This window comes from Ochotona princeps, chromosome 8 (genome assembly GCF_030435755.1).
Source record: "Ochotona princeps isolate mOchPri1 chromosome 8, mOchPri1.hap1, whole genome shotgun sequence".
NCBI lineage: Eukaryota > Metazoa > Chordata > Mammalia > Lagomorpha > Ochotonidae > Ochotona > Ochotona princeps.
Window position 1 is genome coordinate 63,154,509 of NC_080839.1, and position 241,426 is coordinate 63,395,934.

At 45.8% G+C, this 241,426-nt stretch overlaps 11 protein-coding genes across 19 annotated transcripts; 4 read left to right on the top strand and 7 right to left on the bottom strand.

Moving 5' to 3' along the window:
- Positions 1-358: 358 nt before the first annotated feature.
- Positions 359-36,369, bottom strand: SLC4A1AP (solute carrier family 4 member 1 adaptor protein). Its single transcript, XM_058668134.1, has 14 exons — positions 35,678-36,369; positions 35,258-35,450; positions 31,451-31,573; positions 30,091-30,151; positions 28,899-29,038; positions 22,652-22,812; positions 20,906-20,975; positions 20,359-20,545; positions 14,012-14,123; positions 11,666-11,900; positions 8,325-8,411; positions 7,583-7,644; positions 4,040-4,109; positions 359-691 (listed from the first exon to the last, which is right to left on the bottom strand). Exons 1-14 carry the CDS (start codon positions 36,335-36,337, stop codon positions 642-644), a joined length of 2,211 nt encoding a protein of 736 aa, XP_058524117.1. The 5' UTR covers positions 36,338-36,369; the 3' UTR covers positions 359-641.
- A 1,324-nt stretch (positions 36,370-37,693) lies between these two features.
- Positions 37,694-42,121, top strand: SUPT7L (SPT7 like, STAGA complex subunit gamma). Its single transcript, XM_004582694.3, has 4 exons — positions 37,694-38,225; positions 39,118-39,442; positions 41,003-41,240; positions 41,798-42,121. The coding sequence occupies exons 1-4, from the start codon at positions 37,813-37,815 to the stop codon at positions 42,058-42,060; spliced, it is 1,239 nt and encodes a 412-aa protein (XP_004582751.1). The 5' UTR covers positions 37,694-37,812; the 3' UTR covers positions 42,061-42,121.
- A 3,053-nt stretch (positions 42,122-45,174) lies between these two features.
- On the bottom strand, positions 45,175-62,390 carry GPN1 (GPN-loop GTPase 1). The gene is made up of 14 exons (XM_004582693.4): positions 62,236-62,390; positions 61,561-61,654; positions 59,476-59,515; positions 58,662-58,728; positions 58,176-58,213; positions 57,589-57,667; positions 57,266-57,360; positions 53,937-53,982; positions 53,363-53,509; positions 52,488-52,570; positions 51,785-51,824; positions 51,016-51,106; positions 47,635-47,742; positions 45,175-45,932 (listed from the first exon to the last, which is right to left on the bottom strand). The coding sequence occupies exons 1-14, from the start codon at positions 62,344-62,346 to the stop codon at positions 45,847-45,849; spliced, it is 1,125 nt and encodes a 374-aa protein (XP_004582750.2). The 5' UTR covers positions 62,347-62,390; the 3' UTR covers positions 45,175-45,846.
- Positions 62,391-62,424: 34 nt separating this feature from the next.
- On the top strand, positions 62,425-66,805 carry CCDC121 (coiled-coil domain containing 121). The gene is made up of 2 exons (XM_004582881.4): positions 62,425-62,922; positions 65,479-66,805. The coding sequence occupies exons 1-2, from the start codon at positions 62,588-62,590 to the stop codon at positions 66,416-66,418; spliced, it is 1,275 nt and encodes a 424-aa protein (XP_004582938.2). The 5' UTR covers positions 62,425-62,587; the 3' UTR covers positions 66,419-66,805.
- A 4,006-nt stretch (positions 66,806-70,811) lies between these two features.
- ZNF512 (zinc finger protein 512) lies at positions 70,812-104,534 on the bottom strand. Of its 7 annotated transcripts, none has more exons than XM_058668139.1 (15): positions 104,375-104,426; positions 103,792-103,850; positions 89,992-90,110; positions 86,303-86,484; positions 85,564-85,659; positions 85,177-85,260; positions 84,108-84,232; positions 83,690-83,776; positions 83,188-83,286; positions 81,772-81,939; positions 79,099-79,293; positions 76,909-77,010; positions 76,019-76,081; positions 74,084-74,182; positions 70,812-71,808 (listed from the first exon to the last, which is right to left on the bottom strand). In XM_058668139.1, coding segments are annotated over exons 3-15 (1,611 nt in total). In that variant the 5' UTR covers positions 89,994-90,110; positions 103,792-103,850; positions 104,375-104,426; the 3' UTR covers positions 70,812-71,499. The 7 variants fall into 7 exon arrangements, with proteins under 7 accessions (XP_058524122.1, XP_058524123.1, XP_058524121.1 ...); XM_058668140.1 differs by having other exon boundaries at positions 86,303-86,487; XM_058668138.1 differs by lacking the exon at positions 89,992-90,110 and having other exon boundaries at positions 104,375-104,534.
- Positions 104,535-104,942: 408 nt separating this feature from the next.
- On the bottom strand, positions 104,943-131,320 carry C8H2orf16 (chromosome 8 C2orf16 homolog). Its single transcript, XM_058667363.1, has 7 exons — positions 130,949-131,320; positions 125,303-125,345; positions 124,537-124,588; positions 124,277-124,372; positions 115,056-121,794; positions 113,369-113,864; positions 104,943-105,748 (listed from the first exon to the last, which is right to left on the bottom strand). Exons 1-7 carry the CDS (start codon positions 131,093-131,095, stop codon positions 104,943-104,945), a joined length of 8,379 nt encoding a protein of 2,792 aa, XP_058523346.1. The 5' UTR covers positions 131,096-131,320.
- A 5,626-nt stretch (positions 131,321-136,946) lies between these two features.
- Positions 136,947-161,152, bottom strand: GCKR (glucokinase regulator). The gene is made up of 19 exons (XM_058667432.1): positions 161,088-161,152; positions 160,700-160,855; positions 160,452-160,520; positions 159,430-159,497; positions 158,972-159,045; positions 158,525-158,591; positions 158,310-158,363; positions 156,873-156,967; positions 154,062-154,167; positions 151,775-151,893; positions 151,121-151,219; positions 150,782-150,879; positions 150,340-150,416; positions 149,877-149,973; positions 149,609-149,706; positions 149,446-149,529; positions 142,028-142,177; positions 137,951-138,085; positions 136,947-137,150 (listed from the first exon to the last, which is right to left on the bottom strand). Exons 4-19 carry the CDS (start codon positions 159,445-159,447, stop codon positions 136,980-136,982), a joined length of 1,542 nt encoding a protein of 513 aa, XP_058523415.1. The 5' UTR covers positions 159,448-159,497; positions 160,452-160,520; positions 160,700-160,855; positions 161,088-161,152; the 3' UTR covers positions 136,947-136,979.
- A 1,482-nt stretch (positions 161,153-162,634) lies between these two features.
- FNDC4 (fibronectin type III domain containing 4) lies at positions 162,635-165,561 on the top strand. The gene is made up of 7 exons (XM_004582690.4): positions 162,635-163,041; positions 163,256-163,399; positions 163,509-163,624; positions 163,827-164,031; positions 164,494-164,583; positions 164,900-165,024; positions 165,211-165,561. Exons 2-7 carry the CDS (start codon positions 163,315-163,317, stop codon positions 165,244-165,246), a joined length of 657 nt encoding a protein of 218 aa, XP_004582747.1. The 5' UTR covers positions 162,635-163,041; positions 163,256-163,314; the 3' UTR covers positions 165,247-165,561.
- A 1,819-nt stretch (positions 165,562-167,380) lies between these two features.
- On the top strand, positions 167,381-201,925 carry IFT172 (intraflagellar transport 172). The gene is made up of 48 exons (XM_004582689.4): positions 167,381-167,548; positions 172,205-172,348; positions 172,599-172,711; positions 173,129-173,168; positions 173,442-173,507; positions 173,749-173,828; positions 174,022-174,109; positions 174,729-174,943; positions 175,752-175,875; positions 176,925-177,020; positions 177,781-177,942; positions 178,263-178,316; positions 178,555-178,658; positions 178,836-178,921; positions 182,107-182,219; positions 182,947-183,114; positions 184,780-184,916; positions 185,124-185,231; positions 186,642-186,726; positions 186,988-187,080; positions 187,567-187,644; positions 187,843-188,091; positions 188,197-188,275; positions 188,496-188,616; positions 189,167-189,311; positions 189,760-189,849; positions 190,404-190,501; positions 190,623-190,758; positions 190,836-190,952; positions 191,302-191,444; positions 192,409-192,502; positions 192,631-192,695; positions 192,869-193,049; positions 193,248-193,357; positions 193,434-193,563; positions 197,334-197,432; positions 197,584-197,693; positions 197,806-197,869; positions 197,971-198,057; positions 198,320-198,436; positions 198,895-199,005; positions 199,455-199,574; positions 200,398-200,493; positions 200,723-200,782; positions 200,864-200,962; positions 201,148-201,301; positions 201,492-201,583; positions 201,776-201,925. Exons 1-48 carry the CDS (start codon positions 167,510-167,512, stop codon positions 201,863-201,865), a joined length of 5,250 nt encoding a protein of 1,749 aa, XP_004582746.2. The 5' UTR covers positions 167,381-167,509; the 3' UTR covers positions 201,866-201,925.
- An 80-nt stretch (positions 201,926-202,005) lies between these two features.
- Positions 202,006-203,572, bottom strand: KRTCAP3 (keratinocyte associated protein 3). Of its 2 annotated transcripts, none has more exons than XM_058668141.1 (7): positions 203,409-203,572; positions 203,081-203,265; positions 202,938-202,997; positions 202,624-202,812; positions 202,398-202,532; positions 202,284-202,324; positions 202,006-202,110 (listed from the first exon to the last, which is right to left on the bottom strand). In XM_058668141.1, the coding sequence occupies exons 1-7, from the start codon at positions 203,434-203,436 to the stop codon at positions 202,065-202,067; spliced, it is 684 nt and encodes a 227-aa protein (XP_058524124.1). In that variant the 5' UTR covers positions 203,437-203,572; the 3' UTR covers positions 202,006-202,064. The 2 variants fall into 2 exon arrangements, with proteins under 2 accessions (XP_058524124.1, XP_004582935.2); XM_004582878.2 differs by having other exon boundaries at positions 202,212-202,324.
- Positions 203,573-204,103: 531 nt separating this feature from the next.
- Positions 204,104-217,965, bottom strand: NRBP1 (nuclear receptor binding protein 1). Of its 2 annotated transcripts, none has more exons than XM_004582687.3 (18): positions 217,518-217,965; positions 213,936-214,170; positions 213,638-213,760; positions 213,349-213,450; positions 212,620-212,709; positions 212,437-212,477; positions 211,991-212,085; positions 210,413-210,496; positions 210,166-210,224; positions 209,926-210,024; positions 206,053-206,185; positions 205,852-205,957; positions 205,671-205,721; positions 205,450-205,585; positions 205,160-205,213; positions 205,012-205,075; positions 204,732-204,787; positions 204,104-204,655 (listed from the first exon to the last, which is right to left on the bottom strand). In XM_004582687.3, exons 1-18 carry the CDS (start codon positions 217,688-217,690, stop codon positions 204,551-204,553), a joined length of 1,806 nt encoding a protein of 601 aa, XP_004582744.3. In that variant the 5' UTR covers positions 217,691-217,965; the 3' UTR covers positions 204,104-204,550. The 2 variants fall into 2 exon arrangements, with proteins under 2 accessions (XP_004582744.3, XP_058524125.1); XM_058668142.1 differs by having other exon boundaries at positions 213,936-214,218; positions 217,518-217,671.
- Positions 217,966-241,426: the final 23,461 nt, after the last annotated feature.

Below are 241,426 nucleotides of genomic sequence, written 5' to 3' on the forward strand. Positions count from 1 at the left end.
AGGAATGTTTGGAATGTCGAATCACCCTAACCTTGTCTTGTGGCAGGTCAGTACCTGCCATATGAGCACCCAAGCTATAGGTCATACACATGTGCAAACCAAGGAGCTGCCCCTTTCTCTTATCCCCCGTGCCCAGTGCTGTATACCCCAGGTGGCCATTTCCTTCACGTGGTCACCCTGCCATGTGGAAGTGGTCCTGGGTCATCTCCCACCAGGGAGCAGTCATTCAGACTCTCTCCCCTGATTAATAAAATCCTTTGCCTGAGCTACAAGCCTCGTTCTCTGTCACTCTTAATTGACATCTTAACCTAACGGTTCCCAAGTCCTAATGAAAGACACTGGAATGTTAACATTAGGACACTCTGGCCTTCTCATTTTAATGGGTCATGTTTTTCACTACTGATTTTCAAAGAACATGGATCCCTTTTTACATATATACAATAAACACTTTTAAACATAAACATCAGCTTCAGGAGACTCAGAGGGGCAGATAAATTTAGAAAGCCAAGAGAATGGACAAAAAGGCCAACCACCAGATTTCCCAACCATCATCTGAATTCCTCTGGCCATTCCGTGTGAGACAGCATCCCAGGTGCACCAGGCCGCACGGCCACAGCTCGTCCTTCAGGATTCTGAAGCAATCAGTAGCCATACTTGTCATTAAGATGGGTTCTGCCATCTCCACTTTGCCCTAGGGCAGTGCATACAGAAAGAAAGAAATTCATTTACTCTTCCAGAGTCAGGACGGAAAAGATACCCACTTAACCAGACAGCTAAAAGAAAAATATGACGTTTCCTTCTGATGAAAGTTTTAGTTACTGTGTACATTTTCACAAATACAGTCTTCTTTTAAGCTTCTACTCTTATTAGCAGATAAGAAAGCAACCATTGTTAGCAAATTTCATTAATAGTTTATCAGCTCTGGCCAAAACTTCAATTGAAGTGTCTGGGTTCTACTCCTGGCCCTACTACCAATTCCAGCTTCCTGTTTCTGTGGGAGGGAACAGATAATGATTCCAGTACTTGGGTATCTGCCATTCCTGTGGGACAATTGGACTGGGTTACCAGATCCTGGCTCACAGCATTGGCCTAACCCAAGCCCAGCTATTTCAAGAGTTTGAGGAGCAGACTGGCAGATGGGAAAATACGTCTCTTTTGTTTGAAGAAATAAAAATAAATTAACTTAAAAATTGCTTTTAAACAGTGTATTAGAGGGGCCAGCACTGTGGCACAGTGTGCTAAGCCGCTGCCCATGGTGTCCATATCCCTTTTGTACACTGGTTCCAGCCTCAGCTGCTCCACTTCCAATCCAATTTCCTGTTAATGTGCTTGGGAAAGTGGTGGAGATTATCCAAGTCTTTGAGTCCCTGTATCCACATTGGAGACTCAGAAGTTCCTGGCTTCAATTTGAGCCAACTAAGATGCTGCAGCCATTTGGGGAGTGAACCAGTGGATGAAAGAATTCTCTATCTCTCCCCTTTTCTCTTTGTAACTCTTACAAATAAATGAAATAAATTAAAATTAAAATAGTATATTAGAAGCATCACTAGGAAAATTATACAGGGAAGTGCCCGGTGCAGTAGCATAGCAACTAAAGTCCTAACCTTGCATGATCCGGGATCCCCTATAGGTGCCAGTTCTAATCCCGGTGGTTCCACTTCCCATTCAGCTCCCTTGCTTGCGGCCTGGGAAAGTAGTAGAGGATGGCCTTAAGTCTTGGCATCCTGTACCCACGTGGAAGACCCAGAAGTGACTCCAGGCTTCAGATCAGCTCAGTTCCAGCCACTGCGGCAACTTGGAGATTGAATCAATAGATGGATCTTCCTGTCTCTCCTCCTCTCTGAATAGCTGACTGTCCAATGAAAATTAATAAATCTTTAAAAAAATTATACCCGGAAATACTCATCACATACATTCCTTAAGGCTATTGTATGATCACAAAACTGGTAAATTTCTATAGAATGTAATTTAAAACAACTTAAAATTGTAATACCTTTGATCTAGCACGTTAACTTTTATGAATTTTTAAAATTGATGCATCTCTATGCTTTACACAAATAATCTTCAGGGGCTGGCACAGTAACACAGCAAGCTAAGCCTCAGCCTGCTGACGGCAATCCCATATAGGTGACAGTTTAGAGTGCCAGCTGCTCCACTGCTGATCCAGCTCTCTGCTTGTGGCCTGGGAAAGCAGTGGAGGCTGGTCCAAGTCCTCGGGCCTCTACACCCACATGGGAGACTCAGAAGAAGCTCCTGGATTCAGATCGGCTCATCTCTGGCCATTGTGGACATTTAGGGGAATGAAGCATTAAGAGTTATTAATTACAAGATTATTTATAAATGGCGAAAGATTAGACACAGTAAAAATCCACTAGGGGAACTGCTGAGGGAAAAGTATATCCATACCACAAAAGGCAACAGCGTCATTAAAAATAAAACAAAACAAAACAAAAAAACAAACAAAACCAAGAAATCTGTAAGTATCTATATAAAAGGATCTCCAGAAGTGCTAACTGGGGCCAGTGTGGCGGCATCCCACTGTGCACCAGTTCCAGAACTGGCTGCTCGACCTTCCAATCCAGCTCCCTGCTAGGGCCTGAGAAAAGGAACAGAAGGGGGCCCAGTTCTTGGGCCCTTGTACTCATGTGGGTGACACAGATGAAACTGCTGGTTCCCAGTTTCAGTCTACTCTAGTCCCAGCCACTGCAACCAGCGGGGGGTGAACCAGCTAATGGAAGATGGATCTCTTTTCTCCTTCCCCCTCCCCTCCCTTCCCTTCCTTCCTTCCTTTTCTCTCTATCTCAATTTCAAACAAACAAAATAAATCTTAAAAAGAAACTGGTAATATTTGATTGTCTTCAGAGAAAAACAGTTGGGTGGGAAAGGCATAGTCAGAATTTTTTATTTTGATTGTATAAAGAAAATGTAAAATATGAGCCCTGTGTGATGGCTCAGTGGCTAAATCCTTGCCTCGCATGCACCAGGATCCCATATAGGTGCTGGTTCATGTCCAGGATATTCCACTTCCCATCCAGCTTCCTGCTTGTGGCCTGGGAAAACAATAGAGGACGGCCCAAAGCCTTGGGACCCTGCACCCACATGAGACTCCTGGCTTTGGATAGCTCAGCTCTGACCGTTGCAGCAGCTTGGGGAATGAGCCAGCGGATGGAAGCTTTCTCTCTGTATCTCCTTCTCTCTATAAATCTGCCTTTCCAACAAAAATAAATAAATATATTTTCAAAACGTAAAGTATATGAAAAGTGAGTAGAAAAATTAAACTCCTGAATACCCATCATCCAATTTTAGCAATCATTAATCCTGCTTTAACTATTATCCCTTCTCTACTTCCCCTCATCCTCCACCACTGGCTTATTTCAAGGTAAATCTAGAAACCATTGCATTTGTGAACACTTACACATCTACTCCTAGAACATAAGAATTTTTAAAAATTAATTCAACATTAGTCATACTTTAAAAGAGTAACCATATGTCTTAGCATCATCAAATCTAACTAATGTTCATAATTAAGAGTTTGTAATTTTTTAATAAGTGTTTATTTGAGGAAGAGTGGATAACAGGTATACAAATGATATCTGTTTGATATTTCTTTCACTTTCAATCTGCCTATTCCACCAGAAGGGAATACTCTTATAACGTTTCTACTTTAAACCTTAAATATTGTGGTAGGAGCCTACCCAGAATACAGAAAAGTTGCGGTGGCAATATCAGTAACTGTATACACAGGAGCAACCCTGTCTCAACCCTGCAGCATTACAGCACCCGATCAGAATATACATTACCATATGCAGGGTAATGGGGAACTAGCAAAGAGTATGTAAGGCAATGTCCAGCTGTGTTCAGGCTCAGCCTTTGGATGTGCATCTGCTAAGACCTTGGTCATGCCCATACGAATAAATGTTGCTCCCTGCTAAACATCTGATGTCCTCCCCTCTCTTCCCATATCCTTCTACAACATATCATCTATCCCACAACATAAATCAATCAATCTTAGAAGAAAAGGCAAGTAAAAACAATCTACCTTCAGGAGGGACCCACACACAGTAGTCTGGGTCATCGTCAGGATATTTGGAAGACAGTATTGGTGGGTGCTGCAAAGAAAAGATGGATGGGTTATTTTATTCAGAAAAATGAATTCATGGGGCCGGTGCTAGGCATAGGGGATTAGGCTTCTGTTTGTGATGCCAGTATCCTGTATGAGTCGCAGTTTGAGTCCTAGCTATTCCACTTCTGATCCAGCTCCCTGTTAACGTGCCTGGGAAAGCAGTGTAACATAATCCAAGTAGTTGGGCTGCTACCACCCATGTGGTAGATCCAGCAGAAGCTCTAGGCTTCTGGCTTCTGACCAGCCCAGCTCCAGCTATTACAGCCAGTTGGGGAGGGAACCAGTAGATGGAAGATTTCTCTCTGTAACTCTGCCTTTCAAATACACCAATATTTAGAAACTTCATTCATGCATTCACTAAAGAGGCAGAGACATACAAAGCTGCTAGTTGACTCCCCAAATACCCACAAAAGCTAGAGCTGGGCAACAATGAAGCTGGCCCACAATCTAGGTCTTACACATGCAGAGGCAGGAACCCAATTATACCCAATTATTATCTGAGCCATCTCTTCTGTTTCCCAAGGTCTGCCCTGGCAGATGCTGGAGTTTGGAACTAGAGCTGAGAACCAACCCAGGTACTCTGCTCTGGGATGCAACCTGCCACATACATGGAAGAGCCGGAGCACTCTCTTGGCTACTGGCTTTGGTCCTACCCAGCTCAGGCCATTGTGGTCATCTGAGAAGTGAACCAGCAAGTATAGATTTAATCTCTCAGTTTCTCTCTTTCATTTTTTTTACTCTAAAATAAAAAAAAAAATTTAAGAATTTATTTATTTTTATTACAAAGCTAGATATACAGACAGGAAGAGAGACAAAGAGGAAGATCTTCCTTCCATCCGATGATGCATTGCACAAGTGACCAATATGGCCGGAGCTGTGCCGATCCTAAGCCAGGAGCTTCCTCCAGATCTCCCACATGGGTGCAGAGTGCCAAGGCTTTGGGCCATCCTCAACTGCTTTCCCAGGCCACAAGCAGGGAGCTGGATGGGAAGTGGGGCCGCAGGGATTAAGACCAGTGCCCATATGGGATCCCGGAGCATTCAAGGCAAGGACTTTAGCTGCTAGACCCCCACGCCGGGCACTAAAATAAATTTTTAAAATTACTGTCCCTGTCTTTTTCCTCTCCTTCCCTTTCTTTTTTACCTGGCTCTCCCCTATTCTCCATCTTGCCCCCTTCCTGTGCCCTGGCAGCCCTCCATCCTGCCACATGTCCCCTTCCAGTTTTCTCCCCCTGCAGCCCCCACTCCTGTTCCTACCCTGCCGGAATAAAGGATTTCCTAATACCTCAAAAAAATTACTGTCCCTATGCCGGTTAGCATACAAAAACTAAAAGGAAAACAGTTTCTATTAATGACATGAACATAAGTAGCCCTTTTGGGGGAGCAGTCACTTTGTGATCTTAAGCTATCCCCCTCTAAACCCTCCATAAGCTGACTGTCAGCCAGTGACAGTGATACGATACTTTTTAAAGAACAAGTTAGGTCAGGAGCATTTGATGCTATGGTTACGATATGAAAGTATCTGGGTGTGAGTTCTGGCACAACTTCTCACACTAGCTTCCTGCTGATGTATACCCTGGAGGAAGCAGGTGCTAGCTCAACTATTCGAGTTCCTGGCTCCTGGAGAGCTGGCCTGGCCCAATTTTGGCAGCCATGGACATTTGGGAAGTGAACCAGCATGTCAGAGATCTGTGTCTCTTTCTCTTAAATTAAGATAGATTTTTTTTTAAAGGAAGATTTACAGAGAGAAAAAGAGACAGAAAGATCTTCTCTCTGCTGGCTCACTCTCCAAGTAGCCATAATGGCTGGAGCTGAGCTGATTGAAACCCAGGAGCTAGGAGCTTCTGATGGGTCTCCCATGTTGGGTGCAGGGTCCAAGGCTTTGGGCCATCCTCGACTGCTTTCCCAGGCCACAAGTAGGGAGCTGAATGCGAAGCGGGGGCTGCCAGGACACAAACAGGTGCCCATTTAGGATCCAGATGCATGCAAGGTGAGGACTTGAACCACTAGAATACTGCGCCGGGCCCTTTTTTTCTTATACAAAGCAAGATATGGGGCCCAGCACGGTAGCCTAGTGGCTAAACTACTCACCTTCTACATCTGGGATCGCATCTGGGCACCAGTTCATATCCCGGCTGCTCCACTTCCATTCCAGCTCCCTGCTTATGGCCTGGGAAAGTAGGAGGGAATGGCCCAAAGCCTTGGGACCCAGCACCAAGTGGGAGACCTGGAAAAAGACTCTGGCTCCTGGCTTCGTATTGACTCAGCATCGACCATTGTGTCTGCTTGCGGAGTGAACCAGGGGATGGAAGATCTTTCTCTGGCTCCTTCACTCTGTAAATCTGACTTTCCAATAAAAATAAATAAATCTTAAAAAAAAAAGAGCAAGACACCTAGCACAATGCAGGTACTAGTGCTACACAGCACCACTAGGGAAGAAACAGGCATTTATCTTTTGACACAGGTATAGAAAAGAATTATGAGAGCAAATATGACTGCTGTCTATTAGTGCTTCCTACACGGTTGGGCTTTGGCTAGTGTCTGGGAGTCTGGATTTTGGGGAAATGACCACAACTTTAACTGATCAGAGTGGTTCATTGTGCCTAAAACACTTGCACAAACAATGTGGTTGATACCAAACACCTGCTCTCCTTGCACGTGTCTGAAACTTGAGTACATGCCAAGCAGGGAATAGCTATGTGACTGAAGGTCATTAAAACTCCTGGGCACTGATCGAAGCTTCCCTAGGCACCAACATTTCACATGAGCTGTCACAACTCACTGCCAGGGCAATTTGGCATGTCCAGTGTGACAGCACTGGAAAGGGACCCTTGGAAATTTGTGGCATGGTTCTCCCAGACTTTGCCCTATGTACCTTTCCCTTTTATTGCAGTAAGTAATAAAAGGAAGAAATTAAGAACATGCTATTCAAAGGGTTTCTGCATGGCATACTAGGAAATGAAGAAAGTATCAGAAATTAAAAGAGGTAGCTTCTGTCCGAGTGGTTAAAGGGAACAGGGAAAAGGCAGACAAGAATAGAGAACACAAAAACACGAACGACAGCCTAGATTTCTAGAAGGGAAAGTCCACTAAGTTCAGCTTCAAAGATTCATTCTCCTAAATGTGAATGTGGTCTATCACAGGCAAGTATTTACTCGTTTATTTATTTATTTCTAATTTGAGAGACTGAGAGACACAGACATAGACAGAGAGCACCCATTGCCTGGCTCACTGTCCAAACAACCAAGGACCAGGAATTCAGCTCAGGTCTCCAAGTACCTAAATCATCGCATGCCACCTTCCAGGGTACACTCTAGCAGGAAGCAGGAACTGAAAGCAGAACCAGGATTTGAACTCAGGGACTTCAATATGAGATGAGGGCATCCACGTGGCAACTTCACTATTAAGTCAACATTCATATCTGAATTCATATTTATTTCCAGAGAAGTGAAACACTTACTTTGCCTGGACCAGCAGTTTTCTTTTTCTTCAGTTCATCTCCGTTTTCCTCATTTTTTGATGCTATTACATTGGGGGAGGGGAGGGGGGGAAAGATGGCACCAGCTATTATCAGAATAAGCAAAACAGAAAGGAAAAATTCCTGAGAGAACATTATGATTGCTAAAGAAAACATGTCGGTGACAAGCCAATTCTGAAAGATTCCTTCTGCTACTGCCAAAAACTATATGAAGAGACAACTCTTCCCTCACTGCAAATCCTGGTTTATAAATCCTAAGGACATTCTACAAATTTGCATATAATCAGACCACATGAAAAAAATAAAGGGAAATAAAGTGGCTTTACTTTCCAGAGTTTACCCATTACAGCTAACACCACAGAACATCCAACTTTTTAATAATAGCTCAGTGTTCTTAGCAGTTTTGGAATCACATAGTCAAGTCTGGGAGACGTAAAATCACAGAGGATTTTGCAAATCACAGAGGATTTTGCAAGGGCAGAGCGAAGTGTCAAGGCATCGGGGGCTCTATGGGGCAGGGAGAGGAAACTCCAAGAGACTGAAGCTTTTAAAAAGGCAAATGGAACAGCTCCACACAATCTCTCATACATTCCACTTCTAACAGCACCTACCCGGTGTGGGAAAGGCCTTCTCTCTGCTGCCCTACAGCTCAGTTACCAGGCCCTCCCCTAAACACCAGGCTGGCTGCCTCTGCAAAGCAGCAGACACCTGCTGGCCTACTTGCCTGAGGGCTCCTCAAGGGAAGAAGCTGTTTCACTGATCTGTTGATACTCTTGATGCTGCTCCACCTGGCTGGGCTGAGACATGATTTCTACAAAAAGCAGCACCAAGGCATACTGTTAATATTTAATTCAGGGTGGAAAGCCAAGAGAACAAAAGTAAGAGAAGCCAAGTATATGCCTATCATCTGTATCTGCTATCATCTGCACATTAACCTTACTGAGGTCTTTAATAAATCTGACTCCAAATGTAGAAAATGTTCTACTTAAAAATTCAGCCAGGGGCCCGGCATGATAGTCTAGCAGTTAAAGTCCTCACCTTGAACGTGCCGGGATCCCATATGGGCACTGGTTCTAATCCCGGTGGCTCCACTTCCCATACAGCTCCCTGCTTGTGGCCTGAGAAAGCAGTCGAGGATGGCCCAAAGCAGTGGGACCCTGCACCCATGTGGGAGACCTGGAAGAAGTTCCTGGCTACTGGCTTAGGATTGACACAGTTCTGGTTGTTGTGGCTGCTTGCAGTGAACCATCAGATGGAGGATCTTTCTTTCTCTCTGTCTCCTCTCTGTATATCTGCCTTTCCAATAAAAATAAATAAATCTTAAAAAAAAAAATTCAGCCAACTTGGACCAGCACTGCATACTAAGCCTCCACCTGCCACACCTAGCATCCCATAGGGGTGCCAGTTCATGTCCTGGATGGTTTACTTTCAATCCAGCTCCCTGCCTATGGCATGGGAAACCAGGAGCAGATGGCCCAAGTCCTGTATTCACATGGGGAAACCTGAAAGAAGCTCCTAGCTCCTTGGTTCAGCTCTAGTTGCTGCGACTATTTGGAGAATAAACCAATGGATAAAAAAGCTCTGTCTCTCCTTCTCTCTGTAAAATCTGCATTTAAAATACCAATGAATAGATTGCTTTTTTTAAAGTCCAACTTCAGGGCTGGTGTCATAGCACAGTAAGTTAAGCTGCCACTTATGACACTGGCATCCCATCCCGGAGGACTAGCTGGGGTCCCAGCTGCTATGCTTCCAACTCCACAGCCCAAGTGCTTGCACCCTGACTCCATGCAGGAGACCAAGCTGCAGCTCACGGTCCTGCTCAACTCTGCCTGTTGCAGCCATTTGGGGAGTGAACCAACAGCAGGAAGATCTGTCTCTTTTCCCGGCTATATGAGTGGGTGTGTTTCTCCCACTCTGTCTGATGCTCTTTTAAATAAATATATCTTTAAACAAAAACTAGCCAACTTTGAAGTAAAAATTTTTTTGAAAAAACTCATCAAATATCTCAAGATTTTATCTACTTCTTGACCTAACAATTCTATTTCTTGCAAAACATTTGTTAAAATCAGAGTTGAACACCAAGACTTACTATACACAATCAAGTTCATAATAATTAAAAAAAATCCAACGGTTAATACACAGAAGTTAACAAAATAAATTATGGCAAATGTATGTGATAGTCTACTATTCCCCTTATTAAAATATATATATTTATAAGAATATTTTAAGGCATAGAGATAAGCCAAGTTACAAAACAGCATGAACAATGTTAATGCTATTAAATAAACAAATAAAACCAACACAGAAAAAAAGCTTAGCATAATTCCTCAAATGCTGTATATTTACCATTTCTCAATCTTACAAGCACAGTTTCAAAACCTTTTATTTCTGGGCCCAGCGTGGTAGCCTAGTGGCTAAAGTCCTCACACTGCATGTGCCAGGATCCCATAGGGCACAGGTTCTAATCCCAGCAGCCCTGCTTCCCATCCAGCTCCCTGCTTGTAGCCTGGGAAAACAGTCGAGTACGGCCCAAAGCCTTGAGACCCTGCACCCATGTAGGAGACCCAGAAGAAGCTCCGGGCTCCTGGTTTCGGATCGGTGCAGCTCCAGCTGCTGTGGCCACTTGGGGAGAGAATCAATGGATGGAAGATCTTCCTGTCTCTCCTTCTCTCTGTATATCTGACTTTCCACTAAAAAAATAATAATAATTCTTGCAAAAAAATCTGTTACATTTGCATACACATTTATTTTGGTCCCTTAAAAAACAACAAAAAAACGCAATGTTGACTGTTCCCTTTTCTGTTAGTATGGACTAAAGGGAACAAAGCACTCACACCTTTCTCAATAGGCCAGGCATTTTGCCAATAACGAAAGAAAAGATAATGCAAATATAAAAGACTTATTTCTCACAGATGAGGAAACAATATCCTTTCTGTTTCTCAGACAACTCATGCCATGCCTGGTGTTTTATATACAGACAAACTTGGCTTGTTTTGGAAATAGATATGCAAGTATTGTCACATACATGTAAAGTCTATTTGTATTGTTTTTCTCTATGCTTCCTATTATCTTTGAGATTTTAATCTTGCTAATAAGTCTGGCTAACCTGCAGGAAAATAACTCCTGCAGCTGACAAGACATAAAGGGCATTAAGAAGATAAACAATAACTTCTAGGGGTAGGATTGCAGATTTCTTTTTTCCTTCTTTGGACTTTAATGTATGATCTAAAATTTCTAAAATGAGGGCCCAGCGCAGTAGCCTAGTGGCTAAAACCCTCACCTTGTGTGTGCCAGGATCCCAAATAGGTGCTGATTTGTATCCCAGCTGCTCTTGCCTGGGAAAGCAGTCAGGGACAGTCCAAAGCCTTAGGACCCTGCATTTGTGTGGGAGATCAGGAAGAAACTCCTTGCTCCTGGCTTTGGATCAGTTCAGCTCTGGCAGTTGCAGCCACTTAGGGAATAAATCAGCAGAGAGAAGATCTTCCTCTGTCTCTTCTTCACTTTGTAAATCAGCCTTTTCAATAAAAATAAGTCTAAAAAACAATTTTTTAAAAACTTCTAAAATACACATATTCCTTCCACAATTAGAAAAATGTATTCAAAATTAAATCAATTCCCTTTCAACATTTTTTATTAAATCTTTGCCAAGGCGGGGAATACTTATGTGCTAGGTTGCATGTTGGGTATTTTCATAATAACATGAATGATGCATGATCCTTCCTGAGAACTTTAGATCACTGGGTGGAGGAAAAGTGAGGGCTGGGGGACTCGGTGATGAGGCCCCGATCTACCCTGCTCGAGTCCACACAGCTCATGAATCCTCACCAGCAGGCATAGCTTCAGATCCCACAGTTCTCAATCTCTGAATTTCTGGAATAGTCTGGCAATACTTGCTCTTCGTTTGCAACAGAAATCAATAAGGACTGGCCATCAAAGGAAGACCACCCGGAAACACATCTCTACCGCAGTCAGTGTATCCCAGACAAGGACTGGCCTGGCTTTTACAGCCCACCTTGCTACTGTAACTGCCCCTCTGACCAGCCCAGGAGAAGGAAGAGCCCTTACCAGGAGTTTCTGTCTCTTTAGGACATGTGAGTTCTTGGAGAGAGTTTCTGCCCTGCACCAACTCAGGCTGCATCTCCTGCTGTAGCCCGCTGTTACCATCCTCCATTTTTTTTGTTTCAGGATCTTCCTTCTCTTTATCTTCTTCTTCCTCTTCCTCCTCCTCCTCTTCTACTTCAGGCTCATCCTTCATTCTCATTAGACTTGGAGGGAGTTCTGGGCGCTTGGGGGGTAATCTCTATGAAGGAAACAAAACCATGATGATAAAAAGAGACAGATATTTTCAAGGTGGTGAAGCCAAAGATATAACATGTTTCTTCTCTAGATTCATAAACCCCACAGAAAACTCCCAGAAGCAGGATTTTGACATAAGAAGGCATATTTAGCACCCCTTAACAAGGATCTTTATTAGTTTTTCAGGGTCAAAAGATTATTAGGACTGGCATTGTGGTATAGCTGGTAAAGCCACCCACCGCTACGCCAGCACCCCAAACAGGTACCCGTTCAAGCCCTGATGTATCCACTTTCATTCTACCTCCCTGTTAATGACCAGGAAAGTGGCAGAGGATGGTTCAGATGCCTGGGCCCCTGCTCCTAATGGGAGACCTGGATAAAGCTCCTGACTCCGGGCCAGGACCAGCCCTGGCCATTGTGGCAATTTGAGGAGTGAACTAACGAATGAAACATTTATCTGAACCAGTGGATTGAAAGGCTTTTTCTCTTTCTTTCCTTCTCTCTGTAAATCTGCCTTCCCAATAAAATAAATCTTTCCCCCAAAATTAGCAAAAGTTTAAAAAAAATTTTTTAAAGATTTATTTATTTTTTATTTGTAAGGCAGATTTACAAAGAGAGAGGAGACAGAGACAGATCCTCATCCGCTGGTTTACTCCTCAAATGGTCGCACTGGCCGAGTTGAGCAGATCTGAAGTCGGGAGCCAGGAGACTCCCCAGGGCCTCCAACGTGGTTGCAGGAGCCCAAGGACCTGGCCGTCCTCTGCTGTCTTCCTAGGCCATAAGCAGATAGCAGAATTAGTAGAGCAGCTGAGACTCAAACTAATGCTCACATGGCCCAAGGCTTAACTTACTATACCACTGCCACAGTCCCAGAAGTTTTTATAACATTTATTTGAAAGGCAGAGAAACAGAGAGACCTTCCAAGCCACTAACTCACCACTCGGATGCCTGCATTTGCCAGGGCTGAGCCAGGCCAAAGTCAACAGGCTAGAACTCAATTTGCATTTCCCATATAGGTTGCGAAGACCCAGGTGTCCAGGCTATCACCTGCTGCCTCCCAGAATGTGCAAAAGCAGGAAGGTGGAAACAGAAATGCAGCCTGGCCTCCAACCCAGGCACTCTGGGGCAGGCATTCAGCGCAGTGCTCACACTGCCACCAGGGATACCCACACCCTATCAGAGTGTCTAGCCAGTCCTGGTGCCTCCTCTTCCAATCCAGCTTCCAGTTGATGGGCACCCTAGAAGGCAGTGGATGATGGCTCACGTGTTTGGGTCTTACCACCCACACAGGAAGTCCAAACTTAGTTCCAGGCTCTGTGTTAAGCCTGACCCCATCCTGCCTACTGCAGTAATCTGGAGAGTGAACCAGTAGATGGGAGATCTCTGTCTTTCAAGTAAAATGAAAAACAAAAACGGCAAGTACTCTGACACGGGGTACAGTCATCCTAAGCATCAAACACCCACCCTAGAGACCAATTCCAAAATGGAACGTTCATTATAAATGAGTGAATTTGCATTCTAAATTTCAAATCTATTATATGCAAATGATTGGCATGAATCCATTCACCAGGTTTGGACATTCTTTTCTTCTTTTTTTTTTTTTTTAAGATTTATTTATTTTTATTGGAAAGTCAGATATACAGAGAGCAGGAGAGACAAAGAGGAAGATCTTCCATCCGATGATTCACTCCCCAAGTGACTGCAACAGCCTGTGTTGAGCCGATCCTAAGCCAGTAGCCAGGAACTTCTTTCCGGTCTCCCACGTGGATGCAGGGTCCCAAGTCTTTGGGCCGTCCTCTACTGCTTTCCCAGGCCACAAGCAGGGAGCTGGATGGGAAGTGGAGCTGCCGGGATTAGTACCGGCGCCCACTTGGGATCTCGGGGCGTTCAAGGTGAGGACTTTAGCCGCTAGGCCACCACGCCAAGCCCAGGTTTGGACATTCTAAACTGAATAAAAAAACCTAAGAACCACGATGTGGTAAAGATGTGATTACTCCAACCCACAGCCCTTTTCACATCACTAAAGAGCTAGTTATTTTTTTTTGCTTTCAAATACAAAAAACTTGCTCAGGATGAACTCTAGAGCTAAAAGTTTAAAATTTCTTCACAACTTACCCCTACAGTTCCAGTTTTTAATTTGAATTTACTTCCTCCTTTCATGGCACCAAAGAGAGGCAATGTAAGCTTTTTAGCTTTGTTTTCTGCATCTGTAGTCTGATTTTCAGTCCTAGAAATAAAGAATGATTATACATATCTATTCCAGTGAGTTCAAGGTTTTATCTAAAAATACCATGACACTGACAAACTTATGGTAAAACAAAAATTACAGCAAGTATCTAAGAACACAATAATCCAGATGTGCATCCAAAAGAGTGGTTGAAAAAACTGTGGTACATCTACTCCATGGACTATCACTCGCTATTAAGCAGAATGAAATTATGCTTTTTACAACTAGGTGGTCCCAACTAGAGACCATTATGCTCAGTGAAATGAGTCAATCACAAAAGAACAAATACCATATGGTCTCTCTTATATAAGGAAACCAACATGGAAAGTGTATGTAACTTCAATAATCTGATCCATACTATTTTTCAGTAGGTTGCTTGCTTTTTTGGCTGCATCCCAGGTGTTTCAATGTTTTTTATTTCCGTTTTGTTTATTCCAAATAATTCCTTTTCTCTTGTCAAATTCATCACTGGCTCATGTATTACACGGTGGCATCATTTTTCCCAAGAGACTTTGGTGTTTCCTTTTTGTCATTCATGTACTGGTTACTCAGTGGCACATTTTTTCATGGTGCTGTAATTTGTTGTTGATGTTGTTGTTGTTGTTGTTGTGGCTGTTCTAACTCATACCAGTTGTTGACCTGGTTTCATGGCTTCTCAATTATGGAAATGTATAGTAATGGAGTACTGGGGTCTATCATATATAGATGTTGGGGAATAATAGAACATGTATCCTTGCTTTCAGATGAAAGATAGATTCCCAATGAAACTGTTGGACATGTGGGCCCGGCGGCGTGGCCTAGTAGCTAAGGTCCTCGCCTTGAACACCCCGGGATCCCATATGGGTGCCACTTCTAATCCCGGCAGCTCCACTTCCCATCCAGCTCCCTGCTTGTGGCCTGGGAAAGCGGCCGAGGACGGCCCAATGCTTTGGGACCCTGTACCCGTGTGGGAGACCTGGAAGAGGTTCCTGGTTCCCAGCTTCGGATTGGCACAGCATCAGCCTTTGTGGTCACTTGGGGAGTGAATCATCAGACGGAAGATCTTCCTCTCTGTCTCTCCTCCTCTCTGTATATCTGACTTTGTAATAAAAATAAATAAATCTTTAAGAAAAAAAAAACTGTTGGACATGTATAGACAATGGGATGCTGGACTGCCTGACATTGTCTATACCAACAATGTTGGGGTACACTTAAATAAGATTAATAGAAATATGATTCCTTATAAAGGACTACACGATTGTAGTAAAATGGGTAAAATCTGTTGGGGGTGGGAGTGTGAGGGGAAATCCCAGCCTATACAAAATTGTACCACATTATTCAGAATTCAAAATAAAAATATATTTAAAAAAATACAACAACAAGAAAGAGGCATTTAAGCCAACAGAGTGTGAGTGCACAATGACAGGACTAATTGTAGTATGCAGAGTTATCAGGGACAAGATTTGCAAAGTGCTTTGTGACTACACATTCAGCAAACGCTGAATACAGTACAAAGGCGACTGGTGAAGGAAAATAAACATGACCTCTTCAGTAGCCAGTTGTAGATGGATCCATGCTGACAAGCCCTATTTCCAATCAGCCTTTGAAAAAGGCCTTATTTACCTAAAGTTTCCTTTTTTTTTTTAAAGATTTCTTTATTATTTTTATTTGAGAGACAGATTTATAGAGAGAAGAAGATACAGAAGGATCTTCCATATACAAGTGGCTGTAATGGCAGAGCTGAGCTGATTCAAAGCCAAGGGCCAGGAACTTCTTCTGGATCTCCCACACGGGTGCAGGGTCCCAAACATTTGGGCCATCCTCTACTTCTTTCCCAGGCCACAAGCAGGGAGCTGGAGGGGAAATGGAGCAGTCAGGATGCAAACTGGCACCCAAATGGGATGATGGTTTTGCAGGCAGATTACCCAGTAAAATCAACCTGCCAGCTGCCTGGAGTTTCCCCTTGTTTTAATAATGCATAACATTTCTGAACAAAGTAAAAAAACAAACAAAAAAGAGTTGTGTGGCAAGCATTTGGCTTGGGACACTTACATCCAATACTGGAGTGTCTGGCTGAAGCCTGAGCTACCCTATCTTTGATGGAGCTTCCTGCTAATGCACACTCCAGGAGGCAGCAGGTCACTCAAGGGCTTCAGTGACTAGCAGACCTGGATAAACTTCTAGGCCCTTGCTTCAGCCTACCCCAGCCCTGACATACAGGCATTGGGGGAAATGAAACAGTGGATGGAAGACTGATCTCTCCCTCTGTCTCTCTCACCCTCTTTTTCTACCTTTCAAATAAAACTAGAAAGAAAAAGTGTGTGCGTACGTGGAGAGGTGTGAGGATTAGCATCTCCTCTGTGATGAGTAATGAGTGATGACAAATAGGACTATACATTGCAGCTGGCGAGCTCTTCAACATTTTCATTGGCTGGAGATAGTTACTAACAATCTAAAGAAGTGCTGTCCTGTAGAATTTTCTGCAGTCATGGAAATATTCTGTATCGGCACTAAGCAATACAGTAGCCACTGACCACATGAACACCACTGCAGAACGCTTGAAGTATGAGTGGTGTGACAGAAGAACTGAATTTTTAATATATACAATTATTAATATACATGTGGCTACTGAATGACAGACTGGACAGCACAGATCCAACACCAAGAAGTTTCCTACAGCTAACTACTTTCACAAATGGCTGAAATCATCCAGCCAGGGCAGTTTTGTCAGATTCCTGTTTGGAATGCTCATCAGAACCAGTTTTTCTTCTAAAACAACCATCTCTGCATTTTCAAATGTTGATGAGACCACACAGAATAAAACTTCCAAACATGGTCAAAAAGAAAAATTGGATTTCCCTTGCCTTGTGAATTTGATAAATATTAGCCAAGCACGGGGAGCCCATATGGGATCCTGGCACATGTGAAGTGAAGTGAGGGTTTAGCCACTGAGCCATCATGTCGGGCCCTTTTTGTATTTTTACAAATTGTACACCAATGGCTAAAGTCCTTGCCTTGCATGCCTGGGACCCCAATTGGGCACCTGTTCATATCCTGGCTGTTCCACCTCCCTTCCACCTCCCTGCTTCTGGCCTGGGAAAGCAGTCGAGGACAGCCCAAAGCCTTGGGACCCTGAACCCGCGTGGGAGACCTGAAAGGAGTTCCTGGCTCCTGGCTTCAGATTGGCTCAGCTCTGGCCACTGCGGCCACTTTGGGAGTGAACTAGAGGATGGAAGATCTTTTTGTCTCTCATTCACTCTGTAAATCTGACATTCCAATAAAAATAAATAAATCTTAAAAAAAGAAAAACAACCTGTATAATACAAGATCGACATTGTGCAGGTTAAGCCACTGCCATCCCACATGAAGCACTGGTTTGAGTCCTGGTTGCTCTAGTTCCCATCCTGCTCCTTGTTGATGCTCCTAGGAAAGCAGTAGAGTATGGTCCAAGTCCTTGGAACCCTGCCACCCACATGGGAGACCCAGATAGAGCTCCAGGCTCCTGGCTTTAGTCTGGCCCAATTCCAGCCATTGTGATCACTTGGGGAGTGGATCAGAATATGGAAGATCGCCCTCTGTCCTTCCATCTCTCTCTATAATGCTGCCTTTCAAATAAACAAGATAAATCTTTTTAAAAAATAGGCATCAAGATGTCAAGTATATTTAAATGTTCAAACAGAAAATGTATCAAGGATACAGGAGTGGAAAACCTCCCTTCCATCACTATCTGCCAGCTGCCCACTTCCCTTTCCCGGAAGCAATGAGGCTCTCAAATTTTATATAATTCTTTCCATATTCAGCAGCAGATGCTGTTCGTACCTGTTCCATATTCCCTTTACTAGGCTACCAGCAGAGCTACCAAAAAGGCTCACATACACATTTGTCTCAGAATCACTGTACACTCTTCCCTATATAAATATATAAGGCTTTTAACTGAATGTTATCTGTGATGCTATTCAGGCCCTCCTGAAAAGCCATTTTCTCTTTTTGTTTTTTTACAATTTATTTATTTTTATTGGAAAGGCAGATATACAGAGAAGAAGAGAGACAGAGAGGAAGATCCTCCATTCAATGATTCACTCCCCAAGTGGCCACAACAGCTGGAGATGAGCCGATCCAAAGCCAGCAGCCCGGAACCTCCTCTGGGTCTCCCACACAGGTACAGGTTCCCAAGTCTCTGGGCCATCCCAGACCATCCTCCCAGGCCACAAGCAGGGAGCGGAATGGGAAGCGGGGCTGCTGGGATTAGAACTGGTGCCCATATGGGATCCCGACACGTACAAGGCGAGGACTTTAGCTGCTGGGCCACCGCACCAGGCCCCATTTTCTGTTTTTAAAGATTCATTTTATTTTTATTTGAAAGGCAGAGTTAGAGAAAGGAGAAAAAACTGAGAGGTCTTCCATGCACTGGTTCACTCCCCTGCAATGACCAGCACTGGGCCAGTTCACAGCCAAGAGCCTTAGGCTGCTTCTGGGTATTTCACATGCGTGCAGGGGCCCAAGGAGTTGGACCACCCTCTGTTGCTTTTCCCATTAACAGGGAGCTGGTTTGAAAGCAGAGCAGCTGGGACTCAAACTGCTGCCTACAGGAGATGTCAGCACTGCAAGCAATGACTTAACTTGCTATGACATAATACCAGCCCCACTAAACAACATCTTTATTGAGCTTCTTCCACTGGCTTCTCTCATTCCCATATGGATTTCCAATGAACACATTCTCTCAAGAAATCATCTGAAGAAGGATCTCTGTCTCAGAGTCAGGTTTTAGCAAAGCTGACCTTAACAGACTCTATGTAGTCACAGGCCACCATTCTTCCCACACCACCATTTTTTTTTGACAGACAGCACTTTTATACATATATTGTTCTATGCCTTGCTTTTATTATTTAGTATATCTTGACAATGGTTCCACCTAAATAGTTGCCTCAATGTTTCATGGCCATATAGCAATAAAAACACCATGCGTCTATACCGATAATACATAAATACATGTTCTTACATGTTCTATTATATAATTTATTTTTCAAAAACTTTATTTATTTGAAAAGCAGACTGACAGAGAAGGAGAAAGAAAAGAGAGAAGTTGTCTACTAGCTCACTCCCCAATTGCAGCAGCTGGGGCTGGGTCAGGCCAAAAAGAGCCAGAAATCCTATACGGGTCTCCCAAACAGCTGGACCACCATCTGCTGCTTCCCAGGCACATTATCAGGAAGTTGGACCAGAACGATGGAACAGTTCAAATTCAGCTCAAACCAGACCTCCGACATGGGATGCAGGGCTCCCAAATACAGGTAAAACCTGCAGTGCCTGCCACTATTTTAATTTATTTAACACATTTCCTTTGATAAACACGAGTGATTCCTAATCTTTGAATTATTAACAACAATGCTGCAATATATATTCATCATTTCCTAAGAATGTGAGGAACAAAATCCTAGACGTTCAAAGGACACGCGCATTTGTTATCAACATGGGCAGTGTCAGTTTGCCCTACACAGGGAAGGTATTAATTCGGTCTTCAACAAGCAATGTTAGAAAATCTTTTCATCCCAGCCTCATCAGTGTATTATCATATTTAATGAATCTGTCAATTTCATGGATTTAGAAAGGTATTACTTTTAGGATTCATATGTTTTCTGAGTAGAGTAATTTTTATATACTTAAGAGCCACTTGTATTTCTTTTCCTGTGGCCTGTCAATTGATACCTTTACCTATATTTCTCTTGAGCAGTCAGTTATATTTATTTACCATTCAAACGCCCTTCCATATGAGAGAAATTAGCCTTACATGAATATTGTTTACTATGCACTAAAAGACATAAATAAACAACTTTGCAGCCTTCCCATAAACCAGGAATCAATACCTTTCTGCAAAAATTCACTAACAGCCTAGAGTTCATAGACTAACAGGCTGTTAGCTACTCTGTGAAAGCACCGCCTTCTATGCTTGTAGGGATGGAGAACATCCAGCCCGAGGGCCCTAAAAGGCCCATGAAATCATCTGGTCTGGCTCTGCCAAGGCAGCCACAGGCGGGACTAAGGAGTCGGTAAAACTAGAGCAGGCTACTTTCTAAGTTCATAATTTTTATGGGCCATGAGCGATGTTATAAATAGTCAAATGGCTCTCGGCAGGAAAGATTCCCCAGCCTTGCTTTGAAGGGTCTCTTACTGTTCTACCACATAATGATTATCTAAGAAGATGAAAGAACCTCTGCTACCATGCTTATGTAAAATCCCAAACATAATGAAGACTTACTTTTTTAGTTCTGGAATCTCTGCTGGCTTTACGATTTTTATTAACCCTTTAAGTCTCTGTTGTTCTTTCCTCAGTTCAAAAGTTCTCAGGTGAAGCTTCTTCCGGGACACGCCATCTAATGTGCTCCCTGATTTCATTTCTGACATGAATGCATCTAAGGAATCCTGCGACGGCGACTCGGCCAGAGCTACGCAAGAAAGGGACGATGCATGCTTAGGAAGATGGTCACGCATGTCAACTCAGCATGAATTGAGAACTCACTCACATAACGCTGGACAAAAGTCATTACTAATATTGGGGAAAAGAAGCAGGTTAGAGCTGTGAGGCTTTGGGAAAACATTTTGTCTCCCTCGGCTTCATTTCCTTCAACTACTTCACAAAGGGGTTAAGAAAATTATTTAGTAATCTTTAAGTGCCTCGTTGTTCCTTAGTAAGACCCCGTATTCTGTATGATACACATTACCAACCAATGTAGCCCACGGTATGGTGCAGGGCACCTCACTACATGAAAAGCAGGTGCTCAACAGATACTTGACGAAAGCCTTACCTTTGCTTGAGGCTTTCAGCCTTTCAGAAATTTCAGAGAGCTCCCTTTCGGCATCATTTAACTTTGCGACCTGTAACCCCAAAAACCAACAGGGTTAGCACACATTAAGTCATTCAAAATATATAGGCTCCTTAGGGAGTGAATACTTTCATTTGTCTATTTAGTTACAACTGAATCAATTTCTGAGTTAACAAACTCAGAGTTAAACAGAATGAGTAACTCATTTTATTTTACTCACAAGGCATTTGTCTTCACCAACCAATCAAAAGGATAGCCTCTGGACATTTTAAGCTCTGAATATACAAAACAGTCTCAATGCATGATAATTTCACAAAGGACATTCTATTTCTTTTTTTTTTTTTTCTTCATGGTTGGGATCCAAGCTTCCTCCTCACCACCTGCTCCACTCTGGAGTGCCCCCCCTGCTCCACACACATGACCTCCTGTTAAGAGGTTGTCAGGATCGCACCCGATTCCCCCCTCGTGCATTGGTATAGTAGTTTTATTGTTGTTTAGTGCCGCTTTGAGTCTGTTGTCTATGAATTACCCAATTTGATCTTGATAGGCTATATTGTACTTTTTTCTCACTCTTTTTATGGTCCTGAAAGACTTCCCTGCACTCCCTCCCCATTACAGGTTAACATAGCGTATTGAGGGTATAGTAGGTTTTACAGTTTTTCAATGTAGATCTTAAGTATTCTGACATTAATTGTTGGTTTATAGATTATATCGCATTATCTTATTGCATTGGATACAGGTTGTTAGAGATTGCACTAATATTACAATATACAGGTACTATCTTCTAAGTTGTCATCTTTTCATCTCAGATTAAGGCAAACATGTGGTATTTAACCTTTTGGGATTGGTTCATTTCTCTTAGCATGATGGATTCCAGTCGGGCCCATTTGACCACAAAGAACTGCATTTTGTTTTTTTTAATAGCTGAGTAGTATTCCATAGAGTAGATGAACCATAGCTTTCTTATCCAGTCTTCTATTGATGGGCATTTTGGCTGCTTCCAGGTTTTTGCGATTGTAGATTGTGCTGCTATGAACACAGGCGTGCATGTTGGGCAGACATTCCACAAAAGAACAAACCCAAATGGCAAACAAGCATATGAAAAAATGCTCAAGTTCCCTGGCAATAAGGGAAATCCAAATGAAGACAACAATGAGGTACCACCTAACTCCAGTAAGGATGGCACACATACACAATACCACCAACACTTGCTGGCGAGGATGTGGGGAAAAGGGAACCCTTCTCCACTGCTGGTGGGACTGCAGACTTGTACAGCCTCTATGGGAATCAGTTTGGCGAATACTCAAACAATTGAAAATCAACATACCATATGAACCAGCAATAGCACTCCTAGGGATATATCCAAAACATCTACACAAGGACATTCTATTTCATTAATACCACACCCCACTCCTAACAATTGCTTCAACTCTTCTTCACTGCCAGCAGCCTATAGTCAACTTCATCTCAGATACCATAAATTGGAATTTTTCCTTTTTTCTTAGAGGTGAAGTCATATCCCCCCAAAAAACCCCAAAAACAAACCAAAAAAACGTCTTTAACGGGTGAGTTGTGGCCTAGAGACTGAACAACTCAGCTAACACCAGTTGTTTATACAGAGTCCAACTCCAAGGCTTCTGCTGCAACAGTTATAAAACAGGTTTAAATATAGCATTATTTGACTAAAAAATATAAATGACCATAACTACTTCTAAAAATAAAACTTGCCAGGGATTCAAAGGTCTCTGGTTTCTCATCAATTTTCCCAGCCTTCTTCATTCGATTCAATCGCTTCTTCTCAACCAAACCAGTGCGATCCAGGAATGTGTCATCATCACTATCATAAAAATCCTCATCTTCCCAGTTCTTGGCTTTCCTTTTCCTAGATACTAGGGATGGATGAAACAATTGATCATAAAATAATCTTCATGAAAAGTAAAAAAAAACAAAGCAAATAAACCAAAACACTACAGTCAAGTACTGAAAGATGGGATTCTATAAACTGCCAAATGACATGTAAAAACAAAAGGCTATTGTGGCGTAGTGTGTTAATCCTCTGCCTATGGCACTGGCATCCCACATGGTTCAAGTCCTGGCTGTTCCACCTTCTATCCAGCTCCTGGATATTTGCATCTGGAAGGCAACAGAAGACAACTCGAGTGATTGAACCCTTGACGCCCACATGGGAGCTGTGGGAGAACTAGATGGACTTCCGGTCTCCTTACTTTGGCCTGGCCAATATCTGGATACTGAGACCATTTGGAGAGTGATTCAAAGAATGTAAGATCTTTCTCTTTTCAACTCTAGCTTTCAAGAAAATAATGAAGCCTTTAAAAAAACCAAACAAATAAAAATAAAATAAAGAAAAACAAAGTGCCGAGGCGGGCATTTTGCAAGGCAGTTAAACCATAGGTAAGGATATCCACACACCGTTTAATATCATGTATTTTTTTTTCTTTTTAAAAAAAATTATTCATTTTTATTGAAAAGGCAGATTCACAGAGATAAGGAGAGACGGAAAGAAAGACCTTTTGTCCATTGGTTCACTCCTCAAGTGGCCACAATGGCTGGAACTGAGCCGATCCAAAGCCAGGAGCTAGGAACTTTTTCTGCATCCCCCACATGGGTACGGTCCCTGGGCCATCCTCTACTGCTTTCCCAGGCCTCAAGCAGGGAGCTGAATGCGAAGTGAAGCAGTCAGGACATGAAGCGGCACCCATATGGAATCCCAGAGCTTGGAGGTAGAGGATTAACCAAGAGAGCAATCAAATTGGGCCCATGCATTTCTTAATTATACAAAAGGCAGCATACTACACTCTCATTTGTTTAAAAAAAATTCTGAAAATCAGAAATTTTATTTACAGAGCTCTTCCTCATTACTATTTGCCTTTGTGTATACTCTTACACATATAATCATTTACCCAGGAAATCACTTACGTAGGGTTTTAAAGTTTTTTCCAGGCCCGGCACCGTGGCCTAGTGGCTAAAGTCCTCGCCTTGAGAGCCCCGGGATCCCATATGGGCGCCGGTTCTAATCCCGGAAGCTCCACTTCCCATCCAGCTCCCTGCTTGTAGCCCGGGAAAGCAGTCGAGGACGGCCCAATGCATTGGGACCCTGCACCCATGTGGGAGACCTGGAAGAGGTTCCTGGTTCCCAGCTTCAGATCGGCGCGCACCGGCCCGTTGCGGCTCACTTGGGGAGTGAATCATCGGATGGAAGATCTTCCTCTCTGTCTCTCCTCCTCTCTCTGTATATCTGACTTTGTAATAAAAATAAATAAATTTAAAAAAAATTTTTTTCCAATATTTTATTACTGCCAATAACGATGTCAATTTTTTAATGTTAAAAGTATTAACTTAGGGAGTAAATTCCTGAAAGTACTGGAGCTGAGCAAAAGGGTAAGTACAAGATGTTGTCAAAAATGAGTGGGAAATGCAGATCATGAAAATACACAGGATGGGCTTCAGACCCAGCAGTTAAGGCTTAGCTGGAGCAGCCGCATGCCATACAGAACTGGCTCCATCCCTGACTCCAGCTCCCTGTTATCGTGCACCCAGGGAAGCAGCAGGCGATCCTGAGCCAAGCTGGGTTCCTGTCAAGTGGGAGATCAGCACTCGGAGGCCAGCTCTTGGTTCAGCTCCAAGCATGGCAGACAGGAGGGGGGAACCACAGGAGGGCAGTGCACGCTCTGACTCTTTGAACAAAGGGAGGCTGGTGCAGACATTTGGCCTAGTAGCTAAGCACCAGTTATGGATGCCCGCATCCTGTATCACCAGGCCCATGCTCTAGCCCCATTCATGGCTCTAGTTCCCTGCTAAGGCAGACACTGGGAGGCAGTGACGATGAATTAACTGGGACCCAACCACAAACAGGGGACCTAGGCTGAGCACTTGGCTCCCAACTTTGGCCTCAGTTGTGGACCACTGTGGGCATCTGGGGAGGGAACCAGCAGATAGGAGCTCTGTCTCTCAAATAAATTAAAAAAATGTGAAAATTGACCACTTATCTAGTATTAGACATTTAAATTATATATAAAAAAAAAAAATAGAAGCAAAATGTTTCACTTTAAAGACATTATACTGTGAAAAATAAGCCAGACACAAAAGGATTTTTACCACCTGCTTCTGCTTTTATGAGGAGCCTAGAGTAATCAAATTTAAAGATTAAAAGCAGAATGGTGTTGCCAGGCTCTGGAAAGTGGGGAGAATGGAGTTCATATTCTTTTTTTTTTTTTTTTTTAAATATGGTGGGGAAATTCCCTTTTTTTTATTATTATTTCTTTTTTTTAAAAAAAAAGATTTATTTCATTCTTATTACAAAGTCAGATATACTGAGAGGAGGAGAGACAGAGAGGAAGTGGAGCTGCCGGGATTAGAACCAGCGGCCATATGGGATCAAGACGAGGACCTTAGCCACCAGGCCACGCTGCCGAGCCCTTCTTTGTTCTTTTTTAAAGGTTTATTTTTTTTTTTTTTACTTTTATTTCAAAGGCAGAATAACAAGCAAAGATAGGAAGAGAGAAAAAGAGTTCTTCCATTTGTTGGTTCACTTCCCAAATGGCTGCAACCAGAGTTCAGCCAATCCAAACCCAGCAGCCAGAAGCTTCTTCAGGCCTCCCACATACATACAGGGGTCTAAAGACTTGAGTCATCTTCCGCTGCTTTCCCAGACCATAAGCAAGGAGCTGAACTGCAAGTGGAGCACCTGGAACTTGAACTGGAAGATAATGGGATGCTGGTCTTGCAGATAGAAACTTAGCCTACTATACCACCACACCATCTCCAGAGTTAATGTTTAATGTGAACAGAGTGATGAGAAATTCTTATTTGGACCATGGTGATCTCTGTACAACAATGCCAAAGTACTTAATGCCACTAAAGCACATATTCAAAATGCATAAAATGATAAATTTTGTGCTATGTACATTCCACAAGAAAATAATTAAATAAACATAATCAGCAAAAGCTTGTAAAAAATCAATAAGTGTCCTGGTGCAGTAAACTAGCAGCTTAAGTCCTCGCCTTGAATGTGCCAGGAATCCATATGGATGCCAGTTCTAATCCTGGCAGCTCCACTTCTCATCCAGCTCCCTATGTGTGGTTTAGGAAAGCAGTAGGGGATGGTCAAAAGCCTTGGGACCCTGTACCCATGTGGGAGACCCAGAGGAGGCTCCTGGATCCTGGCTTCAGATTAGCTGAGCTCCAGCCATAGCAGTCGCTTGGGGAGTAGATCATCAGAAGGAAGATCTTCCTCTCTGTCTCTCTTCCTCTCTGTATATCTGACTTTGCAATAAAAATAAACAGATCTTTAAAAAAAAATCAACAAGGGTCAGCACTGTGGTACAGAGGGTTAAGCTACCATCTGCAATGCCAGCACCTCACAGGGTCACTGGTTCATGTTCTGGATGTTTTATTCTATTCCAGCTCCCTGTTAAAGCCCCAGGAGAGGTGGCAGAGGATGGCCCATGTCCTTGATCACCCATCAAACATATGGGAGACCTGAATGAAGCTCCTAGCTCCTGCTTTTGGCCTGGCCCAACCTGGCTGTTAGCAGCCATTTAGGGAGGGAATCAGTAAATGAAATATCGCTCTCTCTCTCTCCTGTTCTTTCCCCTCTCCAACTCTGCTGCTCAAATGAAATAAAACAAATACAAAGAATTATAGGACATTTGAGAAAAGCTAGGATGAAGGCCAAATCAAAAGTGACCTGGAGAAAACAGAGATATTTGTAATCAGATAACAAGAAGATACACTTTTAAAATAATCATTCCAAGAACAAAAACTAAGTTATAGAAGTTAACTTTTTAGAAATTAACTTCTAGAAATCCCACACAAAACAGAGGGATGACAACAATCAATGGCATAATTGCAGAAATGATCCCAGCTAGGCAAGATGTCCAGTAAAATTAGTTCCACAAGTACCCACAAAAACGGGCAAAAACGCACCTACAGAAACATACACCACAGGTCAGTTTCAGATTCTTTAGAAGACCAGAAATGCGTACACACCCCCGACAGGGGGAGACAAGTGACAGAACTTGTCAGTGCAGAATCTCTCAGATTCCGCAACAGCCACCCTGGATGTTACGACGGTAAGAGTAACGCCTTCAAAGTGCTGACGGAAAACGGCATCCAACTTAGAATTTCATCCCCAGATACACTGCTAATGAAGAGTGAAGGCAGAATAATGACATTTCCAGGATGGCAGGGTTAATCAAGCTCACTTGCAATGCACCCTTTCTCAGAAACCATCTCTCCCATGTGCTCAGGTGCTGCACCAGCTTTTTAATGTGCTAAAACTACAGCAAGATGGGCTCCACCAAAACAAAGGAACAAACTAAGAAACAGAGTAAGAAAACTCTGTAAACAGAAAACCTATCAGGAGAAAATCCAAGAAAATCTCCAGCTTGGCAGTGCAGTCAAGTCTCAGATAATGGCTCTGCAGCACGTCTGGAGAACAAAACGCCCTAAAAAATCAGACCTCTTCAAGAGAAATGCTAAAAAAAATTAGGACTTGCAAATCGCTTCATGTGAAAAAAAAAACTCACTGAAAGGCTATTTAAAGAAACGGAGGCACTGGCGTGATGGTTCAAAAGGCTAATCCTCAGCCTGCAAGTTCTAGGATCTCATGCGGGCACCAGTTCATGTCCAGGCTATTCCACTTCCCATCCAGCTCCCTGCTTGTGGTCTGGGAAAGTGGTACAGGATGGTCCAAAGTCTTGGCATCCTGCACTCACGTGGAGACCCAGAGAAGTCCCTGGCTCCTGGCTTCAGATTAGCTCAGCTCCAGCCGTTGAGCCATTTGGGGAGTGAGCCAGCAGATGGAAGCTCTATGCCTGTCTTTCCCTCTCTCTGCATTGTAGAGCAGGTTAAACCACAGCCTACACCATCAGCATCCCACATTAGCCATGGTTGGAATCCTGGCTGTTCAACTTCTGATCCAACTCCCTGACAATGTGCCTGGGAAAGCAGTAAAAGTAGGCCCGAGGCTTGGATCCTATCCCGACGCGAGACCAGAAGGGAGTTCTGGACTCCTGACACCCGCCTGGTTTAGCCCCAGACACTGCAGCATGTTGTGAGTGAACCAGTGGACAGAAGACATCTGTTTCTGTCTCTTCCTCTCTAACTCCACTTTTCAAATATTTAAATCAATCTGAAAACACACACAGGCCTGCGCATTAGCCTAGTAGTTAACGTCCTCACCGCACAAGCACCGGGATCCTGTATGGGCGCCGGTTCACGTCCCTATGGTGCCGCTTCCTTATTCAGCTCCCTGTTTTGGCCTGGGAAAGCAGTCGAGGATGGCCCAATGATTTTTTTAATTGAACAGGCAGATCAGATTTATAGAGGAGAAACAGAGACAAAGATCCTCTGCCTACTGCTTCACTCCCTAAATGGCCACAGTGGTGGAGCTGAGCTGATCCTAATCCAAGAGCCAGAAGCTTCTTCTGGGTTTCCTATGTGAGTGCAGAGTACCAACGCTTTAGGCAATCCTTCTCTTCTTTCCCAGGTCACAGTCAGGGAGTTGGATGGGAAGTGAAGCAGCCAGGACAACCATAGGGGACCCCAGCACTTGCAAAGTGAGGAATTAGCCATTGAGCCATTAACTGGGCCCCTCAGTTTTAGTCAGATTACAGAGAGGAGGAAAGAAAGAGAGGAAGAACTTCCATCTGATGATTCATTCCTCCAAGTGGCCACAACAGCCGGAGCTGCGCCAATCCGAAGCCAGGAGCCAGGAGCTTCTTTTGGGTCTCCCAAGCAGGTGCAGAGTCCCACCTGCTTTGGGCCATCCTCTACTGCTTTCCCAGGCCACAAGCAGGGAGCTGGATAGGAAGTGAGGCGCCAGGATTAGAACCAGTGCCCATATGGGATCCCAGCATGTGCAAGGTGAGGACTTTAGCCACTAGGCTACTGCGCCAGGTCCGGTCTTCTTTTAAAAAAAAAAAAAAAGAAGAAAGTACTTCTATGCACTCACCTGCTTCCTGCCGCAGCAATCCCAGAGTATCGAGGATCCGACAAGCCTCCAGTGAGCACTGGATCATTGCTTCTTTTTTCTTTCCTGAGTGAATGGCTTCAGCCACCAGCTGTTTCCCAGTTGAGTCATCCACAGGTAACCTGCAATGGTTTGGAGAAAAGTAGTATAGAATTAAATTCTAATTCTCATGAAAAAAATATGCAACAATAATAGTCACATTTTCTTACATGGCTTTCTTCTTTTAAGTTTTTTTTTTTTTTACAAATTTGAAAGGCAGAGTTACAGAGAAAAAGGGAAAGCTGGTAGACAGAGACAGAGACAGAGAGAAAGAAAGATTTTGCATCTAATGGTTCACTTCTCAGATGAGTTTTAGGGCCAGGGATGGGCCAGGATGAAGTCAGAAGCCAGGAGCTTCATCCTGGTCTCCTGCATGGTGCAGGGGCCCAAGCAACCAGGCCATCTTTTGCTGCTTTCCTGGGTGCATTAACAGGGGGCTGGATCAAAAATGGAGAAGCAGCGACTTGAACCAGTGACCATTTAGGGTGTCAGCATTACAGGAGGTGGCTTAACCTAATGTGTTACAATATTGACTCCTGGGCCCGGCACTGTGGCCTAGTGGCTAGTGTCCTCGCCTTGAATGCCCCAGGATCCCATGTGGACTCTAGTTCTAATCCCGGCGGCCCTGCTTCCCATCCAACTCCCTGCTTGTGGCCTGGGAAAGCAGTCGAGTACGGCCCAAAGCCTTGGGACCCTGCACCTGCGTGGGAGACCTGGAAGAGGTTCCTGGTTCCTGGCATCAGATCGGCGCAGCACTGGCCATTGTGGTCATTTGGGGAGTGAATCATGGGATGAAAGATCCTCCTCTCTGTCTCTCCTCCTCTCAGTATATCTGACTTTGTAATAAAAACAAATAAAGCTTTTTAAAAAAATTTATTAAAAAAAATCAGCTCCTACACAGCTCTTCTCTCAATTCACTTTGTTCTATTTTTTTAACATTAGATGTCAAAGCGTTTCCTTCTACCGTTTACTGATCCCACTCAATCACCTAACAATGTAAGTTTATGAAAACACCACGGTCTAAGTTACGAGTAATCATGAACAGACCAAATTTATTCCTTAGGTTGTTCTGTATGATCATAAATTAAATCTGAATTGACTACTTTCCAGAGAATGGACGTTAAAAAGAACATACCTCACCCTGCAGAGCCAAGTACTATGTCCTTGCTCATCAAATTCATACTCTAATTCTTCTCCTGGGGAGAAAGAAAAGCAACACAACTTCAGAAGGCTAGAAAAATTACTAATTGCTACAAAGAAAAAGAGAGCAAAGGCTAAATAAAAACATCAAGCTTTTATACCATAGTGAATACAAAATTTCAATGCATTTCACTTCTAAATTCTAGGGATTACATCTGACAATAAAATTAGGATAAATTCGCAGTAAAACTATTTAGATACCTTTGGATATGCAAACCTGGATCAATCAACTAGCCAGATACACAGTTTGTTCACTAGATGGTTTGCACACTTTTCATACATTGTAGACTTACATGTTCATCGCAACTGGTTTTCAGAAGCACAAATCTCAAATGCAAAAAATGATATGTAGAATATGTACATAATATATATTTTATATATAAATGTTTCTATATCTGTACTCATTCATTTATAGTCAGTCCTTCAGCTTTGTAGACTCCACATTCTGGGATTCAAGCAATCTCATATACAATACTGGGGTAAGAAAAGCCAAATCTATTTTAAACATACACAGACTTTTCCTTTATCATTATTCCTTACAAAATGAGCATAACCACTATTACATATCATCCATATTCCACAAGCGGCAGATATTGTAAATAATCCAGGGATGACTTAAAGTATACAAGATAGGACTAGCATTGTGGCTTAGTGAGTAAAGTCACTGCCTGAGATGCCAACATCCCTTAAGCGCACTAGTTTGAGTCCCAGCTGCTCTCCTTCCAATCCAGCTCCCTGTTAATGACCCGGGAAAAGCAGTGGAAGATGCCCCAAGTCCTTGGGCCCCTACATCCATATGGAAAGTCTGGATGAAGTTTCTGGTTCCTGGCTTTGGCTTGGCCCGGCTCTAGTCGACGTGGCCACTTAAGGAGTGAACCAGCAGATGAAAGACCTCTCTGTCCCTCTCTGAAGCTCTTTCAAATAAGTATGTAAATCTTTAAAACAAAAGAGTAAGTATACAGGAGAATGTGTGCAAGTTATATGAATATATTATGTCATTTCAAAATCCGATTTTGGTATCCTGGCAGAAAGGAATTCTGGAACCAATTCCCTGGGGATGCCAAGGGATGAGTGTATAATACATATATATATACTAAAGGCATTTCCTTTTTGCCAAGATGGAAAGAAAAACCAACAAGGTTTTTACCATTTTCAAAATAAGACTGAAGCAACCCACCCTAAGGGCAAGGGAACAACATCAAATGCAGCATTTCTAGCATGAACCTCAGTCCAAAGCCCTGGCGGACGACACTGCTGGGATCCTTTGTACCACCACGTCAAACCTGTTCCATTACCTTCTCGGTCAAAAAAACCTTGCAGAGCCTTTTTCGGGTCCTTGATGTAGAAGGCCTCTCTTTCCTGCTGGAACTCTAAGACAATTGGGTTCTCTTCAGCCTCATCCTCTACAGCATCTTCACCTGTAAAACATTGGAAAGAAAAACCAAGATGCTCAGAAGACAGACGATCTGCATGGCTCTCACGGGAGGTGAGAGCTGAAACAAAGTCCCCACTATGACCATCTTCAAGATTTTTAAATTGCAAAACAAGGCAAAACTTGCTTTTTTACCTTAATTCCCCCTATACACACAGAACATCACCATATACATACATACATATATATATAAATGATTTAGTTATTTTTATTGGTTAGATTTACAGACAGAAGGAGGAGAGAGGAAGATCTTCCATCTGCTGATTCACTCTCCAAGTGGCTGCAATAGTCAGAGCTGAGCCAATTTGAAGCCAGGAGCCAGGAGCTTCTTCTGCATCTCCTGTACGGATGTAGGGTTCGAATGCTATGGGCTGTCCTCTTTTGCTTTCCCAGGCCACAGGCAGGGAGCTGGATGGAAAGTGGAGCAGCCAGGATACAAACTGGTACCCACATGGGATCCTGGGGTACTGAAGGTGAAAATTTAGCCACTGAGCCACTGTGCCAGGTCCTAAAAATAAGCAAATCTTTCAAAATAAATAAAAGCAAGATCACCTATCACCGTGTGAAAAAAAGCTCCTTATTTGGCATTTTCATTTTCTCAAATTAAGGTGTAATACTTTACCTCCAATATAATTTCCTAGTACTTCTCCAACTGTTGCAGAAATTTCGAGTTGGATGAATGTGTGGACAATGAGAGTGGTAAGAAAATGTGAAATTTGATTTTACTGAGAAATGGAGATTATTGTTAACCAAGAGGAAACCCAAGGGAAGATTCTGGCAAGATCTGGGTATGGGAGCTTAAACAGGCAATGCCTTTCAATTGATAAGCCTCTACCCAATTTCCATATTTCAGAGGTCTGCTTTGTTTTTTTTTCTGTGTCTCTCAGGAAGTGGTAATGGTTGCTGATCAAGAAGAAACCTTACCTTCTAAATCTCAAGAAATGGATTCCCTCACATCCATGTCAGAAAACTGAATTATGTTTCCAGCTTCCAGCTTCAGCTGGACCCAGTTCTGGCTATTTTGGGCATTTGAGGAGTGAACCATTAATGGGAGATTTCTTTTGCTCTGATTTTCTGCCTTTATAATAAACGAAAAAAAAAATCCACAATGCTTCTGTTTATAAACTGGTTTGCCATAGGTCAGGTGTGTGGCACAGAAGGCTGGGATATCTGCATCTTACACTGGCGTGCTGATTCAAGTCCAGACTGCCTCACTTCCAATCCAGCTCCCCGTTACTACACGTGGGAAGCAGATGACATGTCAAGTGCTTAGATTCTGGCAACCCACATGGGAAACCCGAATGGAGTCCCGGGTTCGAGGCTTGGCCCAGCCCTACCTTGTAACAGCCATTTAGGAGTGCCAGAGAGGACAGAGAAGATGGATCTCTCTCTCACAGTAGAGGGAGGCCCAAGTGCTTGGGCTCCTGCACCCATGTGGGAGATCCAGAGGAAACCCCTGGCTCCTGGGTTCGGACCAGCCTAGCTCCAGTCATTGTAGCCATTTGGGAAGTAAACCAGGAAATGGAAGATCTCTCTCTTTGAGTCACTCTTTCAAACAATAAATAGGTCTTAAGGAAAAAAAAAAAAAGAATGTAGAAATATTTTTTTCTGGAAAAAAAAAAGTTTCCCAAAACAGCTAAACAGCACAGTTTAAAAGAAATAGAATGAAAGGGGTCAGTAGTATGGTATAGTGAGTAAAGTCCCCAGCTACAACACTGGCATCCCATCCCTGCTACTTCACATCTATTTAGCTCTCTGCTAATGGCACAGAAAAACCAATAGAAGATGGCCCAAGTGCTTGGGCCCCTGAACTCATGTGGGCAACCCAGATGAAGCTTCTGACTCCTGGCTTCAGCATGGTTCAGTCCTGGACATTATGGCCATCTAAGTGGGGAACAAGAGATACTTCTGTAGCTCTGAGTTTCAAATCAATAAATAAACTTTTTTTCTTTAAAGAAATGGAATAAAAGCCATATATGCAACCTTAAATTTGCTATTAGCCAAATTAAAAAGGCAAAAATTAGGGTTCAGCACTGTGGCTCAGCAGTGAAGTCCCCACTTGCAACGCAGGTATCCCACAGTGGAGTTCCAGGCTGTTCTTTTTCTAATCCAGCTTCCTGCTAATGTGCCTGGGAAGGCAAGGCAAGATGGCCCCAGTTCATGGGTCCCTGTCACCCACGTGGGAGATCAGGATAGAAGTCCTGGCTCCTGGCTCCTGATTTGGTCTGGTTCAGAGTCCTTGCTGCTGCAGTTATTTAGAGAGTGAACCAACAGAAAAAAATATTCTGTCTCTCTGCTTTTCAAGCAAACAAAAAAAATTTTTTTAAAGCAAAATGAAAACGGATAAAATTGTTATTTCAGCATGTAATCAAAATATCATGACTATCTTAAACTCCTTTTGTGCACTCAGAGTAAATATCAGCTTGAACTAACCACACAACAAGTGCTCCAGGACGACTGTAGCAGGCGGTTACCTGTACTGGACGGCAGAGATTAAGTGCTCAGTGACTGCTCCCTTCTTGGAACCACGGCCCTAGCAAAGTATAGCTCCTAGTTTTTGACACGTCAGTAATTTCACACTATTGAACTTGTCTTGCCAACTACATATGAAGGTTATCTACCTTTTCAAATTCTAACATTCCCTGACCATCTATCTTCAAATTGTCTGGTTGTATAGAAAACTCTATTTATTCCATTGGCTTGGAGACCAGTTTTCTTACTAGATAGTCCACATTTAAGGAGGGCTGCAAAAAAATTCAAGAGGATATCTTTTATTGAATAATATTCCATTTTATTTAAACATAGTTCTATAACTCCAGTGATTCTCCTAGACCTCAGTAATGAATAAAACCACCACATGCAACACTGACAGCCCATGCTGGCATCCTTGTTAGGAGTCCCAGCTGCCTGTTTCTGACTCAGCTCATCACTACAATGCCTGGGAAGGCAGCAGGAGATGGCCTAAACACCTGGGCCCTTGCCATCCCTGAGGAAGACTCAGATGGAGTTTCTGGCTTTTGGCCCATTTGGGGAGTGAACCAACAGATGAACCATCTCTTTTTTTCTGTTTCTCCCTTTTTCTGTTACTCTACCTTTCAAGTGAAATAAATCCTTAAGAAATATATACACAAACATTCAAACAAATCCATAGTGCCCATAATTCATTTTTTTTTTTTAGCATCAGTGAAGTCGGAGCACTCTCTGGGTTTTGATTAAAGACAAAATGTATCAGCTCTATTATAAGAGTCACCAAAAACTGTATCACTAAAAAATCACTTATGGGGCCCAGCATGGTAGTCAGGTGGCTGAAGCCCTTTCCTTGCATGTGCTGGGATCCCTGGTGGACACTGGTTAGTATCCAGGCTACTCTAATTTCATTCCAGCTCCCTGCTTGTGAGAGTAGAAGATGGCCCAAAGCCTTGGGCCCCTGCACCCACATGGGAGACCCAGAAGCAGCTCCTGGCTCCTGGCTTTGGATTGGCTCAGCTCTGGCCATTGCAGCCACTTGGGGAGTGAACCAGCAGACGAAAGATCTTTCTCTGTCTCTCTCTCTCCCCTTGTCTCCATAAGTCTGCCTTTCCAATAAAAATAAATAAATCCTTTTTTAAAAATCACTTATCACTTAGCCGCGATCTCAAATATTAACCCCTGGCAGTGACTGATTTCTTACCCATTCCCCACGTGCAGCCCACGTCATCATCCTGGATGCTTGCGCTTTTCTTTTCTGCAGCATCTGCTTCCTCGTCTCCATCCGAATCTTCCCCTAGCATCTTCTTCTCTAACAGCCTTTGTTGCTGCTTGCGCAGTTCCTTCAACTGCGTGACAGTTAATTCAGATTCTGCCTCTCTGTCTTCCTCTGGTCCCTGATGAACCAAGGGGGAGCGGGGGGAGGGAGGGAAGAGAAAATTTACTTCCCGAAATACAACCACACGAACAGAGAGGTCCAGAGATGTGGCCAGATTTGTTCACACGCTTTCATCATTGCTGATGGGTAAAACCTTCCTCCAAGAAAGCTTCCAAAAAGCCCAGGTTTCAACCCACTAGGCTCCCGAGATTTTCCTTCTACATCCCGCCCCGCCCCCTTACTTACCTGCAGGATAAAGAGCCGACTGCTGCCCCCGAAGCGAAGCACGTGCCCGACCCGCACCCGACAGTAGGTGCGTGGGGGGACGCGAGTCTTGTTCAGAAAAGTGCCGTGGGTACTGCCCAGATCGTAGAGGTAGAAGCCCGGCCCGGTGCCCTCGCTCTCTCCGTCAGGCGCCCCGTGCTGTAGCACGGCGTGGTACCGGGACACCGAGGGATGCTCCAGGCACACGTCGCAGCTGGCCAGCCTCCCGAAGAGGCAGCGGCTCATCCCTTGCAAAGAACGAGAGCCCAGGATGGTGCCGCCCTTCAGGGTCTCCAGGCTGTAGGGGGCCGTAGCCCGGCCGCCCCACGGCGGCTCTCGGTATGGAGCAGCGCGGGCCGGGCCGCCGGCCGAGGAAGCGGGCACAGGGGGTCGCGGTGGAAGCGTCTCCTCACGGGGACCCCCGGCTTCCCCGCGGTCCGGCCCAGGCGGCGGGACGCCGGGCCCTGCACAGGCGGAGTCCAGCAGCGCCGTGGGTCTCTCCTTCTTCCCCTCCTCGGGGTCTGAGGCACTGGCAGCAGAGTCCTTCTCTGGTGGGCACACCGGCACGACTGGCTTCTTGAAGTCATCATTGAGTTCAGGTGATGCCAGCGGCTCGGACTGCGTTGACAGATTTTCAGCCATTCTCGACCGAGTAACCTCGAAATCTGTCCCTTGGAAACTTGCCCCCACATGGTTGCAGCGTTCCTACCCGTGTTTCTTTTCCCCTCTGCTCCCAGCGGCTTCTCTGGAGGACCGTGAAGGAAGAGTTGTACTTGGACGACCCCCTCAGAGCATGGTGACACTGGTTGTTGGGTCAGAGTAATCGGAAAACAGAAACAGGCTGCCAGGGAATAAGCAGAAACAGAATGGGGACATATTTAGAAGTTGCAACAGAATTGCGATGACTTCCTGTGGTGGAGCGCGGTTAAGAAGCACTTCCGGCTGTTTGGGACCACTCTCACAAACGAGCCTTTCAGGGCTGCTGGCCGTGAGCTCGGGCCTCAAGGGGTGCGGCTGTCTCGGCGAGGACTAGCGGCCTCCGTGGGTTTCCAGGCCGCCCCGTCTCCCGGTCGTGCCGGGCGTCAGACGACACGGGGGTTGGCGTCTGTGGGCCGGCAGCCAGGAGCGACCTGGCGTTCCCTGGGCTCGGCACCTGCCTTGGTTGTTCCTTTCAGTGAAGCGAGGGGCAGGAGGGTGACTTTGTTGTTGCTGTTGTCACAGTGTTCCTGTAGCCTTTCGGGAACAAGGAAAGCTGTGTAGGTTAGTACCATCGGGCGGGACATAGAGCCTCCGCTTGCACATCTGAAAACTGGGAATAATAGTCTCGATTCCGTTGGGTCCTTGGGAAAAACGGAATTGAGCCATAATGATGAGACCTGGCATAAGACTAGAGTAAGCCTAAATGAGACAAAGAGAAAATGGCAATAAGAGGTAGATGGGTGGATAAAGTTGACTAAATATAGGGATAAATGCTGTGACATGCGTGTGATGTGAGATATAACAGGGAATGGTGCACTAGAGAAGTGGTGGTTGGTGGGCGGGGTGGGGGTAACTTCAGTTATGCTTAAGAATGGGTCCAAGTCAGCTAGGGATGTGGGAGGGGGAAGGGAAAAGATATTTCAGGTATCAATGACAGCTTTTACAGGGTCAACTGTAGAAACATGGCCTTTTTTAAAAAATCTAATGGCTGCAGCTACTGGAACGGAACCCATTGGAAGCCAGGACCTCCTCCGGGTCTCCCACATGGGTGCAGGGTGCCAAGGCATTGGCTCAGCTTCTAGCTTGTGGTTGAGTCCAGTAGGAATGGTCATCATTTGCTAATGGCCAGCATATAACGATTACATTTCTCTCTCTCTCTCTTTTTTTTTTTTTTCAGGGAGAATACTTCTGGTCTTGCGTTTCTGTGACACTGACATTTTCCTAAGTGGTCTTGAACAGCCTGCCTTTTATTTAAATAACTGGCTAGACTTTATATATTTCCACATATGTGTATATGTATATTTATTTATGTATATAGAATATAGAAGTCTATATTCTACAGTTGGCAGAGATTGAAACCCATTACTATCAGGATACCATCTACCTTAAACTTGAGAACTCTGGCAACTTATTCCACAATGTTGAGATACTGGGGTGAGATACCGATGTCATCCAGCCAGACCAACAGAAGTTCCTTCGATTTGCTCCCTCGGGAATTCCGCCTGGTAGAAGTCCATGACCCCCCGCTGCACCAGCCCTCCGCCAACAAGCCCAAGCCCTCCACCATGCTGCCTGTCCCCTCAGAACCGTGCAGCCTCACCATCCACACCATTCAGTTGATTCAGCACAACCGACGTCTCCGGAACCTTATCGCCACTGCCCAGGCCCAGAGTCAGCAGCAGACGGAAGGTGTCAAGACAGAAGAAAGTGAACCGCTTCCCCCCTGCCCGGGGTCCCCCCAACTCCCTGAGGACCTCCTGCCCTTGGACTGTAAGAACACCAACACACCATTCCAGATCCGGCACAGTGACCCAGAGAGTGACTTTTATCGGTAAGATAAGGTTTTCCTGTGTCTTTCCTTTCTCAAGTTATTTTCACTAGTAACTGTGTTAACCATCACAAGGAAACTAAGGATAAAGGAATTGACTTGGGCAAAGTTGCTCAGGAAATCATAAGCTGTAAACTTCAGTCTTCTGAACCAAGAAAAATGCTACTTTTCTGTGTTTTCTGATGCCTCAAATTTTTTTTTAAGATTTTTATTTATTTTTATTACAAAGTCAGATACACAGAGAGGAGGAGAGACAGAGAGGAAGATCCTCCGTCCGATGATCCAATCCCCAAGTGGCCGCAATGGCCGGCACTGCACCAATCTGAAGCCGGGAGCCAGGAGCTCTTTCAGGTCTCCCACGCGGGTGCAGGGTCCCAAGGCTTTGGGCCATCCTCAGCTGCTTTCCCAGGCCACAAGCCGGCAGCTGGATGGGAAGTGGGGTCTCCAGGACCAGAACCGGCGCCCATATGGGATCCCAGCGCATTCAAGGCGAGGATCCCAGCCACCAGGCCATGGCACCTGACCCCTCAAATATTATTATTATTTTTTTTTTTGCAAATATTATTAAATGCCTGTTTCAAGCCACGCAGTTCACTAGGAGCACTGTTGTGGCTTCTTGATCCTTGAAATGTAGTCTTTGCATTTAATATAAAATGCATACTATGGGCATACCTCACTGTCTTCAAATTGAGATTCATGATATTTGTTTATTCTGGTATTAGGAATCTACAAAGCTGTGCAAGAATTAAAAAAAACAAACATGTATTTTCAGTTTGAAAAGTAATAATATAAAACATGATCCTGAACCTGGCTACCCAGGAACTGACCCAAGACAGACAGAGCAGGTCATTACCTCACACCAGCACTAACAACACTGCAATGTCTCTGCTTTCAGAGGGAAGGGGGAGCCTGTGACCGAACTCAGCTGGCAGTCCTGCCGGCAGCTCCTCTACCAGGCAGTGGCCACAATCCTGGCCCATGCAGGCTTCGACTGTGCTAATGAGAGTGTCCTCGAGACCCTCACTGATGTGGCCCATGAGTATTGCCTGAAGTTCACCAAGTTGCTGCGCTTTGCTGTGGACCGGGAGGCCTTGCTGGGACAGTCCCCTTTCCCTGATGTTATGGAGCAAGTGTTCCATGAAGTGGGCATTGGCAGCGTGCTGTCTCTCCAGAAGTTCTGGCAGCATCGCATCAAGGACTATCACACGTACATGTTACAGGTGAGGTGATCGCATGGTGCCTGGACCAGGGCACTCAGCCTAGGACTGCTAGGGTCTGCTCTAGAGTACAAAGGGAATTTGGCATATTCTCAGGACCCTTGCTGTGTTCATGCAGCCTCTACACTTTCCTGGCCTGACATCAGGGGCCTGCTTGTGTCAGCGGGCATCCCTGCTCGTTCATACTTCCTCTGAGAGAGTGTGGCCAGCATGCTTGCCTTCAGCTAATGGTTTTTGAGTGGCTATTACCAGCCAGACATTGTGGGATACAGCAATTAAAAAATTCCTTGATCTTGCGTTCTTAAAAACACAAATAAGTAAACAAATCATGTTCAGAGCAACTCCAGATAGTGTTATGTGCTATGAAAAAAAATATAGGTAATTTTGCCTGGTGGGTCGTGGGGAAGGGCACAAGTTTTAATGAGAACCACGAGTTACAATTTCTTCAACCCTTGTGAACTCAAGTAAGCTATTTGTTCACTGTTTGGTTTTTCCAGATGTAGGCTATGAGTTGTAATGTTTTACATACAACAAAAAAGGCCTCTGCTGGGCCATTTAGCTTGCCCACAGTGCTTATCATCCACCTGGGCTATCCATGTCAGCTGTTTTATAGCCAAAAGATGTAATTTTTGTTACAGTTCCATCTTACCTGTTACCTATATGTAATTTTAAAAAAATATATTTTATTTATTTGAAAAGGCAGAGTAGAGAGAAACAGAGATCTTCCATCCACTGATTCATTCGCCAAGTGGCCATAATGGATGGAGCTGGGCCAGTCCAAAGCCAGGAGCCAGGGGGTTCACCTAGGTCTCCCATATGGGTGTAGGGCCCAAGTACTTGAACCATCCTACGCCGCTTTTTCAGACACATTAATAGGAAGCTGGTTCAGAAGTGGAGCAGCCAGGACTTAAACCAGTGCCTGTATCGCATACTGGTGCCACAGATGGTGGCTTTACTCAGTGTCACAACACTAGTTCCAACCTTTAAATTTTTAATTAATGACAGACACATTCTCTGCAAAGTACATTTTCTTTGGCATGTCTCTGTCACTTATAAACAAATGCAAACTCAAGGGACCAACATTTTTGCCACAGTGGGTTAAGCTCCACTTAATCCCTTTTAAGCACTAGTTTGAGTCCCAGCAGTTCTGCCTCTGATCCAGCTCCCTGCTAATGTGCCTGGGAAAGCAGGGAAAGCTGGCCCAAATCCCTGTGCACCTGCCACCACGCTGGAGGCCCAGATGGAGTTTCAGGCTCCTGGCTTAAGCTTGGCAAGCCCCAGCTATTGTAGCCATTTGGGAATCTAGCTAGCAGATGGAAGACATTTTTCTCTCTCTCTCTCTCACTCTCAAACCTACTTTTCAAATAAGTAAGTAGGTAAATAAAATGGCTTTTAAAAATAAATGCAAAGTCAGTACCTTAAACATATTCCTTCTATTGACAGTGGATGTTTTAAAACTTGTTACATTCTGTTAGCTTTTCTATGGCATGCCACAGCTGACTATCCAACTTGCCTTTAACTTCTTTTTTTTTTTTTGGAAAATTGACTTCTGCTTGCCAACAGATTAGTAAGCAGCTCTCTGAGGAGTATGAGAGGATTGTGAACCCCGAAAAAGCCACGGAGGACAGCAAGCCTGTGAAGATCAAGGAGGAGCCTGTGAGCGACATTGCCTTCCCGGTCAGCGAGGAGCTGGAGGCTGATCTTGCTCCTGGAGACCAGACTCTGCCCATGGGGGTTCTTGGGGCACAGGGCGAGCGCTTCCCATCGAACCTGGAGGGCGAAGCTTCCCCTCAGGCTGCAAGTAAGAGGGGGTGTCCCTTGAATCTTGGATATATGCCCATCCTAGGACTCAGGTTTTTTTTTTCTTTCTTTTTTTTTTTTTTTAAGACTTACTTTTATTGGAAAGGCAAATTTACAGAGAGGAGAGACACAAGATCTTCTATCCACTGGTTTACTGCCCAAATGGCTGCAATGGCTGGGGCTGGGCCAGGCCAAAGCCAGGAGTCGGGAGTTTCATTCAGGCCCCCACATGGGTACAGGGGTCCGAGTGCTCGGACCATTTTTCACTGATTCCCCATAGCCCGTAACAGACAGCTAGTTTGAAAATGTAGCAACCAGGACTCAAACCAGCACCCATGTTGGATATCAGCATTGGTCACAGGCAGCCACATTGCTTGCTACATCACAATGTCAACACCCTAGAGTTAGTAATTATTCGGTAATAACGTTTTGAAGCAGAGAATAACAACATTCTCAAGTACAGGAAACTGAGCTGAAATACCGCTGGTCAGACCTGGGGGGACCCCTGCCTCCTGCTCTGTTCTGTTCTTGGCTCATGGATGCTTTTGACTTTTACAGGTGCAGAGGTAAATGCCTCTCCCCTTTGGAATCTGGCCCATGTGAAAATGGAGCCTCAAGAGAGTGAAGAGGGTAATGTCTCTGGGCACGGTGTGCTGGGCAGCGACGTCTTTGAGGAGCCCATGTCGGGCATGAGTGAAGCTGGGATCCCACAGAGCCCAGATGACTCAGACAGCAGCTATGGCTCCCACTCCACTGACAGCCTCATGGGCTCCTCCCCTGTTTTCAACCAGCGTTGCAAGAAGAAGATGAGGAAAATATAAGAGGAAAATGGATATTTTCTGTTCTGAGCTACAGCCCGCAACAGAATACCTTGATGTTTTAGTTTGGTTCCATGAACAGTTTCATATATATATATATATAAAGATTTTATTTTTAGGGCCCGGCGTGGCCTAGTGGCTAAAGTCCTCACCTTGCACGTGCTGGGATCCCAAATGGGCACCAGTTCTAATCCTGTCAGCTCCACTTCCCATCCAGCTCCCTGCTTGTGGCCTGGGAAGGTAGTCGAGGATGGCCCAAAGCCTTGGGACCCTGCACCCACGTGGGAGACCCAGAAGATATTCCTGGTTCCCGGCTTCAGATTGGCACAGCACTGGCCGTTGCTGTCACTTGGAGAGTGAATCATCGGACGAAGGATCTTCCTCTCTCTCTCCTCCTCCTCTCTGTGTATCTGACTTTGTAATAAAATAAATCTTTTTAAAAAAAGATTTTATTTTTATTGGAAAGGCCAAGTTACAGAGGACAGATCTTTTACCTGTTGGTTCACTCCTAAAATGGCCACAATGGCTAGAGCTGAGCTGATCTGAAGCCAGGAGCTTCTTCAGGGTTTCCCACTCAGGTACAGGCTTGTCCCAGGGGTTTGGGCCATTTACTGCTTTCCCAGTCCAGAAGCAGGGAACTGGATGGGCAATGGAGCCGTCAGGATACAAACCTGCGCCCACAGGGAGTGTTGGCACTTGCAAAAGGACAACGAGCCAGCTGAGCCATCATGCCAACTGCTTCACTCATATTCTTAAACAGTGGCCTTAATTTCAGGGGAAATTAGTGAAACAAGGTTGCATTTAACTTTTGGATCCAGTTAGTTTTCAACACTTAATCCCAGATGGATGATACTGGCAGTGTTTAAGATACCAAAAGCCTGTCTCTACCTTGAAGATATTTGAGTTGTTTGCTACTTACTCTTCAAAGCTGTGGTTGCATACTCACAATTAAAAGTAAGCTGGTATCAGCAGTCCATTTGTCTTTGACTTGATTCCCTTTTGGTTCATGTCATTGGAAATCTACTACTATCCTAATAGGAAATAGCTAAACACAACACAGTTTTATCCATGTCATCACTTTGCTCCCAGTGAATTCTCATAAAATCAGAGGTTATACTCTTATCTGTTTTCTTCTTCCTTTTCTAGAATTACACCATCTGTCCTTTTGTTGTAGCTTTTTTGTCTTCTGCTTACTCAGGCTTTTTTTTTTTTTAAGATTTATTTTTATTTGAAAGGCAGAAATATCAGAACTATCGAAACCACCTGAGCAGAATCCTCGGCGTGTACACATCAGGACGCTGGGCCAATACTGGGTGGCTGTTCCTCATCCCAGCACTGGGGCAGTTGGGAGGCTGGGTGTGGCTTCTCCTTATCTCCCTCCTGCCACCAGATACAGGAAAAAGAAATTGAAAACTTGGAAACAATGATCACACCCACTTTTCCCAACCCGCAGTATTTTCTACCCTGATAAACTATGTAAGCATCATCTAAAATAATTTTTTTAAAAGGCAGATTTACAGAGAAAGATCTTCCTTCTGCTGGTTCACTTTCCAGATGGCTACAATGGCTGGAGCTGAGCCAATCTGAAGTGGGAGCTTCTTCCGGGTCTCCCACATGGGTACAGGAGCTTAAGGCCTTAAGCCATCCTGCATTGCTTTCCCAGGCCAGAACCAGAAAGCTGGATGGGAAGTGGAACAGTCGGGACATGAACTGGTGCCCACATGGGATGCTGGCACTAGGCAGGTGGAGGATTACTCTGTTGAGCCACAGCACCAATCCCCAGACTTAAATATTTTTTACCATGTTCTCTTTTGGTTCCTTTGTTTTCCCTTTTGTGAGGGAAGCAAGCAGTTGCTGCCCACGGCTAGGTTTTCAGAGAGCAGTCCCTTCCTATTAGAATGCCATGCCTGGACATTGTACTGCTCCCAGATGGGCAGCCTTTAGGTCACCAATAGCACACCTTGCAGCTTTCCACCAGGTCAGCAACAGTTCTGCTGTGGTTACTCGTCCAGTACAGAATCTACCGTGCTTGGCATCTGAGTCAGAATGTATTAAATGATATAAAGTCATAGAGTAGGATTAATTAGCAAAAGTAGGCTTTATACCTCGGTAGTGGATGTTAGCATGTTAAATTCATGGCTCAAGTTTGGTGTTCTCTTATAGAATGTAAGACTTACAAATTTTAAATCACTCTTGTACTAGAGACTAAAAATAAGAGTTTAATTAGTATATTACTGAGTACCTGAAGTGTCCCAAACATTGGGAATAATGATGAATGTGATAGCAACAAAATAAAGTTATACTTTAGCTGTTAACAGGTAACTTTTACCCAAGTCTTTTCCATCCAAGTCTTCACTTCATTTTCCCTCATTAACGTAATGGCCATCAGACAGTTTGCATAAACAGTCATTCAGCTGGCAGATATTTACTGAGTATATACTATGTGCTGATCCCATTCAAGGCACACAAAGATGAAGACTTAGTCCTTGCCTGAGGGAGCGTACAGCATGTGGGACACAAAGGCACAAAAGGGAGAAGTCTGCACAGTTTCACCTAACACATTCACATTTTAGGCCAACGGTTCCCCTTAGTTATAGAATATCGAAATCGGTACTTCATGGCAAGGCAAAAATATTGTTTTAGAAGTCACCAGATGGGCAAGATCAGAGTAGCTCAATAAGGCAAATCCTGTGAATACTGATGCCTAGACTCATCCGGCCTGGTAGCATGTAACAGGCTGTCTAAGTTGAAGCAGTGGTTCTTAAGACTTCTGACTTTTTAAACATTGCTGTGCTGCCCCTCAGTCTCTGATTCAGGTTTCAAGGAGGCAGTTTAACGGTTTCCCAGGTGACACTGAGAACCACAAAACTGGAGTATAGCCTGGGCAGGAAGAAAATTCCTTAACAGACTGTGCTGTTTTAAGACCCTGTCAGATTGTTGAGGCAGCACAAACCTTTGTAATGAGTGTTGTACAGGAAATAGCACCTTATCCAGCCTTCAAGTCAACACTAAGGATACTTTGTATGAAGCTCAATACAAACAGGACTCTGTACCTGGCTACCAGGTTATGTGTATATGGGAAACTATTGTAGTAAACATCACACCTCCATATTAAGACAGATTTGGACATGTGGCTTTAATAATAAGCCTCATATTGAGCAGGAGAATTGAATCTGATTAAATTACTTTCTGATATGAAATTGTTACAGGCAGGTTACAATAATGTTAAAACATCTTTATCCAAGTCACCACTGCAACGGAATTCTTACTCATTAAACATGTTTTCCCCACTTTAACAAACCTGTGCTAGGATCTACATGACTGGTTGCTTAGGGGAATGCACTGCCACTGTGACCCCGCTCAGGCTTCCCCTCTGCAAGTCTGCCAACAGGCAGCTCCTCACACAGGGTCAAGGGCAGGATGTCGGTAAGCAGCAACCAGAGCTCCAGTTCAGAAAGAGATCTTAAAGTAGTCACGAGGAAACCCAAGTTATTTCCATACATCAGCAGCAAAAGTACTCGAGTTCAAATGATAAAACTTGAACTTAGGTTTGAAGAGAATCGACTTCCAAGAACAGTCAGTTCAGTCCTTTCCTGCATAACACCAGGAACAGGCCAAGGGAGAACCAGCATCTGCCTGAAGACCAGGCAGCTTTTATCACTGATTACATTGGAGCCACAAGATTTCCTTAAGAGAAACCGCTACTCTGAACAAAACTCTCCTTCACAGTCATCTCCAGCTGGAGTCCCAAAGTTGCAGACTCCTAGAAACAGAGTTGCCTGAAGTCTTCTATTTGTCATTTCTCTTCCAGTACTGTGACATTGATTCTTGCATGAAATTCTGGAATGCTGGCTCTTCATGACTTTCTTCTGTAACTGTAAGGCAAAAAGAAGGGTGATTCTTTTTAAATTCTTTTACTAATGTATTAGAGTTCCAGTCACCTAACCATGATGTTATTTTTACAAAAACAAGTTTCACCTCTCTCAGTAAGGCACTGTCTCGTAGAAGCATGCTATTATTATCATGTTGCCCAAAATGTAGTTTCTTTAGAAGTGGTGAGAGTACCTTCAAGAATTAGTAATTAAAAAGTCTCATTAGTAATGTTTTTAACGAGAAATGAAAACATGAAAAATGTACATTTGTATATGTTTATAGCAGTTGTGTTCACCTTTTAATTTTCAATTTACTGAAGAGACAGAAATCTATCTTCCATGTGCTGGTTCACTTCCCAAATGTCTGTAAGAGCCTGGCCTGACTTGGAGTCACATCAAACCTGGGAGCTAGAAACGTGTTCCAGGTCACCCATGAGAATGGCAGGGACCCAAGAACTTGGTCCATTTCTGCTAACTCTCAGGGTGCACAATTACTGGGATCTGGAATCAGAAATGGAGCCAGGAATCAAATCAGGCACTCTGAAATGGGATGTGAGCATCTCAAGCAGGGTCTTAAACACTGAACCAAATGCCCACCCAGCAGTTTTATTTGTAACAGTTCAAATGAACCCAAATGTTAACCAGCTAGGGACATGCAAACTTTGGTACATGTACGTAACAAAATATTAACCTCCCCCAGAAATAAAACACCGATACATGCAAAAATTACGCCAACAGAAAGAAAAGCAGTGCAAGAGGCTGAATGCCATGATTCCATGTATGTGGCCTTGTGGAAAAGGCACAATTATAGGAACGGATACGTCAGTGGTTGCAAAAGACTGTATTTGGGAAGGCAACTGAATAAAAGGGGGACAGGTGGGATCTTTAGAGTAACCAGTGTTGTATATTTTGATTGTGATGGTGGTTATAAGACTAGATATATAATTGTTAAAACATCAAAATCAAAGAGTGCTTTTGAAGCTTATACAAAGAGGAACTAAATGGTAAATTTATTTTGATGCAAACATATTAAAATCCATGGATAGTTTTTTCATAATTCATGTTTCTCATGGCTTTTTTGATTATCCTTCATATGCATGGATTTTTACAATTTGCACGAAAATAAATTTATCTCATTCTCCAGAAAGTTTTTGAAGTACTCTCTTATATTTAAAAGGGAGGAGTTTTGTCATTTATTAATCAAATCTCAGCAAACTGATTGAATGAGATACTTTACAAATTAGCATCCAGCTGGACAGTAAAGCAAGATTTGCTCTTGTTCATAGCTAAGACCTAAATTCTCTCATCGTTCATAATACTGTCTCATTTGGAACAAGATTTCCAGAGTAATTCCATCTGCACTCTTAAGTCCTTTCTGATTGGTTTTGGTCTCAGCTAAAACTCCTTGTGTAGAGTTAAAAAACTGATAACAACAAAAATCCTAGATTCCTTCTAGTAACTAAATTAGGACCCAAGAATGAGAAGACACAAGATGAAAGAGAGCAGCCCAGCATCACCTGTTACACAGGGAGACCAGGAACTCTCGATGTGGGCAGCTTCCTCAAAGCTGGACCCTTCCTCGTCTCCTCTCTCCCCGTCACTGCCTGCAAGCTTAACCTCTTCTCTCAGACCTGAGAAACTCCTGACCAAACACTGCAGGGCTAAGCAGCCATTCTGTTTTCCCAGCCACCTCAGCCCCTCTCACCTTTGTGGTCAATGTCATCAGTATCGCTGTCAGCTTCCTCATCCTCTTCATCCAAGGTTCCTCGAGTCAGAATCAAGTCAGAAGGGTCCAGCACTGGAGACAGACTGTCTATAGGGAAAACGCCTGTCAGCACGCATGCCACCTCACAAAGGTGATTCAGAATCAGTCACTCTGATTATAAATTAGCAGTGTGTGAGTGCTCATGACAAATACACACAGAAGATCAAAGTTCTCCTAGTTGTATTGTTAGCAAAACTAGGTATTTCCAGTGATTAGTTCACAAACTATTTTCAGGATCCCAATAGTTCATGGAGTCATGTTAAAATTTTTTTAAGCTTCCATTTCTTCTTCAAGATGCAGAGAGATAAAAATAAGAGTTACCAGACTGGTTCACTTCCCCAGAGCCACCAATGCCAGGGCTGGAACAGGTGCAAACCCAAGAGCTAGGCTTTTACCCCAGGTCTCTCATTTGGGGGCTGGGACCTTAACTACCTGAGGCATCATTTGCTGAGCTCAGGGTGCACAAACGCTGGAAGCCAGAACCTGAGAAAGGAGCCAAGACCAAAACACAGGCATCCCCATATGTGATCTGGCCATCCCCAACCCCATGTCTTTTTAAGATTTATTTGTTTTTATTGGAAAGTCAGATATACAGGGAGGAGGAGAGACAGGGAGGAAGATCTGTCCAATGATTTATTCCCCAAGCAGCCATAATGGCCAGAGTTGAGCCGATCCAAAGCCAGGAGCCTGGAGCCTGCTCCTAGTCTCCCACATGAATGCAGGTTCCCAAGGTTTTGAGCTGTCCTTGACTGCTTTCCCAGGCCACAAGCAAGGAGCTGGATGGGAAGTGGGGCTGCCAGGATTAGAACTGGTGCCCATATGGGATCCCACAATCAGGGAGCTGTATTGGGAAGTAGGGCTGCCGGGATTAGAACCGCTGCCTATATGGGATCCCGGCGTGTGCAAGGCGAGGACTTTAGCCACCGGGCCCCCATTTTTTGTTGTTGTTGTTGTTGTTAAAGATTTATTTACTTATTTGAAAGTTAGTTACAGGGCCCAGCATGGTGGCCTAGTGCCTGAAGCCCTCGCCTTGAACACACAGGGATCCCATATGGGCACCAGTTCTAATCCTGGCGGCCCCACTTCCCATCCAGCTCCTTGCTTGTGGCCTGGGAAAGCAGTCAAGGACGGTCAAAAGCCTTGGGACCCTGCAACCACATGGGAGACCTGGAGGAGGTTCTTGGCTCCTAGCTTCAGATCAGTATAGCACAAGCTGTTGCAGTCACTTTGAGGAATGAATCATCGGATGGAAGTTCTTCCTCTCCAACTCTCCTGTCTGTATATCTGCCTTTCCAGTAAAAATTAATAAATGTTAAAAAAAAAATCTTTAAAAAAAAGAAAGTCAGTTACAGAGAGAGAAGAGACAGAGAATTTCCACCTGCTGCTTCATTCTTCAAATGGCCACAATGGCAAGGGCTGGGCCAGTTTGCAACCAGGCATCAACAGGTCTCCCACATGTGTGCAGAAGCCCAAGAACATGAGTTATCTTCCTCTGCTTTTCCCAGGCCATTGGCTGGGGGCTGGATTAAAAGTGGCAGCCAGGATTAGAAACTGTGCCCATCTGTGGGCATTGCAGATAGCAGCTTCCCAAGCAGTGCCACAGCACTGACCCACCCCAATCCCATTTTTTAAACTGAAGAAAATGATTGCCAAAAACTTATCTTAAGTGTCCCTCTTTTTCACTGGCTCAGAGCTTACAAGGAGTTGTTCTATGAAGATTAAAGATAATCAACAGACTCAGTGTGCTAGTGAGTCAGAGAAAAGCATGGGCAACTAAGGAAGCATCCTCATTTTCCAACCACTAGTTCACTCCCTAGACAGCTGCAATGGCCACGAATGGCCATGCTGATACCAAGATCCAGGCGCTTCACCCAATCTCCAATGTGGATGCAGTGGCCCAGGTGCTTGGACCATCTTCTGCTGCCTTCCCAAGCACATTAGCAGGGAGCTGGACTGGAAACGGAGCAAGTAGGACACAAACTGGGGATGCTGACATCACCTCTGTGCCACAACACTGGTTCCTGTTAAGTTACTTTCTAAAAAAAAGTCTTTAATTATGGGCCTGGTGTGATGGCTCAATGGCTAAATCCTCACCTTGTAAGCTCTGGCATTCCATATGGCCATCAATTCATGTCCTGGCTGCTCTGCTTCCTATCCAGCTCCCTGCTTGTGGCCTGGGAAACCAGTCAAGGATGGCCCAAAGCTTTGGGACCCTGCACCCACGTGAGAGACCCAGAAGAAACTCCTGGCTCCTGGCTTTCGATCAGCTCAGCTATGGCTGTTGCAGCCATTTTGGGAGTGAACTAGTGGACTGAAGATCTTTCTCTCTGTATCTCCTTTTCTCCGTAAATCGGATCTGCCTCTCCAATTTTTTTTTAAGAAAAAGTCTTTATGATGTGTTTAAAAGGCAATATGAGAGAGGGGGGGCTTGGAATTTGACTGGGGTCTCCCACATGGGTGGCAGTAATCACCTCCCAGGTATATTTGCAGTAATTGGTATGGGAGCTCCCTGCTTGTGGCCTGGGAAAGCAGCCGAGGACGGCCCAAAGCTTTGGGACCCTGCACCCATGTGGGAGACCCAGAAGAGCTCCTGGCTCCTGGCTTCGGACTGGCTCAGCTCCAGCTATTGCAGTCACTTGGGGAGTGAACCATTGGATGGAAGATCTTCCTCTCTGTCTCTCCTCCTGTCTGTATACTCGCCTTTCCAGTAAAAATAAACAAATCTTAAAAAAAAAAAAGAAATTGGTATAGGGACCAGACTCACACCCGAGCATTTGGATACGGGATAGAGTGTCCCAAGCAGCAGTGTTACCTGTATTGACACAAGCCTCGCCAGTAATGTTTAAATGGCTCAGGAAAATGAATACATTATATATATACACACAAACATTTTGGGACTGCTCAAACAATACATGGCAATGTTTTTGTATCACTTGTGCGACTTTCCTAATAAATGTAAAATCAGAACAAAAGAAACTATAAAAAAAGGGGGAGGGGAGAATATTAAAAATGCTAGCAGTTGAAATTTAGTATTCCACCGAAGTAAAGCAAAAACTACTCGAGTGAGGAGCTCAAAGTGGAATAGTTGTACACAGTTTTTCTAGAGGTTTATATACTTACATAGTACATATGTATACCATATATGTGTGTGTGTGTGTATCCATACACTTGCATACACACATAATACATATGTATGCACATAAACCCCATGTCCTTTACCCTTGCCTCTCTCCCACAGACAGACATAGACATACTTTTGGCTAAGTGGGAGTACAAGCATCTATTCCCTCTTGGCTCCAACACCAAAACGCCTTCCATTACCTTTGGCAGCTCCCATGTCCAAGGACACAGAGCCCATGTCTTTCTGCAGGCGTTCCAGCTGTTCCTTTTGCTGTTGACTCTGTGCAGTGGCCTGTTCCAAAAAAGAGCCCCACATCAGATGCAAGATTTGTAAGCAGGGACAAGGAATTACACACACAGTACAGGTTCCTTAAACAGTACAGGAACAGCTGGTGAGTCAGGGGACAGGAACACTGTGCAGTGTGGGCTGAAATTGCAGCAGAATCTGAGACTGTCAGGATCTGCAGACCAAGTCAGAGAATTCAGAGACCGCATAAAGAAATGCCTAAGAACTCCAAGGGTCACAGTAGGACGCCTGTGCCTGCAGGATCCAACTAAGCCTTTGTGGGCAAGGCATCTGATCATTTTTGGTAAGAATTGTTTAACAAAGTGCTGCATCTTGCCTTTATAAAAACTGACCTTGGACTAGAAGTGGAGGCCGAGCATAAGGTGGGCTTAGCATATATAACAAGAAAAGTCTGGTTTTTAAAAATTTTAATACAAAAATTTAAAAAAGTAATTAAGGGGTCTTCCCAAATCCAGGCAAAAAGTACACAAACTTAACAAATGTAAATTAACAGGCATTTAAAAGAAAAAATAACATTTTATCAGTAAGAAATCAAAAACTATGGAAAAAAAATTTCAAAACACATAAAAAATTTACTGGTGGCAAAAACAAAAGCATCAATGCTATCCAGATTAAGACTGTTTTCTTAACAGTTCAAGGCACACAAACTGCCTCCTTTCTTACCAGTGATTTCTTCAAACGTTCATATTCAGGACGATACTCCCTGGAAACAGAAATACCTTCTAAATTCCTTTAACAAGGAACCCATCCTGCCCACAACATCACTTCTCTTTTCCTAAGATATTACTTAACTGAACATCAAATCTAACAAGCCTCAGACACTGGGAACCTTCCCCTATGGAATCAAAACCCTGTGCCTGCTCCACCTGAACCAGGCAGGGGCAACATCCTCGGTGCTGGGACTGAACAACAAGCACTGGAGAGCCTGTGCTTAGTCAGCAATTGTGCTAAGCTCTTTCCACTTATTTCCACAAATAATCCTCATGGTGATCTCAGCATCCGGTCCAGCCCACAGCCTGATTTGTAAATACTGTTTTATTGGAATACAGTCCTGATCATCTGTTTATGAACTATCTGTGGATGCTTTTTTCCTACAATGTCAAAGGTGAGTAGGTCATCTCTTTAGAGAAAAACCTGTATAACCCCGTTCTCAATCACTACCTCCATCCTGCTCTCAACCGTTATAAACCTCCGTTTTTTTTTTTTTTTCAAAGTTAACAGGGATTTGTTACTCCAAGTGTGGTCAGATCCAATACACACAGGCTAATGTAACAGCTTACACGGAAAATTCCTTGGCAAAACTGCTCTCAAATCAGTTCCCAGGGGCCACTAAGAATGCATCAATGTCACTGTCCTTTGTCCTCACCTTTCATATTCTTCCGCAGCACTGGTGACATGGACAAACAGTTCATCTAAGCCAGTACCCAGAACAGAGGAGACACCCACCACCTGCCAAAAAGCATCACAAAAGCCAACAAAGAAACTCTGTTACTTACAAATGAAGTACATTTTGTTCAAATATCATAAAATCTTCAAAAAAGAGGTTTAGATACTTTGAGAAGTCTCCAGCAAAGAGCCAAGCTAAAGCAGAACAAAGCAGCCATACCTAGTCAAAAGTCATGGACATAAGTCTATGGAAAATGAAGAGTTGAAAAATAAGGCTATAATTAGAATCAAACCAGTCACAGGACTCACTATCCAGTCCCTAACAAATCAAACCAAACCAGTTTCTGCTTTCTCAATACCTTTGTTCGGACAACTGACATTCTTGTTGTATCTTACATCCACTTGTGCTTAAGTAAGCCTTTAATCCTTCCTCCAAAAAAGTGTCTACAACACTGTGCTCTCCCAATTCACTCATTTTGATTTGTTCCATCACAACCATTATCTCCAACTCCCAATCTTTCTAAAAGTACTTACCTCTGCATATCTATCATAAATTTCAATCCTGAATGTAGCCTTTGTAACTAGACCACAAATTCTCCGAAGGTGGGATTCCTTCCTTACATATCTTACAAACTTCAACAGCTTTGCTTTTTATCATCATTATTACTGATTCCATTGAGATCTGCCATCACAAATGTTACTAACAACCAGGGCTGGGCCAGCGGGAACTCAATCTGGGTCTCCCAGTGGGTGGCAGTGACTGGTATGTTTAAATGATCACCCTGCCACTTCCGAGGATGCACTGACAGCAAGCTATTGCACAGACTGTCAGCGTGAGAAGGAAAGAAGGTTTACCCGGAGTGAGCTGTAAAACTCATCTAGCACCAGGCTCATAGAACGAGTCAGGTTACTGACATATGTAGTTTCTTGATTCAAGGCATCTTGGAAAGCCTCAAAATCCTGCATCCACTCCACGGCAAAGCTGTGATCAATGATGTCAGTCTGTAGCAGAGAAAAGTCAATATCAGCAACCAGAAATGATGCTAGAGAGAAAGCAAAGACAAAATGTAATTTTTCATTTGCAAACAGCAAAGAGCAGATCCTATGCATATTTTCTTTCCCTGTTTCCTCTATATCCTTCTCCAGTGCAGTAAACCACAAGAAGTTCTGTTTCTGTTTTCTAATTGCTGCCTGCGATAGTCTGTACGGTATAGTCAAGGGGCTACTCTAATGTATCTCCAAATAACTCTAAACGCCAATCATAACAACCCTTTCACTTTGATTAAATCCATTTCCTGGACGTGTCCATGATTTTGTTCAAACTACTCCCAGCACCTGAAATAATCCTTCTCACCCACCAAAACTTCCTGACAACCCCAAGGTTCTGATGAGAATACAATGTTGAATAATAGCAGAAGAGTCCACTTACTTTATTCATGACCACAATGAAAGGCAGTTTGGTTTTGTATAAGATACTGAAAACCAAACAAGAAGACATTATTAGACAAAGCTGTCTTGACCAGTAGCAGCCTACTGATTAAGAGAAAGGAAATGGGTTCAGACTGCAAAAGAATTAGTTATCCATTTTCACATGGCACTTACATGTTCTCTCCGAAGAGAAAAACTACCCCATCATTTACACATGCACTCACTCCCTGGGGGTAACAATGCTTTGATGTTGACCCAGCTTTTTGTTTGCTTCTTACGAAATAACTCCTTTTTCAGGTGAAAATTGTATTTAATGAATACTAAAAACAGTATGAGCACTGTGCCGAGTATTCTTGTACATCTATCTCCTTTCATTCTTTTTTTAAAAAATATTTATTTATTGGGCCCGGCGGCGTGGCCTAGCGCCTAAAGTCCTCGCCTTGAAAGCCCTGGGATCCCATATGGGCGCCGGTTCTAAACCCGGCAGCTCCACTTCCCATCCAGCTCCCTGCTTGTGGCCTGGGAAAGCAGTCAAGGACGGCCCAATGCATTGGGACCCTGCACCCGCGTGGGAGACCCGGAAGAGGTTCCAGGTTCCCGGCTTTGGTTCAGCGCGCATCAGCCCGTTGCGGCTCACTTGGGGAGTGAATCATCGGACGGAAGATCTTCCTCTCTGTCTCTCCTCCTCTCTGTATATCTGGCTGTAATAAAAAATGAATAAATCTTTAAAAAAATTTATTTATTAAACTTGAAAGTCAGAGATAGAGAGGGAAAGATAGACAGCTCTTTCATCCACTAACTCCCCAAATGGCTGCAATGGCCAGAGCTGAGCCAATCTGAAGCCAGGAGCCAGAAGCTTCCTCTGGATCTCCCATTAGGGTGCAGAGGTTCAAGAACTTGAGCTATCCTCCATTGCCTTCTGATGCCATAAGCAGGGGGCTAGATCTGGAAGTGCAGCAGTCAGGATTTGAATTGGTACCCACGTAGGATGCAAGTACCACAGACAAAGGTTACTCATTTTTTCAAAAATTTTGTTTATTTGAAAGGCAGAGTTACAGAGAGGGGGAGACAGATTTTCCCTCCATATGCTGTTTCACTTCCCAGATGCCTGCAATGGTTGGGGCTGAGCCAGGCTGAAGCCAGGAGCTTTTTCCTTATCTGCAACATAGACGCAGAGGTCCAAGCACTTGAGCCATCTTCAACTGCTTTCTTAGACACATTAGCAGCAAATGGATCAAAGTGGAGTTGAACTGACGCCTACATGAGATTCGGGCATTGCAGGCTACAGATTTACCCACTTTGCTGCAATGTTGGCCCTTATATCCTTTCATCCTTAAAAATGCCATGTAAACACACAATTATTAAATGATTTGGTTATTGGAGAGGTAAAGATGGTTCCCATCTGCAGGTTCATACCCCAAATACTCATAATTACTAGGGTTAATTAAGCTGGGCAAAACTGAGAGTAGGAACCCACCTGAATGACAGGAACCCAATTACTTGAATTATTACCTACCGCCTCCCAGAGTACACATCAGCAGGAAGCTGGAATCATGGGGCCAGCACTGTGATGCTGCAGATCACGCTGCAACTTGCAACCCACACCACAATGTTGTTTGAGTCCCAGCTGCTCCACTTCCAATCCAGCTTCCTTCTAAAGTACTAGGCAAAGCAGTGGAAATACCAGGGCCTCTGCCACTCATGTGAGACCTGCATAAAGCTTGTGGCACCTGGCTGTGGGCCGGCCCAGCCCTGACTATTGCAACCATTTACAGAGTGAACTAGCCAAGGGAGGATCCCTCAGAATTTCCTATCACTCTGTCTTTAAAATAAATTCGTATTTTCACTTAAAATGAAGGTTGAATCAGTTGCTGGAGCTGCAAAGAGATTCTAAATACTTCGATATGAGATATAGGCATGTTAATTAGCCTCTTAACTACTAGGCTAAATGCCTACACCAATACATACAATTTGTCAGTGATACCTTAGTAAGACTGAGGTAAAAATGTTTACAAATGTCACAAAAAAAAGTCAGTGTTTTTTTTCTTAGCTTTAATGAGGTATAACTTACAAATGAAAACTATATATATACTTAGGAGACTAAAATTATATATATATATGGTACATAAATCATATATACATATATATGTTGAACTGATTACTATAATCAAGCTAATAATTGTCTTTCAAACAATTCATATGGGGGCTCGGCAGCGTGGCCTAGTGGCTAAAAGGTCCTCGCCTTGATCCCATATGGCCGCTGGTTCTAATCCCGGCAGCTCCACTTCCTCTCTGTCTCTCCTCCTCTCAGTATATCTGACTTTGTTGTAATAAAAATAAAATAAATCTTTAAAAAAAAAAACAATTCATATGACAATAATATTGTCAATCATCAGATTTCTGTTTGGATCAGGATCTCTTAGATCCAACAAGAAAGTACATCTCTAGTCACGGTAAAAGCAACAAATGCTGGTAACAGTTTTTGTACTCTCAGAATTAAATCTCAGCTTTAACAATGGTTTGACTTGTTCTTCAGTCTGAATGCACCAACACAGTATGGTGAGACACACTCCCCCTCTTGTATTGGTAGCCTATTTGGGGCAAACCTGCACTTGTAAGAATTACATATAAATCTTTCTATTCATAGTTAACTACTCATTTGTTAATTTCACTCTGTCATAACACACAAAGACAGCACTTAGGCCAGAGGGCTCTCATTCATTCAGATATGGGTTTCATTCAATTAGGAACAACTACCAAGGCTTCATAGTCCTAATCCCCTATTTCTGTAACACGCAAGGGAGGAAGATGAGAAGGTACCAACAGCTCCTGAGCCTCTTTTCTCCCTGACTTCCCCTAACTCACAGCCACTCACGTGAGAGGCAAATCTGAGGCCTCAAAAGCAAAATGGGAGGGGAGGTTGATGGGGCAGGACAAAGGGATGGCTCAGCGGTTAAACTGCTGCCTTGCATCCACCAGGATCCCATATGGATGCCGGGCTGTATCCCGGTTACTCCACTTCCCATCCAGCTCCCTGCTTGTGGCCTGGGAAAGCACAGTAGAGGACGGCCCAAAGCCCTGTGACCCTGCACCCACGTGGGAGACCTGGAAGAAGCTCTTGGCTTCAGATAGGCTCAGCTCTGGCTATTGTGGCCACTTGGGGAGTGAAATAGTGGATGAAAGATCTTTCTGCCTATCTCTTCTCTCCATAAACCTGCTTTTCCAATAAAAATAAATAAATCCTTTAAAAAAAAGCAAAAGCAAAGAAACAAGACAAAGAGGCCTCCTAATTCGGTGGGATACCATGTCCACCAAAAATGAATTAATTACCTGCAGGCATAGAGCATATTGGACATGAAGGTCACTGGGTTAGTACTTCGTGATGTGTCCATTACGTAGATGACAACTGTTGGAAATGAAGATGCCTAAAGCCACAAAACAACCAGAGCCTTCGTCAGAGGACTCACATTCTGCCCAAACTCTTTTCCAACCTTCCTTATCAAGGGGAAATCACTTTAGGCAGGTGTGCAGAGCTTCCATAACTCCCTCTCTTGTTAACTCCAGGATAATAATAATAATAATATAAAAGATGCTAACCCAGTCTTTAACTCAGTCTTCCCCTCCACCTAAGTAACAAGTTTAAGAATACTGACCAGGGCCTCAGTAATGATTGTCCCAGAGGCTGACCACGTGAATACTTCAATCTGCCCAGGTGTGTCAATCAGGACATATCTGTGTCAAGAAAGAGCATGAAAGAAGTGTTACCCATGCACAGTGCTAGAAGATATTCCAGCACAGGAAACACTGTGTGTTTGCACCAGGCAGAAATAACTTATTAGCAAGTTAAATAAGTGTTATATTGTGGTACTTTTTAAACTAGAAAATTATTTCTCTGAACCATGTATTTAAACAAAGGTTAGAGAAATATTATTACAAAGGCTTGAATGCAGACAAATATAGTTTTCTTGAAGGCAGGCATACAATGTTTCAAAATATCTTTTTATAAGCCATGTAAGTTGAAGACCAAACAAATTTGGGGGTGGGGGGAGCAAAAAAACAGCAAATTTACTTCCACACTGTACAGCATCTTAACGATATACTGGGCCTTTTCTTTGTTTACTCTGAGGTTTCACGTCAGTCTACAAGCTTTCAGAGCTTGATGTTACCCCCAAATTCTCCAAAAAGCCTAGAACTACATCAACTGCAGAGTGTGGAGAGGGGTTGAGCTGTAAGCACTTACTTAGACATGTTCTGGGCCTTCTCGATAAATTTCATCACCTAAAAGAAAAAGAGGCCACTTGCTACAGGATCGGACTTCAACACAAAATCCCGGGGCCCTCTGCAGTCGCATGACAGGCACCAAGAGCTGCTCAATCCGGGCTCTCACTTACGGACTGAAGCAGCAGAGCCGCAATGGCAGCGCTTCAACGTTCCAGGGGCAGCGCGAGGCCCTGAGAAGCTCAGGGTTGGCCCTCATCGCTACCAAGTCATGCATCTGGATGCTTCCGTCAAATATTAACTGCCTGTCTCATGGAGCAATATTGGTGTAAAAAGCTAATTATTGTCAGACAACCTTACCAAAGTAGTTAGCATAGAAAACCTAATGGAAGGCAAACATCTGTCACAAGTAAAAAGCCTCATTCTCTTTACATTCCATGCCTGTTGGCCCGTCCCACCATCCCACTCACCTGTTCCCCAGCCCATCCTCAGGAGGACACAGACATACCTGATCAAATCTGGTAGCAAAGAGATTAAGTGAGGTCACTATGCCACCATTGGGCCCAAGTCCATATCTATACACAAGTTGAGGAATTCAATTGCTTACAGATTGTATCAGAAAGCTCACACGTACCACATCACTCAAATAGCATCGATGCTCCATTAATAAGATTTTGACAATCTAACCTTTGACTATCACACAACTTTAACCACACAGGGAAACATTCACCACCAAGGTCTTCATTCATTTACCATTTTAGGGATGACTAGACAGGGAGAGGAAAACAAAGGATCCAAAATACAGCAGAGAGATGCAGCTGGCCGTAGCAGGCTGCCGGCCTTGGCCACGAAGATCGTCTTGCTCTCATGTCTGATCCACGCAAGTCCAGCAGCCTGCTGATTCACCCCGAGTTACCACAGGGAGCACCCACATTTCCCGTGGCAGTGTCCTAAGGAGTAATCGAACCACACGTACTCACTTCTGAGTCTCGGGGTCTGAAGAGGTGCTCCTCAGTGGCTGCATCCTCACAGGCCGTCCTGCCCTGAGCGCCCACATAGCTGTCACCTCCCCTTTCTCTCTCTAGTCTCTGTAGTCACTGCACACAGGGGAAGCGATAAACGGAAACCAGAAGCGAAAATACTCCAATAACCTACAATACCTCTTCCACATTCACTCTGCATCCTCCTAATAAAATGATTTTAAAGCACAATCAATGTTTTTGTGCATTTCAAAGGAAAGGTAAAAACATTCTCAAAGCCATAGCACACACAGAAACCAGCCTGGAAGGAGTCCACACTGAAGCAGATGTAAAGAAGGATACTGCTTCATGACTTCTTTATACTTCACAGTGTCACGGATATCTGAAGGGGGGAAAGAATCGCATTTGATATATAAGAAAAGCACCATTTGAAACCCTCTGCCTTAACGTCCTAAGCCAATAGCCCTCTCAAGTCATCTCGGCTTCCTCGGAGGAAAAAAGAAATTTTTCTCTCGGTATCTGACTTACTTCTCACACTGTTCTGAGATTTTCAGCTGAGATCACTGAATGGCTATAAAAGAAGGCAGTAAGACTGTGAGGAAAAACAAAACCAGAGGGGTGAAAGGTAACCAATAAAAACCTTCCCTTTCAGCAAGAAATGAGGACTAGCCTAGCAGGCCTCTCTGGCCAACATTTTCCTCTACTGATTTCTTTTACCTTCTCGTTGGCTCCCTTCTTTTCAAGGATAACTGCCAAGTAATCCTTGAAGAATGTTGGTTAGGAGCCCTCAAGCTATGGCAGAGAATGGTCTGAGACAAGGTCAAAGTTCTATGACTTAAATTATTGAAGGCCGGGCCCGGTGCGGTAGCCTAGTGGTTAGAGTCCTTACCTTGCATGCGCCAGGATCCCATATGGGCGCCGGTTCTAATCCCGGCAGCTCTGCTTCTCATCCAGTTCTCTGCTTGTGGCCTGGGAAAGCAGTCAAGAATGGCCCAAAGCCTTGGGACCCTGCACCCACGTGTGAGACCCAGAATAAGCTCCTGGCTTCAGATCAGTTCACCATCGGCCATTGCGGAAACTTAGGGAGTGAATCAGTGAACAGAACATCTTCTTCTCTGTCTCTACTTCTATCTGTATATCTGATTTTCCAATAAAAATAAATCTTTATAAAATATTATCAGAGGCTACACAGAAAAAGGGAGCTCAAATTTAAAAGTTTATGATTCTGCTTATTGTGCACTGGTGACAAATAGCAAATAACACAGTCAAGGTTTCTAAAAAGGCACAAAGTGGCAGATGTTTGGTCTGGAGGTTGGGTTAACAGTTGGACACAGGTGACCTATGTTGAAGTGCAGGGGTTCTGACCCTGCCTTACTTCCCAGTTGGTTTCTGGCTCACAGGTGCTCTGGGAGGTAACAGTGTTGGCCTTGCAATCCCATGGATGGCCTGGATTGACTTCCTAGGTCCTCACTTTGATCCCTGCCCAAGGACCCTGTAGGCATTTTTCTTTTTTTGTTTTATTATTTTTTTAAAGATTTGTTTATTTATTTATTTAAAGATTTATTTATTTTTATTGCAAAGTTAGATATATAGAGAGAGGAGGAGAGACAGAGAGAAATATCTTCTGTCTGATGATCGGTGCTGTGCCGATCTGAAGCCAGGAGCCAGGAGCTTATTCCCGGTCTCCCACATGGGTGTAGGATCCCAAGGCTTTGGGCCATCCTCAACTGTTTTCCCAGGCAGGGAGCTGGATGGGAAGTGGAGGTGCCGGAATTAGTACTGGCGCCCATATGGGATCCTGGCACGTTCAAGGAGAAGACTTTAAGCACTACCCTATCGTGCCGAGCCCTGATCTCTGCCTCTTAATACATGGTCTTTTATCATCATGCCAGAGGCATGAAAAGCTTGGGGGACGAGGCAAACATTGAGAAACAGCATGTCAAGGAAGCACATCCCGCACGGAAAGGCCTGGGACCAAGTCCCACCACTACCTCCATTCCAATTTGCTGCCAACAGACAACCCAAGAGCCGGTGCACAATGGCTCCAGTACTGGGGTCCCAGCCACCCACATAAGAGACCTGCATGGAGTTCCTGGCTCCTACCTTAACCCCAGCCACCCACATAAGAGACCTGCATGGAGTTCCTGGCTCCTACCTTAACCCCAGCCACCCACATAAGAGACCTGCATGGAGTTCCTGGCTCCTACCTTAACCTGGCCCAGACTACTGTGAAAGTTACAGAAAGGTCTGTGTATTTAAAATGCGGAAGAGGGTGAACGGAGAAAATGTGATTTATGAAGAAGCCTCTCTAGGGACTGAAGACTATCCAAGTGAAAGAAAAACTCGGAAAACTAAAAAAGTCGGAAGGCTGGAGACCTGCCACTCTCTCTGGGACACTTCACACAAATCTTGGCATGCTCCACTCACCAATATTGGCAGGAAAGGGGACTTCGTGCACAGCGGGGTCCAGGTTGATCACGTAGGGTGGAGAACCCTGGCTATGCAGGTGTCCTGTGAGCCTCTGCAGAAATGGGGGAAGAAGATTGGAGGGAAGAGAAGGTGAGGATGCCAAGCGGAAGAGTGAATGCCCATTCCTTCACTTAGCATGCCTCAAGACTTTGCCACTACTTCCTTCCAACTGAAACTTTCAGCATCAGTTCTCGCTTCTAGGGCTCCTTTTTCTGATCACCCATCAAATAAAGCCTTCCCTACTCTTCTCCATGTATTTCCTTGCACCGGTCGCTCCGCTAAAACAGGAGCTCTATGGGAGTAAAAAGCTTGTCAATCTCACTTTCGATGGTTCCCCCATGCCCAGAACATGAGAGTGGCGCGATAAGTAACTCCGCCAACCTTAACCGAAAACCAGTGCGCCTGGAGAGGCTCTGCCTTTGAGAGGCTGGCAATTTCACCAGGACAACGTGGCAAGCCGAACCAAGCCTGCACTGAGGATGCGAAGAGGGACCCACGGAAGCCGGTCGAGGGTCCTTTAAGTCTGACCCCAACAGCCACGCGCCGGCATCTCCAATTCCCCACCGATCTCCGTCTGTCCTCCACGCCACAAGCCCTCGTGCCCCCCTCCAGCGCCCGCGCAGTGTCCGTCACCTGCACAAAGGTGGTTTTCCCGGATCCCGCCATCCCTAGCACCAGCAGACACACCGGGGAGCGAGGACCCCCAGACGCCTGAGGTTCGGCTGCAGCCGCGAGCGCCGCCATCTTCGCCCAAGCCCCGCCCCTCACCACAGAGACGCGCCGCGGCTAGAGAGGCCTTTGCGACGTTCTAGATTGCGCGGGAGGATAGAGTCCTACGCCGCCGAGACTCGACGGCCACCTGGGGCAGCTGGTCCCAGGCTGGAGGCCGGCTCCTGACGGTTGGGATGGAAGCCAGAGACGCTGGGAAGAGAGAGAAGCAGCACTGACTGTCCCTGGCAACCCGGGGAGGGACACGGGAGACAAGATGGGATCCCAAGGGCCAAGCCCCCACAACCCGAAAAAGAGGGGCGTGCGTCTCTTTTTGGAATCCCAGAAAACAAGGACGGAAGACGCTAGGCCCCTACCCTCTAGAACCTGTTTTGCACCTGAGGAGATTAAACAGCTCCGGGCTGGACTGGCCAGACCTGGAACTAAATGGGATGCCTGGAGTTGCTGGGCAATGCGGAGACCAGTGGAGCCCCAAACCGACCAACTCCAAGAGCTTTCGACATTCACAACTCCTAATGTGAGCGCCCGCTCCTCGGCCATCACCGTCCGTGAGCTGCGCGGTTGCAATAAAAGGCTGGACTCCAGGAGCCTGTGAGTGCCAAAGTACAGCTTCCCTGAGCCCGGCAAGTCCCCAGGCGGATGCTGAAAGAGCTGGAAAAATATTCGTACTCCCCATCATCCAGCCTTTTTCTTCTGCAGCCTTGGAGCTGCTTCCTAAGATCCGAGTTTCACACTCAGGTTCTGCCACTTATGATGACATCATGAATCTAACTCTCTGCAGCTGGTTGACAGAAAATTCGTCCTGGGGCTGTAGTGCTTGTCTGTTACGAATTGTCAGGTCACACCAGTCATTTTCACCTCTGATTGTATTTTCCAAGCCTTGCAGAGTGTTTGGAATATGACAGGTCTTAAAAATAGTTTGCTGTGTGAGCATTGTGGGTGCATGCACCGCTGGTTGAGCTAGCACTTGGGACACTGGCGATTCCCTGTCTCAGTGCCTGGGATCAAGTTCAGCATCCACTTTCTGTCTAATGTACCATGTACCTAGTGAGCAGCCGCTGCTGGCCCCGGTGCCTGGGTCCTGCTAGGCCTTCTTTTCGGTATAAGCTTTTTTTTTTTTTTTATTACAGAGAGGAGGAGAGACAGAGAGGAAGATCTTCCGTCCAATGATTCACTCCCCAAGTGAGCCGCAATGGCCGGTGCTGCGCCGATCCAAAGCCGGGAACCAGGAACTTCTGGGTCTCCCACACGGATGCAGGGTCCCAAAGCTTTGGGCCATTCTTGACTGCTTTTCCAGGCCACAAGCAGGGAGCTGGATGGGAAGTGGAGCTGCCGGGATTAGAACCGGCACCCATATGGGATCCTGACGCATTCAAGGAGAGGCTAGGCCACGCCACCGGGCCCTCAGTATAAGCTCTTGACAGTTTGCCGCCACAAGCCAAAATACCAGATGTGGTGAGCCATGCAAATTTTATTTCAGCAGGGAAGATGGCAGCGGGAACGGCAGCAGAAGCAAAGAGGGAGAGAGGTGTCTTCTGCCATATTGGCAAGAGGGGACTGAAAGAGAAGGGGGAGAGAAGAGGAGAACAAGAAGAACCAGCGTGGCACGCACGAGGAGATTTCCTTTATGGCTGGGGGAGGCATCATGGGGCTGTGAGGAATTGGTGGGTAGCACCACGGGCTGGCCAGCGACGGACTGGTGGATAGGACCACCAGGTACAGTACCATGAGGTTGTGGCAGATTGGTGGGAACAAGGCTATGAGATTACCACAGATTGGCAGATAATCAAATTTGAACCTAAAGGGACTATGCATGAATCTTAAGGAAGCTGAGACCTAGGGGAAGCAGATGTTTTAAATGGTGCCAAGTCCAAAATGGCGGGAGTCTTCATGGCCAATGCTTGAGTCACTCCTTACAGGTCCCTGCGACCCAGTTGGGCAACCCAGTCGGGAATTCCTGGCTCCTGGTCCAGCCCAGTTGCAGGCATTTGGAAGATGAACCAGATGTTGGGAAATGTATTGCCTTTCAAACAAGTAAATAATCTTTATTTATTAAAGGTTTATTTATTTTTATTGGAAAGTCAGATATACAGAGAGGAAGATCTTCCATCTGATGATTCACTCCCTAAGTGGCCGCAATGGCCCATGTTGAGCTGATCTGAAGCCAGGAGCTTCCTCTGGGTCTCCTAGCGGGTGCAGGGTACCAAGGCTTTGGGCTGTTCTTAATTGCTTTCCCAGGCCACAAGCAGGGAACTGGATGGGAAGCAGGGCTGCCAGAATTAAAATCGGTGCCCATATGGGATCCTGACATGTACAAGGTGAGGACATTAGCCGCTAGGCTATTGCCACCTAATAATCATTTTTTAAAAATACTTCATTGGATGAATTAAGGACAACTGTGGATTTATAAAAAATTTATTTATATTGAACAGTCAGATATACAGAGAGGAGAAGAAACAGAAAGGAAGCTCTTCCGTCCGATGATTCACTCCCCAAGTAGCCACAACGGCTGGAGCTGAGCCAATTCGAAGCCAGAAGTCCAGAGCCTCTCCCAGGTCTCCCACGTGGGTGCAGGGTCCCAAGGCTTTGGGCCATCCTCGACTGCATTCCCAAGCCACAGACACGGAGCTGGATGGGAAGCAGGACTACTGGGATTAGAAGCAGCGCCCATATGGGATACCAGTGCGTGCAAGATGAGGACTTTAGCTGTAGGCTATTGTGCCAGGCTCCAATTGTGGATTTTTTTTAAATTATGAATTAAGGGCCCAGTTCATTGTCTCAGTGGCTAAATCCTCACCTTGTAAACACTGGGATCCCTTATGGATGCTGGTTTGTTTCTTGAGTGCTGCACTTCCTATCCAGCTCCCTGCTTATGGCCTGAAAGCAGTGGATGATGATCCAAGTCCTTGAGACACTGTACCTCCATAAGAGATCCAAAAGAAACTCCCGGCTCCTGACTTTGGATCGGCTCAGCTTTGGCTGTTGTGGACGCTTGGGAACTGAGCCAGCAGACTGAAGATCTTTCCCTCTGTCTCTCCTTCTCTATGTAAATCTACCTTTCCAATACAAATAAATATTTAAAAATATATAAATTAAATTTTCACAAAAAAACTGATTAGAGGAATGTTTCCTTTGTTCTTCCTACAGGTTTCCTGAATGTCCCCAAAGTCCCCCTTTGTCCTATCTCAGTTTAATAAACAGTCTTCTACAGCCTCACAAGCGAACTAATGTAGAAAATCGAATCCGGAAAAGAATGGCAAGGGTGAGGGAGCTGGACACGCAAATCAAAGAAGCTCGGACCCAGCAGCAGATCCTACTGCAAGACACCCGGCAGCTGCACAGGGAAAAGCTGTACTTCCAGGCTGAAAACACGTTCTTTCTGGAATACCTGACCCACAAGACTGAAGAATTGGCCAAGGAACCCACGAAGCTGTGGACAGAGTACATCCAAGAAAGTGGGGCAGTCAAGAGGCGGAGACAAAGATTAGCCTCCAAATATGCCAAGAAGCTGTCGGGGCTGAAAGCTGAGCTCCTGCAGAAGAGAAAAGCACAAGCCTCCCTGAAGCAGCAGCTACAAGAGCTGAAAGATGTTTCACTCTTGAAGGAGAAACAGGACCTGCAGATCCAGAAACTACAGGAGGAGCAGAGCAGAATCGAAGCCCAGAGCGCCACCGAGAGACATGCTCAGTTCCTCAAAGAAAAGGCCTTGTTAGAGGAACAACTGAATGAGCCCGATGCGAGGCTCTTGGATAAGACACAGAGGAAGGAGCGTCAGGAGAAGGCCCAGGCCTTGAGATCAGCAGCAAAGCGGTCCCATTTAAAGTTCTGCCAGGGCGTGCACATGGAGAACCAGTGCTTACTCCAGGAATGCCGGCAGCTGAAGCAGCAATCCTGGAAACTGGAGGCGAGGCACAGCCGGTTAGAAAACCAGAAGCGGCAGCTGGAGCAGGGACAGTGGTTTGTGCAGAGCTTGCTGCGTGGCAGGCAACAGCTGCAGAAAAGGCGGAGTGGATGCCCTCAAGGCCAGGGTGCCCCCCAGACTGCACCGAGTCAAGGAAAAGCCCACAGCAGTTCTTGCAGTTCCTAATAGGGAACGCTGCTGAATTCACACTGTAATGACAGAGCTGAAGTGTTGCTACAAAAGATCCGGTGCTTTTTCCTAGCAATCTTGTGAAGTGACCTGCTTCCTTTAACTAATTCTTCATAAAATTTCCTTATGTTGATAAAAGACATTCCACAAACTCCCAATTAACCTAACTTACATCACCATCTGCCAAACACCCACACATTAAACTACTCCAGAAACACCAACTTGAGGAAGTGAATGCAAAACAATTGTTTAGATTCACCTGGCCAATTTAGATTTCTTTATAGATAAAATACCAGGAAAGACAGAATATCAGATTGGACAGTTCTTTCTGCTCTATAAGCAAAGATCAGCTCATTTGTATTCCTTTTGGCTAACTTAGCAGAAAAAGTAAAGTTTAAAGTTCTTTTTAAAAGTTAGTGCCAGTGGTCAGACAGCTCCTTTTACCAGTGTCTCATGCATGAAAAAGTTACCTGGTAACAGCAAGCTCACTAACTGCTAGGTAGAGCTTTCCAGCTTAACTGTGACTAAATGGAACCTATATGAGGAGTTGCATGGGGACATCTATTAAATTGCCTCTTAACCAAACTATTTTCTTTGAAAAAATCTTTTTAGCTGAAACAGGTGATTGGATGCCTCTGCTTGTTTCAGGAAAACTTATCAAAAATATTTGGACTTAAGAATCTTTTTTTTTTCCCAGACTGAAGAATCTTTTTTTTTTTAGAATTTTTTTAAAAGATTTATTTTATTTTCATTACAAAGTCAGATATACTGAGAGGAGGAGAGATAGAGAGGAAGCGGAGCTGCCGGGATTAGAACCAGCGGCCATATGGGATCAAAGTGAGGACCTTAGCCACTAGGCCATGCTGCCAAGCCCGAGTGAAGAATCTTGTGCCACCTGTTTCCTCATCAACATTCTAAATTTAAAGATCATAGGGAAAATGCTTAAAACGACAACTGTTGCCATTTGAGGTCATCCATTTATCGCAGGTGCAATCTATAGTACACCAAGTTCCTGTGGCAGTGTGCAGCATCCATTTAGGTCCACTTAATAGAAATTTATATAGACTTTTAGGGCAGTTAGCTTTTTTTTAATGTTTTATGACAAAGTGAGGTATGCCCCATAACTTATTCTCTATTTTTTTTAAGATTTATTTATCTTTATTACAAAGTCAGATATACAGAGAGGAGGAGAAATAGAGAGGAAGATCTTCCGTCCGATGATTTACTCCCCAAGTGAGCACAACAGCCGGTGCTATGCTGATCCGGAGCCAGGAGCCAGGAACTTCCTCCAGGTCTCCCACATGTGTGCAGGGTCCCAAGGATTTGGGCCATCCTCGACTGCTTTCCCAGGCCACAAGCAGGGAGCTGGATGGGAACCCATAACTTATTTAAATGTTGAATCCAAACATAATATAAACCCATATTTAACATTACTCTTCTTTGGGAAAATACAACTAATTTTATTTTCCAGAAATTCTCAGTGATGGAGAACTTCAGTTTCCTCAATTTTCATTTTTATTTATTGATGCTTTATTTACATGTAAAATCAACTCACTTAACATGACTTAGGATCCTCTCAATGTGCTTTTTAACAATTTTTGTTAAATATGTAGCAACTTTAGCCATTATACGTCCTTGGGTCTTTTTTCTTAGCCTATTCCAGTCCACAACCTGATTGTCCATTATGAGATACAGCTAGAATTATGAAATACTGTAAAAGCTGTAAAATTACTTGGGGCTTCTTACAAATAAATCATCTCAAAGTGTGGGCAAAGCAAGTTAAAGAATACATCAGGTGTCCCACTTATATAAAATGACACCTTGTTGCTAGATGTGTGTATGGACATAAAGATCTGTATAGGGCTGTTAGATATCAGACTTCGGATAGTGTTTCTAGGGGTCCACATGGACTTGAGCTGAATTTTTTTAAAATTATTTTATTTTGATAATCTTTACATAGTTGATTAAGGCACAAAAGGGTAAGGGCTAAAAGAAAGTGGGTAAGACCATTGCTTCCACATTTTCTCTTTTTCCGTATTTTTTTTTTAATGTTTATTTTATTTTATTGGAAAGTTGGATATACAGAGAGGAGGAGAAACAGAGAGGAAGATGTTTCATCTGATTATTTACTCCCAAGCAGTCACAACGGCAAGAGCTGAGCCGATCCAAACCCAGGAACCCAGAGCCTCCTCCAAGTCTCCCATGCGGGTGCAGGGTCCCAAGGCTTTGGGCCATCCTCGACTGCTTTCCAAGGCCATAAGCAGGGATCTGGATGAAAGTGAGGCCACTGGGATTAGAACCGGTGCACATAATGGGATCCCAGCGCATGCAAAGTGAGGACTTTAGCTGCTAGGCCACCATGTTGGACCCATGAATTTATTTATTATTGTGTAACTCCTTCTATAAGGAACCTTTCTTGTGTCATCTTAACCTTGTATTTTTCTTCATCCTATAGTGAAAAGCAGTTACAGAAATGGAGACAGAGATCTTCCATGCACTGGTTCACTCCCTAAAAGGCAGGAATAGCCACGAGCTTCACCTTGGTTTCCCACACCATGCAGCAGGGGTCCAAAGCAGTGGGCCATCCTCTGCTGCTTGCCCTAATGCATTAGCAGGGAGCTGGATCAGAGGAGCAGCTTGGACCCAAATCCATGTTTTTATAGGATACGAGCATTGCAGGCAGTGGTTTAACTTCATGTGCCATAATGCAAGCTCCTAGAGCTTTATTTCCTGCTTACTGGTTGGGAAGTGGCTCTTCTTCATGATGGCATGTAGCAATCTTTCATTTGATGACCTCCAATCCCTCTGAGTCCCATCTTCCTGGCATCTAGCCAAAGGACGGGAAACAAAAGCAAAGAGGTGTACTCTCATCCTTAACAGCTCCATCCGGCAAGCAGCACCCATCATGCTCACATTCCATGGGAAGGATGTTGGCTGACTAGTTCTTCGCCGTAGAGGAGAGGAATTAGGGGTACAACTGGGAAACATAGTCTAGCCATGTGTCCTCCTTTCCTTTAACTCTGGAAGGCAGCAGATTTTGGTAGATGGCTGGGAGTCCTTCATGAACACCTGCAGTATCTACCGTTACCTGTGCTGTAATAAACATCCTTGCTTACAGCTCTTGATGAACCTGGGCAAAGGGAGGGTCTCTGTATACACCGAAGATGGGGGAGTGTATCGATTACAGCAGATACTGCCAAACTGCTTTGCTCCACAACCTACATAGAGCTGATACTGTCGGACTTCATATGTTAGTCAATTTTTTTTTTTAATTTTTAAAAAACAGTTTGTCTCAGTGCGATCCATGTTGAGTTCTGATGATCTCTGACCTTAGAAAGGAGAAAGGATCCTGAAAGAGCCTGGGCAAGTTTCCCATACTGATTGATTTAATTCTCGGATGGCAGATTTCAAGGGCAAAAAAGATTACTGAACAACTGTCTTTGGAACGGAGTCTGAGCTCCTCCCCATCGCTTCCCAGCTTCTACCCCCAGCAAGTGTCACCAGGAGTCAAAGAACAACTGCAGACAGGATTCTAACAAGTGTCATTTATTTCTTTTGTCATTGCCAAACATTCCCCAAGTCTTACTCACCAGAAATAAACATAGCTTCTTCATCTTTCCTCCCTGACAACCTTCATCGACTGAAAGGGCTTTAAGGGGTAACTTTAAATGGTGTAGCGCAGATACACCATTTCCTTCACTTGTTTCAATATGACCTATTCTGGCAGTATCCAATTCAAGTCTGAATGCTCCCTTGTTTGAAAGTGGTCTTCACAAAAGCCCACATTTTAAAGCTATTTGGAGGAGCACAGAGAACAGAGAGTCAGAGTGGTAATAGCCTTTCAGAACTTGGAAAGGTCGTACTTGTCTGCATCAGGGTTCTTGTTTTTATACAGCATATGCCACAAAATAGGCAAGGATACGTAAGACCTATTGTTTACGTAAAAGGGGAAGAAAATCCAGAAACACGACAACAAAGCTGCTCTAACCAATGCTCTAGAGAAAGCCACCCTAATGCACAAATAGCCCGGGCAACATGAGCAGGCGTGAGGTACAGAGAGAATCCTTCTTTCCAGCTGCAGGACAGTAGCTGCGCTGGTACCATAGTCTTAGGACATAAAGAGGACAGAACTCCATATATAAAAGCACAGAAGGACAACATACTCAGAAAATTCAGACAGAGGTTGGCTAAAGGGATCAGTAAGGACTTGGTGTGGGGTGCAGATGAACAAGTGAAGTCAAGTCCAGGAGAGAAGGAACACACACCTTCATTTCCAACCTCAGTAGCATCACCAGGAGCACTGTGTCAACACTTCAGGGTAATGTATTTCTCAATCCATAAAGCCAAGGTGGCAAAAGCAAGCTTTGGAGGGCACTGAAAAGAGCAACAGTAAAGTTGGGGTAGTAGTTATTGCTGCTTCTAATTTTTCTTTCTAGCCATTTTAATTCTGAGGACACTCCTAATGCTGCTTGTCATGTCCCAGTTTAGCTAGTGTAGAGAGGTCCTAGCTCCTATATCCATTTTCTTATTTTCAATCCTAAAACCACAGTGAATTCAAACAGCCTCTGTAAAGTCTGTTTCCAAGGAGACAAGGTCAACAGTTCTAGCTTCTAGGCATACTGTACCACAAACACAAAATGACAAATCAGTTATGGTTTTAAAAATGAGCTCGAGTTGTTTTTTAACCTAGACAATGGAGCAGCTACTAAATCAATGGATCTTTCAAGAACATTCTATACCCCAGGAAGGAAAAGACAACAAAACAAGTTTCTTAGTCTTGTACAGGGCAAGAGAGGCCTATACTTGGCCTTAAGAAGCAGCTCTTTGGGCAAGGGAAGAGAAAAACAAAGAGGACTCCAACAAGGAATAGCAGAAAAGCCTACTAAACAGGAGGGAAGGAAAAGCGAAGAAGTAGGGAAGACAATGAAATTTACACAGGAGGAAGGAGCTGAGAAAGTACCAGCCTTACACAGAGAGCTGGAAGCATCTTCCCACAGCCCCCCGACTCAGCTCTCCCCACACAGGTCCTGGGGCAGCAGCATCCCATCCACTCTCCTGGGAGGGCATTCACTCTATGCCTATTTCCTTCCTCGTTTGTGATTAGTCTTTGGGACCTTGGCCTTCTGGAACTGGGCTGCCACTGGCTCCTGCTCTGGCTCCTTACAGGAGGCCGACACTGCCAGGTCCTCATTGCTCCTCCTCTGATCCTTTCCTACTCTAACACTCAGCTCGGGGTCAGGAAGCTCAGGGCCAGGCTGCGGCCGCCTTCTCAGAGACCTTCGGCTCCGCTGCTGTTGCCTCCGCTTTTCCTCCTCTTGCTGCCGCTGTTTTATCTTCATCAGCTTCTCAAAGCTTTTGGTTGTAGTTGGGTTTACAACAAACCAATCCTAGAGAGGCAACATCGAGACATCATCAGGTCACAAATATCAAGAGCATAGAGCAAGGGCAGAGGCAGAAGCTTTTAGGATAAAGGACAATCCAGGCCAGAATACACAAAAATACATGGAACAATACCTTAGAATTTGTGTTTTTTACCAGAAAAACTCAACATAGAGCAGTTCTTAAAAGTTAATGCTGTTTTTGACAGGAGTGAGTGTCGATCATTTACTAAAGTGATCTACATAAGCCACATGAGACTTTCCATTTCACAGTACTGTAGGGGTGAGGAACGTGAATGCTGCTGCCAGATCCCCTGGGTGAAAATCACAGGCAAATGATTCAGCTTCTTTAGCACTCAATTTTAAGTTAAAGGGAGAGAACAGGAAAGTCAAGAAGTACTTCTTGAATACTTGATTCACTTGAATTTAAAGGACATAGCAAGGATAGAGCAACACTATCATAGGCTGTAATCAGAAGGCTCCAGAATGTGGACAATTATGATAAATGACATGTTTTTTTTTTTAAAAAAACCTTCAGATAAGTTGTAAAGTGAGAGAGTTCACAAAACCACAGTGAACATTTGGATTTACAATACTAATCTCTTTTCTTCATTCTTTTCTTCTTTCCTTTTCTCTGGGTTGAACCATTTGCAGGCAGCCTGCACCCATCATGACATTGCATAGTACATGCTTAAATAGCATGCACCTGCCTAAGGACAAGGTGTTCTAACAACTACAGTACGATGATCACACGTGGGTGATCAAATGTGGGAATGTCAACATGCATACCATTATTTAACACAGTCTATTCTTATATCCCCAATTTTAAATGTATTTTAAAAAAAAGTTACTGGGGGCAGGGATTTGGAGTAGCGCTTAAGACACCACTGGGGGGGGGGCCCCGGCGGCGTGGCCTAGCGGCTAAAGTCCTCGCCTTGAACGCGCTGCGATCCCATATGGGCACCGGTTCTAACCCCGGCAGCTCCACTTCCCATCCAGCTCCCTGCTTGTGGCCTGGGAAGGCAGTCGAGGACAACCCAAAGATTTGGGACCCTGCACCGCGTGGGAGACCATCGGCGCACACCGGCCCATTGCGGCTCACTTGGGGAGTGAAAACATCGGATAGAGGCTCTTCCTCTGTCTCTCCTCCTCTCTATATATCCAGCTTTCCAATAATAATAAAAAAATTTTCAAAAAAAAAAAAAAGACACCACTGGGGAAGCCCATTTTTGATTCAGAGTCCCTAGGTTTGAGTCCCAGCTCCACTTCTAACTGATTCCAGCTTCCTGCTAACATACATCCTGGGAGGCAGGCATGATGGCTCAAATAACCGGGTCCATGAAAGCCACAGGTGAGACCTGGACTGAGTTCCCAGCTCAGACTCAGCCTGGCACAGCCCCAGCTGTTGCAGAAATTTGGGGAATGAATATGGATGGGAGATTCTCTCTCTTTCTCTCTGTAACTCTGCCTTTCAAATAAAAATAAATAAAGCTTACAGTTTGAGGAAAAAAAATATATTAAAAGTTGTTTCTGGGGCCTGGCGCAATAGCCTAATGGCTAAGGTCCTTGCCTTGAATATGTTGGGATCCCATAGAGGTGCTAGTTCTAATCCCGGTGGCTCCACTTCCCATCCAGCTCTCTCCTTGCGGCCTGGGAAAGCAGTGGAGAACGACCCAAAGCCTTGGGACCCTGCACCCACATGCGAGACCTGGAGGAAGCTCTTGGCTCCTGGCCACAGATAGGCTCAGTCCTGGCTGTTGTGGTCACTTGGGGAGTGAGTCAGTGGACAGAAGATCTTCCTCTCTGTCCTCCCCCTCTGTATATCTTCCAATAAAAATAAATCTTCAAAAATAAATTAACAAATTTTTCTTTTTAAAGTTTTATTTATTGGTAGTTTTCACTTGAAAGGCAGCACAAGAGAGAGACATTTTCCTCCACATCTGCTCCTTTCCTCCCAGACACCTACCCATGGTGAGGGCCATGTTAACAGCCCTCACCTGCTGCCTCCAGAGTGCAGGGTAGTGGGAAGCAGGACCAGACGCAGAGTAGGGACGTGAACGCAGGCTCTCCAGGATGGGACACAGGCGCCACCGCCGGCCAATGTCTACCCCCACCAGTGCACAATTTCCATAAACTTTCAGAAAATCCCTTATACAATTACTTATACTTTTAGAGTATTTTTAATGCTAATGTCTCTGCTCTTTACAGTTCCTTCCTTAATGCTCATGGCTTACATACGGGTTCTACAAGATTGCAAACCATGGTAAGCAACCAGAGACCTCACCTCAGCATGGACAGAGTTGATGTGATACTTGACACCACTCTCTGACACAAATTCTTTTTGACATAGAAGACACCTATATTTTCCAGCCACAAAGTTTCCCTATTTCCAAGAGAAAGAGAAAACAGAATTATTGATAAAATCAACACAGACTTGGTCTGCTTGTAAAGATCATTAGTGAAAAGAAGAGATTCTATTTCATCAAAGTTAAGGAAGAAAAAGATTCAAAACAGCTTATATATATACACACACACACACACACACACACACACACACACACACTCATACTTTGTCCAGCTTGGACAAACAATCATCCAAATAAATCCTACAAAAGAAAGAAAACAAACACAAAAACAAAACAAAAAACAAATCCTAATGCAGTCCTTACCGAACACACACCACAGCTCCAACAGGGCCCCAAGTCCTCCTATTGTTATTATGTCAGAAAGCACAAATCTATAATTTCCCATGCTCCTTTCACTCCCAGGTTCTCCTGGTTTGTTCCCTAAAATAAACCAGACTCCCCAAATTCACCAGAGTGACCACTGTATAACTGTTCCTATTATACTCCACTGTTGCAAAACATACCTCAGAAATCCAGAATTAGAAGAGTACCATCAGGCTCAGCACGGTAGCCTAGTGGCTAAAGTCCTCCCCTTGCATGCAATGGCATTTCATATGGGCACCAGTTCTAATCCCGGCAGCCCTGCTTCCCATCCAGCTCCCTGCCTGTGGCATGGGAAAGCAGTTGAGGACGGCCCAAAGACTTGGGACCCTGCACCCATGTGGGAGACCTGGAGGAAGCTCCTGGCTCCTGACTTTGGATTGCCTCAGCTCTGGCCATTGCGGCCACTTGGGGAGTGAATCAACGGACGGAAGATCTTCCTCTTTGTCTCTCCTCCTCTTTGTCTCTCCTCCTCTTTGTCTCTCCTCCTCTTTGTATATCTGACTTTCCAACTAAAAAAAATAAATAAACCTAAGGAAAAAAAAAAGAGTACCATCTGTAACACCTAGGCTAAGGATCAAGATGAGAAACTCCTCAGCATGTCTGCACCGATGTTTCGATGCCTCTAACTCCCTTGTGCAATTCTCTCCGCCCCCATCCCCTCCTCCACCCCCCCCCCCGGCAGGCTTGAGGTTGCCATGGTGCTCATTTTGGGTGAGGAGACATTGCTGACTGGGACTTGAAAATGGTAGCAATTCCCTTGACTAGTGGGTTGTAGGACAGCGAGGTCAACATGGAAAAGATTCAGTGAAGTGAATGGCTGTTAGCCTGGCACCTTTCCCACCTCCCCTTCCCAGAGGCCAGGGAAGTTCAAATGAGTTTAGAGGGTCTTCATGAACCTTGAGAGAAAAATGCATGTTAAGTTCATTCTCAGAAGTGCAAGGCCCAATGAGATTGAGCTGATCCAGAGTGGGAGAGCCTCAGGCAGAAGGTGAGTCCCTGGGAAGGACTCAGAACTCAGAGATTTTTCTTTCTCTACTGGTAAGACTTACAGGTTGTGGGCCTGGCACGATAGCGTAGTGGTTAAAGTCCTCACCTTGCACGTGCAGGGATCCCATATGGGCGCCAGTTCTAATCCCGGCAGCTCCACTTCCAATCCAACTCCCTGCTTGTAGCCTGGGAAAGCAGTGGAGGATGGCCGCTTGGGGAGTGAATCAACGGACGGAAGATCTTCCTCTCTGTCTCTCCTCTTCTCTATATATCTGCCTTTCCAATAAAAATAAATAAATCATAAAAAAAGACTTATAGGTTGTGTTGGCTTTTATGCATTCTTGGACATATTCTGGCATCCTACCCAGTAACACAGCCAAAATCTGAGGCACCCTCAGAGGCAACAGTAACCAGGATGACCAACTGTTCACCTAAACTGAATCCTCTTCCATGTCAGACTATTTTGAAGAATATGTTAACATTAAGTTTAAACAGTTACAAACCAATGTGCAAGAGCCCAGGTGAGCTTTAAGACCAGATACACTACTGTAGACAGCCTCACAACCCTGAAAAGGAGAAAAGAGAATGTGAACACGATGTCAAACAGCATCCAGCTCAACACAAGCCATCCAGTTATTCACGCTGGTCCACCACACATATGTGGAGGGAAAAGACAAATGGTTACACAAATTGAACAAAAAAGGAATCCACAAACAAGTCAAGGAGAGGTACAATAAAAAGGAAAAGGTGAACATGCTTTTTACAAATACATGATTCTTTTCTCTCACACTATCTCTGGCACTCAAGGGAAAGAGAAAAACTGGAAGGTAGTTTTAAATCTACTTTAATAGTGACAATGTCTCCGTTTATACTCACTCGCCATAGAGTGCTGCTTACACGGGCATGGTAGTGTCAAGAGGCCTGAAGCCTCTGCCACCATGGACAGCCTGCCCTCCCTCAGAAGCTGCACTGGCCCTTTGATTCCTTTGATCGATACAATGCCATAAAAGACACTACACAAAATCGGCCTTGACAGAAAAGACCTGCAGCTTCTGCTGAAGAACTCGGACAAGTCAGCTGCTTGGGAGTCCAGCTACCCTGCGGAAGACAGGCCACAGGCAAAGCCAAGGACCCTGCCAGGCGAGGTTGCAGAGAAGCCAACGAGAGTCCCAGCTGAGCTTTCTGCTGAATGCACTCCTAGAGGTATTCCCAGCTGACACCACATACCACAGCAGAAATATCCTGCTGGCCTCTGGAAGAATCACTGATCCAGGGACTTGTGGACAAAGTAACGATTGGTTTAAGACACCAAGATGTGGGTTTTTCATCACAAAGGAATAAACACTGAAACAAGAGCAAATGCTAGACCAACAATTACTGAACACATGGGTACCTGGTTAGGACACTGAATACGATGGTACTTCTTGATATCTGACTTCCATTTGTGCAGCACTTCCTGGCTGAAGGTAGGCAGCCCAGGACGAGTGTATTTTAACTACAAGACAAGAAATATTTTATAATTAAAGGAATCCAACACCCAACCAGAATATCACAAAAGTTTCATATCTAACTTCTCATGTTACATAATTCTGGAATCTACAAATGTAACTTCATATATAAAAAACCGAAGACATAAGATCCTCTAAAGTTCCTGAATGACTGGATATGTATGACCAACTATTGTTTAGTCTCAGAAAAACCTGACTTTTAGCAAAGGACCAGATATAATGATCTTCAGTTAGAGGGAAGAAAATCAGAGCAGTAAACAAAGGCAATTTTTTTTGTTGAAAGGTAAAATAAGCATTTATACATTTAACAGAAATATAAGAATATGAATCAAATACAGGCCAATATGTTAACTCACACAGTTTTTAGGTGGTACAGAATTTTTGAATGATTTTAATATTTTTTTCTGCCTCTCTTAATTCCTAGCATTTCCTTAATGATTATATGACAATTTTCACTATTTTTAATTTCAACTTTTTTTCAAAGATGCATTTTATTTTTATTACAAAGTCAGACACACAGAGAGGAGAGACAGAGAGGAAGATCTTCCGTCCGATGATTCACTCCCCAAGTGACCTCAATGGCCGGTGCTGCATTGATCCAAAGCCAGGAGCCCAGATCCTCTTCTGGGTCTCCCACGCAGGTACAGGGTCCTAAGGCTTTGGGCCGTCCTTGACTGCTTTCCCAGGCCACAGGCAGGGAGCTGGATGGGAAGTGGAGCTGCTGGGATTAGAACCGGTGCCCATATGGGATCGCAGCGCGTTCAAGGCAAGGACTTTAGCTGCTAAGCCACGCCGCTGGGCCCTCAATTTTTAAAGATGTATTTATTTTTATTGGAAAGGCAGATCTACAGAGAGGAGAGACAGAAAGATCCTTTATCTGCTGGTTCACTCCCCAAGTGGCAGCAAAGGCTGGAGCTGAGGTGATGCAAAGCCAAGAGCCAGCAGCTTCTTCTGGGTCTCTTGTAGAAGGACAATTGATTGGATTTATAGGCCTAGCTCACAAAACAGAGATATCTCCAGGCAAGTGTGTGGGAACTGCATAATCTATATGTAAATTTCTCAAGCCCTCCTCCCTTATCCTATGTGACCCTCAGTCTAAAAAGCCTGATGCTACTAACAAACTTAGGCTGTTGACTGAGGGTCAGTAATCCAGGTATGATTATCAGTCCCATGCACCAAGTTCATGCTGCCAGACAGCGAACAGTCTCCCATGCAAGGACAAGGTTCCAAGGCTTTGGGCCATCCTCTTTTGCTTTCTCAGGCCACAAGCAGTGAGCTGGAGGGAAGTGGAGCAGCTGGAACATGAACTGGCGCCCATATGGGATCCTGGTGCTTACAAGGCGAGGATTTAGCTTTTGAGCCATCATACCTAGTCCTCTGAAATTCTTGTTGCTATCCTGGATAATAATAGGTCCTTAACTCTAACCTCAGTCTTTGTGTCTTATATCCACTCAATTCTTTTCCAGGACTACCATAGAGTCATATACCCAGCTTCCTCTTTGCTTAATTAATGCTCCTCCCCTGTAAGATCTATTGTAACTCAAAGGCTTTCAAATGGGCTCTGCACCCCTCAGAAGCATGTCTGAAAACATGTAAGAGAATGACTAAAGCAACAAGGAGAAAGCCAAGTAAAAAGCCTTCTCTGGGCTTGTCATCCCCAGTTACTTAGAGCAAATAAGTTTTTAGTTATTTTATACACTGCTGTTTTTCTCAACTTTAATTCTGAAACAAAACGGAGAACAATAAAAACAAACTGAAACCACTTAACCAAATAGAAACTACGTATGAACTAACAAATGGACACACTCAACAGAAACTGAAGCTGGGAATTTGGGCTCTCTGGAAGCGGTCCAGAATTGAAGAGGAAACCGTAACGAACTTTTAGAATAACAACGTCCCTCTAGGACCTTCCTTGAATTCAAACCTGAAGCTGGATCAAACACAATCCATCTCCGAGGAAAAAGCAGCAAATACCGCTTATCATGCACACATTCCAGTGAATTTACCTTTCTTTATACAGTAAAGCACAATGTCAAACACAATGGCTTCACAATCAATACGGGTCACCACATCACCTTCCGATCGTCGGGTACCAGATCCTGAAGCACCTTCCTCTTGGGCCACTCCTTGGCCAGCTCGGCAGAGGCCAGCTCCTGCAGGTGGTACACTGCAATTTTGGCAGACCGTCTCTGAACTCGGCCCCCACTCTTTGGCTCCAGGCTCATGTCCTTTAAGCACTCTGCCTGTCCTGATTCTGGAAAGAAGGAGATCTGCAAGAGTGAGACAGAGCAAAACACAGGCCTGGTAAGAGGCTTTCAGCACAGCCGATGAAAGGCTGCTCTGAGAATCAAAAGAGCTATTTATAAGCTTCCTGATCAAAAACATCAAGCGCCATCATATTAATGCACATATTATTGGTACAGAAAAGCATCGTAACAGGATAAAAGCAGTTCTGTTGTAGTAAAAGTGGCCAAGTTCGAACACACTCAATCCATAATTTACAATACAGTAAAAAAATTAGCTGTAAATAGATCACAGTCATAAATGCATGATATAAAACCACATACTTTCTAAAAGAAAGCATGGGAGAACATTTTTGTGATCCTGGATGTGAAGCTAACAGGCACTGCAAAAGTTTGTGGAAAATAAAATTTCAAAGGATATTTTTGTACAAAGAATTTTTAAATCCACACATACAAGTATTTACGTAAGAGAACTTAAAATTTATGTTCACATTTTAAAAAAATTATGTAGGGCCTGGCGCGGTAGCCTAGCGGCTACAGTCCTTGCCTTGCCTTACAGTCCTTGCCTTACAGTCCTTGCCCTGCTATACCATCAAAACAGAGAAAAGGGCCTGGCGCAATAGCCTAATGACTAAAGTCCTCGCCTTGGACATGCTCGGATCCTATATGGGTGCCGATTCTAATCCCGGCAGCCCCGCTTCTCATTCAGCTCCCTGCTTGCAGCCTGGGAAAGCAGCCGAGGATAGCTCAAAGTCTTTGGATCCTGCACCTGCATGGGAAACCAGGAAGAAGCTCCTGGCTCCTGGCTTCGGACTGGCTCAGCTCCAGCTGTTACGACCACTTGGAAAGTGAACTATCGGATGGAAGATCTTCCTCTCTGTCTCTCCTCTTAGGATATCTGCCTTTCCAATAAAAATAAATAAATCTTAAAAAAAAAATTCACGTAAATGTTTATACCAACTTTAGTCACAACTGCCAAAAACTGGGCGTAACTCCAATGTCCTTTAACTGAAGAAGACACTCACAAGTGAAGCACGAATACAATGGAATCCTGGTCAGAAATATACAGGAATCAGTGACACATGCCAACACATGAGTGAATCTCACATGCTTTATGCTAAGTAGCAGAAGCTAGATTCAAAAGGATACAAATGGCCTAAACAAAGCAAAGCAATAGGGACAGAAAAATAGATCAGTGGCTGCCGGGGTGATAAGAACTAACTACAAAGGACATCAAAGCGATCTTTGAAAAAGACTCATCTATTTATTTGGAAGACAGTTACAGAAAGAGGAAGAGACAGAGAGATCTTCCATGTGCTGGTTCACTCCCCAAATGGCTGCAAGGGCTGGGGCCGAACCAGGCCCTTATTTACAGTGGAGCCTAGAACTCCACTCAGGTCTTGCACAGGAGTGCAGGGTCCAAGGACTTGGGTCATCTGCTGCTGCTTTTCCGGGGTATTAGCAAAGAGCTGGATGACCAGCACAGCAGCTAGGCTTCAACCAGTGCTCACACGAGATGCTGGCATCACAGGTGGCAGATTACACACTGCCACACAGTGAAAGTGCCAACACAAGGCATTTTGAAAAGGGACAGAATTTTTCTCTCCTTTTTTTTTTCAATATTTATTTATTTTTTATTAGAAAGACAGATATACAGAGAGAAGGAGGGGCAGAGAGGCAGAAAGATCTTCCATCCAATGGTTCACTTCCCAAGTGGTCACAACAACTAGAGCTGAGCCAATCCGAAGCCAGGAGCTTCTTCCTGGTCTCTCATGCAGGTACAGGGTCCCAAGGCCTCGGGTTGTCTTCGATTGCTTTCTCAGGCCACAAGCAGGGAGCTAGATGAGAAGTGGGGCTGCCGGGATTAGAACTGGCATGCATATGGGACCCCGGGGCGTTCAAGGCGAGGACTTTAGCCATTAGGCTATCGTGCCAGACCCTTTTCTCTGTCTTAATGGTAGTAGTAGTACCTGACCATATACATGTATCAAAACTCAATACTGAACATTGAAAAGGCAAATACAACTGTATGTACATAATAGTTCATAAACCTGATTATTGAAAAAAAAACAACACACAAATAGGACAGGAAGGCTAGAAAATACAGTCGGGTGGCGAGGTGGGGAATGGAATTGATGAACCAGTTAGACAGATTCAAACAAAATTTTTAGCTAAAGGTGAAGCTTTTGGTTTTAAATACATGAGTTTACTTCTCCATGGATATACTTTGAACTTTGACTTTCATAACCTAATAACATTCAAAAGGGAGAAATCAACTAAAGAACAAGGAAAAGAGAAGCAAAGCATTTGAAAATTTGAGGGGGATATCATGTCAAAATGCTGCACAGTGGCCCATAAATATGTACAACTATTGTGATGAAGGATTTTTTTAAAGAGAGGAGGATACAGGCAAGGAACCAAAAGTACCTGGTTTGGCAGAGGGGTGAGCACTCACCACGAATGCATCCCCACACACAGTCTAGGAAGGAGGCAGGCAGTACTCACGGGCCCGTGCTCTGACCTCAGGTGATATGCCAGGCCAGCCTTCGATCTGTACGGCTTTGCACAGTGGTGACATTTCAGGGTCATCTTCTCCAGTTCTGCAGCCCCTTTGCCACATTTTCTGACATGGTATAGATACCCCATGATGCTGGTGAAGCTACTGGAGCAACTCTGAACACAGAAAAAGAAGCCTTTAGAATCTTACATCTCTTTACCTCATCTGTAATTTTTAAAAAAAAATTTTAAAGATTTTTCTTCTCTTTATTTATCTGAAAGGCAGACAGAAAGAAAAGGAGAGAGAGGGAGAGAGAAAGACCAAGACCTTCCACATGCTGCTCGCTCTCTAAAAGGCCAACAGGGCCAGGGCCGCACCAGGCCAATCAAGAAACCTGGAACTTTCTTCAGCTCTCACATATGGGTGAAGGGTACAAGCTCTCGGGTCACCTCCTCCCAGGCACATTAGCAGGGAGCTGGAGTGTTCAGTAAAGCAGCTGACATTCAAACCAGTGCCCATATGGGATGCTGCTGTTGCAGTCAGTTTAACCCATTATACCACAAAGCCAGCATCTCTTTCTTTTTAAGATTTTCTTTCTTACTTATTTCAAAGGCAGAATGACAGAGACAGAGAAAGAGATCAACCATCTGCTGGGTCACTCCCCAGATGGCGGCAACAGCTGAGGCTTGTACAAGCCAAAATCAGGAACATAGAATTCTATCCAAGTCTCTCATGAGGGTGACAAGGGCCTGGGCACTTAGACCGTCTTCCACTGCTTTCTCATGGACACTGGAGCAGGGAGCTGAATTAGAAGCAAAGTAGCTGGAACTCGAATCAACACTCTGATTTGGGATGCCAGAATCAAAAGTGGTGACTTAACCTAATGCACTACAATGCTGGCTCTGTAATATATAAATTTCCAGTCTGCCACAAAATACAAAAAGACCTTGTGATATCACAAGACCCTCTCTAACATTTCCCATTGTGTTTCCTCTCTAACACAATCCTTTCTTATTCCTGCCTGTCCTGTCCATGACTAAGTATGATATTCCATCAGTGTGGTTAGCATTTGATTAACTACAATTATACACCTATCCTGTGTAAAGGGCTTTTCTTTGGTCTGTGATCCAGCCCTACCCCACTATTAAATACCCAGCAACATCAACAGTGAGGTTACTGGGAACCTCTTCATCACACCAAAGAAAATGTGGCAAGGAAACCTCATTGAACTAAAGAAAAATAAATTTTTGGAGTTGATAAAATTAAAAACCATTAATGTATTTGAGATACCTGAAAAACCAGGAGCCATTTTTATGCCATTAAGACAGCATATAAGTAGGAGTAGTTCCCACAGGGAAAAAAAGGAGAAATGAAAAACTAAAGACGTTGTCCTGTATTTTGTACTTCTGTATGTGGGCTCTTACCTCACGCATGCACCTGAGCTTTCCCAGTCTCTTCAGAACTGTTCGGAGCCGTTCCCTTTCACTTGGCTCATCTATTTCATCACCAGCTTTCAAAATGGGCTAGAAATCAAGAGAAGAAAACAGGAAGGTGATTCATGGAAAAGAGACACACTGGGAAGAAATCATGGAGAATTAAGGATTACACTAACAGTTTAGCTGATGCCCAAGAAAGTTCAAGGCAGCTGGCTGTTGGCTCTCCTCAATTTCTCTAGGACAGGCAACAGTGAAAACAATGGAAGTAAGAGTTTTCAGCTTCCACTTCCCAGGATATAAACCTTTGGGACTAACAAAACCTATGGATCCACCACAAAGGTTTCATGGTGTAGCTCTTCTATCAAAAGGATCTTTTTACTCACATCGGCCCAACGTCCCAGAGCCTAAGCCATGTGCACCAAGCTATCATACTCACCTAAACAGACACCCAACACCACAAAGGCTCATAAACAACAAAAGATATTCTCACCAAGCTATTATGATTTGCCATGACGTGATACTTCATCCCTGCCAGCGAACGTAGCTGTTTCCCACAATGATGACAAGTAAACATCTCCTAAAAGAAAGCAACATTCTGCTCAAGGTCGGGCCATATATGAGAGAAGCAGAATACCCACAGCCGCCAAGGAATGGCCTAGGCACTCAGCATGTATCACTTCTCTATCAACCCATGGACTACACAGATCATTACATCTTTCCTCACCGTTTCTCAAATGAGGACACTAAAGTCCAACACAGAAAATTCAACGTCACAGATAGTGGGAGGCAAAGTGAGAATTCATGCCTGAGACTTTCAGATCCAAGCCTATTTCCCTATAGCACCATGCTGCCATTTACCCACTATAACCCAACAGAACATGGATGTGAAATGCCCCAAAACATCTAACCTGTTTACAGTTCTCCATGTGTTTCTTTAAACCCTCTATAGTCTTCCTCCCAACTGCCTGGCAGGTAGGACAAGAAACGCTGCCTTTATCCACAATTTCCAAGTACCACTGCTCTTCCAAACTGCCTACAAAGGAGAGAAGGGAACACTCAGTCATCTGCAGCATCCTCCAAGAACAAAAGTATAATCCTACAACTTTAAAAGGATCAGAGAAAAGGTTTACCCTTATCTGGTAAGCAATAATGAAGAGATTTTACTGTGGGTAACTTCTAAAAGTGTTTTTTTTTCCCCCTCAGATATTTCTGAAATTCCCACTCATTTCCTCTGCAGAACCATTCCAAAGTCCAGTAGTTACAAAGAACTGGCCAGGGAAGGACACTCTAGCATAGCAAGGTAAGCTCTACCTGCAGCGCCAGCATCCCATATAGGCACTAGTTCAAGTTCCAGTTGCTCTACTTCTGATCCAGCTCCCTGCTAATGTGCCTGGGAAGGCAGCAAAAGGTGGCCCAAGTGCTTGGGCCTCTGTACCTACAAGGGAGACTCAGAAGTTATTCCTGGCTTCTGGTTTTAGACTAGCCCAGATCCACTACTGGGACCATTTAGGGAGTGAGCCAGTGGATAAAGATCTCTCTCTCTCTTTGTTTCTTTTTCTTTCTATATTATAACTCTTCCCCCCCCCCCCCCGCAAAAAAAAAGAAAGAAAGAAAAGAAAAAAGGACAGCACTTTTTACAGCAGCATGTAACAACGGGATATATAATAGCCAGTTTGCTAAATGTTTCTTAACTATGTAACACCATGCTAAAAGTTTTTTATCTCACTTAATTTTCCCCACAACTCTGCTTGCCTCTGTTATCCCTACGTATAGGCAGGAAAATGGACACTAACAAAAATTTAAAAAATTGAGGCAGGCCAGAAAGTTAACAAAGAGCCAAAATTAAAATAAATGTCTGCCTGACCTCTAAACTCAGGCCTCCTTGAAGAAATTCTCTAGGACTCCATTCCTTCGAGGCAACAGCCAGTCCCAGCAGGAGAATGACATCCCAGCGAGTGTGTCCGGCAAAGAGCATACCTGCTGCGTAAACTGGCGGCTCCTTCCGAATGCGACGAGGCTGCGGTTTGGGAGTAGGCTGAGTTTTTGGCCGCTGCTTCCTCCCTAGTTCAAGACAGAAACTTGAAGCCCAAGAGATAACCTCTGATAACCCCACTCTAGAGCCACAATCTCCTTCCTCCCCTTTTCCTCAATACCTGCTACCCCACTCCCTGCACCAACTCCTGTGAGTCGTGAATGTTCACAGTGTGAAACAGGGTGGAAAGGAGGCCATTTTCTGCCTCCTCCAGGTCCTGAGGGCTCTGCAGCCTTTCAAGGGCTCTCCCTGAAGCCTCTTTCCTCTTCATCATCCAAGAATAAAACCCAGTCTCCCACTGGCAAAAAGAAACAGCAAAGTTACTCCCTTACCATAAAGCTTATGCTTCTTCTGCGGAAACTCCCGATAGTCGTCATCTTCCTCCTGCCTGGGTTTCCTTTTCCCTTTGGCTGCTACAGCTCCTGAACCTAAAATACCGTAAGGAAAAGAGAGTAGGTACACTCTGTAAATGAACCTTGGGTCTGCCTTTAAAACAGCATTCATAGCAAACGCACAGATGGCAGCCAGGGAGCACAAGGCTTTCTGTCCAGAACCCTGTGACATTTGCAGGGGAGCAGCTGCCAATGGCTCACTGGCTGCCTTAACCTTCCCACTGTCTTTTGGATTGTTCCCCAACCTACAAATAAAAAGGTCCTTTAAACAATAGGCCTTATTTGAGCCTGATCTTGACTTGAAGATAACACTAAAGCAGAGCAGCTCAAGAGAGAGGTCTACCTAAGACCTTTGACATAGTGACCACCTAGAATATTCTATCCTGAACAATCATTGCACTGGCACTAAATTCTCCAACAGAAGGCTAAACCAGAAGAACTGGAAAGAAGTTCAGAGACTTTGAAACAGGAAGACTGAAGCTAACGACCCCTGAGGAGAAAGAGCAACAGAATTTTATTCATTCAAGAAATTCACTAAATGTGTTGCCCAAATGCTTTCCAATTTTTAAATACAATCACAAAGGGAAGCACATGTGGCAATTATTCCATCTTGAGCCACTTGGACCAGTTACTTTCGGCTTTAGAGAACACCCTTGTGGAATGAGATGGACACTGATACCTTCAACGTGAGAAGCAGCAGCCGCTTTGATCCTTCTCATCTTCATCCAGTAAGTGGATTTTCGGAATGAGGCTGGAAAATCACTCACTGGTTCACAGGAAGAGGCAGATGAAGAGCCACTTAAGGAGTCATCATGAGGGATAGTATACTGGAAACTGTTGTCCTTTATGGAGCACTGAGTCCTGCTACGAACATAACACAAAAGATATACAGCACAAATGTGAATCGAGAGTAAAATGGTCTATTCAATCTGCCACAAGACGATAACCAAGTTGGTTAGCTATGTAAAAAACTAAGAAATCTTATATAAAAACAGAAAGTAGATTGTAATCTCAATTACAGTGGCTGATCTATCCCAACATATGGTTAATATTCTTTCATTATAATCTGAAAAAGTAAGCAATGCATATAAATGATCACTTTGTAGACAAGATACAAAGCCCTTATTAGATTTATCTGAGAAAAGCCAGGAGGCAAAGCAAGAGGGTGTTCTGCCACAGTTCAGAAGTCTGTAGATCTGTGCCCAAGTGTGCCCAATCATTCCCATCTCTCTGTAAAAGGAACAGTAACTAAAAGGTATCTCTGGGATCACAGAGAGAAAGAATAGTTTGCAGGAACAAATCCGATCCATCTTCCTTCTCCCTCGCCTCATCCCTTAACCCTGCCGCCCTGTCTTCTCCAAGTAACAAAATACTTCAACTTCACAGCTGGAGGAAGGATGCTCTTTTGTCTAAGGTAAGCTGGTCAGAGAATTCTGGTATGTCCTTAGGTTCAAGCTGCCACATCTGAGACCAGTGGGTGTGTCAAATAACAAATATTACCAAGTGACGACAAAGTACCACACATTCTGCTTGGCTCAAGATGCAGTAAAGCAGGATCCCCAGCACTTCCAATTTCCAGCTACATATTTGCTTTAGATTCAGAGTTTACCAGGATCACTGTGGCTGCTGAACTGAACATGCTCCACATTGCAGAACAAACAAAGGGAGAAGAGACAACTTGTTGCCATGGCAAAGACAAGAAATGAGGTGGGCTGTCCAGAACATTTTGCAGCAGAGAGGTAAGGTTTTGTAGTAGAGAAGAAAAGTTCCCAGAGCAAAGATAATACTTTCAGAAGTAGATATTACTCTGCTCAGAACTACACATGGAAGTTGGCTTGTAAGATAGGGTGCTGGAAAAAACAGCTTAAGAAAACACATGAACTGGGCCCAGGCACAGTAGCTTATGGCTAAAGTCCTCGCTGCCTTGATTGCACTGGGATCCCATATGGGTACCAGTTCTAATCCTACGAGCCCCACTTCCCCACCCAGCTCCCTGCTTGTGGCCTGGGAAAGCAGGAGATCCCAAAGCTTTGAGACCCTGCACCCAGGTGGGAGAACAGGAAGAGGCTCCTGGCTGCTGGCTTCGAATCAGTGCAGTTCCAGCCATTGCTGCTGCTTGAGGAGCGGATGAATGGCCAGAAGATCTTCCTCTCTCTGTCTCTCCTCCTCTCAGTATATCTGACTTTCCAATTAAAATAAATAAATCTTTAAAAAAAGAGGAAGAAAACACAAACTGAGCTTGGCTCAACGGCTCAACTTGTTAATCCTCCCCTTGCAAGTGCCAGGATCGCACTGGGGGCTGGTTCATGTCCTGGTTGCTCCACTTCCTATCCAGCTCCCTGCTAAAAGCTTGGGGAAGCAGTAGAAGATGGTCTAAAGTCTTGGGATCCTGCACCATGTGGGAGACCAGGAAGAAACTTCTGGCTCCTGGCTTCGGATTGCCTCAGCTTTGGCTGTTGCAGCCAGTTGAGGAGTGAACCAGCAGACGGAAGATCTTTCTACTTGTCTCTGCATTCCCAGTAAAAATAATTTTAAAAAGAAGAAGAAAAAAGAAAACACATAAACTGTGGTAGATACCTACAATGGAATACCAGTTAGCTGCTGGACGTGACAAACCAATTCTACCCTTGAAGACATAAACATAACTAAAAACCATACTACTGAATGGAATCATAAATGGGACAAGATCTCTAGTACAACACTATTTCAGCCCAATTTCAGCCCATTAAAAACAAATGCATGTGGAAAACTGTATTATGTTAAAAGGACTTAAAAATTTTTTTAAAGATTTATTTATTTTTATTACAAAGTCAGATATATAGAGAGGAGGAGAGACAGAGAGGAAGATCCTTCGTCCAATGATTCACTCCCCAAGTGACCGCAACAGCCGGAACTGCGCCAATCCGAAACCAGGAGTCGGGAACTTTCTCCGGGTCTCCCACGCAGGTGCAGGATCCCAAAGCTTTGGACTGTCCTTGACTGCCTTCCCAGGCCACAAGCAGGGAGATAGATGGGAAGTGGAGCTGCCGGGATACCAACCGGCACCCATATGGCATCCTGGCACATTCAAGGTGAGGACTTTAGCCGCTAGGCCACACCGCCGGGCCCAGGAGTTATAAATTTCTAAGGACAAACATCACATCTGTTAACATGGCTTCCTCTGAGAGGGAAGGGATGGTTTGGGAATGGAACAAACATAGTGGAGACGGATGGTGTCAGTAAGCCACAAATAGTGAAGAATGACCTTTGGCTCTCTACATGAGGTCTGGTACCAACCTAACACAGAGAAATCCTGGCTCTGGCATGGTACACAACGTCACTACAGACCATTCCTACTGCTGATGGCAACTACAAAACTGGGATTCTAAGAAGCAAACAAGCGGATTGTGTGGGGGCAGTCATGGGGAACGACACCTGTGGGGTGAGTTTCCCATTTGTGTTTTTGTGACTTTGCAATGAATGGATCCCTCTTGCAGAGCAGCATGGGCAGCTGAGACTGCAATACAAATCCCACCTTCTTGTCAAACAGGAAAAGATGTTTCTGTGGGCCAGAGTGTGGTAGAATGTGAAGGCTTCCCAGGGAGGAGACTGGGAAAGAAGGAAAATTGTATAATGCCTGGCAAAGACTTTCAGGAAAGACTTTCAAAACAAATAAAATCTGAACAGCCAAAGCTCAGAGAACTGAAACATAATTAGAAACATGATTAGATGGGGGGGTTGGGAGGGAATCCCAGTGCCTATAAAACTGTGTCACATAATGCAATGTAATCAATAAAAAAAATAGCCACAAAAAAACCAAAAAAACAACAAACCAAAAACAAAAAACAAAAAAACCCAAAAAACCAAAAAACAAAACAAAACAAAACAAAAAAGAAACATGATTAGAACACCCTTTGAGTTACATGCTAGACAACCCAAATTATCCAGCAAAGACAAAAAGAACACAACAATAACCAAGCTTTCGAAACAGTGCCCTAAGAAAGCAAGACATAATTCACACTCCAAACTTAAGTGAGCTGTCTCCTAAAATAAAATCAGCAACATTCCCAAAAGTAAGAAAACCCCAAATCTACATCAATAATATCTACAGTGCTAAGGTTAACTTACAAAAGTATGCAACATACAAAGAAGCAGAGAAATGTGAGCAATTCTGAAAGGACCAGATAATGAACAGACGTCAAAAACAAGACGAGATAGATGCTGGAATTATCAAACCCTTTAAACAGTAAAACACATATAAAGGAGAGTAGATGTGGCGCCTGCATTGTGTGACATGGTAGGAAGAGCCACGGCCTGAGGTGCCACTGTCCCCAAAGGGCCCCAGCTCATGTTCCAGCTGCTCCACTTCTGTTCCAGCTCCCTACTTACATCCTGGGAAAAGCAGCAGATGGTGGATCTAATGTTTGGGCCCCTGCCACCCACACAAGAGACCAGATTAAGCTCCTGGATCCTGGCTTTAGCCTTGTTCAGCTGGCTACTGCAGCCATCTGGAGAATAAACCAGCAGATGAAATTTCATTGTCCCCCACCTCCCACACCCTGCCACCTGGAAAGCTCTTGACTTTAAAATAAACATATCTTTAAAGGAAAAAAAAGGAAACACAAACGAAATGAAGAAAAAGGTAAAACTTATTAGCAAAGAAGCAGAAACCATTTAAAAAAAATAAATGAGACTTCAGAACTGAAAAATATATCTGAAATACAGTTCAACAGTAGGGCCAATAGGAGGGCCCACCACAATGACTCAATTAGCTAATTCACCCCCTTCAAGCGCCATAATCCCACATGGGCACCAGTTCATGTCCTAGCTGTTCCATTTCCCACCCAGCTCCCTGCTTGTGGCCTGGGAAAGCAGTAGAAGATGGCCCAAAGCCTTGGGACTCTGTACCTATGTGGGAGATCCAGAAGAAACTACTGGCTCCTGGGCCCGGCGGTTTGGCCTAGCGGCTAAAGTCCTCGCCTTGAATGCCCCGGGATCCCATATGGGCGCCGGTTCTTACATTGGCAGCTCCACTTCCCATCCAGCTCCCTGCTTGTGGCCTGGGAAAGCAGTCGAGGATGGCCCAATGCATTGGGACCCTGCACCAGCGTGGGAGACCCGAAAGAGGTTCCTGGTTCCCGGCTTCGGATCGGCGTGCACCGGCCCGTTGCAGCTCGGTTGGGGAGTGAATCATCGGATGGAAGATCTTCCTCTCTGTCTCTCCTCCTCTCTGTATATCTGACTTTGTAATCAAATAAATAAATCTTTAAAAAAAAAAAAAAAAGAAAGAAACTACTGGCTCCTGGCTTTGAATTGGCTTAGCTCTGGCCATTATGGCCACATGGGGAATGAACCAGCAGAAGGAAGATCTTTATCTCTCCTTTTCTTTGTAAATCTTCCTTTCCAACAAAAATAAATGACTCTTAAAAAAAAAAAAAGTTCAATAGTAGAATGGAGATGACAAAACAAAAACACCCCACAATGTCATGTGCTGAAGGGGATGAGCCAGAACCCCATGTTGGGTGGAGATGGAAGTGATGAGTACACCAAGCAAAAAGTACCTGTTCCACTGCCACTGGAAAGCCAAGCAGCAGAACCTCCTTCCACCGTGCTTTCTCCATTGTGTCTGAGCATTAAGCCCCAGTAAATGTTATCTGAATTGTGTGTTGGCCTCCTGTCAATTTCTACTTGCACCTGAGCCGAAGAACCTAGGATTGGTAACGTATCTGGCAACTCTGGTGGGCCCAGATCAGTGGGAGGACTGATGGACACCTGCACCTTTGCTTCAGGGTCTCTGCAACAGGTGAGCTCTCCTTTGCTCTCCCAGCGCCCCCATCCCTTCCACTCAGGGGTTTCTCCTCTCTGCTTAGCTCCATCTTGCTCCCCTCTGACTCCTCTGGGTCTGTTTTTTTCTTGCTTGGTTGCAGTTTTATTTTTGTTTTTCCAGTTTGAGCAATCTTTACAAATCCCAACATGGGACAGGTTCAAATGACACGCCTGGGATGGCAGGGTCTTGGTATGAGCAGCCTACCACATCCACGACAGCTCCTAATCTCTCTGGCAGGTGTTAGATAGGTTGCCTCTCATCCCCAGTCTCTGGTAGAACTGAGTGAAACTGACTGACTCCAGGAACTGCAATTTTTGGTCTTGGTATATTCCTTTCTGAGAACTCCTTCCAGCCTTCATCTCTTTATTCTATAGTCTCGCCTGCCCAGGACATCAACTCACACCTCTGCATCAGCAGCGGGTGGGTGGGACCTGCCTCCACTGTGCAGATTCAAAGGGTTCCTGCACAACAATTCCATACTGCGAGGGAGTCCACAGGGGCATCTTTGTGGTCTGCCCTCCTTTGAGCGAGCCTTTTCCCTCTCTGATCTCTTGTGTGTCTTTCCTCCCTGCTGCTTGCACCTGCAGGTGGATAAGTACCAGTAGCACTTGCATTCTCACAGGCCCACCCCTGGTTGCAGATATTACACCCAACCCCTGAACCTTTCACAATAGATCACAATCTCCACTAAAAGACCCAGCGAGAAAAATACCCCAAGTGTCTTCAGGGACTCTCTCCTGGGATTCATTTTAAGCAACTGGGAAAAATTTATGTTGATAGCTTAAAAAGGAAAACTTCTTCTTTTTAAAATATTATTTGGCCTTTACATAAGTTAAATGATCAGGAGACAGGGCCCAGGAATGAGTCACTAAATTGCAACAGTATTCTTCAATTGGATTTGTTTTGCAAATATGAAGTAAAATGGGTGAGGGCCCATATGTTCAGGTTTCATGCTCTATTAGGACCCAAGACTTCATGACTGCTGTGGAGTCTCCATGACCAGCATTTATTTCTCAGCCACCCTGGCATGCAGACTCTAACCCCAACCTTGTTACAGATCCTAGACCCTCAACCAACCCTCATGGCTTCCTACCCCTCATACTCAATGGCATCACAGATGCTAACCCCAGCATCCTCATGACCAATGCTTCAAGTTTAAGACAAAGGGTGGACTACCCATAAAAAGACAATAATCCATAAAACCAGAGGTCTTAAAAGAAATTCAACTCCTGGGCCCGGTGCCATGGCCTAGCAGCTAAAGTCCTCTCCTTGAACGTGCCAGGATGCCATATGGGTGCCGGTTGGTATCCCAGCAGGCCCACTTCCCATCCAGCTCCCTGCTTGTAGCCTGGAAAAGCAGTTGAGGACAGCCCAAAGCTTTGGGACCCTGCACCTGCGTGGGAGACCCGGAAAAGGATCTGGGCTCCTGGCTTCGGACTGGTGCAGCACCGGCCATTGTGGTCACTTGGGAAGTGAATCACTGGATGGAATATATTTCTCTCTGTCTCTCCTCCTCTCTGTATATATCTGACTTTGCAATAAAAATAAATAAATCTTAAAAAAAAATTCAACTCCTGCTCCAGAAGTTTATGGAGCATGGGTTACAGCTGGTCAATATCCAGGCAACAACCTGCTCCCCCCAGTCAAGAAGTCAGACAAGAAATGTCAACTGGGCCTGCAGCAGTGTTCCAGCCACTAAAGTCCTCGCTTTGAACATGCTGGGATCCCATATGGGCACTAGTTCCTATCCCGAGAGCCCCTCTTCCCATCCAGCTTCCTGCTTGTGGCTTGGAAAAGCGATTGAGGATGGCCCAAAGCCTTGGGACCCTGCTCCTGCGTGGGAGACTGGAGGAGGTTCCAGGCTCCTGGCTTTGGATTGGCTTAGCATCGGCCATTGCGGTCACTTGGGGAGTGAATCAATGGATGGAAGATCTTCCTCTCTGTCTCTCCTTGCACTGTAGCATAGTAGATTAAGCCTCCTCCTGTGGTGCCAGCATCCCATATGGTCACTAGGGTTTTTTTTTAAGATTTTTTTTTATTGCAAAGTCAGATATATAGAGAGAGGAGGAGAGACAGAGAGAAATAACTTCCATCCGATAATTCACTCCCCAAGTGACTGCAATGGCCGGTGCTGTGCTGATCCAGAGCCAGGAGCCAGGAACTTTCTCTAGGTCTTCCTCACAGGTGCAGGGTCCCAAGGCTTTGGGCCATCTCGACTGCCTTCCTAGGCCACAAGCAGGGAGCTGGATGGGAAGTGGGCCTGCTGGGATACCAACCGGCACCCATATGGGATCCTGGTGCATTTGAGGCAAGGACTTCAACCACCAGGCCACCGTGCCGGGCCCATGGTCACTAGTTTTGAGTTCCTGCTGTTAAACTTCAAATTCAGCTCATCACTAATATGTCTGGAAAAGCAGTGGAAGATGGTCCACATTCATGGGCCCATGGACCCATGTGTGATACCCAGAAGCTCCAAGTACCTGGTTTCAGACTGGCCCAATTTCAGACATTGTGACCGTTTGGGAGTTTAGAAGGGGATGTTACATTTTTCTCTCTCTCCACCTGAGACCTGGTTAACTTGGTTCAACCTCGGGGTCTGGATGCAGAGAACATTCAGCAGCCTCGCAGCTGCTGGGAGCCAGGCTGCTAGGAGCACCTAAGCCAGGTCAGGCTCAATGTTTGGGTCCTGGCTACAGCCACCACTTCCACGCAGTGAACCAGTCCTGGGCTTGCCTGGGCCCAGAGGGTTTTTCTCCCTTCATGGTGAGTACACTGGGAGGGGAATCCTTTAGGAGCAAAGGCAGGCCCTGGCTTCACCCACCGCCACCACTGTGCAGGAGAGACCTAGGGGAGCGTGACCTTGGGTCCTGGGTAGAAAGGACTTCCGCCATGCACCCAAACCCGGTCAGACTCAATGCTTTGGGCCCTGGCCACAGCCATTGCTGACACGTGGTGAGCGAGTCTGGGATTTGGCGCAGCTGGTGCGTCTACTGGCGCCCGGCTCCACCCGCTATCCACTCAATGGTGTGCTCTGGGCTCTTGGGAGTTGTGGAATAGCTGCCTAGGTACGTCCATGAATGTGGCCAGTGTGTGTGTGTTGGTAAGGAATCAATATGATGGACTCCCAACGACAGGATCACTTTACTTGAAGGTAAGCAAGGGTGCTGAGACCTGGTGGTTTGGAGGGGAGAGGCTGAATGATCTGTATGGGTCAGATTGATACACCAGCCTACATGTGAGTGCTGTGTAGGACTTGTTACCACCAAACAATGCTGACCACCACATGCCAGTCCAATGCTAACACCGGGGCTAGGGGCCTGTCTAGCAGGGCTAGATCCTAGTACCTGACAGAACAACGGAACAGAGGACAGGTGACATTAGGCAGGGCCATGATACTAACCAGCACACAAGAGAATCAGGTCTCAGGGTAGATTCTGTGGGGAATGTGTGGGCCCAATCCTGTGGAATACAAGTCCCACTGGTTAGCTCAGGAGTTGGCGTGGTGATGGGCTGAGCTAGGTGTGACCATGGAACCTAACATCATTCATGGGTACAGGGATTGAGAGCAGTCTGGGCAGATCCAGGCTGCAGCACCCGCATGTGCATCCTAAAATAGGGTGTGGGGCAGGCCGAGCTGCAATATTCACCAGCTCACACAAGGCCAAGATGGATGGGCAAACTAACACCCACTGGCATGTATGAGATCTGAGTATGGGAGTGGGTCAAGTGAGGGAACTTGGGAAACTCCCCTAGTGGGTCATAACTCTCACTGATGATCACATGGTCCAAGCCTGGGGTTGGACAAGCTGGGCAAAGTAGCTCCAACTGTTGGCTAATGTGTGGGTTGGTTATGGAAGTGGGCAGACTGGGCAGGGCCAAGCAAACCTTAATTCACCAGCAAAAACAGAAACCACTGAAGCACAGGTCATGCAGAGCTAGGCTGTTACACCTACTGGTTTGCATGAGCCAGGGATGCCAGGTTATAGTATCTAAGGCAAAGGCCAAGAGAGGTGAGGGGCTATGCCAAGCTGGGTCAGAGCAACCACTGGCACACACACAATCTATGGCTGGGAACAGGCCTGACTGGGGAGTTAAGTGGACACCCTGGCTGGGATGGGGTTCCCACTGGTGAGTGCAGGAGCCGGAGTGGGAGCTATGTTCTGGTCTGGATATGGTTGCAGTGTCCCTCGGCACAAGTGTGGATTGGGACTGGGAGCACCAACTGGTGCTCTGGAGGACCAGGGTAGATATAAAATGGACCAGGCTAGGTCTCTGCCTCTACTGAGCCATATGTGAGCTGAGTCTGGATATGGACAAGTCTTGGCTGGGTTGAAATATCCAACCGGAATGGGCTGAAGGCCAGTCAAGAAAGGCCACTGTTCCTGCCAGGACAGGAGGTGGACTAAGTAGGGTGGCTCATGGACCCACTGGTGTGCATGAGATCTGACATTGTGAGAGATTCTGATGGAGGGCTTGGGAAATTCTGTCGGGACACAGTCCCTGCAGGTCAGCACAAGAACCATGATAGCAAACAGCCCAGACCAGGCCAGGGAATGGTATCCACCAGCATACATTTAGCATAGGTCAGGGGCGGACCAGGCTGAAGCAGTTCATATCACCCACTGGTGAATGAGTACCAGAATGGAGTGTGGGTCAGGCTGAGTTCAGTCATATAACATACCAGTACACATCACAGCTGGGCCTGGGTGCTGGTTGGGCTGGGCTAGGCTTTAACCCCCACCAGTGTGAGCTGAAATTGGGGGTGGGCTGGGCTGGGCCAGGTTACCACACCCACTGGCAAATGCCAAGGCGCGGTGAGCCATGCCAGACTGGGCTGCAGTACCCAATTAGCACACGTGAGAACCAGGCGGGGAATGGGCAAAGCTGGCAAGGGGAATGTGTAGGGCTCCCCTGCTGCACCACCACTCCCACTGGAGAGTGTGAGTTGGGATGGGGGCAGACCAGATTGGACAGAGCTACAACACCTGTGGGCCTCATGTGAACTAGATCAGGGAAAAGCCAGGTTCAGCTAACTGTTCCAACTGGTGCAAACAAATCAGAGTGGGTGAGGGCTGGTTGGGCTTTGCTGCAGTATCAACTGGCAGATACTGGTACTGGGGGCTAATTCTGTCAAGTTAATCTGCAGAACCACCTGGAGAGTGCATGATCTGGGAGTGGGAATGGGTCCAATAGGGAAATAGTGGGCACCTCCCTCTTGGGTTACCACTCTCACAGGAGAGCATGAAAACCAGGACTGGGGCAGACGTGGTTGGACAGAAATGCACCCACCACCATGTGTGTGGGCTGGATAGTGGGCCTGGCTAGGTTAAACTAGGCTTCAATGCCCACCGACATGTATGAGAGCTGTATGGTATGTGGGACAGACTGGACTAGTCTGCTGCACATACTGGCAAACCAGGACAGGGGGCGGGCCTGGTGGGGGTTACTGTGGGTCGTTCTGACTAGGCTGCAGCTCCCACTGGTTTATGTGAGGGCCGAGTGTGTGCTGAGTAGAATCAGGCTGGACTGCAACACCCATTGGTTCCAGTGGAAGACAGGGTTGGAAACAGAACTGACCCAGCAATTGCAACCACCAGCATATGCATAAGCTGACTGGGGCGACGGACTGTGCCAGACCCTGTACTGGAATGCAAACACAAAAATCAGGTCTGGAATCACCTCAAATGAAGTTTCTTTGGGGATCCCTCCAACTGAACTGCTCATCTCAGAACCCCAACCATGAAGAGAAGTTCAGGTTCAATGGTCTGACCATGGAGTGCAGGTGTCAAAGCTCAGCCTCCTCAGAGACTCAGACGGAGCAGTGGACAGCATATCCAGGAGCACATGGAAGATATGGCAGTCCGTCGAAACCTGCAGAGGACACCTGGTACCACAACAGAGGATGGAGGACAGAACAAATTGATCAACTACCCCAGCCATGTGTTGGCAGTGAAAGTCTGGGCAACAGAGACTCTAAGGTGGTCAATGTCAGTCAGTGGATTCTAGAAACATTTCATCGTGCTTGGAATGGTGAGATTGGCAGCAAATCAGAACTGTTGAACTATCAAAACCACTTGAGCAGTGCCCTTGGAGCATGCCCCACGTTGGGGACCCTGGGATGGGTAGGAGGTTGGGTGGGGTGTCTCCCTTTATCTCCCCCCTCATCCCAGATACAGATTAAAAAAAAAGAGAGAGAGAATGTGGGAACAATAGTCTTACCCACTTTCCTGTAGCCCTTGACCCTTTGTGCCCTAACCAACTATGTAAAGATTATCAAAATAAAATAACAATTTAAAAAATAAAAACAAATAAACCTTTTAAAAGAATTAAAAAGAATCCAAAGACTTTTGGTAAGCACACCACAATCAGAGGACTTACCTTATCTGATTTCAAGACTCTAACATCACAGGTACAGAAAATGGGAAGTTCAGAAACAGATATAAATATTGATTTATTTTTTAATTTTTCATTTGGAAAGCAGAGAAAATGTAAGAAATAGGCAGAGATCACTGGTTCACTCCCCAAATGCCCACAAAGCCATGTGGATGGCCCCCAAGTGAGTGACTGTGACTCAACCACCTGCCACCTCTCAGGGTCTGCTTTGGTAGGACACTGGACCAGAACTGATTTTGTAAAAAAAAAAAAAAAATCATTTATTTCTTTGAAAAATTATTTATTTCTTTGAAAGGCAGAATTACACACAAAGACAGCTTCCACTGGCTAGTTGGTTCACTTCCCAAATGGCTGCAACAGCCAGGGTTGGCAGAGGCCCCCGGGTCTTGGACCATCTTCTGCTGGTTTCCTAGGTACATTAGCAGGGAGCTGAACAAGAAATTTAGCAGCTGGGGCCGGGCACAACAGCCTAGTGGCCAAATCCTTGCATGCACCGGGATCCCATATGTGAGGGCACCAGCTCATGTCCCAGCTGCTCCATTTCTCCTCCGGCTCCCTGTTTTTGGTCTGGGAAAGCAATAGAAAATGGCCCAAAGCTTTATGACCCTGCATCCACATGGGAGACCAGGAAGAGGTCCTGGCTTCAAATCAGCTCAGTTCTGGTCACTGCAGCTACTTGGGGGAGTGAACCAGTGGACAGAAGATCTTTCTGTATCTCCTTTTTTTTTTTATTGTATATCTCCCTTTCCAATAAGAATAAATCTTTGAAAAAAATGCAGCAGTTGGGCCTGAATGGGCACTCACATATAACCCTAACCCTAAGGTTAATCCATGGTGCCACAACTCCAACCTCTCGATTGATTTTTGACAAAGCTGCCAAGGCACTTCAATGAGGAAAGTAAAGCCTTTTCAACAGCTGGATCTATAAATTAAACACATACTGAATTTTTTTTTAATGCTTTAGTCTTATTAAAGGTTTATTTATTTATTATATATTTTTTATTAATTACATTGCATTATGTGACACAGTTTCATAGGCTCTGGGATTCCCCCAACACCTCCCCATGCCCTCCCCCATGGTGGATTCCTCCACCTTGTTGCAGTATTACAGTTCAAATTCAGTCAAGATTCTTTCATTGCAAGTGCATACCAAGCATAAAGTCCAACATCTTATTGCCCAGATAAATTCAATGGTTTCTTGGGGAGACCATCTCTGGTCTGAAGGCAGAGTTGGCAGAATATCATCCCAATCAATTAAAAGCCACAACATAGCATCAACAACAATTTACAACATTATGGAATTAATTGACATGGTATTAAAAAAAATGCAAGTTCTCAACCACATCCTGTGACTACTTCAATGACATTTCAATTTTAATTTATATACTACCGGCTTCTATACACCTTAAAATGGCTATAGGGTACTATTCAGCTGTCTCGTGTCTATTTTCATTTTAGTATTTAGCAGTTTATAGTGTTGAAGCATAATTATGCTGAACCTGGCGGATTTTAGGATAGTCAAAACAGGCTTATAACTCTAACAAGGCATATGTCAACAATTGAGGTGCAGAACAGTTTTAGGAGTGTGCAGAGAAGTCTTCAATACCTTAGTGAGGAATAACTACTCTTTGTGTCCTACCTAGTAAGGTATAAATTAAACACATACTGAATTTTACCATACACCAGCCTCCCAAAAAAATCTCTAAATAAATCACAGACCTAAATCTAAAACCTATAAAACTTCTAGAAAATAAGAAAAACAAAAACAAAACAAAAACCTTTATAATTAGAGGAGGCAATGTGTTCTTAAATACATTAAAAGCACAAACACAAAAAGAAAAAGTGGTAAAATAGTGGTAAAATAGTTACCTTTGAAGGACAAATTAAAGAGCTATTCTTTAAAAGATACTACTAAGGAGGCTGGCACTTTAACATAGTGGCACCAGCATCCAATATGTGTGCCGGTTCAAGTTCTGGCTGATCCACTTCTAATTCGGCTCCTGTTAACGTATCTGGGAAAATAGTGGAAGACGGTCCAAGTGCAACCACGGTGGTCCTGCAACCACCTGGGAGACCAGGAAGAAGCTCCTGACTCCTGATTTCAAACTGGCATAATTCTGGCTGTTGTAGCCTATCGTGGAGTGACCCACCAGATGGAAGTTCTTTCTCTGTATTACTGTCTTTCAAATAAAAATAAGTAAATCTTAAAAAACAAACAAAAAAAAACTACTAAGAAGTTGAAAAGCAGAGCCAGCACCGTGGCATAGCATATAAAACTGCCGCCTGCAGCATGAGCATGCCATATGGGTACCAGTTCATGCCCCAGCTGTTCCCATCCAGCTCTCTGCTAATGGCATGGGAAAAGCAGTGGATGATGGCCCAAGGTTTTGAACCCCTGCCACCAATGTAAAAGACCCAGAAGAAAACTTGCAGTTTCTGTCTTTAGACTGCCTCAATTTTACGAGCTATTATGGCCACTTGGGAGAGAGTTAGCAGATGGAAGAGTTCTAAGAAAATGGTATTTTTAAAATGGGTCAAAGCTAAAAATACACACTTCAAAAATGAAGATACGTGATAGTCAATACACACATAAAGAGATACTCAACATCATTAATGATAAGTTTATAAAAACTGACCATACATTCACTAAATCAGATAAAATACGCAGAATAAATCCACTTTGGAAAACAGCTTCTTTAACAATTAAACATACTGTTGCTGTACAATTCAACTAACCTAAGACAATAAATTCTATTTAGGTTTTATGAAATAAAAACATTTGTCTTATTATAAAAGACTTGTAAATGAATGTTCATATCAGCCTCAGTGTAACACCATAAAATTGAAAATAATCTACCCATCAAGGATAGCTAAACAAATTACAACATATTCATAACATAATTCTACCCAGCATTAAAAACTACTCATCATCATCTTCAAATTAATACTCTAAATGAAAGAAATCATGCAAGAAACAGAACACATGGTGTGATTCCTCTTACATCAAACCTAGAACAGGCAAACTGGTGTATAATGACAGAAAACAGGTTGGTAGCGCCTGGGCAAGAATAGAGAGAAGAATGGACTGTAAAGGGATGAGAAAAAACTTCGGGGCCACATGGAAATGTTTGTCATCTCTTTGTGGTAACGGATTCACAGGTGTATCGACATGACAAAGCTGGTCACAGTGCACACTTTACATCGGTGCAGTCTAATATACTTTAATTATACCTCAATAAAGGTATAAAAATTTTAATGGGAATTGGCAGTTCTCTGGGGCTAAAACCCACCACTCCAAACCATGGCAACAATTTCTCTAAGGGAAGACCCGATAGTACTAACAGACCTTGGTCAGGTTCCAGGTAACTCCTCTGCACAGGAGTTTCTTTACTATCAGGGAAGAACTCAGAGATATCAACAAGCAGAGAAAGAAATCAACAGGAATATAATTCACATGACTAACACCGTGGAGATGAAGCTCACATCATCTAGAAATCCCTCCCTACAGATCTTTCATTTATTTACTTTTAAGATTTATTTTTGTTATTTGAAAGTCAGAACTACAAAGAGGAAGGCAGGAGGAGAAAGAAAGAGAGAGAGAGAGATTCCATCTGCTGGTTTACTCCCCAGATGGCTGCAGCGATCAGAGTTAAACAAGGACAAAGTCAGGAGCCAGGAGTTTTTTGCAGGTCTCCCACTACTTGGGTCATCTTCTACTGCTTTCCTGGGCCTTTGGCAAGAAGCTGAATCAAAAAATGAGCAGCTGAGACTCGTACAGATTCCCACAGAGAATGACAGCACTGCTGGTGGCAGCTTTACCCACAACACAGCAACATGAGCTCCTCTGTATTTTTTTTTTTAATTTTAAAATATTGTCCCCTCTTTAACTTTTAAAGGATTCAACAAAATCAATTTGAGTATTTCATGCTATCACTTATCAACTCATTACATACAATTATCGGTTAACAGGTTAGTCACAAACTTCCCTTCCCAGTAATGTAACAAGAAAAAGTTGACTATCAGACTTTACAATGTGGAATCATCCTTTTGATTACAGAGATAAAATGAAACTTCAGATTTCATTATGAGAGATTTCAGTTCCTTCCAATGTCCTCTGTAAATTTCTCTAATTCTACCTAATCCTACAGGTTCTCCATGGCTCCTTCCTCCTCTCTTTTCCAGTATCACATCCCACCACTGGTGTACACTGAGAAACAGTGCTTAACCACTTTCCCTAGAAAATCCAACAAATACATTCTAGAGGAAAACATTGTACTTCCTCGTACTTTCCACAGTTCACGATTCCCACCTCTCTATTTCAGACCAGCCCTGCCAAGGCCCAAACCCATCTATGTTTGCTCCAAATGTTGCTCCTCATTCAGAAAGTCCTAGTGACGCCAACGACTCCAATCTCCACCGGGTTGCCAAAGCCAGAAATCCAGACACCTCAACTTCCCTCACCTCATACACCCTTAGTTATCACAATCTATTGAAACACACTGGGAACAGCTCCGCAGGCTACACATTCTTCATTTTTCCTCTTAGGTTACTGTAATCATCTCGGAACCCTATTTCTACTACTCTCCCAAACCCATCCTTGATAACGCTGTCAGAGTGAACAGAGACACCAACATCTAGTTATGTCATCCCCTCATGTAAAACCCTCACGGGAGGCACACTTGTTGTCCCTAGTCAGTGATCCTCAGCACCACACGAGGCATTTGCCAGTGCCTCACCAAATGGCAACACCATGCTCCTGCTGCCCAGTTGCTAGAGCTCCACGTGACCCGGTAGGTGCACACTGCCCCTTGTCCTTCTTAAACTGGTTGTGTTGCAAACCAAGGATTCTCACAAGACACCAGCACCATGCTGTTTGGATTGTCCAACCTTCAGAATCATGTGCCAAATACACCTCTTTTCTTTATATATAAAGGTATTTCTAGAAGTTCTTGGAAAGATGTACTTAAAAATGAATTCGACAGTAAAAAACAGAGCCCTTCAACTAATGTGGGGAAAAGGAGAAAAAAATTTTTTCCAGGATAAAATCCCAACACTGTACCATACATGGTGCTTATGATGTGGCCCCTGCTAACGTGGCTAAATGATCTTGCAAAATCACTTCATCCCCCACGCCAGTCACACAAAAAGACTACTTGATCAACTTCTTTCAGCTGCTCACACATTGTTCTTCTGAAGAATCCTTTCTCTTGGTGAAATGCATCATTTCTTACTTCCCAGCTCCTGCTTAGGTGCGGCTTGCTCAGTCTGACCCCCCTTCTCCTTCCCAAAGATGCTATAAAACTCCCCTAAAGACATTGACACGGCACGCAGTAGGGGGCTGATCTACTGGCTTATCCCTCCCCCTCCTTTAGACAGCTTGTTCTGTTTTCACGTCTGTATGCCCACCCTACCATACGCAGCTGGACACAGCAGACACTTCACAAACGTTATTTGAATAAATGAGTCCACCAGGATTTTCAGTTAATGAGCATCTTTTCTTTCTTATAATTAGCCCTGGAAAAAATTTACCGCAGTCGATATGCAAAATCATAAACCAAAATCGCAGTCAAGAAATTTGGAAATAAAAGGATTTCTTCCGGCCATTTTTTATTGTCCTTCCCAACTTCATCGATGAATTTATGACCACAAACTGGAGGTCTGCACACAGGCAAGGCTGACCCGAGTCCCACCTTCCATTTCCATTACGAAGCAGACATGTTTTCCTTCCTCCCCCACCACTATGTTTAGACCTTCACTGTCCAATCCAATAGCCAGTAGCCACAGGTGGCAACTTACAGTTCATTAAAATTCAATGAAGAATTCGGTTCCCCCCACCCCCAGCTGCACTGGCCACATTTCTAGGGCTCAAAAGCTACTGCGTGGCTGACGGTTTTGACAGCCGGGGAGAGGACAGACACACCACACGGGACACGGTGATAAAAAGGACCTGAGAAAGCAGCCTCACTTACTTCTTGGCGCCCACGATCCTCGCGCTCCTCTGCTGCTTAAAGGATGTGGGTCCCGGAGTCTAGCAAGCCACAAGCACATCTGTGAGGGCTGGGCACGTCTGCACCTGCCGAGAGACGACGCCCCCACCTCCACCACGCCCCCGCCCCGTGCCTAGCGGGCACGCACCGCTCTCCCGGGGCCACCCTCTCCTGGGGCACAGAGTGCCACCCCGAGCGGGGACACTGTCAGAGCCTCCCTCTTCCTCCATTCTCCAAGCCTCATCCCGGATGCAGGCTCTCGAAAAGGGGGGCGGGGGGCCGAGAGGAGGAGACAACGGACCTGGGCGGCCTCGGGGACACAACGGTGACAGAAACGAATGGCAATCTGTGGAGGGACTGAGTCCTAGGCCGTGGGGGCCAGGCAGCAAGAAGTGGGGGGGGCGGTTGTTTGTCGATAAATAATGGGGGGTGGGTGGTTCTGATCTAGAAGGGTGGGGCCTGCGAGGGGCTCTGAGAAAACCAACTCGGAGCCTTATCAGAGACAAAAAACGAGGGGCGGCAAGTGCCGGCTCTAACGCATCACGGTCAAACCAAAGAAACTCACGGCGGAGACTGCACCGAGTCTGGAAGACATCACTCCCTCTCCACGCCTAACTGTTTCACCCAAGGGCTCCGGCCAGACCAACGCCACTTCCGCTCTCCCCGCTTCTCCCGGATGTGGACTTGGCGCCGCCTAGTCCTGCTCCGAACATCTACTTCCGCCTAGTGCCTTCCGAGGGGGGCTGTGGTCCGAATAGAGTCACGTGACAAGCCTCCCCCAGAGCCCACGGAGACTCCGCCCCCATGTGGGCGTGGCCCGAGTGGGCTGTGGGCGGGGAAGAGGGCGGGGTTTGGGGTCTTGACCTCCCCACCCCCTCTACTTTGCACCACACCTTGAGACCGTCCCTTCTCCGCCCACCCCATAAGTGGTCTTCTAAAGGCACATAAGATATCAATTATTGCCTCTTTATTGATCTTAAAGAAATGACAGGCCATTCTTGCCTTCCCTCCACACCAGGCAGAGAGAGTAGGAGCCCTCCATGCTGAGGGTGCAGGAATGGGAACAGGAAAGGGCGGGTGAGTGGAACTTGAGACCATGAATAACAGGGTCCATCTCTCCCCATCTCCATGCTTCAGGCCTCCAAACTTTCTCTGCTTTGAGGTTTTTTGGTGTGGTTTCTTGGAGGCGTATTGGAGCAACTCCTGACATCTTTCGATACCCCGTGCCTGGGCCTCCGCTTAGGTGAACTGTGTTGGAGCCTCTCTTTGGGAGGACTATGGGGGACTTTCTCAGTGGGGCAGCTTTGGCTCCTCTCGGAGTGACTGTACCAGCTCCTCTCCGAATGGCTGTGCCGGCTCCGCTCCGAGCGGGGACTGTGGTAGCCTCTCTCGCAGGCGCCGGGCCGGGTCCTCCCCGCGCAGCTGCAGTTTCTCCTCCTCTCAGAGGCCGGACTGCTGAGGCTGGGCTCCGAGGGACTGCGGTGTCTCCTCTCTGAGGAACTGAGGTGGCTCCTCTCTGAGGGACAGCGCGGGCTCCACTCCGTGAAGCGGCTCCGATGGAGCCCTTCTCGGGGACGTCTCTTCTCAGCGGCAGCGCCTCGTCTCCCCTCCAAGGGACTGTGATGGCCCCTTTCCGAGAGACTTTGCAGGGTCCTCTCGGAGGGGCTGCGGTGGTTTCGTCGACAGCGACTGCGGTGGTTCCTCTCCGAGAGACTGCGAAGGGTTCTCTCCGAGGGACTGCACTGGCTCCTCTCAGAGGGAAAGTGTTGGCTCTTGTCAGAGAGACTCTGCCAGTTCCTCTCGGAGGAATTCCGGGACACTCTCTCTCTACCGGAGCCGCGGTGGCTTCGCTCCTTGTGGGTGAGTTTCTCATCCCAGGGCGAGCTTCTGTTCGTGGGATGAGTAGATGGGATTCTCCCTCGAGCCTGAGCTCTGGTTCCTGTTTGGGACAAGTCCTTAGATCCCCGGCTGATTTCATTCCTGCAGAATCTCCTCTCGGTTCTGCTATTATTGTCATTTTGAACTGCATCCAAAGGTTGTGGTGGGACTGAGGTAGTCTCCAGAACAATGTCTAATTGGGGAACTATGGGCTGGGGCATTGGGAGAGGGCTGGATCGGAAAGAGCTCTCTCGTGTTGGCCCTAGAGGTGAATTGCATTGATCTGTTACCCCTGCCAGTATGTACTCCTGCTTAGTGTCTGTGCTTTTAGGGCTCTGCTTGCCAACAGGCATCCTGTCACTTTTGTTACCTCCCCTGGCTTTTTGTTTCGCATGGTGGGTTTTACTTGACGGCAAACTATCTGCCATTATCCTGTCCTCAGGCTTCTGTCCAACAAAACCTATAATTCGATGTGCTGTTTGGCATGCCTGTTTTAGGCCCTGAAAAAGCAATTGTATGAACTTGGGTTGGGAAGATTTCTTAGATTGTCTTTTTAAAGAAGCAGTACTTGTATGAACGCTTGCAATCCTCTTCCTCCTTGAAGGGGTTGGTGATTCTGTATAGGAACTTTCTATTGTGGTTCTACTGTTTGTGTGCAATCTTGTGTTCTGTACTCTACGTCTCTTGATGAGTCTTTTCTTTGGGTGCTTTGAAATGGAGCTCTTTGTGGTACTCACTTTAACCCATTTTTCATCCTGATTGCTTTCAGAGTCACTGTCTGATAGAGACTGAATTTGAGTGAATTCATAGTCCTCAGACTCTCCAACTTTTCTCTTGCTTAATAGCTCAGGACTGCCACACTGCCTTCGCCTGATGTGGACTTGTACAGGAGAAGGAGACTGGGAAGATCCAGATTGAAAATCTGTTGTGAGAGCAGAACTCTTAGAAGTTTTAGTAAAGATTTTGCCTTTCCTTTGGGGTGGTGATACAGCTTTCTTATGTGACACAGGTTTTTCTCTCCCACCATACTTTGAGACTTGGGATTTTTTCCCAGTTCGCAACCTAAAGCCAAGATGCAACCGAATCTCGCCATGGCCTTCAGGGGTGCTTACAAGGTGGATTTGTGGATAGATAAGCAGATAAGGCCCAAAGGTGGTATGTAATTTATGACAGCAATTAAATCCTAAACATCGGCCACACTGTAGACAAATAGGGTATTTTAGGACCAGACCTGAAGCCAGAGGTGGAGGTACATTGGGAGGTATTTGACTCCTCAGGAGTTTTGCTGCTATTTTTAGCTGCAGATCTTGTAGCAACTGAAACTGTTCTGAGACGTCACTCTTGGCCTGATGAGGAGAAGTTGGCTTTAAAAAGTGTTGAGACTCAAAAGTCCTCGTCTGGGAGTCACTCTGTGAGTTCTCACTCTCTTCCATAGGAACAGGGTCTTCCCTTCGATAAAATGTCATGAGGGAAGACTCCGACTTGACTGTTTCAGGAGGATGGCCCTCTGCACATGACATAGGCATGTGCTGAATGACGTCCTGGGATAGACCTCTGAGCCTTGAGGAGGTTTTCTTTATTCCAAATCTAGTCCCAGAGTATTGCTGTATTATAGAATATGTGGAACTACGTGTCCACATCCGTAAGGCCATTTTTTTCTCATTACTAGGACATAAAGTGTGTCTCTGAATGTAGTTTTTGACCATTGAAGACTGAGAAATAGTACCAGGACCTTTCTCTAACAGACTCTGAGAAAATTCCATCAGTTCAGCTGGAATCCCAAATAATTTCTGAACAGATTGGCAGATATCTTTAGTGATTCTTTCTGCTGAAGATGTTCGAGAATGGAGCTTCTTTTCCATAGTAGTCCCCAAGACATTTCCTAGCATTAGCATAGTGGAGAGATATTTTCTAGGTAGTCGCTGCATGCTGACATGATTTTCCCAGACATTCTGTTGTCTGCCCAGCAAAGACGAGATAGGGCCTCGGTGAGCCCCTAATCTTGCCTGAAAATTCCTAGGTGGTGACCTCCAGCTCTGTGGAGGGTGTCGGAAGATAATCTGGAATTGGTTCTCAAACTCCTTTAGTTGACTCCTTGTAGTTCTCTCCTGAGATATGACATCCTCTGCTGGGATCTCAGGGAATGGAGTTTCCACTGAACTAGCCAAGGGCTGATTATGCAGGACCCAGGGGAGTATCGGAGACTGTATTACAGAAGGGTCTGTACAGGACTCTTTAGACTGCAAAATATCTGTCCCAAAGTTTTTTATATCCAAAACTGTCTGCACATCTAGCATCCCAGATTGTTGAAAGCTTCCTAATTCAGATGTTCTAACAGAGTTTGAAATTAGTGATGTTGAAGAGCTGTGTGGGAAACTACTGAAATAATCCCCTGTTTGTACCCGTTTCTCTGACTCCTCAGCACCACTGTTCTGACACCCCTGCCCATCTAAATATTTGGATTCAATTACTTTAGGATACTCAGTTTTGATTCCTATAGGTTTTACAGTCTGAAGCCTTTGTTCTTGAGTCATTATTTTAAGCTTCTTAAATGGAAATGCTTGCTGTGAGGTTAGATCTTCAGGTTTCACTTGAATAGTTGACTGTAGAGTTGCTTCTTTAGATTTTACCCGTTCTTGAAAACGTTGCCTTGGGAGTACACCCAAACAATCTATTACTTCAAGCCCTGGCCTTAGGGTCACTCCTATTGGTTCTACAAACTGAGGAGTTGATCTTGGCTCTAATTTCTCAGATTTCACAATTTGAAGTGATGGTTTTGGGGTTAATACAGACTTCACTATTTGAGACCCTGTCAACTTCATTGTTTCCAAAATTTGGTGTGTTGGTTCTGTGATTAATTTCTTAGACTTCATGTTTTGCAACCATAGGCTTGAGGTAAACTCTGAAGTTCTCTCATCTTGAAGCTTTGAGGTTAATTCAACATGTTCTGCCATTTGCAAGGTAGGCTCAGGTGTTGTCACGGATTTTACAGCTTGAACTGGTCCGCCAGGAGTCACTTTCTTGGATACAACAATTTTGGGGGTAGTGGCTGGTATTATTCCTACTGACTGAACAACATGCTGTGTTCTTGCAGATTCTGTGACTTGATATAGTGGATTTGGACTAATTTTCACAAATTTTATTTTGTCCTGTGGTGCTGAATGTTTCATACATTGATTCTGTGTCTGTCTTAGCCTCATTGATGCCTCTCCTTGCTGGCATGTGTCAAATATGAGCGCTATAGATTCTGCATGTCCCATACCTTGATTTTCTTGCATTGGGGGCAACTCTAAAGGTTCCTTCATTTGCAGCTGCTGCTTAGAGGTCATACTTAGCAATTCTGGGACTTGATCTCCTAACTCTACTGTTAGCCCTGGAGATCCCAAATAATATTGTGACTTTGAAAAGAGTTCTTTCAGTCCCTCCATTTGCAGTCCTGTCTCAGTAGTCAGCTCTTCAGATGTAACGGCATGATTTCCTAGTTCTGGTGTCATCCGTGAAGCAGAATCTGGGATATGATGTAATGACTTTGGAATCAATACTACAGATTCTTCCTTTTGCCATCTTTTCCCTGAGGTTACTCCAATTCCAACAGGTTCAGAAGCTCGAGGACAGGACAGGAGATCTGTCCTCACAGGAGATCTCTGTGCATATCCAGTGTCTTGATTTATTGATTTTGGAGCCATTACAAGGAATTCTTTCCCTTGCAATCTTGCTTTAGAAGTCAACCCCATAACTTCTGGGGTATGATGTTTGCATTCTGGAGTTATTCTTTCAGATTCCACAATGTGCTGCAGTGGCGTTATATAAAACTGCTCCGAATCTTTAACTGGAGGACATGATTGAGATAACAATGCCAGAGTGTCTGGAATTTCGTAGCTTTTTCCTGGAGTTAAGTCTAAGGATTTTGAACTTTGATCTCTTAGCATTAGATTTAGATCAGTAAATTCTGATACTTGAAGATTTAGAGGCATCCCTGAAGATTCTGTGGCTTTACCTGTTGGCTTTGAGGTCAACTGACTTTGTGGTTTAGGAATTATTTTAGAGGATTCTGTGATGTGACAATTTTCTCTTGGAGTTTGCTCCTCAGATTTCGGTCCTTGAATTTGTGGCTGTGCTAATTGCAAAGCAGTTTGTTGCAGAGACACTGAAGACAACTTTACATGCTTTATATTTTGTAACTTTGGCTCTGGAGTACACTCTGAAGATTTCATACCCTGTTGCTGTGATCCTACAGACACATCTGAGAATTTAACACTACTCAATATTGGTCCTGGTAGGAACTTCCTAGTTGGCTGTGGTGCCATGGCCTCTTCTTTAACACCTTGTTGTCTTGAAATCAATTCTTGGTAATTCATATCTTGCTGCTGGGAACCTTGTCTCAGCTCTATGGGTTTTACATTTTGAAGACATGTGTTTGGTGCCAAAATCACAGATTTAATACCTTGTGACCTGAGGCATGAAGTCAACCCTGAAGGATTCATATTTTGAGATTGTGACCATTGGTTGGACTTCACGTCTTGAGACTGTGGTTTTGATACAAACATTGCAGATTTCTCACTGATACAAGAAATTAGCCTCTTAGAATTCACATCTTGAGGCTGTGGCCTTAGTTTCAACTCCATTGATTTCATATCTTGAAAACATGGCTTGGGCACAAACACCATGGATCCTGCACTATGCTGCTTGAGGTGTGAAGGCATCTCCTCAGAATTCATACCTGGAGTTTGTGATTCTGTGTATAACTCCATAGACTTGACTTTGTTAAAATATGGCTTTAGTATAAACAGTTCACAATTTAAGTCCTGTAGCTTAGAACCTGAAATCAGTTTCACAGAATCTTCACCACAAAGTAATGGATGTTTCTTCATCTCTTTAGGCTTTGTTTCTTCAAGCAGTGGCTCCGATAAAAATAGCACAGATTTCACATTTAATCGAGGACCCAAAGCATACATAGGTTGAGTAACTTGCTGCTGTGACTCAAGGTGGTTCTGTAAAAATTGGACTCCTTGAAACTTTGTCCCCAGAGTTAACTCAGAGGGTCTCACACCTTGTAAGTGTGGTTCAGAACTGAACAGAATAGATTTTTTATCTTGAGATCCTAATCCAGGGTTCAATTCAGAGGTGTTCATCCCTTGTATTTGTCGACTTGGATTAAGCTGTATAGAATTTATACATTGAAGTTCTGACTCTGAATTTGACTCAGAACAGTTATTTTCTTGCTGCCACTGACCACAATTAAACTCCATTGGAATTATACCTTCAGACTTTGTCTTTGGAGTCAATAAATGTTTTACATCTTGTGAATGTTGCACAGAGTTGAACCTAACTGATTCTATTCCTTGAAGTTCTGACCCTGGATGTAACTCAGAAGATCTCATTCTTTGACATTTTGTCCCTGAAGTCAGTTCCAAAGAATTTACACTTTGCAGGTATGACTCAAGTTTGCAGCCCATAGAATTTACCCACTGTGATTTTGGCCCTTGATTCAACTCAGAAGAACTCATATACTGCTTTGGTGACCCAGAGTTGCATTCCACAGGTGCCACATATAGAAACTTTGATTCTTGAGTCTGTTTAGATTTCAAATCTGGCGAATGTGGCCTGGGGCTGATTACCAACGGTATCTCCTTTTGAGTTTCTGTCTTTGAATTCAATTCAGAAGATTCCATATCTTGAAGTTTCAAATGTGAATTTAATTCAGAACATTTCACACCTTGCAGATGTAGTCTAAAATTGCATCTAGTAGAATTTACACTCTGATTTTGTAGCCTTGGACTGTGTGCTGAAGAATTCATGCTTTGCAAACATGGTCCAGGTTGGCACCCACTAGAGTTGCCACATTGATGTTGTGGCCCTGGACTGCATGCTGAAGAATTCATGCATTGCAAGCATGGTTCTGGGTGGCACCCACTAGAGTTGCCACACTGATGTTGTGGTTCTGGGCTGCGTGCTGAAGAATTCATGCATTGCAAATGTGATTCAGGATGGCACCCACTAGAGTTGCCACACTGCTTTTGTGACCCTGGACTGCATGCTGAAGAATTCATGTATTGCAAGCATGGTTCTGGGTGGCACCCACTAGAGTTGCCACACTGATGTTGTGACACTGGACTGCATGCTGAAGAATTCATGTATTGCAAGCATGGTTCTGGGTGGCATCCACTAGAGTTGCCACACTGACTTTGTGACCCTGGACTGCGTTCTGAAGAACTCATGCCTTGAAAACATGATCTAGAGTTGCACCCAGTAGAGTTGCCACACTGATTGTGTGACCCTGGAGTACAGGCAGAAGAACTCAGATCTTGAATAGGTGGCCCTGGCATGCACCCACTTGATTTAATGCGCTGAAGCTTTAGTCCTGGAATGGATGCAGAATTATTAACATCTTGCAAATAGGATCCAGGGTTGCCCCCAGTGGAGTGACATTGTGGCACTGGGATGGATGCAGCAGAATTCACATCTTGCAAATGCGGTTCAAGGCAAAACACTTCGGGTTTTATTTCTTGATCTGACCTAGGATTCAGCTCAAAAGACTTTACATCTTGTAAATGTGAGCCTGTGTTGAAAGTCATAAAATCACAATGAATCTGTGGCCCTAGATTTAGTCCAGACAATTTCTTCCCTTGCAATCTAGTCTTATGTCTAAATTCCAGAGATTGATCAGGAAGCTGTGTCTTTTTGCACAATTCAGACTTTATCCCTTGAAACTTTGGTCCAGGATTAAACTCTAAAGACCCCATACCTTGTAGTTGTGTTCCCAGGTAAGACTCAGATTTCAATTTTTGAAATTGTTCCTCAGGATTGAATTCCATAGATTTCATATCTTGAAGCCTTGTTCCTTTGCATAATTCAGAAGATTTCATTTGTTGTAAATGTGGCCCTCGATTAAACACCATAAGTTTTTCACTGTGAAACTCTGGCCATTGACTAAATTCCTGAGATTTCTCATCTTGTTGCTGTTTTCTAGCATTGAATTTAGAAGGTAGTCTGCAATGAATCTTTGATTCCAAGGGCAACTCAAAGAGTTTTGCAACTGGCAATTCTGTGTTATGTTTGACTTTGGTGGAGTCCATTTTTGGAAGATCGGTTGACTCAGATTTGATGCATTGCAACTTTGCCCCGGGGTTTAATGACATAGATTTCATTCCTTGTTGAGGGTGACTGTCCAGTGTCCACATAGATTTCATCTCTGGTGATTGTAGATCTGAGTCAGACTCCAAACATTTCTTGTTTTGTACCTTACTTAGAGTCAGTGCTAAAGATTTCACATTTTGCCACAGTGGCCCAAGTAGGAATCCCAGAGGGTTTGATGTTTGAAACTCTGACCCTGGGATCACTGCAGAAGATTTCACACTTTGCAAGGATGGTCCAGAACTGAACTCCATAGATTTTACATCTTGAATCTTTGCTCCAGGAATCAACTTAGAATATTTCACATCTTGCAACTGTGGGCCTGAGCTGAATTCCACACATTCCTGACCTTGAAGTTTTGTTTCAGGCATTAACTCTGAAGATACTTCAGTTTGTAACGTTGGGCCATATACAGATTTCACATCTTGAAGCTTTGTCCCTTGAATAAACTCAAAATTTTTACTTTGTATCTGAGGTTCAGAGTTGAAGTCTTCTGATTTCATACCTTGCGGTTTTGTTGTTAGCATAACCTTAGAAGATTCCATACCTTTACAGTATGTTCCAGAACTGAAATCCATAGGTTTTATGTTCTGAAACTTCATATCCGTGATCTGCTCAGAGTTCCCAAATTGCAACTGTAGACTTGAGTTCAGCTTTACAGATTTCACATCTGAAAACTTCTCCTTCAGAGTCAAATCACCTTGTAACTTTGGCCTAAATTTGAATTCTACCAAATTCACACCTTGAACCTTTCCCCCTGGGGTCGGTTGAGAAGATTTCACAGTTTGTAATCGTGGTCCAGAACAGAAACCCACATATTTTTTATCCTGAAGCTCTATACCCTTGACCAACCTAGATGATTTCACATCTTCCAACTGTGGACCTGAAGTAAAGTTTGTCAGTTTCATTTCTTGAAGCTTTATACTTGGCATTGACTCAGAAGATTTCATATCTTGCAACAGTGGCCCAGGTTTGGGGTCTGTAGATGTGACATCTTGAATCTTGGTCCCCATGATGAAATCAGGAAATGGTATACTTTTCAGCTGTGAGAGAGGGCTTATCTCAGTAAATTTTATATCCTGACACTTTTTCTCAGGTGTCAATTTAAAAGATCTCACATCTTGTTGCTGGAGCCCAGAGTTGAATTTCTCAGATTTCATATCTTGCAGTTTTGTTTGAAGAGGCAAATCAAGTGCTCTTATACCTTCCAGCTGTACTGGGCAGTTCAATTCTACAGTTTTATCACTTTGTAATTGTGACTCTTGGCTTAACATCCCACATTTCACCCCTGGAATCTTTGGCCCTTGTGTAAACACTAAAGACTTCATATTCTGAAGTTGTGTTCCAGGGCATGACTCTAAAGATTTCATTTCTTGTAGTTTTGGTCCTGAAGTCAACTCAGGAGATGTTCCATCTTGCAAAGGCAGCCCAGACTTAAGCTTCATAGATTTTATATTACAAAACTTTGATCTTGAAGTTGGGTCACATGATTTCATGTTTTTCAACTGCAGTCTAGGTTTTAAATCAATTATTTTGAATCCTTGAGGCTGATGATCCCAGAATGATGCCAAAGGTTGTGTACTTTGGAGCGTTGGTCTTGGAGGAGTCAACTCAGGTGACTTCACATCTGTCAACTGTATTGAGGATTTCAGTTCTTCAGTTCTGAGATTTTGAGATTCTGAGCTAAGATTTAGCATAGTTTTTGTAACTAGGAACCCTGATCCTAGCACCTTCTGGATAGCTTTTATATTTCTAAGCTGTGTCCTTTGGTTTAATTCCCCAGTTTCTGTACATTGAAGCTGTGGTTCTGAAATTGATGCTACAATTTTCCTTTTTTGGAACTCTGGGATTTTTACACACTGCAGTTTTGGTCCACAATTACACTTCATAGATTTTGCACATTGAAATTTGGGTCCCACAGTTAGCTTAGATGCCTTCATATTTTCCAACTGTATTAAATGCTTCAAATCTGCATGTTTGACATCTAGAGATTGTGACCTAACATTTAACCCTGTAGATTTAATACCCTGGAACTCAGGTTTTGAAAGCCACTGAGTGGATTCCATACTTCCAAGTTGTAGCCCTTGGTTTAACTCCCCAGTTTTCATACATCGAAGCTGTGGCTCTGAAATTGATGCCAAATGTTTCCCTTTTTGCAGCTCTGATGGTGAGCACAACTCTGGGATTTTTACACATTGCAATTGTGGTTCACAATTACACTCCGCAGATTTTACATCTTGAAGTTTGGACTGCACAGTCAATCCAGAGGACTTCACACTTTCCAACTGTGTCGAGTACTTCAAATTTGCAGATTTGATATCTAGAGATTGTGATCCAAGATTTAATCCTATATATTTCATACCCTGGAACTCAGGTGCTGGTATCCACTGAATAGATTTCATACTTCCAAACTGGCTTAACTCCACAGTTTCTGTACTTTGAAGCTGTGGCTCTGAGGTTAACAGCAGTTTATCTTTTTGCAGCTCTGATCCTGGAGACATCTCAGTAGGTTTTACATCTGGAAATTTGGGTCCGTCAATCAGTTCAGATGACTTAACACTTCCCATCTTCATGAAAGGTTTAAACTCTGCACATTTGACATCTAGAGATTGTGATCGAATATGTGGTCTTACAGGTTTTACATCCTGTAACCCAGGCCTTGGTATCCACTGTATAGATTTCATACGTCTAGTCTGTGGTTCTTCATTTAATTCCACAGTTTTCACACCTGTAAGCTGTGGCTCTGAAATTAATACTATAGGTTTCACTTGGTGCAACTGTAGTCCCAGGGTCAACTTAGGAGATTTCAAACTTTGTAACTCTGATTCACATTCAAACTCTTCAGCCAATTCCAGTAATTTAGCATTTTCCCACTGCTGTGCATTGTCGAGGTCTGTAGATTTTACATCTTTAGATTGTGGCTTTGGAATTAACTCTGAAGGTACTATCCCTTCTGACTCAGACCCTGTGTTCAATTGTTCTAAATCCACACATGTCCGCTCTGGTGTGTTTACAGATATCTGACTATGCTGTTCAGTACCAGGAGTTAAATCAATAGGTGTCCTCCATTGAAATGGTTGTGTTAGGTTTAAACCCATGGAGTTTGCTCCTTGAAACCCTTGTCTTGTGGTCACATCCACAGACTTTATTATCCGCCTCCTTGGCCTTGGGTGAATTTTCACAGATTTTTTACTTTGCAGCTGTGGATCTGGAATCTCCTTGATAGGTTTTGAACTTTGGAGCTTTAAACTTGGAGTATTCTCCACACATTTCATATCTTGCATTTGTGACTCTGAAATCAATTCCTTAGACTTCATGGCTTGCACTGGAAGTTTCACACTTTGAAGCAATTCTGGTACAAACGCTGCAGAATCTTCACTTGGCATCTTTGGCCCAAGTTTTAATTCCATAGCTTTTGCATCTTGCAATTGTGTATGTGGGACCAACTCCATAGTTTTAAAATCTAGAATTTTTGAACTTGGGGTCAACTCCATAGATTTAACATCTTCATGTTGGCAATCAAGAGTGGTTTCTACAGATTTGACATCTATGTCTGGTCCTAGGATTATCTCCACAGATTTCAAACCTTCTAGCTGTGGCCTTGGGGTTTTCTCCTTAGATTTTGTGCTTTCCACATTAGGCCCTGCAGTTAAGGGCACAGATTTCAGACCCCCAAACTGTAATCCTGATGTTAGCATCTTGGGTTTTAAACCTTGAAGGTTTGAGTCCACAATTAGTTCCCCAGGTTTCACACCTCCTGCCTCTGTCGCTGAGGTTAACATCACAGAGTTGACATTTCCCAACTTTGGTTTTGGTTTTAACTGCATAGATTTTATACCTCCTAAATAATGTCCTTGGTTTAACATCACAGATTTCTTATCTGCTGATTGCAACTCTGAAGGAAACTGCTTAGATTTTAAACCTTGAAGATTTGAGACCAGGGTCTGCTCCACAAGTTTTACAACTTTCATCTTTGATCCCTGGATCAATTTAGATTCTTGTAACTTTTGTCTTCTGGTAAACTCAGAATAGCTTAGCTTTGGCAACTGTGGTCCAGGAACCAACACCAAAGATTCTATACCCGGTTTCCGTGCCTCTGAGGTTAATTCACAAGACATTTTACCTTCAGAGTTTGGCATTTGGTTCGCCATTACAAGTTTTATACCCCGTAACAGTAATTCTGGTTCTAACGATTCTGATTTAATCCCTTGCCTCTCTGGTCTTGGAGTTAATTGAGCAGATGTTACTCCTTGCTTCTCTGGCTCTGAAGTCAAGTCTGAAAATTTTACACATTGGAGCTGTGGCCCTGAGTTTAATTCAGATGATTTCATACCTTGAGGCTGAATTTCTGGTGTCAAATCAAAAAATTTGACATCTTGTAGGCATGGCCCTGAGTTAAGTCCCACCTGTTTCATGTGAATGTTTGGAGATATCTTTACAAATTTGGAATCATGCAGTCCTAATTCTGGAGTTGCCTCCACAGAATTCCCACCATAAACTCTTGATCGTGGGGTGTCCTCCCCAAACTTGACACCTTGAAGCTTTGGTCCTGAAGTCAAGTCAGAAAATTTGATGTCTTGCAAGCATGGTCCTGGGCTTAGTTCCACAAAATTCATACCTTCACATTGTGGCTCTGGAATCAGTTGTTCAATTCTGGTACTTTGTTGCCTTGGTCCTGACACTTTGCTTTCTAGCATTGAGGAATCTGAGATCAGTTCATCAGATTTCATGTCATAATGGGTGGGCCCCGATACTAAATCAAAAGGTTTTTCTCCTTTTAAAAGTGACTCTGGAGGAAACTTTGAAAATCTGACACTTTGCAACTGTGGCCCCAGGGTTAATTCGTAAGATTGGATATTTGCCTGCTGTAGGCTTAGATTTTGGAACTGTGCTCCCTTAGTCAATTCCTCCAACAACTTTCTTTGCTGTGCTGACTGTAGTATCAGGTCCTCAGATTCTACCACTCCTATAGTTGACTGTTGGATTACATTGACATATTTTTCATCTTGTGATTGTGCCTCAGGATCCAGTTGCGTGGACTTTATTCCCAGCTGCTGTGCCCCTTGGGCCACGTCCATAGCATGTGATCTTGGTTCTGTAAATAACTTTTTAGATCCCACCATAAATGGGGATGACTCAGAGATTATTTTCTTTGGCTGCCAATTTTGCTGTGGTGATTCTGATTTCCCATATCCCATCCCTGGTCCTAGAGCTAACTCCAGAGATCCTATTTCTGAATATGGTGGCTCTGGAATGGCCACCAGGTTATCAACTTCAGGTAATGCCATTCTCACAGTTTCGTTGTCATCATATTCTGACTGGAGGGTTATCTCTGACAACTTGGTAGCTTTTGAACATGGTTCTACTTTCAGATGAACAATAATATCCTGGGACTGTGGCTCTGGGGTCAACACCTCTAATCTTACACTCTGTATCTCTAATTCTGGATTCAAATCCAGAGATTCTTTTGTTTCATGTTGTGACTCTAGAGTTTCCCCCATTGCTTTTACAAGTTGGGGTGTTTTGTCAACAGTATCTTGGAGTGACACTGAGGTCATCTTCATAGATCCTGAAGTTTGACTTAATGGCCTTGGGGTAATTCCTAAAGGTAATTGACCAATTGATTCTTTCACTAGGTGGCAAGGGTCAGTGGTCAAGTTTGCTTTTGTCCCTTGATATTCTGGCTCTGAGGCCATTTGTAATTTTTCTGAACTGTGAGGCCTCAGTCCTTCAAGTCCTGTGGCTTGATTAAATGGTTTTGAATTAATGTCTTCAGATTTGACTGCTTGAAAGTTTATCCCTGAGATCAATTCCTTATGTTTCATCTCTTGCACCTGTGTTGCAGGAATTACCCTGCTGTATTCTCCCAGTTCAGGAATTTTCACATCTTCAAGCAATGGTCCTGGAACTTTCTTCTCTAATCTGATATTTTGTAAGCTTGGTATTGGGGCTACAGATTTTCTGTCTTTCAACAGTGGTGTCAGAGCCAACTCCATAGCATTTAGATCTTGAAACTCTGGTGATTGAGACAAATTATCGTATTTCATACCTTGAATCTGTGAGCTAGTGGTCAAGTCTGTAGATGTTCTGTTCTGCAGCTGTGGTGCTGAGGCTGACTCAGCAGATTTTACAGTTTGCAGCTGTGGTCCTAGGGTCAGTTGGATAGATTTCACACCTTGAGATGGAGACCTTGGGGTGGTCTGTTCACATTTTCCACTGTGTAGCTGTAGTGTGATGGCTAATTCCTCCAATTTTGCACTTTCCTGTTTAGGAACTGGAGCTAAATCTATAGAATCCACAGTTGGGATCATCTGTTTACATTTTAGCATTTGTGAGTCTAAACCTGTAGTTATGTCTGTAAATTTTATACTTGAAAATTTTGGTTGCAGGGCCAGATTCTTAGATTTTACGGTTTTCAGTTCTAGGGATAGCTTCATATCATCCATAACCTTAAGCTGTGGCATTGGTTTTACTTCTGTATAGTTCGCATCTTGAAGCAGAGATGTGTTAGTCAGTGTTGGGGATTCTGTGACTTGATGTGGTGATTTTTGTTTCATTTCTACAGATTCTGTTCCTTGACCTGGTGACCTGGGGATTATTCCTACAGACTCTATTATTTGGTGCTGTGAATCATTCAACTGTACAAGCTTTCCCATGTGTAGCCATGTGTTAGAGGTCAACTCTATATTTTCTGCAACCTTAGGGCTTAATGTTGGACTCCCTTCTGAGTACTTAAGTATTTGATGCTGTGGGATCAATCTGGAAGAGTCTATGACCTGATGAGGTTCTGGGACTGATGCTGCAGACTCAGCGGCTTGGTGTTGTGGTTGTAGACTCTCCTCCACAGAGTCTAGTCCTTTATTCTGTAACCAGGGAGTCAATGCCTTAGATTCTTTGACTTGAGATATTGGTATCAGGGTCAAATCATGAGATTCTAAAACTTGTGATTGTGGTGCTGTAATCATTTCCTTGGGTGCCCACAGTGCCATTGGGGTTGTATTTAAAGAATGTATGCGTGGATCTGATTGTGTTAAAATTATCCTTGCCCCAGATTCTGCAACTCCTACTGGGGCAACAGAAGTAGGAGAGCTAGAGGAACAAGTTAAACTATCTGGCTGAGTTGGGCTTGGAGTCAGATTTTCAATTTGAGGCTGTGAAAATGGAGTCAAATCTCTAGCTCCTACAGCATGTGTCTGTGCTAATGCAGTTAGCCCCATGACATCCATAGCTTTCAATAATGCCACTGGAGTTACTTTGCAATCATTGACTTCATGTGATGTTGAAATCATATCCAACAATTTTTTGTTCTGATTTATAGGTGGCCCTGGAATCATCTTCACTTGTTCACTTGCTTGACTTTGTGACCCTGAGGTCAAGCTCACAGATTTTGTGACTTTATGTTGTGGTCCTGGAGTTATTTTGATAGTTTCCGTGACTTTATATGGTAGCCTTGTACTCATCTGTTCTGGTTTTATGGCTTGGTGGTCCAACCATGTGTCCATCTTATCTGACTCTAGAACTTGATGAAGTAGTGTCCCTGGAATCATTTCTACTGTCTCTGTGACACGTGGATGTGGTTTGTTAATCATCCCCATAGATCCCATGACTTGAAGCAATGCTAAAGGAGTTACCTTCACATTATCTGTGACTTGATTCCATGTTCCTGGGACCTTACTCTCTGATTCAATAACATGGTGCTGAGGACTTGAGGTTACCTTTGCCACTGATTCAATGGCTCGATTTAGTGGTTTTGGGGTTATGTTCACCATCTCCATGGCTTCTGTTGGTTTCACAATTTGATCTGATTCCATCACTTCTGGATGTGATGATTCTGAAACCATCCCCATTGAATTCATAACCTTAAGCAATGCCAATGGAGTTACCTTTAGGCTATCTGTGGCTCGATATGGTAACTTTGGAGTTGACTCCACATTAGTCACTTGTGCTTTATGTTGCTGTATCCTTTTTTCTGTAAGATCTATAATTCTCTGCTCTATACTAAGTCCCAGCATTTGTTTTGGGTCCTTTAATATTGTGGTTTCCTCTTCAATTATATTCACTCCTAGACTTCTAGAAGATTGAGTGCCCACTGACATAAATGAAGTCTTGGATTCCAGAATTTGGGGGCCATCCCCAGGTTGTGACTGCTTCCCTGAGATAAAGGATTGTGAAATTTTTGTTTCTGTCCTATTTAATCTGGATTCCACTCCAATGTTCACATGAAGCTGAAATGATGATGAAAGGTCTGGGGATTTATTATTGGTATTTTGTTCAGTGTTTTGAACAGTGGGCATAGATAACTGGGTTTGGATTTTATCTGTTTTAGGAACTCCTTGTACTTCAGTTAAATAATTCAGTATTGCCCATGATTCCTTCACAGGCTGAGGCACTATTTGTTTCTGCAAAGTACAAACCTTCCAAGACATATGTCCTTCTAGCTCCCCCTTAACCAAAGAAGGGAGCCTGATTGGAGTCTCTGCGGGGATTTGTGTCTTCTTGGAAATAGAATTTGGCCCATTGTCTGATGTGGAATATCTCTTGCTCCTTGCATCTTTTGTTTTTTCTTGTTTGCAGAGATTGAGTGGTTCTAAAACAGAGCTGATCAAAGAACTTTGAGATGGTAAAGATGAAAGAGTTGCCAAATTCTGCAGAAGGTTTGATTTCTCAGATTCTGATGACTGAAAAGGAGGCAGGGATGTGCCCTTGTTCTTGAACACCGACAGTGGTTTTTGGGGGGTGAGAGTTAATTTACTGCTCCGGAATTGCAAGGATTTTCCTTCAGAAAAGACAGAAAGGCAGGAGTGTTTGGAGTTACTGGCTGATGATCCAGAGGAGAAGCTGTGGTCAGCGGAACATTCTGCCTTCTTACAGTCACAAGGGGGTACTACAGTCTCCTGAGCCACAAGAATGGAGGAGGTGGTGGAAGAAATCATATCCGGGGGTTCTTGTAAACCCAGTTGTATAAGACTTGATCTAAGAAATAAAAGAAAAGTTTCCATTTGTTTTAAAGCAACAAAAGGAGAGTGAACATTTTAAAATGATATATTTGTTTATTTTAATAGCAGTTACAGAGGGAGGGAGAACAAAAGGAGACCTCTTTTCCACTGTTTACTTCCCTAATGATCATGATGTCCAGGACTGGGCTAGGCTGAAGCCAGGAACTTTGACTCCAGCCAGGTTTCCCAGGTGGGTGGCTGAGGTCTAAGCACTTGGGCTATTGGGCTATCTTCTGTTATTTTTTATTTTTTTTTTTTTAAAGATTTTATTGTTATTGGAAAGCCGGATATACAGAGAGGAGGAGAGACAGAGAGGAAGATCTTCCATCCGATGTTTCACTCCCCAAGTGAGCCGCAACGGGCCGGTGCGCGCCAATCCGATGCCGGGAACCAGGAACCTCTTCCAGGTCTCCCACGCGGGTGCAGGGTCCCAAAGCTTTGGGCCGTCCTCTACTGCTTTCCCAGGCCACAAGCAGGGAGCTGGATGGGAAGTGGAGCTGCCGGGATTAGAACCGGCGCCCATATGGGATCCCGGGGCTTTCAAGGAGAGGACTTTAGCCGCTAGGCCATGCCGCCGGGCCCCATATCTTCTGTTATTTTTAAAGGCACATTAGCAGAGAGCTAGGTTGAAAGTAATGCAGCTGTACCAGGATTGGAATCTAGAGAGCATTTCATATGGGATACTGTGTTACAGATGGTGGCTTTCACTCACTGTGCCACAATGCAGCACCACAGGAAAGCATCCATGTCAAAGGAGAAATATTTTTGGCATGAGAGAGATCTGGAATTGAAATGTTGCTTTCCAGGCCTGGCACGGTAGCCTAGCGGCTAAAGTTCTCACCTTGAACGTGCCGGGATCCCATATGGGCACCAGTTTATGTCCTGGCCACCCCACTTCCCTTCCAGCTCCCTACTTGTGGCCTGGGAAGGCAGTCAGGAATGGTCCAAAGCCTTGGAATCCTGCACCCACGTGAAAGACCTGGATGAGGCTCCTGGCTCCTGGCTGCTGGCTTCAGATTGGTGCAGCTCTGGCCATTGTGGCCACTTAGGGAGTGAATCAACAGATGGAAGATCTTTGTCTCTGTCTCTTCTCCTCTCTGTATATCTGACTTTCCAATAAAAATAAAAATAAAAAATAAATCTTAAAGAGAAAAAAGTTGCTTTCCCCATTATCAATTACTTTTAAAAATTCCTCCTAGGGGCCAGCACTGTGGCATAGCAGATTTAGGCACAATCTGTGATTCCAGCATCCCACAAGAGTGCTGGTTTGGGTTCCATTCTCTCCAATTTCAATAATAAATAAATAAAATAAATAAATCCCTGTACCAGAACAAAAGGAGGAAGACTGTTTTCATTCCCTCAGAAATGACCCTTACCTGCACAGTGGGTGCTGGATCCATGAGCCCTAGGTGTGGGGGACCTGGAAGGGTCCTAGGTCTCCTAGCCAAGGTCCTAGGGCCCACATACATAGTATGTGGGTATCAGGACTGTGAGCCACAGGGGTGGGATGTCCAGTGGATTCAAGGTTGCATGGTTCAGGGCCATGGGCCTGCCTGTTTTATAGGTGCTAGATCCAAGAGCCCCAGAGGTATGTCGAGGGGAGTTCAGGTTTGTCCAGATCGCCTGGCTCAGGTCCATGAGCCCACCTAAGAGAACTGGTCCTCCTAAGAGTAGAGGATAGAGTGCACACCATGGTACTCATGGAGGATATGGTAGCTCATTGGGACCTGCAGAGGACATCTGGTACCATAGTAGAGAATGTAGAACAGAATATGTGGATAACTACCCAGCCAAATGATGACAGCAAACATCTGGGTGAATAGAGACTGTGTCAGCCAATGGACGTTGAAAGGGATTCCTCATCCATAGATCAGCGAGATCGACAGCATTTCAGAATTATCACATATACCTGAGCAGAACCTTCGGAGCATGCATCACATTGTGACTCTGGGTTGATACTGGGTAGCCTTTCTCCATCCTTGGGTACTGGGATGGTTGGGAGGCTGGATTTGACCTACCCATCTTCCCTCTCCCCTCAGAAATGGGAAGAAGAAGTGAAAAGCTTGAAAACAATGATCACATCCACTTCTCCCTAACCCTAGACCCTTCCCACCCTGATTGACTATGTAAACATCAGGAAGGAAGGGAGGAAGGAAGGAGGAAGGAAGGAAGGAAGGAAGGAAGGAAGGAAGGAAGGAAGGAAGGGAGGGAGGAAGGAAGGAAAGGAAAGAGAAAGAGAGAGAGAGAAAGAGAGAGAAAGAAAAGAAAGAAAAAGAACTTTTACACTAGTTTGAACCCAGAACTTTTCCCCACTGCCAAATTCTCTTTTCTCCTTCCCTCCTTCTACATCTTCATCGGTTACTCCCTCGCTGTCCCTATCTCTCCCTTACATTCTCCCTTTCTCCCTCTTGAAATCTCTATAATTTTTAATACTCCACCAAGAAACTAGATTTCCAGACCTTGCATTTTCCAGGTGTTGGAAGATCTGTTGAAGACTTCTGTCCATTGACCAGAGTATATATTCCTGGGTCCAGCCCACAGGGAATCCTGAAATACTGGATGCAATAGAAATAGAAATATTTAAGTATCAGTAAGGATACCAATAAGAAGAGAGATCTAACTCAGAAAGAAGATGGCTAAGAAAAGTAGACAGTGTATTCACAGTTTTTACAATTAGCATAGATTGTCAGTAGGATAAGCTGAAGACAGATTTACTTACCATGTCATGTGAGCTTCGATCCAACCCATCATGTTTTCTTCCAACTGTTGAGCTGAGAATAGGAATGAAAAATCTATTAGCATCATGACTATTGACATTATCTGGTCAACCCCCTCACGTTGCAAATAAGAAACAAAGATGAAGTCATGTTCAAGAGCATAAAGCTAATTCATATTAGGGTTCAGACTTAGCCCAGATCTCAAGGTTTTTTTGAAAAAAGAAAGAAACAAAGGGAGGAAGGAAAGAAAAGAAAAGACAAGACAAGACAAGACAAGACAAAAGAAAAGAAATGAAATACAGTGTTATGGTGCCATCATCAGGTAGTGGATGTCAGCCTTTGAGAAGAACAGAGGTAATCCTGAGGAAAGGAGTTGGAATGGGAAAAGTAGAAGACTCAATATATATGCTTTCCTCTGAGGAAGTCTATCCACTCACTATCTATGGTGGTCAAACAAAGGTACTTAAACTTCCCTCACCAAATGCTTAATAGTCAGCCTTTACTATCTCCAGTCTTACCAAGTTTCCTTCCCAATAGTTTGGGTTTTGTACAAAAGGAACAGAATAAGGAAAGGTACCATAGGAAGTGTTACTAAACTGTCTCCATCTCTTTGGAAATGAGGCTGCTAGGAGGAAAACGCACAGTTATATTACAACTTCTTTCTCAATCTGTGTCCACTTTTTTTTAAGGCTAGAGTCTTAACACATATCCACTGTTGGCTTATCACTAGTCTAAAGCTAAAGAGTATAAGGATGGGCTGTTTCTGACCTGTGAGTTTATGTGCCTTTTTCAGTTTATCCTGCTTTGAAGTCTAGAAAAACACAAAAAGAATAAAATCAGGTTATATGCTAGATTGATTGTTTTATTGACAGCATCTTATACATATCAGATATTGTTGTATCTTATGTATCAGCTACTGATAGAGGTGGTACCTGGAACCACATCATTAATCACCACCTCATTTACGAAACATTTATTGAATACGTACTAAGTTCTAGGAATTGTGTGGCATGAAAGACTACAAAGGGAAGTATGCCCCTGTATTCTAAGAATTTAGGAAGCAGTTGGCTAAGTGAATAAATTAAAATACTATGTGGCAAAGGTTGTAACAGAAATATAAATGTTGAGGAATACAAAAGACACTTATTAACTACTTAGGCGGAATTACTGAAGAAACTGTTTTTACAGTTGTTTGGAGAATCAGCTGAAGATATCTGGGTGAACAAAGAGCATTCCAGGCAAATGGGAACATCATAGAGATGATAAACATGTCGTAACTGTCAGGTGCTCTTTCACTAGGTTGTGGGAAATTAGGTAGAAAAGATAGTTGGAAGCCAGATTATACCTAACTGTGGAATTCAAATGTTATTTTGTGGATTAGAGTTTCCCAAGCAGAAGTTAGTTTTCCCAAAGGTGCTCTGGATCCTCTAAAGGTCATCCTGACATTTGTTACCATTTAAAATTTGTTGCTTCTCTTTGAATCCCAACATCAGTCTCCAAGAATACATCAATACATACAATAGTTGGAGGAAACTTAATGAATGTGTCTGTGACTCTGTAAGTCCATATACCCTCAGTACAGCTGCAGTGGTAGCTTTTACCTTTAGACAATTTTTAATGGATTTCATCTTAATCACAAATCACTTGATAATTTGTGTCCAAAATGAACTATTAGTTAAAACAAAAAAGCAATAGGAAAATTGATGTTGAATGTAAATTAGTATGCTTACAAATTATCTTTCCATATAGATAGAAATCTCAAAATGACCTATCACAGACCTAAATAATTTTAAAGCATTAGTCTCTCTCATGAAACACCTGAAGTGGAGGAGTAAAATAAGGCTAAATGCAGAATTTAGTTTCTCAAAAGAGAGTAAAGAAAATCCATGTAGCCCCCAAATAAGGAGAAAACTGAAAAACAGGAATGGAAAGTCAGATAATTCTTCAATGCCTAGGTCATTTATAGTGACAGTCAGTAAAGGCACTGGATTAAAACAATGTAAGAACTAAGGCCAGATCCATTTGAAAAACCTTTTGGGGGCCCGGCGCAATTAGATAATCCTTCCCTTCAAGTGTCAGGATCCCTTATGGGCACTGGTTCGTGTCCCAGTTGCTCCAATGCCCATCCAGCTCCCTGCTTATGGCCTTGGAAAACAGTTGAGGATGGCGCAAACCCCTGAGACCATGCACCTCATGTGGGACAGCAGAAAAAACTCCTGCCTCCTGGCTTTGGATTGGTTCAGTTCTGGCCATTGCAGCCATTTGGGGAGTAAATCAGTAGATGGAAGATCTTTCTCTCTGTCTCTCCTTTTCTCTGTAAATTTTCCTTTCCAATAAAAATAAATAAGTCTTTAAAAATATCATTTGGAACTGAGTCCTCAGGAAAAATCCAGGATTTCCAAAGTGTTATGCATTTATTGGAAATATGGCCAGAAAAAATAAAATCTGCCAATCAGACACTAAGTTTGAGATCTAGAAAAAAGAGCCTGAGAAATTTACTGTTGAATCTATTCTCACATTGGTTTGGAGTTTTGGTTTAGATCTTCTGTAGACATGCATCCTCAAACTAAGAGTAAAAATGGATGCTCATGGAGGCCAGTGTTTTGGTACAGTGGGTAAAGCCACCACCTGTTACACTAGAATCCCATTGGGCCACCAGGTCCTGTCCCAGCTGCTTCATTTCCAAATCTAGCTCCCTGCCTGGAAAAGGCAGTGAAAGATGTGTGCTTTGGCCCCTGTCACCCACATGGTTCTGGCTTCTGCCCTTAACCTGGCTCAGCCTCAGCTGAGGTACTTGGAAAGTTATTCAGCAGATGGAGGAGTCTCCCTGGCTCTTTTCTTTTCTGATCTTTAATTCTGAGTGTCAAATAATTTTTAAAAAGATTTATTTGCTTTTATTTGAAAGACAGTTTTTACAGAGAGAGGAGATAGAGATCTTCCATCCACTGGTCCACTTCCCAAATGGCTGCAATAGATAGAGCTGAACCAACCTGAAACTAGAAGCCAGGAAGAGCTTCCTCTGACTCTCCCACATAGGTGTAGGGGCTGAGGACTTGAGTTGTTCTCTGCTGCTTTCCCAGGCCACAAACAGGGAGCTAGATCAGAAGTAGAGCAGCCGGAACTTGAACAAGTGCCCACATGGGATGCCAGTGTTTGAAGGTGACAGATAGCATGCCAAGCCACTATACCTGCCCCAAATAAATTTTAAAAATTTTTTGTTGAATAGGTGAATGGTCCTGAATGTCTTAGGACAAAAAGTGGAAGTGAATATCAATCTCCTTGTAAAGTTAAAAGACGAGAAATGCAAAAAGAAACACAGCTTGAATAATTATGTAGTGATAAATGTGAAAAACTTGGTAAAATGGTTAATTCCTAGGGGGAAAAAATACTAAAACTGAGGCAAAAGAAATAAACCATTTGAGTGGACCAGTAAGTATGAAAGCAATGTAAGATGATAATAAAAGACATTCTTCAACAGACTTAATAATAAAATAATCCTTCACACCCTTTGGATACAATGAAAAAATATCAATAGCATTTTCCTACTGCAACAAAACTCATAAAATATAATTTAAAATGACAAACTATCCCCTTTACAATAGCAAGAAGACTGATATATTTTCAAGGCATTAAGTTAATCAAGAATACATAAGAATTTATGTAGAGGGTTATCAAACCCTAAAGCATATGGAAAGCGATGTGAATACATGGAAAGATATTCTAAGGCTTTCGGTTGAGATAATTAAGAATTAGAGGGCTTGGCAGCATGGCCTAGTGGCTAAGGTCCTCGCCTTGATCCCATATGGTCGCTGGTTCTAATCCCAGCAGCTCCACTTCCTCTCTATCTCTCCTCCTCTCAGTATATCTGACTTTGTAATAAAAATAAAATAAATCTTAAAAAAAAAAAAAGAATTAGAAAGATAGTTTAATACCTTTGTCAAACCAATTGTTAAGAATGTTGTATTATTACAGTTTTTACGATCCTTGATTACTTTAAAATTCAATATATGTGGCTTAAATTATCATTTTTCTATTCAATTATTGTTCTCAGTCATTATCTGCATTCCCACTAATCTAAGATATTTTTATCTTTTAATTGTTAAAACGGTTATTTGGTGAAGCATTAAACCTTTTTACTACAATGTAAATTTAAAATATGTTATCTCAAAAGCTAAAAACAGAGAGAAGGGAACAAGGAGGAGGATAGGAGAGAGGGAAAGAATATTACTATGTTCTCAGAATTTATCTACAAATCACATCGAATTTGCTAAAAACTAAGTAAAATGTTTAAAATTATAGCAACGTAAGAAAATAATGACTATAAGCAATTACAAATACGCATATGAAATGTTTTCTTTAAAAAAGGAATTTTAAAGATGTCATTATTTCCAAATTAAATTATATTTTAAAGCATTCTCAATTTATACTTCAGTTGAAATGCTTCTAAACCTTCTTCGTTTTGTCTCTTGGACATTTATTTTTTTATTGGAAAGCCAAAGTTACATAGAGAAAGATCTTCCATCTGCTGGACTGGAAGTAGAGCAGCTGAGGCACAAAATGGCTCTCACATAGGATGTTTATGCTGGCGGAGGATTAGCCTGTTCAGCCATCATGCCGGCCCTTCAAGACCTTCTTAATCCCTAAAATTATATGGGAAAATAAAGATCTGCTAATAGTTAAGACAATATTGAAAAAAAAGATTAAAATAAAAGCTTGCTTTTTTTTTTAATTGGTAAAGCAGATTTACAGAGAGGGGAGACAGAGAAAAAGATCCTCTGTCTGCTGGTTTACCTACCCCAAATGACTTTAACAGTCAGAGCTGAGCTAATCTGAAGCCTGGGGGCACCTCCAGATCTCCACATACATGCAGAATCCCAAGGTTTTGGGGATCCTCCACTGCTTTCCCAGGCCATAAGCAGGGAGCTGGATGGGGAGTGGAGCAGCTGGGACCAGAACTGGCACCCACAAGGCACATATGGCGCTTGCATGTGGAAGATTAGCTGGTTAAACCATACAACCGACCCCAGAGAGACTTGTTGTAAAAACATTAACACACACTACAAAACTCTAGGTGGGGCCCGGCGAGGTGGCCTGACAGCTAAAAGTCCTCGCCTTGAACTCCCTGGGATCCCATATGGGCGCCGGTTCTAATCCTGGCAGCTCCACTTCCCATCCAGCTCCCTGCTTGTGGCCTGGGAAAGCAGTCGAAGATGGCCCAAAGTCTTGGGACCCTGCACTCGTTTGGGAGACCTGGAGGAGGTTCCTGCTCCTGGCTTCGGATCAGCACAGTACTGGCGGTTGTGGTCACTTGGGGAGTGAATCATCGGATGGAAGATCTTCCTCTCTGTCTCTGCTCCTCTCTGTATATCTAACATTCTTCTAAAATCTTTAAAAAATAAAAAATAAAAACAGGAACAAGTAGACCAATAGAACAGAATGAAAAGCTTATGGACTCATGAAAATATGGCTATCAATATCATAAAGGGCCTTCCATATCAACGGGAAAAGAATTTCTTATTAAATGACAGAATAACTGGCTCACTCTAAAGGGAAGATAAAATTGAATCACGTGGGCCCGGTGGCATGGCCTAGCGGCTTAAGTCCTCGCCTTGAATGCACCGGAATCCCTTATGGGCGCCGGTTCTAATCCCAGAAGCTCCACTTTCCATCCAGCTCCCTGCTTGTGGCCTGGAAAAGCAGTCAAGAATGGCCCAGAGCTTTGGGACCCTGCACCCGCGTGGGAGACCCAGAAGAGGTTCCTGGCTTCGGATCAGCGAGCATTGGCCGTTGTGGTCACTTGGGGAGTGAAACAGTGGACGGAAGATCTTCCTCTCTGTCTCTCCTCCTCTCTGTATATCTGGCTTTCCAATAAAAAAATAAAATAATAAAAAACCTCCCATGAATTTACCAATCTTTGTGCCTCTATTAACTCTTTTATTTAAAAATATTTGTTTATTTTTACTGGAAAAACAGATCTACAGAGAGACATAATTTCCATTCGCTGGTCACTCCCCAAGTAGCCACACTGACTGGAGCTGAGCTGGTCCAAAGACAGGAGTCAGCAGCTTCTTCTGGGTCTACCACATGAATGTGGAGTCCCAAGACTTTGGGCCAAACTCCACTCTTACAGGGGGAGGATTAGCCAATCTAACCATTGTGCTAGGCCCACCTCTATTAATTCCTATCATACTTCCTTTCTTCAAAGTTATGTATATATCTGTCTCTTCTTCCTTCACTCTTCAAGTTTCTAGAGAATGGGTATAGTGTTTTATTTTTCTTTAATGTGTACTGTATTGATACAATACTCACACACCCTCCCTCCGATTCCATCCTTCCCATACCCCAAAGAGCAGACATATTGATGATTTCAGGTGCAGGGGGCAGTGGGTTACAAGGGAAGGTTGCGTTACATACCTTTGAATCTGTTTTGGCTGCCACCTGCTTTGAACGCTGATAACTAAAAAACAGCACCAAAACACCACAAGCAAGAAGACCAGATAATAGTGAAAGGCTGAGATAGGATGGCAAAGGGATGGCCAGCCCCCATATTGGCGCCATCATTCAACCCCATGCCCCTCTCTGCTGAAGAGTTTTCTGCTCAAGGCTATGACTCTGTGTGACCTCACAATGGACATTCCAAGGTGTGACTGATAGGCTGCAGCCAATGTGCATGTTGCTTGTGTCTCTTCTCTGAGCCATATCCAGAGTTCTGTCTGCTGCTCTGACTTCTGGGTGTCTGAGGGTTCTGCTCTAACATCCACCGAGCAAAGAAGAGTTCTTTATGACTCTTCTCAATTTGGGGCTGGAAACCTGTCATGAAATAGAGTACAGAAGCAAGGTTTCAGAGGAGGTGACCTTCCAAATAACTTGTTCTGCCCTACAAACATATTCTCTGGGGCTAGTCACCCTGTGTTCTAAACCACAAATTAGAAAACAAGATCGGGAAAAGCATGATGACTCAATTGACTGAGCCTCTGCCTCAAGTGCCAGCATCTCATATGGGCGCCAGCTCATGTCCTGTCTGCTCCACTGCCCATCCAGCTCCCTGCTTGTGGCCTGGGAAAGTAGTGGAGGATGGTTCAAAGCCTTGGGACCCTGCACCTGCATGAGATCTGCAAGAGGTTCCTGACTCCTAGCTCCTGGCTTTGGATTATCTCAGCTCTAGTCATTGTGACCGTTTGGGGAATGGACCAGTTGGAAGATCTTTCTCTCTGTCTCTCCTTCTCTGTGTAAATCTGTCATTCCAGTAAAAAGCAAAGCTTAAAAATAGAAGAGGGCTGGCACCCTGGCTCAACAGGCTAATCCTCCACTATGTGGCATCAGCATCCCAAATGGAATGCCAGTAAGTATCCCAGATGTTCCACTTACCATCCAAGTCCCTACTTAAGACCTGGGAAAGCAGTGGAGGATGGCCCAAGTACTTGAGACCTGGCACCGACGTGGGAGACCCTGAAGAAGCTCTTGGTTCCTGGCTGGAATCAGCTCAGCTCTGGCCTTTTGTGCCCATTTGGGGAGTAAACCAGGGATGGAAGATCTCTTTCTCTCTCTCTCTTTCTGTCTCTCTCTCTCTCTCTCCTTCTCTCATTTAATCTTCTTAAAAGAGAAAGAAAAGAAATGAAATAAGAGGAGAGGAAATGAGGGAAGGTGAGGAGAAGAGGAAAGGAGAGGAGAATAGGAAAGGAGAGCAGAAGGGAGGAGAGGGGAGGAAAGTGAAGAGGAGAGAGCAAGAAAGAAAGAGAGAGGGAGGGAGAGGGGGATGGAGGGAAGGAAAGGAGGAAGAAGGGAAAGAACGGAAGGAAGGGAAGAAGGGAGGGAGGGAAAGAAGACCAAATACATCTAACAAAAACCAGGACACCATACAGAAATTTTGAGATGGATGATTTCCCCACTTGGATGCTTGATGTCTTCACAAACTGCTGCTTCATCAAGACAGAGATGTCACAGACAGAAATTAAACGACTTTGAAAGGTCGCTCATTCTAGAATCTATTGTCTTATTTTCCAAGTTTGAATCATTTATCCTGTCAATCATCCAGAATTGAATGAATTTTCTAAGGTTGATACAATACAAACAGGATTTACAAAGGATCAATTCATGCTAAAGCAAAGATTAATAAAATTTACTAGGATATTCTTCTAAGAGCATTAGACATTACCGCGGGTTAAGCTGCCATCTGTAGTGCCAGCATACCATGTGGACACTGGTTTGAGTCCTGGCTGCTCCATTTCTAATCCAACTCCCTGCTTATGGCTTGGAAAAGCAGTGTAGAATGGCCCAAGTCCTTGTGCCTTGGTATCTATATGGGAGATCTAGAAGAAGCTCCTGGCTCCTGGCTTTTATCTGGCCAGGCTCTGGCTTTTGGGAAGTGAACCAGGAAATGGAAGATTCTCTCTGTGTAACTCTGCCTTTCAAATAAATAAAATAAATATTTTAAAATGTTAACTAGTAAAATGTATCTTTAAATAAAACTACCTCTCTCTGTATGTGCATTTAGTCAGTTTTGTTCATTTTAACATTCAAATCTATAGTCTAAGCTTTTGCCTACTTTTCCAACAACTTAGATTAAGTATGTAAATTTTTTTACTCTAATTGTGCACTTCTATCCCCTTTGAGGCCTGTGGATTTTTGTTTCATGCATTTTCAATTATTTAAAATCTATTCCTGGTTAATTAAATCTGCTATCACTGTTAAGACCTTCCTTTTTTTAAATTATTTATTTTCATTCACCTGAAAGGCAGAAACAGAGAGAAAGATAGAGACAATGAAACTTTCATTGACTGATTCATTCCCCAAACGCCTGTAATAGCCAGAGCTGGGCCAGGACAAAGCCAGAAGCCCAGAATTCCATCCAAGTTTCCCAAGTGGATGGCAAGGACGCAAGCAGTTGAGCCATCATCTGCTATTTCCAACAATGTATTAACAGGAAACTGGATTGGAAGTGGGTAGCTCGTCTTTTAATCCCATTTTCAAAGAACTTTTGGAAGCCTCTTGTATTTGCATAGTATATCATATCCTCCACTGCTTTCTCAGGCCATAAGCATACAGCTGGATTGGAAGTAGAGCAGGCAGGACATGAACTGGTGTCCATAAGGGATGCTGACACTGGCATGGAGAGTATTAGCTTGCTATTTCCATGGTACCAGCCCCTGAAATTTTATTTCTTAAGTGATTTTATTTTTAATTATTTTATATTTAAAGCAAAGCTGCAAGACAGCACAGCAGACTATGCCCTTTGCCTAGTTTTATCTAATCTTGTTCTGTGTGTGCATAAAATACAGAGTGATAGAGAGCTTCCAACTGCTAGTCACTCCCCAAACGCACTAAATGGCCAAGGTTTGGCCAAGCCAAAGCCAGGATCCAGGAACTCCATCCAGATTTCTCATGGGAGTAGTAGAAACTCAAATACTTGAGCTGTCTGTTACCTTCTAACTCTACTAGTGAGGAAATTGGATTAGAAACAAAGACAAAACTTGACCCAAGACACACCAGCATGAGATATAGGGATCCCACGTGGTGGCTTAACCTGATGTACCAAAATATCCCTCCCCTCACCAACACTTTACTGAATCTTACATTTTATAAAACTTTGGTATGTTTATCAGAACTATGAGGTTGACATTAGTATATTTATTAGTAAATGAACTCCAGGCTTTGTTTGGATCTTATTTGTTTTCCCTCTAATTCCCCTTTTGTGTCCACAACCTAACTCAAGATATTACATTGCATTTCATCTTTTTTTTTTTAATTTCCATGGCCTTAACAATTTTGAGGCTTCCTGGAGTGATGTTTTGTTAATATCCCTAAATTGGGTTTCTGTGATATTTTCTTTATGCTTGTTTGAGGTGATGTGTGTTTGGGGACAAACACTATAGAGGCTGCATCTCTGCTTATTACAGCATGCCAGGAACTACATAGTGTCAACTCATTGAAGATGTTAACTACTTACTTAGGGTAGGTCTTGCCAGGGAACTTATATTTTTCCTCTTTCTGTATTTTGAAAGTGAGCCCCTGAATCCAACCCACATTGGAGGTGTCAGGTAATTAAGCTCTATCTCCCAAAAGAGTATTACATATTTACTTGTAATTCTTGTGTTCAGAAAACTTATCCCCCTCCCCACTGCTTTGCTTATTTGATCATTTATTTATATTGGTAAAACTCAGGTATGTCTGCTTTGTACTTTGTGTTATAGTCTAATATCATATTATTTCTTTTGTTGTTCAGTTGTCCAACTTTGACCACTATTAGCTCTTTCGTTTGGTTCCCTTTGACACACTCCCATCCTTGTTGAATTTTTTAAATGATTTCTCACTTTCTGGCACTTTGAAGATGCTCCAGAAATCCTTGTTCTGCTCTCACTACACAGCACCTAATCACTAATTTAATTGTGGTTTTGATAATTCTGATATGTCATTGATTTCATTGCACCAAAGTTGAGGAAATCCTTCCAAGGTCCATTGGCTAATGGAGTCCACCTTAGGGTCTCCACTTGTCCAGATACTCACTGTCAAAGCTTGGCCAGGAGAGCTGTCCAATTTGTTCCACCCTCCATGGTACTAGACATCCTCTGAGCCCTCAATGGATTGGTTGTCATGGCCCCCGTGTGCTTATGTGTATGTTGTCTGCTGACCAGGCTTTAACAACCAAGGAGACCGAGTTCTGACACGTGCACTCCACAGTCACACCACAGGTCCTATAATTTTCCCTGTGGTTGGAGTTCTGAGTCCAGTGGTCCACTTTGGGGAGTCCCCAGATAAACCTCATCAGAGGTGAGCTCAGAACTGACTCCTGCATGTGCCAGCTGGTATAAGGTCTGGCTTAGTTCATCACCCACATCAGCCTACACACATTGACGGTTGCAGTTGTCTAGTCATTCTATCCCCAACCCCATCTCATATGCAAACCAACAGATGCTGCAGCCCAGTCTAACCCTACCCACCACACACTCGGCCTTCGTGCACACCAGTGGGAACTGTATCCTACCCCGAGTGACCCCCAGCACCCCCCCACCAGGCTCACCCCTAGCCCTGGTTCCTGCACATGTTGGTGTGTGCAGCAGATTTGTCCAGTCTGTCTTACAACCTATTTGGCTTTCGTACACATCAAGTGATGTTGGAGTCTAGCTCAAGGCTGAGCATTTTTATATAACCCCTGGATATCATGTACAATTATAAAAGAACTGAACTCCTTTGACATCTTACCATTCAATCACTCTTATTCAGTGTCCCCGGACACCTAGCACTGGGAGAAATCAGAACCCTAATCCATATCCCATTTACAGGTGCGAATGAGCCTCCATCACTAGCAGGATCAAGAGATTCTCTGACCAGGCTGTAAAAAAACTTGAATCTCCTCTCAGACTTGACCCTGGCTCCTGATGCCCGGATGTGAGATAAATCTACCCAATGAAGGCATAATGGAGAGAGTTGTGGGGAAAGAGAAGCAGAGGTCCTTGCCAGAAATTTTCTTAAGTGTAGCCATGTCAAGCTGTAGCATTAGGAAGAAATGTTTGAGAAGGGTAGGACACAAAGGGGCGACGCTCAGAAGGCACTATGAGAGTTGTGCTTGGGAATGGGTAGTTGGTGAAAGATCTAAGGCAGCAATGGAAAAATGCAGAATAGGAAAATACAAGTTAGAAAGAGGCTAGAGGCCCTCAGACGTGTAGAGGCAGTCTTATGGCCACCTTTTGACCATCCCAGAAAACCGACATCAGGTTCCTTAGCAGCCACCCTTCTACCTGAAAGTTCCAGTGATCTTTTTACAGGTTTCATTGCAGTGTTCCTGAGTGTCTGTTACCTGCATATTTCTCAGGCACAAGGGGGAGCTGGTTCTCCGCTATCTGATCCACACATCACTTACACTGAAGGACAGCCCGGATCTGGGATTGGACTGGAGTTGCTAGTGTTTGTTGGCTCCTATCACCAAAGGGTACTCAACACCCTTAGAATTTCTTGTGTTCCTCCTGCAGACATGGGGCAGGGGAGCCAAGTCTCACTTTTTAACCTCATGTGTGAACGTAGAATTCATTCTAAGAAGAAGGAGCCTGTCATTTCTAACCGAGATTGCCTTTCTCTGGGTCCCCTGAGTTGGGAAGTATCTTAAAATCCCCACCTGTTTTTGTTTGCATCTGTGCAAGAATGGAGTGTGTGCCTGGGCCTGCGTGTTAGAGAAATGGTGGGGTCAAAGAAAAGGGCCACCCATCCTGTCTATAACTGGCCTTGGAAGGTTAACTTTCCAAAATAAGACATTTGGTTTTATTTTTGATATCAGAATAAGCCAGTAAACAGAAAACATTGGATCAAGGACAAAAACTTCCCCGCAATGTAGGCAGACTCTTTCTTCCCATGATGCGCTGCAGGTGCCTAGGAAACTTGGCTTCCCCTCCCGTTACATGTGCTGCTGGCACAAGTCCTCTCGGACCCCCTTCAGGCACCCAGAAACACCAGGTCACTGTGTGGTAGGTTCTGGAGTCTGCAGGAGGTCCGCACTGCGCTTCCGACCCGGCCCAGTGAGGGCACTCCGAACAGCCTCACAGATGGAAGTAGCTGCAGCCAGGTGCGCCTGAGCCTCAGAGGTTGAACACTGGAAGAGGAGGCTCAGCAACGCAACCGGGATCACCTGTGGGAAAGAAACAGGGCGAGGTCATCTGAAGAACCCTGGAGTAATTGGAGCATTCAGAAGATCAGAAGCCAGCGGGGTGGATGCCAGAGTTGAAAGACATCAAATCTAGACAGTGTGGCAGAGCTAGTTAAGCTGCTGCCTACACCATCAGCATCCAGTATGAGCAATGGTCTTTGATCTGGCTGCTTCACTTCGAACCAAGCTCCCTACAAAGTGTCTGGGAAAGCAGAAGAGGATGGCCCAGGTGCATGGTCTTCTCCACCCTTGTGGGACACTCAGATGAAGCTCCTGGCTCCTCGCTTCAGCCTGGTTTAACCCTGTCAATTGCACCCATTTGGGGAGTAAACAAACCAACAGATGAAAATCTCTTTCCCTCTGGCTCCCCTCCTCTTCCAATAACTCTGTCTTTCAAATAAATAATTCATAAATCTTTACATAATAATAAATTAAATATTAGATTTATATTATTTATGCAATTAGTAATAATAATAAAAAGACCAGAAAGTGGTAATGCAGTTGGTCAACAGCAAAGAACTCAAAAACTCCTATTCTTCCTTAAACACCTAGTTCAAAGCACCCTCCACCCCTCTTTTTTCATGGCTTCTTAGGCAGAGAAGAAGATGCTTTCTCTGTGTGTGTCTGTAGTAACTTTCACAAATCTATGACTGTCAGTCACAGTGACATAAATGAAGAGCTCCAGGTGGACAGAATATTACTGACCTGTGTAAACCCAGTGTCAAGTAAAGCTTCAGACACATTGGGAGTAAGTGTGGAATGACCTGCCATGGGCAGGATACCTGATCCTTGCAGTGTGAAACCTGGATGTGACGGGAGATGGGAGCAGCCCGAATTTCATCCGACAGCGGCTGGGGAAAGTGAATTGCTTGGAGAAGGCTTTCAGTGCATCGAGCCTTGGACTGTCCAGAGAACCTCTGTGGAAGAAGCAGGAAGGTCAGATGAGACAGTCAAGAGAATTCAGAATGAGGTCAAAGAAGAAGTGGGAAGGCACAAGGCTGGGATCCTCCAGAAGGAATAGGTGGTCCCATTTACCCAAGGATGGGGAGAACTGTGTTGAAATAGTAGGTGACAGTCCTCGACCAGTTGGATTGAACTGGAGAACTAACAGGAGACTGGACAAATTCTCACCTGTGTCCCACCAATTTCATAGGTTAGTAATCTTCAAGTGATGCAACTCCCTCCAGCTTCCTCTCTAATCAAATCCATCAGCACACTGCTCTCAAGACTGTTCAACTGCAGACACTGCTTCCTTTTTGTCAATACCTGCCCCTTAGCTAGTTCTGCACCGGCCCATGGAAATATAATCCAAGCCAATATGTAAATTTAAATTTTCTACATACTTAAATACTAGATTCATTCAAAAAAAAAAAAATGGGGAGCCAACACCACAGTTTAGAATGGTAATCTTCTGACTACAGCACCAACATCCCATATGGACGCTGGTTTGAGTCCTAGTTGCTCCATTTATGATTCAGCTCCCAGTGATGGCCTGTTACAGAGTGGAGGATAGCCCAAGTGCTTGGGCCCCTGTACCCACATGGGAGGCTAGGATAAAGGGTCTGGTTCCCGGCTTTGCGCTGGCCCAGCTCTGACGGTTGCAACCATTTGGGGAGTCAACCAACAGATGGGAGATCTGTCTATCTCTCCTTCTGTGTGTGTAACTTTGCCTTTCAAACATACATGCATACAAACATACCTAAAGAAAGATTTACTTAAATTTTTTATTGGAAAGTCAGATATACAGAGAGGAGGAGAGACAGAGAGGAAGATCTTCCATCTGCTGTTGAGCTGATCCAAAACCAGGATCCAGGAGCCCCCTCTGGGTCTCCCAAACGGGTGCAGGGTCACAAGGTCTTGGGCCGTCCTTGATTGCTCTCCCAGGCCACAGGCAGGAGCTGAATGGAAAGTGGGGCTATTGGGACATGAACTGGAGCCCATATGGGATCCCGGTGCATGCAAGATGAAGACTTTAGCTGCTAGACTACTGCGCCAGGCCCATTTTTTGGAGTTTCTGAGTTTGAGTCTTCAGCCTATGCTTCTAGCTTCCTGTTAAAGTGCATCCTGGGAAGCAGTAGATGATGACTCAAGTACTTGGGTCGCTGACACCCACTAACAGAGCCACATTGAATTCCTGGCTGGCAGCTTCAGCCTGACCCAATCCTGGCTGTTGGAGGCAGTCAACAGAGGTAAGATTTTTGTCTCTCTCTCTTTCAAACAAAATGAAAATAAACACTGCTTAAAGAAATAGAAAAATGCATTTTAATAATGTTATGTAATGTAATATATAAAAAGTTTTTTTAACTTGTTAACAATATGAGATATTAAAATGTTTGCAATAATTATTTGTCATCTGCTGTGTATTTTACAATTGTAGCATATCATGATTTGGGTGCTCAAATTAAAAAGTGAAATGTAGGACCTGGCACAGTAGCCTAGAAGCTAATGTCCTTGCCTTGCACATGTCGGGATCTCATATGGGCACCAGTTATTTTCGGGTTTTTTTAAAAAGATTTATTTATTTATTTATTTTTTTGGAAAGGCAGATATACTGAGAAGAGGAGAGACAGAGAGGAAGATCTTCCATCCAATAGTTCACTTCTGAAGTGGCTGCAACGGCTGGAGCTGAGCCAATCCAAAGCCAGGAGCCAGGAGCTTCTTTCTGGTCTCCCATGTAGGTGTAGGGTCCCAAGACTTTGGGTCATCCTCGACTGCTTTCCCAGGCCACAGGCAGGGATCTGAATGGGACGCAGGACTGCTGGGGTTAGAACTGGCACCCATGGGCCCCGCAAGATAGTATAGTGGTTAAAGTCCTTGACTTGAATGCACTGCAGTCCCATATGGGCGCTCGTTCTAATCCCAGCAGCCCTGCTTCCCATCCTGTGGACTGGGAAAGCAGTCGAGGATGGCCTGAAGCCTTGGGACCCTGCACCTGCGTGGAAGACCAGGAAGAAACTCCTGGCTTCTAATCGGCTCATATCAGGCCGTTGTGGTCATTTAGGGAGTGAAATCAACAGACAAAAGATCTTTCTCTTAGTCTCTCCTCTCTGTAAATCTGACTCTCCAATAAAACTAAATCTTAAAAAAAAAATTTTAAGTTAAATGTAGGGCTACCAAAATAATAAAGTTGCATTTAGTTAGAAAAAAAAAAAAAAGCTAGTTCAATTGTTAAATAAAACTAAAATGTCAGGGCCCGGTGGCGTGGCCTAGTGGCTAAAGTCCTCGCCTTGAACGCACCGGGATCCCATATGGGCACCGGTTCTAATCTTGGCAGCTCCACTTCCCATCCAGCTCCCTGCTTGTGGCCTGGGAAAGCAGTAGAGAACAAGCCAAAGCCTTGGGACCCTGCACCCATGTGGGAGACCCGGAGGAGGTTCCTGGTTCCCTGCTTTGGATCGGCGCAGCACCGCAGCACCGGCCGTTGCGGTCACTTGGGGAGTGAATCATCGGATGGAAGATCTTCCTCTCTGTCTCTCCTCCTCTCTGTATGTCTGACTTTGTAATAGGAATAAATAAATCTTTAAAAAAAAAAACTAAAATGTCAGTTCTCCCTGGATAACTGCATGTGGCTGGTAGCTATGGTTGTGGAAAGCATAGGTAAGTTCAGGTTCCTGTCTGGCTCTCACCTCTACATTCCCTCCCCTTCTTGTTGCCTCCTACTCCCCCATTTCTCTGGAAAGACTTTCCACTTTAGTCAGATCTGTGTCTCTACGTATTGTGCTTAGTTCCCTTCTGAACTTTGGGATTCTTAGAGGAAAGCCCTACAGTCCTCATCTAGCCACGCCCTAACCACCAGGCAGAGCTCAAGCATCACCTTTCCTGTGGAGCCTTCAGGTTTGCTACAGGGCATGCAAACTCCACCTGCTTTGTAGCCCCTCTTGACTTCAGGAATGACCACAGGTTGCCTTAGAGACCTGGTGGTGCTTCCTAGATGTGCATGGATTGATTCTTTTCTCCAGATTCAGCACAAAGTCCACAGGCTATCCAGTTACATTTGAATTTTAGATTAATAATGACAAAAATTCATGTATGTGCCAAATGTTGCATGGGACATACTTAACGCTAAAAACTATTCCTTATTTATCTGAAATTCACATTTCATTGGATGTCCTGCATTTTTTTTTCTTTGCTATATCTGGCAACTATACTTTTCATGGCCATCTGTCATGCATTTGCTCAGCATCTGTTCCTCCTCCCTCTGGCATCAGCACCTTGATTTTCCTCTGGAACCATTGCTTCGCCATGCTCAGGCCATGATGTGGAGGCTCACCTCGCACCCCTCCCCGCACCCTCATTGAAAGCACATGGACACTCTAGATTGAATGCACCATTGGTTCAGGGACGTGCATGTGAACCAAACCCATCCAAACCAGTTAGAGCCCCTCCCCAGCCGTTTTTGAGAATTATATAGACAGATAAATTCTCTCTCTGCTAAGGCTGCTAGATGTCAGCCTTGCACTAATGGTGGACAATGTCGCAGCTAATGGAGAAAAACTACCTGAGAATGAGCATAGCACAGAGGAAGGTGGCACTAAGACCTAAAGGTTGTAGAGCTTTTCGCTGGAGTGTCTGGATCTGAGACTGTTGAGTTACACAGGCAGCCACTTGCCTTGGTTAACTTAAGCCAGTAGGAACATGGTTTGTGTCACATATTTGTAACTGGAAGCATCTTACCTATTATAGCTTCATAAGCATGCCTTAGGGAAAAGATGTACCTAATAGAAGAATACTATTTTTTTTTTCTCAGCAGAAAAGCCAGCCCTTATCCTTACACATCTCCATAGCTCTGCAAAGCACCTTTCTATGCCAGCCTGAGCACTGAGGCCAGACTACCCCATCCCTCCATGCCATGTCCCTACCTGCAGCATGGTCAGTGCCCGCCAGAAGAGCTTGGAGTTGCTGATGCGAATTTCCAACATGTGATTTTGTAGGATCTTCCCAAGAAGCACGTGGGCTCCTGTGCTTACTGTATTCAACACCCATTTGGTGCTTAACTCACACTGGAACTTCTATAAAGGGAAGGTGCAAGAGTACAGACAATAAGAGGAGAGGGAAAGAGCAGGTTGAACAGGGTCCTGTTGTATCACAGGAAATCAACAGTTGAAAACAAGGGACCAAAATGCAGACATAGTTTGCTTGACCAACCTAGGGTTTAAAGGTTAGGATGACAAGTGTAAACTAGAACTGTCCCATGCAAACCTGGAGGTTTCACTCATTTATGTGCATGTTGGATTTTTAAATTGCTTACTTGTTTGCTTAATTAATTTCTCATTTAATTAGAAAGGCAGAGAGACAGGGAGGGTTCCCATTCTCTGGGTCATTCTCACAAACGCTTGAACAGCAAGGGCTGGACCTGGCTGAATCTAGGAGCCAGAGCTCAGTCCAGATCTCCCACATGGGGTGTCAAGGACTCGAGTACTTGAGCCATCCCCCACTGCCTCCCAGGGTGTACATTAGCAGATAGCTGGAATGGAGATGATAGCTGGGACTCCAAGCTAGGGGTTGCAATAGAAGATGCGGTCATTCCTGGGCTATGGCTTAAACCCTGTAACAAACATTCAAGCCCTGTCTCCCTGCCCCAGCTGAGTTTTAACTTCAGTGGAGACAGACATCTTCTTTGAGCCCTTACACAGTAGGACTTTTCTCTTGCCAAAACTTTACTCTTGCTATCCAGGTACCAGATATAAGGAATAGAAATCCTGGGCCCAGTGGCGTGGCCTAGCAGCTAAAGTCCTCGCCTTGAACGCACCGGGATCCCATATGGCCGTCTGTTCTAATCCCGGGAAGCTCCACTTCCCATCTAGCTCCCTGCTTGTGGCCTGGAAAAGCAGTCAAGAATGGCCCAATGCTTTGGGACCCTGCACCCGTGTGGGAGACCTGGAAGAGCTTCCTGGTTCCCGGCTTTGAATCGGCGCAGCACCAGCCGTTGCGCTCACTTGGGGAGTGAATCATTGGATGGAGGATCTTCCTCTCTGTCTCTCCTCCTCTCTGTATATCTGACTTTGTAATAAAAATAAATAAATCTTAAAAAAAAAAAAAGGAATAGAAATCCTGAGGGAAGAGATGATGTCTGATTCTACTCCAGATCCCCAGTCCTTGAACTGACACATATGTTCTTGATCCTTGCAAAAATACTGTGGAATAGGTTGTTCTATCCCCATTTCTGTATAAAGAAGAAATTACAGGCCAGAAATAGATGAACTTGGATAAGTTCACATGATAACATAAAGAGCTAAACCTCTGCCTTCGGATTCCATAATGGGGGTATTTCCTAGTCTGTCTCACTCACCTTCTGGAGGAATATGAGAACAAATAGGAAAGCACATTGAAAACCAAGACACATGCAAACACACAGTTCTGGGAGTATAACTGCCGCTTGTCCCTGTCTCTCCCACTTTTTGGTGCTTGGAACTTCTATTACTGCACTTACAGAGCAACAGGGGTTTGGTAAACATGCTGAGATTAAGTACAGGGTCCCAGCCAGGCTTTAGAAGCGGACCACTGCTACTTTTACTGCTTATTCTGAAACGACTGAGGCAGCCAGTCGCACAAACCCCTGGAGGAGGGCATATGGAAAATACTTAATATTTTTCTCGTAATATGCATCCTCCATTACTTTTTTGGGAGATGCCTTATATTTACCCTTTAATACCACTCTGGTACTTGTAGGAGTTTACTGTGGAGTTACACTTGTATCATTACAAAAATGCATGCAAACCCATTGTATCATTGTTGATAACAGCAAAATTTTGGAAACAATAAAAATACCCTACATAGTGGATGGCCCTAGTAGACTACTACAGCATGTAGAAAAACATCTAGAGGTTTAAAAAATGAGGAAGAGTTCTACAAAGCAAAATAATGATTTTCAGGATCTCTTGTTAAAACACAAGAATTTATTATGCTGCCTAATAGATAAGAAAGAAATGCAATGTAGATACATGTGCACAGATACTTTCTTCTTTTGTAAAAAAGAAACACAGGAAGATAAACCAGTAACTAATGAAAGTGGTTACCTACAGGCATAAGTGGAAATGGGACAGAGCAGTGAGGAAGGAAATGGATTATTGCCTTTCTGTGTGGTTTTTGAACAGTTTTAACTTTCGAGTCATTTATGCTTTACATCTCAAAGATAACATTAAGAGCAGGCATTTAACCTAGGAATGTAGAAGCTGGTGAAGATACCCACATCCCACACCAGACCATGTGGTTTCAATACCCAGATCTGATTCTTGCTTCCATCTTTCTGCTACTGCATGCCCTGGGAGGTGGTGATGAAGGCTCAGGTAATTCTGTCACCCCTGCAGGAGACCTGAACTTCAGCCTAACACAGTGTCAACCTTTGTGAGCATTTGGGGAATGAATAAACAAACGAGAATTCTCTCTCCTCTCTCTCTCTTTCTGGCTCAGGAAAGAAAGAAAGAGGGGAAGAAGGAATAAAAACTTGAGAACATTCTAAAACTGAAACAAATAAAACCCAATGCATTCAGGTCCCTGCATTGTAACCCTGTGCATTAAGCAATTGCTTGCAAAGTTGGCATTTCATATTGGGACACCAGCTCAAGTCCTGGCTGTTTGACTTCCAATCCAGCTTCCTGCTAATGTGCCTGGGAAGGTACTGGAAGATGGATCAAGAGTCCTTGCCATCCATGTGGGAGAGACCTGGATGACACTCTGGGCTTCTGGCTTCAGCCTGCACCAATCAGTTGAAGAGTAAACCAACAGATGGAAGATGTGTCTTTCTTCTCTCTATCATTCTGCTTTAAAATAGAACTAAAAGTTTTAAAAAGAAAACATTGAACCTAACTGTACATCACATTAATAACAGAAGTACAAAGCGGAAAAATCAGTCCAAATGGCTTGCGAACATTTTACTCTGGTTAGATATCTTTAGTAGGACATGATCCTTGAACAAAAAGAATTGCAAAGAAATCTTAAGGAATTTTGAAGTTTGTAGGTGACAGGTAGGATTAGAATAATTCGACAACTTTTGGTGGGAATTTTAGAAATGAATAAATATGTTGATGATTTGGGAATCAATATTCTTGTCAAAGGAAAAGAGCCAGGAACTACTTTCTGGGTCTCCCACGCGGGTGCAGGGTCCCAAGGTTTTGGGCCACCCTTTCCTGCTTTCAAGGATCACAAACAGGGAGCTGGATGGGAAGTAGAGCAGCTGGGACGTGAACCAGCGCCCATGTGGGATCCCTATGCGTGCAAGGTGAGGACTTTAGCCACTAGGCTACCATGCTGGACCCAAAAATAAATAAATCTTAAAAAAAAAAAAAAGACCCACACAGAATGAAGAAACTATCAGGCCAATTCAAAGTGAGGTACATTCTAGAAACCAAGGGCTTAAACTAAAACATCAATGGTCATGGAAGACCAAAAAAAAAAAAAAAAAAAAACCTGCTGAGAAATTCATCTGGATTAAAGGAACTGTAAGCAGCAAATTATCTTTGATTGGATCTTAGTTCCAGAAAGTAAAAGCAATTCATGAACAATTGGGGGCAATTTGAATGTGGTCTGGATATTCGACAATAGGTCATATTAATAATTATATTTCTGAGTGCATAACTGTATTGTAGCTGTATCGACAAATATCCTTGCTTTTAGGTAATACATGCCAAAGTAATTAGTTGGAATGTCATGATAGCTCTAATTATCTTTCAAGTGATTCAGAGGAAAAAAGAGATGAAACAAATGTGAAAAATGTTAATGACTGATGAATTGGTAGGAAAACATATGGGTGTTCATTGTACAATTCTTGCCATTTTTCTGTAGGCTTGAAATTTTTCAGAATAAAAATGTGGAGGCAGTTTGTAACAAAACATTTCTACAATTCAAGAGCTACCGTCCCTAAAAAAAATGTCCCCTATTTCAAATAGTTTCAATCCATTTGAAAGAATAAAATAAGCATCGGACAAAAGACAACAACAAAAAAACAAAGAAAATGATTGATGGATTTGATTACATAAAAATCTAAATCCTATATCACAATTTAAAACATACAATAAAACAAGCTGGGGAACAACAATAAAGACTGCTGTCTATGCACATCCCTGCTTACAAGTCAATAAGAAAAAAATACCTTCCAAAAATAATGGGTGAATATATATACCCAGAAGACGTAATAAAGCAGTACATGGAGGCTGGCGTACGGTCTAGTGAATTAAGTTGCCTCCTGTGACACCAGCATTAAATAGGGATGTTGGTTTATATCTGGCTGTGCCACTTCCAACCCTGCTCCCTGCTAATTGCTTGAAGAAAGCAGCAGGGGGTAACACAAGTCCTTGGGCATCCCCCCCCTCCGCAACCCCCGGACCTACATGAGAGACCCAGAATCCAGGCACCTTGCTTCAGCCTGGCCCAGCTCTGACCATTGCAGCATCTGGGACCAGTGGATGAAAGCTTTTCTCTTTCTCTTTTTCTTTCTTTATCTCTGACTTGAAAATAAATAAAAAATGAATCTTTTTCTCAAAAGTAGCACATGAAAGAAAAAAATCAAGCAGTCAATATCAATCTTTAAGTGTCAAACTCTGTGGTAATTAAAGAAATAAAAATTTTAAACACTGAATTGATTTTTGTTTTGCTCTGTGGCATTGTTGATTAGTGAAGGATGCTGCATGGTGTATATGAGAATTTGAGGGAATAAACAGTTCACACTGCTTATAAACCTCCTTGGAAGGGCTGGCACTGGCTCAGCATGTTAATCCTCCACCATCAAGCACCAGCATCCCATACGAGCGCCAGTTCAGGTCCTGGCTCCTCCACTTCGGATCCAGCTCTCTGTACATGGCCTGGGAAAGCATAGGAAGATGTGAACCAAGTCCTAGAGATCCTGCACCCACATGGGAGACCTGGAAGAGGCTCCTAGCTCCTGGCTTCAGATCAGCTCAACTCCAACCATTGTGTCCACTTGGGGAGTGAACTCATGGATGAAAGATCTTTCCCTGTCTCTCCTTTTCTCTGTAAATTCGCCTTTCAAATAATGAATAAACATTTTTTAAAAAAAACTTCTTAAAATAAAATAAATAGGAATTTAAAAAAAATCTTTGGAGGCCAATCAACTATGAAAGTTCAATGTTCTCTTATTCAGTGACTCCACTTCACTCCAGAGAAATAGTTAAATGCTCAATAGGTGTTCATATAAAGATATTCGGTACAGAGCTTTTTTTCAAATTTTATTTACTTTTTTATTGGAAAGGTGGATATACAGAGAGGAGGAGAGACAGAGAGGAAGTTCTTCTGTCCGATGGTTCACTCCCCAAGTGACTGCAACGTTGGAGTTGAGCCAATCCGAAGCCAGCAGCCAGAAGTCTTTTCTAGGTCTCTCACCCGTGGGAGAAGGGTCCCAAGGTTTTGGGCCATGCTTGACTGCTTTCCCGGGCCATATACAGAGAGCTGGATGGGAAGCGGGGCTGCCGGGATTAAAACTGGTGCCTATATGGGATTCTGGCGCGTTCAGGGCAAGGATTTTAACCGCTACGCTATCGTGCCAGGCTCAGTACAGAGCTTTTAAAATAAATCTTAGTATTGACGCAGTCTCCATGTCTGACAATTGGTGTTAAGGTAAACAAATTAGGTTAAGCTAAACAAATCATTCCTTCAATGGGATACTAAAATGAATGTTAAAAATAATGGTGTGGGGCAGGTGTTTGATCTAGCAAGATAGTTGCAACCCATTAGGAGTGCCTACATTTCAGTCCCAGTTCCCTTTCCAATCTAGCTTCTTGCTAATGTGCACCCTGGGAGGCAGCAGGAGACTGGGACCCTACAACACATGTGGGAGATTCAGAGTTCCAGGATGTTCTTTGCTGATTTTTTTTTTTTAATTTTTATTTTTTTAAAGAGTTCCCATCCACTGATTCCCTCCCTAAATGCCTGCAATGACTAATACAGGGATGGAGCAGAAATCAGGAATCAAGACCACAGTCCAGATCTCCCATAGAGGAGGCAAAAACCCAGTTACTGGAGCCATCACCATTGCCTCCAGGAGACTACAGGAGCAGGCAGCTGGAGTCAGGAGACACACGGCTGAGCTGGGTGCCTGGCCCAGGCCTTCCAACATGGGATGCAGGTACATCCACCTTGACAACCTGTTCTTATTTCGCTTTTCTTCATTTAAAATCATGAACACCTTTTCTTTCTAAATGTTTATTAACTAAATTTGAATAACACGAAGTCAAATAATTGTTTTTAAATTATGGAAGAAGCTCTTAACTGCTGGTTTCAGATCAGCTTAGCTCCAGCCATTGTAGCCATTTGAGGAGTGAACCAGAAGATGAAAGATCTTTCTCTCTGTATCTCCTTCTCTCTGTAAATCTGATTTTCAGTAAAAAAATATTTTAAAAAAATTTTCCTGGCTAAATAAATGCAAGAATCTGGTTCAACTCTTAAATGTGACTGAAATCTATTTTACATGATGAATAAACCAGACCAGAGTTTGTGTCCTGGTTCCTCTTTTAGCTATATAGCCATGATCACAATCTCTAGATTCAACCATGACAGGACAGGGAAGGGAATGGTAGCAAATGGTTCAAGTACTTCGCAGCAACTGGGGAGTGAACCAGTAGATGGAAAATCTCTCTCGCGCTCGCTTGCTCTCTTTCTCTTTCTCTCTCTCGCGCACGCTCTCTCTCTCTCTTTCCCTCCTCTCCATCTCTGTCACTCTGCCTTTCAAATTAGTGAAAAAAGTTTTTTTTTAATTTAAAACTGAAAGTGTAACATTACTGCTTTTTGTGGCCATACATCTAGATTTCCTAAAACCCAATTCCAAACTACACTGCAAAGTGCACACAAACTGATGATTATTTTTATTTATTATCAGTGCTTATATTAGATTATAATCTCTTTATCTGTGCAAAAACAGTGCACAGGTCCATGGACAGATTATAATTTTAATAGCAAATAGAGACTACATCAATTTAATATGTTTAATATAAGCAGAGTATAACTTACCAAAAAAGTGCCTTGATAATTTTTGGATAATGATGATGACTATGATATTGACCATCAACCTGTCCCAAAGGGCAAATGAACCTTCTGTGTGATGACTGGTGGCTTATCCTGCAGCTCATACATATTAAAGAAAGTTGAACCCAGAGGCTCATTGCCTTAGAAACCCTACTAATGTGGTGACTCAAGAACTTGCCCAGATGACTTAATGGAGGGCAGACAATCGTCAAGCTTTCCACCCTCCAGCCTTAAGTTTCTAATTTCTGAACTCCCCCCCCCCCAGAGCCCCTCACTGAAGGAATTACCTTCTCATTCCCCATACCTGGATAAAGTTACCTTCATACTCAAAGAAAAGCAGCGGCCACGTGATGTTGATGATGGAGGGAAAGAGCTTCTTCAAGGACAGCTGAAGAGAAAGAGAGGTGAGCAGAAGCGGCCATTCTAGGGAGGCCACCCAGGGTCCCTCTCCAAGGCTGGATCCTCACCGGCAGGGACTGCCCCACAGTGCCGTGTGCCAATGCCTGGATGCTGGAGGTCTTCTCTTCCACCTGCTGCACCAGCATCTCCACCTCTGAGAGATTGTCTAGGGGAGGGGAGGGCAAGGCAGCAGGGTGGAAAGGCTGCCATGTTACTGTTTTTCCTGCCACCGTGGGGTCCACCCATTCCTCCCATGGACCCAGAGAAATGAAAGTTCCTTTGAGTCCCACCATTGCCTCCATCTGTTACACCACCACCTCCATTGTCCCCCCTCACCATCCAGGGTGAAAATGAAGACCACAGTGTCATTTTCCGTAATGGAGGGCAGGATGCACAACTGGAAGGCCTCTTGGGAGAAAGAGAACTGGGGACCCTGGTGCAGAAGAAGATGGGAAAGTCCCTCTCATGAAAGTGTTCTGGGACACAGACTTGAAGATGGAGGACAGCTAATACAGATGGAAAACAGAGACTCACAAAAACAAAGCAGAAGAGGCAGGAAGTCGGTGGTTTGAGCCAGGTTGGAGTGGTAAACATGGAACTTCCCACATCTCTTGTGCTGCCCCAGAGCCCTGATCTCTCACTTTTAATTCCTTCTCTGAACCATCTCTCCCAACACACTCTCAGCCTATGTTCCTCTTCTTCCCTCCCACCCTCTGCACATCAATAACTTTCACACCTGCAAACCACCGCCAACACACACACACACACACACACACACACAAGTCCCTTTTCCTCTGACCTGGTTGGTGAGCTCAGCCTTCTGGTTAAATATGTCACTGTGATCACCAATGAGAAAGCCACGGATGTCTTGAAAATCTGGGAAATAAACAGGAACAAAACAAAACAAACAAACAACAATGCATTCTACAGGAAAGCAAGCAAGGCTCTAGACTGCAGGGGCATCCATATGGTTGGGAAGGGGAAGTGACAAGTGGGATGCAGGATGAGGAGTGGGGGATAGGAAAAGGAGCTTAGATCATAGCTAAGCATAGGAGTAGGAGTCAAGGAATCAAGGACTGAGCTGGGGGCTCCTGGAGAAGCATTGAGCTACAGTACTTATTTCAAAATGGCAGGATGGACATTGAGGAACCCTCATGGGCTTGGTAGGACAGGGTCTGGGCAATGGCCCCCTTGGTTGGCATCAGGGGGAATCAGGAAAAACATCTGGACTGAGGTCCCACCAGCGCCAAAGGTGTGGATGCACTCCACTCCATCCATGATGGCAATGATACCCAAGGTCTGCCAGCCAACCAAGTGCACTCGGCCTTTCTTCTTTAGGCTGGGAGAGACAAGAGGCCAGGTCATGAGAGATCACAGAGAAACAGAGGTCAGAGGGGCACTTGGAAGAACATGGGGGTAGTAAACAAACAAGGACCCCACCATGACTCCCTAGCATGCGTACCCCCTATCCTCACCACCCATATATGTCCCATGGAGGGCTCCCCAACCCCTGCTCTCAGGACAGTCCCCATCCAGGCAAATTCTCTGCTCTCCACTCTCCACAACACACAGCTACACACCTGGTGCTGACTTGCTTCATCAGGGAAGTAATCTTGGGGCTTTGACTGTAGGTGACCTGATGAGCCCGCTCAAATGTGCACAAGATTTCCAGGAGGCACCTGAGAGAACAGTTGCCACCCCCAGGGAGGGCCCAGTGCCCCCTCTGAAAGCCCAGATATACCCCCATTCCTCTTAAAGCTGAGTTCTGTTGGCCCCGGTGAGTGTACAGAGATTTGAGCAGACTGCATTCAGGAGGGGCCGACAGGGAGGGCTTCAGTAGGTAGAAAGAAGGGCAGAGCAGTAAGAGGGCACTGAAGGAGGATGGGGTAGGAGGGTTGAAAGAGAGAAAAGTGAGCAGTCTGGGAGCAAGACTGGGGACCTCACTAGGGAAGAGAAGAAAGTCCACAACAGGATGAGCTCTGGGTTGTCCTCAAATCACAAGACCTTAAGAAGCCAGGCTAGCTTTGGAGATTCCAGGCCAGCTCAGGGGTTGGACGTGCACCTGAGGAGCCCAGCATCCAGTATAGACAGCAGCATTCACCTGCCATCTCCTTTCCCAGGGAGCAATGGTGAGGATGCAGCCCACTTCACAGCTCTGCCTTTGCCAAGCTCCTGTTCACACCAGCCCTCCCCATGCCTCACTCTGATATCTCTCCTCTGCAGCTCTTCCTTACTTCTGAGAGGGTGCAATGCCCCGGTCCACCGTCTTGTGTGCTGCCAACAGCAGGGTTTCCAGCAGGACCTTGGTGGCGCTTCCACCTTTCATCCGGCAGGAGCCACTGAGACCCTCAGGCTGAGGCGGCAATGACAATCAGGAAGAATTGTGAGAAGAAGGAACAGCACCCTGGTCAAGGATCCCTGGCTGTAAACAGTGTTTAGTGACCACCGGGCATGCATTTGATAGTACTGATGGCTCCTTGGTGTGTGTGAGGAGTGTCAGGGAGGGTTTCCTGAACAGGAAGAGAGAGAGAGAAAAAGGGGCCACTTCCTGTCATTCCTCTGGTGCATTCGCAACTCTGGGGAGCAAGTCACAGTAATGAGTGTCTCGTTGGCTGGGTCAAAGGTTTGTTTCAGAGTGCTTTTCTTTCTATCCATTACCCCAACATTCTTGGTCATGGTGGGTGATTCACATCTGATGTGCTTTGGACAGAGCAGTGAAGCAGCCATTGCCACAGTATGTAAACATAACACAACATACTAAATAAGTAAAGAGATGCCAACAAGGGAAATGCTAAACCCAGTGACTAACCATGCAATCCAATGTCTTTTGCAGTACTGTCCACAATAGCCAATTTGTGCAATCACCTAAGTGCCTATCAACCGCTGAGTGGATGGAGAACGTGCAGTGTATATTCATAATCAAATATTGCTCCACCACAAAACACTTGGAATCCCATTATTTGCAACAACATAGATGAACCTACAGCACATGGTGCTATGTGAACTAAGGCTGACACAGAAAGAAAATGCTCTACAATCTCACTCACACATGGACTCTGAAGAAATTGATCTCACAGAAGGTAAGAGTAGCAGGCTGGTTACCAGTTGCTGGTAAGGAGAAGGGAGAGAGAAGAATGGGAAGAGGTTGATTGGTAGATACAATGGCACAGTTAAATAGGAGAAATATTGGTAGCATTCTATTGAACAGCAAGGTGATCACAACGCACAATGATGTGTCATTTATTTCAAAATAACTGGAAGAGAGAATCTTGAATGTTCTCATCACAAACATGATAAACATCTGAGATGAAAAATATGCAAATTAATATGGTCATTAAACAATACATTCATTGAAACATCACATTTTACCCTGTAAATATGTATGATTGCATGTCCTCAAATACAGAATAAAATAAAGCAATGATTGAGAAAATAAGATTGAAAGTCAACAGTTGCAGAGAAGAAAGAAGCAAGAGGAAATTCTGGAAGCTGAGGGTGCAAAACCATGGCATAACATGAGGTTCTCACTTCCTGTCTCACAAAAGCGGAATCCAGAGGAATGTCATAGATGTGCGTACCACTGGAAAAGTGAGCACAGGATCTGGCAAAAGCTCTCATTTGATCTTAGCCAAAATGCTGAGAAGCGATGGCCAAAGCTCTCATAAGGACAAAATCAGGGGAGACGATCCCAGTGAGATGGATCCACCACACAGAGAAGAACAGAGGAACAAGAGTGTAAGAGGCTAAAAAGGCACACCCAGGGTCCAGCATTGTGGTAGAGCAGGTGAACATGCTGGCATGCCATATGAATTCCAATTCATGTCACAAATGCACCATTTCCGATTCAACCCTCTGCCTGGGAAAGCAGCTAATGATTGCTACATCCGCCTGGAAGGCCCAGAAGAAGCTCCTGGACCCTAGCTGCAACCTGGCCTAGCACTGGCTGCTATAGCCATCTGGGAAGTGAACCAGAGAATGGGAGATCGGTCTCTCTCTGTCTCTCCCACCCTCCCTCCCTCCCTTCATCCCTCCCTCCCTCCCTCCTTATCTCTCTCCTTCCCTCTCTCTCTCTTTCTGTAACTCTTTCTAAATAAATGAATAAATATTTTTAAAAGGCACACCCACTTTTGGAGAGGATTTTGAAAAGCAGAAGGATGAAACGGCACCATATTTTTTTAAAGTTCATATTTGAAATTTAAATACACAAAAAGCAGAATGAGACATCACAACAGCTATTCAATTCTATCTCTAAACAGATGGAGAAGAGTGGCTTTAAAAAAACCTACTGCAGTGTTTAATGATTACTAATTTGAGAGACAGGGTCAGCAGGAAGATAAAACATCATAAGGTGGAAAATAGGAAATTAGGGTGCAATTTATAACATGTTGGCAGACACACTGTACCACAGGAATATAGACACAGCGTTAGAGAGTCTAAAACCAGAAGCCCTAAGCAAGCAAATAGCAAGCAATTTTCAATTGTTGGAAAGGGACTGGCACACAGGAAAGGCAGAGGCCTTACTCCAACTGCAGGATTGAGCACAAAAGCTTCCTGCTTCTCTTGCATCTTCTGCATCCGCTCTGCTATTTGTCGAAATGTACAACTCCAGTCTTCAATGGGGTCGTTCCTGGGATCCAGAGAGACACAGAAGTGGCAGGATCGTCAGTGAAGGACTTGAGTGGGGAGTCAGGATCTTAGTCCACGTTGGGATTGGAGTTAGAAGTCAAAGACTTCATAGAGGTGTGCTCTGACACTCACAGGGTGTTCTGTTCCTGAACCCCAAGGACAGAGGCTCATGAACCATGCAGCAGCTGAAGACCAGAACAACCAATGCTCCAGTTAGACATGCAGCCTGGGATTAGCACTTTGTTGTATCTTGTGCCTTGTGTGTCCTGCTCCAGGGCCACACAAGTCCTGTATTCTGTAGAACCCTTGAAGACATGCCTGTCGTCTGAATATCAAAACTGCCCTCTTATTTTCCACCTTGGGGTCCATCAGAAGCCTGTCCCACTCCTGGGAATCCCTCCAAAGAGAACACCTGTGAAACATATGTGTTCCCAGCAAGGGAACAAAGCTGAAAGGTCTGTAGCAGCCAAGTTGGCGAATGTTCCTTGAATAAGTTCATCAGAACAAAGTATCGTGAGACTAGAGAACTACAGCCTGTTGTCTGCTTACTTATAAATCAAGGAATCTGAAAGAATGAGGATCTTTCAGGTTGATTTATAGTGGTTTTGCAATGGCCTCATTTGTGAGTCACCGCTTACAGAAGAACCTCACAGAATTACCTCTTGTCTATGGTACCCCAACTTCCCGTTCTCATCCCAGGCCCTAATTTTTACATTTTTTTCTTTTGTATTACTTCTAGGGCTAACATGTCTCACCTATTTCATACCCATTGTGTGAAGTAGTTCCTATCATTTATCCTTAAGCTATTTATTTCAATTCCTAGAGACCTAGCAGAGAGGAGGCAATGTCCATGTTAAAAATCAAGCTCCCCTTGGGCCTGGCACGGTGGTCTAGCGGCTAAGGTCTTCACCTTGAACACACCAGGATCCCATATGGGTGCCGGTTCTAACCCCAGCAGCTCCACTTCCCATCCAGCTCCCTGCTTGTGGCCTAGGGAAGCAGTCGAGGATGGCCCAAAGCGTTGGGACCCTGCACCCGCATGGGAGACCTGGAGGAAGTTCCTGGCTCCTGGCTTGTTGTGGGCTAAGGAGTTGAATAGTGCTGGTTAGTCTGGGCAGGAACAGGAACTGGGCTTGTGGCTAAAAACACCTAGACTAATTGGACTTATCTGTATCCAATACCCTGCTAAATGAGGATGTGGGGGAAGAGTATATAAGGAGAGGAGAAGGACTAATAAAGCGAGACTTCACAGAGACTTCTACCATCACTGGTCTCCTGTCAGTGCTTCATCCCCAGACCCTCTCCCTGTCCACGTTACTGGCTCTGCTGGCCGGAGCACTGGCTTCCGATTGGTGCAGTTCCGGCTGTTGCGCTCACTTGGGGAGTGAATCATCGGATGGAGGATATTCCTCTCTATATGTCTGACTTTGTAATAACAATAAACAAATCTTCCAAAAAAAATCAAGCTCCCCCAGCTTGCCTAGGCATCAACAACACCTGAAGAATCTGGGTTTGTTTTTTTTTTTGTTTGTTTTTGATTTTAGTAATTCTCCATTTGGGGATAGGACTTGCACCCTAAGATTCAAATTCATTAGTTCTGTAACAGAACTCAAAAATACATGTTTTTCAAAAGCCTCCCAGATGACTCTGATGATCAGCCAAGTTTAAGAGTCACTGATTTAAGGAACAACTGGAAGATCTCCACGCCTACATTGTTTGAAGCTCTTCATTTCACTTAGTCACAGGGCCTGAAATTAGCATCAACTGCAGCAGATATATTTTTGGTAAAGAGGAGTCCTGCATGAAAAGGGTCATCAGACACACCTTCCTACAAATGACATGATAAGTCTTGAATTGGAGAAAGAACCCAGCTCCTCTCCCACCCCGGGACCACCCGGAGACATTCAAAGCTGCTGGAAAATGACATGCTTGTGTTGCAGTCCCTCCAGGGACAGGAAACCCAGTGATTTTATTTAGCAGAATTCCTCAAACCACACTATGCTGCAGAACCCCAATGGATGCTGCCCCTCCACAAAATACATAAACAGTTATTTCAGGACCTTAGACCAAACCTACAAAAGCAAGTTTCTTATACAAGGAACTAAGGATTTTCTTTGTAAATTTTTTAAACACTCCCCAGGCAGCTCAGACACAGAGACATGTCTGAGCTGTACTGGTTTAATATACTGGCTTTGTCTAAGATCAGACAAAATAGCCATTGAACTTGAGATAAGAATAAGGGGGTAACTTGTTTGCACAAGGCTCTCAGAAGGGGGACAGTCAGCAAGGGAGGGAATAGCACCAAAATAAGAGTTTTGGACAAAGAGAAATAGCATTTACTTCACACTCTCTGATACTACTTTAAAATGCTGCTCTCAGCTCACCTCAAGTGACCCTGTTTTGTCCTCTGAATCTTCTCTTCCTTGCCTGTTGAGTCCCTGTTTGGAATGGATGTGATCTGACATGTTATGCAGCATTAGTAAGCTGCCTTTCATCCTTTCTGAAACAATCACTAAATACATCAATCAACCAACCAATTAAAACCTCCTAAGCCATGGGCATACCCTTCCTTACTAGCCTCAGGTCTGGCAAACAAGACTACACTCCTCTGTGCCCTTCTTAATGATTGCACTCTGGACTTTGACACGTTGCTGCCAACCTTCCCCAGGGTTGGTTTGTGACCATCTTTCAACACAGAGGGCTCACCTGGCCATGCTCACCGGGTTGAAACCAACCAGGCCTGGCAAGAAGACAGCTGTGTTGTCCATGCAGTAGTCCATCTGGCCTGCCACAAAGGGAGCCTGATGGCAGGGGAAGAGCAGGGGATGATTGGGAGTGGAGGGAACTGGTTACTCTGAGTCTTGTCTTACACCCATGCACATCACAATCACTCAGAAGTCTAGGTAGAAATCCAGGTTCCTAAAGCCAGAATCTGAATTGGAAGGGAACAGTCCACATGTTTAATAAGCATGCCAAGGCTACTCTGTGTTTAACAAGTTCCTCCCAAGGAATTTTCTGCATGGTAGAGTCTGAAAACCAGAAGACTAAATTGTAAGCAACTTGAAGTCAATATCCTGATGGACTTGTGTGCCCTGTGGACAGTTGACAATACTGAGATCCAGTTTTTGCTCAGAGAATTCTTAGGGAGCTGCAAAGTTGAGAGAAAACTTGAGTTCCTATAATCCAGTACTTCACAAATACTGGGAATTTTTTAAAATGAAGACTTGGATTCAGTAGGTTTGGGAAGGGAAATCTGACATTCAGCATTCCGAATAAGTCCCAGGTGATGCCGATGTTGCTAAAGTAGCAGTCCTACTTTAAGTAGCAAGTGACTAGTCCAGGGACCAGGTTTTTCTGTAAAGGACCATACAGTAAATTTACTTTAGGTTTTTTTTGGGTCCTATGATCTTTGTCCAACTGCTCAACTCTAAGGTCAGAGTGTAAAAGAGGCCATAGATTATGTTGAAACACAACTGGCTATGTTCCAATAAAGCCTCAATTGCAAAAACAGGAAGCAGGTAAGATGAACCTGCCAGTGTCATTTGCTGACTTGTGGACTAGTCAGTGTACTGTCTTGGTTGCTGATGGATTGATTGATACACAGTTATCCTGACATAGGATCCCTCCCCCAACTTCTGGCCTTCATACAACTGGATCCAAGTTAATGAAACTAAAATAAAAACTCCCTGTGCAAGGGGCTGGCACCGTGGAGCAACAGGCTAATCCTCCACTATGTGGTGCTAGCATCCCATACAGGCACTAGTACTTGTCCTGGCTGCCCCAATTTCCATCCAGCTCCCTGCTTATGGCCTGGGAAAGTACAGGATGACCCAAAGCCTTGGTACCCTGCACCCACATGAGAGACCCAGAAGAATTCCTGGCTCCTGGCTTTGGACTGGCTCAGCTCTGGCCATTACAGCCACTTGGAGAGTGAACCAGCAGATGGAAGATCTTTCTCTCTGTCTCCCGTCTCTCTGCAAATCTGCCATTGAGATAAAAATAAAACAAATCTTTTTTTTAAAAAAAATTCCTCATGTAAACTTTGTTTCCCAGCTCCACCTTGCTAGTCTAGTTTCCATGCTATTCCATTCCCACCCCCTTCCTTCCTGTAAAATGGATCCACTCAACCATCTTCACACTCACAGAGAGTCCCACTGAAATGCCAATGACGATCACCCTCTTCTTCCCTGCAGCCACCTAGGAGAAAAGGAAATGCAAGGTAATGTGACTGAAGAACTCTGGTGTTCAGGCCAGGACCAAGGGAGAGGGTGGGTTTTGGATGAACGTTGGGGCTTTTGCATCCCCATGAAACGGAACGGAAAGAGGTCTCTGCTTGAATATCAATGAAAAGCACAGACCTTCTTCAGTTCCTCAATCCCGTGCAGGGCACTGTCTTCTATCCCTTCCCTGGAGGCCACCACAGACCTATAAGGACAGATTCCAGGTCAGCCATGCAGGTTGGGAAGCAGAAGCCTGTGGTTTATTGAGAAAAGTCAGAATGAAAGAAGAAGAGCAAACCCTCATTGAAGGAGCACCCCCTGACAATTGGTAACCATGATAGACATTCCAGAGTTTTAAAAAAAAAATCTAGTTGTTACGTTACGTTACGTTACGTTACGTTACGTTACGTTATGTAATGCACTAGTCAGGCAACATAACTGTGTGAAGTGGGTCAAGTAAAAGGCAGTAAAGATTGATGGAGACCAAGGAAAACTGGATGCACTCTCTTTTTGAAGGCATTCAAATGCAATTTCTAAGAAACGCTACTTGGATAAACACAGCCCTCACAGGTTTACCTGGCTTACCTGTCACCTCCTGCAATGAGGTAAGTATAAAGAGGTTTCTGTCCTAGACCTTTCATTAGCTGGTTAAAGGAGACCTGTTACAGGGCAGAGGACATGGAGAGGTGAGATTATGAAGACACAGTCATCTTAGATGTTCCACTTCTACAAGGCATAAGTTGCATCCTGACTATCTTAAGCCAGTGCTTACCTCAGTCCTACTTGGAACCCAGCACATAGAAATGCTCCTTGGAGATGATTAATTGAGGGTGCATGGGATTTAGAGAATTAGCAATAGACAGAAGAAATGAACCTCCTCAGTGAGATGTAGCTTTTGGAAGAGATAGAGAAAGAGAAGGGTGATGGACGGAGTCCATGTCTACAGAGGGGTACCCAGGACTCTAGCTGTGATCAACTTTGTGGCCCTCATGAAGTCACCCTCAGAAGGAAGAGGAAGGAAAGGCAGGCATTGCAGTGCTCACCGACATGAGGAATGCCATTCTCCCAGAGGTGCCTCCTCTGCTCAGCACCACAGCCCCCCATCTGGCTCCTAAGGAAGGAACAATCACTTGATCACCAAAACCCAGCTCAGGATGGGGTGGAAGGGAATGTATTCAGTAATGGAAGGGGAATTGGAGGACCTCCTAATCCTGCGAAACTGAACAGAACACAGGCAGCTGGGGTAGCACAAAGAACACACAGCAGGAAGCAAAACCTCAGTTTGATTTGTCCACTACTTATGGTCTTATTACCCCAGAAAGTTTGTCATCTAAATAAATAAACAGTGAAGACCGCGTCATCTACCAATAAATAGCTGACCGTGTTTGCTCAAGCCACTGTGATTACCCTTGGTAAGTTTTGTTTTCTCATTTTAATAAAAATAGAAACAATAACACCAAATTTGCAGGTTTTGGGAATGTAATGGACATGAAAGCACTTGTTAATTTTAATGTCATGTGGATAATAATTACTATAATATTATTGATTAAGAAGATGACTCTGTAAATCTGACTTTCAAATAAAAATAAATTAATCTCTTTTTAAAAATGGGGCTGACACACTGATGTAGCAAATTAATCCCTCATCTGCAAGTGCCAGCATCTTGTGTAGGCACTGATTCATGTCCTGGCGGCTCCACTTCAAATCCAGCTCCCTTCTTATGGCCTAGGAAGGCAATGAGGGATGGTTCAAGTCCTTCAGTCCCAGCATTCACATGGGAGACCCAGAGGAAGTTCCTAGTTCCCAACCTCAGACAGGCTCAGCTCCGGCCATTGCAGCCATTTGGGGAGTGAACCACTGGATGGAAGATTCTCTGTAAATTTCCCTTTCAAGTAAAAATAAATACATTTTTTAAAAAATGACAGCAGGGACCCAAAAGAGAGGAGTGGGAGATGGGGGACAATTAAGGTCTATAAAAGTAAGACATAGAGGCCCCCACCCCAGAAAGAAAAAGTTATACAGCAAACTGAAAAGTTTAGGCGGGGAGTAGGTGGAGGGTCGGTACCTTCAGCACTTCCTGAATTTTCCCAGGCACTTGGACCATGGTGGTCAGAATGGATTCGCTGTATAGCCACTGTGGGGAAGAGGGGGTAATCAGAGGCCAAGGGAAGAAGGACAGCTGTTGGGGGCTGGCAGTGGGGAGGGCTTTCAGGGTTTCAAATATCAAGAGCAACAGTATGGGAGGACAGAGGTTGAGGTTGGGTTAAGGATGATGTCTTTATTGGCCTTTTCTAGGGGATAAGCCTGGGTCACCTGGTATGGGGGTACAATTTGCCCCTCCTCTTGGAAGATCTCAGCATCACATTGTCCCCGCAACTGAACAATTTGCTCTGCATTAGCTTTGTCCAAATCCCGGGTCAGCGGGTTCGACTTCTCCGTGATTGGCACAGAAGCCTCATATCCTGACAACTAGAAGGAAGGGGACATGAAGCCGGAGGCTGGAACTCTAATCCTCATTCACACACACGCACATCTCAGGAACTTAGCCAGCAGCTGTTCTCTGCATTCATCTGGGAAAAAAGATCATAAAGGAAGAGAGGAGGAGCAGAGGACTTGAGCAGCAACCCAGGGTAGAGGAAAGTATCAGTGGAAAATGGTTCCAGAAATCAGGCGGAAGGCCACCGTGGAGAAGTGGTCTCACCTCTCACTCTCCAGGCTCCGGGGTCTCAATCACGTGTTGAAAGCGCTTTGTGCCTGGCATGGTCCTGTTTCAGCCCCACAAACCCCACTGGTGGCAATAACTGCTAGCAGCTGGCAGAGCCTTATCTAAAAGCTACAGCGATGATTAACCCAGGAACTCCAAGCACCACCCCCTGTACCTCTGCCTATTCCCCACCCCTTTCCCAGTCACTAGGCGCCCCCGGGACTGCCCTTCACAAGCGCCCTTCACCAGCCGGCCTTGGCCGAGGCTCCTGAAGTTTCCCTGCCCCTGCCATTCAGGCACAAAGACCTCTTCTCTGCAGGGAGTCTGGAGCCTGGGAGAGCAACACAACCCCCCAGGTCAACAGGGAATGCCATGGGCAAAAGCAGGCTCAGAGCAGGCTGGCTGGGGAAGCCAGAGGTCAGTGTCCTGGGCGCAGCAGGAGTCAGGACCCAGGTCAGTTTGATCACATGCTCATCGCCTACACTCCTGCCCTGGCCCATTTTCCCGTGTCTTCACAGGGAGGAAGGCCCCTGTGTACACACACTGAACTGGGTCTTACAGAGCAAAAGAGCCGCAGGAATAGAAATGCTGCAGTGAGATTCAGGAACCAAAGCATCTGCCCTAAATACGACCGGCAGTCAGCCCTTACTAACCACGGCGCGACACACTTTTCACCTGAAAGCCTCTTGGGACTCCAAGAAGTGCACCCTGACACCCTCATACACCCCGCCCCTCAGATGATGACATTGGGGCTGGGAGAAGTGAAATTGATTGCTGAAGATCACACAGCCAGCAGGGTGGGGAACCACCCTGGTGTCTGTTCTTCCCAGCTTGCATGCAAAGCCAAAGCTGGAGATAACTTAAGGACTGGCGTGTCTGAGTAGGCCATGTAGGTATAGGTTATCCTAATCAACCATCCACAGAGTGCTGCCAGATCTGGAAGGATCCTCACCCCAGCCTGGCGGGCTTTCCTTCGCTCTGCTTCACAGGTGGGAAAACCTGAAGCCCGGATTAATTTCTTCAAAAATCACTCCGAGAGGACCAGTGCTTTAAAAAATGCCTGAGGTCTTGCCCCCATAACTCGCTCTCTAAAGCCAGCCCTATTCAATAATCGTTGTCCTCAGTTCTTGAGATAATACCAGACTCATAGGAGACCCTGGATCAATATTTGTGGAATAAAGAATGAATGAGGAGGCGATCGGAATTCAACCAGGTTATGAATGGGAGAGACACTTTAAAAGCTGACGCAGTCTGCAAGTAAGAGACGATGACAACACGCCTCATCTGCATCCCTCTGCCCTCCTGCGCCAGCAGCGCACTCCCCCGCACCCACCCACCCACCCATTCATCCATCCCAGGGTCGGAGACCCTGCCAATCGCGCGTCTCCCCGCGCCCACCGCCGGCTCCCGGCTGAACCAGGCGAGGCAGCGCACGGGGCTCCAGAGGCCGCCATGGAGAGGGTCGTGGGAGGAGCCCCGAGAGAACCGGGTGGGGGGCGGGGGATGACGGCGGCGAGAGCCCCAGCGGGGCGGGGCGGGCCCGAGCGTCCCGGCCGGGCTGCGGCGGAGCGAGCCGGGCCAGCTCTGCAGAAGGCGGCGGCTGGCTCGCCTGGACGGTCACATCCCGCTGCAGGGGCGGACGGGGGCAGCCGCACAGGCTGGCGCCCGGGGTCCCAGGACGCTCCGGCAACGCCCCTCCCGTTCCCCGCTCTCTGGGGGCCAGGCTGCGCCGCTAGTCCGAGCTCCGGGTTGGTGAAGGGGGCAGCTTCGCAGCCCCGCACCGGTGCCTGTGCTGCCTCTGCCCCCTGCCCGCCACTCGGTCCCGCGCTTGCCCGCCTTGCCGGGCCCGCGCCGGGATGGGGTAGGGGGCAGCGCCAGAGTGGAGCGATGGGCCGCCCTCTAGGCACCGAGCAGCCCCCCGAGGCCTGACCCACAGCGAGGACCCGCAGAGGTGGGTGTGGGCAGGGAGGACCGCCTGTCGGGTGGGCGCCGGGCTGATGCGGGGGCGAGGAAGGAGTGGAGTGGAGAGGGGGAACCCAGGGCGCGGGAAAACGAGAGGCGGTGGGCCGCTGGGGACTTCCTCCCCGCTCCCGGACGGCGGCTGCCCACCGTGCGTGTGTGTTCCGGACAGCCCCTGATCCTCATACAACTCCGGCCCCCGCCAGGACCCCGCCTGGATGTCAAGCAGATACCACCGTGCCCCGCAGCGAACGCGGCGGGGACCATGGCTTCGCTGATGCCCCTCTCCCCATACCTAAGCCCCACGGTCCTTTTGCTGGTCAGCTGTGACCTGGGCTTTGTGAGAGCCGGTGAGTAAAGAGAGGAGAGGTGGGGTGCAGAGGAGGGGGGCGCGGCCAAGCAGAGCTGGACTGTGGGGGGAAACCTGTTAACCTGGGCACACCCTGGCACCCCCTCCAGACCGGCCCCCCTCTCCTGTCAATGTGACCGTCACTCATCTCAGAGCCAACTCAGCCACTGTGTCCTGGGACGTCCCAGAAGGCAACATCGTCATTGGCTATTCCATTTCCCAGCAAGTATGAATCACCCTTCTGGGACCCCAACCTGTGTCCTTGGCCCCTGGCTTTCTGAACAAGATTTGTGTTACTTCCCCACCCCCACCCATTAAACTCTCCTTCCTCCCATGGGTGGGGAGCCTGGGAACTGCCCATTGGGTGTTCTAGAGTTTGGGCTCCAGCCCTTGTGGGCTGGGATGAGGCTGTCTTCATCTCTCTGCAGCGGCAGAATGGCCCTGGGCAGCGTGTGATCAGAGAGGTGAACACCACCACGCGCGCCTGTGCCCTCTGGGGCCTGGCTGAGGACAGCGACTACACCGTGCAAGTCAGGAGCATAGGCCTTCGAGGAGAGAGCCCTCCAGGACCCCGGGTGCACTTCCGAACCCTCAAGGGCTCTGACCGGCTACCCTCAAACAGCTCCAGCCCAGGTGAGGAGGAGTGGAGCTATTTAGAGCTCTGGCTTTGATGGGGCTCCATCACCTCATACTTGGTTCCCCTAGACAAGCAACAGTCTAGCCTCGGTGAATAGCAGGATGATTTCATTCATTGTACTGTCAGGAAAGGAAGGAAAAGGGGGTGGAATGAGGACTGGGGACAGCCAGGCCGATAAGGAATTGAGAGAAGCGCTTCTCAGCTGCTTATTATCCAACCCTATTTTACATCACATGCCCGAGCTAACACCTGACCCGCAGCTCTCCTGACTTCATGTTTCCAGCCACCTGTCCTCCCCAGTGGCTCACTCCCAAATATGAGCTGCCCCTGTAGTAATGTCAGAGGCCATAACAGATGAGTCTAAGTTGGTCCTTTCCCCTAGCTCCTCCATCCTGCTGGTGACATAGCTCTCAAGCTGGCCCAGTCAGTCATCTGGAGTCTGTCTCTGCCTTTCTCAGGCGATATCACGGTGGAGGGGCTAGATGGAGAGCGACCATTGCAGACGGGCGAAGTGGTCATCATTGTGGTGGTATTGCTCATGTGGGCTGGTGAGTAAACAACTGGGGGTGGGGAGGGACAGGGTGGGAACTGAAGGAGCAAAACTCAGGCAAGGTAGGAGGCATATCAAAGGGAACGGAAGGAAAGAAGAGAGGAGCTCCTTATCGGAGGGTGGTGATCAGGAGAAGCTGGATGAGAATGAGAGGAGGCTGCTGCTAGCCCAGAGAGGATGAGTGCGTGGACGCCACGACTTCAAGCATTTCCTCCTTGCATCTTCTATAAGCTGTTCATGGACACCTCACTACTTGGCCTGGCCGAGAGTGAGGAGATCACGATCAAGGCTCAGAGTGTGTCGTTGTGTTTCAGCGGTGATCGGGCTGTTCTGCCGTCAGTATGACATCATCAAGGACAACGACTCCAACAACAACCCCAAGGACAAGGGGAAGGGGCCAGAACACAGTCCTCAGGGAAGGCCAGTGGGAACAAGACAGGTGACGTGGGGACCAATGAGGGTGGAAAAGGTGGTTTTTATCCCAGAGGAGCAGCCAGGGAAAGAGGGAAGTGCAAAGAGGGATAGGAAAAGCAGAACAGAAAGTCAGGGAAGGAGGAGTCTGCAGAGAACTGGGAGGGCTCATGACCTTCATGAAATTAGAGACTCAGGCCATTTTCTTTCACAGAAAAAGTCGCCATCCATCAACACCATAGATGTCTGAATGGAGCAGCAGAACTGGAAGATGGCTGTGCTAACGGCCTGGGGCTGGGAGCAGTCCAAGTTGGGATGTTTCCAGGAGGGTGATGACACTCCCACAATCTCAGGCTGGTATCCACCCTCCTGGCACTGTCAGCAGGTCCAGAATGTGGATCTGTTGGAATAATCTGCACCCCTGGACCTGGAGCGTGGCTCTTCGGTGGGATGTCTCCTCCCATCCCCTCAGGCCCACTCGTCCAACACTGTCCCATTAGGTCCCCACTAGAGGGCCCCATTTCACCTGCATCAGGACTGCGCACACCCAGCTGCTCTCACATCTTGCCTCCTGTGGCTGTGGCAATGGAGACTCCTCCTTTCCCAGCAAGTGGACAGCAACACCCGGGCCTAGAGGTAGAGGCTGCGCTGCAGTACTCCAATGTCTTCCATGGCGCCTCAGGTGCTCCCCCTCTCACCTGGCAGCCTCTGCAGCTACTGGTGAGCTCACCTCCTTGGACATTTTTCCAATAAAGGTTCTTGGACAAACTGGAACTGTCTGATCAACCATACCGCACGCCAAAGACAGGGTCCACCTTGTGTCTCTGCTGACTTTGCAAGGGCTCCTTGAGCCAACTGCAGCTTGACAGAGGCACATTGTTGTAAGGTGTTGGCTTCCATTCTGCAGCCTAGAGTGGGTGGTGAGGGATGATCAAGAAGAAAAGGAATGGAACACTAAGCCTACATGGAAGTCCCCCTTGCACCAGTGGAAACCAAGTCATGTCACAAGAGGGGGCCGACAACTTTTCCATCTTCATTGCCCACATTGGCAGCCCAGCTCCTCACCATGATGTTTTCAGACTCCTTAGGGAACACTGGGTTAACAGTCCCAACAGGACTGAGCCCTGGGGACTAATGAAACAGTAGCTATGCAAATGGATCCCTCCACACCACATGCTCCTGTCCTGTGACTGCATGGCCTGCCTTCATTCTCCCTGGTGTCTTGGTTCAGTCAGTCAAAGTTGGTAATAATTGTTTGGCATACATGCGTTTGTATCCATGCTCAGTTACCGCATATAGAGGAGGATTCTGGAAATAAAACAAGGGATTGTGTATCCCCTAAACAGAGCATTATGATTTGAGCTCTGTGGAGAAGGGGGAGAAGGGTTGTTGCCTATGCTTTCCTTACTTCCAAAGGGTAGTTGGTAGCGTTGAAAGGAATGCCTGCTGACATTTTCAGCCATGGCAGGGGAAGGACACAGAATCTAAAAGGAGAGCACAGGAGATGTGATCTGGAGGGCGACAAGTCATATCCCAGGAAGAATATGGAGGACTCTTTGTGCATTTTAAATGGTACTGCTCTGCTACAAGGAGTGAGAATAGAAATTCTCAAAGGGACCCCAATGCAAAAAAAGATCAAGAAGTCAGCTAGCCACACATCCGACCCTGGGTGACCTGAGGGGAGCCAAGCTCCTGTCTGCCCTTCAGCCTAATCCAAACAGCAGGCTAATCCGGAGGTAAGGCACCTTCCCTTCCACGGCAAGGGGTTCCATGACACTTCTATCTCAAATTCTGGAAGCACCGTCAATTCCTGGGATAAGAGCGTCACCGGTAATATACAGAGCACACTAGGGTGATAACAAGCCAGGAGTGGAGAAGGAATGTCATTGCTATGAAAATCCATCAGCGTGGGTTGAATCCCAGTCCCATCTACGCCTGACTGTGTTCATTTGGGCAAGCAACTCTCCTCTAATCTAGACTCTCCCGTTCCGCAAAATGTGGCTAATAACCATGCTCTCCCCTTCAAAAGGTGGACAACGTTTAGCACAATTAGCCCCGTGGTCCTGTACAAGTTGGGTTCTATTCTGCCAACGGCAATAGGGCCATCCCAGCAGCCGCGCTGCCTCCTGAGGAGTTGGCAGGCTTCAAAGACAATGCCCTCAGGCTCGTCTATGTGCACCAAGGAGCAGCGAAGACGTAGCTACTGGACGCGGAGTTGGCCGAAGGCTGTGGGCGGGGCTCGCTCGTGAGTCGGCAGGCCACGACGCCATTGGTCGGAAGAAGATTCCGTCAGCTCTCCCGAGGGCCCGCCTCTCCCGCGGTGCGCCCAACCCCCGCTAGCTCTCACTGCGCTTGCGCACGCCCGGTTCTCTTACGTGCTGACCTTGCGACACGTGTGGCGCTCGGGTCGCGCGTCAGCGTCCACGGCTGTCGCTGCGACTGCGTGACGGGTTGTCCAGGTAACCGCCGGGAGTTGTCGCTGCCCTGTAGCCTCTGAGAGAAGGGTGTGCGTCATGCAGCTGAAGCACCTGAGGACCCTGCTGAGCCCTCAGGTGAGGAGTTGGCGTGTCTGACTTCCCGCCCCCGCCCGCCTTGCGTGGCTCGAGCTGAAAAGTTGAATCCTGTGTAGCGCCTGCTAGGTGACAGGAGGCAAAGTTTGCAGCGGTGACGGGATCCTGCCCCGCCGAACTGACGGATCACCGGCTGCTGTAGCCTTGGTTACATTCCATAAATAGCAATAGTCGGAGGGGCCCCGGGCTGAAACCTTTCGTTTGGAGGGTGAAGATGGAGAAACCTCAGAGTCACAAGAGGCTTGGCCCCAGGGAGGGTGGGTTTGCGGGGAGCGAGCAGACCAGAATCCGCATCCTAGTCCAGCCAGCCCTGTAGCCCAGTGACCTGCTTCTGTCGGGACTTCAGCCCCTGTCACACGCAAGTTCTCAAGTTGAGTGCTCCCCTTTGCCTAACGAGGGCAATGATAACAGCAACTTAAAGGGGGTGAACTAGGAAAACACAAGAGCGTTGTCAACTAAGAGGCTGAGGGCAGATTGTCAAAGCTGAAAGGACCGTATAATACAAAGGCAGTAAGAATGTCCTCCCTGACTGGAAGTTTGATACACATCAGAACAGCACGATTACCGGGTGAGACAGTGATTGAGAGAGTCAGAGATACCTGCGTTATGTTCTGGCGCGGTCCCTTGTGTCATGGAAGTTTTAAACTGAGTAAGTGGCTCAACGTTTCGATTCTCGGTTCCCTGCCTGTAGTATCTACATTAGGTTCATGGACTAAGTAGGATAGGGCATGTCAAACAGTTATCGAAACACCTTGTCTGCAGGGAGTGTTTGCTCAAGGTTAGGTGTTGTTATGCTGTACCCTACCGCACAGCATTCTCCTGACAGTTCGGTGAGCTGTGGGGCGTAGGGGAAAGGAAAATTAACTGTGGGAATCAAGACTGCTCAACAGAAGTGGCATTGAACACCCTGGGAAACAGCAGGTGATGGATTGAGATGTGCTTGGGTCCCTGCCACCCATGTGGGAGACCTGGGGAGACCTGGATGAAGTGCCAGGGTTTGAGCTTTGATCTAGCCGAGCCCTAGCTTGTGGTGATTGTCCCAGTAACAGAAGATCTCTACTTATCTCTGTCTCTGAGTTTTGAATAAAAGTGCTTTTCTAAGTTTGTGGAAATGGAATTAGAAGAAGCTTCTTTAAGTGTGGTGCTGAAGTAATAGAAGGAACTTAGAGTGACAGAGAGTTGGACTATTGCTCAGAAAGCTGCTCTCTGAATGTATAATTTGAAAATCCCTTTTCCCTAATGGAAAAATTGGAAAAAGAATTCTTCTTCAGTCTTTCTAAATAAGATGATGTCATGATGCAAGCATGGCCCAGTGCCCAGGCTTGGCATGGCTGTGAAGCAGGGTGATCCACAAAGGTTGGTGAGGCACCCTCTGCCCTCCCAGCCTCAGGTAATGAAGAGTTGGAGGAGAATAGTGGTGATAGTGGTGATAGTGGTGATAGTGGCTGTTTCCAGGCTCTGATTTGAATATTTTGGTGTCAAAGAGCCCTTTAACTTCTGATTTTGGAAATAGATGAGTCAAGAGTGAGAGGTGTTATAAACCAGAGTCCTAGAGGGAGAGAAATTAACAACCATTGGAACAGAAGCTAGTAAGTATTTTTTGTTTGTTTGTTTGTATTTCATGCAGCCAAGCCTTTAGTGACAGAACCAGAGAAGGTTTAGAAGACTGAATGGTAGAAAGGACAAACAGGATAAGAATTGCCCACCAGAAAATGATCACCTTCTTAAAAGATTTATTTTATTTGTTTGAAAGGCAGAGTCAGAGAGAAGGAAGTAGAGAAACAGAAATCTTTCATCCATTTCTTCACTCCCCATACAGCCAAGGCAAACCCAAACAAAAGGCAGGAGCCAGGACCCAGGACCCAGGACCCAACAGCTTCTTCTAGGTTTCCCATACAGTAGCAGGGGCTAAAGGACTTGGACCATCCTCCGCTGCTTTCCCAGGATCATTAGCAAGGAGCTGGATCAGGAGCAGAGCAGCCTGGACTGAAGCTGGCACCCATACGGGATGCCTGTGTTGCAGTCAGTGGCTTTACCTGAAATACCAAAGCATCTGCCCTGAGACAATCACTTTTAAGGTGATTCCTGTGAAGTGGATAGTGCAGAAGTACCATTTTTTTATTTTAAGTCTCAACTCTAATTATATACTCATTTTAGACCTTATGCTGTATCTTTCTCATTGTCAATTTAGCCCAGAATTTCTTAGCCTCACTTCAGAAGTTTTGCCTAAACTGACCCAGTCTGTTTTCCCTGCTTAACCTCCTCTAATAAAAAAATTAGTTATTAGTTTATTTGGAAAGTACAGTTACAGAGGAAAGTAGAGAGAGATTCTCCATCTATTGCTACATTCCCCAGTTGGCCACAGTCGCCAGCGTGGGTGGGGCCTGCCTGGAGTCAGGAGCATGAAACTACATCCCAGTCGCACAGGTGGGTGACAAGGACTCAAAGTTTTTAGACCATCTGCTGCTGCCTTCTCAGGTTTACTAACAGGGAGCTGGATGGGAAGTGGAGCAGTTGGGACTTGAGCCAGCACTCAATGTGATGCTGGTATCAAAGGCCATGGCTTAACCAGCTGTGCCATAACGCTGGTCTGGTCAATTTTTTTTACAAGACAGTCTCAGCTAGACTTACTCTTTCTTAACCAGAACTTGCCTTTGCTTATGTTATTCACTACACCTCAAATAATTTCCCTCTCAACTCTATCCATTCATCAAAGTATAATTTACAATCATTGACCATTGCTGTGGCATGGCACATAAAACTGCCTCCCACAGTGCCAGCATCCTGTATGAGTTCTGGTTCATATCCTGGCTGCTCCACTTTTTTTTTTTTCTTTTTTTCTAATTTATTTTTTGTTTTACATTTGGCTGTTCCACTTCTAATCCAGTTCCCTGCTTTTGGCCTAGGAAAGCAGCAGAGGATGACTTAAGTCCTTGGGCTCTTGCACTCATGCAGGAAACCCAGAAAGAAGCTCCTGGCTCCTGGCTTCAGATCAACTCAGCTTCAGCCATTGCAGCCATTTGAAGAGTGAACCAGCAGATGGAAGATCCTTCTGTCTCTCCTCTTCTCTCTGTAATATCTGCCTTTCAAATAGAAATAAATGAATCAGGCCTGGCGCCGTGGCCTACCGGCTAAAGTCCTCTCCTTGAGTGCGCCGGGATCCCATATGGGCGCCGGTTCTAATCCCGGCAGCTCCACTTCCCATCCAGCTCCCTGCTTATGGCCTGGGAAAGCAGTCGAGGACGGCCCAAAGCCTTGGGACCCTGCACCCACGTGGGAGACCCGGAGGGGGCTCCATTCTCCTGGCTTCAGATCGGCGTAGCACCGGCCATTGCAGCCGCTTGGGGAGTGAACCATCAGACAGAAGGTCTTCCTCTCTGTCTCTCCTCTTCTCTATATATATCTGACTTTGCAATAAAAATAAATAAATCTTTTTTTAAAAAAATAAATAAATCATGGGAGGATTTTAAAAGGCTTTTAAAAATTATAAAATTATCTTGGGCCTCTCCAAACAATGTTATAAGTACTGTTTTTAACAGGACTTCTCATATTTGCACGAACATACAGATCCTAAGGCAAAGTTTAAGTTGTGTTCTTTATCTCTGTCCATATCTGGCCAAGAGCTTTCCTCAGTAGAGTGTTTAAAAATATTAATTGAGAGCCCAGTGAGATAGCCTAGTGGCTAAATCCTCACCTTACATCTGCTGGGATCCCATATGGGTGCCAGTTCATGTCTTGGCTGCTCCATTTCCCTTCTAGCTTGCTGCTTGTGCCCTGGGAAAGCAATGGAGGATGCCCAAAGCCTTGGAACCCCATACTCATGTGGAAGACCTAGAGACACTCCTAGTTTCAGATTAGCTCAGCTCCAGCCATTGTGGACACTTGGAGAGTGAACCAGCCAGTGGAAGCTCTCTCTTTCTCTCTTTTCCTCTTCCACCTCCTCCTCTCTGTAAAATCTGTCTTCCCAATAAAAAGAAACAAACCAAATATTAATTGAATAAATAGCCAAATGCCAAAACTTATCAAACCAAGTGAATATGTTTCAGTGGCTGATCTGGGGTAAGAGGAGACAAGGAGTGCATTGAATCATCACAGCGGTACAGTTTACTCATTGCCTCTTAGGGATTTTGCATTATGGGTCTCTAAAAGCAGATTATCCTCCTAGTCTTGGGTCTGATGGCCTTGGAGATGCCATAGGCATCTCTTTGTTTTAAGGAAAGGACCAGGGTCCAGTCACCACTGGTGATGCTGACATCCTATATGATCACAGATTCAAGTTCTGGCTGCTCTGCATCTGATTTAGCTCCCTACCAATGTGCCTGGAAAAGCACTGAAAGATGGCCTTTGGCGGCCATTCACCTGGGAGGCCTGATTGAAGCGCCTGGCTCCTGACTCTGCCCGGTCCAACCCTGGCTATTGGGGTTAGTGAGCCATTCTATGGAAGATCTCTCCCTTTGACTCTTCCTTTGTAACACTGCCTTTCAAAGAAAAAGATAAATAAGAAATAAAAAATTAAAAAAAAAAAGATCATGACAGGAAGAAAAGCAACCAAAGTCACACTAGAAAGAATGGAACTGGAAACGCTTTTGTCCTTCTAGACCAACATCTCAGTTTATTTTTACCCATTTTTCTCTGCAGGATGGAGCTGCAAAAGTGACCTGCATGGCTTGGTCCCAAAACAATGCCAAATTTGCTGTGTGTACTGTGGACCGAGTTGTATTGCTGTACGATGAACATGGGGAGCGAAGAGATAAGTTCTCCACCAAGCCAGCTGACATGAAGGTAAAGAGAGGTATACCCCTGTGTATTTTAGCCTGTTGGTGAGGCCTTACAAATTTGAGTTTGAATTTGGAAGACTTCCTAACCCAGTTCTTCCTGGCCATAGACATATAGGAAATAGCCTATCCCAGCCTTTTTTGGTTTGAATCTCTCAGGCTTTTAGAACACACATGCATCTTTTTTCTTTTGTGTATACTCACTCTGCCTTTTATTTACTTATTTACTTACTTACTTATTTATTTTTGACTCTTAGTATGGCAGAAAGAGCTACATGGTAAAGGGCATGGCTTTTTCTCCGGATTCCACTAAAATTGCCATAGGACAGACGGATAACATTATCTATGTCTACAAGATTGGAGAGGATTGGTAAGGCTATAAACTGGGAGATGGTGTTGCCCAGAAAAGAAGGGGAAGGCAAGAGAAATGCCCCACTGGGGTGGAGGATCAGGGAGCATGGGGAGCCCAGTTCAGGCATGAATGACAGACTCCCGAATCTTCCTTACCATTGCCCACCCTGAGTATTCTACAATCCCAATCCTGAACAAATCAGTCTGAGGTCACAGGAAAGCCCGTAAGATTCTGGGTTCCAGAGTGGTGTTGTGTCTTTGCTATGAATTGTCCCAAAGCTACTCACTCTGCCTCTCATGCCTCCTCTTAGGGCTTCCACGGAGTGATAGGAAGCCCTAATGGGCTGGGGAAAGTGTTTGCCCGTTCTTCCCTTCTTTTTGGCACTTTAGTCACGGAAGTAGTTTTTAATATGCTTTCCCTCCTTTTATTTGGCAGGGGTGACAAGAAAGTTATCTGCAACAAGTTCATTCAGACGGTAAAATTCAGACCAGTCCGGGGAGCTTAAGATGTGCAAACATTGATCTGTCTGTGGGTTTATAAATGTAACCAGGAGTTGCCCTTTGTAATGGCTGAGTGGGACTTTGCGTGCTGCCTCTCTGTTATTGTTATCTGCTGGCCTCCTAGGAACCCAGTGCTGTGCCTTCCTCGGGGATAGGACACTGGAGTGTGACATGTGGTGGGGCACTGACTGTTCTGCATGTAGTAACCCACAGATACAGTCGTCCTTCTCATCATGTCTCCCATGCAGAGTGCTGTCACGTGTCTGCAGTGGCCAGCAGAATACATCATTGTCTTTGGACTGGCTGAAGGCAAGGTAAACAAGGGAAGGGAAACTCAGGGGCGTGCTGGGTGGAGAAAGTGGTTCTGGAGAGAAAACTGGTCATTCCTCTCTCTGAGGGTCAAGTTGTGCACTGTGGAGGATGCACAGGGACCAGATATGTGGCTTCAGTTTTTTGTTTGTTTTTGTTTTTTTTTTTTTCCTTTTTCTTCCCTTAGGGCTTTAGGTGAAGTTCAAAGTGGTCTAACCAGAATCTTGTCTGTTCTCTCATTTTCAGGTCCGTTTAGCAAACACTAAGACAAATAAATCATCTACCATCTATGGAACAGATTCTTATGTGGTATCACTGACAACAAAGTAAGTAAGGGAGAACCCAGAAGTGTTAAGTTCAAGCTGTGGGGAAGTCTGGACTGGGAGACTGTTGTGGAAAAGATGGGACAACTGGTAGTAGAAACCATGGGCAGGCTAATGTTTGACTGAGAAAGGAGGTTGTTCTAGGCAACGAGAATAACGTCTTCCTGTATGTCTGTCTTTTCCTTTCACCCCCTAGTTGCTCCGGGAAAGGGATCCTCTCTGGCCACGCAGATGGTACCATCGTTAGGTATTTCTTTGATGATGAAGGCTCTGGAGAGTCACAGGTGTGATGAACAAAGGATGCTGGGGGGCAGGGGAGAAGGGAATTCCAGGAGTCCTCCCAGGAGAGGCTGGACGTCTGAGGCGTTGAGGCAGAAGGAGGAGGCTGAAGGAGACCTTAGGGAGTGACGGAATGCTGCCATGGGAAGGCTTTGTGGTTGGGGGACTGTAGCTCCGCTACTAAAAGAAAGACAGAGTCAGGGGAAGGAACGTTTCCACAAAGAGAAATGAAAATGCTGAAGAGAAGAGAACTGGAAGATGATTCCCGTTTATGTTTAAAAATGTATTTATGTATATCAATTCAAAGGAAAAAAAAGTAACTATTTGCTCTGGAAGGGGAAAAGCAAAGAGGAGGGAAAGAAGGAAACCTTGGTGTCTACTTTGTATAATTCAGTATTGCTTGAATCATTTATATGTGACTTGCACACTTGTGTGTTCACACACGAGTCTGAGACCATAAGATGGTTTGTGAAACCTTCCAAGTGAGATGCATTGAGGTGGGAGAAAACTGTTGGAAGAAAGGTTTCTGTAGGATAGGATGATCAGAAAGAGTGACTTCGGGCTGGAAATGAGGCTTTCTAAGGTAGCGTCCTCAGAAAGTGATTGCAACCCTGTACTTCTCAGGGAAAGTTGGTGAGCCACCCGTGTCCACCCTACGCCCTGGCTTGGGCAACCAACAGCATTGTGGCTGCAGGCTGCGACCGGAGGATTGTGGCCTATGGGAAGGAAGGCCAAGTGCTGCAAACTTTTGATTACAGCCGTGACCCCCAGGAGCGGGAGTTCACCACAGCCGCAGCAAGTCCTGGAGGCCAGTCCGTGGTGCTGGGGAGCTATGACAGGTAGGTCCCCTTTCCAGTGACCTGTTCAGTCTGCTTTGTCTGTGTACCCACACCTTTTCAGCCTCATCCTTCTGAGCTTGAGTGGGAGGATGGACTGGAGCCAGGCCTACACTGGAAAGACAGTCTCAAGGCTGTTGGTTCACGTGGTCCTCTTCAAGCTCCTGCTGCCCGTTGTCCTGCTGGCAGTTCCAGAATGCACCATGCTCTTGTTTCATCTCCATGCCTCTCCCTGGGCTCCCACAGCAGAGTCCTTCTCTGTTGTGTTTGTATTTCTGTTGCCCTCCTCAGCCCATGAGCGTGGAGTTTATCACATGATATTCCAGTTCTGTTTTTGTGTCAATCTGGTTAGACTGAAGAGTCCTTGAGAAGAAGGCTTCTTATTCATCTTTGTATCTCCAGTAACTAAATCAGCATTTGATTTGTAATCCATACTCAGATGTGTGGCCGAATAGCACACACACAGCTGGGTCTCACCACTCTGCGGCAGCGCGTCTCCTCCTAGCCTTGCTGACCTGTCTTCTTAAGCCTCTCAGCCATACATTTCTTGTGTTCCTTTTTCTTCCCTGACTCTATTTTTCTTTTTCCACTTTTTCTCTACTACTGACAGTCCATTTTTCTCACCTGCCCTTATTCTTTCATTTTCTCCACTGTCATCATTCCTTTGTTCCATTTTATTTATGCCTTGATTTCCCGTCTTTGTGTCATCTCCTACTAGACTTCCCACCTTATCCATTCTCTTATTCCCTTTCTTCTGATATAGCAAGACCAGCTTCCTCCATCTCTTCTGAAAACCACATGCTTTTTTCAGGCTTCGTGTGCTCAACTGGAGCCCTCGAAGAAACATCTGGGAAGAGGCAAGACCCAAGGAAATTGCCAACTTGTACACCATCACAGCGTTGGCCTGGAAGCGAGATGGCTCACGGCTCTGCGCGGTGTGTTACTCCTAATCTTTTGCTTCATTGTTGACTTCCTCTAAATTAGGGAAAAAAGAAAAAACACTTTATCCCAAAGCACTCTCCATGACACTAGAAAATCTACTGTTTCCTTCTGAACCCAACTTAAACATCCAGTGTTGGGCCCGGCGCAGTAGCCTACTGACTAAAGTCCTTGCCTTGCACACGCCAGGATCCCATATGGGCACCGGTTCTAACCCTGGCAGCCCTGCTTGCCATCCAGCTCCCTGCTTGTGGCCTGGGAAATTTGGGAGCCTGCACCTGCGTGTGGGAGACCCGGAAGAAACTCCTGGCTCCTGGTTTCAGATCAGATCAGCTCCAGCCATTGCGGCCTCTTGGGGAGTAAATCAACGGACAGAAGATCTTCCCCCTCTGTCTCTCCTTCTCTTTGTATATCTGACTTTCAAATGAAAATAAAATCTTAAAAAAAATTCAGTGTTAAAGGCAGGAAAGAGAAATTTGCGCTTCCTTGGAGACTGGTAGGGGCAGAGTTGTATAGGAAGGGCTGACTTTTCCCTTATTACCTCTTCAGTCAGTGAGCCCTGTGGTTACTGCCTCTTTCCTTCTGCCTTCTTTTTATTTGTTTATTTTAAAGATTTATTTATTTTTATTGGAAAGTCATATTTGCAGAGAGGAGAGACAGAAAGATCTTATGTCCCCTGGTTCACTCCCCAAGTGGCCACACGGCTAGAACTGAGCTGATCTGAAGCCAGGAGCCGGGAGCTTCTTCCAGGTCTCCCGTGCAGGCTCAGGGTCCCAAGGCTTTGGGCATACTCCACTGCTTTCCCAGGCCACAACAAGGAGCTAAGTGGGAAGTAGAGAAGCTGGGATACGAACCAGTGCCCATATGGGATCCTAACACATGCAAGGCGAAGATTTAACCACTAGGTTGCCACGCTGAGCCCTCCTTCTGCTGTTTCCACAAGCTTCTAGCCATTTTTTGTCAACTCCTTAGATTCAAGAGCGTAATGGAGTGGTGTGATCCCATGTCAGCATACTGTGTGTTTGTGTGTATCTTTCCATTCTAGGGCACACTTTGTGGTGGTGTGGAACAGTTTGACTGCTGCCTCCGAAGGAGCATTTACAAGAACAAGTTTGAGTTGACATATGTGGGGCCTAGCCAGGTAAGCAGCAGACAGCTTGCTGCTCAGAGATTTTGCATAACTCACTTCCCTGCCTTGTGGCCTTAGCCACAATGTCAAGTGTAATTCTCTAACAGAGCTGCTCCGGGGAACAGAATGCATCACAGCACCTCTTTTTCATTTTCCTGCTATATAATTATTCCAGCTTATTCTAAGAAAATGCTTAAGCCATAGACTTAATAATAGATGCACTATTGACCAGGACAGTGGGTAATGCCAAGATGAACTCTGTTGTGCGTATGGTGTTGCAGGCTAACTTTTTTAATTCCTCAGTCCACTTGTTCCTTTTTTCTACTTCTGTCCTTTTACACATTTTTACATTTTATACATTCTTGTTGTGTGTGAGCACTGTTAAGCACTGAGAATATAGAGATAATTGTCTAGGGGATGTTGTTCCATAATCAACGAGATGATTATAGCAAAGACCGCAAACATACCAAAAACAGTATAGATGCTCTGATAAATGATGTAAGGGAGCTATTGAAACATAAAGAGAGTGATTGGCTTTATTCAGTGGAACTTGTAGAATCATATACTGAAAGAGGTCATGTATGGAAATGTTTCATAAATAGTGAAGCCCTGTGTAAACCTGAGGCACCATTGTTAACAGTATCACAGCCCAGGTAAGGGAAGCCAGATGCTGGTTTTGGTAAGCACCGTGAATATGAGCAAAGGACATAGCAAATTCACCCTTCTCTTGAGCTGGGGAAGCCAAAGGGACTCAGACTTGTCCCTTCCCAAGGTGATTGTGAAGAACCTGTCATCGGGGACGCGAGTGGTGCTCAAGTCACACTATGGCTATGAAGTGGAAGAGGTGAAGATCCTGGGAAAGGAACGTTACTTGGTGGCCCACACATCAGACACGTTGCTGCTGGGGGACCTGAACACTAATCGGCTTAGTGAGGTAGGGACCAAAACTGAAGAAGAGGAAATAGGACACCTGGGCTTGTTCCATCTATGGACCCAGGGTCCCTAGGGATAAAATCTCAATAAGAAGCACTGATATTCTGTTGTTGGGGGCCTAGTGTTGGCAAAGAAGACCCAGGAGGCTTAGAATCCTGGAGCAAGAAGTACCATAGTTGGACTGTTTCTGTGCCATCTCTGAAAACCGTAGGGACCAGGGCACAATCTGAAATAGCACCAGCACAGAACCTCCCCACACTTGATGTGTCTCCCAGGAGGTAATCATCCGGGTTGTTTCTCCTGTCCTCTTCCTTTCTACAGGTAGCCTGGCAGGGATCTGGTGGCAATGAGAAATATTTCTTTGAAAATGAGAATGTGAGTAGAGCTTGATTCACCATTAGTGTGATAAGCCTCTTTCTAGCTCCTGTGTGTCAGAAGGGTGGCAAGTGGCAGGAGATGGGGAGTTAACAGATAATGACAGAGGGAGGAAGAAATAGGTAGGGGACCAGAACTGGGAGAAAAGTGGGAGTCACCTTGAACTGCCAGTATTGCTCCCCTCTGCTGTTTTATTCCATGCCACCTCCTACCATGTGACAATCTCATTCTTTCCCAGGTATGCATGATCTTCAACGCTGGAGAGCTAACCTTGGTGGAATATGGGAGTAATGACACCCTGGGTTCGGTACGCACTGAATTCATGAACCCCCACCTCATCAGGTAACCTCACATAGATCTCCAAATCCTTCAAACCCAGAGTAGTTCTTTTTTCACTTCTAAATCCTATGTCTTGAGGTTAGTCGAAAAAACTCAAACCATATGGTACTTTTGAGCCCTTGATAAATCTCTTGACTACTTCAGCCCATCTGGCCTTACCTCAACCTTCGTGTGTTTCAGCGTCCGTATTAATGAGAGGTGTCAGCGAGTAATGGAAGATAACAAGAAATTGGCTTATCTTGTTGATATTAAGACTATTGCTATAGGTAAGATTCTCTTCTACTTTTAATGACAAAATAGATGTTTGTATTATACTCCTATATCTCAGGGTTATGTTAGATGGGGAATCCAGGAATCTGAGAAGATAACAGGTAAAATGTAATTGTATTTTAAGAGTAAAGCCATGCAGTGTGGAAGACTATATGTGTGGTCTATACTTAAATTCTAGCTACAGTCCCACTGGTATATACCATATATAGGCCTGTCCATATTCATTGCATATGTTCTTTGCATATGTTCCCGGAGTGAAAACTTGTGAATAGAAGAGAATTTTCTTGTTTAGGTTTCATCAAGTCAGAGACTCTTAGCACTGGAAGGGGACTTGTTTTCTTGTAAAGTTTATCATTGATAACTATGATGACAAAGACTATTTTCATCTCACAAATGTTTGAATTTGTAAATTTTATCTGATATATATATATATTGACATTTAATTTTATCATGAAACATTTCAAGCATAGTTAAAAGTACAAAGAATAACATAGGGTTCTCTAAAAAGTACACAGGTTAGCCTGCCTGTGTAGGATACCTCCAGAATGGGATTCAGGTCAAACAATCCACTTCTCTCTTTCCTGCCTATGTGATCATGGATGATAACTTACATAACCTTTTTGTCTCTCAGTGTCCTCACCCACAAAATAGAAACAAAATTAGTTTCTGCCTCATAGAAGACCTTAAGCAATTTCGTATATATACCAAATGCTTAATAAATAATCACTAGCTATTCATAGTGATGATATTATTTATTTACCGATACCCAGGTCTGTCAAATCCTAACATCTCTTATTCATGGACATTTTTTTTTTACTATTACAGTGATTCAGTTCTCTAAGGTCTATACTTAGAGTGGAACTGCTGAATCATACAGGAAGTATATCTTTAACTTCGCTAAATAATTTCCAAATTGCTCTCCAAAGAGGTTGGACCAATTTGCACCTTCCTCAGCAGTTAAGAGTTCCCACTATGCGACATCCTTTCCAGTGCTTGAAATTGCCTGCTTCAGAATTTGGCTCACTACTATATCTGAAACAATATATCACATTAATTTCATTTATTTTTTTAATTTATTGACCATTTGGATTACTTCTTCTGTGAGTTGCCAGTTCCTGTCCCTTAGCTCATTTTTTAAATCAAGTTGTCTCTTACTGACGTGAAGTTCTTTGCAAATATATCCATAGACTCTAACAGTTATTTGCATTACAGATATTTTGTCTCTTCTCTCCTTTTGGGCATCTTTTTATGTTCAGACATTTTAAATTTTAATGTATTTCGTTTGTTACTTTAAAAAGTTTCTGATTTTTTGTGGTCTTATTTTAAAAATTCTTCCCTGTTCCTTCCTGTACTTTAACATTTGAAAATTTTGCTTTTCACCTGGAATTTATTTTTATGTATAATGTGGGTGGAGATCTAATTTTGTGGGACTTTTTCTTTCCTATATGTTTAGCCAGTTACTGAAAGTCCATTCTTCACCCACTAATTTGTAATGTCATTTCTCTTATAAACCAGATTTCCACAAACATGAGCCTTTTCTTAAGATAGTATTACGTCTCATGAACGTTCTGTTTTTTTAAATTATAATTTATCTATTTGAGAGACAGGAAGACAAAAATGTCCCAGATGTCGGCAGTGATCAGGCTGAAGTTAGGAGCTAGGAACTAAGTCCAGTCTCTCCCCTGGTGGTGAGAACCTACCTAGTGGAATATACTGCACGTTAACAGGAGCTGGAGTCAGAAATCCAGGCCAGAGCTGCGTGTCGACCCAGGTGCCGCAGCGTGGGACTCGGGCAACTCAACTCCTGGGCCGAGCACCACTCCTTGAAGACTGAAACTCTAGACAAGTCAATAGGCTGTGTAGGTCCCATTTTCAATGTGTACAAAGTGACATCCTTTTCTTAAACCTTTTTTTTTTTTTTTGTCACCAACCCCTTTGAGTGTTTAAAAAAATCACAGAAAAAATACATGCACACATAATTTTGTATATAATTTTAAAGTTCAAAGACAGAGAGTAGTTGGGCCCCTGCAACTCACATGGAAGACTTAGATGAATTTCTGGGCTCCTGGCACAGCCTGAGCCGTCGCAGTCTTTCAGGGACTGAACCTGTTTCTTGCTCTCACTCACTCCTCCTGTCACTCTGCCTTTCACATAAATAATGTTTTAAATGTATGTCAGCAAGAGTTGTGAATAGGTTTTAATCAGGAGACTGCTTGAAAGCATCGTAGCCAACCATGAGTGGTCTAAATGTGATCATCTCTTCCATTTTTTTACAGGATTGAGATCAAACTGAAGCATTCACCCTCTGCATTGACCAGCCTAACTTTAGTCAGAGATTTCTCCTACTTCTCTCTGAATTCCTTCCCCACTTTTCACCCTTAAGTGTTCTGATTCCACAGGCACTCAAATTTTTGTGTGACTCCCCAGAGAGAATGTGATTGTTAAGGTCATTTGGTTCATCAGCTTTGACTAGGTGTGCTGAGATTGGCTCATCCTTAATGTGCACTCTACTGCCCTCTAGAGGGCTTCATGAGTAATAGATACGACCTGGTCAGGATTGTTTTGAGGCAATGCAAGTTTCAGAGAAGCAATCTCTTTAAAAAAACAAACAAAAAAAAAATGTGTGTGTGTAAAAGAGAAAGAAAAAGCCAGCAAGACACACTAAGATAGCCCGTTCTCTAGGAGATCTCACTCCCCAAATGCCTGCAGTAGCCAGGACTGGGCCAGCCAAAAGCCAGAAACTCAGGGACTCAATCCAGGTCTCTCATAGGGCACTGCAAGGACCCAGTCGCTTGAGCCATCCTCTGCTACCTCCCTCCGTGGTTGCACATTAGCAGGATTCTAAAACTGGGAGCAGGGCTAGTGACTATCCCAAGCAGCATGCTAACTACAACACTAAATACCCACCCCAAACTCTCATTTCTTGATGGGTTAGGACCTTTGGAGTTAACTGCAGAGTTAAATAAAACCTTCTATTACAAGAAGCCCAGTTTCTTAGGCATACTGGCAAAATTATGTTGTAACAGCCATTTGCTTTCCATAATGGCCCACTCTGAAATGAAGTAGCATTCTTAAAACCCCAAACATATGATTGTAACATGAGATTTTTTTTAGTTTACCTCATGCCCCATGTATGATTATATGGAATCTTCCTCCTAACCCTGTATCCTTTACTCTGCAGTGGATCTGATTGGCGGCTACAACATCGGGACCATCAGCCATGAAAGCCGTGTGGATTGGCTGGAACTTAATGAGACTGGGCACAAGCTCCTTTTCAGAGACCGGAAGCTTCGTGTAAGAAGGTTGACTGGGGCCTTAGGCCTCAGCTGGCCTGTAGAAGCTGTGGCATACTGCCATCAGCATGGTGAATGGTACAGGAGAATCAGCATGCTATCTAGTATCATGCCCTTAAGGAGACTACTATAACAGCAACAGAGTCAAGAAGGGAGTATGAGAGTTGGTTTCTCTTAACTGTTCAAAAGTCTTTGCCTTCATGAAATTCCCTTGCCTTGCCCTCCTCCTGCTCCTCTTCCTCTGTCCACACCTGGTGCCCCAGGGCTTTTCAATTCCACTCACCTGGCATTAGGTGTGTGAGGCTAGTCTCCTCAGCCCCATAGTGATTTTCATCACAAAATGAAATCACCAAGGAGTCCAGCCTTGGGGCCAAAGAGAAGGTCGGTGATTTTTCATTTCAGTAAAAGCTACATCACAAATTATCAGATAATCTAATTTATTTGATGGCCTTACTTTTGTAATCCAAGTTGTCCCAGAGTCATTCTTAAAATAGAAGTCTGACCTTTGCTTAAATTACCTGGATGTCTTCACTCTTTTGGTTCTCTCTTGTTTGGCCACATTCAGGATATGCCAAATCAACACATTAATTTCAAGGGTCACAGGTCAGTGAGCTTTGAGATTCTACATGGAGCTGACACTGTGGGTCATTTCACCTTTAGACAAAGTGCTCAAAACCAGAAGACAAATCTATATCCCATTCTAACTGTGCTCTCTGCCTCTCTTTCAGTTGCACCTGTATGATATTGAAAGCTGCTCAAAGACCATGATCCTCAACTTCTGCTCCTATGTGCAGTGGGTCCCCGGAAGTGATGTGCTGGTAGCTCAGAACCGTAACAACTTGTGTGTATGGTACAACATTGAGGCACCTGAGCGGGTCACCATGTCTTCTATCAGGGTGAGTTGACAGCCAGGACCTCAGACCTGGTGCTGAGCTGATGAAGTGGAGCCGCAATGAAACTCCAGGAGTAGCTGTATCTTCTCTGCCTCACATTCACCATCTCTGTGGAGCTGGTGAGAGACAGACTCTTCCCTACCATCCTTGTTCAGACCCCTCACATTATATTACACCCCTGGAGTTTGGATTTCTGGTTTTGGTGACCCTGGGAAAGGGTCCTAAATTGGAGCTGTTCAGATGGGAGGATCCCTGCCAGGAGGAGTGATCTGGGCCAGCCCCTAACTGCTTCTCTGTTGTAAAGCTTTCATAACCACTTTCCTGTTAAGCCATTCACACACTCAGGGGTCTGCCCAGAGGTGGGAGTAGTCTGTGAAAATAGGAGAAAGGCAGGCCCTTGAGCCAGGTTACCAGTGTGGACACAGTACTTCGTGCTTTCTTTTTGTCCCTTCTCTTCCTCCTTTCTTGGTTATTTTAGACTGAGTCTAAAATCAGCTTGTTTTGTCTTTTTTAAAAAATCTTTTGTTCATTTTTTTTGGTTAGAGAGTTATGCTTCATATTTCTGTGACATTTACTTTTGAAGATACCATGTACATTTAAATTTTTAAACATCTTCATCAGCCTCTCACCCTGCTTCCCTTGCAGATAGTATGAGGTTTTAACTTTGATCATATCCTCTTTGCCTTTGTTGTTCAGTGTTTTAGTTTTAATTTTTTTTCTCAAAGTTTTGTTAATTTATTTTGAAAGTCAAAGTTAAATAGAGAGAAAAACAGAGCATCTTTCATCTCCTGGTTCACTGCCCAGATGACTGCAACAGCTATCATTAGGTCAGGCTGAAGTTAGCAGCCAGGAGCGTCTTCTGGGGTACCTCGTGGGTGGTAGGGGTCCAAGCATGTGGGTCATCTTCTACTGCTTTTTCCAGGCCATTAGCAAGGAGCTAGATTGGAAGTGGGTCAGCCAGAATACGAACCAATGCCCATATGCAAAGCCAGTATCACTGGCAGTGGCTTTATCTGCTACATCATAATGCCAACCCATCTAATAATTTTTTTATCCTGAAAATTTGACAATAACATCTATTGGCTCAGTCCCCAAAAGAGCACAAAACATCTGGACGAGGCCGAAGCCAGGAGCCAGAAACTCAACCCAGGTCTCACACATGGGTGGCAGGAAGCCAATTACTTGAGCCATCACCACTATCTCTCAGGGTCTGCACCAACAAGAGGCTGGAGTAGGAGGGTCAGGGCTGACAGACTCAGCGGTGTGGGGTACAGGCATCTTGACTGCTCAGCTAAATATCCACTGCGGTACCTGCCACTTTAATATTTGCAACATTTGGGAAGTAGCACAATGGACATCTCCTGCCACCCCCCATCTCTGTGTTTCAAAATAAATAAATCTTAAAAACAAAAACAGAAACACTGTCATACAGTGTTACCAGGCCTCTAGGCATGCTGCTGTTGTGGCAATGAGTATACTTTACCCCCAGGATATTATTGTAGATAAAAGCTTTTCTGCTGAGGAGAAACCAAATGTCAGGGAAAGGAGGGCCTGAATTCCTCTTGTTTGAACTCTGGGGCTGGGTGCAGGTGGATCTTTTGTACAGTTGTTTCCATGAAAATACTAACCTGGAATCTGTGTAAGCTGGTGGGGGATACGTTTTTGCAGGGTGATGTCATAGGTCTGGAGCGGGGCGGGGGAAAGACGGAGGTGATGGTGTCGGAAGGTGTGACCACTGTGGCCTACACTCTGGATGAGGGCCTGATTGAGTTTGGAACCGCCATCGATGACGGCAACTACACCCGGTGAGAGGCTGGCAGCTGGTGGTGGGAGAGCCGGCAACCAAGAGGAGGACCAGGAGCAGGCTGTAGCACTGACCCTACTCTAATCAGGGCCCCGGGTACCCAGGGAGGGGCTTAGAAGCAAAGAGCAAACCTTGGGCCATCCCCTCGCTCTCCACCCTGCCCCTCCATTCCTGTGTTCTCAGAACCTTGCCTTCACTCCCTTTCCAGGGCAACAGCCTTTCTGGAGACGCTGGAAATGACCCCAGAAACAGAGGCCATGTGGAAAACCTTGAGTAAGCTGGCACTAGAGGCAAAGCAGCTCCACATTGCCGAGAGGTGAGGCGACCGTGGAAGGGAAGGGCAGCTGCCTGGGAGCCCCTGGGGGCTGCTCTGGCCTGGTATTAAGGCGCCACTTCCCTTCTTAGTGCCAGCACATGCACTAGAGCCCATCCACAGTGCTTCCAAGCACTCCCACCCCAGATTGTAAGGGTCTGTCTCTTACTGTGCTTCTCACAATGAGCCGCCCTGCTGGGAGCCTGTTTAACCCCAACACTCTTCACTCCCTGCTTTGATGTGTATGTGTCAGGTACAGGTGTAGTAATCTAGCCAACAGGCCAAAACATGAGACTCCAGCCTCCTTGAGTTCAAAGTTTGGCTAGAGTGACTGACTTGTGTAACTTTGCAAACGTGACTTAATCTTTCCAAAGCATGTTTTCTTTTTTTTTTTTTTTTTTCTCTTTGTAAAATGGGGATGATGATAGTATTGCTTTGTCAAATGGAAGCAAAGGAAGGAGAGAACGTGTGCAGTGAGCTCCCCCGAACTCACCCAGTCTTCCATGCTGAGATCTCTGTTAGCATTCGACCCCAGGCCGCCTGGGTCTCCCAACCATCCCTAGTTTCTTCTGCCTTGCCCACCCCAGCTCTTGAGTGATCCATACTTGCCATCCTCGAAGTGCTCAGCAAGTGCCACCTGCAGCTGTGTTGGCAGGGAGTCATCCTTGATCCTTCTTCCCCAAACCTTCCACAAGTAGACAGTCAATCACTCCTAAGGAGTTTGTCTTCATTTGGCCCAGCTCACATGTCTTGACCCTCGCACGCACCCCTATGTCTTCCACCTGCAACACCACAGAGCCCCTACATTCCCCTCACTGATACTGTTCTCATGCCGTACAAGCCTTTCATTCTACAGCAGATGAAGACATTATTTAAAAACTCAGATTGTATCATTCTCCTGCTTGGAATTTTCCAGTAGCTTACTGTTGCACCTAGCATGGAATCCAAACTGCTTGCCATGACCTGAGGTCCTATCGACAAGATTTGGTCTCTGCTTCCTTCTCCTACCAGTCGCCTACCACGTATTAGTTGGTCTTGAGCCACACTTGACATCTTTTTGGCCCTTCAGGCAAGCCAGGCTCATTCTTGCCATTGGACATCTGCATTGGCTGTTTCTTCTGTCCATTTTGACTTTCCCTGTCGTGCCATGGCTCGTTTCAATTCAGGTCATCTCCTCAGTGAGGCCTTCTCTGTCTGCAGTATCACACAATTTCATTTTTTCAGCATCTCAGACTATCTGTAACTGCTTCATGATCTGTGTCCATTAGCCATTCCCCCGAGAGCAAGACCCTCATCTTCATCACTTCCTTTTGTGTCTCCAGTGACAATACCTGGCACATGACAGCTTACTCTCAATGACAGCGATGCCCCTATAGTACTGTCGCTGTTAATGTTATTGCTCCTGTGTTGTAGGTGTTTTTCTGCATTGGGCCACGTGGCAAAAGCTCGCTTCCTGCACGAGACTAATGAGATTGCAGATCAAGTGTCCCGAGAATATGCAAGTATCATCCCCCCAACTCACTCAGTCTCCCAAGCTGAGATCTCTGTTAGCATTCGACCGCATGCCTCCTGCATCTCCCAACCATCCCTAGTTTCTTCTGCTTGCCCACCCCAGCTCTGACTTTGAGTGACCCATTTCTGGACCTGATTGTGAAATCCCAAGCCTCAAAGGCTCATTAGTCTCCCTAGCCTGCCAGGACGTCCTTCTGGCCTCCCTGTCTCAGCCCACACAGACAGGGTGTCTCCTTTCGGCCTGCAGGGTGGAGAGGGAACGGACTTCTATCAGGTTCGAGCACGGCTGGCCATGCTGGAGAAGAACTACAAACTAGCAGAAATGATCTTCTTGGAACAGGTAACAGGGAAGAAGGACGTGAGAGGGAAGGGATCTGCAGGAAAAGGCCCACGCCGTCCCCAACAATATGGGGAATCTTCCAAACCCTTGAAAGACAGGTATCTGTAGTTGACTTCACTCCTTCATTTCCTCCTCTTGCATCAGTCAGTACTTTATCTCAGCAGAATTCCTCCTTTGGCCTTCAGTTGTTTCTTTCTTTCAGTCTACAATCTTCCCCTTACTCCAGAGCCTTTCATTGTCCAAAACTTATGTAATTTAAGGATCTCTCTTTTAAGAGAATTTGCCTTAGAAGGGCCTTTTGTGCAAACAACCCTGAGGCTTAAGAGTCTTTTAGTTTCACAATAAATCTACTTTTGCTATGTGGTAAGGAAGACATGAGGCTCTTGGACTTCTGGTCCAGCATCCCAGCCAGGTAAGGGAGGGCTTGAGGATTTCAAATGCTCTTATATTCCTGATGGGCCCCTTTCCTGTGCCTTGTTCCCCCAGAATGCCATCGAGGAAGCCATGGCCATGTACCAGGAACTCCACCGTTGGGATGAGTGTATCGCTGTGGCCGAGGCCAAGGTACCAGTTTTGTCTCCTCCTCAGGTCAGAATTTGATTCCACCAATTCCAGAAACTTCCTGTTGTCAAGAAGGCCCCTGGAAACCAGAACAGGGTTGGAGCTGGGTCCTGAGACCTGTGCCAGAGGGATGGGAACAGCATGGGAAGCAGAGCAGGAGGAGAGGGATATGACTGCTGGTTCTCCTCTATGCATGTCCAGGGGCACCCTGCCTTGGAGAAGCTGCGCCGGGGCTACTACCAGTGGCTGATGGACACAAAACAAGAAGAGCGGGCAGGGGAACTTCAGGAGAGCCAAGGGGATGGGCTCGCGGCCATCAGCCTCTACCTCAAAGCTGGGCTCCCTGCCAAAGCTGCTCGGCTGGTGCTGACCCGAGAGGAACTGCTGGCCAACACGGAGCTGGTGGAGCGCATCACCACTGCCCTTATCAAGGGAGAGCTCTATGAAAGGGTAGGGCTGACCTGTCCATAACGGCTGGTCTCTTCCCATCACCACTTGCATTTGGTTCTGTGTGTTGTCAGGGTGTTACTATAGTCATGTGGTCTATGTCCACAGGCAGGCGATCTCTTTGAGAAGATCCGAAACCCCAAGCGGGCCCTCGAGTGCTACTGCAAAGGCAATGCATTTGTGAAAGGTACCAGCCACCCACCCACTGCCCACCACGTCCTTGGTTGCTGTGGCTGCCCAGCTGCCAGCCTCCCAGCTCCTCTTTGGGTGATTGGTTCAGGCTGGCTCCCTGTACTTCTTCAAAGCCTCCATCCCTCATTCTTTCTTCATGCTCCATTTCCCTGTCCCACCTGTCCTGGGTCCCATCCCCAGAAGTCTGAGCTGAGTACTTTCTGTATCCCTGGCAGCCATCGAGCTTGCCCGGCTGGCCTTCCCAGCAGAGGTAGTACGACTGGAGGAAGCCTGGGGGGACCACCTGGTACAGCAGAAGCAGCTTGATGCGGCCATCAATCACTACATTGAAGCCAGGTAGGGTGGCACAGTGGCACCAGGCAGTACTGAGCATGAGGTGAAAGGTAGTGGGCCAAAGAAGGAGAGTGGAAGCAGCTCCAATATGCAGGTTGAGGAGTTGGTGCGGTGGCATATTAAGCTAAGCCACCTGTGGTGCTGGCATCTCATGTGGGTTCTTGTCCGTCTCCCAGCTACTCCACTTCTGATCCAGCTCCCTGCTTATGGCCTGGAAAAGCAGTGGAAGATGATTAAAGTTCTTGGTCCCCTGCACCCACGTGGGAGATCCAGAAGAAGCTACTGGCTTCAGATTGACTCAGCTTTGGCCATTAACAATCATTTGGGAAATGAAATAGTGGATGGGATCTTTCTCTCTCACTCTATCACTCCTTCTCTCTGTAATCTCTCTGTAAATCCTTCTCTGTAATTCTGCCTTCCAAATTAAAAAAATAATACTAATAATATATTTTAAAAAAACACAAAGGTTGAAATGTGCTGTAAGGGTCCATCTTTTTACCTCTATCTATCTGCCTTGTCCCTCATACATATGTATCTTCCCCAACAATGCCAGGTGCTCCATTAAGGCAATTGAGGCTGCCCTGGGCGCCCGCCAGTGGAAGAAGGCCATTTATATATTGGATCTACAGGACCGGAACACCGCGTGCAAATACTATCCTCGCGTGGCCCAGCACTACGCATCTCTGCAGGAATATGAGGTGAGCAGGGGTCCCTTTATGCAGCATAAAAAGGTGCAGTGCAGGCTGACAAGAGGGGACCCAAGACAGGAAGCAACTCGCCCAGGGCCCAGGCAGGACCACCACCTGGCAGGAGAAGAAAGTGCTCTATTCTTCCATGTCATTCTGGCATGGCGTAGACCACCACCGCCAACAGAGAAAGTGAGCCTCGGCACTCTTCTGCATCATCCAGCACAAGTGATTCTTCAGGAATAGCCCAGCATAGGCACAGTAGGGCAGAAACAAGACCTTTGGCAGGTCCACTGTGTTGTCCTCATACTGTTTGGGGCAGGGCTGTTATTCAAACAGCCAGAGGTGTGAGACATCCATCCTCAGCTTATCTTCTCCCTGAAGGTGATTCCATAGATGCCTCCCCCAGGCACCTGGCTCTGTCCCCCTGATCCCTTGCCCCCCTTCTCACCAACCACAGATTGCCGAAGAACTCTATACAAAGGGCGACCGAACCAAGGATGCTATTGACATGTACACACAGGCTGGCCGCTGGGAACAAGCCCACAAGGTAGGTGACAAGAAGCTTCCCAACCAGAGCACTCGGCCTGAGGGTCCATGGTGCCTTGTTCCTTGATCCCTGACTTTGTCCCCCCATCACCAACTTCCCTGAACACTGAGAAAGTGTAGCAGAGTCCATTGTGGGCCCCTGTCATCCATCAGCATGGGGAAAGGGAGGGGTGAGGAGAGGCCCCTTTTCCCAAGCCTGTGGTTCTGAGCAAAACAGGTGAGATGGGTTTGGGAGCCAGGGGACGGGAGCCGTTGCACCTGAACTCCCACCTCTGCAGCCTCTGTCATGCTGATGGCTTTGTCCTCGTCACTAATTACACAGCCAGCGGGTGGGTAGAGTATGACCATGTGTACATGTGGCCCAGCACAAGGTGTCTGTCATACCTCCTCCTGCCAAGGCAGGGTGAAGTTCTTCCCTAACTCCTTCCAGACTCGGGATTCCCAAGGTGACCAGGATAGTGTGATCAGGAACATTGAGAGGACCTGAGCAGGCAGGTTCCCTGGGAGCCCTGCCCACCCCCACAGGACTGACCCAGGTGGTCTGTGTCTGCATAGTTGGCAATGAAGTGCATGCGGCCAGAAGATGTGTCGGTGCTGTACATCACCCAAGCCCAGGAAATGGAGAAGCAGGGCAAATACCGTGAAGCTGAAAGGTGAGCTGGGGCCTCGGGACCAGAAGAACAGATGGAGTCTGAGGATATGTGTGAGATGTCCCCTGGAAGAGACAGCAGGGATCTGGGTCAAGGGAGCCCCAAGTGTCTTTCCCATTGGCAGGCTCTACGTGACAGTGGATGAGCCTGACCTCGCCATCACCATGTTCAAAAAACACAAGCTCTACGATGATATGATCCGCTTGGTGGGCAAGCACCACCCAGATCTCCTCAGTGACACTCACCTCCACTTGGGCAAGGTGAGTCCTTCCTCTGGCCTGCCCATCCCTGGCCCACTCAGAGTTCAGCTCTTGCCTCCTGACCCGCCTTCCTGCAGGAGCTGGAGGCTGAAGGCCGGCTGCAGGAAGCCGAATACCACTACCTCGAGGCCCAGGAGTGGAAGGCAACTGTGAACATGTATCGATCCAGTGGGCTCTGGGAAGAGGCCTACCAGGTGAGGAGTCTTTGCTACACTTGCCTGTGTGGTCAAGAGACGGGGTATATCCTTCTCTCCTCCCCAGTTTCAGGTGACTTCATTCTAAACTGGCCACAGTATGTTTGAAAATGTCAGGAAGACAAGAGACATGTCCACCCCTGCACACACAAGCTTTCCCTCAGAACTTCAAAAGTTTTTGCCCGGGCCCTGAGCAATTTCGCAAACTAAGTTAAAAGGCTCTGAAATGTAGCCCTCTGCCACTGATTTAGAATAAGTCCCTGATTCTTGTCAGAGGTCAGGTCAGGAAAGCCGAAGTGAGTTGGGGCAGCTCTGCACTGGACAATTCAGGAGTGGCCTTGTTTTCCAGGTGGCCAAGGCTCATGGTGGAGCCAACGCCCACAAGCATGTGGCCTACCTGTGGGCCAAGAGCCTTGGGGGGAAGGCTGCCGTGCGACTGCTCAACAAGCTCGGACTCCTGGAGGCTGCTATCGACCATGCTGCTGACAACTGGTGAGGCCCCTGCCCACCCAGAGTGCCCACACAAGGAAGGAAATTCATGTTGAACTAAAAAGAAACAGCCCCAAAACCCAAGGGGAGGCTTGGAAGGACACTAGGGGGTGGTGGGAACCAGTGGGGTACCTCTCCTGTCCCCAAGGGCTCAAACAGCAGTTAATATCTGGGTTTTTGAAAGGTGGGGAGGGGGGTGACTTTCTTTTTATTTTCTGTAATTTTAAAATTTTACTACTTGAGAGAAAGAGGGAGAGAAAGAGAGACAAGCTCCCATCTTTTGGTTTACTCTTAAATGCTCACAACGCCTGGGTCTGGGCCAGACTGATTGACAGCAGGAACCCAGTCCTGACCTCCAGCTGCTTGAGCACCTGCTGCACCCACGTGCGCTCAGCCTGAACCTGGGCACTGGAACCAGAGATGAAGGCATCCCCACACAGGATCTTAACTGCTCAGCCAGACGCCTGCCTCAGGGCCAGCTTTTAAAGCTGAGACTGCACTAACAGAAACCTCACCCTAAATCTTGGAAAGAACTTTTCTTAAGCAAGCGTTACGAAGGCCAGGGGTAGAGGCGGGTGACTGAAGAAGACTCAGGGAGGCAGGATTCCTGCCGACCTGGCTGGGGCCCAGAAGGTGGCATGGCAGCCTCCTTCCCCATCAGCCAGGGTGGCAAGGCTCACGCCTTCGTCTCCAAGACCAGTTGGCCTTAAGGCTGCTTCAAGTGTCTCTGCATCCAGAGTGATACTTATGACTGAAATCACCATCCCCGGGCTGCTGTGTGCCTGATTTCCCTTACATTTCTCTCTGTGCCTCTAACATTTTATATCTATTGCTTTCATTCTGTCCCTTTTATGCCCCTCAGGCCCTGCCCTTTTTTTCTTTTTTTCCCCCTTGCTTTCTGATTCTCTTTAACTCTCGTTTAAGGAAATACCAACTAAGCAGACTTTATTTGCACCTCTCATTCCAGCTCCTTTGAATTTGCCTTTGAACTCGCTCGGCTGGCAGTCAAGCACAAAACTCCCGAGATCCATCTCCGATACGCTATGTACCTGGAGGACGAGGTACAGATAGGACTTGGACCCCAGGCGCAAAGCCCTGCTGATCTATCCCCTAGCCTGCTGCTGTCCCACAGGGACCCAAGTGGCCACTCTCCTTTTCATGCTGCTTGGCTGCCTTTCTCTGCCTGTAGGGTAAATTTGAAGAGGCTGAAGCCGAGTTCATCAGAGCTGGCAAACCCAAGGAAGCAGTGCTCATGTGAGTCACCCTGTGAGCTCCTCCATCCTTCCCTCCCAGTCACAGCTCCCAGTCTTCCTGGTCTGCCTGGTTCCCATCAATCCTGCACTCCTTCATGCCACGGTTCTCTGCCTCCCACTATTTGTGCCACGGTCCTCTAATTCAGCTTATCCTATATCCCCACACCGGGGCAGGTTTGTCCATAACCAGGACTGGGAAGCAGCTCAGCGTGTGGCTGAAGCGCATGACCCTGACAGTGTCGCTGAGGTGCTTGTGGGTCAGGCCCGGGGAGCCTTGGAGGAGAAAGACTTTCAGAAAGCAGAAGGGCTACTGCTTCGGGCCCAGAGACCTGGCCTGGCCCTTAATTATTACAAGGTGGGTGCTGAATTGGAGACCCTGAGGGAGGTTGAGGGCGAGAATGAGGGCAAAGCCAACCCCTGGCACTGAGCAGTCGGGTTAGTCGGTGAGGCAAAAGGAAGGAAGACCCAGGAGTCGGTGGCCTGGAGTAGCTGAGAGGCAGCAGAGAGCCAGGCTGCCTACTTTTGCCCCTCTGATCCCCGGGGACCTGAGCAGGAAGCTGGCTTGTGGAGCGACGCACTGCGCATCTGCAAGGACTACATGCCTGGCCAGCTGGAGGCCCTGCAAGAGGAGTATGAGCGGGAAGCTACCAAAAAAGGGGCCAGGTATGGAGCCTGACGGCTGGGGTGGCCCCCAAGATGTGCCCAGGAGAGGCCGTGCTAAGAGCCCTGATGCACACAGGAGCGTGGAGGGGCTTGTGGAGCAGGCTCGGCAGTGGGAGCAGGCTGGAGAGTACAGCCGTGCTGTTGACTGCTACCTCAAAGTGCGCGAATCTGGGAGCAGCAGCCTGGTGGAGAAGTGCTGGATGAAGGTGAGGCCGCTAGGGACTTGCTCTCCCTCCCCTCTGCAGGCCAGCGCCTGCCCTCCCCACTGCCATACTTGGCTTTCTCCCACATCATCTTTTCCTCCTGTCTGTTGCTTTCAGTCAAATAGCAGGTGGCTGTCAAGTGTCCTCTTAGGTTAGAACCAGAACTTGGGAAGGTTATGAAAACAGGACAACAGATCATGGCTTGATTGACTGGAGCCCTTCCATAACACATGAGAGACCTGGGTTAGGATTCAGGGAAGTGGAGCAACTGGGACACAAACCAGCACCTGTATGGGACTCCATGCTTGACAGGTGGAGGATTAGCTAGTTGAGCCAACGCGTCAACCCCAGGCCTTATAATTTTAATTTTTACAAATTATATCTTTTCTTTGTATTTATTTACTTGAAAGGCAGCGTGATAGAGAAAAGGAGAGACGGGGAAATCTTCTTTCTGCTGGTTCTCTCCCCAGATGGCCACAACAGCCAGGTCTGTGCTAGCCATGAGCCAGGGACTCTAACTCAGTCTCCCATATGGGCAGAATGGCCCAAGTACTTGGATTATCTTTCACTGCTTTTCCAGGTACGTTAGCAGACAGCTAGATTGGAAGGAGAACAGCCAGGCCTCATCAGCACTGTGGGATGTCAGTGTTGACGCGTAGCAGCGTTAACCCACTGGGCCACAGTGTCAGCCCCTATTTATTTTCATCTTTTTAAAAGGCAGAGTAGAAAGATATTAGAGAGGTTTTCTATCTTTTGGTTCACTCGCTAAGTGCTTGCAACAGGGAGGAACCGGAAATTCCATCCTAGTCTCTATTGTACATGGCAAGGATCCAAACATTTGAGCCATCGTCTGCAGCCTCACAAGGTGCATTAGCAGGAAACTGGGTCAGAAGTGGAGGATCTGGAATTAGAACTGTTTTTTTCTGTGTGAGACACAGGTGCCCCAGGCAATGACTTAACACACTGTGCCACGGTGCAATGGGGTTCTTTTTTTTGGGGGGTGGGGGAGTCAGATATACAGAGAGAAGGAGAGACAGAGAAGAAGATCTTCCATCCGTTGATTCATTCCCCAAGTGGCCGCAAGGACAAGGGCTGGGCCGATCCAAAGCAAGGAGACTGGAGCTTTTCCGGGTCTCCCATGTGGGTACAGGGTCCCAAGGCCTTGGGCCGTCCTCAACTGCTTTCCCAGGCCACAAGCAGGGAGCTGGATGGGAAGTGGGGCTGCTGGGATTAGAACTGGCACCCATATGGGATCCTAGTGCATGCAAGGCGAGGACTTTAACTACTAGGCTACTGCACCGGGACCACAGTGGGGTTCTTACAAGTTGAGTAGCTCCCAGAAATTAGAAGGGAGGATGGAGAAAGGGGGGCTTACCTAGTCAGGTGAAGGCAAGAACAGGGGTGTACTGCTTAACTTTCTTTACATGGCAAACCCTCAGGGCTCAGTGTGTCCCTCCTCCTGTCACTGGGAGCCTTGCTCCAACCAAGCTGAGGAAGGCATTGTCAAGTAGAGCCCAGAGCAGTAGCAAGGATCCAGAGTGAAACACATCAGAGGTCTCATGAACTTCCTGACTTTTTTCTCCCTCTCTCTCTTTCTGCCTCTCCTTCTCCTTCTTTAAATCTGCCTCTCAAATAAAATAGATCTTTATTATTATTGTTATTTTATTTTATGACACAGTTCCATAGGCTCTGGGATTTTCCTTAACCCCTCCCTAGGCCCTCCCCTCCATATTAATTTCCTCTGTATTATTACAGTAATATAGTTCATAAATAGTCATAATTCCATCATTGCGGGCATGGACTAGAGAGTCCAGCATTTTATTGTCAAGATAACTTTAACAGTTTCATTGGGAGTCCATCTTTAATCTCAAAGTAGAGATGGGAAAATATCTACTATTCATCCCCTTAAATGAAAAGCCACAATACAAAATCAACAACAGGAACAAAAATGGAAATTTACAGCATCATAAAGTTAATTAACATGCTACTGAATGACCAGTGTGTTAGAAAATGCAAGTTCTTCAACTCGGTGGAGGAATCCACCATGGGGGGAGGGCATGGGGAGGGGATGGGGGAATCCCAGAGCCTATGAAACTGTCACATAACGCAACGTAATTAATAAAAAAAAAAAAAAATGCAAGTTCTTAACCAAATCCTGTAATTACTTCATTAACATCTCAATTTTAGTTTATACATAACCAACTGCTGTAAATCTTAAAATGGTTGTAGGGTAGTATTCAGCTGTCTCGAATCTTTTTTTTTTATATTTATATTTAGCAGTTTATAATATTCAAGCGAGATTTTACTGAACTTCATGAATTTTAGGTAATGCAAACAGGTTTATAACTCTAACAAGGCATATATTAACAATTGAGTAATAGAACAGTTAAATAAAAATAAATCTTAAAAAAAACCCAAAGATGCTATTTGGGCCATTTACTTCCCCCATCATTGTCCCCAACGGCTTCAGGCTCCACTTCTGCTCTTGCTTCCTGCTCATGTGCGTCTCCGGAGACAGCCAGTGGAGCCTCAAGTACTCGGGCCCCAGCCACTCACGTGGGAGAGCCCAACTGACTTCTGGTCTCTTAGCTCTTGTGGACATTGTGGGAGGAAACCAGCAAATGGCAGGCCTCTTTCTGTCTTCCAAATAAACATAAATTAAAATGTTCAATAATAAATGTTTTACTTCTTTCTAAAAAAAAAATTTTATTTGAGGGCCCAGCACAATAGTGTAGTGGTTAAAGTCCTCACCTTGCATGCCCGGGATCCCATATGGGTGCCAGTTCTAATCCCAGCAGCCCCACTTCCCATCCAGCTCCCTGCTTGTGGCCTGGGAAAGCAGTCGAGGACGGCCCAAAGCTTTGGGACCCTGCACTGGCGTGGGAGACCCAGAAGAAGCTCCACGTTCCTGGCTTCAGGTCAGCGTAGCTCTAGCCGCTTGGGGAGTGAATCCTCAGATGAAGATCTTCCTCTCTGTCTCTCCTCCTCTCTGTATATCTGACTTTCCAATAAAAATTAAAAAAAAAATTATTTGAAAGGCAGAGTTATAGAGAGAAGGAGCAACAGAGAGAAAAAAATCTTATCTGCAGATTCACTCCTCAAATGGCCACAACAGCCAGAGCTGGGCCGGTCCAAAGCCAGGAGTCAGGAGCCTCATCCGGGTCTCGGATGTGGGTATAGTGGCCCAACCACTTGAGCCATCCTCCATTGCTTTCCCAGCACATTAGCAGGGAGTTGGATTGGAAGTGGAGCAGCCAGGATACAAACCAGTACCCATAAGGGATCCCTGCACATACAAGGCAAGGACTTTAGCCACTAGGCTTCCATGCAGGGCTGTTGGCCCCACTTTTTTCATGCCAAGTCTTTCCAGTCCGATGTCTGTGGATGAGGGTGCTGGGAAAATAACTGCTTACTGCCCTAGACTCTTCATTCTAGGAGTTCCTTACATTTACCCTATCAAGATTTTATCTGTAACAAAGAACCTGAGAAACCAGTTTTCCAAAAGTGGCAGGACCAAATGCAGTAACCTCAGACAGCCAAGTGTCCGAAAGAGAATCCGATAGGAATTTACAGGTTAGGTCCACCAGTGGCCAGTTGTAGGCTCTGACATGGCAGGAACCAAGCTTTGTTGAGGAGGGCACTGGGGAAGAGAAAGGAGTGCAGTGGGAAAGTTGGCATGTGGGAGGAAAACATTTGTTGTTAACCAGACTGAGGTCCCTTAGCAGTATTTGCCTCCGTTTTCACTCATGGCCATTTTTTGTTCAACCATGCAGGCAGCTGAACTCGCCATCAAGTTCCTGCCTCCTCTGCGCAGCCTGGAAGTGGTTCGGGCTGTCGGACCCCAACTGATTGGAATTGGAAAGCACAGTGCAGTAAGTAGCATGGCAAGATTGTGGATAAACAGATTCCCCAGGCACAACAGGGTAGAGCAGTGACACCCCTGGCACACTGGGTCTCCAGGCAGGTGCAGTGGGAAACCAGCAGTGGAGGAGGCCAGGTCCCGTCTAACTGCCCCTTGTGCAGGCTGCAGAGCTCTATCTGAACCTGGACCTCATCAAAGAAGCCATCGACGCGTTCATGGAGGGCGAGGAGTGGAACAAGGCCAAGCGTGTGGCCAAGGAGTTAGACCCCCGGTAAACTGTCGACCTCCGTGTCGCGGGGATAGCTTCTTTCACTTGTGCAGATTGGGAGGATGTACCCACAGTGGCAAAGACCGTGCAGATAGACACCAGTCCATCTCCACAGGTATGAGGACTACGTGGACCAGCACTATAAGGAGTTCCTCAAGAACCAGGGCAAAGTGGACTCGGTGAGACATGCGGAGGCTCCAGGGGCCCCTCACACTCCCTCCCGTCCCCCGCCACATCATCGTCCTCATCCCTAAACTTAGTGTTTTCCTCTGATCCACAGCTTGTGGGTGTGGATGTGGTGGCTGCTTTGGACCTATATGTGGAGCAGGGCCAGTGGGACAAGTGCATCGAAACAGCCACCAAGCAGGTGCCACTCGCCCCTTCCTGTCCCTGCTCCTTCCCTTTCCCTCTCCAACCCAAGTGCATGTGTCTCGCCTCTCCCAAAGCCCAAACCCAAGCTACTTCCACATCAGCCTCAGAACGCTCAGACCCGCACACCCCAAAAGTGGGGTCAAAGGTTTGCATCTGCCCTTTGCTTCCTAAACAAACCTCTGGCCTCAGATCACCCCAGTCTGCCTGACCCTGCTGATCCCAGCCTGGCCCATGCTTTTCCTCTACCCCGCCAACAGAACTACAAGATTCTGCACAAGTACGTGGCTTTGTATGCAACCCACCTGATCCGAGAGGGCGGTTATGCCCAGGCCCTGGCCCTCTATGTACAGCATGGAGCCCCTGCTAACCCACAGGTAACAGCCCTCTCCTGGGGGTGACTAGTACCTCCAGGACTTGCTGCCTCTTCTCAGAGCCCCCAGCCCCTCAGGAACTGTCTTCAGCCCAGAATCCCCAAGCCAACCTCTTCTGTAGAGTGCAGCCTCTGGAGAGAGCCATGGACCATCCCACCCCGCCCCTTGACCCCAGCTTAGCCAGTGTTTCAGTGCAGACTGCCACATGCACCTCCAGGACCTCCTGCCTCCCTCCTAGAGACTCAAGGCCCACAAATGCTGGGCCTCAGGGCTTTCAAGCAGCAGCTCACACCCCCAGAAAGCTATAGTGACTTTCTTGCTGCATTCTTTTCCCTGTCACTGGCACAAGCTCACCTTACACACGCACACATCAGAGCCCATCTCTCCTCCCTCTGGCACCACTTCACTGACTATGTCTCCTAGTTGTAACCTCACTCAGACATGCTTTCCCCAACCTCTAGAACTTCAACATCTACAAAAGGATCTTTGCCGATATCGTGAGCTCCCCAGGGACCAACTGTGCCGAGGCCTATCACTGCTGGGCTGACCTGAGGGACGTCCTCTTCAACCTGGTGAGGCAGCCAGCGTGGCTGCAGGGTGGAAGGGCCCCTCTGCCTGCCCCAGACCAGCCTCTTTCATGCTCCAAACCCTTTCCCCTTGGGCTCATCTTACCTCCCTTTCTCCACATGGCCACCAGCAACCACCCTGTGGCCAAGAGCCTCCCTAACCTAGAAAGTGGTCACAGAGAGGCATGACAAGGGGCAGGAGGAAAAGAGGTCTCCTGTCCATTGGTTCAGTCGCCTACGGGGCAGCTAAGACTGGGGCTGGGCAAAGCACCAGCCAGAAGCCCAAGAATGCCACCTGGGTGTTCAACAGCAGCACAAGGGCCAGCCTCTACTGCCTTCCCAGGCACATCAGCAGGGAGCTGAATTGGAAGTGGAACAGTGCCCATATGGGATGCTGGTGTTGCAGTCGGGAACTTAACCCACTACAGCACTGGTCCCACGCTTTCCTTCCCTAGTGTGAAAACCTTGTGAAGTCTAGTGAGGCCAACTCTCCAGCCCACGAGGAGTTTGAGACCATGCTGCTGATTGCCCACTACTACGCCACTCGCTCTGCAGCCCAGAGCGTCAAACAGCTGGTGAGACAAGGAGGGGGTGAGGAGCAGTCATGAGGCTTAACTTCAGATGTGTGAAGTTGGATTCAAATTCCAGATCCCCAGGCTCTGGAAGCTCCCTGCCTCTCTTCCAGCTGCTCTTCTAATCAATCTTTGACCCCTGAGCAGAGGTTTTTCCTTCTGTACCAATTTGACCTTGGGGCTGTGCCCACACACACAGCTCCCACCTCATTGTGTAAACATTTCAAGTCCTGTGATCTCTTTATTCATCTCTATTTATAATATGCACTCACTTCTGGCTTGTTCATTGTTTTATTGTAAATTCATGTGGTCAGAAAGCAGAATTCTAGAAGCGGGAGGAACCTTAGAAATAATCTAAGCCCAGTTCTATTGTGCATATTTATTTATTTATTTATTTATTTTTAAAGATTTATTTATTTTATTACAAAGTCAGATAGAGAGGAGGAGACAGAGAGGAAGATCTTCCGTCCGATGATTCACTCCCCAAGTGAGCCGCAACGGACCGGTGCGCGCCAATCCGAAGCCGGGAACCTGGAACCTCTTCCAGGTCTCCCACGCGGGTGCAGGGTCCCAATTCACTGGGCCGTCCTCGACTGCTTTCCCAGGCCACAAGCAGGGAGCTGGATGGGAAGTGGAGCTGCCGGGATTAGAACCAGCGCCCATATATTGTGCATATTTAACAACAACAACAACAACAAAAAAAGCCTATGACAGAATGGCAGAGTACCTCAGGGCCGTACTGACTGTGGAGTTCCTGGTTCTGGGCCCCTGAGCCAGGTAGCTCACTGTGGCGGCACCATCGTAACCCTTCCATTTCAATCCCCAGGAAACAGTGGCTGCCAGGCTTTCGGTTTCACTTTTGCGTCACACTCAGCTACTACCTGCAGACAAGGCCTTCTACGAAGCGGGCACTGCTGCCAAGGTGCGCCAGGACCAGGAAGGGTGGGGCCAGCATGTTAGGGAAGTGAGAAGCTGGAAAATAGAGACTGTCCCTTCTGCGCATGTCCAGCAAGGCTGAGAGCTGCAGGCTTGACCGTGTCAGGGGATACAGTTCTCCATCCTCCAGGATTCCCCACCCTTACCCCACATCCCTGAGAAGCAGGCCCAAGCCCAGCTCATTCAGACCCACTTAGGCCTTCTCTCTACTACAGGCGGTTGGCTGGGAGAACATGGCGTTCATCTTCCTCAACCGCTTTCTGGATCTAACGGATGTGAGTAGAAAGGCTGTGCCCAGGAGTTGGCAGGTGTGGTGTCACACTGCGCCTGTCTCATAGTTACCCACTTGGCCACAGGCCATTGATGAAGGGACTCTGGATGCCCTTGATCACTCGGATTTCCAAGATACGGACATTCCTTTTGAGGTGCCACTCCCAGCCAAGCAGCACATACCGGTAAGGGCGCAGGATTGGCCAAGGGGAAGGCCACCCCAGCGTGAGTGCATTGAGGGGGAGGGCATCGCAGTGTAAGACTGGGATTGTGTCCCCAGAGATCACACATGACCAAGGCGGACAAATAGAACAAAGGCTTCACAAAGCCCATTTCACAATCCCCACTCATCTCTCCCTGCCCTTCCCAGGAGGCCCAGAGAGAAGAGGTTCGAGACTGGGTGCTCATGGTCTCAATGGACCAGCGACTGGAGCAGGTTCTACCTCATGATGAGCGAGGGGCCTACGAGGCCTCCCTGGTGGCAGCAAGCACTGGGGTCCAGGCACTGCCCTGCCTCATCACAGGTATGGGCCCCCACAGTACCCCATATCCCAAGGCAGGTGGGAGGGAGGGGACTACAGGAAAATGAAGAAACCATTTTACTGTGGATGCAAAAGATGGGACCATCCTACTCTCCCTCTGCCTGGACTCCTTTCCATTCTGCCTCCTCGGTCTCTCAAACCCCAGCTCACCCTTTTGCTCCTTCCCCCACAGGATACCCCATCCTGAGGAACAAAATTGAATTTAAGCGACCAGGGAAGGCTGCCAATAAGGACAACTGGAATAAGTTCCTCATGGCCATTAAGGTTAGAGAGGGAGGCTTGAAGGATGAGGGAAAGGAGAGAAGCAGTGAAAGGGAAAAGCCCCCAGAGGGTGGGCGGGATTGTTAAGAAGGCGGATGCTGGCTCTGGGCTCGTCTGCTGGGACACTGGGGTGGTGCCAGCTGTCTGGGGGTCAGCCATGTCCTCAGCATTAGTGTTCCGTCCGTTTGTTCACAGACCTCCCACAGCCCTGTGTGCCAGGACGTGCTCAAGTTCATCAGCCAGTGGTGCGGAGGGCTGCCCAGCACCAGCTTTTCCTTCCAGTGACCGCTGGAACAGAGAACAGCCAGGGTCTCTGCCCCATTAAAGTTTTGTAAGTAACTGAGACCACTTGTACGCTTTGGTCAGTGCCCCCACTGCAGCACAGTGCCGCTTGCCCCACAAGGAATCATAATAACCAAGGAGAAGAAAAGCAAAGCTCTTTTATTGCTATGGTTTGTGTCACCCTGGGTTGAGAGCCGCATGCTCAGTGGAAAGAGCCCTTGTGGACTGACTGGATCTTGGGACAGCACCTGGTTCACAGAGGCAAGAACCAACCAGGTCAGCAGGGAGGCGCAGCTGACCCCGCTGCCTCCCCACCCCCCTCAGCCCAGCCCCTGCTGCCCACCCTCACCTGCCCTAGACCCAGCTTTTCTGTGACACCGGCCTCTCCAACCCGCCATCCAGGAGCTGCACATTTTCTTGCCTCTTACACTTGGGCGGTTCGAGCTCCATCAGTTCCTCCAGCTGCAGAAGAGGGCAGAGTCAGCCCTGGGGCCCTGAATTGCTGATCCCTGCCCTTCCGGCCACCCCGCCTCACCTGGCCCTGGAGCTCCTCCTTCCTGCAGGGCCCCACTCCACGCAGGGTGAGTGCAGCCACACAGCAGTAGCCGGAGAGGGCAGCCTCTGCCGCAGACATGAGCAAGGAAGGGATCCAGAGGGCCAAGGCTGTGTCCTGGAAGGCCAGAGGGAAGAAAGGGGCTCAGAGGGCCCAGCAGAGCATGCGTCTGCGGGCTACACGCAGGAGGAAAGAGGACCACACTCACATAGATTCTCGTGGGGTCAAACGGGCAGTCAGAGTATCCAGAGCCCTGGTCCTGTGGTAGCCGGTGGCAGTCAGCCAAAAGCCGACTGCCACCGTTGGCCACGGTGAGCGCCACAGCCAGGAGGAGACCCAAGGAGCAGGCGGCAGACACGAGCAGGTTCACCAGCGCGAGTGCCAGCAGGGCCCAGTGCTGGCAGGGACGGAAGAGCAGCTTGGACCTGGCTTAATCTCAAGGACTACTCGCCTCCATTTCTCCCTGTGAGGCTCCTCTTGCCGCCCCCTCCAGCCCCGTTTCTCTGCAGTCCCCTCTCTCACCAATGGCGGGCGAAGAAGGTTCTTGGAAGTCAAGAGGGCCACAAGTCCCACGGAAACACTCTGCGAAAGACACCAAGCCTGTGGCCTGCTGGGTTCCCAGCGCGGTTGTCCCTGCCCGCCCACCCGTCCGTCCGTGCGCTCACCAGCAGCCCCGAACCCACGGAGATGATATTGGCGGTGGTATACTCGGGCGTCACGGCTCCGTGCGGATTGGCCACGTGCCGCAGGACGGTGCCATGCAGCACGGCTCCCAGCAGCAGGTTCACGTGGCCCACCAGGATCAGCGCGAGGCCCACACGCATCAACCGCCGGGGCCCCCGGGCGGCGTCTGCAAAGCACCGGGAAAGGGCAGGCCTGAGCCTGGCGCTTGGGAGCCGGCGGCCCCGGCTCGCGGCGTCGGGCAGAGCGTGGGCGTGGGGGCGGGCCGTGCGCTGGACCCCCGCACTAGCAGGGGAAGGAGGAGAAAGTTACCGAAAGTGCAGACGCCGCAGGCCCGCATCCCGACCCACCGCCCCGCGCCGACGGCCCCGGCAGTCTACCTGGGCCCTGGCGCCGCGCTCCGCCCCTCCGCCCCGCGGCTCGGCCCGCCCAGAGCCACCTGAGGCCCTCCGCCCCGCAGCACGGCCCGCCCAGGCCAACCGAGGCCCAACCCCCGTCGGCCGCCGGCTCCCCCTGGCGGGCCCGGTGCATGTGTGCACACACCCCACGAACACCTCAAACATGCACTACTCTCCCCCCATACACACATCACATACCCACACCTCACACTACACCCCACATATCATACCCTACACTACACACCTCACACCACACACATCACACCTCCACATACCTCACACTACACCCCCATACATCATACACCCCACACTAACCCCACATGCACACCTCACACATGCCTACACACACACATCATACACACCCCCACACATCATAGACATACACCCCACCCCACACCTGCACACATATTCACATACCCCACATACAAACCTTACATCACACCCTACCTTCTCATACCACATACACTACACCCACACGTAACACACCCCACAACACATCATACATACCCCATACACACCACACTATACCCCCACCCTTCTACACACACACAACTTTTGCTAACATGCCCCTACCCCACACTCCCTCCCCCCACACAAACACAACACCCATAGCAAAAAGTAGACTTTTATTACAGCAGCAACTGAGGCAAATCGAATGGCCCCCCCAGGGCCACCCCTGCAGCACCACCTCACTCTCCCGCCCGCCCATCTTCCGCAGTGGGATTGTAGAAGTCAGCCCCCCCCTCGTGACCGTGGGCCTCCTGTCCACACAGGCTAGGCAGGGGCTGGCAGGGCAGCTCCTGGCTCACAGCTAGAAGGCGGCTGCTGAGAAGGCCCAGGCCCATGTCTGTGCAAAACACGTAAACAAAGTGCAGAGGGGAGGAAGAGGGGGCGAGGGGCAGGATGATGCTCAGGACCAGGGAGCCCCCAAAGCCCTCCTGAATAGTGAAGGAGAGAAGGGACTTCAAGGGTAATACTGACTGGGGGGAGGGGCAGGAGGACTGCAGCAGTCCAAGACAGCCACAGCGCAGCAGAGGGACCTGGCCCGAGGCAGCTCTAGGAGGAGACCGTGACAGCGGCGGAGTTGAGGGTACTGTTCCTGGCAAAGTTGAACTTGTTCAGGGTCTCCTCCAGCAAAGAAGTCAGCCGGCTCTGGTCAGCCTGGGGGAGAGGAGCCAGTGAGAGGGGCCGGGAGAGGAGGCCCCACGGCCGCCAGGGCGTGGCAGGAGAGCCTCACCTCACTGATGAAGCCCAGCTGCACCAGCTCCGCCGCCAGCTCCGGGATGTTCTCATCTGCCGGCCAAACAGCATGGGGTGAGTGACAGGTGGGGGTGAGGCCAGCAGCCCCCCAGGTGGTCCAGACAGGCAGATGTGCCAGGCCCCATCCACTTCATTTCCAGGGCTCAGACCCTTATTCTGAATGAGTCAGTGTTGCTGCCTGTCATTGCCCACCCCAGAACACGCCCTCAGAGGGAAGCTCTCAGACTCTCCAGCCCCCGAGGAAAGGAGAGACTCACTTGGCATCAGGTCACAGCTCAGGTGCCGGTTCAGTTTGTCCTCCAGCTTCAGCAGAAGCGTCAGCTGGAGAACAGGACAGTCAAAGTGGGGCTCGTCCTACCTACCCGCTGGCCACCCAGCCCGCACAGCCCTAGCGCTGAGCCTTACATGGTGCTTGACTCCCTCCTCCACAGACTCAATGTTGCACTGCATCAGCACCACCTAGGAAAGAAGAGACAGAGGGTTAGCCCTAGGGAGAGCAGCCTAGTCAGTACACAAAAGCAGCCAGTTAAAGACCTGTGAGGAGAAACCCTATTGCCGGGCAGCCTTTCCAGCCACAGGCGTGGCTGCCAGGAGACAGAAACGCCTCCTGTTCCCTGGAGGATGAAGCCTCACTGGACATGTCCACCCTCCCTCCTATTGCAGTCCACGCACACATGCACACTCGCAGCCCCTACCTTGCGGGTCTCCACCTCAGCGGGCTCAGGTGTTGGCGTCTTCACAGAGGGGGGCACAACAGGAGATGTCACCTCCTCCTGCTGCGGCTGCTGTGGCCGAGGCAGTCCAAAGGCCGTCAGAGGGTAGATCCCATTCCTGGTAAAAGAAGAAGATGGGTCACCCGGGCTATGAGAACCCCTTAGGTACCTCAGGAAAGTCTGCCTCCCTACCCTTCTCTCACCTGACATCTTCAAGGAATTTATCTAATTCCAGAGCCGGAGACTGAGAGTACCTGAAGGAGAAAGGAGAGAAAGCTGCCAATATGCAAACCACACAGCAGCTGCATCACTGCCTGAGAAGGGCCTGTCCCCAAAGCCTCGAGAAGCAGGCTGTCCCTCTCAGAGCCCCAGACAGTCACTCACAACGTCTGAACTGGCTCTCTTCCTGGTCCCGCGGGGATTTCAGCCAGGACAGCACTGGTGTCCATGTTTTTGGTGATCTCCTCCAAAGCATTCTCTGGGATCATGTCTAGAGGTCATGTTATGGAAGAATACTCAGGTCATGGCAGGGAAGGGTGGGGCCACAGTGGTTAAGAAGAAAGAGACTGGGACCACAGGACTCACGCTGGTGTCCAACGATGCAGTGGGCAGCGAGGAGTTTAAGGGAGGGCACTTCAAACAGCGCTGGGTGGAACAGAAGTTCTCTGGCTGTTGGTCTGCGAGCGGGCTCAGGCTGCAGGCACTTCTGAATAAACTCCTGGAAAAGAGCAGAAATATCTGGAGCAAACATCCAGCAAGCCTCCCACTGTGTTCACGTCTGTTAATTCTCATCTACTGAGCACAACGCTTGTACCTGCTGGGTACTCAGCACCTGCCAAAACAGCATGCTGATAAACACACCTGAAATGGCTTTGAAAATATGTAAGGTTTTTTTTTTTTAAGATTTTTTCTTATTTTTAATTATTTTTTTTTAAGAATTACTCATTTTATTACAAAGTCAGATATACAGAGAGGAAGATCCTCCGTCAGATGATTCACTCCCCAAGTGAGCCGCAACGGGCCGATGCGCGCCGATCCGAAGCCAGGAACCTGGAACCTCCTCCGGGTCTCCCACGTGGGTGCAGTGTCCCAATTCACTGGGCCGTCCTCGACCGCCTTCCCTGGCCACAAGCAGGGAGTTGGATGGGAAGTGGAGCTGCCGGGACCAGAACCGGCGCCCATATGGGACCCCGGGGCATTCAAGGTGAGGACTCTAGCCACTAGGCCACGCCCCCGGGCCCAGATTTTTTTTTTTTATTACAAAGTCAGATATACAGAGGAGAGACAGAGAGGAAGATCTTCCGTTCGATGATTCACTCCCCAAGTGAGCCGCAACTGCCAGTGCTGCGCCGATCCTGGAACCTCTCCCGGGTCTCCCACACGGGTACAGGGTCCCAAAGCCTTGGGCCGTCCTCGACTGCTTTCCCAGGCCACAAGCAGGGAGCTGGATGGGAAGTGGAACTGCCGAGATTAGAACGGAGTCCATATGGGATCCCGGGGTGTTCAAGGCGAGGACTGAAGCTGCTAGGCCACGCCGCCGGGCCCGAAAATATGTAAGGTTTTATGTACGATATCATTCACAGCCTGGTTTTTTCTGCTCCCAAATCATGTTCTCCTTTAATGTTAAAATAATATTTTCATGTTTTGTTTTTAATGTTCATATTGGTTTTCCTTGTTTTTCACCTCTGAATTTTTAGCCCACTCACTTCATATCTTCTTTTTCATCCTGTGCCAGATTTAACCACTTTCCCCAAATCTATCAGTTGCAGTCAACAATATTTGCCATCCTGTGTCCACCATATCATTACATTCACTGGATTTCCTATAGTTCTTCCAATCATTCCACTTCATCCATTGCCCAACTTTCAGACTTGGAGGCCAAAAAAGTAACCTGTCTAATCTTTAGGTGGAATATTCCATCCTAATGTAAACTGAACAACTCACTCCATCCCATCTTTAAAAAACTCTTTTAAAAAATCTTTTAATTTACATATATTTTTATTGGATAGGCAGATTTACAGAGAGAAGGAGAGACAAAGGTCTTCCATCTCCTGGTTCACTCCCCAAATGGACACAACCAGAGCTGAGCCAATCCAAAGCCAGGAGCCCCCTCCATGTTTCCCACACAGATACAGCATCCCAAGGACTTGGGCCATCTTCCACTGCTTTTCCAGGCCACAAGCAGGGAGGTGGATGGGAAGTGGAACAGCTGGGACACAAACTGCGCCCACACAAGATGCTGGCACTCCAGGCAGAGAATTAGCCTGACCTACCACTGTATCAGCCACTAACACATCACTTCCAATTACACTGGAGTGGTTTTTTTTTAATTAATTTATTTTTATTGGAAAGGTAGATCAGATTTTACATAGAGGAGAAAGATCTTCTATCCACAAATGGCCACAACAATTGGTACTGAGCTGACTAGAAGCCAGGAGCCAGAAGCTTCCTCAAGGTCTCCCATGTGAGTGCAGGATCCCAAGGACTTCACTTAGGCCATCCTCCATGCCTTCCCAGGCCATAAGCAGGGAGCTGAATGGAAAGTAGAGCAGCCAGGACATGAACCAGATCTCGTATAGGATCCTGGCATTTGCTAGATGAGATTTAGCCATTGAACCATTACACCAGGCCACCAGGCCCTTATCACTTTCAATCGCATTGTTAGCTATCTTAACCCCTAATCTATGTGTATATACATAAAAGCTTACATACTTCCTAGGGAAATTTGGCTTTCTGCTATATATTCTCTTGCTCTAGGAAGATCAGGGGCCAGCATGGTGGCTTAGTAGGCTATGCTTTATCTACAGCACCAGTTCAAGTCCCAGCTGCTGCACTTCCAATGCAGCTCCCTGCTAATGGCCTGGGAAAGCATTGGAGAATAGCTCAATTCCTTGAGCTCCTGTACCCACATGGGAGACCCAGAAGCTCCTGACTCCAAGCTTCAGATTGGCTCAGCTCTAGCAACTGATGCCTTTTGGGGAGTGAACCAGTTAACGGAAGAACTCTCTCTGTCTTTCCTCTCTCTCTAAATCTTTCAAGTAAAAATAAATCTTTAGTGAGGGAGTCTTCATAAAAGCTTATGGAAATATGTATTATAAAAAGACTATGGATGGATTTCAAAAACTTTTTGCACCAAGGCTGGTGTTGTCACCTAACAACTAAAGCCACTGCCTGCAATGCCAGCATCCTGTATGGGCACTGATTTGAGTCCCAGCCGCTCTATTTCTAATCCAGTTCCCAGTTAACATGCCTGGGAAAATAGAAAAGGAAGGTCCAAGTGTTTGGGACCCTGCAATGATGTGGGAGACCTGAATAAAGCTCCTAGCTTCAGCCTAGCCAACCCTGGCCATTGCAGCCATCTGTGGAATAAACTAGCAGTTGGACGATTTTGTCTGCTCCTATCTCTCTAAATAAATCAATCTTTTAAACAATTTTTTACACCCCCAAAAAATATTTTTTTTTGTCCTTTTCCCCAGGGACAAGGAGAGAGTACATGAAAGAGAAAGACAGAAGGACCTCCCATCCACTGATTCACCACTCTCCCCCAACCCTACCAAATGGTAGCAACCATTTGCCGGATAGGCAAGGCTAAAATGCAATGCAAGCCTCCCCATGGTTGGTAGGGACCAGTCCTTAAGCTGGCACCTGTTAATGCAGACTCTGGACTCAGGAGCCAAAGCCAGGACAAGGTGTTCAAGTGTGGGATGTGGACCTAACCTACATATTACCCTGTGGGAAAGATTTTAATTCCATTTCTTCACACACTTTTTGAAGGATCTCATATTCTAGGTAGAAAGGAAGAAACTCTTGGGGCTGGCATTGTGGCAGAGCAAGTTAAACAATGCGCCTCCTATGGATACCAGTTCAAGTACCAGCCTCTACATTTCTGATCCAGCTCCCTGCTAATGTACCTGGGGTAAACAGCAGAAGATGGTCCAAGTGCTTGGGCCCCTGCTATCCATGTGGGAGACCTGGATGGAGCTCCAGGCTCCTGGCTTCAGCCTGGCCCACCCCTAGCCACTGCTGCCATTTGGGGAATGAACCAGTGGCTAGAAGATCTCTCTCTCCTGAAGAGATTTGAAAGTCAATTAAGGAGGGCCCGGCAGCGTGGCCTAGCGGCTGGAGTCCTCGTCCCAGGATCCCACATGGGCGCTGGTTCTAATCCCGGCAGCTCCACTTCCCATCCAGCTCCCTGCTTGTGGCCTGGGAAAGCAGTTGAGGATGGCCCAGAGCACTGGGACCCTGCACCCACGTGGGAGACCCGGAGGAGGTTCCTGGTTCCCAGCTTCGGATCGGCACGCACCGGCTGTTGCGGTCACTTGGGGAGTGAATCATCGGATGGAAGATCTTCCTCTCTGTCTCTCCTCCTCTCTGCATATCTGACTGTAATAAAATAAATAAATCTTAAAAAAAAAAAAAGGAAAGTCAATTAAGGAAAGTGATCCTGAAGATCCTCACCCTCTGTAATGGGTCTTCTAGAAGCTGGATGGCACTGCTGATAGCTTCCTGTGGCACGTAGGAGGACTCCCCATTGCCCTGAATCTCCAGCACTGCCATCTGCAGTGAGGAGAAACAAGAAAGAAAAAAACTGAGAAACCCAGGCTCCTCTCCCACTCCCTCAAGACTTAACTTCTCCCTCCCGTCTTCCCTTCTGTCTCCTAATCTGACCCCTTGCCCCCCTCCCTTCTGGTTCCTCACCTCCAGTGCACACATGCCAAAAGAGTAGATGTCCACAGCTGTCGTCACATTGGTGACTTCTACGGAGAAGAGAAGAGATTTTAGTGCATTAGAGGATTAGGCAAAAATAAAGAGACATGAAGAGAGAGCACGACACAGATAAAGTGAGCTGGCAGAGAAGGGCCAGAAGTCTCCGTGATACTACCTGGGTACCTCAGGTTATGAGGTACAGGGGAGGAAACATGGCAGACCCTCCAGGATGCCTCACCTCCATACTCAGGCGCAAAGAAGTGTAGGTTCTTCTGCTCTTCCCGACAGGTCTTCACGTGATTGTTGATGGTGTCAGGAGCCACTGGGAGTAGGGGAGATACCCACAATCTGACCACCATCAACAAAGTACAGCCTCACTGCAGAGAGAGGCCCCCCCAAAAGCCAAATTCTCTCCTAGAATCTCCTTTCTAACCCTCAACAGACACAGACCTATCCCTTCCCATTCTGAGCAGTACTCCAGCTACACAGATATCCCCTGCCTCCCTTTCTCAGGCCTATGGCCTAGAAGGTAAAGTCTCTAACTCAGTAGCAACAAGTCTCCACACCAGATTAACAAACACATGGGAGTTTTGGGCTGGTCAAGGAGCAACTCAGTGAAAGGAAACTTTTCTGTGTCCTCTGGTCACCTTTGCCAAATCCCAGGTGCATCTAATCTTTGATCACATGAAAAAGATCTCACATTTAATTTTTTCATCCTGAAAATAACATGAAGAACACAAGGAGCCCTTCCTAACCTGGGACATTTGGAGACCTCAGGAACTTGGATAAAGAAAATCAAGAAACAATGACAACCAAAGAGCAAGCCTCCTTCTTATCCACCTTTGCTGGCTGATACTCAGAACTGAGCCAATATTCTCCAACACATTCCATGTGTCACCCACCCCTACTTTTCTGGTCACCTGTTCCACCCCCTATTCCTCAACACTGCAGGCCACAGGGCTGAACGAGGAACCAGGGCCAGGCCAAACTTGCACTCACTTGGGTTGTAAACAATGACTACAAGGCACAGAGAATCTGGGAGCACAGTATGATGGGGGACCAGCCTCAGGATGGGGAGTATGAATCGAGGAAGTTAAGTGGTCAGCCAGGCAGAATCCACAGGAAACAAGCAAGTTATGGAGGGGCGAGCAGGCGCAGGGCTGGCAGGGCAGAAGCGAAGCAGGCGTAATTAGGCGGGGGGGAGGGGGATTAGGGCTTGCTCCCACGACTGCATGCACTGGGCAGCCGCCAGAGGAGCAGAGGGAGCACAAACAGCGCCCCAGGTGGGGCAAAGGGAGCTCTCACCATTAGCAAAAATCCTATGAAAGACTGTTGGGAACAGAGCAGCCCGTAAGCGGGAGGGAGGAAAACAGAGAAAAGTTGTGAGCGATGGAGCAGCCAAGCCCCAGACAAATGGACCCACCAACACCACACAGACACAGCACACGGAAATGCTGTACACTGCACACAGATACACAGCAAGTGAAAGCACTCACGGCAGGCATCTGGAACCTCCTCTGGCAGGGTCTGGCCCAGAGGCTCAAGTCAGACCTCACGTCCATCTCTTTATCTTTCCCAACCTCCTAGCAACATCACTATTTTAACTGCAAGTTCCCTCCAAAAAGATGCAAGATTATATGCCCTATCCCCGCTTCACTGACTCGCCTCTCCCAGTGAATTACCCCTAGTCAATCCTTTCTCTTATCACCAGCCCACAATTCAGATTTTCGCTGTTCTCCCCCAGTTCCTTTCATCTTACCCCCATGGTCCCCAAATTCCCGAGGCTCCCCTGCCCAGAACCTCTCCCTCCCCTCACCAGAGCCAATCTTGATGAGTCCGTTGTGCTGGATGAAGATGGTGTCACAGGTCAGGTTCCCATGGATGATGGGGGGGTCACAGGAGTGCAGGTAGCTGTGGGGGCACTGGGCTGTTAGAGGGGCCACTGGGAAATTAAGGGCAGGGGGAACCCAAGGGTTAAAAGGAGTAAGGACCAGTCAGGTCTCCTGCTGGTCACTATCAAGATAATCCCACACTCAAAATCTCCATTATGCTTGGTGGATAAGTACTAGGAGAAAGAGGCAGGAGATAGTGCAGTGGTCAGGGCATCAGGAGGGACCCTTTCAAGGCCCCACAGGGGGTCCGATGTTGGTAACAAGGCTCACAGTGGGGAAAGACAGACTAGAGCAGCAGAATAGTGCCCTGACATCTCTTCAGAGGAGCTCGCTCAGGAAACTGGAAGATTACTAGCCAGAAGCAACTTACCTGAGGGCAGAGAGGATTTGTGTGCACCAGCGCTTCCAAGCCTGGGACAGAGTTTGGTCCAAAGATCAGTAGGAAGTTCTTCTCTTAAACCTCCCATTAGCTCCCTCCAGTCCTTGATTAGCTTCAAAAGTAATGTGATCTCCCCTCAAAGCAGGCAAAACCAGCCTGTCTCTCCCTCCATACCTTCTCATTCATAGTCTTGTGGTTCTTTTTGGTCTTCTTCAGAAATTGTTTAAGACTCCCCGATGACATGTATTCTGTGATAAAAATAACCTGAGGAGGCAAAATGCTGACTATAACATCTTATCATCAAAACAACTCCTCAGGCCCGGCGATAGCATAGTGATTAAAGTTCTCGCCTTGCACATGCCGGGATCCCATATGGGCGCCGCTTCCCATCCAGCTCCCTGCTTGTGGCCTGGGAAAGCAGTCAAAGACAGCCCAAAGCCTTGGGACCCTGCACCCGGAAGAGCTCCTGGCTCCTGGCTTCAGATTGCCTCCAGCCGTTGCGGCCACTTGGGGAGCAAACCATTGGATGAAGACCTTCCTCTCTGTCTCTCCTCCTCTGCATATCCGCCTTTCCAATAAAATCAATCAATCAATAAAAAAAAACAACTCCTCACCTGGTGATGTCTGTAGCAGAGATACACTAACTGTTCTTGATAGCACCTCCTCAGACTAAGACAATGAAAACTACAGAGGAATGAGGCAGAAGCCCAAGGACAGTCATTTCTGCCCCACCTATGACCAGACAGATGACACAGGTGGGAGATGCAGCCCCACTGCCACTGTGACAATAGCAGATACCAGCTCTCTTTCAAAACTATCTGTGCTAATGTCTGAGGGTAAAGGGAACAATTCGTGCAACTATTCTCTTGCAGTAAGCTCAGGACATCCCAGGACAAAACTCACCCTAGCCTTGTTCTCTTTTACGTCAGCCCAATACTTGTGAAACTTAACAATGTTGAGATGTTCCAACTGAATCAGATTATCAAACACAGCACGGACCTTTTCCTGGAAGCAAAGAGACAAGGAGACAATGGAGGCCAACAATCCTAAAAGCCATTTCCTATCCCCTCTACCACAACCCCAGCAGAAGGACATGACCCCAACATGTTCCCATTCCAGCTTCAGCAACTCCTCTTGAACACACCAGTGTCCAGTGTCCCAGGGCTGTGTGCTTCCTTCCACCATGACCTACCTCCTGTAACTTGTAGTTCTTGCGCTCAGAAAACTGCACCTCATTCCACACAACCTCGACACCCTCCTCTGTATCCATAGCCAGGTATGCACTGTCAATACCTGGAACATTCCGCTGATTTACCTGAGAAGAAATTCAAAGGAAACAGTTGGGCTTAACTCACAAAACCACCATTGTGATACTCCTTGTAACCTTGTGCTAATTCCTATCCTGAGAACTGGCCTGCCCCTCCGAGACTGCTCCTTCCGGTACCTGCTTGTTAAAATTCACTATCCTGAGAAAGACATTATCACCCTACCTCTTCGCGCCTCTTCTGCCAGCGCCCACAGGGGGACTCCTCCAAGATCTCAGACTCATCTTCACTTTCTTCTTCTTCTTCAGGGGAAGCAGCTGAGGTGGTGGAGGTCACGGGAGGTGACACTGACGTCAGGCCAGGAGCAGAAGATGAGGATTCTACTTTAGGGTCTGAGCCACTGCTGAGCACCGTCTGAGACTCCCCTTCCGACATGCTGGCATGAATACGCAGGCCTGCACTGGTTGCAGCAAGGACACAGGAAGAGGCAGAGAACGTCAGGGTAGATCTGCAAAGAGTTAATCATCCTAATCACTCCATTTGTGGGTCCAAAAAAAAAGTTTTTTTTAAATATTCTATTTCCTTTAAATCCAGAATCAGAATTCACAAATACCAAAATAATAACCAGCCTCTTACATAGCAAAGGAGGGCTACCTCATTGAAGATGACCCACCCAGGAGTGGCAAACCCAAGATTTACTAAGCAGCATCTCCTCCGCTTAGTGAGGTCCAACCAAACGGCAAAATTGGGTACCCCATTCCCTCCAAGAACAATACTCAACCAATAGGTTTCCCTTTGAATCCTCATCAATCCCTATTTTCACTGCGCTCAGGAACTAATCCACCTGGGCACTGTTCAGAACATGTGATTCCACACTCCAAAGTATTACAAGGAACCGCCCCTAACTGTGGACCGCCAACATCCTCAGCCTCGGCACTCACCATCCATCCCCTTACACACAGAAAGAGCCTTTTAGTCCATGGGAGGCTCCTTTGAGCCAGAGGACCGGCTGCGCATGCTCACTTTATCCGTGAAGGCTTCAGCTTCCTTGTGACGTGAGCGTGTCAGATGGGCATCGGTGAGCAATACTTTTTCATTCAATCATTCATTTACTCACTAAAAAATGTTCACTGTTTATTGTGGGCTAAGCACGCACGTGGACGTGCACATACATACAGAGCTACAAATTCTAAACTTTTTTTAAATTTTTTTTAAATTCTAAACTTTCCATGTTCATTTCACTCACATTGCTCAAAGGTTTCCAAGTTCTCATTCTCTGTGGTACTCGATCTAACATAAGTATTTCTTCCATATAAATAATTTACAACACAACTTTTGTGAGAAACAGTATTACAGATGATAACTTTTTCTTCAAGAGCATGGGTGCCTGAGGGATAATTCTCAAAAGCTGAAAATCACTACCCTGTACAAAAAGTCATTAGAAAACCCCTGAATGTTGTTCTTCATCTCTCAGGATCAAAGGTGTAAGGGATTGGAATCTGTGTGCTGGGCCCAGGCAGTGCTCCCCAGTATCAAAGTGACACCCTGTAGGTTGGTTCAGAATGCCAGAACCCCAGTATCAAAGTAACACCCTGCAAGTTGATTCAGAATGCCAGAAGCCACCATCAACACAAATGTTTGGAAAGCTCAATTTTTTTTTTTTTTAAGAACTCTCAGCTTGCAGTCCTCCCACCCCAAATGCCTCCTGGTATATCATGATGTGTATTATTTTCATTACACTTTGCTATCTCACTTACTGCTACTGTCTCCTGTCTCAAATTATTCTCTTGGGGCCAAAGTCACGATGCAGTGGGGTTACACCACTGCCCACAATGTTCCCCTTCCGGTCAGCTCCCTGCCAACATGCCTGGGAAAGCAGTGGGAGATGGCCCAAGTGCTTGAGTCCCTCCCATTCAGGCGAAAGACCTGGACAAAACTTCTTGCTTCAGCCTGGCGCACCCCCACCATGGTGGCCATTAAAGAAAGTAAACCAGTGGATGAAACAGCTTCTCTTTTTTCCTGTCTCCCTCTCTCTGTGATGCTGCCTTTCTAAATAAAATAAATCCTGCAACAAATAAAATTCTTTTCTTGTGCCAAAACAAGGACCCCGATCAGCCACCTCTGCTAATAGTTAAGCTGTGTGGGTTTTATCCTATTTAATAAGATGCTGGAATCTCTTAACACAACGCTTTGCCTCTGTCAGATCTCAGCCAAATGTTTTGTAGCTACTTTGGTATTGTCCTCGGTATAAAGCCAAATCATACAGTAGCAGAGCAACATTGGGCTTCAGCACCGTATCTTTGCAGCCCCACAAAGACCCCAGACCATTCACACTAAGCAGGGGGCAGTTCCGGACACGCCACAGTTCAACACCACCTCATCTATGGATAATAAAACTTTTTGTTTCCTTTAAGAAAAGGGCCCACCACTGTAGCCTACTGACTAAACCAGGATCTCAGAAGAAACCTCTCTTGATGCCATCTGTCCTCAACATTCACCAGAAGGCAAACCAGATTTGTGTTGGATGACATTATAGTAACTACCAACAGGCAATGGGGACACCTCAAAGAAAATCCGCCAGCGCATTTTTTTTTCCCTAAGTTATTTTCCAGGTCTGCCTAACCTAGAGACTCAGCCAGCTAGGAAAGGTATCTATCTATCTGTAAGTTTTAGTAATCCAACACAACATTTGGTGTTAAAAAGTCTGGCAGCTTTTTGAGCAGCTGGATTCTCTGAATACATCTAGAATTTCTAGCTAGAATGCAACAGTAAGTAAACCAGTGCAACCTAAAGAAATCATTTGGCCCGGTTTGGACCCAGACTAGGGTACTACCAGAGAAGCCAAACCCTCATCAGGCGTAGACAAACATCCTTGGAGTGGTACTGTTGCTCCCTTCCCCAATCTTCTCCCCAGTGGGCGGTGGCCAAGAGCCTCCAGGAACCCAACATCCAGGAAGCCTGGACTACATTGGCAGTTTTACCCCAAGGCTGCTGCGAGGCTGGAGATCATACACGGAAAAAACCCAGGGAATCGCCTTGCCACCTCCAGCCACGACTGAGTGCCAAGCGCATTCATTCTGAAGTCACTGTATGCACCCACAAAGTTTCTCTCCCACATTCTGATGTATTCCGCTGCAGCCCCTCAGCACCACGTCCACCACGCAGGCCACGGGCCTCTCAGCTGTCCAGCCAAGGGCAGCCTGGTGGCACATAAAGCAAGTCCCGGGATGCGGAGACGGAGGGAAGCAGGCCCTTCCGCCTGCGCACTCCAACAGGTCGCCCTGCCGGGTGTCCGGAAGGCAGCGAGGGCCGGGCCGGAGGGCCTCTGGCCCGCGGGGCGCGGCAGCCAGCGCCGGGCACCTCCTCAAAGGCCGGCCCCGGGCGCGTCGGGGCGCAGGCCCCGCCCCGCGCCGTCGGCGCGCCGCCCGCCCTCGGGCCCGGCCCCGCCCGGCCGCGGCGCTTCCGCAGGCTGCCAGCCGCCGCCCCCGCCCCGCCGCCGGCCCCGCCTCTCGCCGCCCGAGTTCCAGGCGAACACCGGGGCCTCCCGACCCCGCGCCGCAGAGTTCCGGGCCGGCGCCGCCGCCAGGGCGGAGAGGTCAAGGGGGCGCCCGGCAGCGACTGCGGGGCCCCGGAGGGCCCACTCCGCCTCGGCTTCGGCCCGGCGGGGCCCTCACGGGGTTTCGGATGAGCAAGGGCCGCCTCAGCACCCGCTTCCCGGATCCCCCGCGAACAGGCCTCGGAAACCGAGCCTCCCGCCCTCTCCTCAGCCCTTCCGTCCCCGAAGCCCCACTCCCCGGGAGCGCTCACCGCCCGACTCCGCGCCCCGCAACCTGCGCCTCAGCTCCAGCTCGGGCTCCGGGGCCCCAGATCGCGGCGACTCCCTCCCAGCTGCGCTCCACAGCGCAACCGAACTGCGGGCCCCGCCCTCGCGGCGTCCCGACCAACAGATGGGCGGGGCCGCGGCGCCGTCCGGCTGCCATTGGCCGAGGCGGCGGCGGGGGGCGGGGCCCGCTGGACGGCAGTTCGCAGGGCTGCCCCGCGAGCGCGTCTCCTCCCCCACGGCTGGTCGGGCGGGCACCGCGCGAGGTTTGGGTTTTTCCTTCCCCGGTGGGACTCGTCTGTGTCCGCCGCACCGCTGGTTCAGGTGGTCCCTCGATGGTCCTCCTCAACTCAGGGAAGGGCTGCTCCCACTTTTTGAAGGCGCCATGACAGTTCTCATCCCACGGAAAGACAAAAGGAGCGACAGACGCCGCCTCTGTCTGAAGGGAGCGCTCACTCCCCTTCATTCCGTTAGGACGAGACTGCACAGGACATCAATTCTTGACCAGATTTTCTTTTTAAATAAACAAATCGCTTACTATTAAAAGTTAGCAACGCTTCGTGGTCTCGTGGCACTAATATTTGCCGTAACTGCGTGTAAGAGCTTTACACACCTGCTGTATCCTTCGAGCCTCCTGGCAAAGAACTCGTTGAAGTGGTACTTAACAAACTCAAAATGCAGGTCAAAGGCATTCACTCTGCGCGGACCAGTGAGGAATCAAAAGTAGACTCTAAGACTCAACAGACTTCCTTGAAGTAATATTTGGAAGGAGTTTAGATTGACCACTGCGAGGAGGTGAAAGCCATTTCTGTAGTCTTGGAGCGTGAAGGAAAGTTCACTGAGAAGAGTCGTGTGGTGGAGGGAAGAGGGTCAACCAGTCATCTCAACCTGGAATTGTCAGAATCTCCCCACGTCGCTGAACTTCAGGGGAATTTAATAGCTAATCCTGTTTCGCTGAGAAAATGAACATCTATCTGAGGTATTAAAAAATATATATTTTGTTTTTTCTTCCTTGCATCTTATTTAGAAATCTAATAAAAGTTATGGACCTTCGTTTGGGTTTTGAAAAACAGCACTGACCACCAAATGTATTTAAGCAGCACAGTGTTGAGGTTGAGGATCTTCGTTCTTGCAGCAAAGAAAAGGGTGTCTGTTCCTCTCCAGATTGCCCTTTCCTCCCCTCCGCGGGCTCCAGAGTAACTGGAGTGTCTGACCCGAGCTAAATATTGACACAGTGTCAGTTCCAGCTGTGGTTACAGTGTCTAGTTTTCTCCTGTATGAGCCTTGGTAGTAGTAAGCTTTCCCTTAACTCCTTTCAAATATACATAGAAGGTCCTTAGGCATCTTCAGGGTCTCATTTATTTTGTTTTGTTTTTAACATCTTTTATTATTTTATTATTATAATTATTTATATATATATTTATTTTCATCATCATTTTATGATACAATTCAATAGGCCCTGGAATTGCCCTTCCTCCCTCCTCAAGTCCCCTCCCACCACCGCTAAGTTCCCCTGTGTCATTACTATAGTATAGTTCTACATAAACAGTCATATGTCCATCATTGCAGGCATGGACAGTGCCAGACAGTACAGCATCCTATTATCAAGATGTAGTTAACAGTTTCTTTTTTTTTTTAAAGATTTATTTTTATTACAGCCAGATATACACAGAGGAGGAGAGACAGAGAAGAAGATCTTCCATCCGATGATTCACTCCCCAAGTGAGCCGCAACGGGCCAGTGCGCGCCGATCCGATGCCAGGAACCAGGAAACTCTTCCAGGTCTTCCATGTGGGTGCAGTGTCCCAATGCATTGAGTCGTCCTCAACTGCTTTCCCAGGCCACAAGCAGGGAGCTGGATGGGAAGTGGAGCTGCCAGGATTAGAACCGGCACCCATATGGGATCCCGGCGCATTCAAGACGAGGACTTTAGCCGCTAGGCCACGCTGCCGGGCCCTAGTTAACAGTTTCATTGCGAGTCCATTTTGATCTGGAAATAGAGATGCATAGTGCATTGTATTCTCATATCTGGATATGATTGTCTCCATTACACAGTTACTGTATACCCCCTTACAAATGAAAAGCCACAATGCAAAATCAACAAAGGAAGAAAAATAGAAATTTACAACGCCATGAAGTTAAATAGCAAGCTTCTGGAATAGTCTCTGTTACACAGTTACTGTACATCTTCTTAAATGAAAAGCCAAAAAACAAAATCAACAACAGGGAAAAAAAAAAGAAATTAAAAACGTCATGAGGGCCCAGTGCAGTAGCCTAGCAGCTAAAGTCCTCACCTTGAATGCACTGGGATCCCATATGGGCACTGGTTTTAATCTCAGCAGTCCTGCTTCCCATCTAGCTCCCTGCTTGTGGCCTGGGAAAGCAGTGGAGGACAGCCCAAAGCCTTGGGACCCTGTAGCCGCGTGGGAGACCTGGAGGAGGTTCCTGGCTCCTGGCTTCAGATTGGCTCAACTCCAGCCAATGCAGCCACTTGGGGAGTGAACCATCGGAGGGCTTTGGGCTGTTCTCGACTACTTTCCCAGTCCACAAACGGAGTTGGATGGTAGTGGAGCTGCTGGGATTAGAACCAACACTCATATGGGATCCCAGGGTGTTCAAGGTGAGGACTTCAGCCACTAGGCCACACTGCCAGGCCCAGATTTTGTTTTGTTTTCTTTTTAATCCCATTTACTTATCTATGACATTTGATTGATGAGCTTAATCCATTTACATTCATGGTTAATATGAATGGGTGGTAATTTGGTCCTGTCCTTTTAGCAATGGGTTGTTCATTGATTTAGTTTTATGTTATTTTACTAGAATGTTCTTCACATTTACCTTTGTTTTGGTGGGTGCTATTCCTTTTCTCTGCAAGAGAACATCTTCCAAGTATTCTTTGTAGGGCAGGTTTGGAAGAGGCATATCCTTTTCACTTTTCTTTGCTGTAGAATTTTTATTTCATTTTCATTTTCATTTTGAAAGATAATGGGAAATTTTGCTGGGTATGTTATCCTGGGTCGACAATTTTTTGCTTTTAGAATCTGGAATATGTCACTCCATTCTCTTCTGGCCTGTGTACTTTTCCTGTGAGAGATCTCCTGTGAATTTAATTGCCATTCCTTTATATATAGGTTGATTTTTTTTCATGTGCACATTTAAGTATCTTTTCTTACGTTCGATTGAAGAGAACTTGATTATCATGTGTCATGGCCAAGATCACTTTGAGTCGACCCTGTTGGGAGTTCTATGCCCCTCCTGGATGATGTTTCCCAATTCTTTCTCTAAATTAGGAAAATTTTCCCTTATTATTTCATTAAATACATTTTTAAACCCAGCTTCTCTTTCTGCACCTTCTCGGACTCCCATAACTCTTATATTGGCCTTTTAATAGTGTCTTTCAGTTCTTGAATACTTTTTTTTTTTTAGCTTGACCCAGCTCTGCTTCCAGCTTTTTGTTTGTTTCCACTTGGTGACAGTTAATATCTTCCAGTTCTGAGATTCTTTCTTCTGCTTCATTCATTCTATTTTTGAGACTCTTCACTGTACTTTTAATTTGTTCCACTATATTCCTCATTTCTGATATATCAGCTTTCATTTGATTCATTTCCTGTGTGACATGTTCCTTAAATTTCTTGAACTCCTGTATTATGTGTTTCTCCTTGTTGATAAGAAACTTTATAACAAATGATTTGAATTCTGTATCCCCTTTTTCTCAATGTATTCCTCAGTTAACTCTGAGGTTTGTAAAGGATTTGGCTCCTTTGCAGGGGAATCTTCAGTAATATTCATTGTGCCTTTGTCTCTTTTGCTTTTGGTCGTTGTACTTCCGGGTAGCAGAGTCTTCTCCTTGGGGCAGGGCTACTAAGCTCTGTCACCCATAGGTCTACAAATTAATTTTACTTATTGCAGCTGGTACACGGCTCTTTGTTTGCAGTCAGTTGTGCCACTCCCTCCAGCAAGTTCCAGGTCTGGGTTCTTATAAGAGACTTCCACATGGTCTCCGTAGCACCAGCTCCTGGCTCACTGCTCTCTACCTCCTGTGATACCATGCTGAGGCTGCGCCATTGTACAACCTAAGGCTCTCATTTCTAACTTTTCATTTACCTCTCAAGTAGGGGTGGGCGTAGATACATAGCAAGTACTGCCCATGTTGTCACCGTCTCATTTATTTGTTTCTTGTTTACAAAAATATCAATGTATGCCTATTGTAAGAAAACATTTCAGGGCCCGGCGGCGTGGCCTAGCGGCTAAAGTCCTCGCCTTGAAAGCCCCGGGATCCCATATGGGCGCCGGTTCTAATCCCGGCAGCTCCACTTCCCATCCAGCTCCCTGCTTGTGGCCTGGGAAAGCAGTTGAGGACGGCCCAAAGCTTTGGGACCCTGCACCCACATGGGAGACCCGGAAGAGTTTCCTGGTTCCCGGCATCGGATTGGCGCGTACCGGCCCATTGCGGCTCACTTGGGGAGTGAAACATCGGACGGAAGATCTTCCTCTCTGTCTCTCCTCCTCTCTGTATATCCGGCTTTCCAATAATAATAAAATCTTTAAAAAAAAAAAATTTTTCAAAAATATTTTAGTAGTATATTTTTTGAAAAATGTATTTTTCTTTGAAAGGCAGATTGTGTTACCGAGAGGAAAGACACAGAAAGACATCTTCCATCCATTAATTCATGTCCCCAAATGGCCTCAATGGCTGAAGCTAAGCCAATCCAAAGCTGGGACCAGGAGCTAAAAACTTCTTTTGGTCTACTATGTGGATGCAAGGGTCCAAAGACTTGGGGCATTCTTCACTGCTTGCCTAGGTCAGGGAGCTGGCCTGGAAGTGGAGCAGCAGGGCATGAACCAATGCCCATATATGATGCTGGCATTACAGGTAGAGAGTTACCCTAATAAGTCACTAACCAACCCCTGATAGTGTATTTTTATAATAGCTTCTATGAGCTTGTGTCTATTTAAAATGCCTCATGACATATTAATGCATTCAATCCTATCAATTATATTAACAAGTACCACAGAAAGTTAGATCTCTACAAAATAAATATTATTATTTGAGAATTTTTTAAAGATTTATTTATTTTTACTGAAAACACAGATTTACACAGAAAAGGAAAGGTAGAAAGATCTTCCATCTGTTCATTCACTCCCCAAGTGGCCACAATGACTGAAGCTAAGTTGATCCAAAACCAGGAGTCAGGAGTTTCTTCCAGCTCTTCTGTGTGGATGCAGGGTGTCAAGGCTTTGGACCATCCTCTACTGCTCTCCCAGGCCACAAACAGGGAGCTGGATGGGAAGTGGAGCCCCCAGGAGAGGAACTGGCACTTGGATGGGATCCCGGTGCTTGAAGATAGAGGATGAGTCAATTGAGTTATTGCACCAGGCCCATTATTTGTGATTTTTTTTAAGATTTTTTTTATAGGGGCCCGGCGGCGTGGCCTAGCGGCTAAAGTCCTCACCTTGAAAGCCCCGGGATCCCATATGGGCGCCGGTTCTAATCCCGGCAGCTCCACTTCCCATCTAACTCCCTGCTTGTGGCCTGGGAAAGCAGTCGAGGACGGCCCAATGCATTGGGACCCTGCACCTGCGTGGGAGACCCGGAGGAGGTTCCTGGTTCCCGGCATCGGATTGGCGCGCACCGGCCGTTGCGGCTCACTTGGGGAGCGAATTATCGGACGGAAGATCTTCTTCTCTGTCTCTCCTCCTCTCTGTATATCTGACTTTGCAATAAAAAAAAAATCTTTTCTTTTTTTTTTTTTTTTTTTTTTTTTAAAGATTTATTCATTTTATTACAGCCAGATATATACAGCGGAGAGACAGAGAGGAAGATCTTCCGTCCGATGATTCACTCCCCAAGTGACTGCAATGGCTGGAGCTGCGCCATTCTGAAGCCAGGAGCCAGAAATCTCTTCCAGGTCTCCCACATGGGTGCAGGGTCCCAAGGCCTCCTCGGGCCGTCCTCAACTGCTTTCCCAGGCCACAAGCAGGGAGCTGGTTGAAAAATGGAGCTGCTGGGATTAGAACCGGCGCTCATATGGGATTCTGGTGCATTCAAAGCAAGGGCTTTATCTGCTAGGCTACCATGCCAGGCCCCTTGTGATGTTTTGTAATGTGTTTTTTTTTTTTTTTTAAACGCAGTTACAGGTAGCTGGACACACACACACACACACAGAGAAAGAGAGAAAGAGAGAGAAACTCTTCCATCATCTAGTTGACTCCCAACATCCCTGATTGAAGCCAGGAGCCAGGAACTCCATCCAGGTCTCCCACAGGAGCCCAAGCACTTGAGCTATCTTCTGCTGCTGTCCCATGATTGTTCACAGGGAGTGCTTAACTGCCAAAACTCAGAAACAGCCATGAAGTTCTTCAATGGATGAATGGATAAGTAGACTACCAAACATCCAGCCAATGAGAATTTAAACTTTTATTTATTTATATTTAAAGAGAGGCAGAAAAACTGACAGAGAGCTCTCACCTGCTGGGTGACTCTATGTTTCTGAAATGGCCAGGCTGAAGCTGGGATCCAGGTCTGGACTGCAAAAACCTAACCATGTGGGTCGTCATCACCAATTTTCAGGGTCTGCACCAGCAGGAAGCTAGCATGGGGGCCAAGTGTGTATTCAAATACAATTGTTCCAATATGGGGTAGAGGTATCCGGATTGCTACGCCAAATGTTTGCCTCAGGGAAGTAATAGCACATGATTCAGAACTAGAAGTAAATAAGCTATTAAGACATGGAGAAACCTTAAATACATATTACTAAATGAAACAAATCAGTCTGAAAAGGCTAAATAATATATTCTAGAAGAGGCAAGACTATGAAAACAATAAAGAAACTGATGGTTACCAGGAATGGGGACAGGAGGAATACCAATGCATGGAACACAGAGAATTTTTAGAGCCATGAAAATATTCTGTAAAGTATCATATTTTTTTTTTTTTAGATTTATTGTATTTTTATTACAAAGTCAGATATACTGAGAGGAGGAGAGACAGAGAGGAAGTGGAGCTGCTGGGATTAGAACCAGCGGCCATATGGGATCAAGGCGAGGACCTTAGCCACTAGGCCACGCTGCCGACATATTTTTCAAGAGATTTATCCATTTATTCGAAAGGCAGATTTACAGAGAGAAGGATCTTCCATCTATTGGTTCACTCCCCAAACAGCTACAACAGCAGAATTGAGCTGATCTGAAGCCAGGAACCAGAAGCTTTTTCTAGGTCTCCCACACGGGTGCAAGGTCTCGAGGCTTTGAGAGCATTTTTTTCTGCTTTCCTAGGCTGTAAGCAGGGAGCTAGATGGAAAATGGAGCAGCTGGGACTTGTATCAGTGCCCATATGAGATGCCAGTGCTTGAAGACAGAGGATTAGCCAGATGAGCCATCGTACTGTTCCCTATAAAATACCATACTGGTAGATATATGTCATTGTATCCACCAAATTGCCCACATTTATAGAATGTGTAGTAAAAGTGAACCCTGAGGCAAGCTATGAATTTGGATGATATTGAGCGTCATTGTAGGTTCTTCAGTTGAAATAACTGTACCCTGTGGTTAAGATATGCTCAGGATGGAAGAGATGTAATGTATAGGGAGCAAAAGGTTGTATGAGAAATCTATACATAGCTTCCTCTCAATGTTTTAGTAAACTTAAAACTCTTACAACTTTAAAAAAAAATGGTTGGACAAGTACAGTGGCACAACAGGCTAATCCTCCACCCTTTGGCACAGGCATCCCATAAGGGCACCACTGTGTGTCCTGGCTGTTCCGCCTCCAATCCAGCTCTTGCTAACAGCCTTGGAAGGTAGCAGAGGATGGCCCTAGTCCTTGGGACCTGCACCCAGAATCTCCTGGCTCCTGGCTGTGGATCAACTCAGCTTTGGATGCTGCAGCCACTTGGGAAGTGAATAAGTGGATAAAAAAAAATCTTTCTCTATCTCTCCTCTCTATGTGGAATCTGTCTTTCAAATTGAAGACTTAAAAAAAAAACAGGCTAAGAACATTTAAATAATTATTTAAATAATTATTGCCAAGTTGCTGTTCCAGAGGTGTCAGCTAACAATATCACCGTGAGTAGTTAAGGACTCCTATTCCCTGAAATCCTTAATAATACTGAATAATATTAATCTTTTCAACTTTGATGATATATTAATTTAAAAATAATATCCTGGAGTCCAGCACCATGACATAGCAGGTTAAGCCCCTACCTTCTTTTTTATTTTTATTTTAAATTTTGAATTTTATGGTACAATTCTGTACAGTCTGCGATTCCCCTCCCCTCAACTCCTGCTCCCAGACTGATTTTCCCCATATTGTCATGACAGTACATTCCTTCACAAGGAATTACAGTTCCATCAGTGTGCCCCACTTAAATAGCAGACAGTCCATCATCCCATTGTCTAGATATGTCCAATACTTTCACTGGGAGTCCATCTTTTCTTTGGAAGCAGGGATGCATGTTGTATTGTGTCTTCACATCTGGATATGATAGTCTCTATTACTCCATCAGTATACATTTCAGTTTGCATATTGATTTCCTTATATTAGAGAGAACATATGATATTTGTCTTTTGGGGATTGACTTAGCTCACTGAGCATAATGGTCTCTAGTTGGGACCATCTAGTTGCAAATGGTATAATTACATTCTTTTTAATGGCTGAGTAATATTCCATGGAGTAGATGTACCACAGTTTCTTTCTTTCTTTCTTTTAAGATTTATTTATTTTTATTGCAAAGTCAGATATATACAGAGAGGAGGAGAGACAGAGAGAAATATCTTCTGTCCGATTATTCACTCCCTAAGTGACCACAATGACCGGTGCTGCGCCAATCCGAAGCCAGGAGCCCAGATCCTCTTTCAGGTCTCCCACACGTGGGTGCAGGTTTTCAAGCCTTTGGACCGTCCTCGACTACTTTCCCAGGCCACTAGCAGGGAACTGGATGGGAAGCAGGGCTGCTGGGATTAGAACGGGCTCCCATATGGGATCCTGGTGCACTCAAGGCTAGAACTTTAGTCGCTAGGCCACGGTGCCAGGCTCCATACCACAGTTTCTTTAACCACTCCTCTTTGGATGGGTATCTGGATTGTTTCCATGTCTTTGTTATTGTAGATTGTATCACTGTAAATATAGGATTACAGATCCCCTTCTCATATGCAGTTTTGATTTCCTTTGAGTATATTCCTAGAAACAGGATAGCTGGGTCATATGGCAGGTTTATTTGCAATCGTCTAAGGACTTTTCATATTGATTTCCACAGTGGTTTTATCCATATGAGTTATACACCCATATGGATACCAGCTGGAGTTCTGGAGGCTCCAGGCTCCTGTTTTTGGCCTGATCTACACTTCATTGTTGCAGTTTTTTGGGGGCTAAATCAGTGCATAGAAAATCTCTATCCCTCTCTCTCTGGTGTTCTGCATTTTTTTTTGCCAGCTATATAATAACTGATTTAAGAATCTCTATTAAAAAGTAAGGCACAATAATGTTAGAAATACATCAATTGACACTTGAGGATATATATCTATTGGACAGATTCTCAGAAATAATATTCCTTGGTCAAGAGACATATGCAATTTTAATTTTGAGAAAAACTAAAGAGAAACTGAATCAATCTATGTTCCCACCCTGTTTCTCCCAAAGTTCACAGATAGGGTATATTATTAAACATTTGAATTTTTGACAATTTGATAGGTACAAAAATGGTATCTTACTCTACATTTGCTTTCAATTTCATTTATTCTGAATTTTTAGCATATTTTCATATATTTAAGGGAATTATTTGTTAGTATTTCGTTTATTTTTATTGGACAGTCAGAGATACAGAGAGAAGGAGAGATGGAGAGAAAGATATCCTGTCTACTGTTCACTCCCCAGTGGCCGCAATGGCTGGGGCTGAGCCCATCCGAAGACAGGAACCAAGAAGCTCTCCAAGTCTCCCACGCGGGTGCAAGGGTCCCAAGGCTTTGGGCCGTCCTCTACTGCACTCCAGGCCACAAGCAAAAAGCTGGAAAGGAAGTGGATCAGCCAGGACACGAACCAGTGCCCATACAGAATGCTGACTCATGCGAGATGAGGATTTTGGACACTAGGCTACCATGCCGGGCCCAGGAATTACTATTTTCTATGTGAACACTCTTTTCATGTTTCTTGCTTATCTTTCTGTTTGCTGTTTAACTCTTTAAAAAAAATTTTTTTAATTTATTTGTCCCCTGCTGTAAGCAACTTGCTAGATTGTCTTGTACCTAGGCAACTGTTAAACTGCTGGAAAAAAAGCAGCCAGCCAGTAGCTGGTGGGCATTCTGGGGAAGGCAGGGAATGCTGAGCCAGGACAGCCCACCCTGGCCCGCAGGCACTGGGCTGCAGATTGCCCAGGGAAAGGGTCTGAGAACATATTAGAGTGGGAACGACTGAGGGTATGTTTGATAGGAGAGGATGACTTCTAGGGTCTTCCATGGACCCAGCTACTGCACTCAGAGATAGGTGAGGGAGCTGAGACCAGGTGGTTTAGAGGGATGAAAGTGGGGGGCATGCCTAGGTCAAGTCAAAGTACCGCCCATGTAGGAGACCTGGGTGGCTAAATAGCATCGCCTGCTTCTTGCTGGGGTTGTGGGGAACATTTGATTGGACTAGACCTCAGTACCCACCTGTGAGTGTTGGATCAGGGGGTGGGCCATGTCAAGCTGGGTCACAGTACCCACCAGAATGTGAGAGAACTGGATCTTGGGGCAAATTCTGTAGGGATCTTGTGGGCTCACCTCTGTGGAACTGCAGCACCTGCTGGTTTGTCCAGAGATCTGAGAGTGGTGATGAGCTGAGCCAGGCTCAACCTTGGAACTCATCTGACACTCATAGGAGCCAGGACTGAGAGAAGGCCAGACTGGCCAAGCTATAGCATGTGTTAGCACGTGCAAAGACCAGGACTGAGGGCAAACCATGTTAAGCAGGACCACAGTACCCAATGGCACATATGAAATCCAGGGCTGGGAATGGGTGTGGTAGGGAAATTTGAGAAACTCCCCTACTCGGCTGCAGCTCCCGGTGTGGTAGTACAAGAGCCAGGGCTGAGGGCGGCCAGACCAGGTAAGGCTCCAACATCCCACAGCATTTGTGTGGGCCAGGTCTGGGGAGACGCCAGTCTGGGTCAGGCCACAGCACTCAATGGTGTACACAAGACCTGTGACAGGGTATGGGCTGTGCTCAACTGGGCTAGACTGCAACACCTGCCAGTGAGAAAGATCTTCACTCCCCAAGTAGCCACAATGGCCAGAGCTGACTTGATGCAGTCAGAAACCAAGAGCTTTTTCTGGTTCTTCCACATAACTGCAGGTTCCTAAGACATTGGACCATCGTCTACTTCTTTCTCAGGCTGCAAGCAGGGAGTTTATGGGAAGTGGAGCAGCTGGGACATAAACCAGCGCCCATATGGGATCCCGATGATTGCAAGGTAAGGATTTAGCCATTGAACCATCACTCCAGGCCCCATTTCCAGTCCTTATATGATTTTGGGAAGGGAATTGGTTTCATGATGCTGCCCTAGATCCTTGGTGAGGGGTAGTAGATCCTGGGGAAGGGTTTAATGTTGAATAAAGGGTCTAAAGATTAATAAAGGGTGCAAATCCATCACATATTCTGTAGTTACTCCTGCTAATTTAGGGACATAGGATTTGCCTATCCCGAGTTCAGAATTCTCTATCTCATCTACTGGATCCCTCTCAGGACACAGAGAACTTCCACTCATTGACAATGGCTATGTCATCATCAACATCATTACTCTGATATTGTTGGCTTCTTTGCATAGGAGTCAGCAGTGTAGGTGGTCTAATCATGAATTGTGTGTGCTAAGGCTGGGCCGTAGATCCATGAGTTCTGTTCCATGAGATCAGAGATCCTGAAATGCCTGAGGCCATGATGAGGTGAAAGAACCTGAGGGTGCTGCAGCCTGGTCCAGGGAACCCCAGCTTTCCAGATCCTGCCCAACCTTCCTCAAGCTCAGCTTTTGCATACTCACATCTAAAGCCCTCTGCTTTTGTATGACCACCCCAGCCCATGGATCCTGATAAATGGATGGTGGTAGTCCACTCACCTTCCACCTTACAGATCTAGTGTCAAAAAATAAGGAAATTGGGCCCAGCACAGTAGCCTAGTGGTTAAAGTCCTCACCTTGCATCTGCCAGTATGCCATGTGGGTGCCGGTTCATATCCCGGATGCTTCACTTCCCATCCAGCTCCCTACTTGTGGCCTGGGAAAGCAATAGAGGATGGTCCAAAGCCTTGGGACCCTGTATCTCCGTGTGAGACCTGGAAGAAGCTCCTGGCTCCTGGCTCTAGATCAACTCAGCTCCAGCCATTTTGGCCAGTTGGAGAGTAAACCAGTGGATGGAAGATTTTCCTGTCTCTCCTTCTTTCTGTATACCTGCCTTTCCAATTAAAACAAATTTAAAAAAATAGGGAAGTATGCTGACAAACTGGTATAGTTTACAGAGTCAGCATGAATCAGGCCCAGGATGCCAGCCAGCTACTGGCTGTTATATTCTGAACAGTGTAACATGCGTATAGGTACAAAGCAACCTATGTATTTGCCTGCAGTTGGGGTTACCTTTTATTCTTATGCATAAGGCAGAGAAATTGTGTGAGACAGAGACTCAGTGCACACGCTCTTCCATCTGCTAGTTCATTCTCTAAATCCCAGCCAGGGCTGGGCCAGGCTGAATCCCAGAACTCAATTCAGGTCTCCCTATTGGCTGGCAGCAACAAATAACCCTATTTCTGGGGCTGCCAGTGCTACCTCTAAGCTGGAATCATAAGTGGAGTTGGGACTCAAACCCTGACATTTCAATATGGGATGTGAAAGTATCCCTTCCCCCTAAAAAAGAGAAAAAGAGAGAGAGAGAGAGAGAGAGAGATGTGGGAATCCCAAGTGCCTTTCAGATAAAATAAATAAATCTTTTTTATTTTTTATTTTTTTATTTTTTTTAAAGATGTATTGTTATTGGAAAGCTGGATATACAGAGAGGAGGAGGAGAGACAGAGAGGAAGATCTTCCATCCGATGTTTCACTCCCCAAGTGAGCCGCAACGGGCCGGTGTGCGCCAATCCGAAGCCGGGAACCAGGAACCTCTTCCAGGTCTCCCACGTGGGTGCAGGGTCCCAATGCATTGGGCCGTCCTCAACTGCTTTCCCAGGCCACAAGCAGGGAGCTGGATGGGAAGTGGAGCTGCCGGGATTAGAACTGGCGCCCATATGGGATCCCGGCGCATTCAAGACGAGGACTTTAGCCGCTAGGCCACGCCGCCGAGCCCAAATCTTTTTTTTTTTTTTATTTATCTTTTTAAAAAATGCCACAACTTTTAAAAAAAAGCAATGGATGTATGGTGTGTACTTTTTCTCTCCTCTGTTTCTTTGTTGTGTGGAAGTGTTTAGATTTGGTGCCGTCTCAGTTGTTTAGTTCTCTCTTCCATTTGCTCAGATTCTAAGGGTCCCAAGTGATCTGTGTGGAAGGTGTCACATTACAATGGAGTTGTTTAGGTCAACTCCAACAAGAGTAAATAAAACAAAGAAACAAACAAAAACCAAGGGTAAATCTGGAGGTTGTTAAGGAAGGGTTTGTGTGCATGATTGCCTGATAGTAACTATCCCACAGACTGCCCCAACCACAGTCTTGCAGGAAGGTTATGAGGATATAAAAAAACTTCTGCAAGGATATTTGCTTGGCCACTGCTTGTTCAACCTCACACTAATGCCACTGTTATTCATCACTGTGGCTAAAGATCATTGTTTCAAAATCTCTTGTGCAATCCTCCTCATTTTCGCCCTCAAAAACTTCCTCTTGACTCAACCTCATTGAATATACCCATAGCTTACTATGGCATGTGTGTCCCCTTGGCAATGCTATTACCAGTTCACATAGTTTATACAGTTGACAAGGACGTACGACCATGAGGACCCACTGTTTAGTGTGAAGAGGGTCGAGGCAAGGGGAAAAGTAGGTAGGAGTAATGTTTCCAATCTTCCTTGTCTTTCCTTTTCTCATCTATTGAGGGGTGGGGAGACATTACAGAGAGGAGGGAGGCCTCTTCCATCTGCCAAACAACATCGGTCTATTCAGACACTGAATAGGCTCAGTGTCACTCTGCCTTTCAAATAAATCTTTTAAAATGTATATATCTTTTGGGCTCAGTATGACAGAGTGATGGTTAAGGTCCTCACCTTGCATGCGCCGGGATCCCATATCGGTGCTGGTTCTAATCCTGGCAGCTCCACTTCCCATCCAGGTCCCTGCTGTGGCTTGGGAAAGCAGTCGAGAACAGCCCAAAGCTTTGGGACTCTGCACCCGAGTGGGAGACCTGGAGGGGTTTCCTGACTCCTGGCTCCTGGCTCCTGGCTTCGGATTGGTGCAGCACCGGCCGTTGTGATTACTTGGGGAGTGAATCATCGGACAGAAGATCTTCCTCTCTATACATCTGCCTTTCCAATAAAATAAAAAAGTCTTTTAAAAAATGCCACAACTTTTAAAAAAGCAAAAACTAGAAAAGAGAAAGAGAAAAAAAGAATAAAAAGTAAAAGAAAACCAAAAAAGAGAGAAAGAAAAAGCAAAAAAAAAAAAAAAAGGAAAGAAAGAATAAAAAAGAAAACAAAATGCCCAACTTCAGCATTTATGATTCTATAGAACTGGAAACAAATAAACCTACATTTCTCTAGAATCATGAATTACTGGAGGTACCCTACAGCCCAAATTCCCAGGAACCTTCCTAGATCAATTGAATACATACCCTAATATATACCTTTCTGTTTGTGTTCTCATACTTATTTTACCTGAAAACAAACAGATTCAGCAAGTAGCATTGTGATGCCATGGTTAAGCCATAGCTCAGAGTACTCACATTTGTGTATTGGGTACCCGGGTTGGTCCCAGCTTCTCTCCATCTTTGATTCAGCTTCCTGATAATGGAAACCACAAATAATGGCCCAAAACTCAAGTCTGTGCCACACACTGGGGAGACTCAGATGCCTGACATCAACCTACGCAGCTTCAGCTCAATAGCTGAGCATTTCAGGAATGAATTAGTCAGTGGAAGATTTTTCAGTGTGTGTCTCTCCTTCTCTCTGTAAGTCTGCTTTTCAACTAAATAAAATGAATCTTAAAAGAAAAATGCAGGGCCCAGTGTGGTAGCCTAGTGGGAAAAATGCACACCGTGCATATGCCAGGATCCTGTATGCGTGCCAGTTCATAGCCCTGTTGCTCCACTTCCCTTCCAGCTTCTTGCATGTGGCCTGGGAAAGCAGTAGAGGATGGTACAAAGCCTTAGGACCCTGATTTTGGAAGAGGCTCTTAGCTTCACATCAGCTTAGCTCCGGCCTTTATGGCCACTTGGGGAATGAACCAGCAGATGAAAGATCTTTCTCTCTTATCTCCTTTTCTCCATAAATCTGACTTTCCCAAAGGAAAAAAAAATTCTTAAAAGCAAAAGAAAAGGGGCCCAGCATGGTAGCCAAGCAGCTAACATCCTTGCCTTGTGTGTGCTGGGATCCCATATGAGTGCTCCTTCATATCCCAGTGACCCCACTTCCCATCCAGCTCCCTGCCTGTGGCCTGGGAAAGCAGTCGAGGATGGCCCAAAGCCTTGGGACCCTGTGCCCGTGTAGGATACCCAGAAGAGGCTCCTGGATCCTGGCTTCAGATTAAAAATAAATAAATCTTTTTAAAAAGGAAAAGGAAAAAGAAAAGTGCAGGAACATTTGTGCTTAGACAGAATGGAGGACTTGCTCGATTATAGAAGAAAGAGTTTTGTGATGGCCTGAATAACAGCTCCCAAAGATATCCATGTTCCAGTCCTTAAAATGTGTAAATGTTATCGTGTATGGTAAAAGGGATATTTTGAAGATCTATTTATTTTTATTGGAAAGTCAGACATACAGAGAGGAGGAGAGACAGAGAGGAAGATCTTCCATTCATTGATTCACTCCCCAAGTGGCTGCAATGGCCAGAACTGCCCTGATCAGAAGCCAGGAGCTCTGTCACTGTCTCCCAGGCAGGTGCAGGGTCCCAAGACTTTGAGCCATCCTTGACTGCTTTCCACTGGATGGGACGTGGGGCCACCATGATATAAACCAGTGCCCATATGGGATCCTGGCATGTGCAAGACAAGGACTTCAGCCAGTAGACTACCATGCTCGGCCTGGTAAAAGGGATTTGTAGTTCTTTTTTGTTTTTATTTGAATTTCTATTTTATTTTATTTTTAAAGATTCATTTACTTTTATTGAAGAGGCAGATTTACAGAGAGAAGAAGAGACAGAAAAATCTTCCATCTGATGGTTCACTCCCTAAGTGGCTGCAACAGCCAGATCTGAGCCCATCCGAAGCCATAAGCCAGGAACTTCTTCCAGGTTTCCCACATGGATGCAGAATTTCAAGGCTTTGGGCCATCCTCTATTGCTTTCCCAGGCCACAACCAAGAAACTGGATGAGAAATACAGCAGCCAGGACACAAACTGGCGTCCATATGGAATCCTGGCATGTGCCACCCTGGCATTTAGCCATGGAGTTATTGCACCAGGCCCGACATTGGGGATTTTAAGATGATGTCAATGGACATTTATCATCCCTGGGTACGGATGTGGAATGAGGCCTCCCTCCTCTCTGTGCCCCCTTTCTCCCCTCCCCCACTGATACAAGAGAAAAGGGAAGAAAGGGAAAATTGGAAGTATTAGTCCCACCCACCTTCCCCCATGCCTCAACCTTTCCCACTCTAAACAATGGTCTTCATGGATGTGTATCCTTGCCAACTATGTAAACAACCTCAAAAATAAAAAATTAGGGCCCAGTGCAATAGCTCAGTGGCTAAATCCTTGCCTTGCAATCCTGAGAGCCCATATGAGCACTGGTTCATGTCATAGTTGCTGCACTTCCCATCCAGCTCTCTGTGGCTTGGGGAAGCAGTAGAGGATGACCCAAAGCCTTGGGATCCTACACATGCATGGGAGACCCAGAAGAAGCTCCTGACTTCTGGCTTAGGATTGATTCAGCTCTAGCCATTGCAGCCACTTGTGGAGCCAACCAGCAGAAGGAAGATTTTTTCTATCTGCATCTCCTCTCTGTAAATCTGCCTTTCCACTAAAAATAATACATATTTTTTAAAAAAAGAAACCCCAATGTGTAGAAGAGTTCTCCAAGGGCTTTGCTTGAATAGGGTTGATAGTTCTGAGACACGGTTGGCTTTTTTGTTCCAGGTTGAGAAAATCCTTCCAAGGTCCCTTGGCTGAGAGTCCGCACCAGTGCATCCACTCACACAGACACTTGCTACCAAAACTCCAACCTGTTGTGTTCTTCATCTTCTGACATGGCATTCACCATCCTCTGCAGGTCCAAATGAGCTGGCTGTCACCTCCCATTTATGCACTTAGGTATGCTGTCTGCTACACAGATATCAACAATCAAGGAGGCCCAGTCCCAAGACATGCATTCCAAAGTTGGACCACAAATCCTATTATTCTCCCTGTGGCTGGAGTTTTTTTTTTTTTTTAAGATTTTATTATTATTGGAAAGCTGGATATACAGAGAGGAGGAGAGACAGAGAGGAAGATCTTCCATCTGATGATTCACTCCCCAAGTGAGCCGCAACGGGCCGGTACACGCCAGTCCGATGCCGGGAACCAGGAACCTCTTCCGGGTCTCCCATGTGGGTGCAGGGTCCCAATGCATTGGGCCGTCCTCGACTGCTTTCCCAGGCCACAAGCAGGGAACTGGATGGGAAGTGGAGCTGCCGGGATTAGAACCGGCGCCCATATGGGATCCCGGGGCTTTCAAGGTGAGGACTTAAGCTGCTAGGCCACGCCGCCAGGCCCATGCTGGAGTTTTGAGTTCCCACTTGGGGAATCCCCCAAGAAACCTCACCTGGAATGACCCCAGACCTGATTCTTGCATGTGTCAGCCAATTACAGGATCCAGTTCAATTTGTCACCTGAATCAAACTGTGCACACACTTATGATTGTAGTTACCTGGTCAGTTCTGTCCCCAACCCCATGTCCTATGCAAGCCTCTGGGTGCTATGGCCCAGCCCAACCCAGCCTGCCACAGACCTGGCCCTTATGTACAACATTGGAAACTACAGCTTAGTTGGGGTGACCCATAATAACCTCTACCAGATCTGTCCCCAGCTATGGCCCCTGCACTAACAGTATGTACAGCAGACTAGTCCAGTCTGTGTCACATCCCAGTCAGGCTCTCGTAATCAACTATGGGTGTTGCAGCTTAGCTCAGCCCATCCCACAAACCAGTCCACATGTATGCTGATGGGTGCTGCCACCTTTTCCAGCCTGGTAGGCGCCCAGCCCTGCCTCTCATACCCACCAGTGGGAGCTGCAGCCCAGCAGAGAAGTGCCCACAGTTTTCTTACCAGGCCCACTCCTATTCCTGGATCTCTCACTTTCCAGTGGTTACTTGGTCCAGTCTGACACAACTTGTATCATGTTCCGGCACATGCCAGCATATGCTACAGCAAAGTCTGGCCAGTCAGCATTTATCCTGGCTCTTGCATGTACCAGCAGACACAGTGGCCTGGTTTGGCCCTCCCACAAATCCAGCTCGCATGGAGGCTGTCCTTGACTGCCTTCCCAGGTCACAAATAGGGAGCTGGATGGGAAGTGGGACTGCTGGGATTAAAACCGGTGCCGGGCCCAGCGCGATAGCGTAGTGGTTCAAGTCCTCGCCTTACATGCCTGGGATCCCATATGGGCACCAGTTATAATCCCGGCAGCCCCACTTCCCATCCAGCTCCCTGCTTGTGGCCTAGGAAAGCAGACAAGGACGGCACAAAGCCTTGGGTTCCTGCACCCACATGGGAGACCTAGAAGAGCTCCTGGCTCCTGACTTCAGATTGGCTCAGTTCCAGCCGTTGCAGCCGCTTGGGGAGTGAACTATTGGATGGACAATCTTCCTCTTGGTCTCTCCTCCTCTCTGTATGTCTGACTTTCCAATAAAAATAAATCCTAAAAAACAAAAACAAAAACAAAAACGGTGCCTGTATGGGATCCTAGCATGTTCAAGGCAAGGAATTTAGCCACTAGGTCATCGCACTGTGCCCTACCCCTAGCTATTGAGCAAACCAACAGGTATTGCTGTCCTACAGGGGTGAGGCCATAAATCTACAGAATCTGCTGTCAGATCCAATTCTTGCATGCTGGTTAGTGTCATGGCCCAGTCTATTGTGATCTGCCCCCTGTTTCAACACTCACTGGTGGGTACTGTGATCTAGCCTTATCAGGCAGGCTCTCCAGCTCTAGCTTTTGTTTGTACCAGCGGGCAGAAAGTGGTGATGGCTGATGCTCAGTAGCCCAGCTCAGGTCTCCCATGTGGGTAGGTGCATTGGTCTGACCCTGAAAGGTCTTCTTTTTCCCCTCCTCCAAACTGTTTGGTCTTAGCCCCATTACTAATCTGCAAGTACAGTGGCCTGGTCAGTGGAAGTTCCCCAGAAGTTATTCCCCGCCTGTAACGTACTCCCTTTGCTGTCCCCCTTCCACACATCCCCACACACCCTTCCTTGAGCAGTCCACAGCCCTGGTGCCCACAAACACATGGGTTCCTGAGCCAGGTCTTTCTGAGCCTGGTCTGCTGGCAGGGTGACATGCTGGCCTGGAGCCCTGTCTGCCAGTCCAGGACTCAAGGGCATGCATGGGTCCCCAGACCCGGTCCATCAGCATGCCATGCCAGCATGCCGGCCTGGGATCCTCTGCCCAGCCCACCCAGGACCCAAGCACATGCTTTGCCCTGCTAGCACTGCGGAAGCCATCGCCAGGATTTGCATTTTAAAAGATTTATTTATATTGGAAAGTCATATTTACAGAGAGAAGGACAGAGAGAAAGTTCTTTAATCCTCTGGTTCACTCTCCCAGTGGCTGCAACAGCCAGAGCTGAGCCAATCCAAAGCCAGGAGCCAGGAGCTTCTTCTGGGTCTCCCATGTGGGTGCAGGAGCCAAAGGCTTTGAGCGATCCTCTACTGTTTTCTCAAGGTACAAGCGGGGAGCTGGATGGAAGGTGGAGCAGCCAGGATATAAACCAGTGCCTATATGGGATCCCAGTACATTCAAAGTGAGGGCTTTAGCCACTTGGTTACAGTGCTGGTCCCTAGGATTTGAATTTCTTAAAGAGTTTTGCAATGGGCTGGGTACAATCCTGCTCTGGTCACTGTAAGTGTCCATATGAGGTGGAGGTGGAGGGAGAATTACAGAAAAAAAGGCAGTGTGGCCATTGTAACAAGAGGTAGAAGCAAAGTTGAGACATGTAATCTGTAAATGTCGGAAAAGGCAAGGAAATGGGCTCTACCCCAGAATCTCCCAGAAGGAAAAAACACTGATTTGAAAATAGTGAAGCTAATTTCAGATAATTTGATATCACAGCTGTCAAAGAATAAAACCATGGTGTTTTAAGTCACCAAGGTAGTGACCACTTATTATAACAGCCATAGGAAATCCACACATAAGGCTTCCCGGAGAACAAGGTTGAGCTGTCTGACCTGGGATTTCAGGGATGAAAAGGAAATCAATGAGCTGTTGAGAAACGGAAGAACAGTTTGGAAAAGACTGAATTACTCTGTCCTTGGCTCTCCAGAATGAGAAGACAGAAACCTGTACCATGAAACCCATAATGTTCCACTCCAAGTTCCATGAAGATGCCTCACTTTTTAGCAGTAAGAGCTTCCAACATGAATGTTAGCATGTTAGCTTTCTTCCCTTTGCCTCCTCTGGCTTTGCAGGGCTGGGTCAGGTTGAAGTCAGGAGCTAGGGATCCTACCCAGGTCTCCCACACGGGCGACAGGGGTCCAAGCACTTGGGCTTCCTTGGGCTGCCTTCCAGGGACATTAGCAGGGAGCTGGATTGGAATGGAACTGACACTCTGATAAGGCCTGTCACAGGCACATGTGAGGACTTAACCAGCTGCACCATGCCAGCCTCTCAGCTTTTCCTACTCCTGGGGTGACCTGAAAGAGGACATGTTGTATGTCTGTGTAACTCAACCCAAGTGAAAATAAAGCCATTTGTGAGACTTTTAAGTCATACATGACACAATCCATTCTCAGGAAAACAAGAAGCAGGAAGAAGATCAGGAGGAGGAGGAGGTGCAGCCGAGGCAGTAAGTGATTTCATGGTCCCGCCACACTGCTGCAGTCGGAGCTCTCCCTCCAGGTCCGGACAACTTGCAAGCTTAAATATGTTCACACTCTCATTTATCCTTAGGGCCTGCTTCCACCTCTAGAGATATAGCATATATACATATTTAGCAATAAATATATTCATACATTTGTACTTATACTATTTATCAATATATTACTATAGTATATAAAATACATATAAACACGTATATTTATATAATATACATATTTATAAAATGTACACATATAATTCCTATGACATTTTAATATATTAGTAACATTTAAATTATCATAGATTTGTTATTATGTATTAATAAATATCTTAATATCATACATTTCATATTATATTCAATATTAATATAACATGAATATAATCCTACAATATTTATACATTAATGAAATAATATTCATATGTCATAGATGAATGTAAGTATATTAATTATATAATTGATGGCTACCACGGTAACTGGAGAAGGGCGGAGTTTGCCTCCAACCAAATCTGGACGATTGGTGGAATTCTGGCTGGCCCCTCAGGCAGTGAGACCACCATTGCACAAATGAGGGGCACAGACCCATATCCCCCCTCCACCAATAAGTGCCGAGGTGACCCGCGTTTCGGCTTCTGTGTCAAGGAGAGTTTAAAAGGGCCCCTGCCCCGTCTCTTCCGTGCTCTTCCTGTGCAGCTCACTCTTTTATGTTTGTCTTTCTGCTGCATGGGGAGGGGAAGCCCGTGACCGTGGTTCCCTGAAATAAAGGCCATCTCAATTCTTTTCATTTATTCGGCTGAGTTATTCTTTCCCTGGTGGTTGGCGAATCTAACATTTGGTGAGCGGCGAATCTAACAATAATATATTATGTAATTATACTAATATATTAATTATATAACTATTAATATATCAATGTATTAATATATAATTATATTTATTTTCATATAATATATATGTTACATTTTAAAATATATTTTAATTTTTATTGAATTATTATATAACTATTAAATTCATAAACCACATAATACATTTATGAATTATATATAAAATTGCTATATATTTTATTATTTTTTGGTAAAGATTTATTTATTTTTATTGGAAAGTCAGATATACAGAGAGGAGGAGAGACAGAGAGGAAGATCTTCCATCTGATGGTTCACTCCCCAAGTGACTGCAATGGCTGGTGCTGTGCCAATTCAAAGCCAGGAGCCAGGAACCTCTTCCGGGTCTCCCATGTGGGTGCAGGAACCCAAGGCTTTGTGCCGTCCTCCACTGCTTTCCCAGGCCACAGCAGGGAGCTGGATGGGAAGTGGAGCTGCTGGGAATCAGAACTGGTGCCCATATGGGATCCCGGGGCGTTCAAGGCGAGGACTTTAGCTGCTAGGCTATGCCGCCGGGCCCCAAGCCAGGAGCTTCTTACAGATCTCCTACCAGCATCCAGGACGCCACTGCTTTGGGTCACTCTACCACTTTCCCAGGCCACAAGCAGGGAGTTGGATGGGGAAGCAGAGCAGCCGGCACACAAACCAGTGCCCATGAGATCCTGGTGCTTTCAAGTGAGGATTTAGCCTTAAGCCATCTTACCAGGACTTCTCCCTGCCTATACAATATATATATATTTAAAGATTTATTATTATTGGAAAGTCAGATATACAGAGAGGAGGAGAGACTGAGAGGAAGATCTTCCATCTGATGATTCACTCCCCAAGTGACCACAACTGCCGGTGCTACACCAATCCGAAGCCAAGAGCCAGGAACTTCTTCCTGGTCTCCCACGTAGGTGCAGGGTCCCAAGGCTTTGTGCCGTCCTTGACTGCTTTCCCAGGCCACAAGCAGGGAGCTGGATGGGAAGTGGAGCTGCTGGGATTAGAACCGGTGCCCATATGGGATCCTGGGAGCGTTCAAGATGAGGACTTTAGCTGCTAGACCACACTGCTGGGTCTGCCCATACAGTATTTTCAATGTGCTTGTAGCAGGTTGTCACCTTAACAGAACTATATTCTTGCAAATCTTTTGTTGTTGTTGTTCATGGTTCCACCAGATTTTTTTCTGCTCAAGTCGAAACTTTGATGTGATGCAGCTGATAGATGGCAAGCACCCACTTGTCAGGTTAATTGAGAGTGTAAAAGCGCAGAAGTTGAGGTCCTGCATCCTGCCTATCTCCCAAAACATTCAAATTTATTGATATTGTGGAAAAGCCTCCAGAGGCTCGGAGCAACTGGCCCCTCCTGCCTCCTTGTGTTACGTCAGGTTAATTAACTACAGGAAAACTTTGGGCTTCAGGAGCTCCCTTCCTATCTCCTGCCACTTAGTTAATTGAATGTGTAGACACTTTGTACTGTACAGCTCTCAAGCTGATTGGAAGATAAGAGCTTAAAAACCTTTTACTTCTGCTTTGCACTGGCTCCTGGACTGCAGTGGGAGCTGTTGTCGCTAAGGTTGGGCAATAAAGACCCCTAACACCCTACACTTTGGTCTACTGTGGTCTTTTCATACTCTGCAACAAAAATCCAACATTTAAGAATTTCTGAGCATATCGAAGCACCATGCTAGGCATACCATGGGGCACAATGCTAACTTCAAGGAGTTTCAACTTTCTAATGGTTTAGTCATCCAGCAGGAAAAGCAAACAAACAAGGAAACAAGTGCAAGGAATAATGCAGGAAGTGATGAACTGTAGGCCTAACATACTATGCCACAGTACTGTCCCCAAGCTTTTTTTTTTTTTAAGATTTATTTGATTTTTGTTGGAAAGTCAGATTTACA

Excerpts from the sequence above, each read along its gene's own strand:
- IFT172 (XM_004582689.4), top strand. The coding sequence starts at position 167,510 with ATGCAGCTGAAGCACCTGAGGACCCTGCTGAGCCCTCAG. Across the intron at positions 188,092-188,196 it reads AGGGAGAGCTCTATGAAAGG|GCAGGCGATCTCTTTGAGAA; the intron begins GTAGGGCTGACC and ends CTATGTCCACAG. Across the intron at positions 190,953-191,301 it reads TCTGGGAAGAGGCCTACCAG|GTGGCCAAGGCTCATGGTGG; the intron begins GTGAGGAGTCTT and ends CTTGTTTTCCAG.
- FNDC4 (XM_004582690.4), top strand. The coding sequence starts at position 163,315 with ATGGCTTCGCTGATGCCCCTCTCCCCATACCTAAGCCCCACGGTCCTT. Across the intron at positions 163,400-163,508 it reads CCTGGGCTTTGTGAGAGCCG|ACCGGCCCCCCTCTCCTGTC; the intron begins GTGAGTAAAGAG and ends CACCCCCTCCAG. Across the intron at positions 163,625-163,826 it reads GCTATTCCATTTCCCAGCAA|CGGCAGAATGGCCCTGGGCA; the intron begins GTATGAATCACC and ends ATCTCTCTGCAG.
- KRTCAP3 (XM_004582878.2), bottom strand. The coding sequence starts at position 203,436 with ATGCGGGCCTGCGGCGTCTGCACTTTCG. Across the intron at positions 203,266-203,408 it reads CTGCGGCGTCTGCACTTTCG|ACGCCGCCCGGGGGCCCCGG; the intron begins GTAACTTTCTCC and ends GGTGCTTTGCAG. Across the intron at positions 202,325-202,397 it reads AGGAGGAGCTCCAGGGCCAG|CTGGAGGAACTGATGGAGCT; the intron begins GTGAGGCGGGGT and ends CCTCTTCTGCAG.
- CCDC121 (XM_004582881.4), top strand. The coding sequence starts at position 62,588 with ATGGGATCCCAAGGGCCAAGCCCCCACAACCCGAAAAAGAGGGGCGTG. Across the intron at positions 62,923-65,478 it reads AGGCTGGACTCCAGGAGCCT|GTTTCCTGAATGTCCCCAAA; the intron begins GTGAGTGCCAAA and ends TTCTTCCTACAG.
- GCKR (XM_058667432.1), bottom strand. Across the intron at positions 158,364-158,524 it reads GGATTGAGGAACTGAAGAAG|GTGGCTGCAGGGAAGAAGAG; the intron begins GTCTGTGCTTTT and ends CTTTTCTCCTAG. Across the intron at positions 142,178-149,445 it reads ATGAAGGTAACTTTATCCAG|AAGTTCCAGTGTGAGTTAAG; the intron begins GTATGGGGAATG and ends TTCCCTTTATAG.
- GPN1 (XM_004582693.4), bottom strand. The coding sequence starts at position 62,346 with ATGGCGGCGCTCGCGGCTGCAGCCGAACCTCAGGCGTCTGGGGGTCCT. Across the intron at positions 57,668-58,175 it reads AAGGCCCAGAACATGTCTAA|ATATGTCCTGATTGACACAC; the intron begins GTAAGTGCTTAC and ends TTCTTGACACAG. Across the intron at positions 51,107-51,784 it reads AACGTTTGAAGAAATCACTG|GCCACTGCACAGAGTCAACA; the intron begins GTAAGAAAGGAG and ends TTTTTGGAACAG.
- NRBP1 (XM_004582687.3), bottom strand. The coding sequence starts at position 217,690 with ATGGCAGCCGGACGGCGCCGCGGCCCCGCCCATCTGTTGGTCGGGACG. Across the intron at positions 206,186-209,925 it reads TAGAAGACCCATTACAGAGG|GAGTTTATTCAGAAGTGCCT; the intron begins GTGAGGATCTTC and ends GCTCTTTTCCAG. Across the intron at positions 205,076-205,159 it reads AGGAGGGAGTCAAGCACCAT|CTGACGCTTCTGCTGAAGCT; the intron begins GTAAGGCTCAGC and ends CCTGTTCTCCAG.
- C8H2orf16 (XM_058667363.1), bottom strand. The coding sequence starts at position 131,095 with ATGATGGCGCCAATATGGGGGCTGGCCATCCCTTTGCCATCCTATCTC. Across the intron at positions 124,589-125,302 it reads AAAGGCACATAAACTCACAG|CTCAACAGTTGGAAGAAAAC; the intron begins GTCAGAAACAGC and ends TCCTATTCTCAG. Across the intron at positions 121,795-124,276 it reads CAACACCTGGAAAATGCAAG|ATCAAGTCTTATACAACTGG; the intron begins GTCTGGAAATCT and ends TTTATTTCTTAG.
- ZNF512 (XM_058668135.1), bottom strand. The coding sequence starts at position 104,053 with ATGAGGCTTGGAGAATGGAGGAAGAGGGAGGCTCTGACAGTGTCCCCG. Across the intron at positions 84,233-85,176 it reads GCCGCCAGTTTACGCAGCAG|GCAGTTTGGAAGAGCAGTGG; the intron begins GTATGCTCTTTG and ends TCTCCTTTGTAG. Across the intron at positions 76,082-76,908 it reads GTATTCAGTGTCCTAACCAG|GGTTGTGAGGCTGTCTACAG; the intron begins GTACCCATGTGT and ends TCTCCTTTTCAG.
- SUPT7L (XM_004582694.3), top strand. The coding sequence starts at position 37,813 with ATGTTGAGATACTGGGGTGAGATACCGATGTCATCCAGCCAGACCAAC. Across the intron at positions 39,443-41,002 it reads ATCACACGTACATGTTACAG|ATTAGTAAGCAGCTCTCTGA; the intron begins GTGAGGTGATCG and ends GCTTGCCAACAG. Across the intron at positions 41,241-41,797 it reads AGCTTCCCCTCAGGCTGCAA|GTGCAGAGGTAAATGCCTCT; the intron begins GTAAGAGGGGGT and ends TGACTTTTACAG.
- SLC4A1AP (XM_058668134.1), bottom strand. The coding sequence starts at position 36,337 with ATGGCTGAAAATCTGTCAACGCAGTCCGAGCCGCTGGCATCACCTGAA. Across the intron at positions 35,451-35,677 it reads GTCGGCTCTTTATCCTGCAG|GGACCAGAGGAAGACAGAGA; the intron begins GTAAGTAAGGGG and ends TTGGTTCATCAG. Across the intron at positions 20,976-22,651 it reads CAGAGACCTTTGAATCCCTG|GTCGCAAAGTTAAATGATGC; the intron begins GCAAGTTTTATT and ends TTGGGGTTACAG.